Genomic DNA, 269,050 nt, shown 5'->3' with positions numbered 1-269,050 from the left:
TGGGAGAGACAGCTGGGCCCTCGTTAAAAAGTAATGTGCAGACCTTGTTTGGAACACGTCAGCTAATGTGATTAAAGGCAGGACATAAATGTCAGCCTTGCCGGGACTGCCCCAGCTGGTTTCCGGAGGAGATCTGAAAAACATGTCTTCATTCCTGTTTCTCGGGGCTGGAAACCAGTACAGGGTCTGCAAGGGGTGGCGGGGAGACAGTCTGCCCCCTGACCAGGCCAGTAATTGTGTGACCTGGAGTCACTCAGGCCCTTTGAGCCTTTTTTTCTCACTTGTTAACAAAAAACCAAAACCCATAATCTGTGCGCTGAGGGCTATTAAGAAGAAAAGGATAATGTTTGTATGGTATCCGGCATAGACGATGGGGAATGGAGCTGCATTCTTGGTCTGCAGAGATGCTCAAAGAATGTCCTGTGAATTGGATTCAAGCGGTAAGACTTTGAGATTCTTAGTGAAAGGACATTAAAGAGTTAATACGGGCAGAGTAGGATGAGGGTGTGCTGTTTCCAGAGTCATTGACTCACTGTGACTTCAGCTAAGTGACTCTACTCTTTGGGACTATAACAGGTGGTGGGGTGATCCCAGGCCTGGCCAGGTCCTATCTTCCTGAGCTCTGCCATGAGACACAAGCCTGCTGCTCAGGTCTTTGCTAGCCCTGGTGGTCAAGGCATAGAACTACTGAGATTCTAGATGCTCCTGGGGCCTAGATTTCAGTCCCAGCCCCTCTCTGGACTGAGCACCAGTTACGGCCAGGCGCTTCCAAAATCAAGTCGATGCAGAGCAAGAGCCCTGGACAGGGAGCTAGAGACCTTGGCTCAAGTTCTGGCCTGAGCAGCCAATTGTGTGTGGTTCCCCCTCCTCCTTTTTTTTAAAGTCTCCGTCTCACTTTTATTTTTTGGCTACACTGAGTCTTTGTTGCAACTCAAGACCTAGTTGCCCCAAGGCTTGTGGGATCTTAGTTCCCAACCAGGGATCAAACCTGCACCCGCTGCATTGGAAGGCGGATTCTTAACCAAAGGACCACCAGGGACGTCCCTGGCTTTCCCTCCTGAGCCTCAGTTTCCCCATCTGTAACATGAGAAGGGTTGGACCAGGGGAATCTCTGGGTCATCTCGACTCAGGGACCTCGAAATCTCTTCCAGGAAGTGAAAGAGTGGTCGGGACTGGGCTGTGGGAGAGGGGTGGTTTAATGATTAACCTAAGGGCAGAGACGTGTTGGGGGGTGAAGCCCCTGGACGCTCTTGGAGTACCCCAGCCAGGCTGAAGGAAAAACCCAGAGCGGGAAGCGAGCTCACCAGGCTGCAGCCCCAAACACCAAAGATGGGACCCGCATGCCAGACCCAGGAATGGCAGGGTGAGGGGAGGGAAGTGGAGACTCACTGACTGCTCCTTAACCTCAGAAGAAGAGAAGGATAGCAGCTGGTATTGGCTCTGCTCCTCCTTTGCTCCAGGCTCCATTCCAAGCACTTTCTATATCTTAACGTGTTTGAGTCCCATGAGGCAGGTGCTGTTATTAAACCGATTTAATGGATATGGAAACTGAGGTACAGGGAGGTTACATAAGTTGGCTAAGACAGAGCTGGGACACGGACTAAGCCAGTGTGGCCCTGTTCTCTTGAAGCATCAGCGATGAAAACTCATTTAATGAGCAGCTAGTGTGTACTGGGCTCTCGGCTAGCTTCTGTACCGCATGAGCTTCCATTCATTGTAACAGCCTCTTGACGAGGAAACGTTTTGATTAATCATGTTTTGCAGATGAGGAAATAAAGGCCCAGAGTGATGGAGAGCTCCCCTGAAAGTGGCTGAACTGGGAATCTGACCCAAATCTGAGTCTAGAGCCTGCGGGCGCCCCTGCTAGGCCATCAGTCTGGACAGGACTCCTCCCCAGAAACCCCAAGGGGGTCTGAAAGCCGGTGTCTGGAGGAAGACACACCCATGGTGGTGTGGAACGTGACAAGCGCCCTCCAGGCCCCACTCCGGAGAAGAGGAAGTCAGGGAGTCAGAAGCTAGCAGAGAGCCTGGACACACCAGGTGCTCATTAAATGACTCTTCATCATCGACACCTCAAGAGAACAGCTCAAGGGCCACGCTCTCTTAGTCCATGTCCCATGACCTAGTCAGGTGGGTCGTGGGGACACCCCCTGAAAGGAGGCTTTGGAGCTCCAGAGAGCTGCTGTGAGCTTCACGGGGGCATCGGAGTTGAGGGGGAAGGTCTCTTTATTGAGCACCTGCGGTGTCCCGTGTACTACGCTGAATTCTTGTCTTTCTTGTCACCTGTGATGCAGGTTCCATCAATGATCATCCTCATTTTACAGGTGAAGAAACTAAGGCTTAGACAAATGGAGTCACTGGTCCAGTATGACTTGACTTAGCAGGAGTCAAGCTCAGGTCCGTGGGTCTCAAAGCCAGCGCCTCTTCCCCAGTGTGCACTCTCCCATCCGAGCTCAAGCGCTCAGCCCACAGCTATTCCACGACGGGCACACCCGGAGCGGAAGCCCGCCCTGTGCCCTCCTGCTTCGCTCTGGGGCCCTCAATGGGTTAACTTTCCTGAGGCTCCGGGCCATCCCTGTCAGTCTCCCACCCTCTCCCACGCATTATGAGGACCAGACCTGCTTCTTGCTCCGGGCAGCTGACGGGTTCTCTGCTCAGTGGTTCGTGCTCCAGATATTAAATTACTCATAAAATATTTGGCCTGTCCCCAAAGCGACTGCCGCCTCCTCCCCGCGCCCGCTGCTCACCTCCCACTACAAGGTCAAGTTCTTCAGTGGGGGGTGGGGGTAGGGGTGGGGTAGGGAGGAAGAGGCACTCAGAATATGAACCAAACTTCATCTGACATTAGCCTACAGTGGGTGTCAGAGAGCCCAGGAAAAAGGGTTGGATTTTCCAAAGAAAGAAAACCCATCTGTGACCACCCCCCGCATCATTCTGGGTTCCCCAGACCTGACCTAAGCCGCGGGACTGCTCCCCCAGACGCCGATCCTGCAGGCTATGAGGAATTCAGAACTCCTGGCTTCCCCAAGGCCCTCAGGACAAGGCCAAGGGTGACCTGGAATAGGTTCCCATTGTTTGAGGGGCTAGTGGTCTCTCCTCGCCTCCTTCCTCCCCCCAACTCGGTTGTCATGGCAACCGCAGTGGGGGGCGGGGGGCTGGACGGCTGAGCTCCTGGCCAGGCTACCCGGCATGCTCCGCTTTCACCCAGTTTTCTCCCTCGCGGCCCTTCAGGCGGACAGGGGGCGGGGCCGGCCCTGCCCTGTCACCCGCCCGGCGAGGGTGCACCCGCCAGGGCCCCCACCTCCAAGACGAGAGGCTTTCCCGCACAGCTCTCAGGCCTGGGACTTTCAGGAAGATGGGTTTGACAGAGAATGATACGGGGGCTCTTTCAGGAGCCCCCTGGAGTTAATGAAGTCAGTTAAGCCCTGGGATTAGAAGGTCGGGGTCATGGGTACAGCCCCTGTTTGCAGAGCATCTCACCCCACCCCTGTCTCCCACCAGCTGTTTCACAAATGCCGAATGCTGGTCGTCTAGGGAACTGGAGAAGCTGTGGGGATGGGGTCTGGCAAGCCCCCTCCCAAGCACCCACAGTCACAGTCCTCGGGGCCAGAGCCTGCAGCCTGGACTTCGGGGAGCCTTGCCTCACTCCTTCCTGTCTAACAGAGGACACAGTTTCATAATTAGTAAGGCCTGTTTTAGCAAGTGCTCATCACCCTGGCCTGGGGTTTCATAAATTCAGCACCCAAACAAACCGGGTGTGGCCTCTGACACGGCTCCCCCTGTGGGCACACTGCCGCCCGGTGTCAGCATGGAGAGCCCAGGTGCTTTTCCAGTTCCCATCCTCTACCACAACCTGTTAAATGTAATCTCTCTCTCTTTTTAACCTTTATATTAAGGTTACAGAAGGTGAAAAATGTTAGTTACTCAGTTGTGTCCAACTCTTTGGAACCCCATGGACTGTAGCCCACCAGGCTCCTTTGTCCATGGGATTTCCCCAGGCAAGAATACTGGAGTGGGCTGCCATTTCCTTCTCCAAGGGATCTTCCTGACCCAGGGATGGATGCCGGGTCCCCTGCATTGCAGGCAGACTCATTACTATCTGAGCCACTAGGGAAGGTTACGGGGATTTATCAATAGCTGAAGTTCAGCAGACTTTAAACAAACTCTACATTTTGGCAGTAGATAGCACAGACTCTGGGAGAACTGAACTGCCTGAATTCAAATCCTGGCTCGCCCACTCGCTTGCTGTATATCCTCAGGCAAGTTACTTACTCTCTCTGTACCTCCGTTCTTTCTCAGCAAAATGAAGATGGTAAAAATTATCTCCCTCATAAGTCTGTTTCGAGGGCTTAACGAGTTAACACACACAAAGTGCTTAGAACAGTGCCTGGCGCGGCATTAAGCTCTTAAAAAAAATGTCGGTTATTAATATTTAAAGATGATGCATGAGAGCAAAGTTTCAAAAGTAATTTGCATCCTGAGATACACAGGTCTATCTTTCTCTGCCTGGTCTTCTATCTGCTGGCTGGTTCCAGGGCTGTGCTTAGACACCCATAATCTGTCCTGGTGCTGCCTCCAGCTCCCTCAGCCCTGCGTTCAAGCCCGTATCCTCATGTTTCACCTCCTAAGTGTCCATGGCAACCGTGTCCCCCAGCTCCAGCCCCTGCCGCCTTGATCTCACCCCTGCACCTCTCCCACTGTCCCCCTGCTTCTCATTCTGCTCCCTGACGCCCAGTCTCCTCAGTGTAGCCACAGCGACTTTTCTAAGACAAGTCACCCCTGCTCGCATGCCCTCTGTGGCTCCCCAGCACCCGCAGGTAAGGCCAGGTCTTTATAACCAAGCCTTTCTCCCCTGCCTCTCGCTCCAGCCTTGTCTTCCTCTCCCCACCACCGTCAGAATGGGGCACTCTTGCCCTAGCAGTGCCCTAGCAGTGCCCTCAAGGCCTTGGGCACTCTCAGGCTCCATGGCCCGGGCAGGAGCTTTTCCTCACCCTCCATCTCCCCCTCCCACCACCCTGTCTGCCTAGCTTCTGCCTGCTAAGACTCAAGATTTGGCGACTGCCTCTCCTTCTCTGAGCAACCCTTCCAGATGCCTCTGCAGCCTCCAGACAGGGTGGAGACACTTCTTCGGATGCCCTGAACCCTTTGCATGCCGGACGGGGTCTCTTGTGGTCCATCAGTATCCCTAGAAGATGCCCCAATACAGCAGGTCCTCTGTGAACCTCTGCGGAACACAAGCAGGATGGCTACTCTGTCCTAGGCAGCCTGCAAGGTCCTCTTCTGATGTCCTCTTCTCCACCTTCTCTGTTCCAGTCCCTTCTATTCATCCTTCCAGGCCTGGCTAAATGCCACCTCCTCCAAGAGCCTTGGGTCACCCTGGCACCCCGTTTCAGCCCTGCATGAACTATTTCACTCCCTCCTCCAGCAGGCCATCACAATGGGCCTGAACGCAACACCTAGAACTCTAGGGCTGAACCCCCAGGCCCTAGAGCAGCATCCAGCACACACTCAGATCTCTAAACACGTGTTGCAAGAAGGAACAAACACACGAGTGGGATTGTAGTCTAGACCAGTGGCTCTCATCCAAGGTGATTTTGCCCCTGGAGGACTTTTGGCAATGTCTGGAGACATTTTTATTTATTTATCATAGCAGTGGGGAGGGGGTGCTAGTGCAGGGAGACGCCAAGGAAACGGTTAAACATCCTACCACTTTCTCATGACAGCCCCCACACCAAGGAATTAGAAGTCCCAACATGCCAGTTTTGAAAGCCCCTTGGACAGCGAGGGAGTCACACCAGTCCATCCTAAAGGAGATCAGCCCTGAATATTATTGGAAGAGCTGATGCTGAAGCTCCAATCCTCTGGCCATCTGACACAAAGAGCCCACTCACTGGAAAAGACCCTGATGCTGGGAAAGACTGAAGACAAAAGGAGAAGGGGGAGGCAGAGGGTGAGATGGTTGAGTGGCATCACTGACTCAGTGGACATGAGTTTGAGCAAACTGCGGGATATAGTGAAGGACAGGGAAGCCTGGCGTGCTGCAGTCCATGGGGCTGCCAAGAGTCAAATACAACTGGGCCACTGAACAACAACAACAACACCTCAGTAGTGCCCAAACTGAGAAACCCAGGTCTAGAGCCTGTTACATACAAATCTGTCCCCCGAGTACACTGAGAACCCTCAGAGCAGAATCTCAGCTTATTTCTCTGTCTGCTCAGCACCCACCAGAGAGGAGGCACTCAATCAACAATTTTTTTAATTGATTAACCAGTTTCTTTATTTGGTTGCACCTGGTCTGAGTTGTGGCACACGGGATCTTTCACTGTGGCATCCAAATGCTTAGTTGCAATACGTGGGATCTGGTCCCCTGACCTGGATGGAACCTGGGCCTTCTGCATTGGGAACATGGAGTCTTAGCCACTGGTCCACCAGAGAAGCCCCAACAATTATCTTTTTAAGTAAACTCACTGGCAAGATCATTCCTGTCCTTTTCTCTTTCACCTCTCACTTGGAGCCTGGCCTCAAATGAGGCTATTCCTGGGTCTCCAGTCTTCAGTTTGCTACGTCCCGCCGGTTTCTCTTGGCCTCCACCTTCCTTTTCCCGGGTCCTCCTGGTCCACACAGTCACTTGGAATAAGCAAGCAAGAAAGGGATACCACATTTTCAAGATCACAGGGAGTTTTGCCAGGCGATGGGAGTCCTGGAAGCAAAGCCTGGTTGGCCATCAAAATCTGGGCCTGGCCCCCTCCAGACTGCCTGAGGCATCTCCCCAGTGAGCCCCTGGGGTGCAGCCTGTGGCTCAGAACTTCCTGCCCTGCTTGGAGCCTGGGTTCTCCCAGCCCTCCTGCTCACACGGGGGTGCCGACGTCTCCAAGGGCGCAGCGGCGACCCCTGCTGCACCCCTAGAAGCAGCCAAACAAGCGGCCTTTGTGGTCCGGGCGCGGGCCACCGTGGGGAGCAGCACAAAGGGTGGGGAGAAAGGCGCCAATCCTCTTAGGACCTGCTGTGCGCTTTCCCACTGGGATCCATCTGCTCCCGGGGAGCCGGGCAGAGCCGGCGCTGGCCCGCCGCAGAAAGCAAGCAAAAGCTGCTGGGGAATAAAAGCCCGGCCCGGCCAGCCCAGATCCCCACGGCAAACACAGGCCTGGCCTGGGGCCTGGGAGGGGGCAAGGCTGATCCCAGGGGGAGAACACAGTTAAAAGCGCCGCCCCAGGAGGGGGACCCTGGGCTAATCCCCTCCTGCCCCGCGCCTTCCCTTCCCATACCCCTGCGCCTGGCTGGGACAAGAGATGGGAGGGGGAGGGACTGGGTCCTCTCCAGGGCCCTCTCTCCAGCTCCAGGCCCTCAGTGGACCCCTTTACGTCCATCCCTTATCTTTTCCTTGCAGCACCCCACTTTCTGAGTGGGCTCAGCTAGGCTAAGTCACCCAGCTGCTTCATGGCAGAGCTGGGATCTCAGCTCTGGGCTGAATCTAAACTCATTCACCCAGGTGGCTCTGAAGTTTGCCGAGCCTCTCTGCACCAGGACTCGACGACCATCTCCATTTCTTACTACAGCCCTTGGACACATGGGGAAACTGCGGCCCGGAAGCAGAAGGTGATTTGCCCAAGGCCACAGACCAGGTAGAGCGCCCCTGGTGGCTCAGGTGGTAAAGAATCTGCCTTCAATGCGAGAGACCCAGGATCGATCCCTGGGTTGGGAAGATCCCCTGGAGAAGGGAACGGCTACCCACTCCACTCCTCTTGCCCGGAGAACTCCATGGACAGAGAGAAAGCTGGCAGGTTACAGTCCGTGGAGTCGCAAAGACTTGGGCATGACCGAGCGACTTTCATTTTAACTTCACCATCACAGACCAGTTAAAGTCCTAGCTCCATTCTGCTTTCTGGTCCCAACCCTCATAACTTACTATGCGAGACCTTGGACAAATCAGCATCTATGAGCCTCAAGATCTTCATCTGGAAAATGGCCATAAGATTAACTACCTCATAGGGTTGTTGCAAGCATTCAGTTGATTAAGTCATAGTCATTTTAAAATTTATTTTCAAATATTTACTTCTTTGGCTGCATCAGGTCTTGGTTGCAGCATGCGGGGTCTTTGTTGCATCATGGAGGATGATGTTTCTTTGAGGTCTACAGACTCTCCGGGTGCAGCAGGCTGGCCCAGTCAACCCATGGCATGTGGGATCCTAGTTCCGCAACCAGGAATCAAACCTGCATCCCCTGCATTGCAAGGCGGATTCTGGACCACCAGGGAAGTCCCGTTACAGTCGTTTAGAATGCCAAGTTCATGTTTGCATGCTAAGTTGCTTCAATCATGTCCAACTCTTTGCAACATTGGACTGTAGCCCACCAGGTTCCTTTGTCCATGAAATTTTCTAGGCAAGAATACTGGAGTAGGTTGCCATTTCCTCCTCCAGGGGACTTTCCCAACCCAGGGAGTGAACACATGTCTCTTGCATCTCCTACAGTGCAGGTAGATTCTTTACTACTGAGCCATCGGGGAGCCCATTTCAAAGTGTAGACAGAAAATATTTGTCCCATTTTACTTATAAAGAAACTGAGGTTCAGAGTGAAGAGGTGACTGGCTTAAGGATAACAGCTGAATGGGGACCTGAATTCACCTCTCAACTGCTCGTCCTGTAGTCCAGAGTTGGGGTGCTGCTGGGGAAGAGTGGGTCTTTAGACTCAGCAGGCCTGGCTCTGCCACCTTCTGGCTTCTAACCACGGGATCCTTACAACTTAACATGGGCTGGCCACGTTACCCTTGGAGTCTTCCTTTCCTCCTCCTTAAATGGGGATCTGTAAAGAGGGTAATTCTGAAGGTTTGATAAGATAATCAATTAAAACTCGAGCTCAGACCTGGCACATAGTAGGTGGCCAATTATGGTATTAGATAGCCCAGAGCAGAATGGATCCCAGAACAGGAAGAGGAGGAAACGGTGAGTTTCCGTCTATGAATGGCTGGCCCCAAACACTCATTTTTTTCCATGGTTGGGGTTTGTCTGGCGCAGTGAGGAAGGGGCAGGGATCAGCAGGAGGGAGGCAGCAGCTGGGGCCTAGGTTGAACCCCTTCCAGGGAGGGGAACTACAAATCAGCTGCCCCTGTCCCCCATGCCCCATGTGAGGCCCACAGCCTAGGTGTAGTAGAATTCAGAATATCAGAACCCAGATGCCGTCTCCTACACACACACACACAGACACACACAGGCCAACTCTGACCCCCTTACAGGTGCCTAAACTGAGGCTCAGGAAGGAGGCTGGGACCTCCCTGAAGATCACCCAGCCACTGATCATAGCCCAGGCCCCAGCCACCGTGTTCCCTCCCTCGAGGGGATCTGGCCCTGAATTCCCACCAGCCTCCCTCCCTGCCCTGCCCACCAAGGAGCCACGCAGAGTGCCAGGCGGCCTGAGTGAGCCCTCCGCCCCTCCTAGTCCCAGGATCCGGAAGCAGCTGGACTCCTCTCGGAAGCGGAAGCGGTAAGTGAGCCTGCGGTTTCCTCCTCTCTCTCCTCCAGCCTCCTACGCCCTCCCTCTCATCTTTTCGGCACTCGCTCTCCGTTTCTCAGTCTCTTTCTCTCTCTGAGCATCTCTTTCTCATGCTCTTACTATCTCTCTGCGTTGGTCTCCTGGCTCCACCCCAGCGCTGGACGCACTTTCCCCTCTGTGCGTCCCTCTCCATGCACCAGGGGCTCTCCTGGGGGCTTCCCCGTTGACAGTATCCCCGCTCGGGGGCATGGGGTCATGGTCAGGGCCAGCTCATCATCCGGGCCAGGTCTAGGTGATCCCTGTCTCCCCGGGAGCCTCCGTCCCTCTCTGCACTCACGGCCAGAGCGCAGGATGGACATGGCCCCACGCACGTTCCCGTCCCCAAGAACCGGAGTCACGGAGTGACTTGAGGAGCTTCGTAAGAACTTTACTCACCTTTGAAAATGGTCCCTCCTCCAAATCTTGTCTCTCCCACCCCTCCCCCCACAAACTTCCCCAGCCTTGAGCCCCCCAGCAACCCCCGTTTCAGCCCTCTGGTCAACCCCTGCCCAGAGCTCTCAGACTGCCCCCTGCAGAGCAGGGTGGGCCTGTGGATCCCTATTCGGATTCACCCCAAGGGGTCATCAGATGACCACAACGTTCATTCCTAGTTAACTTTTGGCCTTGAGGTCACTGGGAGTCAGACAACCTGGGTTCAAATCCCTCCTTTGTCCCGTAACTGGCTAAGGGTGCTGGGCACGCGACTTTTCTTCTCTAGGCCTTATTTTTCTTCATCAGTGAGTGGAACATAAACTACAGATTTGTAGTTGAAGTTTAAGAAAGGGACATTACTAAAGAAACCGGGGCTAGGGGGTCATGTGGCTGAATCTGTGGATTGCCCCATTTACATACAACAGAATGTTTGCTTTGCAAGGGCCCTTTGTACTTTTGGGGAAACTGAGGCTGGGAGAAGGGAGGCCACCTGCCAAGGGTCCGATAGCAAGAGGCAGCAGTGTGCGGGCTCGAATTCTGGCCTGGCTCTCAGTGGTTACTCAGTGCAGATTATCAAAGACAACCGATTCCAGAAGGGAGATCAAAGGCCTGCTTCTTTATTCACAAAGAGAAATCCTCATTAAAACATGGCCAACGGCTGAGGCAGCCAGGGAGACGGGCCACGTATGCACAAAAAGAGAATTAATGATCCCAGGCAGATGGCGCCAAGCGGCAAGGGAGCCATTCAGAGAGTCTGAGCTGGGGAGAGCTCAAGCCAGCACAGAGGTGGTCTGGGAGGGCTTCCTGCAGGAGGGAGGGACTCAGGCCAGCCTTGTGGGAAAAAGACAGGATGTCCCAGGAGAGTTGACTACAGCTGCTACTCATTGAGCACTTACTGTGTTCCAGGCACTGAAAGGATGAGACTCCTATACCCATTTTCCAGAGGAGAAAACTGAGAGGGAAGGGGCCTAAGCAGTGCCACAGGGCAAGCCAGGGCCAGATTTTAAACCATGTCTGGGTTCCCCACACCTCCAAGCTCATCACCACTGTGTTGTGCTGCCCACGTAGGAATAGTATGTATACATGTGTGTCTCTGGGGATAAGAAGGGAATGAGGACATGGCCTGTCCCTGGAACCATTTGTCAAAAGCCAAAAGTCTGGGAAGTGGGGGTGGAAGGGCCTGGCTAGAACAGCATTTTAGGGCCAGTCTGAGACAAGGTGCTTTGAAAGTGCTGGTTGAAGTGTTAAGCAATTACCCATTCTTTGATTTGACCAAATATTTCATGAGCGTCTGCTATGCAACAGATATTGTTCCAAACGCTAGGGGCACAGCAGTGACAAAAATAGACACTGCATGGTCTCATGGAACTGATCCCTTGGGGGGAAGGATGGAAAATAAACACATAAATAAATAAAATCATTTCAGATGGTGTATTAGTCTCCCAGGGCTGCTGCAACAAACTGCCACAAACTGGGTGACTTCAGACAACAAAAATTTATCATCTCAGAGTTCTGGAGGCCAGAAGTCTGAAATCAAAGTGTGGCAGGATGCTGAGTCTTCCGAAGACTCTAGGAAAGAATCCTTTCTTGTCTCTTCCAGCTCGTGATGGCACCTGGCATTTCTTGGTTCAAGACTGCATCAGTCCAATCTACCTCTGTCCTCACGTGACCCCTTCTCTGTGCCCTCTCCTCTTCTTTTAACGATTCATCCCATTTTACAGAGGAGGAAACTGAGGCACAGAGAAGAAAAATAACTCACGGGAGGTCACCCAGCCAGGGGGTAGAAGCCAAGTCCAACTGATCCCCAAGGGCTAACGTGGGGACCCCAATATCATACTACATGTTGAGGGGCTTGGCACTCATTACTTCTATAGGAGGAAGGCTCTTAACTCCAGGGGTGTCCACCCTAGGGGAAAGGGCCCTCACCTCTATAAGGTCCAGCCCCTTCCTCTGGCAGCAGCCCTGTGCTTTTCCTTTGGGGACCTCTGGGTTCCTCACTCTATCTAGGCAATTTGAGAGGGGTTCATCCATCCCACCTCCCACTCTAAGCTGTGGGTACACATCCCAGGCCTGGCCAATCAACATAAGCCATTCTCCTTATGGCAGCAGTGATTGGTTCAAAAATGGGTGTGTGACTCATGTCAGGCCAATGAGAATCTACCCCGGAATTACGTGGGTTTAGGGGGAAAGGAGCCATCTTTCTACTGGGCTTGCTATCCAGGAAGCCATCTTGCCAACACGTGGGCAGAGGACTTGGGGATCAAGTGCTTGAGCAGGAAAGCAGAGGGAAGAGACTGGTGACTGCCGGCGTAGTTGGAGGGTCTGGATCCAGCCCAGCCGGGGTGCCGCTAGCACATGCGCAGTGCTCACCCCCCGGTTGCCTGTGAAAGGACCAGAGCCGCCTGGGACTGGTGTTCTTGCAACCCAGATCAGACATGAGAACTCCCAGAACGGTATCAGAGCGCAGCACTGAGGTCGGGTCTGTGGCTTGATGTGGAAGAGCCCACATTGCAGTCCTCTGGCCTAGAACCTGCCTCTACCTGGCAGGCTGTCCAGACTGTCAAAACACAGCAGAGCATCTTCGGGGACCCCAATACTGTACTACTGAAGCCTTGAACGTGCCGCTCCCCTGAATCTCCCCCCATCTGGGCATCTTGTGCACCCCCCTAGAACTCCCACCCAGCTCCTGGGCATCCAGCCACCCGCTCCTCACATGTCCCCAGTTCCCCTCTGGGCTGAGCCCTCGCTAAGCCTCTCCTTGGCTGCTCCTCCTTGGAGCTGGCTTGGATCACAGTGTTTGCTCAGCAAGGCTGGGAGGAGACAGACTCCCACCCCCATCAATTGGCTCCTGCCGAGCTAGTGCACAGCCTGCAGGCCACACACCCCTTCCCGGCTCCCCGTCGGTCTCACAGCAGTGGGGGGCGGGAGGCAGGCAGTGCACCCACCTCGGGGACCTTCCCGGGTCCTGGCAGCCCTGTGCTCAGTGATGGGCTCCTTTCCTGACCAAGTCATCCCGTCCGCAGCCCAGGAGCCAGTCTCTGGGTGCTGCACGTGGGGTCCACAGACATTTCACACTCAAGTAGCTCCAGACGCGATTTGCCATCTCCTCCCCAAACCCTCCTCCACCAGAGCCTGGGCACCTGAGCTGGAGCTGGAGCTGGAGCTGGAGCTGGAGCTGGAGCTGGAGCTGGAGCCTGCCTCCTAGCCCTGCAGCCAAAACCACGCCCCTGGCCCCGCCTCTCAGCCCCACCAACACCCCTGGAGCCTGCCCCTCCCCTTCAGGCCCCTTGGCAGCTCAAAACCTGGCCTCCAAGGCCCACTCAGCCAATTTACCCTCCTCACCTTGGGCTCTGGGAGCCCCTTTCAGGGAGTTGGCGAGGTCGACACTTTTTTTCATGAAAATAAGCCAGTCATATTGAGTAAAAGCAGAGACCTTACTTTACCAACAAAGTTCAGTCTAGTCAAAGCTATGGTTTTTCCAGTAGTCATGTATGGATGTGAGAGCTAGACTATAAAGAAAGCTGAGCGCCAAAGAACTGATGCTTTTGAACTGTGGTGTTGGAGAAGACTCTTGAGAGTCCCTTGAACTGCAAGGAGATCAAACCAGTCCATCCTAAAGGAAATCAGTCCTGAATATTCACTGGAAGGACTGATGTTGAAGCTGAAACTCCCAACAGTTTGGCCACCTGATGCGAAGCACTGAGTCATTGGAAAAGACTCTGATGCTGGGAAAGATTGAGGGCAGGAGGAGAAGGGGACGACAGAGGATGAGATGGCTGGATGGCATCACCAACTTAATGGACGTGAGTTTGAGTAAACTCCAGGAGTTGGTGATGGACAGGGAGGCCTGGTGTGCTGCAGTCCACGAGGTCGTAAAGAGTCAGACAGGACTGAGTGACTGAACTGAACTGAACTGAAACAGATCTGTGGACTTCTCTGGTGGCGCAGTGGATATGAATCTGCCTGCCAGTGCAGAGGGCATGGGTTCGATCCCTGGCCCAGGAAGATTCCCTGTGCCATGGAGCAATGAGCCCCGTGCGCCACATCTACTGAGCCCATGCTCTAGGGCCTGTGAGCCACAACTACTGAGCCTGTGTGATGCAAAAGACCAAGTGCCTAGAGCCTGTTCTCCACAACAGGAGAAGCCACCACAGTGAGACGCCTGAGCACCACAGTGAGGAGTAACCCCAGCTCGCTGCAACTAGAGAAAGCCCACACAAAGCAACGAAGATCCAGCACAGCCAAGAAATAAAATAAATAAATTTTTTTGAAAAAACGAAGACATCACAAGACAAAGAAAAAGAATTCTGCAAAAATGTGAAACAGTGACACTCTATCCACTAAATGTTTCTATTTTGGAAAATACAGTTATCTTTCATAAAAAAATGTATTATTTATTTTAACATGTGATGAGTTTATTACCATTACTTTGAAATGAAATAATAAGTATTTTTAAAGTCTTCTCAGTCTGCTGGACTGAATCCATACTGTGTTGCCTGTTGAACGTTCCCTGAAGGTTGTATTCCCTCTTTCGTCTCCAGATCTCTGCCCATGCTATTGCCCCCCAAACCCTCTTTTTCCTCCTTAATCTATTGTCTCTTCAGGATCAGTCGGGTCTCACTTCCTCCAGGAAGCCTGCCCTGATGCCTCTAGTCTCCCCTGTTCCCCCAGCACTGTCATGCTGCCCCCTTTCAGAGCTCCGTTCAGGTTTGCCTTGGTGCATCTCTCTTACCAGAGTGCAAGCTGCTCCCTCATCTCTGTACGCCCCGCCCCTGGCACAGAGCCTGGCACTTGGTAGGTGCTTAGTGAATTTTGCCGCTAAATGAAAAGCCCGTGGCAGGTGGACAGATATTATTGGTGAGTTCAGAATTCCTACGTAGGACAAGTTTAAAGGTGGCTGTCTTGTTGGAAGGCATTTCCAAAGGTGGCCAGGGGATCTGTCTAAGGGGGAGTGGTTCTGACAGAGTAAGCTCTTTAAGCTCTGTGAGCCTCCATTTCTCATTTGTGAGATGGTGTCAGGGCTTCTCCAGTGGCTCAGTGGTAAAGAATCTGCCTGAAATGCAGGAGACGCAGGTTTGATCCCTGGGTCAGGAAGACCCCCTGGAGTAGGGCCTGGCCACCCACTCCAGTATTCTTGCCTGGAGATCCCATGGAGAGAGGACCCTAGTGGGCTACAGTCCATAGGGTGGCAAAGAGTTGGACACGACTGAAGCGACTTAGCACGCACACATGCATGAGATGGTGTTAAAGACAAGACCTCCCCTCTATTTCACAGAAACGTTTTGTAAAGGGGCTATGCACATGTAAGATTTTCATTATAACTGTTAGAAATAGGAAGGAACTTGGAGATAGCGGGTAACCTTAATCTTAGAGCTGAGGAAGATCTGAGCAATTGACTCATTCAAGCTCCTCAATTACAGGTGAGAAGACTGAGCTTTGGATGGGAGGACTTACTTGTTGTGGACAGGAGGGTCATCTTCTAATCTCCATTCCTAACCCTGAATCTCCCTCTGTCAATTCCAGGGTCCCCAGAGTCATGGGAAACTTCCTCACCTGGACATCACCTGCTTGGTTACCATTCTGGTCTGTCCCTAATTTGCTTGTGGAAGAAGCTCTTCCCCTGTTTTCATAGCTGTGAAAGTAAAGGGCTAGATAGACTAGCTCCAAAATATGTTTCAGTGTAACTGATCAGTAAGGAAAACATGTCCAACATCTTACAAAGAAACATAAATTAAAACAGCAAAATAAAAAGCAATAATACCCAGTGTCAGTAGGCATGAACTGAAATGCGCAGTCTTGATACTTTTGAGGCACTGTCAGTCAGTACCGTCAAATCCTACAGACAAAATCTTGTAAGTATGATGTGCATACCCTTTGGCCTAGAAAAGTCCACTTCTAGGATTTTATTGTAAGGAAACAATGAAAACACTGAATGCTGTTCATTGTTTATAATAATGAGAGAAAGAGAGAGAGAGGCAAAGACAGGCGTCAAAGGACACTGGCAATTGCCAAAGATATACACAATGGAATAATTCTGTAACCACTCAAACTGATGATACACAGTGCAGATATGATGCAGAAAAATACTGACTGGGGAAAGCAGATGATAAGCAATAGGTAGCGCATTCCTATCAGTGTTGTTGCTTTAAAATATATGTTAAAAAACAAGCAAAATATTCACTAAATGTTAGAGATGGTTATTATTGGGTGCTGGGATTAAGGGTGATTCAAAGGCTTGTATCCTTTTAGAGTTGTTTTGCAGTGAGTATGTATTACTTATAAAATAGAATCCAGTTCCTTTCAGCTCTGAAATTCTAGAATACGGGGCCCCTCCCTGGTTGTGTCCCCATCAACTTTAGCTTGTCCCCCTCAGCCCTGGTGTGAATCATGGAAAACAAGAGTGGCAGTCAACCAAAGAGGGATGTGGGTGTGATGTGGAAATGCTGTGGACCTTTGGCCAGGATGTGAGAAATGGAAGTTGCCCGAGTGTGTCACCCATGAGAAGACCCTTCTGTGACTGCAGAGGCAGGAAGCCAGGTGTCAGCAGAGACAAAATGTCCCCAGGGTGTGAAATGGGACTTGGAGCAGGGCCGGGGGGACAGAGGCCAGCTGCCCAGCTGGACGGCCAGTCCCAACACGAAGAATTCCAACAACCAGAGCATTCCAGGCCAGTGTGGCTGCAGAGGCTTCAGAGCATGGCTGCTTCATCTCCCCTTTCTACACTCGAGGGAATGGAGGTCCAGCAAAGCAAATCAGCAATGCCTTTAGGACCAAGCTCAGCTACACGTATTTGTTCCTACCTTCCCTCTACTTTCTTTACCTATGTAAGGCAATAAAAACCGTATTTATGAAATCTATACAGAAAAATGTGAGATGAAGTGAGATAATAAAATAATCAACTGAATCCATAAAAAGCAAGATATGCCTTTAGAGGCGACTGAGCTGCTGCTCTCAAACTATCTATCGCACAAGACCATTTGGCTTTTAAAACTTCCAGTCCACTTCCAATCCATCGCAGACCGAACCTTTTATAAAAGACAGTAAAAATAAATTATTACTAGTAAGGTATCTAATTCATAAAAACAGAAAGTAGAGACTTCCCGGGTAGTCCAGTGGTTAAGGCTTCACTTTTCAATGAAAAGGACGCATGTTTGATCTGGGGTTAGGGAATAAGACCCCACACGCCTCATGGCCAAAAGATCAAAACAAATACAGAAACAATATTGTAATACATTCAGCAAAGACTTTAAAAATGGTCCACATCAAAAAAAAAAAAAAATCTTTCAAAAAAGAAAGAAAGAGAAAGTAAAGGGTGGTTCCCAGGGGCTGGGAGTCTGATTGGGGGGATGAGGGGAAAAGGGGATGGCGAGTTGTTTAAAGGACACAGAGTTACCATTTTGCAGTCTACAAGAGATTTGTTTCACAACCCTGTGAATATACTTTACTGAACTGTTCATTTAAAAATGGTTAAGATGGTAAATTTTATGTTATGATTTTTTTTTTACCACAATAAGAAAAATCTCATAACTTGCAGGGCTATAGATGCCAATACATAAAGTTCTATTTGGAAGTGACAGTTGATGCTTCATAAAGCAACAGTACTATAATTGTCCAGGAAATGAGAGAAACATGCTGTATTTGCCTTAGTACATTTTATAAAATAATTACAAAAAGATGAATGACTCCAAAAATGAACATGAGGTCGGATGCAGCAATTCTAGATAGGGATGGAAGTCTGGCGACGCCCTCCGATTCTGCACAGCTCACGCACCAGCCACGGCCCACCGGGCCACACACGAGCCATCTGGAGGCCTGTGTGTCACAACGCAAACAATTTATTGAGGAAACCTGGAGCCTCGGTCAACCGTCACAGCACATTCCCGTGACTGTTTGGGCCCTGACACTGTTCAGGCCCCAGGGAAGGAAGGGAAATGCTGTTCATCCTTTGCTGTGTCCTCAGCACAAAACTCGACTGCCTCCAAATCCACTGGCGCTTGTGGAGTGTAGGGGTGCTGACATTGCCGATGAGTCCTGCTTTGGAGGACAGGGAGGCTTCGAACAGTGCAGGAAAAGCCTCTGCTCAGGAGCCTCCCTGGTGGTCCAGTGGCTGAGGCTCCCAAAATAGGGGGCCCAAGTCCAATCCCTGGTCAGGGAACTAGATCCCACACGCTGCAACCAAGAGCTCACACGCCACGGTGAATATTCCAGGAGCTACAATGAAGGCTGAAGATCCCATGTGCCACAGCTAAGACCCAGTGCAGCCAAGTAAATAAATAATTTTTTTTTAATGAAAGAAAAGCCCTTGCTCTTTGTTAAGAGAAAAGACAAATCAGTTGACTTGTTAGATCCTTCCTCTTAGCACTGCTGCTGTTGCTAAGTCGCTTCAATCGTGTCTGACTCTGTGCGACCCCATAGACAGCAGCCCACCAGGCTCCCCCGTCCCTGGGATTCTCCAGGCAAGAACACTGGAGTGGGTTGCCATTTCCTTCTCCAGTGCATGAAAGTGAAAAGTGAAAGTGAAGTCGCTCAGTCAAGTTCAACTCTTCGAGAACCCCCATGGACTGCAGCCTACCAGGCTCCTCCGTCCATGGGATTTTCCAGGCAAGAGTACTGGAGTGGGGTGCCATCACCTTCTCCTCTTAGCACAAACGCAGTAAATTCCCAGTGGTACCCAGCGTCCATTCCCTTGCCTCTTTTCATGTTCCAGTCTGTGGCTCCAGAGGTACTCAAAAAAAGCGCATATAATCCAAAAGAGTCGCATAGGGCAGCTGGAGAACATTCTGCAATATCAAATAATCCGTATTTAAAGCTGGTGTGGATGTAACAAGCTTAGAGCGTGACACCGATCACTCATCTGAGTGTTAGATTTAGATATTGCTTTAAGAGACAGCAAAATTCAATCGTATATGTGATACGATTTATATGAAGAACTTGAGAGTTTGTAATATTTTCCACAATAATCATAATTTATCTATGCAATCCCGTTACCGCATTTAAGCTTGCTATGTGAAACTCACAGCTCATTTCCTAATCTAAATATTGCTTTTAGAGTAGTATTGACAATTTCTTCCTACATCCTCAACAGAGCAAGTGTTCGCCAATTAAAATTAATTAGAACTATCTGAGAAATACAATGACTTGAGAAAGGTTGTCTAATTTCACGTGACTAGAAACAGAACAGAAATTATAAGAAAATCTTGATCATCACAACGCAATTATGGATTTTTGCCGAGATAAAGGCAGGGAAAACAGATTTGACAGGATGAATGCGTAATAACTTATGAACATGTCTGTCTTTATTTTATCACTCACTCGAACATCGTCAGCCGATCAAGAGACAGCTGAGGCATGTGTAGGCATCGTTACTGCTTGGCTGACTTGCACTCATATAAAAACCATCGCTCTACATGTATTTTGTGTTTTGTTATAATGAACGTATAGTTGCCATAATTCGCTTACTATTGATTCGCTTGATTTAGATATATAGTGTGCAGAGCCGCATTTGTATCTTGCCCTGGACCCCACAAACGTTTGGATGGATTTGGCCAAGGGATCCGCCCAGGGCCACAAGTGATCCAAATGCTTTGTCTCTCCCATTCGAACATGCAGTTAATGAGCACCTACTGGGACTTCCCTGGTGATCCCCCGGCTAAGACTCCACGCTCCCAATGCAGGGGCCACAGGTTTGATCCCTGGTGGGGGAGCTAGATCACACGTGCTGCAGCTAAGAGTTCCAGTGCCGCAAACAAAGATCCCAGAAGCCTCACCGAGGATCCAAGATCGTGTGTGATGCAACCGAGACCCAGCCCAGCCAAATAAACAAATACATAAATATAAATTAATTTTTTTTAATGAGCACCTACTGATTGCTAGGTGTGTGGATTCGGCCAAGCTATGTAATTTATAATCCCTGTTCTTGGAAATGTACCAGCTCCTAGTGGAGCTAGAAAAACCTGTATTCAGTCATTGGAGCACCTCTAGGAGATGTCTGGCACGTGGTTCCACACTGACCAGCTTTTAATTCAAACGGACCCGGACTGAGGTCTTGCTTGAGTTCACTGCAGCCTTACTGAGTGGCCTTAGGCAAATGTCATCTCCTGTCTGAGCCTTGGTTTTTCCCTCCATAAAGTAGGGATAACAATACCTACATCCTAATGTTATGAGAGTTAAATGAGATTATGCGTGTGATTTAGCTATCTATTACTGTGTGACAAATTATCCCCCAAACTTCATGGCTTAACATAACAAACACTTATTACTGCCCAGGGTCTGTGGGTCACTGGCATTGCGGGGTGGTTCTGGCTCAGGGTGTCTTGCCAGCCTGTAGTCAGAATGCAAAGAGGCTGCATTCATCCGAAGGTTTGACTGGGGCTGGAGAATCTGCTTCCCAGCTGGCTCCTTCATGTGGCTGTTGGCAGCAGCCTCAGACCCTTGCTGGCTACTTGCAGGAGGCCTTCGCTCCTTATCACCTGGGCGTCCCGACAAGTACTTGAGGGTCCTCAACACATGGCAGCTAACTCTGCACAGAGTGAGTGATCCAAGCAAGAGGAGAAAGCCACAGTGCTTTCTTTATGGCCAAGTCTCCGAAGACACGCATCGTCACTTCTCCTCTATTGTATTAGTTAGAAGCAAGTCACTAAGCCCAGACCACCTTCAAGAGGAGGGAATTAGTTTCCACCTCCTGAAGGTAGGAGGAGCTTAGAATTTGGAGACATTTTTTGACAGCATGAATCTGCTTAGCAGAGGATCTGGTAAGTAAGCATTCATTGTGAGTGCCATGATTATTTCCCATGTTTGTACTTCGTTTGACAGTTAGCAGGGTTCTTTGCATTCTTTGCTGAATTTAATGTTCATAAAAACCCTGTAGTGTCATTATTCCCATCTTGCAGGTAAGGAAAAAGGCTCAGAGAGAAGTGACTTACCTAGAGTCAAGCAGACGCTGGTGGCAGAGCAGGGCTGGAAGCCTGCCCGCTGGTAGGACAGCAACCAGCCTGGCTACCTCTCATGTTGCTTCCACACAGGATGGGAGTTCAAGCTCTGCATTCAGAAGTACCAGGAAATCTGAGAAGCCATAGAAATCTAGCAGACCATGGACAAGGGCGGCAACTCTTCAAGAAAGAGAGGGTGGGACAGGATGGGAGGGGTCTGGTGAGCTTGCAGGAGACACGGTACATGATGAGGTATGGCAGGCCTTCGAGCACGAAGTGCAGGGGATGAGGGCAGGGGAGGGGTGACAGAGAGAGACTGGGCAGGTGTCGACAGCACCAGAGGACACACTGATGCAGGTGGCCATGTCTGAGGGTTTCTGGCAGGATGATGGGGGACTGGATGGGCTTTGGGATGGGGTGGTGCAGCCAGTGTTAGCCTTGGAGGGGTTCCTAGGTGACAGTACCCCAGCCAAGGAGGCAGCAAATTTTGAGGACAAGTCTGGGGCTTGGAGAGTCTCCCCTGTGGCCAAACTAAGTCTCTACTACCTCCAAGCTGTGTGCCACTGGGTGATGTCTAAACCTCTCTGAGTCTTTGTTTCCAGACACTAATACCCACTGAAGTCCTTTTTGTGCCCCCGATACCTAGTATCAACACAGCTATCGGAATGCCTGTGACGCCCCGTGGGGCCTAATTGTCTTCATGGGGCAGAAAAGCATAACTGTCTGGAGCTGTGCTAGCCACTAGCCATGTGTGATTACTGTTCAGTTGCTCAGTCGTGTCCGATGCTTTGCAGCCCCGTGGACTGCAGCACGCCAGGCTTCCCTGTTCTTTATCATCTCTCGGAACTTGCTCAAACTCATGTCCATTGAGTCGATGATGCCATCCAACCATCTCATCCTCTGTCATCTGCTTCTCCTGCCTTCAATCTTTCCCAGCATCAGGGTCTTTTTTAATGAGTTGGTTCTTCACATCAGGTGGCCAAACTATCGGAGTTTCAGCTTCAGCATCAGTCCCTCCAATGAATATTCAGGACTGATTTCCTTTAGGATTGACTGGCTGGATCTCCTTGCAGTCCAAGGGACTCTCAAGAATCTTCTCCAACACCACAGTACAAAAGTATCAGTTCCTCAGCGCTCAGCCTTCTCTTTGGTCCAACTCTCACATCCATGCATGACTACTGGAAAAACCATAGCTTTGACTATACAGACCTTTGTTGGCAAAGGAATATCTCTGCTTTTTAAATATGTGGTCCAGGTACTTAAATTCAAATGTAAATTAAGTCAAATTAAAAATTCACTTTCTCAGTCACAATAGCCATATTTCAAGTTCTCCATTGCCGCATCGGACTTAGTGGCTACCCAACTGGATCAAGCAGGATGGAACACCTGCGTCACTGAAGAAGGTTCTATTGGACAGCACTGATTTAGAGCAGCAGCTCCAACAGAGAGATAAGACAAGTCACGTGTGTTATTTTAAATTCCCTGGCAGCTACATTAAAGAAAGCCAAAATAAATAGACACATTAATTCTAACAAAATATTTTATTTAACCCAATATATCCTAACTATTATTTTGACATAGCACCAATTAAAAATATTGTGAAGATTCATAAAGAGACTGGGTACAAGCCTTTGGCATAATGAATGCTGCGGGGCGAACTCCCGATGCAGGCCACTTGCAGTGGTGGTGGCTGTCACTGTTACAGGTCTGATTTCTGCACCAGACTGTGAGCTCCTGAAGGGCAGAGACCAGGGTCTGTTTATTCTCTGCCCTCGCCCCCAACCCTTTCCCCTACATCTGACCTAGAGCTTCCCTCTGACCTGGCCTCACTCTGTGGTCAGACAAGCACGAAGGCTGTTCAGCTTTCGAGTCGGCCCCCCTCCGCCCCGGGTCAAGCTCAGAGCTCATGTCTCAGGCTCACCAAACATTTCAGTCCGTGAGGCAGTTTAGAAATTCTCCCTTTGGTGAGTGGGGGTGCGGGGGTAAGAAAGCTGTGGGCTGGGAGAGAGGAGACCTGCTCATAACTCTCTCGGCAATCTTTGGCGGGTGCCATTCCCGCTCTGGCCTCAGTTTCCCAACTGTAAAATGAGCAAATCAAACCTGATGAATGACAGGGCCCTCCAGTGGCAGCTACACAGCTGGTAACAAGGCCCCTGACCAGCCAGGCTACGCTCAGAGGCAGCGTACCTTCTGACACACACTCTCCTGGGGAGCCCAGATCAGAACGCCCAGCCTCTACACTCTCAGGCAAAGTCAGGTCTGGCCTCCAGGTCTCCTGACCCCAAGGTACCTACCATCCTTCTCCCTCCACAGAGGAGGGTGAGGAGATGGCACAGCCCACACTCAGGAACCAGCTTGTCATCCTGGCTTGACCACTCACAGCTGTGTGACCTTCAGTAAGTTTCTTAACTTACCTCAGTTTCCTCATCTGTAAAATGGGTGTATTGCTCCTTACCTCGTAGGGTTGTGGTGAACCTTAAATGAACTGATGGGTATAAAGAGCTCAGAACAGTCCTCAGCTCTTGCAGGTTCTCTTCAAGTGTTCACTGTTACCTTATTTTGCACTGTTATATATACACAAGTGTGTGTGTGTGTGTGTGTGTGCATACATATAGTTTGATGTTATAGTATTATTTTATTACTAATACTATTATGTTACATGAACTATTGTGACAGTCATCCCACATGAAGCAGGTGGAAGAGGAGGCAGCGTTGGCAGTATTGAGCCTTCTGGGCAGTTAGTGGACTTTATCTCATTCAGTCCTTACGTCAGCTCCAAGAGGGTGCTCTCTGTGGCCCCATTTCACAGATGAGGAGACTGAGGCTTGGGGTGAAACAACTCACCCAGGGTCACACAGCCAGCAGCAGCAGAACAGGGATTTGAACTCAGTTCTGACTCCAAAGGCCTCAGCCTCTTTCTCACGCCTCTGTCTCCTTAGAGAAGAAGAACTAAGCTTGGACTTCCCTGGTGGCTCAGTGGCTAAGGATTTGTGTTTCCATTGCAGGCATGTGGGTTCGATCCCTGATCGGGGATGTTCTGCATGCCGTGTGGTACAACCAGAAAAAAAAAGAGGAAAAATCTAAGCTCTGGGTTCTATGACTCGGGCCTCCCTTGTGGCTCAGCGGGTAAAGAATCCGCCCGCAATGTGGAAGACCTGGGTTCTATCCCTGGGTTGGGAAGATCTCAACCTGGAGAAGGGAAAGGCTACCTACTCCAGCATTCTAGCCTAGAGAATTCCATGGACTGTATAGTCCATGGGGTCGCAAAGAGTCGGACACGATTGAACGACTTTCACTTTCATTTTCATTCTATGGCTCTGTTCCCATACAGAGACCAGTCCAAGATCCTCTCAGGTAGGAAAACCTACCTTCCGACTCCCTCTAGAAGTTCTGGCCCCTAGCTGGGCACTGATAAGTCAGTTCAGTTCAGTTCAGTTCAGTTGCTCAGTCGTGTCAGACTCCTTGTGACGCCATGGACTGCAGTATGTCAGGCCTCCCTGTCCATCACCAGCTACCCAAGCTTTCTCAGATTCATGTCCATTGAGTCGGTGATGCCATCCAACCATCTCATCCTCTGTCATCCCCCTTCTCCTCCTGCCTTCAATCTTTCCCAGCATCAGAGTCTTTTCCAATGAGTCAGTTCTTCACATCAGGTGGCCAAAGTATTGGAGTTTCAGCTTCAATATCAGTCCTTCCAATGAATATTCAGGACTGATTTCCTTTAGGATGGACTGGTTGGATCTCCTTGCAGTCCAAGGGACTCTCAAGAGTCTTCTCCAACACCACAGTTCAAAAGCATCAATTCTTTGATGCTCAGCTTTCTTCACAGTCCAACTCTCACGTCCATACATGACCACTGGAAAAACCATAGCCTTGACTAGACGGACCTTTGTTGGCAAAGTTATGTCTCTGCTTTTTAATATGCTGTCTAGGGTCTGATGAGTCAGGGTCCCTCCAAATGCCTCCCCCATGGCCCTAGTCCCAGCCATGGCCTTGGGGGGTGTTTCCTTGACAGAATCTACCAGAGGCCAGAACAACCAGGGAGCTCAGAAATCTCCCTTTCCATGGCTTCATTTGCATAATCCCCACAAGCCAATGCAGACCCAGCTTCCCTTTGTGATATTAATTAGTGGAGGAAAATATCTTGGTTGAGGAAAACTGGCTCCTGATTTTCAGCCACATCCCCCATGCCATCCATCCTGCTCGCCCCTCCCATATAGATCATGGGTATGGTGAGGAACTGGAATTCAGCGACAAGAGGTGTGAACCTGCTCTCTTGTGTCCCCTCATTCCTGTGTTCCTCTGGGCCTGCCTAAGCCCCCTGAGCCACTGGAGGAAGGAAGGCCTGGCCCCTGATCAGAGATCAGCCATCGGTGGATGTTAAGTGTTCAATTGTGTGATAAAACATGCCATTTGCATTTAAAAATTAATCCCAGAGGAAAATAATAGACTATTAGTTAATGGGTAGAATTGACAAGCTGGCTGCTTTCCAATGCCATCTCAGGCAGTTACAGTGCTGAGCTCCGCACAGCCTTCGAGATGGTCCAAGAAAGATGAAAACCACCTGCCCAGTCTCCTTGGACTCCCCTTGAGCCCTGTGTCCCAGCTCCATGCTTGGAAGTCTGAGGCCAATTGCCAAGTTGGCTCTATAGCCCAGGGAATATCTCACTGCTGTCGCCCACTAACTGGCTGGCTGACCTGAGTCAGTCACTTTCCTTCTCTGAGACTTGGTTTCTTCATTTATAAAAGGAGAGGGGTGCAGAAGCTGACATCAGCCTCTTCCAGATTTAAAAGTTCTAGGGTCCCGGTCGTCACCAACAGCGAACGCTTGTACTGGGGCACGTCATGCTGAAATCCTCTTCTCAGGAACAGTCTGTCCAAGAGAAGACTGGGAAAGTTTGAGCCCACTACCGCCAGCCCCTTCTCCATCCCTCTTCTCAGAACCTCTCCTGGACCCCAGATAGCTGTTCCATCCAGGTGCAGGGACAGAAAAGTGCCAGGAGACCTGAGTTCTTGTCCTGACATTGCCCCAACCCCCCGAGACCCTGGACAGAACTGCTTCCTCTCCCGTGAGACCCAAGGGCAGAGGATTTTGGCCTGACCAGGGGCCCATGGGGTGGTATGAGTGCTGTACCCATACCAGACAGAGATGCTGGCTGGACCAATCCCAGTCTCCTGCCAAGAGGCACACTAGGGCCATCAGGGTGCGCATGCAAAGCAGAGCAACCTGCAGAGAGAAGAAAGGGCACGGAAGCCTCCTTACAGCATCCTGAGAGGATCTCTCCAGGGGCGAATGAGACAACATGCATGAAATGCTCAGCACAGCCCCTGGCAACCAATGTTATTACTATCGTCATCTCAGTGGTTAGAGATGCCTTCAGTTCAGTTCAGTTGCTCAGTTGTGTCCGATTCTTTGTGACCCCATGAACCGCAGCACACCAGGCCTCCCTGTCCATCACCAACTCCTGGAGTCCACCCAAACCCATCTCCATTGTGTTGGTGATGCCATCCAACCATTTCATCCTCTGTCATCCCCTTTTCCTCCTGCTCTCAATCATTCCCATCATCAGGGTCTTTTCAAATGAGTCAGCTCTCTGCATCAGGTGGCCAAAGTACTGGAGTTTCAGCTTCAACATCAGTCCCTCCAATAAACACCCAGGACTGATTTCCTTTAGGATGGACTGGTTGGATCTCCTTGCAGTCCAAGGGACTCTCAAGAGTCTTCTCTGATACCACAGTTCAAAAGCATCAATTCTTAGGCACTCAGCTTTCTTTATAGTCCAACTCTCACATCCATACATGACTACTGGAAAAACCATAGCCTTGACTAAACAGACTTTTGTTGGCAAAGTAATGTCTCTGCTTCTTAATATGCTGTCCATGTTGGTCATAACTTTCCTTCCAAGGAGGAAGCGTGTTTTAATTTCATGGCTGCAATCACCATCCGCAGTGATTTTGGAACCCAGAAAAATAAAATCAGCCACTGTTTCCACTGTTTCCCCATCTATTTCCCATGAAGTGATGAGACCGAATGCCATGATCTTAGTTTTCTGAATGTTGAGCTTTAAGCCAACTTTTTCACTCTCTTCTTTCACTTTCATCAAGAGGCTCTTTAGTTCTTTACTTTCTGCCATAAGAGATGCCTTAGATTCTGAATAATCACAGATCACGTTCAGGCCTTCTGAGGCTTTTGCTGGGTTCCATTAAGGCCTGATAACAGAGTAGATCTTCCTGTGTTTTGATTGCCAGGTGCGTCCTTCCAAAAACTCCTGAGTCCGTGTCTTATAGTCCAGAGAGTTGTCAGAGCTCCTGTGTCACCACCACTTGGAAGCCTGCCTGCTTGTCTTCGTCTTCCTTCCTCTTCATCCATCCATCCATCCATTTGGTCAATGCCTCCGAAATACCTCCTTGTGCCTGGTCCGATGTAAATACGAACCAGTTGTAGCGGGACTTCACTGTTTGTCCTAATGGGGCAAACTCTTACCCCAGAGTGCTCAGCTATGCTTATTCTATGACTTTTTCTTTTCATGGACAAGGGTCCTTAAAGAATGCCTTATCTTTCCGTGGGTTTCCCCAACCGCAGCATCCACCCCACTTTAAGCTTCTTTGGAAGGAGGCAGCTCTCCTGTGGCCTTTAGTGCCTCCACACCCAGCTTACCAACCCATCAACCCCACCCTGCTGCACCCCTGTTGCCAGGCACCTATCAAAACAGCTCTTTCAAACTCCGGGAGAGAGGCAAATTGGGAAACGGCCAGGCAGGTAAGCAGCCATAAAAACCCTGTGTACTCCCGGTGTGGTGCAGAGATCAAAGCCTCGTCTATCAGGCTCCAGAGTCAACTGTAACAACCTTTTACCTGGACATAACACTCCACAGTTTACAGAAGCGACTGCTATCTCCCGGCTCCTTTCAGCTCCCAACAGGGCCCCCTGCCACAAGGAACCTGAGAGTCAGGAAGTGACACAGCCGCTCACAGCCGGGCAGAACGTCAATGGCGGCATTGGGATTTGAACTTGGTTCTCCTAACATTTAATCCAATGTCGCCTCATATCTATAGTCTCTAAAGGGCTTTTATCTGGGGGTCAGGACCCCTGGCACCCAGCCCCACATTCATGAGGCTGTTAAGTGACAAAGTTAGCAAAGTCTCTTCCCCTCTTGGGTGCTGTTTCCCCCACAATAATATGGAGAGGGCTGCTAGGCTCATTAGACTCTTAGAAGGATCAAAGCAATCATGGGTGTGAACAGGCTGCGGAGACAGTCTGCTCACTGCAAGCCAGAGGCCGCCCCCAAACCTTCTAGGACCCTCAGCTAGGAGATGGATTATCCAGGCCCTCCCAGCTCCCAGGAAGAAGTGACTCTGGCTCTGGGTGGTAATTCCCATGGCTCACAGACACTGAGTAGCCTTTTACCGTGTGTTTCCAATACCAAGACATTTCTCCCTGCTGATGGGAGAGAGGTTTCGATTCACTAAAGCAAAGCACTTTTAGAGTACCCATGTGCCAGGCCCTCTGGGACTCCAAGGGGGACAGGATGCATTCTGCCCCAAAGGGGCTTCCTGTCAGGTGGCAAGCGTTTTGTGTGTGTCCTGTCCTTCTACATTTACAACAAACCTGTAAGGATTAGGACCATTTACACGGAAAAAAAAAACAAAACAAACAAAAAAAAACAACTGAGGCTCCAAGTGGTTGAGTATGTTCCCTGCTCAAGAGCACATAGGATATGAACACATACCTCCCTTTGCCCCAAAGCTCACAGTCTCTCCATCCCATGAGGCTATTTACAAGAATCCAAGATGAAGGCAATTGACACATATGCCATTAGCATGCTGGGGAGCTTTAGAGAGAGGGCTAGGTCTATAGCAGGATTGCTGGAGGAGGTGGTATGTGATGAGGTCTTTGGAAGGTGGGGAGAATGTGGTCCAGAGTGAAGCTGAGTATGAGAAGAATGCAGAGGTGGGAAACTGGAGGGAGCTCCTAGGGTCTCGGGCTTCCTAGCTGGCTCAGTGGTAAAGAGCCTGCAGGAGATGAAAGAGATATGGGTTCAATCCCTGGGTTGGGAAGACCCCTTGGAGTAAGAAACGGCAACAAACTCCAGTATTCTTGCCTGGAAAATTCCATGGATAGAAGAGCCTGCTGGGCTGTAGACCATGAGGTCGCAAAGAGGTAGACACCGTTGAACACAGCACAGCACCAAAAGTCTTGAGGAAAACAGTTTGGCTGGAGCAGAGGGGACCTAGAGGTAAACAGTGGGAGACAATCCTGGGAAGGTGAGTTGGGCCCTGTTCTTGAGGGTCTTGAATGTCAGACTAGGGCATTTGTATTAATATTTACTGCAGGGAGCAGCCGGGAACCCCTGAAGACTTTTGAGCAGGAAATTGGCTCAACCGGCGATTTCAAGTTTCAGGAAAACCTTCCAGGGTTTGGTTGGAAGGTTAGAAGCAGAGATCTAGAGAAAGGGAATGAAACTAAAGAAGATCCACCCTCTATACTTTGCCATTAGTTTCCATCTGACATCAAGGAGTTAAAAACATCCAGCATTTACTGTGGCCCAGCCTCAAAGCCAAGCATTTCACGTGCGATCTCATTTCAATTTCCCAACTCAATGACATACACCCTATTGTCATCCCATGTTACAAACGAGGAAACCAAGACACAGAAAAGTGGACTGGCATTCCAAGGCCACAGGGCTCCTAAGAGCTAGAGCTGGATTTGAACCTGGGCAGTCTTTCTCTCAAAGCTGCAGCCCTTCCGAATGAAAGCAGGCAGGAAATCCCTCTCCAGAATAAAAACTCAGATGGCCTGCGCTATGGAACACCGGTCACAGAGTGACGCAGAGACCCAGTGGTCAAAAATGGAAACCCAGGAGCCCAGCACCTCCTGCCATTGGCTTCCTGGGCAGCGCTGTGCTCCTGGAGGGTGCATTCCCTTCCAGGACCGCCAGGTGGCAGTGGGGAGACTGGCGACACGGAGCCACGGCCCAGCCCAGGCTTCTCCAAGTCACAAAAGCCCAGGGACTGGCAGTGAGGAAAGAGGCACAGCGTGGTCAGAGCACCTGGCCTTCCTGGTTGTTCCCCGCCCCAATCCCCACCCCCGCTGTGCTCCGCGGGGCATTCAAAGCAGAGCTGGGCTTGCAGGCACCCTTAGGCGAGGCGGGAAGGCACCAAGGTTTCATGGCCAGTCCTCCCCGGGAACGCCCGCTTCCCTAGCGGCCCAGACGGTAAAGATTCTGCTTGCAGTGCAGGAGACCCGGGTTCGATTCCCTGGTTGGGAAAGATCCCCTGGAGAAGGAAATGGCAAACCACTCCAGTATTCTTGCCTGGAGAATCCCATGGACAGAGTTGCCTGGTGGGCTACCATTCATGGGGTGGCAAAGAGTCGGGCACCACTGAGCAATTAACACTTTGTTTCCCCTGGAAGAGTACACAGCCAATAACAGTATCGTTGCATGAGGGTTTTGAACAACCCAGAGAGATGCTCGCTCCACAGTGCTGGGGGCGGGGAAGGATATAGAACTCTGCATACAGTAAGATTATAGTTGCGTGCAAAATACTTGTGCCGAGGAATGCCTAAAAGGAAATGGATAGGAACATTAACAATGTCGCTCAGGCTGGGGAAATTATGGGTTGGTTTTTGTTTCCCTTCTTAACTCTTCTATATCTACTTTATTTTTTACCAATGAATGTGTGCTACTTTTATCATAAGGTAGAAAGATATTAGCCATCAATAAGATTTTTTTTTTGTCTTTTAACTGTCACCTCCACCAGGAAGCTTTCCTTCCATATCTAGGAAGAGGTACTGACTTCCTTCTCTGTGCCCCTGGAAGGAATGAACTGTTTTTATAAAAGGATGCTTTTCGCTTCGTTGGGGAATTATTGACGTCGATGTCTGAATCTATGCTATTCAATCTGGCAGCCAATTGCACTTGGTACATGTGGTTACTGAGCATTCCAAATGCGGCTGGTGCAAACTGAGAGATGAAGAAATATAAAATACACACCAAACTTCAAAGACTTAGTACCAAAAAAAGGTAAAATAGTTCATTAATTACATGTTGAAATGATAATATTTTTGATATACTGGGTTAAATAAATATATTAAAATTCACTTCACCTGTTTTTTTATCTTTTTAATGTGGCTGATGGAAAATTTTTAAATTGCATAATGGTCTTGTATTGTATTCTACTGGACAGTGCTGGTCCCTGAGCTTCATAAGCATAGATCTGTAACGTCCATTTCAGGCCCAGAGAGGGGAAGGATCTTGTCTGAGGTCACACAGCAAACTAGCGCAAGAACCAGAACTTGAGGCGAGTCGACTCCAGTCTCTCCCGGGCCTGGCAACGGCTGCAGGTGAAGTCTGAATCGTAATCGGCCACGCGCGCTCATCAGTCCTGCGTTTGAGCAGGGAAGGGGCATGGGATTGGAGCTGCAGACCTAGAAACACTGAGAGATGACCTCTAAGGTCTCTCCAGGCTGTTCCTCAGCATAGCACTTTCCTTCCAGAAGCCCTGCCTGGAGGCGTTTCCAGTTGGAAGGACTCAGGGAATGCAGTGGCATCCCTGGGCATGGCTGAGATGAGCACACAGGTCCTGCTGCCCCACTAAAGCCACAACATCAAGGGAGTCAGGGCTGAAGGTGGCCTCAAACAAACCCCCTTGGCCAGTGCCCTCATTTTCATTGGTGCCAAGTGGGGCCCGGGGAGGTAGAGTGCCCTGCCCAAGCTCACACAGAGAGTTAGGGGAGGGCTGGGACACACCCTGGAGTCTCAGTCTAGGGTGTAGGGGCAGGGAGCACTCTAGACCAGGAGGATGGTGGCATGGATTGGCACCCGGGCTGCCCGCAGGCCCTGCTGAACCAGGCTCATACTTCTTCCTCGGTGCATTCTCTACGTATAATCCTTGATGGCTCCCCACTGCGCTTAAAATGCAATTACATTCGTCCCCCACCACGTCATCCCCTCCACACTCCCATTGCTTGCTGTGCTTCAGCTGCTGTTCCTAGAAGGCACCCTGTATATTCCCACCCCAGAGCCTTTGCATTTGCAGACCCTTCCACCTGGAACACTTCCTCCGCACTTTTGCAGGCAGGACTCCCATCATCCAGCTTTCAGACAGGCCTTGTTGATCCCCCTGGTTAGCACAGTCCCTCCTCTTGGCCACTCACTGTCCCATCACCTTTGGTACTGTCTTCCTAGCATTCATCATAATTATCTTGTCCATACACAGGTCTTACACAGCAGAATGTAGGTTCTAGAAGACCAGGGTCTTGTCGGGCAGATCCACAGTTGGGTACCCTGCCTCCCCAGTAACTGGCATGTAGGAAGGGCCCAATGAATGTTTATTAATCGAATTTGATTGAAAGTGACATGCACAGATCACGTCACTGAAGCCTAGTTCTAGCTGCACCCCAAATTTGCCATATGCCCTTGGACAAGTACTTTTTTTGCCCTCTCTGAGCCCCGGTTTCCCCTTCTGAGATATGGAGTTCCCACTGCTGCCAGGCTGGCTGGCAGGATGGGCTGGTTGAATTAGCATCAGTCGAGTTGATGGGTGTGAATGCTGCTTTGTAAACTGTTAAAGCGTGATTGCAAATGCGAGTAGCTGTTGTCATTAGACAAATGAGGCTTAAAGCCGCCTCTTCCTCTGCTGAGGAGGGGACTGGGTCAGAGGTTCTCTGGGGCCTCCTGCCCTGAATGCATGTTGTTCAGAGTCCGGGCACTGCCTGCAGGCAGCTCCCAATCTGAAGGGGTGCTAGAGACAAAATGCAGATCAGAAACAAACAAGCTGAGACACCAGTACTCAGCTGGCTGCGAGGGGCTGACCATCTTTCAGGAAACAGATAACAAGTGCAAACAGTCTTGGGGGGGGCGGTGAGGCCAAGGTCAATTAAAGCTCTTGGTGGGGGGCACAGGGCGGGGCAAATCCAAGCCATTAGGGTGGAGAGGGCAACCAGGTGGAGTGCACAGCTGGGACAAAGGCACGGCTGAAGGCAGTTGCCACAGAGACCAGTGACGAGGGGCCTGGCTAGACTGCAAAACCCAGCCACCCTATGGGCTCCCAAACAGGGAGTAAGACAATGTGTAGGCAGGAGAAGATGAGAGAGAAAGGGGCTTTATTTTATTATTATCGCTATTTTTCTTTTTAGTCAGTTAAAGGCCCTGGACTGGTACCTATTTAATTATACAGGGTTGAGGGAGTCACTTCCATCTTTCAGACTCAGTTTTCTCTTCTGCGAAAAGGGGAGGTGGGAAGTTGACAGATGACTCCCTGAATTCTTCGTGTCCCTGAAAGGCGCAAGGGGGAATCAGTGTTGGGGTTAGAAGGGCCTGGGGTCGAATTAAAACCCTGACTTGCTGTGTGACCTTGATCAAATCGTCTGGTCTCCAATTTCATCACCTGAAAAGGTGAGCACCTACCTCATCGCGTTGAAAGATGAACGTAAACACTGCAAAGCAAAGCTTAGCCCAGGGCCGGGGGTACTCATCATATGCTCAGTTGTGTCCAACTCTGGTACCAGGTTTGTAATGAATACCACTGCTGTTTTTATTGGGCATCAGAGAAGGAGGTACCACTGGGGTGGGAAGATGGGGCAAGGGTCCCAGGGGCTAGAAACAGGCCGGAAGTGCTGAATCCCCCTTAGCACATAGCTTTCATTGTTGTTCAGTCACTAAGTCTGTGTCCGACTCTTTGCGACCCCACAGACTGCAGCGCACCAGGCTTCCCTGTCCTTCACTATCTCCCAGAGTATGCTCAAATTCATGTCCATTGAGTTGGTGATGCTATCTAACCAGCACATAGTAGGTGCTCACAAAATATTTCTTGATTTGGGGAAGAGATAGGGCTTCCCAGGTGGCGCTAGTGGTAAAGAACTCACCTGCCGATGCAGGGGACTTAAGAGAGATGTGCTTCATCCCTGGGTCTGGGCATGGCAACCCATTCTAGTATTCTTGCCTAGAGAATCCCGCGAACAGAGGAACCTGGCAGGCTACGGTCCATAGGGTCGCAAAGAGTCGGAAAGACTGAAGCCGCTTAGCACACAGGCACCTGGATGCTGACCCTGGCGAGGAGAGCACCTTGGAGCCTCTTGCCCAGGAGAGGGAGTCTTGCCCCAGGATGGGCCCAGCTCAGGCTCTCTCAAACCCTGGGTCCCCTGCAAAGCTGAGAAGCAGGAACTAAAAATAAAAGCCAGCTACACCCCAGTGGATTTTGACCCTGGCCAAGGAGTCTGAAGCCTCCAGGGAGCAACCCCCTACCTCATTTCCTCTCTCTGCTCCCTTCAGCTCTGTCTCCTTCCCAGGCAGTCTCCACCAGCCCTTCTGGCCTCCTTCCTCCTGGGGAACTTTCAGGATGAGGCCCATTTCAGTTGGACCCTGGAAGCCTCTGAAGATGACCCCACTTTTCCAAACCGTCAGTGGGGTCTCCGAGTCTCTGGTGTCCTTTTCTTGGTATGAACTGTAGGGTGCATCTGAAGGGAGGGGATCGCTGGGACAATCTGATAGTGCGTGGGACAAAGGGTTTGGAGAGGTCTGGGTGCCTTCGGTTGAATTGAAACCCTGTGACCCTCCGCAGGGCCCTTACACCCACTCCACGGGGCAGGAACCTCCTGGTGAAGTCTCGTTTGTCATCAGTGTGGCGCCCAAAGGCCAGAGGCCCTGACTGGGTGATTCCTGCCACCCCCCTGCAGCTCACCGACCATCCGGCCTCAGCAAAGCCCTTAATGATGATGGTGATGAAGGCTGTCAGAGCAGGGATGGAACCAGGGGTTGTGCCCTCCCTGAAGGGACAAGCCACAGCACAAAACCACGGTGGCACGCGCAGGTCCCTCCCACGGAGGGGTGGGGTGGTCTGCCCAGATGCCCGCCCTCTGCACCACCCCTGAACTGCCCTGGGAACGAGATGAACAGAGAGGGAGAAATTCAGTGTATACAGACAGAAGGGTGTCCAGGGAGGGGCTCGCGGGCTTGTTCAGAACCAGACAGGAAGAGTAGGCCTGGGGTCTGCCTGCCAGCGCCCGGCCCACCCATGCCAGAGTGACCCCCACACCCCACCCACCCCAGGGCCCAGCCTCAGCGCCAAGGCCCGCTCTCCCAGGCGGAGGCCCCAGCCCAGCCCCAGCGCCTGGGAAAGCCGCCTGTTTTGTTCCCATCTCCACACATCCCCCCCCCCACCACCACCACCTCTTTTTTTTTTTTCTCATTCATTGCAGTTCGGTCCCTTTCCGAGCTGCAGGGACCCGGGTTGCAGGGCTGAGGCGAGGGGGTGGCTCTCCCGGCCCTGACAGGTAGGGCCCGCCCCGCTTCGGGCAGCCCCTTCCCTCGCCCTCTCCCCCCACCCCTCCCCGGGTCCCCTCTCCCTGCCCCTGTCAGCCGCGCCAGACGCTCTCCGGCTTTGCAGCATTCAATAAAAATTCAGAAACATTTGGGCTGAAATCGCTGCTTTATCTGGAGGAGCCACAGCGCCGGGAGAGACCACTGCTGCGCGGGGGGAGCCCGGGCTCTCGGTGGCCGGGGCACGGGGCGTCTCTGCGCTCCGGCGCGCGCGCGGCCCCCGGGGGGCCCCCGCGGACGCCTGGGGCTGGGGGCTCCGGGGGCGCGCGCGGGCCGGCGGGGCTGCCGGGGCGCGCGCGGGGGCCCGCGGCCGGGCTGGGCTCCCCCCGCGCTCGCGGCTCAGGTGGGCCGCGCCCAGCGCTGGCGGAGCCCGGGTCCCCGTTCTGCCCGGGCTGGATGGCTCATTCTGCTGGCTGCGCGGTGGCGGCGGCTGTGTGTGCGCCGCGCCTCGCCGCTCCCCCCCGGCCCCCCGAGCCCGGGGCGCGCGCTCCCGCCCGGGCCGCCCGGGCCCCGCGGCGCCGCGGCCCGAGGCCCCGGGAAGCGCAGCCATGGCCCTGCGGAGGCTGGGGGCCGCGCTGCTGCTGTTGCCGCTGCTCGCCGCCGTGGAAGGTGAGCGGGCGGGCGGGCGGCCGGGCGATGGGGGCGGGGAGCGGCCGGGCACTGGCGGCCGCCGGCGCCCACCTCCGCCCCGCGGCCCCGCAAAGTTTGCCCCGGGGCTCGCGCCGGGCGCAGGTGGCCGCGGGGAGGTGTGTCCGGCCGCGCCGGGAGGCGCGGGCCCCGCGGGCGCCCGGGAGCGGCGGGCGCTGATTGACTGTGCCAGGAGGAGGCGCAGGGACCATCTTGCCGAGGCTTTGTAGCCAGCCCGGCGAGCGCCGCCCAGGGCCGGGGGGCTGCCCACGCGCGCTCGCCGCCCCCGGCCCGGGCACCCCTCTGCGCGTCGGCCTGGCCTTGCTCGGCACCGGGTGGAGGGGCGCCGGCCGGGGGGTGGGGAGGCCCGGAGCGCAGTCGGGGCTGGAAAGTTTGGCAGGGAGCGGAGGGAGGCAGGCACCGCGAGTGGTCCGGGGTGGGGGTTCCCGGTCCGCGCCCCCAGGATGGGGTCGGAGCCCCGAAGAGGGGGGACTGGCAGAGTGGAAGTGAGCGCGCCAGCACCCCGCGCCGGTGCCTGCCCATCGCCCGCGGCGTACAATGGGGTCCCCTCCCCTGGAGGACTGCGCGGGGGATGGGTCCGTGGGCATCCCTGGGCCGCGCGGGGTCTCCGGGCACCCCTGCCGGCCACCGCCCCGCTGGCGGCAGAGCTCAGCGTGGCTGCTGGAGCCCCGGGAACTCTCCAGCTGCCGCCAGGGCCGGACCAGATGCTCTTGCCATGTGTTGGCCTTGGCCAGGGTCGCTGGGCCCTCTCCCCCATGGCCTCGTGTGTCGGTCCCACCCGACCCCCAAGGACTCAGGGCGGCTGCCCAGCCTCCCGAGCCAGCTTGCTCTGGAGGGAAAGTTAGTGAGGTCTGGGTGTGTCCCCCAGAAATGGCCGAGCCTGTGGGGCAAGAAATGAACGTGAATAATGGTTCTCATGTGTACTGCACTTTACAGTTTTCAACCCGCTTTACAGTTTATGAAGTACTTTGCACTATATGCAAAGTACTGTGGTTTACAACGTGCGGCACAGTTGACAAGGTACTTGAAGCTTTACGAAGTGCTTTCCCACCAGCAATTTTGTTGGATTCCCCAAAATAAGCCTTCCAGGGAACCCAGATGGGTTAGAGTCTTAACTTCCTTTTACTAGAAAGGGAAACCAAGGCTCAGAAAAGCCAGTGCTTCAGGCCTTGGCCCTTGGGTGATAAAAATAGAATGGGGGTCTGGAGTCTGGGAAGCTTGTGCTCTGTTCCTTTTGCTGGGTCTTCTCCTCCCTAAACAGGCTAACCTCTCCAGGATTCTGCCACCTTAGGCCCGAGGGGTACCCTCATCTTGGGCCATTTGGGGGTGATGCGAAGCCCCTTTCCCTCTTGCAGCTCAAAAAAACCGGAAAAACCAAACCCAAAAATAACCCGATGGAACCAGGCATGGAGCCTGAAGACTCTGGGAAAGGACGGACGGGGGACCCCACGCGATAACTTTAGTTTCTCTCTCAGTAATGAGTGCTCTAGTGACCGCAATTCAGGGGGTGGAGGGGGTGTCCCTGGATGGCAGCCATAGTTTCTGGCACGGAAGCAGCTGTCCCCAGGCTCCTGGAGGGTTTGACGGCTGCCTGAGGTTTCCCGGTGCGGGGCCCCTGGGGCACCAGGGTGCCACGAGCCCTGGGTGTGCAGGGCAGCCCTGAGACCTGGCTGCTGGCGGGAGCTCCCTGGAATAGGGCTGAGGTACCACTTATTAGCTCTGGCTTTGGGGAAATGACTCATGCGTTGGCCCGCTATACGTTGGGATGTTTACAGTATTATGGGGAGCTTGGCATAAATATTGCTCTTTGGGTTGTAGTCAGCGGTGCTGGAGGGGAAGAAAATTGGCCCCTCTTGCGTTGGAAAAGGCCCTGGGTGTGTTTTTAATTACCAGGGTGGGGGGGGGTGGTAGATGGAAGGGCCACGTCTGTCCAGGCCTGGCCCTGGCGGGGGGCGGTCAGAATCTGGTGGGCTCTGGCCAGAGCGGACCCTGGGCCCTGGACACAGGGCTGATCAGCTGCTGATATCCCAGGAGGGCGTGGCGGCGTGGGCTGCCACTTGGGGGCAGACTGGGAGGCGGGCTGCAGTGGGCATCCTGAACCTTGCTTCAGGCTCTTCCTTTGCTCCCTGGATACTCTGGAGTCTAGTTCATTAGGCGTTAAGAAGGAGCTGGCCTAACAGAGGAGGAGATGGTGTGAGGTGGAGGTCAGAGGCCTGGCTTCTCACTTACTCGGGGACCCCCAGACCAGCTCCCTGCCCTACAGGGAGCTCAGTTTCCCTGAGTTCAGAATGTTTGACCTAGCCTCCTAGGATTCTCACACACCCTCCTTGCCTTCCCTGAGCCTCAGTGTTCTCATCTGCCAAGTAAGGGTAATCACGCTGGTCCAGCCTGTCTCACAGGCATGTCTGTGAGATTCAGACCAGATAATGGATGGGAAGAAGCCACCTTGAAGATCTGCGTGGCCTCTGGGGGATGGAAGATGGGCAGTGCCACTCATGACACAGCCCCGAAGAGACGGGAGCCTCCCGGGAGCAGGACAGTCTGTGGACGCAGACCTGAAGCCTGGGGTGATGAGGGGCAGCGCTCGGGTCTCCTGGTACCCAGGGATGTGCAGCCGCCACTCCTGGCCCATCCCCCTCTTCCTACCCCGTAGTAACCGTGCTGTCCTGAGTGTTAAGGTCTAGAAAATTCCCAGCCTTTAAGAGAGGAGACAGGATGTGTGTAGTTTTGGGGGGTGGGGAGGGCGGCTAGGTTGGGCTTCCCAGGTGGCGCTAGTGGTAAAGAACCCGCCTGCCAATTCAGGAGACGTAAGAGATGCGGGTTCGACCCCTGGGTGGGGGAGGATCCCCAGGAGAAGCAAATGGCAACCCACTCCAGTATTCTTGCCCGGAGAATCCCACAGACAGAGGAGCCTGGCAGGCTATGGTTCTTAGGGTTGCAAAGAGTCAAACACGACCGAAGCGACTTAGCACATAGCATGGGGGCTAGGTTAGGATGGTAAGCTTGGTATCTCCCCAAACCATGAGACCCCCCCAAAGGAAACCTAAGTCTGGAGCATCTGGATGTTTTGAGAGGATGGTAGTACCCCCAGGGTTGTGTCCGACAGGAGAAGAGGCCAGTGGTGGACCAGCTGCTAATGAAAGTCGCTCAGTTGTGTCTGACTCTTTGCGACCCCACGGGCTATACAGTCCATGGAATTCTCCAGGCCAGAATACTGCAGTGAGTAGCCCTTCCCTTCTCCAGGGAATCTTCCCAACCTAGGGATCGAACCCAGGTCTCCCACATTGCAGGGAGATTCTTTACCAGCTGAGCCACCAGGGAGGCCCAGACCAGCCACTAGGTGGAAGCCAAAAGTTGAAGTCTAGAGAAAACCCATCTCCTCTGTACATTTGATCTTTTTTTTCCTTAAGATTTTTTGATACAGACCACTTGTCAAGTCTTTATTGAATTGGTTACAGTATTGCTTCCACTGTACATTTTGATTTTCCGGCCATAAGGCACACGGGATCTTAGCTCTGCTACCAGGGATCGAACTGGCACCAGTTGCATTGGAAGGCAAAGTCTTAACCACTAGACTGCCAGGGAAGTCCCCATACGTTCGTTCTTTTGGTTTCCAAATATTTATGGAGCGTGTTTAACTGGAGTGGTGCTGGGCCCTGGGGCGGGCGGGGAGACGGGACAAACTGACAGGGAAGCCGTTGGCGAAGTACGATGTGATAAGTGTGTCCCGGGTCCTGCCAGGAGGCAGTCGTGCGCCACCTGGGGGAGCAGCAGCCATGTAGGGTGGAAGCCAGTTTGTCATTTATAGCTTTATTCTTTGCCTCATTTTCTTACTTCCCGTTCTCCCTGCCTTGAAACTTTCTCAGCCACCTGCCGTATTAATGAACTGTGTTCCCAAAAAGCTAAAGAGGTTGACTTTGGAACCTAGAGGAAGCAAAGTCTTAGCCTGGAAGAAGGAACAGCGTGTGTAAAGACCTAGAGACACGATGATTGGTGTGTGATACTTGGGTGTATCTGAAGGAGATGGGTGTTAACGGCAGCAAAGGGTGATTAGGCTGAGAAGTTCAGGCTTGATGCTTAGGGCACTGGGGAGCCACTGAAGGTTCTTGAGCCATGGGGGACCTGGCCAGATTTGTTTTTGGAAAGATCACTGGCTTGTGGGAATGTTCAGATGGGCTAGAACCTGTCCTGCACAGTAAAGAAAAGGCCAGCTTGTCTGTTCTTGGCTAGGCTGTGAGCTCCCCAAGGGAGCTCAGTTTTGTGTCCACGGTGGTAATAAAAAGAAAGTGAAGTCGCTCAGTCATGTCCAACTCTTTGCGACCCCATGGGCTGTAGCCCACCAGGCTCCTCTGTCCATGGAATTTTCCAGGCAAGAATACTGGAGTGGATTGCCATTTCCTTCTCCAGGGGATCTTCCCAACCCCAGGGATCGAACCCGGGGCTCCCGCATTGCGGGCAGATGCTTTATCCTCTGAGCCACCAGGGAAGCCCAGGAATAGTGAAAAGAGCTCCATTCAAATGCTGCCTCCCAGAGGCCTTCCCTGATTACCTCATCTAACACAGGCTCAGTTCAGGCATGTTCATCCCTCCTGTTTTGTCATACTTCAGAATACCCACTGCCATCCGAAGTGGTATCAGAGACTTGTTCCTTTCCTTATTTAGTGTCCATCTTGCCCACTAGACTATAAACTCCAAGAGACGAGAGGGCTTTTCTAAATTTATTTTTTTTAATTTAAAAATTTTATTATTATTATTATTTGGCTACACTAGACGGCCTACGGGATCTTCGTCTCCCCCACCTGGTATCAAACCCAGGGCCCCTGAAGTGCAAGCGTGAAGCCCTAATCGCTGGTCTGCCAGGGAAGTCCTCAGGTTTTTATCTTCCCTGTGCCCTGAATTGAACCCAGTCACCCGGTGCCCTGACCTGAAAGGAGCTGAGGGCCGCTGAATGAATGAATGAGTGTGGAGTGAGCAAGTGAATGAATGCCTTATATTGTGCTATACAGTAAGTGTCGGGAGAATGATACAGAGACGAAGGAGGGAGTCCCAGGGCCGGGGAGATGAAGGAAATCTTCCCAGAGGGAGAGCAGAGGGCAGATGTGAGCAGAGATACAGAATGCAGGAAGATGTTTGGGGATAATAAAGAGATCAGTTCAGCCAGAGCTGAGGATTCAAATGGACCAGTGGCAGCTCTGTGCCAGGCAAGTCCGCTCCTTACAGGGGTCGAGGGAGACTGCCCGCCCCTTCCCCCCATACACGTCTTGTCTCTCCCACTCCCAGCCCAGCCCTCTGCTGGGCCCACCTCTGGGGCATTACCTATCTGAGATCCAGCGACCTTCAGTGGGATTAATTTAGAATTGGTTTTCCTTTTATGTTTATTTCTCCTGCTTCTCATTTTTAAAGGAGGCTGCTTTCATGTACTCGTCTTAGCCAGGAAATCAGAGCTTAGATTTAAAGCCCGAATGCTGTAGAATTCAAAAGCAAGTTGACTTATTCATTTATTCCTCCATCCATCCATATGTTTTAAAAGAGTCGCCAGGCACTTCCTTCATGTCAGGTGCTGGGTGGAGAGAAAGGATTCCGACTTCAGTGGGAAACAAGGGCGGCCAACTTCCGGGACCCTGTGGGGCAGAGAAAAGGCACGGCCTTTCTGGACAATCAGACCTGGGTTCAAATCCCCCAGCCCTGCACACTGTGTGTGCCCTGGGCAAGGAGCTGGACTCCCATTTCCTCAGAGGTTCCTGGGGACACCCACACAAAGTGTCAGGCACACGACGGGGGAGGCGGAGGGGAAGGGACAGTTAGGGAGTTTGGGATGGACATGTACCCGCTGCTTTGTTTAAAATAGAAAACCGACAAGGACCTACTGTGTAGCGCGGGGAGCTCTGTTCGATGTAACGTCACAGCCTGGATGGGAGGGGAGTTTGAGGGAGAGTGGATGCATGTTTATGTATGGCTGAGTTCCTTTGCTGTCCACCTGAAACGATCACAACATTATTCATCGGCTATACCCCAATATAAAAATAGAGTCAAAAAAAAAAGAAGTGTCAGGTACTTATCTGTGTAGAGGCTGTTCTCAGCCCCTCCAAAGTCCTCGTCCTTGGAGTGAGTGCCTGTGATCGGTGATGGCTGTGTCCTAATTCACTGCCCCTTTCTGGCATTCAGATTTTTCAGTCCGCAAACCAAACTTCAGTGTCTCCCCCAACCCGGCACACAGACTCCCAACTGCTCCCGCCTTGGGATGGCGACCCCTGCAAGTGTGAGCAGGCCCAGAGCCCCATCTCTGCCTCTCTCTTCAGGGCTCTGTCAGGGGAAAATACTTGCTTCTTACCGTGGCAGAGAATTGGAAGAGGGGTTCTCAACTGGGATCCACAGGCCTTAGTTATGGGACCCTGGGATCACCCTGAAATTATTAGAATGTTGGCCGTGACCGTAGATTTTCCTAGGAAGCGGGGTCTTAGCTTTCAGAAGATTCTCAAAACAGTTGTGAAAACACAAGCCCATACCCAGGCTCCCACTGTGGGGGTTTGAATCCTTGGTTGGTCCTGAGACCCCACTGCCAGCTCCCTCTGCCCTGCCATGGTCCCAGACCCTCCCGAGGGGCGGGGGTTGTCCTTCCTAATGCCTTTGGCCACCTCCACTTCATCAAGATTTTGCATCAACCCCAAAGCCAGGGTAGGGGCAGGTTGTCTGGGCAGCTTTGCCAGGAACTCCTCAAGGCCCAGGGTCGCAGCTGGTCAACTTGGCCTGCCCAGAGCTTACCTATGAGCTTACGGTGGAGGTCGGACCCCTGCAGGCAGAGAGACCCATAAAGGAAGGGGCTGATGATAGAACGGGCTGGTGACAGGAGGCCTGGGCTGGACAAGGGAGAGGGTACCCTGCTCCCTCTAAGGGTGGAGGGGTGAGACCAGGAGGGCCTCCTGGCAGTGGTGGACCCGGCCTGCACCTCTGACCAAAGCCCCATCCCATCCTGTGGCCTGGCCTGCTTGACTGACTTTGCTGGAGATTTGATACATCCAGCTGGAGCCCAGGGATCAGTAATTTTTAACTCACTTCCCAGGTCTTTCCATTGGGCAGGCGGAGACTACTAGGAAAGAGAAAGAGAAACCTCAGCAGGAAACTGGAAAAGGCCAAAACGAAGTGAAGTCAGTCTGAGTTAGCGCCCACCAGCCCAGGCTGCCGGCCTGCTGGTGAACGGAAGGAGGCTTGGCGGGGGGAGGGCAGGGCAGGGCAGGGCAGAATGTTTGCACACCTCTCAGGGATGGGGTGGGCCCTTGATCTGACAGCACCTGGAAACTTCCTGATTGGGATCAACTGTCTGATAAGGCTGCCTTGGAAGCGTTTTAGGGCCTTTTAAAGCAGGTGCCTTCCGGAGGGTGGAGAGGAGATACCTGTCTCCCAGGGGCCGCTGTATCACCTGGGGCAGGGGGCTTGCTTAGACCACCTTAGCCTAGGCCGTGCTCGGTGAGCTTCCTGGAGCTATCTGGAGCCCTGCTGCAGCCCCCTCGGGATAAGGCTATCCTCAGGGAAGAGACCTTGTCTGCTCTGTGGCCTTGAGCAAGCGGTGTGCTGTCTGAGCCTCAGTTTGCTGATCCGTAAACTGGGGATACTGCCTGTTGGAGGCTCGTGGTGAGGGATAAAGGAGGTCCCGTATACAGCGGCCAGCAGAGCGGCCTGGTCTGCAGTCCTGCCGGTGTTTATCCGTTGTCAGGATATGAAACGTCAGCACCCTTGTTCCCCGCCAGAGTACTTGCTCCTGCCTTTGAAATCCCAGAGCCCTTTAGCCAAGCCCTGACCACTCTCTGTCTTGTTCCATAAACAGCAGAGCCTAGGGGTTACAAGGATGTCTGGAGTCAGGCTGTCCCTTACTGTGTGTCCTCTGGTCGGTTATTTAACCTCTCTGAGCCCTGGTTCCCTTACTTTTTTTTTTTTTTAAGGGCACTTGCTGTTTATTAAATAAATGCCTACCAAGCTCCATGTGTTTCACATACAGATATATCATTCAGTCCTCATGACTGCCCTGTAGGGTAGATCTTTTTGTCCCCATTTCACTAGAGCGTAGGTGATCCGCCCAAGCCCCCTCCCTTCTTAAGCAGTGAAGGATTTGATGTTGGGACTTCTGGAGTCCACTTGTCCCCTCTAAGCTCTCAGAGAATATGCGTTTTCTTTTTCTTTTTTTTTTGGTATAAATTTATTTATCTTAATTGGAGGCTAATTACTTTATAATAATGTGTTGGTTTTGCCGTACATCGACATGAACCCACCACAGGTGTACATGCATTCCCCATCCTGAACCCCCTTCCCAGCTCCCTCCCCATCCCATCCCTCTGCACCGACCCTGAGCATCCGGTATCATGCATCGAACCTGGACTGGCAATTTGTTTCACATATGATAATATACATGTTTCAATGCCATTCTTCCAAATCATCCCACCCTAGCCCTCTCCCACAGAGTCCAAAAGACTGTTCTGTACATCTGTGTCTCTTTTGCTGTCTCACATACAGGGTTATTGTTACCATCTTTCTAAATTCCATATATAAATTCCATATATATGTGTTAGGATACTGTATTGGTGGTTTTTCTTTCTGGCTTACTTCACGCTGTATAATAGGCTCCAGTTTCATCCACCTCATTAGAACTGATTCAACTGTATTCTTTTTAATGGCTGAGTAATACTCCATTGCGTATATGTACCACAGCTTTCTTGTCCATTTGTCTACTGACGGACATCTAGGTTGCTTCCACGTCCTGGCTATTAGTTCTTGAGGTGGCAATGATGAATGAATGGGTCAGTCCATGAAGGATGAATTTGTGTCTGTAACTGAATGTGTATCGTACATGTGATGAGCGCACAGTAAATATTAACTGTGGCTGTTATTTCTCAAAACCAGCGGGAAACTGCATTCAGAGCAGGGGGATGTGGGTGCCGTTTTACTCAAGAACTCTGTCTGCAGCTCTCCCCCATCCCTGTCCACTTCACCCCAGGAAAAAGCCAAAGATACAGAGTTAAGTTCTGTCTGACTCTTGCTGAGTAGTTGAGAGGTCCCTCCAGCCTGCCTCTTTGCTTCCCATGCAGGTTTTCCGCAAGAGCCCATCCCCCCTCCAAGTCAGCCTCCCTTAACCCCAGGAAAGGAACAGGATCTTCTATCGCTGCGACTTCATTCCTGACCCTTGGCCTCCCAGCCACCAACTTCCATGAAAAAGTGAAAATGTTAGTTGCTCAGTCGTGTCCAGCTCTTTGCAACTCATGAACTGTAGCCCGCCAGGCTCCTCTGTCATTGGAATTCTCCAGGCCAAGAATACTGGCATGGGTTGCCATTCCCTTCTCCAGGGGATCTTCCCAACCCAGGGATTGAACCTGGTCATTGCAAGAATCTGCATTGCAGGCAGATTCTTTACCACCTGAACTACCAGGGAATTCACACCAGCTTCCATACATGATGATGACAACAGCCAGATGCTCTGCTTAAAGACATTGTACTGGGTTGGCCAAAAAGTTTGTTTGGGTTTTCCATTAAACGAACTTTTTGGCCAACCCCATATATGTCATCTTACGCAACTACCTCAACAGCTGCCCTGGTGGTTTTATTATTGTGCCAATTTTATAGATGCGGAAACTGAAACTCAGAAAGCAACTAGCCCAAGGACACGTAACTAGGGAGCAGGAGGCAGGGATTCGAACCCAGGTCTGGAGGACTTTGAAGCTCCTGCTCTGCACCACCACCTTCCAGCAGCCTCTGAAATGTACCTCTCAGCTCAGAGAAAAGGCTTGGCCCTGACGAGGGTCTCCAAGGCAGCCATCCAGCCTCTGACTCCATCAACATCCTGAGATAATGCAAGTGGGAGGGTTCTGGAACTCACAAACCTGCCATAAAAAAGCAATCGCTGTCATAATGGCCAGAATAATGTTGTTCTAACTTAGACAAATCGGGTGTTAACTCATTACATTGTGAGGGGTGCCTCCGCAGAGAACAGAGGCTGTGGAACAGTCACAGGGCCATTTGTAGCTTGTGTTTCTAAACCCATTAGCTCATCGGGTTTTCACAGCAACCCAATAAGTGGGAGGGAACCATGGGGCCCATTTTAGAGATGAGGAAACTGAGACCTGGGGGAATAAGGCGACTTTCTGGAGGGCAGTGGCCAGACCATGCCTGAAGCCCAAGGCGGTTCTCAACGGCTCAGAGATCCTCGATTCAATTTGAATTCCTAGCCAACATTTAAAAATCAGGAGAGTTTACAGAGAAATCCTGTTTCTGGCTTTGTGAGAAGTCAGACAATCTGGCTTCTCTAGGCCCACATTCCCACATGGCCACAGTTGGCTGGAGCCGAATAGTGACTGCCTCTTCAGACGAGCACGTGAGCGTGGGCTGGGGCGGGGGGGTGGCGGGGAGCTCTCCATCAGCTTACGTCACACATTTGTGTTACTTGCCTGGGTCCTCCAGGGTTCAAGTTTGCCTCCTAGATCTGCCCTGCCTCTCCTGTTAGTGGTGGTGGTGTTGTTTAGCCTCTAGTCTCTCTTGCGATCTGGAGTAAATTGCTTCTCCTCCCCAGGCTTCAGCTACCTCTTCTCTCAAGTGAGGGGGTAGGACTCAGTGGTTTTGGAGGCTCCTTCCAGCTCTGGGATTGCATGCCGGGTGCCAGGCTCCAGGCAAGGAGGGGAGAGCTAGACAAAGGCCAGGGCTCTGCCCCTGGGACGTGTATCAGTTATCCATTACCGCCTAATAGGCCACCCCAAAATATACTGTCTCAGTACAACAGTGGTGTATCATTCCTCCTGACTCAGTGGCGTGGCCGGGTGCAGCTGGGCATTTATTCCGCTCCATGTGGTGTGAGCTTGGATCACTCTTGAGCTTACACTCAGCCAGGCTGTGCTGAAAGGTCTGGTGTGGGCTCTCCTACATCTCTGAGGCCCTGGTAGGGAGGGTGGGAAGGCGCCCCCCACCCCACTCTTCAAGATCACTCACCCGTCACTAGTCTAGACCGAGCTTTCCACAGCGGCTAGCTCCCAAGAGGGTAAAGAGGAAACCGGAAGACTCCTTGAGGCCTGGACTGTGATGTCACAAAACATCACCCCTGCAGTCGGAGCAAGTCACAGAGCCATCTCAGATGCATCCCAGGCCTCCACATCCAGTTCAGAGACTGGGAGGAAATACGCTGGGCTCGATTTTCTGTTCAGTCTTTCAAAGGAAGCACCGTGTGCTGCGAACAGTTCAACACGCAGCATTCGCCTGTGTTGCCCGTGGTCCTCAGCGTGTCATTGGAGGCGATGCTCGGCCCCCAAACACCCCCCTCACCGTGTGCACACACCTCATGTTCTGGGCCGACCTGTGGTCCAAATGTAGCTTCAGCAACCGCCTCCCTCCCTCTTTTTTTTTTTTTTGGCTACACTGGTCTTTGTTGCGGAGAGCGGACTTTTCTCTAGTTGTGGTGTCCAGGCTCCCCAGTTACGGTGCATGCACCCTCTAGTTGTGATGCACGTGTCCTCTGGTTGTGATGCACGCGTCCTCTGGTTGTGCTGCACGCGTCCTCTAGTTGTGACGTGCAGGCTCTCTAGTTAACAGCGTGCAGGTTCTCTAGTTGTGATGTGTAGTCTCTCTACTTGCGGTGTGCAGACTTAGTTGCCCGGTGGCACGTGGGATCTTAATTCCCTGAGCAGTGATCGAACCTGCGTCCCATGCATTTGAAGGCAGATCCTTAACCACTGGACCACCGGGGAAGTCCCTCGGCCCCTTAATGGGAGGCAGCTTTCTGTTTAGTGACAGCAGGTATAGGCGGTGACCACACTGAGGGACAGTCCACCCCAGGGAGTTTCTAGTCCCGCACAGGGTGTGGGTAACAGGGAGCCAGAAACCTCATGCCCTGCCTGCTCTCCATCCTATCCCACCGCTGCACTGACTTCCCATGCTGTCTGCCTCCCCCGAGAGGACAGGGACCCTGCACTTCACCATGTCCCCTGCCCAGCACAAGGCCTGGCTCATGATATGCACTGAATAGATGTTTGTGCCATAAAGTGAAAGTGAAAGTCTCTCAGTTGTGTTCAGCTCTTTGCAACTCCATGGACTATACAGTCCATGGAATTCTCCAGGCCTGCTGCTGCTAAGCTGCTAAGTCACTTCAGTCCTGTCTGACTCTGTGCGACCCCATAGACGGCACCCCACCAGGCTCCCCCATCCCTGGGATTCTCTAGGCAAGAACACTGGAGTGGGTACTGAATACTGGAGTGGGTAGCCTTTCCCTCCTCCAGGGGAGTTTTCCCAACCCAGGGGTCGAACCCAGGGCTCCCGCATTGCAGGCGGATTCTTTACCAGCTGGGCCACAAGGGGAGCCGCGGTGGCCCAAGTCGTAGCTATTCAGAATCAGGCAGGAGGAGGAGGCCCTGGGCTGGTAGGAATGAATTTGGAGGATGGGGCTAAGGTACCCTTGTGGCCTGGGGCAGGTCACTTCACCCCTCTGGGCCTCAGTTTTCTCATCGGTAAACAGGGGATCATGATTTAACCACCTCAGAAGGCCACGTCAAGGAGCAGCTGTGTTCTTCATTCAGCTATAAAGGAACATGTAAACGAAGATCCTAGAAGCTGTGCAGTCCAGAGAAAAAAGAAATCCTTTGACACAGTGCTGTGAGTCAGCTATACTTAAATAAAATTTTATAAAGTAAAAAAACAAACAAAAAGCACCTGTAATGGGGTGACCGGTCTGTCACCCCCGCCCTGGCTGGGGGCCACCGTAGGAGCAGGGAAGCGCTGGGGGAAACTGAAATGTCTGAGGCATTGGTTGGCCAGTTGCTGTCAGACCTAAGCTGGGACCACAGGGTGGCACAGGGCTTGCGGAGATATGTGCACGCGGTGAAGCGTTGAAGACCATAAGCAACACCTTAGCGAGTTTTATTGTCAAACGGTTAAGCAGGAAATGGGGTTGCTGACTGAATAGGAATCAAGCCTACACAGATAATACACAGTCCTTCTGATATACCTTAGTCTCTCTTCCATTTTTAGAAAAAACTAAAAATGTGTTTGGGTGCGTCTCTTGTTTGCACAAGGGAAGCCGAATTATTTGGGGCTCTAGATTTGTTACTCAACGCCTAAGTCTTATTCTTTTAATAAGTGAGTTAATCCTGCTCATGTTTGTTGATGTAATGGATGCGCTGGGTCTCAACTCTGTTGTGATATTTTTGGGGGGTTGGCCAGACGAGCTTTTTGGCCGACCCAGTATGATGATGTGCACTTTATTGGCTGTGCTTCTTTTTCCACACGATGTGCATTCTGGACTCTGGTTTATGTGCATACGATCGGTATTTAGGGAGGTTCGTGGTCTTGTTCCGGTGGTCCCCTTTGTACTTATGCCTTCTTCTGCAGAGTCTGATCTGCTGTTATAGCATCCAGTATATTGTTTTTAGAATTCCCATTTATGTCTTTTTTATATAGCCCTTGTCTCTACTGATTCAGTAGAGACAGATTCAGTCTTTTCCTTCTTGAACTTATTAAACAGAGGTACAGTAAAATAAATTAACAACCAACCAAATCCTAAGAGTCCCAGCCGGAGACCCTAGACTCTTGAGTTGGCCGGGTTGTGAATGGATATTTGACAGCCAGCAGTGTCCCCAGGAGGGTGCGTGTCTTGTCTAAAGAAAGCAAGTGGGACTTCCCTGGTGGTCCAGTGGTTCGGATTCCACACTGCCACTGTAGGGGACACCAGTTCAATCCCTGGTCAGGGAACTAAGATCCTGCATGCCACGTGGCACAGCCAAAAATGTAATAATAATAACATAAAGAAGGCAGGTGCTACCCACTGTTGACCATCTTGCTGTGCGGGGATTGGGGCTCAGTTTTGCCAGAACTTGTGGTTTGCAAAGTTCTGACATTTATAGAAAAACTTGTTGAATGTTTGCTCAACTCTACGATACAGTCCTGGCCAATCTAAGTCATATTTGTTGGCTGAATTTGGCCCAGGAGCTGGCAGTTTCAAGCTCTAGTTGAGGTGTTTTGGACAGAGAAATAGCAAGGGCGTTGTTACCTCCATTTTACTGATGGAGAAGTTGAGGTTCAGAGAGCTGTAGTGACTTACCCAAGGCTACAGAGCTGGTAGCCACAGGCTTCCCAGGTGGCGCAGTGGTAAAGAATTTGCCTGCCAATGCGGCAGGTGCAAGAGACCCAGTTTCGGTCCCTGGTTCGGGAATATCCCCTGGAGGAAGAAATGGCAACCCGCTCCAGTATTCTTGCCGGGAAAATCCCATGGACAGAGGAGCCTGGCGGGCTACAATCCCATGGGGTCACAAAGAGTCAGATGTGACTCAGCATGCATGCACGCACACACACAGCTGGTAAGCAGTGACATTGTCAGAAGTGCTTCTTCATCTTAAACTGGAGAGTCTTCCTGGAACTTCCCTCCATGGCTTCTGTTTCCTGCCTTCCAGAACAATCCAGGAGCAGACGCTCCTTCTGGCAGGCATCTACGCTATTTAAAGGCAGAGAACATGTCTTCCTTCCAGTTCCTTCTTCGCGGGCAGAGTTGGTGCAGTGGGAGGTGTGTGTTCTTGGAGTAGAACCTCTGGCTCTGAAACTTACAAACAGCCTGACCTCAGCCCTTTTAGAAAAATTTCATTATTTTTGGCCGTGCTGGGTCTTTGTTGTAGCGTGGGGGCTCTCTCTAGCTGCACTGCGCAGACTTCCGTTTGCGGTGGCTTCTCTCGCGTTGGATCAAGGACTCTAGGCATGCGGGCTTCCTTAGTTGCAGCCCACAGGCTGCGTGGGCTTTGTTGCCCCATGGCAGGTGGACTCTGAGTTCCCGGAACAGGGATTGAACCCACGTCCCCTCCAGTGGCAGGCGGATTCTTAACCACTGGACCTCCAGGCAAATCCCAGGCCTTGGCCCCTTTTAACTTACTTACCTCTTTGTGCCTCAGTTTCTTCCGTGGTAAACTGGAGTTAGGAAAGTTTCATAAAAGGCGACTTCCACGATGCTTGTCGAGGAACAGCCAGGCGGAGAAGTGGCAAGGCAGGCAAGCATTCTGGGCAAACAGCAGGACAGCATCTGCAGAGATCCGAAGGGGAGGCCCCGGAGCGCGTGGTGTCTTTGGGAGCTGGAAAGAGGCCTGTGCGGCTGAGAACCAGGCACGCCAAGCACCAGGGCGGGGTGCAAGCTGCCTGGGCCCAGCAGGCAGAGAGCGTGGGGTCAACACTCCCATTATGGCGACGACATATGTCCACAGCACCAACTTGTCACTTGGCCTGAGTCCATGGGAAGCCGGAAGGACAAAAAGCATCTGAACGTGTAAGTGGGGAGAAAGCGGCTTAGTGCACAGTGGGATGCGTCCCGCCTGAATGGGGGCTTCTCCGCCTCTCGCGGGGAGGCAGAGCCTGGGAACAGCCCTGGCCAGAGCCTGTGGGGCTTTTCTGGAACCCACGAAAGGCCATGTGGCCCAGGGAGTCTGTTCGAGTCAGGGCCCCAGGGCGGGATGTCCTCAAGAGCCTGTCCCCGTCAGTGTCAGCTGTCACTCCCCACGGCTTCAAATGGCAGCTCCTGCCACTCTCAGGAGAACAGTCGGCGCGCTCCCTAGATACCAAGGAGGCCCTGATGCTGGGTGTTCCCGGGCTGCCCCGAAGCTCAGCCCCACGCCAGCAAAGCGCAGGGCTCCTTTCTGAATGGCCTTTGCTGGAGTTGAATGGGTCTGATGAGGCCCGGCCCCTTTTGGCCTGGGGCCAGGGACACAGGCGAGGCAGGAGATGCTGGGGCGAGATCCTGGACTCGAGATAGTCAGGCTGTCCACGTCCTGGCCCCTCCACTCACTAGCTGTGTCACCGTGGGTAGCTCATTTCCCGCTCAGCCTTGGCTTCTTATCTGGAAAATGAGGATAATACCACCTACTGCATCATGGTGTTTCAGAAATTAAAGGGAAAAAAACAGGTGTATTTGAAAAGCAGGTGTTTACCCAACCTCTCAGCCTCAGTTTCTCAGCAGTTCAATGATTGATAATAATAGCAGTAATTAAAACAGCGTTCAGTCGTGTCTGACTCTTTGCAGCCCCATGGGCTATAGCCCACCACGCTCCTCTGTCCTTGAAATTTTCCAAGCAAGAATACTGGAGTGGGTTGCCTTTTCCCACTCCAGGGGATTGTCCTGACCCAGGGATGGAACCCACGTCTCCTGCATTGGCCGGTGAATTCTTTACCACTGAGCCACCAGGGAAGCCCGTCCTTTCCCTAGATTCAGCAGCTGTGAACATTTTGCCCTATTTGTACCCCTTTCTGTATGAGAGTACCTGTATGTGTGTGTGTGTGTGTGTGTGTTTTCTGAACCATTTGAACATAAATTGCTGATATGGGCAAAGAACTAATGTTGACTGAGAATTGATACATATAGGTCTAAGGCCGATGTTCTTAACCACCATTTTAGATCACTTTGCCTGGCACACAGTAGGACTTGAAAATTGGTAGCAGTTGGGAGGAATAGCTGGTATCACCTACAGCTGACCAGGGAATCCCCCTGCATTACCTCATTCAGTCCTCGCTGTGGCCTACGAGGAAACAATTAGCGGTGTCTTCATTCTCCAGAGAAGGAAGAGGGGCTTCCTTTGTGGTCCAGTGGCTGAGGCTCTGCACTCCCAATGCAGGGGGCCCAGGCTCAGTCCCTGGTCAGGGAGCTAGATCCCACAGCTAAGAGCTTGCATGCTGCAACTAAAGCTCCTGCATGGGGCAACAAAGATGCCACGGCAAATATCAGAGATCCCACATGCTGCAGCAAAGACCCAGCCCAGCCAGCTAGCTGAATAAATGAGACTCAAAAATTAAGTAACTTAGAGCAAAATGTGAGGTTGGGATTTACACCTGTGTCTGCTTGACAGCAAATCCTGTCGCACAAAACTTTAGGGACCCACTTTCCTCCCCATCAGGTCAACCCTTATTGTAGCCGCCAGGGCGGCACGGGCAACTCTGCTCCCAGCAGTAGATGAACACGGGCCTTTCTCTGTGGGAATCAAGAGGGCCTTATTAGAGAGGCATGCGGACTTGGGAAAACTGGGGACTGGCCCAGGGTCCACAGTTAACTAGGTAGTTATGAGGACTCAGGCCTTAGGATTTCTAGAAGCCAGCATATTTGGTGCCCCCTTGCCTGGGTACCCTTTTCACCTTCTTTCTCTGGCTGCTTATTAAGACCAAGCTCGAGTCTCTCCTGTCTGAAGCCTGCTTTGGCCTCTCTGACCCCTCCCCCATCTACGTGTAGAGGTGAACTGTCCTTGGTGCCCACTGTGTTCTCAGTGGCACCTTGTTATTACGTGCCTCTTCTATACTGCCTCGGTTAGACTGTCCTGGACACTGTGTCAGCACGTCTGGTTTACCCCCAACCATCCTGGCAGATCCTCAGTCATACTGGTTGAATAGAGTACAATTTGAGAGGTAAATAGCTGAGCAGTTGGATAGGAGCTTGAGTGATTGATGGCTGGTTGGATAGAGGATGAGTGCATGGGTAATTGCATGGGTTGGATGGTTGGGTCAGTAATGGGCACGTTGATAGATGGATCGAGAGAGAGAGAGAGAGAGAGCAAAGGATGGTTTTATGGCAACTGAGTGGATTGGATGGGTGGAGAGATGGGTGGATGGGTGGAGGGGCTGGGATGGATGGACGGATGGATAATGGCAAAATTGGTGCACATTTTAGATGGTTGGATAAATGAATGGAAGAATGAACAAACCTGAAAACCCAGAGTGCATTTCTCCCCCTCAGATTCTCTGTGGCATCTAGATTGTGACATTTCCTTATTCTCCACTTTCGGGACTTAAAAAAAGAGCTGGCAAACTGCGCACTCCCCAGGTTTGGAGGAACCTTCTGAGCCATTGACTGTGGATTTGCCAACGTTTCTGCACCGGGGAGTTCCAAAGAAGTTGGCCCCCAAAGTGAATTTCTGTAAAATAAATCCTATTTTCCCATTGACTTGGCTCACACTTTTGGAGCTATGTTCCTGCTGTCAGGGGCTGGTGCTCTTAGAGGCTGGTGACAGGTGGGGAAAGAGTTGGAACTCCCAGGGGCATCAGCTGCCCTGAGCTTCCACTCGCTCAACCTTGAGAGCAGCCTGATGCTGGCCAGGAGCACAGGAGCTTGGAGCCAGGGGAACAGATTTGGCATCTGTTCCCAGAAACCTCAGCTGCCAGTGGGCTGCTGTGCTGCTAGGCTTCTGGGAGAGCACGCTCAGTCTCCTCCAGGCTTATCTGTTCCATTCATCTGTCCATACGTCCTTGCTTCTCTCCCACAGTCCTAGCTTCTTTCCTTCTCCCCATCCGTCCACCCTTTCATTCTGTCTGTTCATTCAGTAGTCATTTAAGAAAGCCTCCAGGATGCTGGGACATAGAGAGGAATTAATCAGAACTGACATTCTCAGGCACTTCCTGGTGGTCCAGTGGTTGGGGGCCCACTTTGCAGTGTGGAAGACGTGGGTTTAGTCCTTGGTCGAGGAGCTGAGATCCTGTATGCCCCAATGAAAGATCTCACACAACGCAGCTAAGACTTGATACAATAAATAAAAATGTTTAAAGAAAAAAAAGAGCTGACATTCTCATGTCAGGGAATGACATCCCAACAGAGGGACTGGTGACCTCTCCTTCCTCTTCCTTCTTTTCCATCTCTTTTTTCCCTTTGCCTTCTCTTCTCTTTCTCCTCTTTCTCTTCCATCATCAGCATCAGGAGAAGGAAATGGCAACCCGCTCCAGTGTTCTTCCCTGGAGAATCCCAGGGACGGGGGAGCCTGGTGGGCTGCCATCTATGGAGTCACACAGAGTCGGACACAACTGAAGCGACTTAGCAGCAGCAGCATCATAGCAACTGCTCACCGCTGAGTCCCTGTTGAGTACTAGGTACTATACTGGCTGCTCTTCTGACACATTCTTATTTATTCCCCTCAACAACCCTGGATCATAGTTATTAACACTGATTTTGCTGATAAAAAGGCAGGTTCAGAGATGTTCAGTGATGTGATATATAGGGTGTGAGATGGGATATTGTTTACTGCAAAGGGGAAATGTCTTCCAGCCTGGGTTGGTGGAAGGCATGTTTAGCCCAGTAGGATTTTTGACACACAGTGAATGGAACGGAGAACATTCTTAGCAGAGGGGACAGCTTGAGCAAAGGCCGAGAGGCTGGAGCAAGGCAGGTTTGTGGAAACCACGTGCTAAGTGCATGCTAAGTCGCTTCGGTCGTGTCTGACTCCTTGCAACACTGTGGACTGTCGCCCGCCAGGCTTCCTCTGTCCTTAGAGATTCTCCAGGCAAGAATACTGGAGTGGGTTGCCATGCCCTCCTCCAGGAGATCTTCCCAACCCAGGGATCAAACTCTAGGCTCTTATGTCTCCCGCATTGACTGACAGGTGGGGTGTTTTGTTTTTTTTTTTACCACTAGTGCCACCTGGGAAGCCCTGTAAAACCACAGTGAATGAAAATGTATAAAAGAAAGAAAAGGAAGATGAAGCTCTGGGAGAAGGTTTGAGCCAGGGAAGCAGGGCCTTGAGTGACAAGCTGTGGTGTTTGAGCTTGATACCGGAGGCAATAGGAAGCCATGGAAGGAAATCAAAAGCAGGGACGGGTTCAGGGGCTGTGGAGGCTGATGTCGGAGGACGACCCAGAGTGCGGGAGGGGCAGGCAGGGAGGGGCTGTATGGGTCTGACCTGGAGGATTAGACCATACCCTGGGTGCAAGCAAATCTTGCCCAGCCAGCTCCTCTGGTTGTACGAGGGGCCAGGACATAAGGAATGCATTGGGAAGGGGGCTGGAATGGTGGGCCCCTGGCAGAGTGAGGGGCTTCCCTGATAGCTCAGTTGGTGAAGAACCCGCCTGGATGCAGGAGACCCTGGTTCAGTTCCTGGGTCACAGAGATCTGCTGGAGAAGGGATAGGCTACCCACTCCAGTATTCTTGGGCTTCCCTTGCGGCTCAGCTGGTAAAGAATCTGCCTGCATTGTGGGAGACCTGGGTTCAATCCCTCGGTTGGGAAGATCCCCTGGAGAAGGGAAGGGCTACGCACTCCGGTATTCTGGCCTGGAGAATTCCATGGGCTGTATAGTCCATGGGGTCACAAAGAGTCGGACACAACTGAGCGACTTTCACTTCACTTCATGGCAGAGGGCACATGTCTGCCTGGCCCCTGCTCCCCTTCCAGAAGCCCTCCCGCTTCTCCAGAGAGCCTGTCCCAGCCCACCCACTTCACCCCTCAGTGCCAGGGAAGGGTTGTGGGCACTTTGCGAGGGCTCAGCAATCCCACAGAGGCTGTACAATCCAGGCAGCACACCAGGAGCCATCCCAGGATGCAAAATACTAGAGCCAGACGTGGGGAAACTGAGGCCCAGCAGGGGCCTACCCTTGCCTGAGGTCACAGTAGGCCCATTGCAGGCCAGGAACTAGGTCTGTAGCCACTAAAAATCTTTCCAAGGGAGAGAAGACCTTTAAAGCCAGCGGTTCCCTTTTCTAACTGTAGAGACTTGGATAAATTATTTAACATCTGCCTCTAGCCCTTCTGAGAATAACATGGGATAAAAATAAATAATGGACATCTAAAAAATGACTTAACCATTTCAGCCTTCAGCTTGCCCTTCTGTCAACTGGCAGGAATAATAACAAGAAAAACAAAGCATCATTTAGTCATTGTCCTCCCTGTGAGAGTGTAAGCTTCATGAAGGCAGGATTTTTTTAATTTTACGCAAATAATTTAAAAAATTTGTTACAGTGTTGTTGCGTTGTTTTCTGCCATAAAATGCAAGTCCGCCATAATTATACATACATCCTCTCCCTCTCGAGCCTCCGTCCCCTCCCCTGTCCCATCCCTCCAGTCATCTCAGGGCGCCTGACTAGGTTCCCGTGCGACTTTGACTCTTGTTTGCAAGTACCCACCATGCATCCTGGGAGATAGTGGTGCTTGGTAATGAATGAATGAGTGAATGAATGAATGAATGGAGGACTAGCCATCATATATGAGCTTCCTACAGTGCACCAGGCACATAGTCCTTTACATGTCAAAGCCTGCTTAACCCTAACAACAACCCGATGGAGTGGGTATGATTATCCCCACTCTACAGATGGGGGAACTGAAGCTTAGATGGGGGCTTCCCAAGTGGCGCTACACTGCCACTGTAGGAGACAGAAGAGACGTGCGTTCCATCCCAGGGTCAGGAAGATCCCCTGGAGGAGGACATGGCAACCCACGCCAGGATTCTTGCCTGGAGAATCCCATGAGCAGAGGAGTCTGGCAGACTAGTCAGTCAGTTCTGTCGCTCAGTTGCATCTGACTCTTTGTGACCCCATGGACTGCAGCACGCCAGGCTTCCCTGTCCATCACCAACTCCCGGAGCTTATTCAAACTCATGTCCACTGAGTTGGCGATGCCATTCAACCATCTCATCCTCTGTCATCCCCTTCTGCTCCTTTCTTCAATCTTTCCCAGCATCAGGGTCTTTTCCACTGAGTCAGTTTTTCGCATCAGGTGGCCAAAGTATTGGAGTTTCAGCTTCACCATCAGTCATTCCAGTGGATATTCAGGATTGATTTCCTTTAGAATATACTGGTTGGGTCTCCTTGCAGTCCAAGGGACTTTCAAGAGTCTTCTCCAACACCACAGTTCAAAAACATCAGTTCTTTGGCACTCAGCTTTCTTTATAGTCCAACTCTCACATCCATATATGACCACTGGAAAAACCATATCCTTGACTAGACGGACCTTTGTTGACAAAGTAATGTCTCTACTTTTCAACATGCTGTCTAGGTTGGTCAGAGCTTTTCTTCCAAGGAGCAAGCGTCTTTTATTTTCATGGCTGCAGTCACCATCTGCAGTGATTTTGGAGCCCCAAAATATGAAGTCTGCCACTGTTTCCATTGTTTCCCCATCTATTTGCCATGAAGTGATAGAACTGGATGCCATGATCTTAGTTTTTTGAATGTTGAGCTTTAAGCCAACTTTTTCACTCTCATCTTTCACTTTCATCAAGAGGCTCTTCAGTTCTTCTTCGCTTTCTGCCATAAGGGTGGTGTCATCTGCATATCTGAGGTTATTGATGTTTCCCCCCAGCAATCTTGATTCCAGCTTGTGCTTCATCCAGCCCAGCGTTTCTCATGATGTGCTCTGCATATAAGTTAAATAATCAGGGTGACAATATATAGCCTTGATGCACTCCTTTCCCAGTTTGGAACCAGTCTGTTGTTCCATGTCTGGTTCTAAGTGTTGCTTCTTGAGCTGCATACAGACTTCTCATGAGGCAGGTAAGATGGTCTGATATTCCCATCTCTTGAAGAATTTTCCATAGTTTGTTGCGATCCATACAGTCAAAGGCTTTGGCATAGTCAATAAAGCAGAAGTAGGACTATGAAGAAAACTGAGTGCCTAACAATTGATTCTTTTGAAGTGTGGTGTTAGAGAAGACTCTTGAGAATCCCTTGGACTGCAAGGAGATCAAACCAGTCCATCCTAAAGGAGATCAGTCGTGAATATTCACTGGAAGGACTGATGCTGAAGCTGAAACTCCAATACTTTGGCCACCTCATGCAAAGAGTTGACTCATTGGAAAAAACCCTAATGCTGGGAAAGATTGAAGGCAGCAGGAGAAGGGGACAACAGAGGATGAGATGGTTGGATGGCATCACCGACTCAGTGGACATGAGTTTGAGTAAACTCCAGGGGTTGGTGATGGACAGGGAGGCCTGGGGTGCTGCAGTCCATGGGGTCACAAAGAGTTGGACATGACTGAGTGACTGAACTGAACTGAACTGAACTGAGGTGTTTTTCTGGAACTCTCTTGCTTTTTTGATGATCCGGCAGATGTTGGCAATTTGATCTCTGGTTCCTCTGCCTTTTCTAAATCCAGCAGGAACATCTGGAAGTTCTCGGTTCACATACCATTGAAGCCTGGCTTGGAGAATTTTGAGCATTACTTTGCTAGCATGTGAGATGAGTACAATGATGTGGTAGTTTGAGCATTCTTTGGCATTGCCCTTCTTTGGGATTGGAATGAAAACTGACCTTTTCCAGTCCTGTGGCCACTGCTGAGTTTTCCAAATTTGCTGGCATACTGAGTGCAGCGCTTTCACAGCATCACCTTTTAGGATTTGAAAGAGCTCAGCTGGAATTCCATCACCTCTACTAGCTTTGTTTGTAGTGATGCTTCCTAAGGCCCGCTTGACTTCTTATTTCAGGATGTCTTGCTCTAGGTGAGTGATCACACCATCGTGACTATATGGGTCATGAAGATCTGTTTTGTATAATTCTTCTGTGTATTCTTGCCACCTCTTCTTAATATCTTCCATAGTTTTTCTGTCCTTTATTATGCCCATCTTTGCTTGAAATATTCCCTTGGTATCTCTAATTTTCTTGAAGAGATCTCTAGTCTTTCCCATTCTATGGTTTTCCTCTATTTCTTTGCACTGATTATTGAGGAGGGCTTTCTTATCTCTCCTTGCTATTCTTTGGAACTCTGCATTCAAATGGGTATATCTTTCGTTTTCTCCTTTGCCTTTTGCTTCTCTTCTTTTCTCAGCTATTTGTAAGGCCTCCTCAGACAACCATTTTGTCTTTTTGCATTGCATTTGTTTTTCCTGGGGATGGTCTTGATCCCTGTCTCCTGTACAATGTCACGAACCTCCATCCATAGTTCTTCAGGCACTCTGTCTAATTTAATCCCTTGAATCTGTTTGTCACTTCTACTATATAATCGTAACGAATTTGATTTAGGTCCTACATGAATGGTCTAGTGGTTTTCCTTACTTTCTTTTAACTTAAGTCTGAATTTTGCAATAAGGAGTTCATGATCTGAGTCACAGTCAGCTTCTGGTCTTGTTTTTGCGGACTTTATATAGAGTTTCTCCATCTTTGACTGCAAAGAATATAATCAATCTGATTTTGGTATTGACCATCTGGTGATGTCCATGTGTAGAGTCATCTCTTGTATTGCTGGACCAGGGTGTTTGCAATGACCAGTGCATTCTCTTGGCAAAACACTATTAGCCTTTGCCCTGCTTCATTTTGTACTCCAAGGCCAAACTTGCCTGTTACTCCAGGTATCTCTTGACTTCCTACTTTTGCATTCCAGTCCCCTATGATGAAAATGACATCTTTTTTTTTTTTTTTTTTTTGGTGTTAGTTCTAGAAAGTCTTGTAGGTCATCATAGAACTGTTCAACTTCAGTATTAGTGGTTGGGGCATAGACTTGGATTAGTATGATATTGAATGGTTTGCCTTGGAAACGAACAGAGATCATTCTGTCATTTTTGAGATTGCATCCAAGTACTGCATTTCAGACTCTTTTGTTGACCATGATGGCTACTCCATTTCTTCTAAGGGATTCCTGCCCACAGTAGTAGATATAATGGTCATCTGAGTTAAATTCACCCATTCCAGTCCATTTTAGTTCACTGATTCCTAAAATGTCAACATTCACTCTTGCCATCTGTTTGACCACTTCCAATTTGCCTTGATTCATGGACCTGACATTCCCAGTTCTTATGCAATATTGTTCTTTACAGCATCGGACTACAGTCCATCACAAAGAGTCGGACGCGACTGAAGTGACTTAGTGCACATGCAAGAGGTTTATATGACTTGCCCATGGTCACTGGGTTCCTGGAAGACAGATGTGAGATTAAAGCTCTGCAGGCAGCAGGGCTGCACAGCTGCTACAGAGCTGAGTGAACGCCATGGTGTTTCGGGGACCTATTTCAACAGCTGGCACAAAGCAGAGGTTCGCCGTACGGTGTCCCTGGCCCTGTTCTCCCCATTCCCCTTCCCTGGAACTCCATTCTCCCGTCTGGAAGCTCCGGATCTGGACTCTGACCTTCTCAGGGTCCTTGCACATGGACCGCCTGCACTAAGGAGGATGCTCCCACAGTGAACGACTCTAGATTTTCCTGCGATTGTGACCAATCCCCTCATCCCAAAGGGAAAAGACCTGGAGGTTTCTCCGTGCTCCCTCCCCCTCCTGGGACTGTAGTGCCTCTGAGGTCTCTTGCACTAGCTTCCCAAGGGGCCCCGAAGTGGCGGCCAGACAGATCCGCCTGGACGGCCTCACCCGGAGGCCTGCGGGGAGGGGCGTGTCCCCCATTCCCTGGCGGCTGTCCGTCCCAAGGTGTGAGGCTCCAGCTGCACGCGGCAGGCCGGGCTGCCGCTCTGTCTGGAGCACTGCTCGGAGAAACAAACACAGCTGTGTTTATTCCAGAAATTACACATCCTGATAATCTGCTCACTCGGGGTAATGCCTCCCAGTTAGGATCACAGGGGGAGCCGTGCCGAGTTTCCTGAATTTCTGGGCAGATTTTCACTCTCTTTGACAACTGTGCTGTTGGGCAGACCTTGGCCAGTGGGTAGACCTCAGCCAGCGGGCACCTAGACACCACTGGAATGTTCAGTCCTGAGAATGGTCAGCGTTCTTACCTGGGCATGAGCTGCTGGGAGGAGAGGACCTTTTGCCTTGGCATCTCTGAATTGGGAGACTTGAGCCCAACACCCCACGACCCCTGGCCACACTGGGACAGAGAGACACATGGACCTCATTTAGGTGAGCATCACCTGTGACTGGATTTTGAATCTAATTACGCAATTTCTCTAAAACCTGTCCATGACTTCTATTTCTTTAAGGATAGATTCCCCCCTCCCCATAGGCCAGGGGCCCTGCTTAGGCTGGCTACTGCCGGTTTACTGACTCATCTCCATCACCCGCATGGGTCTAGCAGTTCTACCGACTCCAGCCTTTCAATTCCTTATTCTCACTAGACTTCTTCCCAACACAGGGCCTTTGCGCTGGCTGATTCCCCTGGACTGATTCCTTTGCTCGTCACCTGGATAACTCACCCATCCTCCACTCTTTCAGGGAACTTTTCCCTGAGCTCTCAACAGCTCCACTGGCTGATTTTTGACAGCATTTTTCAAAGTCATAATTGTAAAATTAATGTTGTTTCTTTGATCGTGTCTCTTTCTCTCCTACCTGATTATACTCTCCCTGAGAGCAGGAGCCATGATTCAATTGCTTCATCGCTAGATTCCTGGGCCTGCTGTAAAGCCCGGTCCCTTGTCAGTGCTCCGTAGCTGAGTACTGATTGGAAGAATTAGGGAAGGACGGAATGGATGAACAGTTCTCGGGATCAGTGAAAGGAGGATACGCTTCTGTTTGTTCTTTGGGGTGACAGTTGGCAGAGTGCTGTGACATCCATCATCTCCCTTTAATTGAATAGACTGGTACTGACGTCTGCGGGGGCTTGGCACAGGGCCAGGCAGGCCCCAGGGTGGGGGTGGGCTTGATTCCATTCGCTTGATTCCAGAGCGAATCAGGCATCACGGGTCTTGCCTTCGGGAGCTCTTACTCTGGATCTGCACGGCCGCTTGGGAGGAAGCCCCAGTGGGATTGTTCTAGACGGATGGATGAGGCTCTGATTCTCAGAGACAGGAAGTGGCTTGGTGGGGCCATTCAGTGAGTAAGGGGGGATGGATATACACTCATCTGTTGGACATCAAGTTGCTGACCCTTCCCCCACTTCTGTCTGGCACTCAGATGAGTGGTACCCTGGGGTCCTTGAATGGTCCAGGGGGCCGGCAGCCTGGTGCCTTGACATCCAAGCCTCTTAACCAGCCCTGTGATTGTGGACAAGTTCCAGTGGGCCTTGCAAACTGCTCTGCCCTGTGGAGCTTTCCTTCCAGCGGGCACAATATCTAGTGGGCAGGTTAGATGTTAAGGATGTTTAGGAGAAAAATGAAGTGTGGGGGCAGGGGGGGACCGTGGTCAGGACTTGGCTTCTGCCTCAAGCAGCATGGAAGCCATGGAGGGATTTGAGGAGGTGACAGGATCTGATTTGTGTTTGGAAAGCGTGGCTCTGGTTGCAATGAAGGGAAGGGACTGTGGGGCACAGGCCACTCAGTGGACGGGGCCGAACCTCTGCAGCACCCAGGCAGGTGGTGGCGCTGGGGCTGAGATGGTGGGAGTGGAAACCAGTTGATAGATGGCCTTGGCTTTGCTGGTTTGAGGGGAGAGGCAGGGGTGAGGAAGCTCCATGCCCCCCTTCTCACCCTGACCCTTCACCCCCTCCAACTACCCCAGGAGGCTCTGTTGGTGTTTGTGAGGTAGAAGCATCTGTTTTTTTGTTTCTAACATAAAGTAATAATTTATTGACAACTCCATATCCCGGCAGCCATGTTGGCGACTGAGGCTGGATTGTTCTGGGGCAGGGGGGTGGGGGTTGGGCGGTGGTTGAAGGAAGGGGGAAGGGCCTGGCCCGGGTCCAGGTCCAGGTCCAGTCTCGGTCAGGACCCTCTGGCTGGCTTTGCACAAGTCCCTTCCCCTCCTCGGGTGATGGCTCGTCCATCTGTAGAATGGGGCGATGAGCCCTGGCCTCTCCTGCCCTGGCCACCGTAGCCTCCTGGTTGGATCTACATATATGAGGCTCCTGATGTGTGCAGAGTTCCTTAGAGCAATACAGAGAGGACGTGCCTTTTTGCCATCCTCAAGGAGGTCGGAGCCAAAGTAAGAAGACTGGGCTGAACAAAAGACGTGTATTGAGCCCAAGATGATTACATAATGCACTACCAGGGCAGTTGACCAAGGGGCTCTGCAAGCACACTTGCTGGGTTCAGGTCCTGGGGTCAGCTCTTACTAGATGTGATCGCCCTGGAGCCCCAGTTCCATATCTGTAAAATGGGTATAATACTAGTTCTCACCTATTGAGGTTGTGATGCACAGTAAGTGCTCAGGAAATGATCATCACAGTGTACTGGACAGGCAGGAAAGGCAGAGCCGGGAATGCCTTTTTTTCCAGGCTGTGCCCTCAACCCACTCCCCACCCAAAGAGAATTTGCCCGATCCTTGGTTCCAGCCGCCCTAGGATTCGCCCCTGGGCCTCAGGACGTACAGAGCCAGGCAGCAGTGACCCCCGGGAGACAGTGCCCTCTAAAGGAAAGGACTCGACTCCAGGGCGGGACAGACCATTCCCAGGCTGTGTGACCTCAGGCTGGGGTCACAGCCTCTCTGAGCTCCAGAGATAATGAGTGTCCCCATCTGTGCCTCCCAGGGCTGCTTAGGGATAAATGAAGAAGCCATTTGGAAAGGGCTTGGAGGGTGGGACTCAGCAAGTTCTGGCTCCCTTCTACTCAGATGTGTGGGCCAGTTGCCTCCCAAGAGTGTAAGCCAAGAGCTGCAGGGGCCTGGGAAAGGTGCTGGGGTGTGGAGAGGGTGGTGGGCAGGCCCCTGGAGGTGAAGGGCAGAAGGGTTTGGAGGAGTGCCTGGGAGTGGCCAGAGGGCAGCTCTAACAGTTCTCTTTAATTTCTGAGAAAACCTTTCCCCCATCTTCATATAATTAAGAGTATTTTTAAAATGCTGAAGCAAAAATAGTCCATTTCCATATGACCTCATTTCATTCCACGCCCCCCCAACACACACACACACACGGCTAGATTTTAAAGCTGTCTCTCGTGCCTCTTCTAAAGAGTTCTTATTTTTGTGCAACAGGTAAATAAGGGACTCCCCCACCTCTAAATCTTCTGATTTGCAGCTGGAGGCCCTTTGGGGGCCTGTGACAATAGCTGACACTGCAGCTCTTTGCAGTTTACCGGGCGTGTTCACTGGCGCCATCCCTGTTACTCCTCCTGCAGGCCTGTAAGAGAGGGGCTGTCCCCATGATTCACCACTGGAAGATAGGACCATGGCAACTCCATGTTTTTAGCAGCAGCATCTGGCCCTGGACCTGGCACAGTCCACATTCAAACCCAGTTGATGTCAATTGAAGGCAGATGAGGGATGAGGCCAATTATACAGAGGAGGAAACTGAGGCTCAGAGTGGTGAACGGATTTGCCCAAGTGGATTTTTCTTCGGATTTAAACCAGGACTGTCCTCCTTCGCTGTGTGTTCCCCTCCTCCGCTGTCTTTCTCCGCTGTCTTTCTAATCAGCCCCGTCATTTTGAGACTGGGAGACCAAGCCCCAGAGAGGCCAGAGGACCTGGATTGGGTCGCACAGGGATGATGTGACCCACAAAAACTGTTGACAAAGGGTTGACTTGACAAAGGAGGTTCCCATCCTAGTAATTCACCTACTTGCAGCCTCACTCTGTGCTGATAATGTTGCCCTGTTGAATCTGCCACCATGAAGCAGGATCGTTATCCCTGTTTTCCAGATAAGAGAATCTCTGAGAGGTTCAGTAACTTGCCCAGGGCCACACAGTGAGGAAGTGGCAGGACTGGGATTTGAATCAGCATTTTCTGAGTCTAAAGCCCATGCTCCAGGCTACTACATCAGGCTTGGCTGGGACAGAGCCAAGAACCCAGGACACTACAGACTCTTGGCCTCCTGGCCTCCAAAATCAGAATTACAAGCAAGAGGCCACCCCCAGCGGGACCTCCCGAGTTGGGAAAGACAGAGCCCTGCCCTGGGTGCCCCCGCACTCAGAGGCCAGCCTAGGGTGGGGTAAGGGGCTGGTGTCTTTCCCAGGTCCCTCGGTGAAGGGGCCTGGGGGCAGCTGACCCAGCTGCCTCCTTGGCAGGGTAAGATAGCCCTTCCTTCCCCAACAGCCATGTACCCTTTCACCTCCACAGTCCCAACTGAGCCTCACACCATCCTCCTGAGACAGGCAAGGCTGGAGTCCCCAGTCTTCAGATGGAGAAACCGAGGCCCAGAGACGTGTACACCCCAAGAGAGGGCTCGAGAAACATCAGCTTTCTTTGGCTGTGGTTCTTAACTTCTTTAGGGTCATGAAGAGCCTGGAGAAGCTGACAAAAACCGATGACCTCCCCACCTGCCAGAACACTGGAGACACGTGCACACGTGTAATTCCATGTATCATTTCAAGGGGCTCACAGATTCAAGGGAGAAGGCGATGGCAGCCCACTCCAGTACTCCTGCCTGGGAAATCCCATGGGCGGAGGAGCCTGGTGGGCTGCTGCCTATGCGGTCGCACCGAGTCGGACACGACTGACGCGACTTAGCAGCAGCAGCACAGATTCGAAGCTTCTGTGGTTTTGCTCCGGGAGGCCGATGATGGTGGTGACGACGTGCCACCCTGTGGCAGGCACGTGATGCTTCACATACGTCATTTCACTGAATCCTCGTCGCCTCCCCGCAAGGTGGTGAAACAGGCCCAGAGAGGGTAGCGCTCCCCAAGGCTGCAGCACAGCAGCGATCTGAACAGTTCTGCCCAGTCCTGAAGGTTGTGCTCTTCCATCTCCGGCCTTTGGGGGGCACGGTGCTGCAGCCTCCTTCAGAGGCTGTTACCCAGAACCTGGGACTCTGAGGAAGTTCTGAGTCCCTAGTGAGGTTCTGCCTCTGGGAAAGGGCCCGCAAGCTAAGAGAACCCCTGAGACCAGCTTTTCTAGCCCTCAGAGCTCCTGCCTGGTTGCTTTCCTTCCACGTCCTAGGCCTTCCATCGGAGGACCTTGTGGGGAGCCCCTCTCTTGGTTATAGGACTGGAAAAATCTGCAATTTAAACTGAACTCATTTGGCTTAAATTATGGGGAGTTTATCTTCCCCAAAACTGCCTCTCCCAACCGGGACGGCCCCATAATTGTCGTCGGGCATTCAGAGTTCTTTGGCAGCGAGTCTCCCCGAGAGCCAGGGGTTGATGAGGTCGCTGAAGTTGGAGCAGCGCCTCTAGACCTGTTTGTCTTTCCCTAATGGCCGTGTGCAGTGTGAAGAGGTTGCTGGGCCCTGAGCTCTGGTGGACTTGGGTTTGAACCCTGGTTTCGCCGTTCACACGCTCTGTGACCTTAGGCCACTTTCCTTCTCTGAGCTTCAGCTCGCCATCAGTGACTTGAGGATGAAAACACTGTCCGAAGATGCACGTTGCACGGTGCCGGGCACAGAGGAAGTGTTTGCTGAGGACAGTGATCACTGGTCATAGCAACTATTGCCGTAAGCCGGGTGTGTGTTTTTCAGGGAACACACGGCCCAGCCTCTGGAGGTGTGCCCCGATGGGTCTGCAGGAGGCTGGCCAGGGGTTAGGGCTCTGTTTCCTCCTTGGTAAGACTGTACCTGGAGGGGGGTCGGGTGAGGAGCTTGAAAACTTATGGGAGGTGGCAGGGTTGGGGGGAGGTTGGAGACAAGGAGGCCCCTCTTGCTTGGGCGGTGGGAGGAATGAGACCCCAGGAGCTGGGCCCAGGGGCACAAAAGCCTCTCCCCTTCAGCTTTCCTCCTAAATAATTCTGGAGGCTGGACAAAGAGTTCCTTGGGGCCCCTTCCCAGTGTACAAGCAAGGGCTCTATGGAGCTGCCCCCCACCCCACAGACCCGCCTTGGTCTCCATGCTGGCAGAACCTGATTCCTTGGGGGGTGGGAAGGGGCCTGGGAGCCTCAGTGAGGCCTGCAGGCTGCGGTCTGGTTCCCAGAGGCCCGGGAGGAGGCCCCTTCACAGTGTCAGCACCAGGCCCTTTGAGGGTGGGGGCGGCCTCTGCAGGCCGACGTGTTTGTGCGGCTGGCACTGTGGCAGGGTCACCGTGCATAAAGGCGCTGCCCAGACCCCGGGCCCAGCCTGGAAAGGGGCTTTCTTGTCAGAGAGGAGCTTTTCTTCCCAGCGCACTGCGGGGCGGCGGCAGGGGGTCACCCGGCCCCGGAGGATAATGGAACTACGTTGATGGAGACACAGGGCCCAGCCTGCCCCCCACCCCCACCCCGCAGCAGAGCCGGGGGGTGAGGGGGCGGGAAGGGGAGGTTGGGGAAGCTGGTTGGCTCAGAAATCCTGGCTGCCACCTTGGCAATGGCTCTCTGGGCGGATTCCGAAAGGAAGACACAACGGAGAACTTGGGACTCCCCGCAGAGGCCTCTGGGTATCTGTGAATCCAGCCCTAGGCTGCCTAGGAATCCTGGGCCAGTCATCCCGAGCTTGTCTCCTAGCTGGGCTGCCTTGAGGATGGGGAAAGAGGGCATCTTGGCCAGAGCCTGCACAATCCTTCTCATCTGTGCTTTCCTCTCTCCCTGGCCATTCCAACTACTTCCTGACCTCTAAGCCTTCCCCTTCCTCTCCTGGACCATCTCGGTGACCTCTGACCTCACAGAGCATCACTACTAAGTCTTCAGAACTGCAGGTCAGATCATATTACTCCCCTGCTCAGACTGTAGGCTCCTTGTCATCTGAAAAATCAAAGTCAAACCCCTCCACCTGGTGTACTAACCCAGCTGCCTGGGGGCCCTGGCCCCCTGCTGACCTCCCTGCCTGTCCTTGTCATTCTCATCCATAAGCTTTAGGTTTCCTACATATGTATCATAAACTCCTGTGCCCCCAGACTTTTGTTCAGGCTCTAGTTGCTTCCTGGAGTGAATGCTCTTCTTTCACTTTTCAATCTAGTGAGCCCTTTTTTCAAAATTTTTTTTTTTTAAAGCCTCACACATGTGGGATCTTAGTTCCCTGACCAGAGGTCAAACCTGTGCACCCTGCAGTGGAAATGTAGAGTCTTAACTAACCACTGGACGGAATTCCGAGTCTAGTGAACTCTTAATCATCCTTCATGGCCCAAATTGAATCAGAGTCTCAGTTCCCCGACTAGGGATTGAACCCAGTTCCCAAGAGTGAAAGCATTGAGTCCTAACCACTGGGCCGCCAGGGAATTCCCCATCAGCTACAGTTCTTTAGAACATCAGGTATGGTTAGTCTTGTCCGCATCAGCTTCCTCCGCTAGGCTGGAGTGTGGACCTTCTGTTTTTGCTCATCGCTGGGCGGCCAGTGCCTCGCTCAGGATCTGTTACCGGTAGGCTCTCAAACTGATGTCTAATGAATGACCGAATGAATGAGGGCGCTGTCTGCCCATAAAAATAGCTTCTTCCGCTATCCTAGACGCGTTTACAACTCAGCGTGACACCCTCTCAAGACCTTGGAAGTGGGAGGAAGTGATCGTAATACACAGGCTGTTCTGATGCTTCTAAAACTGGGCTGAATCTGGAGAGAGAAGGGAGCTGGGTCTCGGGCCAGAACATGGCGGCTCTTTTATCGTCCCCGCCTTGAAGAGATCTTTGAGTTCATACCCTTGAGGCAGGCCCTAATGAAACTGTTTATAGGTGAAAAACACCAACTCGTCTGGGATGAGAAATGCCCACTTTGGGGCTGGCAGGATTAGTGGGGGCCCAGCCTAGCTTTGGGGATGACTGATTTGCTTGGGAGTTTGGTTTGAGCTTCGCTTTCTCTTTCCTTGATCATTTTCCATATTCCTAAATATGCCTGGCTCTGTCCATGTCTGTCTTGACCATCTTTCCAAAGCCAGGAAACCTCAAATGTTCCTGGTCTCAAGCCCTCAAGTATCAGTTGTAAATAACAGTCATGGTCGTGAGAGGAACAGTTTCCATCTCTGGGCCTGCCTGAGTGCCAGGTGCTGTGCCAAGCTCACTTGGTACCTTAGTCCATCACGTCTTCCTCACAACCCCTTGTGGTAGGTACGACCATTATCCCATATTGCACACGAGAAAACCAAGGCTCCCAGAAGCTAAGGAATTTTCCTGAAACTACACAGCTAATAAAAACAGCAGAACCGGGATTCAAATCTACTTATGAGTTTCTTATGCTTTCCTGTGCTAGCACTACTCTGCACCCATACATCCGTTTATTTATTCATTCGGTAGCCATTTATGGAATGCATATGTTGTTATTAGTCATTTTGATCATTTATTCATTCCTGGCATTCAGTAAATGTCTGTGGAGGGCCTACTGTGTCCTAGGGCTCTGCTGTAGAGGTTTCTAGGAGAGATGAGACTGGAGTTGGCACTTGAGGTTGGCCGAGAGGAAGAGAAGGGTTCTCAAGCTGTGATGGAGGAACCCTTCGGGCTCAGGTGCACCCACAGTCCTAGAAAGGTTGAACCTGTGGCTTAGAGGTCCTGCAGTCTGGCAGTTTGGGGATGATGGTGCCACGGGGGCATGGGCAGTGAGCCAGCGCGCTCAGGGGTCTTGGGCATATTGAGGCATGCTCGGGGTTTTGGAGCTTCTTGTCTTAGCTGCCACGGTTCCCTTTCCCCCACCTCATCACTCCCTGCGCCTCATTTCTGAAGTGGGCTGACCAGCCCCTAGCTCAGCTGGTTATCCCAAGGCCTCAAGGACTTCCTCGCTGTGGAGGGCCTGGCATGGTAGATCGGACCTAACCCAGTCTGGGCATTTCTGATGCCATGGGCGGACAACCCTTGAGTCTGAGTCAGCAGAAGCTAGACCGAGCCCACCTGGCACAGCAGCCCAGAGCCCGGAGCTGGGAGTGGAACTTGGGCCACCCTCCCCCTTACACCCAGCCTGGCCCAGAGTCAGACTCGGATTTGACGAGTGATTCATAGCCTGACGCTGCAGAAAGTCGTGCCGGGCCGCAGAAGGGCTGCCCAGGGTTTGTGGTTTTGATCGCAGGGAAGAATTCCCTCGTCGGCTCAGGGTAGGATAACTTACTTGTTGAGAGAGACATTTTCACAAAATAAATCCTTAGAGAAACCAGGCGCTGAGGCAGGGAGGCCTGGGGAGGGATTATCTAAATAAACCCGAGTTTTGAAGCTTCAGGCCCTGATGATTTGCCTGAGCCTCTGGTTGCTTTCTGGTGCTTGAGGTCCCCAATGACCCTGAGCTCTTTTTCAGAGGTCCCAGTGCAGCCAGGTCCTTTCCATCTGGGTGATGTCCCCACCATTTGGCCTCATTGGAATTCCCTTCAGCTAGGGTCAATGGAGTATGTATGGGTCTTTTGCAGGCTGGGTGTCATGATTAGTCTAATCCAAGGGTCCCCAGCCTCCGGGATCTAATGCCTGATGATCGGAGGTGGAGCTGATGTAATAATAATACAGATAAAGTACACAATAAATGTAACACACTTGAATCATCCCGAAACCATCACCTCCCTGCCCCCCACCCCAGTCTGTGGAAAACTATCTTCCACGAAACCAGTTCCTGGTGCCACAAAGGTTGGGAACCAACTCTAACCTACCTTTATTTTTTTAAAACAAGGTTGCTCACTATCCTTTGCTCAGGACAATTCTTCCTTTTGTGAGACTGTCCTGCCCATTGCAGAGTACCTAGTACTCTGGTCTCCTGCCCATGGAATGCCAACAGCATCCCCCAAGGTCATTGTGCCACCCTGGTTCTCAGGTGGTTGGATCCGTGGCCCTGGGTTCCTGCAGCTCAGGGTTTCAGATGGCACTGCTGTGGTGTCAGCAAGAAGCAAGCTTGCCTGTGAGTCTCCATTGTCATTAAAATGATCACAGTTGCCACTAGACATTTCTAAATGCCAACTCGGGCTTCCCCGGTGGCTCAGTGGTAAAGAATCCACGTGCCAGTGCAGGAGACACGGGTTTGGGCCCTGATCCAGGAGGATCCCACGTGCCATGGAGCAACTAAGGCCAGGCACCGCAACGACTGAGTCTGTGCTCTGGAGCCCGAGAGCCTCCTGAGCCCATGCTCTGCAACAAGGGAAACCACCGCGATAGAAGCCCACACACCCACCCCTCCCCGTTTACTTCAACTAGAGAAAGTCTGCGTCTAGCAACGAAGACCCAGTGCAACCAAAAATGATAAATAAATAAAATTCTTTTTAACAAAGACCTCTCAGAAAAAGTAAGTCCATGAGTGCCAGTGCAACAGAGGGGCACGGTGCCGAGACCCTCTGCTGTCACCACCGCCTGTGTCTTCCGCACCCAATGTCTTTCCATTCCTTGCACGCACCCTGCTGCTTCTCCTGACCTGCCTGCCTGCCTTTGCTCCGCCATTCCCCAACCTAGAGTGCCTTCCCCACCCCTCCATTCTCTTCCGGAGACCCCACCCATCTTAGTCCAAGAAGCCGTCTGTCGAGAGCAGGCATCTCTATGCTGGCTCCTCCAGCCTCACTGCTCTGGGGCCTCGGCCTGCTCCTTCAGCGCTCAGAGCCTCATTCATTCTCCTCGTCAGTGAGATGAAGGCCAGGAGAGAACTTGCCTCCCCCCTGCAACCCCACCCCGTAGTAGCCTGGTTCCTGCAAAGCTCTTAACTTGGTGCTGGTCAAGTGCCTGCTGCGGCCAAGCCTTCCCCTTGTCCCCCCTGCTGCACTGCACTGGCTCTGCTTCCAGGCCCCGGGCCTCCCTTGTGGGGGTAAGGGGACAGTCCCATCCTCCTGCTTAGCCACAGTGGCCTGGTCACAGGGATGAGGAGGGTGCCCTGGGGCTCAGTGGGGACTGGCTCTGGCTTGGGAGACACCCCCCCACCCCGCCTCTCGCCCCACCAGTATCTCCCAAGGACCTCCCTGCAGCGGCACCTTGGGAGACATCACCTCTCTGCCCCCCTGGGGCCGCTGGGACTTGTCTTCCTAACGTGACACCTCGACGTCCCCTCCACTTTATCCTCCCAAGTAAAACCCCTGAAAGCCGCCTTCCTGGAGCCGTCTGCGTTCCCTCCCTCCCGACACCTGGCTTTGCTCCCCTCTGTCCCATGACCGACTCCCCCCCCCCACCCCAAGTCTCCCTCTTATCTAAATCCCAAGCCAGCTCGTCTCTCCTTGGGAGATAAGAGGATTCCCTTCCCCCGCCCCCACTGATACCGTAGTTACCCCTTAGGTGCTTGGTGCCTGACATTTAGAGTAACTTCTGGCACATGGTAGGGTGCCTGAATACTTGCCGAGCGGGTGCCTGCGCTATGTGGGCCGTCTGGTCCTCTTTGGGGGAGATTTAGAACGAAATCGAGAAGCCTGAGAGGAGGCAAGATATATTTGCTCTGACAGCCCGGTTTTCTTTTCAGCAAGAAAACTCCATCTATTTCTCACATCCTGGGGTCCATGCACTCTACCTTCCTTGAGCCCACATGAGCTCAAGGACCGTAGTGGTCTTGCAAAACTCAGCTCTTGGTGTGGGCAAGTCACAGGGTGGCTGCCATCGATACTGCCCGGCTGATCCAGGAGGGGGCCTGAGAGAGAGGCTGGAGTCAGACAGTGTTTCTGCAGCCAGGGTGGGCAGAGAAGTTCAACACCCAGGTTTGCTCGGGGTTTTTTTGTTTTGGTTTTTTTTGTTGTTGTTGTTTTTGCCTATGCCACGTGGCTTGCAGGATTTTAGTTCTCTGACCAGGGATTAAACCTACACCCTCATCTTGCAGTCCTAACCACTGAACTAGCAGAGAATCCCCACAGGGCTGGGGAGCTTGTTCCTCTCCTGCTTTGGCTTTAGTTATATGCACTTGCCCAGGCTTCCCAGGTGGCTCTGGTGGTAAAAAAAAAAAAAAAAAAAAAAATTCACCTGCCAATGCAGGAGACGTAAGAGACGCAGGTTCAATCCCTGGGTCGGGAAGATCCCCGGAGGAGGGCATGGCAACCCTCTCCAGTATTCTTGCCTGGAGAATCCCGTGGACAGAGGAGCCTGGCGGGCTACAGTCCACGGGGTCACAAAGAGTCAGACACCACTGAAGCAACTACGCATGCATGCGCGCACACTCTTGGCCGTTCAGTTGCCAACAAGCCTCAGCTGAGCACAGAGTTTTTGCTAGGCGTTGTGCTCTTGGGGATGTGTTGGTTATTAATGATCACATCAACCCACAGCTCAGTAATGCCCAGGCCATTTCTCCGTCCTGATAGACTACGGACCTCCAATACCAGGAGGCCACTCTGCATACACTTACTTATGTGAGACCCAGGCCAAGGTCTTTGCCTCTTTGAGCCTCAGTTTCCTCCTCTGTAAAATGGGATAGTCATTACTGCTTCACAGTACATTTGGGAGGATTAAAGGAGATGAAAACAAAAGCTCTGAGTACAGTACCTGGCACACAGTGGGCCTCTTCCTACACCTCCACAAATGCTAATTGTATCTGCTTCTGGACTGGGAGCCTGGTGTCCATGTCACTTGTTAACAGAGCCATGTTTATCTGAACCCCCAGATTGCCCATAGGAGATCTGACAGAGTTTATAATTGATTTGTGAATTTTTTTCTAATAGAAATCACCCAGTAATATTAAAAGTAATCAAATCACTTTTCATTATTAACACAATAAATTGCCTCCATCCAAAATATTAAAATCACCCCACATCATGATTTCCCTAAGAAAAGATTAGAGCAGTGACGTGAATAAAATCAGTCATATAACCTGTTTGGAAAACAATTTTGCAGTTTCTAATACAGCTAAACATATGCCTATCCCATGGCCCAGCAGTTCCACTCCCAGTTAAGTATGTACTTAAATGAAATGAGTACACATGTTCACCAAGGCAGGTACCAAGCTAGAATGCTTATAGAAGCTCTGCTCAACATAGCGCCAAACTGGAAAAGACCCAAATGCCCATCAGCAAAGACCAGGCACATACATTGTGGTGAAGCCACACAATGGAATACCACACTGCAGTTAAAAAAAAAAAAAAAAAAAAGGCACAAACTAGGAACTTCCCTGGTGGTCCAGTAGTTAAGAATCTGCCTTCCATACCAGGGGACACTGGTTTGATCCCTGGTCGGGGAACTAAGGTCCCACCTGCAATGGGGTAGTTAAGCCCACGCACCCCAGCTTTTGAGCCCATTTACTCTGAAGCCCGTGCACCACAACTAGAGAAGCTCAACATCACAGCAAAGACCCAGGCAGTCAAAACAAAACAAAACAAGACACACACACACACAAATTGCTGATAACACAAAGCATGATGGGTGAATCTCAAAATCATGGCGCTGAGCAAGAGGCCAGGCACCAAGGAATCTGTACAGAATGGTTCTCTTTCCAAAACTTCCAAACCAGGCAGAACTTGTCAAGGATGGTGGAAGTCAGAACAGTGGCTGCATGTGGAGAAGGGGGTCATTAATGAGGAAAGGATGGGAGGAACGTGCTGGGTGGCAGTTACTTGGGTCCATCCGTTGAAGAAATTCGTTGGGCTGAACGTGGATGGTTCTGTGCACTTTCACTGTGTATAATTACACTTCAGTTAAAAAATGAAGAAATCCAGGGACTTCCCTGGCAGTCCAGTGGCTAAGACTCCGAGCTCCCAGTGCAAAGGGCCCCGGTTCAATCCCTGGTCAGGAAACTAGACCCCATACGCCGCAACTAAAAATCTCTCATGCTGTGCTAAAAGTAACCCCACATGCTGCAACAAAAATCAAAGATTCCGAGTGCTGCAACAGGCCCTGGCGCAGCCGAACAAGTAACTAAAAATACTGTAAATAAGTGAAGAATCCAAAGCAGTCCCCGTCTCCAGCCTGTGACAGTATGACCTTGAGTGACCGACTTCACCTCTCGGAGCCTCAGTTTCCTTCATCTCTACAAGAGGGTGACCTTCCCCACATTATGGGGTTATGAGAATGTAATGAGTAACTGCAGTCTGAGCAGGGCCTGGCGGGCAATGGGAGCCTGTGTTGACATTGTCCAGAAGGGCCCCAGGCTGGGTCTCAGCTGGGTCAGCAGCTATGAGCATAGGAGGAGCCTGGTGTCTGTACCCATGGATGTGACCGGGGCATCTAGCTGGCACTCATCTGGTTTCTGTGACAATCTCTAGCTTATCTTCCAAAGTCTATCTCCCCTCCTGCCCCCCACCCCCGCCCGCAGCAAGCAGCCTGAAAGTGATGACAAAGCAGGATCGATTTAAACTTCTCTGCAGCCTACCCAGGCTAGGAAAAAGAGACCACTAATCCTGTGATTGTCCACTCTGCTCTGATCAAAACTCTGGGAATGACCAAGTGCCTGCTAAGGGCTGGGTCACTGGCCAGAGTGGAGCCATGGGAAGACCACGCAAGGTGTCTGCCCTCAAGGAACTTAGAGCCTGGTGGCAGAACAGACAGTCGTCAAAGAACCTCACACACATGGGACCACTGCGTGGACCCCAGCAGATGGGTAGGGAGGCCAGGGAAGGCTTCCTAGAGGCAGTGACACACACAGTGGCCTGAAAGATGAGTTGGGTGCTGACCTGGCTCAAAGGGAAAAGGAGGGCGCACCAAAGCAGGGGGATCAGCCAGGGCAAAGACCCAGCAGGAGTGTGGATTACTGGTGGCTGAAGGGACCTGGAGTGGCTGGAACTGAGAGGTAGGGAGGGCGAGGGGCGGCTGAGGCCACCTGGTACCTCCTCATACTTGGAGCCCCAGGAAACCCTCCCTTCCAGAGTTTTCTGCAGGGAAAAGATGAGACGGTGAAATCTGTCCTTTACGAAGAAAAACAGAGCAATCTGACTGACCGCCCACCATGGGCCATATTCTGTGCTGGGCTCTGTGACCACATTCCTAATCCTGACTGCCTCCTGCAAGGGACTCGCTCCCCACTTTCAAGATGCAGAAGGAAGTCAGGGAGGTGTTAAGCGTTCTCTTCATGCGCTTCGAGCTGGGAGTGGAGGAGCTGGGATCCAAACCCAGCTGTGTGTGAGGTCGTGTCCACACACTTCCCGTTGAGCCTTTCTGATCTACAAAAGCCTCCGGGTGTGAGTCGACTTCCCTTCTCAGCCTCGCTTTCCTCATTTCCGGAAAGGTATTGGGGCCAGCCCTGGCTGCTTCTTAGGGCTTGTTGCCAAGGCAGACGACATAAAGTATGAAATGATACGTGGGCAGAGTGGGCAGGCCTCTGCATCCAAGTCTCTCTCTCTCTCTCTCTTTTTTAATCCAAGCCTCTTAGAGAAGGGGAAACTGAGGATCAGAGAGAAAGACTGGCTGGCCTCAGCTCACACAGTCGTTAGAGGCAGGGCTGGGATTGCAGCTCGGGTTTCTGCACCAGCTGCTGCGTACCAGGAACCCAGGTGGAGTGGCGGAGGAGGCCTGTTGCTATGACCTCAGTCCCTGAGCCGGATCCCCAGTAAGGTGGGCTCACGTCTGTCCATCGTGGTCAGAGCAGTTCTGGCCCACAGACAGGCCCAGGCCAGGTTGCTTGTATTATTAAGCACGTTTTATGTGCCAGGCACTGCACTCGGTGCTTTTATTGCCTTATATTATTTAGTCCTTGACATTGCCTCCCTGCTGACAAAGTGACTCGCCAAAGATCAGGCTCAGTCAAGGTCTGTTGACTCCGGACCAACCAGGCTGTTCCAGGAACTCTCTGTTTTCCTGGCAGGACAAGATGAGAGGGGCCTGGGGTCCTCCCAGTCCCATCTGTCCATACCTTCACACGGGCCCAGCAGAGGAGGGGTGGGGATCTGAGATGACTCACCCATCCAGTGAAGTAAAGCAAACACCTCTGAGTGGCATGCGGCTGCGAGCTGGCATTGCCAGACCCCCAGTCATCAGGGACCTCTGCCAGCAGGGGCAGCCGCGGGAGAGTGGGCAGGCGAGCTGTCGGGATTCCACTGCCTTCAGGGAACTCGGGTGTGGCCTGTCTTGTCCCCTGGAATGAAGGCTTTGTTTCCTTTCATCAGTGGCATGTGCTGTGGAGCCGAGCCTGTCTGCCAGAGGGGAGGCGCGGGGAGGTTAGGCAGGCCCCTCTCTGCTATGTGACTTTGAGCAAGTCATTCCACCTCCCTGTGCCTCAGTTATGTCACTGGGAAATGAAGGTAATAACGCCACCTGGTAGTGGGGCCTCCCTGGTGGTCCAGTGGCTAAGACTCCTTGCTCCCAAGGCAGGGGCCCGAGTTCAATCCCTGATCAGGGAACTAGATCCCACTTGCAGCCACTAAAGGCCCCATATACCATAACTAACACCTGGCACAGCCAAAAAAAAAAAAAATGTTAAAAAGAATTCTACCTGGTAGAGTTGTGCAAAGCCAGCTAGAAAGCACACGTAAAGGGCCCAGCAGAATAAGATGATGGCCAAGCACTGGTACGGCTCTGGAGCCAGATTCCCTGGTTCAAATCCTGGCCTCACTGTTCTCTGGCCACTTGAGCAAGCCACTTATCCTTCCTTGCCTCAGTTTCCTCATCTGTAAAATGAAGGCAGATAATCTTATCAGGGCTTCCCTGATAGCCCCTGATACTTTGCGAACGAAAGTCCATCTATTCAAAGCTTTGGTTTTTCCAGTAGTCATGTATGGATGTGAGAGTTGGACTATAAAGAAAGCTGAGTGCCAAAGAATTGATGCTTTTGAACTGTGGTGTTGGAGAAGACTCTTGAGAGTCCCTTGGACTGCAAGGAGATGCAACCAGTCCATCCTAAAGGAAATCAGTCCTGAATATTCATTGGAAGGACTGATGTTGAAGCTGAAACTCCAGTATTTTGGCCACCTGATGTGAAGAGCTGACACATTGGAAAATACCCTGATGCTGGGAAAGATTGAAGGCGGGAGGAGAAGGGGACGACAGAGGATGAGATGGTTTGATGGCATTACTGACTCAATGGACATGAGTTTGAGTAAGCTCCAGGAGTTGATGATGGACAGGGAAGCCTAGTGTACCGCAGTCCATGGGGTCGCAAAGAGTCGGACATGACTGAGCGACTGAACTGAACTTAACTGATAGCTCAGTTGGTAAAGAATCCGCCTGCAATGCAGGAGACCCCGGTTCAATTTCTGGGTGGGGAAGATCCGCTGGAGAAGGGATAGGCTTCCCTTCTAGTATTCTTGGGCTTCCCTGTGGCTCAGTTGGTAAAGAATCCGCCTGTAGTGCGAGAGATGTGGGTTTGATCCCTGGGTTGGGAACATTCCCTGAAGAAGGGAAAGGCTCCCCACTCCAGTATTCTGGCCTAGAAAATCCCATGGACTATATAGTCCATAGGGTCACAAAGATTCAGACATGACTGAGCGATTTTCAATTCACTTCAATCTTATGTATCTCGCTGGGTTACTATGAACATTCAGTGTGTTTCCACACATAAAGTTCTTGGTGCCCAGCTCAGAGTAAGCATTCAATAAGCTTTGCCTCTTGCTCTTATTTTCCTTCATCTTCCCATCTCAAGCTGCCTCCTTTCTCAGTTAGGCTGCTTGGAAGCTCAAAGCAAATGTGCCTTACTGATTACAGTCTTTATCCCATCCCAGATTCATGGAGCAGTTCTCTTTCCTTTACCTCGAAGGGCTTTCTGGACGTTCTTTTAACATAAGGCTTCCCTGGTGGCTCAGCAGTAAAGAATCTGCCTGCCAATGCAGGAGACTGTGGGTTTGATTCCTGGGTCGGGAAGAACCTCTGGAGAAGGAAATGGCAACCCACTCCAGTATTCTTGCCTGGAGAATCCCACGGACAGAGGAGCCTGGCGGGCTACAGTGTATGGGGTCACAAAGAATCAATCACGACTTGGTAACTAAACAACAACAACAGCTCTTTTACATAGACGCAATTCAAATGTCACATATCTTTTAAATTGATAAACTTACCTGTAATTCTTTCTAGTAATAACACAGTATATGGTATTTTACGAGGAGGGCACGGCAACCCACTCCAATATTCTTGCCTGGAGAATCCCATGGACAGAGGAGTCTGGTGGGCTACACTCCATAGGGTTGCAAAGAGTTGGACACGACTGAAGCGACTTAGCATGCATGCACATGGGATTTTATGAAAACCAGCAGGGAGATAACACACACGATCGGGCCTCTTGTCTGTGAGCCCCTGTCTTCATGCACTCCTTTGTACTCCTGACTTTGCTGGATATCAGCATCTATTGGTACCCCGGAGAAAAGGAAAGAAGGACAGAGCCTGTGTGTGTTCCCTTTGGAATCCTCCTCCCTCTCACTGCCTAGCCCAGGGCTGGGCATGTCATAAACATCCAGCAGAGACCTGGTAGCTTACGGAGGAATTCAAGGTGTTCAGTTCAGTTCCACAGGTAACAACAGAAAGTGTCTTTTGGTTGTCTGATATCACAGATCCAGGCTGGCATCAACTGCCACTGAGGAAAGTTGTCCCTCCTGGTTCCTCTTGGAAGGAAGGGCAGAGGAAGCTGCAGGGGTGGGATCCCGGATGGAGAGGGGAACGGACGCGGCTTCCTCCCCGTCTCAGGGTGCTTAAGTCCACCCGAGCCATTACTGCATTCATTCATTCGATGAACACTGTCTCAGCCAGACCTCCCTGGGGCTCCATCCCTGCACAGTGGGCTGAGGGTGCTGACCAGAGTCAGAGTCCCTGCCCTCATGGAGCCCTAAGAAAAACAAACAGAAGGATGGGATGAGGAGAGAATGCGCGAAATGGTACAATTACTGTAATCAAGACACACAAGCTTGACAAAGGACATTTTTCTCAAATTTTGAACTGTATAACAACAGCTCCCCTTTGTTAAGTGCTTATTATGTGCCCAGAGCTGTAAGTAAGGAGTAAGTGTTAGTTGCCCAGTTGTGTCTCTGCGACCCCATGGACTATAGCCTGCCAGGCTCCTCTGTCCATGGGATTCTCCAGGCAAGAATACTGGAGTGAGTTGCCATTTCTTTCTCCAGGGGATCTTCCCCAGCCAGGGATCGAACCCAGCTCTTCTGCATTGCAGGCAGAGTCTTTACCGTCTGAGCCACCAGGGAAGCCCAGGGCTGCGTGTGTTAAGCCCTTAAGCTGCATTATCACGTTGCCACGCTCACCAGCCCCCCACCCGTTAGGTAGTTTTCTCCTTATTTGGCGGATGAAGAAATGAAACAGAGCAGGGATGTGGCTTGCCTGAGGCAGGTCAGAAACGGAATGTAAAGTTCAGAATCCTTACTCTTAACCTTGACCGTGTACCACCTCCCAGTGCAAAGAAACAGAGTGGGATGGTTTAAATTGGAGCCAACAGAGCAAATCCAGGCCAGGTGGTGGCTGCGGCGGCGGGAGGACGGTTCTCAGCAGGTAGGGGAGAGGAGGACCGACCCTTCGTGGCCTCAGATCCCCATTTCTTCCTGGAGCTCCAGGTCATCAGAGCCAGACTTTGGACGTGCTTTCGTCCCGTGTTTACCAGGGTGTCCAACAGAGCAGACTCTGGGGGGAACACGGAAATGGCATTAAATAACACTGAATCATATGGTAAGAAAGTTCCCCTTCCCTTCCCCTCCACGCCTGCTGATTACTCACGGAGAAAGTCTCTGGTTCCTGCCAACATGTCTCTAACACCTCTCTGACAGCCCCTAATCTCCCTTTTCAAGAGGAAAAAGCGAGCCTCAGGCTCAGCCCCGACCTGGGAGCTGGAATGCCAGGGCGCCATCTCACTTCACTGTGCGTACTTCGTGTATGTATTTTTGTCTAACAAACACATGGACAGCCCTTACGCAGTGTCAGTGCTTTGCAGACACTAACTCCTTTCATCCTCATAATAATGTTCTGTGCTCAGCACAGTTATTATCTTTGTCTTACTGATGAGTGAGCTGAGGCACAGAGAGGTTAAGTCACTTGCCCGAGGTCACACAGTTAGCGACGATCGCAGCAGAGACTGTGAACCTGGGCAGCTGGCTCCTTAGCCCCTGTTCTTAAACACTTCACCAGACTCTTTCCAATAGAGGAATCAGTGCAACTTCCCCGGTAGCTCAGACAGTAGAGAATCTGCCTGTAATGTGGGAGACCCAGGTTCAATCCCTGGGTCAGGAAGGTTCCCTGGAGAAGGCAACCCACTCCTGTCTTCTTGCCTGGAGAACTCCATGGACACCGGAGCCTGGCGGGCTACAGTTCATGGGGTCGCAAAGAGTCGGACACGACTGGGCGACTAATACTTTCACTTCACTTTCACAGTAGCAGCCTGATTTTTCCTTGACTAATGAATTCATTTCAGTAAAACTAGATGAGTCCTTTTAAAAATAAAATGTATCAGTAGTTCAAGTGGTTACGTGCATATGGCCAAAGTCCTAAAAACCGTTCAGGAATAAGTGAAGTCTGAGGTACTCTGGTCAAATCAGGGCTGTTTACATGCCAGATGGGAAACTGAAGCCCAGAGAAGGACAGAACCAGCCCAGCGCCACACAGCAAGTGAGCCTGTGAACCACCTTGGCAGGTGGGGCTGTGTTATCAGTGCAGCCCAGGCACGCCTCCTTCCTGCAGTCAGAGCTGATGGGTGCCGGATGGCTGGAGTCTGAGGGGTACTCACCTGACCGGAGGTATCCGGAATTGTAACAGGATTCCCCTTATCTCTGCTGTTACCGACACAGGGAGGCCGGAGCCCGGAGACCCAAGACCGCATCAGCGTTTAGGCCGTGGCTGAACTGACTGCCGGGACGGTCTCTACCTTCTCTCTCAGGTCTAGTTACAGCCTGGGTGGGGAGCTGACCTCTGCCTGCTCATTACCTTCATAACTTTCTAGAAAGTTCCACACCTCCACCATGCAGAGACGTGGGCTGTGTGTGCATGTGCTGAGTCACTTTAGTCGTGTCTGACTTTTTGGGACCCTATGGACTGTAGCCTGCCAGGCTCCTCTGTCCACGGGATTCTCCAGGCAAGAATACTGGAGTGGGCTGCCATTTCCTCCTCCAGGGGATCTTCCCGACCCAGGGATTGAACCCAGGTCTCCTATGTCTCCTGCATTGGCAGGCGGGTTCTTCACCACTAGAGCCACCTGGGAAGCCCGACGTGAGCGTACCTGGGCTCAAATCCTGGCTCTGCCATGGGCCCACCTTCAGCAGGATCGCCAGCCCCTCTGAGCTTTGCTGTCCCCGTATGTAAAGTGAGGATGAATGAGACCAGGGAGATGTTGGCTGGAGGATGCCTGAGGGGAGGTGTGCCTGCTGCACAGGAAGGCATGCGCAGATACCTCTGCTCAGCTGCCCTTGGAGTTGCCAAGCCACAGGGCCACCTCTGTGTCCTGGGAGGAAGAAGAGTCCACTGAGGAGGAGAATGGGTTGGGGTTGTCGTCCATCACAGAGAGGAGAAAACTGAGATCCCACGTCGGGGCCCAGCTTCTTCCAAAACCTGGCGCTGCTCTGGAATTCCACCCTGTGGGCCATGGCCTCACTCCCAGGCTTTGGACCCTGGCTGACCACCAGCTCCGGTAGCCTTGGCTGGGTGGTTTCTCCTCTCTCAGCCTCAGTTTCCTCATTTGTCAAGTGAAGCCTAGCACGCAGGGTTGATGTGAGACTTAAATGTGGTGGATGTTGTTTGTAGCGTCCAAGGCACTCTCCAGATGTTATTTATGGCTGGCTGTATCCTCGTGTAGACAGGAAAATCAGCGTACGACACTCCTACCGTGTAGACAGGACACGGAAGGGAAATAAAATCCCCTTTCTAGTGAGAGCCTCTGAGAGGGGCCTGGAGGAGCTGGATCTGGGCTCGTGTTTTATTTCCGATTCCTTCTTCCAGCCAACAATCTTTTCTCGCCCGCTACTGGGTATGGAAGACGGAGCAGGCGCTCCAAGGTGGGGTCGCCCTGGGTTTGCATCCTGGCTCCCCTACCTCCTGGCTGGGTGACCCTGGGCAAGTTGCTTCATGTCTCTGAGCCTTGAGGTTCCTCGTCTTTCAAATGGGAATGGTCCTAGGACCTGCCTCTGCAGGTTGCACTGTGGATTAAAGGAGCCGATGCGTGTGAGATGCGCGGTGCACCTCCTGGCCCGTGGTGGGCATCTGAGACGTAGTCGCCTATTCGTATCGTATTGTCACCATACAGCGGGCCCTCCACCAGGCTTTCACGGCTCAGTCCCGTGGGTTTGGTGGGCCTCCAGGTGAGTCGGTCACCCTCTGTCCTGGTGGAGGAGGCCTGGGGGCCATGCCCAGCCAGGGCAGTCCCTGTGTAGGGTGCGCGGGAGACGGAGAAGACCCCCCTGGCAGATGGACCAGCTCGGGCGCGAGCTCAGGGTCCTGAGAGGGGCTGCACTCGGGCTGCGTGTTGGGCGGGGGGAGATGGGAGATGAGGTTGCTGAGTCGACGGGCCCCCCGGGGACGCTTTGTCGGGGAGCTTGACAAGGTTAAGGATCTTCCCTGAACATCCTTTCACTTCCCCTCAATAACCTGGCGCGGATCTATCATCCCTGTATTTATCTAAACCCTTGCTGGACCCATTTATATCCTCAGCCTCTTCGGCTTCACAGGGTAATGAGCTCCAGATGTGGGGAGGGGGGCCTTCCCGAAACCTCTACCTTGGGCCCAGAGTGTTCCGGGATTGGGGGCCAAGGGGAAGGCCTCAGTGGCTGCTCCCCAAGCCTGGCTTCATCCTTCCATGGGCCTAAGACCCGAATTGGGGTGGGCATAGGGCCCTCTGGGGGGTTCCAGGCTGCTGAGAGACTCCCCCCAGTCCCAGGCCTGAGTGTTCTGCCTGCCAGGGTATCTGTGGGCTCCTCAAGGGGCACCAACTCCAGGGGGGAGATGGCACAGCCAGGAAGCTCGTTCTAGCCACAAGGAAAACAGGAATGTCCCTAAACCAAACCAGAATGTTCGGGCTTTAAGGGGCTCAGAAACCTTTTGTCCTGTGGTTCCCACTTGTCAGTCCCAATTTCTGCTGTTCTCCACTTGTGGTCTCACTATTCTTGAAATGACTCACTTTTCTCCTTACCGGAGTGAATGTATTAAGAAGGAAAGCCCGTCTTCCTGCCATAAATAAAACATCGATGTCTCTTGACACAAACAGAAGGTAACTGTGACTATAAATACGATAGACACAGCACAAGGTGATTCCGGTCCAACTCGAGCCTGACACTTGCTCTCTTAGCTCAGCTCCTGCAGAAGGGAGAGGAGCCTGAGACGGGGGCCAGCGGGCCAGAGGGGCACAGGGGCGCAGGCAAAGGGGATGCAGGGGCAAGTAGCGGGGCTGTCACTGTTCTGGGCCACTGGGGCTCGGTCCCACGGGGACCCGGTGTAGGGCGGTGGAGACGGACCTCAGCCTCGCCACCACCTTCACCAGCCCGGGGAGGTATTTTCTCGCCCATCCCCGTTTGTTGTGTGCAAGGAGGTGAGGCCTCTGCGGACACCAGGGTGGAAGTAAGAGGGCTGGCAGGTGAGGAGAGGAGCAGGTGAGGAGTGAAAGCCTCCAAGGCAACTCTGCACAGGCCCCGAGCTGAGGCCTGCTCGCCACTCTCAGTTAAACAGAGCAGCATGTTTCACAGGGGTGTTGACGTCTCAGCAGCCCCCAGGTGAGACTGTCTCTTTGAGGGAGCAGGGGATTGGAGGGAACCGACAAGGAGGAGATGTTCTCCCTGCATAACATCCTAGGATGCAGCCTCAGATCCCCCTAACGCCTCTCAGACTTGGCCCCACGAGCGAACAAGCTCCCAGAGGAGAAGGGACTTGTCTAAGGCACGTCAGAGCTAGAAAGCTGGGTTCCCCTTTCCCTGCCCTGACCCGCCTTCCCTGAATTCATGTTCACTCACTTTTTTATATAACAGTTTTCTTCAAAGCAAACACCAGGAAATGTTTTCAGACTGATACAGGAGAAGTGAAGTCGCTCAGTCGTGTCCCACTCTTTGCGACCCCACGGACTGTAGCCTGCCAGGCTCCTCCATCCACAGGATTTTCTAGCCAAGAGTACCGGTGTGGGTTGCCGTTCCCTTCTCCAGGGGATCTTTCCAACCGAGGGGTCGAACCTGGGTCTCCAGCACTGCAGGCAGACTCTTTACTGTCTGAGCCACCAGAGAGGCCCGGTAGATACAGGAGAGGGGATCCCCAAAACTAAATGGGCAGGAGGCTACTGTCAGCTAAGCTGTGGTCTGTGGAAAGAACCAGAGCCTCAGAAAGGCCCATTGTGCCAGCAGTCTCTCCTCCTCTTCACTGCCTCCCCCACCCCAGCCCAGCGCCCTCAGGGTGATTTCTGATTTCTTGTCCTTAGAGAAAGGACACAGGACAGAGAGAGCTTTCTCTCTGGCTTCAAGAAGGCTTCCTGAGAAAGCTGGAGGCATGGGGTTCAGATCTATCTTTCTGCTCCCAAATGGTCATGTGATCTTGAAAAATTACTTCCCTACTCCGGTCCTCAGTTTCCTCATCTGTAAAATGTGGGTAATACGATACCTGTCTCATAGGAGTGTTTAGAAGATTAAACCCGAGGATTCATGTAAACGCTGACTGTCCTGGCATAGCACCACATGTGTTTGGTGATATTATTATTGTTATTATTAAGCACGAGAAGAAAGGAAGGGGACTAACATTTGTTCAGCCCTTCTGAAGGGTCAAGCACTGTGCCTGCAATCTGCGTAGTTCATCCTCCAAAATCCTCAGGATCGTTCTAGGAAGGTAGTTCTTTGTCCGATGAGCAGAGAGCATAAGTGAGGTGCCCAGGGTCACACTGCTGTGGGGGTGCAGTCCGCATCTGTCTGGGTACCCGGATGTTCACTGCATGGACTCAGGCCCCGTGTGGACGTGGAGACCTGCAGTGTGAGGAGCTGACTAGCACAGCAGGGGCCTCCAGGGTAGGGGTGGGAGACAGGCTGGGCAAGGCAGCGGGGCTGGCTCAGGAATTCCGGGAGAAGCAGCTTGCACTCTCTCCCACGGGCGCTGAGGAGCCACCAGCAGGCCACAGGCAGGGAGTGACATGATAAAGGGGGTGTTCGGAAAGGCTCTGCGCGGCTGCGGTTTCAGGATGGATGGGCGGCAGAAGTGTCCAGAAGGGAGGCAGGAAGCCCAGCCCGGCAGCAGGACTGGAAAGGTCCCTGAGACGCTCACAAGGGACCCTTAGTCAGACTGACCCCGGGGGCCCCGGAGAAAGCCCAGCCAGGTCAGGGCCCAGGGCCAGAGAGGCTGACTGCGCCCCAGAGACTCAACCCTCCTGCACTTTGCCAGTTTTTGGCTTTATCTGGGAGCCTCCGGAGGGCGTCCCGGCTGCCTGCAGATTTATGAGGTGTGGGGGAAGCGGGCGGGGGTGGCGGCACGGGAGACGGGCCGGGGGGGAGATCGGAGGATGCTCTCCAGCCTCCGACATGCTATGACCCCTCTACCACCCCACCATTCCGTCACCGCGGCCAAGAGCCTGCCCTGGCCCGGGCCGGACCCTGCGCCGGCACCTGCTGCCTCAGTTTCCCCTCACACACTCTGGGGTGGGGGTGAGTAGAGAGGGACCAAATATGAGAATCTGATTAGACATGAGGAGGCTATCCCAGCTAGATTCCCCAGCCACCAGAAGGAAGCCGGAACCTTCTGTACCAGGGTCAGAAGATGTCTATGAAACATTAAGAGTAGGTTATAAACAGTATGTTGAGTATATTCCGTTTGTGACTTTCAGGGGCATAAATATGCATTTGTGTCTCTCTGTATACATTTTATGCACAGCGAAACGTCTAAATGATATCTAATTGTGATTGCCTCCAGAGAAAGAGCAGCGACTTTTCACTTTCTACTCCTCTAAATACGATGTTTCACTGTCTTGTAATAAGCATGTATCTTTTCTTTCTACTTAAAAACTGTGTTTTTAAAATTCAGAGTAATGGCAGGGGGCGGGGAAGGTGGTGAAGTCAGGGAGAAAAGGGAGGGGCTTCTCCCTGCTCATGGGTGGCAGGTGGCGTGTTCCATGCTCATTGCCAGGGCCTGAGGGTGCTCAGAGCTCAGGTCATTCTCTGCTGAAAACCCTGCCCCCACTACTGCTAGAGACCCCAGCCTCAGCGGGCAGACAGTGCTGACCCACGTGCGGACAGGTTCTTGGGAGTATGGAGGTAAGTTGGGTCTGTTCAGAAGGGTCTCCCAGAGGCAGTAGACCTTGAAGACTGGTAAGATTTGACTAGATGGGAAAGAGAGCTGAGCCTCAGTTTTGTCATCTGTGTAATGGGAATGCTAATGTTATTCAAAATCAGTCTGTGTTCATTCAGTTCAGTTCAGTCGCTCAGTCGTGTCCAACTCTTTGCGACCCCATGAATCGCAGCACGCCAGGCCTCGCTGTCCATCACCAACTCCCGGAGTTCACTCAGATTCACGTCCATCGAGTCTGTGATGCCATCCATCCACCTCATCTGTCGTCCCCTTCTCCTCCTGCCCCCAATCCCTCCCAGCATCAGGGTCTTTTCCAATGAGTCAACTCTTCTCATGAGGTGGCCAGAGTATTGGAGTTTCAGCTTTAGCATCAATCCTTCCAAAGAACACCCAGGACTGATCTCCTTTAGGATGAACTGGCTGGATCTCCTTGCAGTCCAAGGGACTCTCAAGAGTCTTCTCCAACACCACAGTTCAAAAGCATCAATTCTTCGGCGCTCAGCTTTCTTCACAGTCCAACTCTCAAATCCATACATGACCACTGGAAAACCATAGCCTTGACATTACTTTGTTGGCAAAGTAATGTCTCTGCTTTTTAATATGCTATCTAGGTTGGTCATAACTTTTCTTCCAAGGAGTAAGTGTCTTTTAATTTCATGGCTGCAATCACCATCTGCAGTGATTTTGGAGCCCCCCAAAATAAAGTCTGCCACTGTTTCCACTGTTTCCCCATCTATTTCCCATGAAGTGATGGGACCAGATGCCATGATCTTCGTTTTCTGAATGTTGAGCTTTAAGCTAACTTTTTCACTCTCCTCTTTCACGTTCTTCAAGAGGCTTTTTAGTTCCTCTTCACTTTCTGCCGTAAGGGTGGTGTCATCTGCATATCTGAGGTTATTGATATTTCTCCTGGCAATTAGGTCTAAGCTATTATTTTTTAGGCGTAGAGGTCCCAAAAGCTGGAGGATGGCCCCAGAGATTTTGAAAGTACCCTGCCAGATATCTCGGACCCTGGCCTGAAAAGGCAGAAGGTTCAGGGAGGATTGTGTGAAGCAACATGCAGGGGAGGTGATTCCTCCTAGGAGGGGGCTTCCCAGGCAGCTGCGCTAGGACAGGGAGACTGCAGCCCCTCATATGGGCACCAGGCAGCCCTTGGATCCAGGATTCCGCCCCCCTCCAAGGTCTGAGTTTCCGGGGGCAGCCAGCACTCGTTTGCATGGGCACTGCCTTCCGAGTGGGGCTTGGGACATCCACAAAGCAGGCACCGTGATGCCCATCCACTGGCCAGGTAATGAGCAGAACAGAGGATGGACTCAGATAATGAACAGTTGCTCCGCGGGGCCTTTGCACTTGCTCCTTCTTCTCTGTGGGGCATTGTTACCCCCAATTCTTTTCCTGGCTCACTTCCTCACCTGCCACGAGGCCTCCCGAGGAACTCAGCACAGCCACTAATCACCTCGGGCCTTGAGCAAAGCCCTCGGCCTCACTGAGCCCCAGTTACATCGCCTAGAGATGACAGTGACGCTGGTCCGTTTGCTGTGTGCCTCTGTGTGCCCCCTCCCCGCACCCCCTCCCCACCCCCCCACACCTGTTACCTTTTATTGCCCTTGACAGTGGTCTGTCTGCCCCTTCTTCTTCTGTCCTCACAGGCCCCTTCATTAGCTGCATTGCTCCGGGGCTGGATTTCCTTCCTCTGGCGTGAGGCCTCGTATCCACATGCTCAGTGAAGGCCTGATGAATGGAGGAAGGTCCAGGTTGCAGGATTGTGTGAAGGAGAAAGTGACGTGCAGACTGTGAGGCACTGTGTTTTCATTTTCAAGGAACCTTGGCCCCTGTGGCTGGTGCCCACACCGGCCACACCCTCCACGGCTCTGTCTCGGTTGCCCTTCTGTGTGTCTCTGGGTCTTTGGGCAGAGGCTTCAAAGCAGTGCCCCCAGCCCTGTGCTGTGACACTCCGGAGGGGAGGTGTGAGGGGTGGTGTTCTCACAAGGGGCGGTCAGCTCACCTTCCTTGGTGACGGCAGCACCCTCTGGTGCTGGAGGGGTCCCCTCCCCATGGTCATGCTAGCCTGATGGTTCCTGCAGCCCGCAGCCTACAAAGGGAATTCTGGGCCCAGCAGACAGCAAGCTTGCAGCTATGTCTGGGCAGGGGGCCTCAGAAGCCTGCCCCAAATCCCGCCCATGCAACTCTCTCTCCCCAGCAGCCCAAGGCCTGTGCACTTTGTCATTCTCAAAATGCAGCCATATCCTCTAACTTGCTATAGATGCCAAACCTCTGAGGCAGGTGAGACAGATAACACAACTACCCCATTTTACTAGGAAGACTGAGGCTTAAAAACCTTCATGCTTGGTTTATTCAGACAGGGCATAATCTAACCCAACCCTGCCCTCCTAGACCCCACAGTTTGGTGGTGGTGGGGGCACTCAGAAATAATCATATCCCGGTGGGGGGAAGTAGTGGTGAAGGCCAGGGACATACAGAAAGGGGCCCCGAAGGAACCCAGGAGGTGACCTTTGAGGCAGACCCTGGAGGCTGAGCAGAACTGGGGCCGGTAGCATGGGCTTCCCAGCTGGGTTCAGTAGTAAAGAATTCACCTTTACCACAGGAGATGCAAGTTCGATCCCTGGGTCAGGAAGATCCCCTGGAGAAGGAAATGGCAACCCACTCCAGTATTCTCGCCTGAGAAATTCCATGGACAGAGGAGCCTGGCGGGCTACAGTCCATGGGCTTGCAAAGAGTCAGACACGACTTAGCAACTAAACAACAACAGCAGGGTTGGTGGCGGGGGCAGCGGGGGGTGGGGGGCACAGGCAGGCTTTGGACTGAGACCACTTCTGGGCCTGGCCACGGGGGCTGGTGTTTAAGAACCAGAGGGGCTGGCGTGTAGACTAGGAGGGGCAGGCAGGAGTGAGGAAGGGAAGAGCAGGAGATGCATTCTGGATGAGTCAACTCTTCTCATGAGGTGGCCAAAGTATTGGAGTTTCAGCTCCAGCATCATTCCCTCCAAAGAAATCCCAGAGTTGATCTCCTTCAGAATGGACTGGTTGGATCTCCTTGCAGTCCAAGGGACTCTCAAGAGTCTTCTCCAACACCACAGTTCAAAAGCATCAATTCTTTGGCACTCAGCCTTCTTCACAGTCCAACTCTCACATCCATACATGACCACAGGAAAAACCATAGCCTTGACTAGACGGACCTTAGTCGGCAAAGTAATGTCTCTGCTTCTGAATATGGTGTTTAGGTTGGTCATAACTTTTCTTCCAAGGAGTAAGCGTCTTTTAATTTCATGGCTGCAATCACCATCTGCAATGATTTTGGAGCCCCCCAAAAATAAAGTCTGCCACTGTTTCCACTGTTTCCCCATCTATTTCCCATGAAGTGATGGGACCAGATGCCATGATCTTCGTTTTCTGAATGTTGAGCTTTAAGCCAACGTTTTCACTCTCCTCTTTCACTTTCATCAAGAGGCTTTTTAGTTCCTCTTCACTTTCTGCCATAAGGGTGGTGTCATCTGCATATCTGAGGTTATTGATATTTCTCCCGGCAATCTTGATTCCAGCTTGTGTTTCTTCCAGCCCAGCGTTTCTCATGATGTACTCTGCATATAAGTTAAATAAGCAGGGTGACAGTATACAGCCTTGACGTACTCCTTTTCCTATTTGGAACCAGTCTGTTGTTCCATGTCCAGTTCTAACTGTTGCTTCCTGACCTGCATACAGATTTCTCAAGAGGCAGGTCAGGTGGTCTGTATTCCCATCTCTTTCAGAATTTTCCGCAGTTTATTGTGATCCACACAGTCAAAGGCTTTGGCATAGTCAATAAAGCAGAAATAGATGTTTTTCTGGAACTCTCTTGCTTTTTCCATGATCCAGCAGATGTGGGCAATTTGATCTCTGGTTCCTCTGCCTTTTCTAAAACCACCTTGAACATCAGGGAGTTCACGGTTCACATATTGCTGAAGCCTGGCTTGGAGAATTTTGAGCATTACTTTACTAGCATGTGAGATGAGTGCAACTGTGCGGTAGTTTGAGCATTCTTTGGCATTGCCTTTCTTTGGAATTGGAATGAAAACTGACCTTTTCCAATCCTGTGGCCACTGCTGAGTTTTCCAAATTTGCTGGCATATTGAGTGCAGTACTTTCACAGCATCATCTTTCAGGATTTGAAACAGCTCAACTGGAATTCCATCACCTCCACTAGCTTTGTTCCTAGTGACGCTTTCTAAGGCCCACTTGACTTCACTTTCCAAGATGTCTGGCTCTAGATGAGTGATCACATCATCATGATTATCTGGGTCGTGAAGATCTTTTTTGTACAGTTCTTCCGTGTATTCTTGCCACCTCTTCTTAATATCTTCTGCTTCTGTTAGGTCCATACCATTTCTGTCCTTTATCGAGCCCATCCTTGCATGAAATGTTCCCTTGGTATCTCTAATTTTCTTGAAGAGATCTCTAGTCTTTCCCATTCTGTTCTTTTCCTCGATTTCTTTGCATTGACCACTGAAGAAGGTTTTCTTATCTCTTCTTGCTATTCTTTGGAACTCTGCATTCAGATGCTTATATCTTTCCTTTTCTCCTTTGCTTTTCGCCTCTCTTCTTTTCACAGCTATTTGTAAGGCAGATTCTTTACCAACTGAGATATCAGGGAAGCCCTCATTCTCTTCACAACCCTGCAAAAGAGTGTCCCTTTTTTCCAGATGAGAAAGCTGATGCTCAGAGAGAGAAATTCACTCACCTCAGGCCACACAGCTCAGCCTGTGGTCAAGCCAGGTGGTTCCAGCTGTCCCCGGAGTCTGGCCATGCGCAGGTCTGTGGGCTGATCCAAGCTGACTGCCTCGATGTCACCTGGAAATCTTGTTGAAAATGTAGATTCCCAGCTGCCACTTACCAGCCCCCTCCCAAGACTCTGATTCTTCCCATCTTGTGGGGGAAGGGAGGCCAGGACTGGTGTTTTTAAAAGACGCTTGAGTCCATTGTGATGCACAGCCAGCTGCTACCCCATGCCACCACCAAGCGGTATTAAAAGCATCACAAATTACATGAGGGGAAAACAAAGAGCTGAAAGAGCAGGCCAGCCAGAACGTTAGCGTCGTCGTGTAGGGGTGGCGGGATGGAGGAGGTGGGGGATGGCGATTCTTTGGTACTTTCCTTCCCGCTTTCCCACATTTCCCAGACTGTCTTTAAAGAGCGTGTATTGCTCTTACAGGGGCTTCCTGGGTGGCTCAGTGGTAAAGAATCTGCCAGTGCAGGAGGTGCATGTGGGAGATGCGGGTTTGGTCCTTGGGTCAGGAAGACCCCCTGGAGGAGGAAATGTTAAACCACTCCAGTATTCTTGCCTGTGGGCAGAGGTGCCTGGCTGGCTACCGTCCCTGGGGTCGCAAAGAGTCGGGACACGACTGAAGGGACTGAGCAGAAGCACAATGGCATTTATGAGGAGGAAAATAAATAACAGCGTCAGGAGAGGAGCAGTTTGGAAAGGAGTGAGAAAGAGATTGTATGCGCTTACACAGACCTAGTCAGTGGCCCAGCCCTACCCCTTCCCTGCTACAGCACTCTCGGGCCAGGCATGAGATCTGCTGAGCCTCAGTTTCTTCATCTGTAAAATGGGAGCACGAAAACCTTAAAGTGTGACTGGATGCGTTAAGTAAGATGATCTTCCCTCCCTCTCCTACACTTCCCCCCTGGCCGTGGTGCCCCTTACCTGGGACATCTTTTCTGCAAGTGTCCAGTTGGAGCCGTGTCCCCTAGTCTGGTCTGGACCCTCATAGACTGTGGGGCTGGCAGAAACTCTGCAGGGTGGGGTGGGGGGGTGGTGCAACCACAGCCGATCCATTTTACAGCTGGGGAAACTGAGGCTCAGAGCCGCCCCCGAGCTCGGCTGCCGCACCAGCTCCCCCACCGTGGGAGAGGCGTACACGTGCTCACTGCACATCTCTCTCCCTGTCGGCGCCTCGCTCAGTGTGTGTGAGGGGCAGCAAGTCACCATCTGTGTTTTCCAATAAAAGAAAATGAAAATTGAAGCGCATTAAAAATAGCTCAATTGGGATTCCGAGCGGAGCTCTGAGGCCTGCTGTGGCAGAGACGCCCAGCCTGCCTCCTCCCACCTCCCAGCCTGGCAGCGATGCCGCTGGGAAGTCATCTGAGGCGAATGTCTCCTGGGAAGGGGCCCGGGTGCAGACAGCATCATCCATAGCTCCAAGGGTCGTCAGGGACCCCCAGTTCTGATGTCCAGGCTCCCAGCCTGCTCGTGTCCAGAGGTCCTGGCGCCCTGTTGGAGGCTGCAGAAGATGGATTTAGATCCACCAGCTGGGGACTGAGGCCTCTGCCTCCTGAGGAGGTCTCACCAAGGGGTGCCATGTGGCTAAGAGAAGGGTAGACACTGGGGCCTAGAGACCTGGGTTCACCCTGCCCCCCACTACCCCTGCACTGACTTGCCAGCCCTTGAGCAAAACCTAGGAATCACCTTGAGCAAACACCAGGAATCTCTAAGGGCTCGTCTCCTCCTCTGCTGAGTGAGGGTCTCAGCAGGCTCAGAGGGTGGCCCGTGCCTGGGCTCCTGAACCCCGGTGCCTAGTTGGAGATGAGTCTGATTTAGGAGTTTCCTCCAGGAGGTGCATGAGAGACCAGCAAGCTCTTAGCTCAGGATGGAGGGGTCTCCACGAATGGCCACGATGACAGCTGTTCTCACTGTTTTCTGGGAAATAGGGTGTGATGGCAAGCTGCCGGAAGCCTGAGAGAGGTCATGCGGATGGCAGAGGGCTTGCTGTGCACTGGCTGCGGCTGCTCACCGTGAGGAAGGCCTGGCCTCTGTCCAGGAGCACTGGTTCCGTGATTCCCAGAGGGGCTTTTCCTTCTCCGAGAGGTCCAGCGCTCTCCAGGGCGCCTGTAACCTCGGCTACTGTGCAGACTTCTGTGAGGCAGACAAGGGGGCTGGATCTTCACCCCCAAGGCCCAGAGAGTGGGAGAGCAGGGGGTCACACCAGGTCCCGCAGCCCGGCCTGCAGCAGAGGTCCAGTACACACTGGGGCAGTCAGATTTGAGTGGCCTGGGGGCAGACAGAGCACTGAGAGGGGGCCAGAGCTGCTTGTGCTGGGCCTGTGCAAGCCGAAGCCAGATCACACCATGCTGCATAGCTTTGGGCAACTTGCTCTGAGCCTCGGTTTTTCCATCTGCAAAATGGGGCTGATAATAGTCTGCCTGCTTTGGGAAGACTGGATCCTGGGCAGTGCCTGGCACATGGTAAGCACTAGATAGATGGTGTCCTGAAGAGTAGGCCACCCCAACCTGGTCTCTCATCTATCCAGAACAGAGCCTGTTGCTGGGCCTGTGGGTGCCCAGTTACATGGAACCAGCACCTGCCCTGCCCAAGTCCCAAGCCTCTCCCAGCTCATGGGTCAGCAGAACCGGAAGTGCTGGAGGGAGGGGTCTCATCGACCACAGCCCTGAACCCCCCAAACCCCCAACACCCCCCTCTCTCAGCACAGGGGCTTCTTCTCAATGGCAGGGGGTGAGCATGTGGCATTCTTGAGGGTGTGTATTAGTCGTTCAGTCGTGTCTGACTCTGTGACCCTATGGACTGTAGCCTGCCAGGCTGCTCTGTCCATGGGGATTCTCCAGGCACGAATACTGGAATGGGTAGCCTTTCCCTTCTTCAGGGGATCTTCCCGACCCAGGGATCAAACCCGGGTCTCCTGCATTGCAGGCAGATTCTTTACCATCTGAGCCACCAGGGAAGCCCAACACACGTGCGCGTGCACACACACACACACACACACGCACACATACACACACATGCACACATACACATGCACACACACACACACGCAAGGCATGCTTGAGGGTGGAGTAATTGCTAGGGTGCAGGGGGTGATCACTTTTTCTCTGTTAAGGATGGTGTATCAGTTTCCGTTTGCTGCTGTGATGAATAACCACAAACTTCATGGCTTAAAACAGCACAAATGCATTGTTTTCTTACAGTCCTGGAGGTCAGATGTCTGAAATGGGTGTCACTGGCTGAAATCAGTGTGTTGGGGGCGGTGCCCTGTCTCTCTCCAGGAGAGAACCTGTCTCCTTGCCTTTCCCAGCTTCCCCCCGGCTGACTGCATTCCTTGGCTTGGAGCCCCTCTCTCTGTCTTCAGAGGGCATCACTGTAACCTCTGCTCCCATCCTTGCATCTCTTCTCTTACTCTGACCCTCCTGCTTCTCTTAAAAGGATCCTCGTGATTACATTGGGCCCACTTGGATAATCCAGGATAATCTCCCCATCTCAAAAAGCCTTACTTTAATCCCATTTGCAGAGTCCCTTTTGCTGTGTAACATTCACAGGTTCTAGGAATTAGGATGTTGACAATTTCTGGGGTCTTTGGTCTGTCTACCATGGGTGGAAAAACTGGCATCTACCTCAACCTTGACCAGAGGGACCTGGCTAATGTTGATAATAATAGCATCATAACCTCCATTTATTAAGTGACTGAATGTGTTAGTCACTCAGCCATGTCCAACTCTTTGTGACCTTGTGGACTGTAGCTCACCAGGCTCCTCTGGCCATGGAATTCTCCAGGCAAGAATACTGGAGTGGGTTGTCATTCCCTTCTCCAGGGGATCTTCCTGACCCAGGGATCGAACCCAGGTCTCCTATACTGAAGGCAGATTCTTTACCATCTGAGTCATCAGGGAACCCTACTTAGTGACTGCTTTGTGCCTAATTTATGTAGGAATTTGAGTTGTAAGGACAGTCAGTATTGTACTGAGCGCTCTATTTTGCCGAGCCCAGGCCCTGGGCAGAGCACTTTCTGGGCATGCCCTCGTTAACCAGCACCACCACCTGCAAGGCAGGTGCTAATGTGATCTTCCATTCTGCAGCTCATGGACCTGGGAAGTGTCCCTCCCATCCCCGAGTCCCTGGGGTCAGGAAGTGGGGTTCAAAACAAGATGTAACTGCTGAGCCCGTGCTCTCTGCTCCCCAGGATACACCTACGCTGCTTCCCTGGCATTTGGACCCAACCCCACCTGGGTTCCACCACCAGCCGCCCCCCACCCACCAAGGCTCCCACTGTCCCACCCAGCTCATCCCACCGCCAGCGTCTGCAGCCTGCTCCGGTGGTGGCTGCCAGAACTGCTTGCTCGGTGTCACCCTGGCCAGTCTGGTTTGCAGCAGGGACCGCGGCTGCAGGCGCTCCGTGAGCGAATGTGCTAAAATCAGAGCGGAGGAGGCGGGCAGGGGTGTTGAGGACTGTGTGTGGGACAGCAGCGTAGGTGCGCTATGCCTGAGTAATTCTGCGTCTGGGTGGGAGTTGGGGTACTGGGAGCCAGACAATCTGGACCCCAGTTCTGCCCACACTGCAGAGTGGCTGTGCACAGCCAGAGCCCAGATCTCCTTTTCTGGGGCTTTTCGCCTGTTGCCCTCTGTCCCTCACAAGGCCTTCAGGAGGCACCAGCCCGCTGAAAATCCGAGATCCACACCTGTGAGCACAGTTACTCTCTACTGGGTCTCTTCACCAGTTCCATCATTCTCCCTCTCAATGAGTTTTTGGGGGCCCTTCTCTAGGTCTGTGTCTAAGACCCCACACACTGCTGCCTTGCCGTGGGATATTGGACCAAGCCCCAGGATGCCTCAGTCTTCCCACCTCTACATTGGGCTCCATCTTTGTACCTCAGCCCATGGTGTAATCCTTTTGCAGCCCCTGCCCACCATGGGGCAGCCCCTCTCAGTGCCACCCCACGCCCCCGCCCCAACGCTGGCCTGGACATTTCCCTGGGCAGGGGCAGAGGGGAGAGAGGCTCAGGAAGGAAGAGACACGTGTCCTCCATGCTCATTCAGTTTCAGGCTCAGGGAGGATCCCCTGGAAACTCCCCATTCCCGACTTCCTCCATCAGGGTCTTCCCACATCCCCGGAGAGCTCAGTCGTAACCAGTGGGAAATGGGACAGATAATTGCAACTTTAAATAAGGCCAAGTGAGCGCTCCCTGCCAAGCCCAGCACGGGGGACTTCCTGAGCTTCCACAGAAGGCAGCAGGAAGCCCTTGACAATGACGCTGAGAAATCCCAGTGCTGCCACTAACTCCCTGGTGAGTCCAGGCAAGCCACTGCCCTTCTCGGAGCCTCAGTCTCCTCACCTGTGAAATGGGGGCCAAATAGCATCACCCGTGAAAATGAGCTATCATAGGGCCTGGCACAGGCAGTCGGAGGTGCCCGGCTGCAGGTCAGGATTAGGGTTATTAATTTTCCCAGTTTAAATGCAGCTGTCCATCCTATCCCCCCACCCCACCAGAGGCTTCTCTGGGAGCTGTCCTCAGTTCTGTTGGCCTCTGGGTAATAAAGGGTGATACAGACTGTGGTACTGACCTCTCCTGGGCTAAGCTGACTGTGCCAGGCATGTGCCAAGAGCTTTGCATCCCTACCTGCGTGTAAGCCTTGCTTAGTGCTCCCATTCTCCGGAGGAGGTCATTGAGGCTGCAGACCTGGAGTGGGTCTGGGGAGGAGAGAGACAGGGCCAGCGGGGAAGGGGAACAGCCGTCATCATGAGGACACAGGACCACCCACCACACACCTTAAGCCCATCAGAGAAGCATCCTATCCCAGTGTGAGAAGATGCTTGAGGTTCCAGGTCCAATTTCCTAATTGGAGCAGGAATTCCCGAGCCTGCTCCCAGCATCCGCAGCTCCTCGGGGCCAACCCAGGCTGCAGCTGCAGCTACGCTACCGTGGAATTCCTCAGGAGGAGGAGCCCCAGTGTGGGTCTGGGGAACTGAGGGCTGGCCAGTTAGGGCAAGGAGATGGCCTGCCCACGGCCAGTGGTCCTGTGGTCTTCTCCAGCTCCTAGGTGCCCCAGCTGAGCGGCACAGCCCAGCCACTTGAGGGGGCTGCTCCTTGGCTCAGCTCTGAGGCAGGGCCGGCCTATTGTGCTTGTGGTCTCAGTGTAGACCACCTGCTCATCATCTGACATGGCCTCTGCTTATGCCAGCAGGGGAGCTGTGACGTCCTGGTCACTGTGGACACTAGGGGCCACCACTTCCACTCAGCAGCCAGCAGGGCAGGACTCCTGCCTCCATCCAAACACCAGGCTGGGAAAGGGCATCAGGTACACTCTGCAGAATTGTTGCTCAGAGAAGGGGCGTCTGACCCAAGCTGGGAAAGCGGAGAGGTGAGGATCAGGGAAGGCTTCCTGGAAGAAGATATCCCTGAGCTAAATGTTTAAGGATAACGAGGACTTTTCCAGGTATGGAAGGTGATCATCCCAGGTAGAGGAAGAGGCTTGGGCAGGAGCCACAAGGAGGTGTAGAATGTTGGCGGAGCTCTTCTTTCCTGCCCTGGGTTTCGCTTCTGCTCCTCTGCCTACCTGCCACGGCGCCATCTTTTCAGAGAAAGTGTTCCAGGCGGGGGTATAACCAAGAGCAAAGGCTTGACAGTGGAGTGAAGAGGGTATGGACTCTGATAGTTAGCAGATTGGCCTGGGGTGGAGGGAGGTGCCGTCAGCGTGGGAAGCCAGGGCAGCCCACAGAAGGCCTTCCAGGTCAGGCCAGTCTGGATCGTGCCCCCAGGGAAGGAGATGGAAAAAGCCTCTCTGCCTAGCCCATCGGCACCTGGAAGCCTGTGAAACCACAGGTTATCTGCCCTCCTGGCACTGTGGCTGAGTCCCTGCTGGAAGCCTTCCATGCCTTTATGGAATGATCTCTCGCACAGATAAGAAGTCTCCTCTGCCGTCCCCTGCGCCCTCCCCTGCACCGGAAACCCAGAAAAGCCTGTTGGCAGTTGATGTGACTGTCACAGCCCACCTCCTGGAGCTGGAAGTGCCCTCCTTCTGAAGATCCTCAGGCTGCAAAGGACCCCCAGCTTGTGGTAGGAAGAGCTCAAGTCTGTAGCCTTGTCCCCTGCCCCCTGCCCCTCCCTGGGGGCAACCTCCCACCTCTGGATCAGATCATGCCTGTTCCCTGCGTCCATGCTGCCGTGGAAGCCCCCCACCCCAACCCCAACTCCTTCCCGACCCCACCGCCTGCTTCAGTCCTCACCTGAGGCTGTGGACTCCCAAAAGCCTTCTCAGGATTGTGGAAGGAAATGGGGTCATGCAGCCCAGAAAACAAACTCTGCCTTCCCCACCAACTTGCAGGGCCAGTTGGGCCCACTAACTTGTCCTCATGTGTGTGTGTGTGTGTGTGTGTGTGTGTGTGTGTCTGTGTGTGTGTGTGCGCGCGTGCACGTGCACTTAGCCATGTCCTACTTTTTGGGACCCTATGGACTGTAGCCCGCCAGGCTCCTCTGTCCGTGGGATCCTCCAGGCCAGAATACTGGAGTGGGTTGCTGTTTCATTCTCCAGACTTGTCCTCACTGAACCTCAGTTTACTAATCTGTAAAGTGGAGCCACTGTATGCCCCTTGGAGGATTTGGGGAGGCTCAGATGTGCTCCTGGATGTCCCTTGCATGGCTCAGTGCCTGGCGTAGCATAGGTGCCCAGTAAATGGTCTCCATGGTGATAGAGATACAGGTGGTAGGGGTCTGTTCCCTCACCTCCTGGATAATCTCTTTCCTGACTCAGAGAGCCTCTTCCTCCATGTCTTCTCCATCCGAAGGGCCCCTCGTTTCAAGTCCTATCCCTTATCAGGCCTGTCCACTGTCAAGAACCTTCCGTGCCGTCCTGTCATGAGCCCCAGTAGTGGAAAGCTCTTGAGCCCGCCTGGCTTTCTGTCGGAGGTCACCCCTCAGCGTGTTGGGGATGATGGGGAATGAACGGTATGAGGAAGGTGATGAACACGTGGATGGTCCAGTCATGGAGATGGTGATGGGGAGTACGGGCACAGGAGAAAATGCCCCAGCAGAGCTGCGTCTGCTTAACTGCCCGAGATGCCAGATGCGGTTGGCAAGTGGGCCCAGGGTGTCAGAGGGAGCAGGCGGAGTCTCACTGAGCAGAGATGGTGCCCCAGGGGTTCTGTCGCCGCACGGCAGAACAAGGGCCACAGAGGCAGAGCTGGAGGCGGGTACTGGCACTGAGGGGGACTCAGACTCTGTAGAAACAGCTCCTCTTGAGACAGAAGCTGCTTTCAGAATGAGTGGGGGCTTTGGAGCCATCACTCGTGGAGTGGAACCTTTGCTGTGCCCCTGACCAGCTTAACTGCGTGACCTGGGCCGCCCTCTGCACCTCTGATCCCTTGGCTGCGATGTCCACGCTTATAAAACGGACCAGTCACACCAGAGAATGCAGTGACAACTGAGCCAGGCCACGCGCCTCCAACAGTTCCCTGCTGCCCCCGGGCTGCCTGGGCTGAGCAGCCTAAGATTCAAGGCTCTCGGTGGTGTCTGTCGTTCTTTCTCCCAAGACTTCCTCTTTCCTCGAGCAGCTCATCCTCTCCCCTGGCCTTTGCCCAGAGTGTTCCTTCTGCCTGGAACACCCTCTTATCCTGCTCTCAGTTCTCCTTTTCTTTCCTTCCAGACTGGCTTGCCTCCCACTCGGAACCTCGGGGTTCATGCCGGATGTCCCACATCTGAGAAGTCTCCACCGACTCCCCAGGCAGGGTTGGGGTCTCTCTGCTCTGCGGTTTTCTCTTTACGCTCTGGCCCTCCTTCCAGACTCAGCTTCCCTGGTGGCTCAGATGGTAAAGAATCTGCCTGCAATGCAGGAGACCAGGGTTTGATCCCTGGGTCAGGAAGATCCCTGGAGAAGGAAATGGCAGCCCACTCCAGTATTCTTGCCTAGAGAATCCCATGGACAGAGGAGCCTAGCAGGCTACGGTCCATGGGGTTGCAAGATTCAGACATGACTGACGGAGAAACCACCACCACCTCCTTCCAGACTGTGCAACAGGGGGTCGTGGTTGGCGATGAGACTGTATCTGGGCTCAAGTTCTCATTCATTGGCTCCTCTTTGGGGGTAGGAGAGGCCTCAGCCATATCCGTGCCTGTTAGGATGGGGGAAGCCAGGTCTACAGACCAAAGGGGACCCCAGTGAAACAGGCTGCCTGGAGGCAGAGGGGAACCAGACTCAGAGACAGCAGGGCAGAACTCAGGATGCAGCCAAAGGGTGAGGGTTAGGGTTAGAGGGATAAATAAGTGAATAGATCAGCATGCAAATAGGTAAGTAGGGAGGTGAGTGGGTGGGTAGATGGCAGGATAGTTTATGGATCATTATGAAGACTGGGTGGATGGAAAGAGACGGATGAGTGGGTGTGTGGGGTCAATGGGTGAATGAATGAGCAGGAGAATTCCATGCGACTAAATGTCTGACATCTTGTCCAGAAGCAGAGGGGTGTTCTGGATTCTGGGATTTGAGTTAATTGTCCTTCAGTGGAAGAAACTGGTGCCAATTAGGCAAATAGATCTAGTCCCAGCAGGTCTTGCAGCAGGCTTCCTAATTGACTCCAACCTGACAGACCCCAGCTTGGACTTACACTGGCCTGTGTCTTATTGATTTGTAATTTACACTTTACACACATCCAAAAGGATTTGAGGTGACTTGCAATACTAAACCGGCATGCAATGGGACAGTTTGAAATGAAGTGAGAAAGTGAGAGGCCACAGAGCAGAGTGGTTATAAAAGTGTCCCTGGTTCAACCCCTGGATCTGCTGCTTGTTAGCTGTGTGATGTTGGGCAGGTGGTTTAACCTCTCTGAAGCTCATTTCTCCCATCTATAGGAAGAAAAGGAGGAAGAATTGAAAGAAGGAAACAGAGTTGGTTTAATGGGGACAATGTATGCCTGATGATTGGATACTTAAGTGGGAAGCTTGATAACGTGGGTGAGTGGATGAATAGGGTTATAGGGTGAGTGGAATGGTAGATGGGTGGATGGGATAAGTGAGAGAGTAGATGGATGAATGGATAGTTGGATGGATGATGAGTGGGGTAAATGGGGACAATAATAATTCTGCCTCATAGGGTGTTGTGAGCATCACAGGAGTGACAGCATAGAAGTGGGATTAAGTGAGTGTTTTGGATTATATAGTGCATGCTAAGTCGCTTCACGGCATCCGGTCTCATCACTTCATGGGAAATAGATGGGGAAACAGTGGAAACAGTGGCAGACTTTATTTTGGGGGAGCTCCAAAATCACTGCAGATGGTGACTGCAGCCATGAAATTAAAAGACGCTTACTCCTTGGAAGAAAAGTTATGACCAACCTAGATAGCATATTAAAAAGCAGAGACATTACTTTGCCGACTAAAGTCTGTCTAGTCAAGGCTATGGTTTTCCTGTAGTCATGTATGGATGTGAGAGTTGGACTGTGAAGAAGGCTGAGCACCGAAGAATTGATGCTTTTGAACTGTGGTGTTGGAGAAGACTCTTGAGAGTCCCTTGGACTGCAAGGAGATCCAACCAGTCCATTCTGAAGGAGATCAGCCCTGGGTGTTCTTTGGAGGGACTGATGCTAAAGCTGAAACTCCAGTACTTTGGCCACCTCATGCGAAGAGTTGACTCACTGGAAAAGACTCTGATGCTGGGAGGGATTAGGGGCAGGAGGAGAAGGGGACGACAGAGGATGAGATGGCTGAATGGCATCACTGACTCAATGGACGTGAGTCCGGGTGAACTCCGGGAGTTGGTGATGGACAGGGAGGCCTGGCGTGCTGCAATTCATGGGGTCGCTAAGAGTAGGATACGACTGAGCGACTGAACTGAACTGAACTGAAGTTGCTTCAGTCATGTCCGACTCTCGGTGATGCTGTGGACTGTAGCCTGCCAGGCTTCTCTGTCCTTGAGATTCTCTAGGTAAGAATGCTGGAGTGGGTTGCCCTTTCCTTCTCCAGAGAACCTTCCCAATCCCGGGTTCGAGCCCTTTCGTATGTCTTCTGCTTTGGCAGGTGGGTTCTTTACCACTGGTGAAAGTGAAGTCCCTCGGTCATGTCCAACTCTGCAATCGCATGGACTGTAGCCTACCAGGCTCCTCCGTTCGTGGAATTTTCCAGGCAAGAGTACTGGAGTGGGTTGCCATTTCCTTCTCCAGGGTACCACCTGGAAACTTCATAATACTGTATAATTCAGGGAAGCCTGAATTATATAGTATATGGAGCCATTTTGATAACAGTAACCTTTCTTGGAGGAAAAGTCCAGGCACCCAGGTGGTATAAGTGGGAAAGGGCATCTGATGTCTGGGTTGGCTGGAGGTCGGGGCAAGGTGCGGGTTCAGTGGCTTTAACAGAAGCTGAGGGCTATGACAGTGATCCAGGCTTGGTCCTGCCCACAAAAGACTCACAACCCAGTTGGGCTGATGAGTAAAAGTCTCAGGGCAGGGTTACAAGGGTGACAATGAGAGGTACGCACAGGACTGTAGAAGCCCCACTGCCAGGATCATCAGAAAGGGCTTCCAGGAGGGGGTGACTTTTGATACGGATCTTTTTTTGGCTGCACTGGGGCCTTAGCTGCAGCGTGCGGACCTTCACTGGGTCACGTGGGGCCTTTTGTTGTGCGCAGACCCTCTAGTTGAGGCGCTCGGGCTCCAGTCATTGCAGCACATGAGCTTAGCTGCTCAGCAACACATGAGACCTTAGTTCTCTGACCAGGGATGGACACTGCGCCCCTTGCGTTGCTAAGTGGATTCTTAACCACTGACCCACCAGGCAGATCCCTTGATATGGAGCTTGGAGGTTGCGTATGAGTGTCCTAGGCAGGTTAAGAGGACGAGGAACGTTGCAGGGAGAAGGAACGCCTTGAGTGCCGAACTGCAGGGTGGGAGCTCTGTCCAGGGGGCTGAAGGGAGATGAAAAAATGTTAACCAACCACTCAGAAGGGGTGCTGACTGTAAACAGCTGGGGTGCCTGAGCTCCTGCTTCCCTTAGCCAGCCCGAGACAGGTCCCAGGAGTAACTGCCTTCCTGAGTGTGCTTCCTCTTCTTTAAAATGGTTATGATGGGAACGTCCCTGGTGGACCAGTGGTTAAGAGTCCGTGCTCCCACTTCAGGGGACACAGGTTTGATCCCCGGTCAAGGAACTAAGATCCTGCGTGCCTCATTGTAGCCAAAAGGAAAAAAAAAAAAAAAAGCTTGTGACTAATATTCCCAACTAAACAGTCAGTGTTAGGGTCTCACCAGATAAAGCCAAGAAGTGCTCAGCACAGACCTGGCACATAGTAGGTGCTCAGTAATGCCAGTTGCCATCACTCTATATATATTTTTAAACTGTGTACTTTATATTGGAGTGTAGCCGATTATGTTGTGATGGTTTCAGGTGGACCGCAAAGGGACTCAGCCATACATTTACATGTTTCCATTCTCCCCCAAACTCCCGTCCCCTCCAGCCTCCCATCCAACACTGAGCAGAGTTCCCCATGCTATACAGAAGGACCTTGTTGGTTATGCATTTTAAATAGAGCGGTGCCATCCCTATATTGTCATTAACTACTCAATAGGGGGGAATTGCTTATGGATTTATTTAAGAAAAAGGGCTTTAAAAATTTAAAAACGCTGGACAAACGCTGGCTGTGAGAGGCAGCCTGGTGTGTCAGGAATGTCAAGGCAATAGGCTCGAGTTCAATTTCTGAGTTGCTGTGTGACTTGGGCCAAGTCGCCTCACCTCTCAGATCTTCATCTTTCTTCTGTTATAAAATGGGGCCAGTAAGAATACCAGGCATCCCTCAGGGTTGTCCTGAAGACTGACAGGGCTCTTGTGCGTGCAGGGCTGTTCCCATCCCTGCCTCCCTTCTTCCCCTTCCCGAGCAGCCCTGGTGTTCATTTACCGCCCACCCCACCCCCAGCAACCCCTTCCCAGACCCCCATCCATCATCCTGTCCTTGGCGGAGGTTAAGTGGGTCCCCAAGCAGCGAATCCAAACTCTCCCGAAGCCCCGGCCGCACAATACGGCCCGCTGTTAGTGAGCACCCCGGCTGGCCTGGAGGATTGGGTTTCAGCCGGGCGGCCGGCGCTGGCGGATGCCCAGGCCAGCGGCGGGCAGACAGGGGGACAGAGCAGAGGAGCCCAGCGTTGCGGGGACTCCTCCGCCCAGGGCCTGAGAAAACAAGAGCAGGCCCCAGGCAGGCAACCAAGGCAGAGGAGGGCCTCTGATGCCAGGAGGACAGGCAGGGGTGTGTGCTGGGAGGGGGGCAGGCAGAAGGATTTTACATCAGCTGGGTCCTCTTTCTGTGAGCCTGAGGGCGGAGCGGGGGTGGGAGGGCCGAGCTGGAAAAACATCGCGCTGCCTCTCGGCACATTTCAGCCTGTAAAATCCACGGCCTGCCCGCAGCTGGCCCAGGGCTGCCCTGCTGGCATCACTGCCTTCTACTTAGTTGCTTTGGACCAGCGACCCCAAGATGCCCTCAGCTGATGCTTCTCGCCTGGTTTTCAGAGGAGAAGGAGGCCACAGGAAACCGGGGGCTGATAGTTCACATCCAGCTGTGGGGCTGTGTGGCTTTGGGCAGGTCTCTGAGCCTCTTGGAACCCAGGTTCCTCATCTGTACGATGAGGGTAACGTGCCAGCCTTGCAGGATGTGTGGAGTGACGGCTCAAGGCCTGGCACCAAGAGCATGGTACCTGAACACTCTGATTTTTTCCCCTCCCATTTGCGAATCAGCGTGACCTGGTGCCTTCTGGGGTCAGACCAAACACGTCCCATCTGGCCTTGCCTCTTAGCGGCCGTGTGGCCTCCGGGGAGTCCTTGATCTCTCCAAGCTTTGGCTTCTCCATTACTTGGTCTGAAGCATCAGTAAGACAATGTCAGTGAAGCCCACACTGCGTCCTCCACGCGTGTCAGTGATTTTCGCTGTTGCTTCCGCAGGGCCCAGCCTTTGCGTGTGATAAAGACCCTTTGCACGCCTCCTTGGAGCCTCTCAGCAGCCCTGGGAGGTACACTGAGTGAGAATATTGTGATCCCCATTTTATAGATGAAGAGACTGAGGCTCAGGGAGGTACAGTGAAGTTCTCCAGATCACCCAGCTTATCCACGGCCTTGAACTTTATCTCCTGATCCTGACTATTGCCTCCTCTTGGAACCCTAACATGGACCAGAGGAAGAATGCTCCGACTCCCTGCAATGGTAACCCAGGTCTGGCCTCCAGGCTGTGGCTAGCATCTGACCAGGCTGTGGCGGGGTAGACAGGCCTGTGTTCAAGTCATCTGAGCCCCCTTACCCCCAGCAGGGAGCAGCTGGAGCTGCAGGAAGGATTCGGAGTGGCATCTGCAGCTCGGGTCACGTGCCAGGCTGTTTGGTCGCCTGGGCTGAGGGCTGCTGGCCAATTTGGAGCAAAGATCCCAGGGAATTACTGCAAGATATCTGTCCATCTTCAGGACAGACTGTGTTCTCATGTCCGTGTTCTTAAGATAGACCATATCATTACCGTCCTCAGGAACCCTTTATAGCTCCCCATTGCCCCGTTTTGGATCTTCAGGACAAGATCCAAACTCCTTAGCCCCATCCTGAGGTGACAGATTCATCCACAAAGCATTTTGCTCCCACCCCACGGCACAGACATGCCAGCCCAATGCAGCAGTGAAGAACACGGGCTTTGGCATGAGGCAGATGGAGCTCCACCACTGCCTGGCCATGAAAACCTTGAACAGCTCTCCTAACTTTAGCTTTCCCATCTGTAAAGGGAGGTTCAGTAAAGTACCTACTTTATAAACAGTTACGATGAAATGAGATAATGAATGCTAACCCTTTAGCCCAGAGCCCACCGAGACCCTCAGGTTTTACTGTTGCCCAGACTCAAGTTTCACACCTCTGAGCCTTTGATTCTGCCATGTCCTTTACATGGCATGCCCTTCCCCTCTCCTCCCAGCCCAAATGCTACCTCCTCTGAGACGCCTTTGCTGATTTCCTGGTCGTGGGTAATCCTTTCTTCCCCTCGGCTTCCTGGTTCACAGCCCATATCACCTGTTTCACTCTGCCTCTCTCTGTAGAGAGTTTACCTTTGGGCGCTAGTCTGGAAAGCTCCTTGAGGGAAGGACTTGTTGATCTGTTTTTGCGTCCCCAGTGTTCAGCACAGGGCCTGACACCCAAGAGGTAGAGTCAAGTAGATGTTTGTTGAATCACCATGGTCTTGTTTCTCAGACCGGGAGGATTCAGGGACAGCTGCCAGAAACTTAAGCTCCCTTGAGTTAAGTTTTGGAAGAGAAGTTAGCCAGGCTCCAAAGCTGGAAGGACATTCCAAGCAGAAAAATTGGGAACATTCAAGTCACCAAGGCCCAAGGAAACATAGCACCTTCTGCACGCAGAAGGAAACTCAGGAAGGCTGGTCACGGCTGGAAGGTAATTAAGCTGGCCTGCCTGACAGGGGCCTTGAATGGGTTGTTGAGGAGCTGGGACTTGACCTCGCTGGCAGTGGGAGTTCTGAAGGGCATTTGGTTCAGTTAAGACATGATCAGACATGGGCTTTAGAAACCTCACCCGTGTGTAAAATCAAATACATCTACTGTGTACCGGAATAATTTCTCAGTGCTAAAGTCACAGCGGTGAAGGAGGCAGACACAGAGCCCTCCCAGAATGAGGGCCTTCAGTTCAGTTCAGTTGCTCAGTCGTGTCCAACTCTTTGCGACCCTGTGGACTGCCTTGGAGACTGCAGATCAACGGGCCTCACCTATGTGATGCCACTTAATTCTCACATGATCCATTATACAGATGGGGAAACTGAGGTCCAGAGAGGCGCACAGGCTTGCCTACAGTCACTCACTAAAGGAGCGCCAGAGCCAAGGTTCCAGCCTGGACAGTCTGTGCACCACTCCCCTGCTGCCCTCCCCATTTTTTTCCCCTCCCGTCCTTACACAGGCCCATAAACAAAAAGAGCATAGTGTGTGAGTGTGTGGGGGTGTGTGTTTTAAGGCTATAGCTACAGTCTCCTGAAAATAACACAGATGAAGAATGAGACGGATGGTGGTTCAAATCCTAGCCCTGCCTCTGAGTGCTTGTACAGGCTGCTTCGCCTCTCTGACGTCAGTTTCTGCATCTGTAAAGTGGGGCTAATGTACCCCACAGGTTGCCAGGAGACTGAGTCCATGCTTAGAGTGCCCAACTCAATGCCCAACACACAGTAGGCACTTAATAAATGCTTCTCCTCGTATCTTTGGAACTTGCATCTACTGTCATTAGTGCCGACGGTGTCTGTGGCCCTAGAGAAGTCTGGTCCAAGAAGGGGTCAGATGGAGCTGACCAGGGCTGGGTCGGGGAGCAGAGGGCGACCCCCTCCGCTCCAGCCTAAAAACAGGGCCCCGCACAGCCACTCTCCCGTCGGCCCAACGCTAACGACTTCAGTGTGTCTCCTTTATAGCGCAAATATTTCTGAAATGTGCGCTGCTCATTCACACATAGCCAGAGGGGTCTTCGGGCCTCCCCAGCCTGTGCGATCGGGGCCTCCTGATTGCTTTCTTCTGTGCAGTCTCCAGGAAGCAGAGGGGGGTGTGTGGGAGCAGCGGGGCGAGGGCCAAAGCCACTCCCACGGGCCGGACCCTGTTTTCCCCATCAAGTAAGGCGCTCCAGGCTGCTGGCTGGGTGCTGAAAATCTTGTCCATGTACTCAGTTTCCCCATCTTTCCACTGGGATTTTTTTTTCTTTCCAACAGTCACTTCAAGCATCCAGGGATTGGGATCTGGGCATTTCCAGGGCTAACTGGAAGGTTGGGAGGGCCCAGAGGCGAGTGAAAGGGCAGTGGTAGGCAGGGCGGGGTGGGTGGTACCAGGGGAGCCGGGAAAGATGTGGGCAGATGGGTGCGGTCCAGCAAGGGGGCCTCGGACAGTCGCTGGCCTTTCCTGGGCAGCCCTGCTCCGGCTCTCCAGCTCAGGCCCCAGCCCGCATCGATCCCTGCACCTCCCTCCCTCATGCCTGCCTGCAGGCCACCCTGCTGACACCTCCGTGCCTATGCCTCTGGTGTCCCTTCTGCCTGGCACGCTTTCCCACTCAGCCCCTCACGACTCTCTCCTAACTCATACTTCAAGCCCTTTATCTGTGTCACTTCCTCCAGGAAGCCGTCCCTGGATTGTTTGTTTTCTTTCTCTCCTGCTGTACCCAGTGGCCATCACATACCGAACCCAGACATGCATTCCTGTTGTGGTTTTGGCGCATCATGTGGTGATTAATTATCTGTGTACAGTGAAAGTGGCTTCCCCTGCACGTGAGATTGTCCTTGTCACAGCTGGTGGGGAGAGCGGGGCGGGGGAGTGGAGAGCACATTTCAAGCAATTGAGAGGCAGCTTGGTGGAGCCTAGCGGTCCCCAAAGTGTGGGGAGTGAGATGATATTAGGTAGTTTGCAGGCAAACTTTTTTAATGGTAATAGTCTTATGTTTGTTTTCCTTCCTTTTATGGCAAGTGATACTGGTTTCCCATTTGTAATAATGATAACTTTTTCCTCTTTAAAATACACTTAAGGGAAAAAAAAAAAGAGTCGGAAGAAATTGTGTAATTATATAATAGTAGAGGCTATAGGTGGAAACGGCCAAAGTCCTGGATGTTGTCCGGAAGGAGCAGAACGCTGGCATGTTTGAGCCCTACAGTTTAAGGGGAGGGAAGGGGAATGTAGCCTTTGACTGAAGACCTACTAAGTGCAAAGCCCTCTGCTGGGTCTTGGGGTAAGTAAATTACAGACGGGGTGGAAGGGGAGGAGATCAGGAGAAACACTGTATGAGAGAGAGTACCAAACAGTCTGTGCAGCTGGAGCACAGCTTGTAAATGGAATAGTTGTGTGATCCTGGGCAAGTCCCTAAGCTTTTGTAAACCTCAGTTTTCTCATCTGTGAAATGGGACAGTCTCAGTTATCTCTTGGCATCACTGTGAGAACGTTGGGGAGGGTTTCTGGCTCCTAATAGACAGGGTCTCTGGTCTCAGTGAACATGAGTTCTCTCCCTCTGTAGATTTTTGAGAACAGAGGGGCAAGGTCTGGGGTGTTATGGGGAGGAGGGAAGTACTGGTGATGGAAATAGGGCATGGCTTTCTGAAGCCACCCAGGTTCCCAGGGAAACTGAGCTTGAACTTCAGTACTTGGTTAAGAGGAACAAAGAGGAAACCAGGGCATTCCAGGAAAGCGGCATCAGACAGACTAGGAGGGGCTCCCTGGAGGCCTCAGCCCTCGAACAAGAGGCTGATGTCCATCAGATGTTGGCAGGCGTGGTCTGGGGTGTGGGGGGAGCTGCTTGGACTCGCCTTTACTTGCAGGGGCCACCTGATGAGCCCAAAGGAAACAATGTGTGTACGCCAGCACAGGGTCAGCCAAAACGCACCACGCTGGATCTGAAAAAAGAATAGCCGCCACTTACTGATGATCTGCTCGGGCTGGGCTGCAAGCTGAGAACCCTCCCATCTCACTTAGCTCTCCTGTTCACCCCCACAAGGTATTATGGACTTTCTGTAGGTGAGGAGACTGAAGCTTAGAAAGGTTGCAAGTCCAAGGTGGCAGAAAAGGTATTGGAATTGAAGTCTGACCTCCCAGTCCCACTCCATCTGCTCTGCTTACCTGCCTTTTCTGCAGAGGGTGGAGGGTGATGTGGACACGGAAAGGCAAAGGCTAAGGGGAAGTTGTGGGGAAAGCACCCTGGGGATTCCCTCCTGCCGTGGCTCCAGGGCGGTAACAGCCTTCTAGGCAGAGCCCAGGACTGGCTTGGTGAGAAAGGAGCGTAGGGGCCTGGCCACCTTCTGTGTCCTCCCCAGCGGACCTGGAAGCTGGCCCCTCCTCTTAGCCCCTTCCAGTCTATGACCAAACAGCCTGTTGACTTCCTATCCTGAGATCCTCCTCTTGCTGGTTCCAGTTGTGGTGGGAGGCAAAGGAAAGGAACAGTGCAGCCCCCAAACCTGAACTCCCTGGGAGCCCAGAGTTTGAGGACCATCTTTTAGTGTGTGTCTTTTGGCCAGTCCTTTGCACCTCTCTGGGCCTGAGTTTCCACCCAGGCGTGGAGGACGTCCGTTCGCAGTCCCTCCTCTGGGCTGTGGAATCCTTTAGCGCTTGGCCTCTGGGTCAGCCCAAGAATCCAGCCAAGGGGTGGGGCCACCTGCTTGGCGGGTTTGCCTCCCCTCCGACCCCTCTCTGGTCCCAAGCACAGTCTCCTCTCTCCCTTGTTGCGCGCGGCTCCCAGCAGCTGTTCCTCGGGCCCAGGCAGAGAGCCTGGCTTGGCGCGTCTCTGGCTGAGGCCGATGAGAGAAAACAGGTTAAAAGTTCAGCCCTTGTTCTCTCCAGGAAGAAAAATCTGTAGCATTCGGAGTGTGAAAAGGAACCCTTTTTTCAGCTCCAAAGCAGCACAATAGAACTTCCCTCCAATTTGCCATCAAAAGGACGCCCTTGGCACTGGACTCCACCGTCCCTGGCACCCTCCTCCCCCCCACTCGCCAGCCCCCAGTGCAAAGGGACACAGTGACCGCAAACTCGAGCCACAGGCGGGCATGGGGACACTGCCGCATCCTCTCTTGTCAGCCCACGGGTCTGACTGGGGTCACCTCTGGCTCAACGCTTCCTTCTTTCCCACCCTCCTCCCATCCTTACCGCCCCTGCCTGGTTCAAGACCTTGTTCCTCCCATTTCTACTTTGACAGCAACACGGACACTTCCCTCTGCCCCCACTCTCCTTGCCCTAGTTCATTCAACCCAGGCCATCAAACCAAGTGTCTAGAAGTTTACAGGGTAGGAGGCAGGAGACCCTCACCTCCCACTCTGCCACCACCTCCTGGGTGATCTTTAGGAAGCCTCTTCCGCTATCTGTGCCTCAGTTGCCCTATTTCCAAAACGAGGCTCTTAGATTAGACCAGAGATAGGATCTCAGGTGGTGGGTGGTGGTTTCCTGGAGCACTGTGGTGAGAAGCCCTGTGTAGTCACAGAGTGTAGGCATTGATTAGTGATGTCTATCCTGGGCACAGGATGGGGGCTTAGCAGCAAGCATTGCCTCTCACTCACTTTTGCTCACCTAGGGGATGTGGAAGGTCCAGCTGTGATTCCCTAGGCCTCTCCGCCTGCTGCTGCTAAGTCGCTTCAGTCGCATCCGACTCTGTGCGACCCCATAGATGGCAGCCCACCAGGCTCCCCCGACCCTGGGATTCTCCAGGCAAGAACACTGGAGCGGGTTGCCATTTCCTTCTCCAATGCATGAAAGTGAGAAGTGAAAGTGAAGTCGCTCTGTCTACCCTCTGACAACTCTGTATTCACACCCCATCTCCACCACCAGACTGTGAACTGCTCCCTTAGAAGGGCTTTGCTAGTCACCCTCAGGGTACCCGTACAGTGCTCGGGTACATAATGTACATCGGATATATTTGTGGATTGAATGCCCAAGCAATTTAAATCTACTCAGTGCATCACAGTTCAGTTCAAAAAGCATTTTGAATCCCCTGTGGCAGGAAAGGGGGGAGAGGGGAGGGGTGCTGAGCCTGATCTGGGGGTGAATGGAGATCTTTCTGGCCCTGTGGGTCTCCTTTGTCATTGACTGGATGGTTCCTCCCCTCCAGCTAGAATAACGGGAAGCAAGTAGGGCCCAGCTGGGTCAGAAGCTGATCTGAGTTTTCTGAATCCCCAGAGGGCAGGTGGACATGGTGTTCACCCCTGCTGCCCCTCCATCCCCAGGGCTCTGTCCTTGGGACAGAGTTGGCTGAGCCCCGGGGGAGGGGGCCCAGGGATAAGGACACGATGGAGAACTCCCAGTTCCTGGAGAAAGGGGAATGGTATCCCTGATGGGAGGCATGGGGCAGATGGCAAAATTGGGATGACTGAGACAGCGTGGCTGGGGCCCCCTGTAAGGGAGGCCTCTGTAAGGCCAGCATTCCAGTTGGTGAGAATTTGGTGCATGCAGAAAAGCAAATAGGACCCTCATTTTGAAGGAAAAATTTGAAATTTCTTGAGGACTCTCTGAAGCCTATCCAGGAGACCCCAGGTTAAGACCCTTCCCCAGTAAAGGAGGGTAATACCTAGGTTGGAGGGATGTGATTGGCTGAGAGGGTGAGGCATGACCGTGTGTAGAAGGGCTGCAGTTGGATTTAAGGGGTGGAGTCTAGAGAAATAGACTCAGATGATTGGCTGGAGTGTGGGAGTGGGCGGGATCATGGAGTGAGACGCAGGCCCTAAAGGGAAGATCGTCCATAGGGTTAGACCCAGTGATTGATTGGAGCAAGGAAGTAGGTGGCTCCTCTGTATAGACAGCCCTTAAGAGGGAAGTTCTTAGTGATTGACCGTGCTTTGTAGGCAACTCAGCAGTGACTCTGCTCTCTCCACAGAAACGCTGATGGATTCAACCACAGCGACGGCGGAGCTGGGCTGGATTGTGCATCCTCCATCGGGGGTAAGTCAGTGGTCCTCAAACCCTGCCTGGTCTCCAGGATACCTCCGGTTCTGCTGCGGGGCCTGGATGCCCTAGCCCACCCCATTCGAGCCCCTTCCCCTCCTTCAGGTCCCAGGACCTGGACTCTCGTTGCCCCACCCTACTGGTCCCCTACCATTGATCGAGTACCAGTTACCGTGACAACAGGCTGGATGCTTTTAGCTCTTGTCCTATAGAATTCTAAGAGTGAGGCTGAGAAGTGGGTACTTACAACCGCTGTTTTACAGATAGGGAAAGTGAATTGTCAGTTCCTGAGCATGCAGTGGGTGTCATACTGTATCAAAGCACCTTTACACACATCATCTCCAGTCCTATGGGAAGGAACCACCTCCATTTCACAGATGAGGAAACTGAAGCTCAGAGAGCTATGGCCACCTACTGGGGACCCTACAGCTAGTAAGTGATGAGGGCTCAGGTTTGTAACCAAGGCTGTGACCTAGTCCTCTGGGTTCCCACCACACTGCATTCCACCTTCCTGAGCTCCTACCATCACACTTCCTTGGGTCCTGTGGTCTGAGCCCACGTAGGCTAAGAGCTTCCCAGGAACACTTCAGGCACAGGGACTGCCCTGGTGGTCCGATGGTTAAGACTCTGTGCTTCCACTGCACAGGCCACAGGTTGGATCCCTGGTCCAGGAGCTAAAACTCCACATGGCACATACCCACCCCAGCCCCTGATAAAAGGATCCGGCGCAGTTTGAGATTCCTCTCCGGCAGTTACCCACTGGCTATGGAGTCAGACCCCTGAAGAAAGGAAGAAAAGTCTCTCAGTCGTGTCCAACTCTTTTGCGACCCCATGGACTGCAGCCTACCAGGCTCCTCTGTCCATGGGATTTTCCAGGCAAGCGTACTGGAGTGGGTTTCCATTGCCTTCCTCCAGAGGATCTTCCCGACCCAGGGATGGAACGCAGGTCTCCTGCCTTACTGTAACCGCCTGAACCACCAGGGAAGCCATTCTAATCCTGCCACTTACCAGCTGTGTGATTTGGGGGCCAGTTCCTTAACCTGTCTGAGCTTTTAGCTTCTTCGTGTATCAAATGGTGGTGATTATGTCTTCCTCGCAGAACTGTTATGAGGTTTTTCTGCCAAGTATCCAGCATAGCGCCTGATGCAGAGGGGGCTCCCAGTGACAAGTGGCTATGGGAGCTGTTGCCAGCGTCATCCTCATCACCATCTTTTCTGATACCAGCCCCTCCTCACCCCCCTGGTCTCTGGTGGGGGCTCAGGGCTCCCCCAGCTCCCCCTCCCCCGTCCCAGCTCCTCCATGGGGACTCAGCTGCTACCCCAAGGAACTGCGTCCTCCGCTACCCCCCTCAGGCCTGTGCTCTCAATAGGCAGGGCCCCAGGGTCAGGCCTCTTTCTGTGGCTCTTTCTTGTCACCAATTTTCCATCTGCGAAGGCGGCTGGGCCCACAGCCCCACCCTGCCAGTAATGAGGCCAGGCTGGGCTGCAGGGCCCCCGGACGCAATTATTTGGGGTGTTTAGGCTGCAGGGCCTCCGCATGTTAATTAGAGAGAGGGGAGAAAGGCAGAGTGCTCTAATTAAGTGCTCTAATTAAGTTCTGAAGAAGAGCAGTGATTGTAACAAGGGGCTGACTTTGTCACATGGTGCCACCAAAAAAAAAAAATTAAATGCAATGTAGGGAGCTTCAGAGCCGCCACTGGAGTAGTAGCTGGGCCCGCTCGGCCTTGCTCACACACACTCACCCTTCACAGCAGCCACAGCCACCGCCCCGCCCCGCGCAGGCAGAATCTGAGGGAGGCAGAAAGACAAAGAGCACCTACGCGAGGCTGACACCTCTCCCACCACTTACCCTCCCCCCGACAGTCACTTCTGGCAGTTGGGGAAATAGAGGCCCAGAGAGGGGCAGTGACTTGCCTAAGGTCACACGTCAAGTTAGCAGAGCTGGAACAGAGCCCACTGCTCGGTCCTTGTGTTTCAAGGCAGTGTGGACAAGCGTGGGCATGGGTCTGAGTTTGGGTCTGTGTGACCTTGGCTCACAGTGTGTGACTGCACTTCTCTGGTCTCCACTTGCTCATCTGTAAAATGGGGATAACTGTGCTTCCCACGTGTGATAATCACAACAAAGAAATAGGATGCTATTACAGCACCCACCCTGGGCTCGGCACGGGTTCACCCTGCTTGTTGGGGCCCTTTTATGGGCCTGCCCCAGGTGAAGCCAGCCCAGCACCAAAGAGGGGCCCAGGAGAAGGAGGGATCGGGGAGCTGATCCCAGCAAGCTCTCAGACCCACTGGGGGAGACCAGACCAAGAGGGCTTGGGCGTGCCTGGCACTCATTTAGGCAGGCTGTCCCCAAAGGCCCAAGGGAGAGTTGGTGAACCTGGACACAGCGGCCGGAGGGAGACTCCACTCCAGGAGGTTCCAGAAGGCTGGATAGAGAAAGTGAGAGGTGCTTGAGGGGGTGTGAAAGGGTAAACAAAGGCTCAGCCTGAGAGTGAGCCTGCATGAGAGTGAGCGTCTGTGCATGGAACACAGCCTTTGCCCTTCTGTTCCCTGCTTTCCGCAGCCCTGCCAAGCCCCATCCAGCAGTGGGATGGGGGAGCTCACAGCTGGGTGGGCGAGCGCCCAGGCCAGGGCCTGGTGAGGTGCCAGAGCAATGACCCCAGGCAGGGAGGCGGGGAGGTCTCCGTATTCACTACTCTCGCAGGGAAACGCCTCACGTTTCTGTTATGGGGGTGAGGGCTCATCGTCCGTTGGGCTGAGGATCCCCGAGGGCAAGGGCTGTGTCTGCCTGGCCAGATACGGCACTCCGGGCGGACAGAGCCCTGTCTCCTCAGCAGACTGGCCGCTCCTCAAGCACGTACTTTGTGTGGGTTCAGCCTCTCCCTGGTTTCCGTTCGGTTGGGAGCTTCCCAGGAACAGCAGGGGGGCCGTGACTTCTTTACCAGATTAGTTACCCCTGGGGGGTAAGGGTCACATCTCCCTCGTGGATAGGGGAATACCACCAAGAGCAGGGCGTGTGGCCTTCCCGTCAGATTGACGCGTCTCCTGCGTAGAGCGGGGAATTCCTCAGGGCCAGAGCCAAGTCTCCTGCTCAGTTTGGGGTTTCTCAGATGGTAGGCATCATGTCTCCATCATCAAACTGGGAGATCCCTTGGGTAGAGTCTGTGCCTCCCCCTGAGAGACAGGAGGTCCCTGATGGTAGGTGTCCTGCCTGCTGCCTTCATGGCTGGAGGATCCCTAAGGCAAAGTCTGTGCCCTCCCCGCTTAGGATGTTCCCTGGGGCTCAGCCCCTAGCTGCCCCACCTGACTGGCGTTTCACCCACAGTGGGAAGAGGTGAGTGGCTACGATGAGAACATGAACACGATCCGCACGTACCAGGTATGCAATGTGTTTGAGTCGAGCCAGAACAACTGGCTACGGACCAAGTTCATCCGGCGCCGGGGCGCCCATCGCATCCACGTGGAGATGAAGTTCTCGGTGCGTGACTGCAGTAGCATCCCCAGTGTGCCCGGCTCCTGCAAGGAGACCTTCAACCTCTATTACTACGAGGCCGACTTCGACTCGGCCACCAAGACCTTCCCCACCTGGATGGAGAACCCGTGGGTGAAGGTGGACACCATTGCCGCCGATGAGAGCTTCTCCCAGGTGGACCTGGGCGGCCGGGTCATGAAGATCAACACTGAGGTGCGGAGTTTCGGGCCCGTGTCCCGCAGCGGCTTCTACCTGGCCTTCCAGGACTACGGCGGCTGCATGTCCCTCATTGCCGTGCGCGTCTTCTACCGCAAGTGCCCCCGCATCATCCAGAATGGCGCCATCTTCCAGGAGACGCTGTCGGGGGCGGAGAGCACGTCGCTGGTGGCTGCCCGGGGCAGCTGCATCGCCAACGCAGAGGAGGTGGACGTGCCCATCAAGCTCTACTGCAACGGGGATGGCGAGTGGCTGGTGCCCATTGGGCGCTGCATGTGCAAGGCGGGCTTCGAGGCCGTGGAGAACGGCACGGTCTGCCGAGGTAAGGGCCGTGGCGGGACAGGTGTCCCTTGCAAGTGTGTGGCATTGGTATTGGCTGCAGCCTTGAGCCTGGCAGCTGAGAGGGCAGGCTGGTCAGGGCAGAGGCCTTTAGTTGAGTGGGAGGCCCTCTGCAGCCAGAGTTTCCGGATCGATCGCCATGGTTCTGCTTCTTGGAGGGAGGCGTTGAACACTGCCTCATGAATGGTAGTGTGTGCAGATGCTGCAGGGGGTGTGCCCGCTGATTTTCTTTGGTATGAGGATAACCGTTTCTCATTCTAACTACTATGTGAATATTAATGATAGCAGGTGGTACTTTGTTTCTTCATTCACAAAAGTGATGTGGTTCCCTTTTTAAGAAGACTTGTACACCGTAGTAAATAACGTCGATAAGATAATATCCGTTGGCCTTTTGCTGTATCAGTCAGTGTAGGCCAAGCCGTGCCGAAGTGGCCAAGCAGTGAAGTTTATATTGCACTTGATCATACATGTCCATCACGAGTCAGCTTGGGAAAATGTGTAAAGCATAGTAAATGATATTGATAAGATCACCTTCAATGAGCTTTTGCTGTATCAGTCAGTATAGGCCAAGCCATGCTGAAGTAACAAAACATGTTTATTTTGCACTTAATGCCGCATGGCCTGAGTCAGCTTGGGATTCCTCCCTCTGCGAGCCAAGCAGATGGAGCCGCCCACTCTTTGGAAGGTTGTGATCACCAGGCAGAAGGAAGGAGCAAGTGAGACAGGTTGTATATGGGCTCTAAAGCACCCCCCCACCCCCCAGAATGGCTCATACGTCATGCCTGTCCACATTTCAGTGGCCAAGGCAAGTAATGTGATTACTTCCAATCCAGAGAAATGGGAAAGTACAGCCCCACTGTGAGCTATTTTTACTGTGTGCCGAGCACTTTACATGTCGAACTCTTTTAATCCTCACAAGAACCCTGTAAAGGAACATGCCGTCTTTTAGGAAGAAGTCAGAGCTCAGAGAGTTCGTACAGGGAGTAAGCAGAGGTGGCCTGGGGGCTTACCAGGTTGTATGATTCCAAACCACCCTTTTGAGCACTGTGCCCTTTAAGTTTTTTTCAGGAAAAATGTGAAGTAAACAATAGGACAGGTGGTATGTGATGACAACCAAGAGTCACAAAGCTTCTTTGCAAGTGTAAGAAGTTGTAAAAGGTACTGCATGGTGGCGAGAAGCCTATAAAGGTAGACAGAGCTGAGAACAAGTCCCATCCCTGCCAGTTGCTAGCTGGATATCTTGAACCAAGTGTGAAACCCTCTCTCATGGGATAGTTGTGAGGATTCAAGGCCTGAAAACATGTAAACCACTTATAGTGACTTCTAGTAAAAACCTAATAAATGTTAACTAAATGGGATGCTACATATAAACCCCAGCATGGCACAGAGTCTCTGCACTGTGAGCTGTGGTGGTCGATGGTGATGGTATAGGAGACTTGGAGCCTACTTGTGCCGGTTCCTCTTGCCTTCCTGATTGGAATGAATCCTGGAGTGTTCCAAATGCTAGTCCAGGAGCCTTGAAAGTCGATTAAAATTGAGTCTGGGGAAGCTACAGTGATCCTCACCTTTATGAAATTCTACCACATCCACCATCTCCGTGACACCTCCCTCCAGCCCTTGGAGGAAGCGTGTTAAAGATCTCTGGGAGGAGAAGTGGGTCTGTGAGAGACAGGAGCAGTGGCCTCTGAGGAAGCTGCTGCAGTGATCTTAGGAGACGGTGACCCCTGGACTGGGCATCCCCAGTGCTGGTAAAGAGGAGGAGTGTAGTCGAAGGGTGTTTTGGAAGTGGAGACAAGGTGGAGCAGGGAGAGAATGCAGAGGAAACCAGAAATCCCAGTTTACAGAGCCTTGATGATCTTGGGAAAGAGATGGGGAAACGGGGAGAAAAGGCTGACTTCTCGGGGAAGACAATACATCTGGTTTCCTATACCTGAGCGTGAAAATGCACCACTTTGGGAGATGGCGGGGGTGAGACAGGCCGTGGGGAGCAGAATCAGTCCCTCACTGTCTACCGGCTCTTCACTCCTCCAACCTTCCCCACCCCTCCTCTGTGTCAGGCCTTGTGCTGAACACCAGGCAAGACAGAAGAATCCAGCTGTGGCCTTGCCTTCTAGGAGCTCGTGGTCTAGCAGAGAGGACCAGCTGTAAATGAGCAAGAGTGAGATTGTGTCAGATTTGTTTTAATAGGAAGGGTCCAGGCCATGATGGGCATCAAAAAAGGGAGGGCTTCTGGGAGGAGGTGGCATTGGAGCTGAGTCTTGGGAGAAGGAGGCATTGACCAGGGGGCCCAGGCCTTCTGGAGGTTGGATTGGCATAAGCAAAGGCCTGGGGACATGAATCGGTATGGCTCCTTAGAGGGACTGGTCAGTTGTTTGGTGGGGCTATGGCTCAGGGCACAAGGAGGGAGGTAAGAAGAAGCATGAGTGGAGGGGTACCTAGATGAGGAGGTGTGTGAGTTATCCACTGCTGCATAGCAAGTTACCCCCATATTTAGCCGCTGCAAACAGAAAGCATGTGTTATCTCTCAGCTTCTTAGGGTCAGGAATCAGGCACGGATGGCTTGATCGATGGGTGCCTCTCACTCAGGGTCTCTCCTGAGGTTGCATCTCGAGGTTTGACCAGGGAAGGTTCTGCTTCCACGTTCCCGCACAGGGTCGTTGGCAGGCCTCAGTCCCTCCCACATGGGCCTCCCGCGTGTGCAGCAGCTTCCCCGGAGCATGAAGGAGAGAGTACCCAAGACAGAAGCCACAATCTTTTGATCCTCTCGTTTTCAGAAGGGATGTCTCATTACTTCTCCTAAGTTCTCTTCATTAAAAGTGAGTCATCCAATTCAGTCCTTGCTCCAGGGGAGGGAATTACATGGGGGTGTGAATGCCAGGAGGCAGGGTCACTGGGGCCGTGGCAGAGGTTGCCTGTCACAGGATCAGAGTCTGGGCTGCTTCTTGCAAGTGGTGGGGGCTCGAGGTAATACGAGGGCAGGGTGTGTCCAGGGCTGGCTTCCCCCAACCCCAACCCCAACCCCCAGCCCAGGCCCAGCCTAGCCCCGCCGGCTGCTGGGTGTGAGCAGAGGCCAGTCAGGGTGTGATTAATGAGCTCAGGGAGCCAGAAGGACACCAGCTGCTGCCGTGGCCTGTGTGCAGCCACCCAGATGTGGGGCTGCTTCAGCCCAAGCCCCAGAGGCGCTGGCCCCACCAGCCCGGGACATGTCGGAATGGTAATTACAGCTCCCATCCGAGTGGTCGGCAGAGTGCTCTCCCATCTCCAGCTCAGGGATGCTCCACCTTTTCTGCACCTCCCTCCAGAACCATTGGCAGATTTCTTAAAATGCAGATTCCTGAGTCTGGCGCAAACTTCATCCCAGGTCTGGTTCTGGGCCTCAGAGGTGACGCCAAGAATCGGCATTTTTTTTAAACCAAGCAGCCCCGATGCTTCTATAACAGGACTCTTAGCTCAGACACACGATGTGTTAACACATCCTTGGCCAGACCAAGCAGGACTCAAGGCCAGGCAATGACCACAGGCCCAGCCCCACCACCACCTCAGGGAGCATCCACCCTAAAGGGTGGGAGGGGACCTTAAGCAGAATCTCTGGGAGGGTGTGGTTTGGAAAGATCCATTTAATGTTGAAGCATAATTTGATGGGAAAATAATCCCTTGCTTTCTCAAAGAAATGCAAGTTAGAGAAAACTTGGCAGAGGAGGAGTAGGTGAGTCCTCTTGGGGCATGGCAGCGATCCCAGGGGGTGGGCTGTGGTGAATAATGATGGACTGGCTATTCTAATGCACTCAGTGGTTCCTGAAACTATGGGCTAAACTGATTCAATCAGACCAACTTGCTCTGGAGCCTGTTGTGTGCAGGGCACAGTGGGGAGGGCATGGGAGGGGCCCAGTTAACCCCTCAACCAGCATGTCCTGGGTACCTTCTGTGCACCAGTTAGCCTTCTAACAGGTATTTATCGAGCGCCTTCTATGAGCCAGGTCTATGCCAGCCCTGCTGCTGCTGCTGCTGCTGCTGCTGCTAAGTCGCTTCAGTCGTGTCCGACTCTGTGCGACCCCATAGACGGCAGCCCACTGGGCTCCTCTGTCCCTGGGATTCTCCAGGCAAGGGTACTGGAGTGGGTTGCCATTGCCTTCTCCAATGCGTGAAAGTGAAGTCGCTCAGTCGTGCCCGACTCTTAGCGACCCCATGGACTGCAGCCCACCAGGCTCCTCCGTCCATGGGATTCTCCAGGCAAGAGGACTGGAGTGGGGTGCCATTGCTCTCAAAGTGAACAAGAGGGCACATTCACTACCCTCCCAGAGTTTTTGGTCCAGGTGGGTGGGCAGAGGAAGATGGAGGACACAAAGTAAATAAACAAGTAAATAGTTACAAACTGTGAGGAGTGAGAAGAAAAATATAAGGTGTAACAGAAGAGATTAAAAGGAGGATCTGCTTTAGCCGGGTGATTCAGAGAAGACTTCTTGGACGAGGTGTCATTTGAGCTGACTAGGGCTGACCTGGGATGGTTGGAAGAGAGTGCCTGAGACTCAGGGTTTGGCCTCAAGTGGCTCCTGGGTGAGCAGAGGATTCAGACACAAAAGAACAAGGCAGAGCATGGTCCTTCCAGAAACGAGATCTGTCCAGGCCAAGTACTTTGACGGAAGCAGACCATCTTTTCTGATGGGACATCTGGGAGTGCTTCAAGGAGGAGGTGGCATTTGAAGTAGGCCTTCAGGAGTGAGTAGGATTTGGATGGGTGAAGGGCGGGAAGGAACTCGTGGTCAAGAAGCCTCGTGAACAAAGGCCCATGGTGTGACAGTACAGGGCATGTGTGGTGGGTGTCCAGTGCCCTCCTGGGAGTGGGGCTGGGACACGGCTTTCTCTCCTTGATTCCTCTATTCACGGTTCGCTGAGCCTGCACTGGCCACAGAGATGGCGGGTGGGAGACTCCAGGAACTGCCTGCAGAGGACCTCTGCCTTCTCTCACTACCCTGGCCCCCAGCCCCCTCGGTAGCACAGTCCCCACTGGGGCTTGCCATCAGCGGATCTGCTGGGGCCGGGGGTCGTGGGGCAAGAGGGTGGCCCGGGAATCCGCCCCCCACCAGCCTCTGCAGCAGCTGCTCCACCCAAGCCCTGAGTCCATTCGCCTGACTCTTTCCAGATGTTGATGGGGTTGATTGGGAACGTGACCCGGCCTCAGTTTCTCCAAGTTTTATCTTGGCCTCCCCTTCCCTAATGAAACTCCTACCTGCCCCTCCCTGCCCATGCGTGGGCACCCCCCTTCCAGCCCAGAAACCGCTGGGGACCCTGCCCTTCTCTCTTTCCCAATGGCAGACATGCGTCTCGAAGGGGTCTGGAGGGAGTTCCACAGTGAGTGTGATCTCTGCGATGCTCTCAGGGTGTAATGGGATTTTTAATATTTAGCTTGGACAGGGAGAGGGGCTGCAAGCCAGCGGGTTAGAGGGGTGAGGGGGTGGGGGGTTGGGGGAGGGGGATGGTCGCACGCACATGTTGATCAGCTGGCTCCAGCTCAGACTTCCCAGCTCCCAGCTGCCCCAGGCTTCCCCTCCCAGCCTCTCCTTCTCCTCCCCCTGCCCTGCTTGGCGGCCCCTGGCCCTGCTCTCTTCCCCACCCGTGGCCTCTCCTTGACCTTGGACTTGGAGACCTGGTTTCAAACCCCAGTCCTGCCTCTTGCTAGCTGTGTGACCTTGGGCAAGCCATGGACCCTCTCCTGGTCTTTGTTTTCTCATCTGCAAAACAGAATAAACAGATGGACTGCTGTGCCAAGTAAATGAGAAAATCCTAGAAAAGTGTCAAAAAAATAAGAACTTTTACAAACTTGCCTGTGAGCATTTTTTTTTTCTCCCAATGAGCTTTTTTTTATTTTGAGGAAAAAATAACTTTTCCTTATCACAAAAGCAATACAGGTTATTTGCAGAATCTTAAAGGAGAAAATTACAGTAACACAGAGAGTAACCACTGTTAACAGGCTGATGTGGATCCTCTGAGGTGTATTTATGTGTATTTACACATACTGATTTTTTTAAAAGAAAAAATAGATTCCTTTTGGGAATACATGAGGATTTTTGACTTACTAGTATTTTGTGGGTGTTTTTCCATGTCATGTTGGATCATGTGGGAAGGCTCTTAGATTTCCACAGGCTATCTGTGGGATAATTTTTTTAACCAGTCCTCTGTGATCCACAGGTAGATTGCTTGGTTTCTCACTATCTTCAATGCTGAGATGAATTTCCTGGTCCCTCTGCCTTTCTGCACTGTGCCTGGTGTCTGTGTAGGATATGTCTCCTGGCGTGGAATTGTGGGGTCAAAGGGTATGGACTTTTTTTTTAGAGCTTTTGGCACACACTGCCAGATTGCCCTCCAGAAACACTGGGCTGAGTTACCCTCCTGGCAGCAGCCTTCAGGAGTGTCTGTTTCCCCACATATTCAGCAGCATGGGATATTCTGCCTGTGGCTTTATTTTCTGTTTTACTTCTAGAATCCTGTGCTTTCCCAGCCAAGGTAGGGAGGGGCCGGAGTCAGAGATCCTCTCTGGGCCCTCAGAGCTGGAGCCTGGGCCACCTTCAGGGTGGCCTCCTTCTCACCCTGCTCTCAGCTCCAGCCCTTCCCACAGAGGCTGGACCAGTGGCCCAGCTGTGTCTGGTGAGTCTGTGGGGGTGGGGTGCGGTCAGTCTCGGGGTGAAGAGGCAGCGGCGTCCAGCTGGCAAGGCCTGAGTTGGGAAAGGGGTGTGAGTGTTGGAATGCTGGGTGGGAGGAAAAGCCCAGACCCCCCCCCCGCCCCACCCCGGCCACAGAAACTTCTGCAGCATCTTTTCAAGGGCAGGGTAGAGACACCCAGCTTGGGGATGGGGAAGGGTCATAGATAACCCCTCCAGACCCCTGACTCAGGCCAGGGCTGAGACCACACACACCAGCCTTTGGGAAAGGGGATTGGATGGGAATCCTGGCCAATACACTCAGGCTATTCAAGTCTTTGCTTTTAAAAATTGGAAGTACCTCTCTCTCCCCACATCCCCTTCCCTCTATGCTCTCAAAACGTGTTTTTATTTACAATTATCCATCCATCTCTCCATCCATTGATCTACCTATTTATCTACCTACCCAGCCAACCATCATCCATTCACTGAAGTTCATTTTCTGATTTTTTTTTTTTTTTTTTTTTTTGCTTCTTGGAGAGTCTTCGTATAGAGGACCAAGAAACTAACACACTAGTAAATCAGGTACCTACTGTGTGCCAGTCCCTGGATCTGGTATAAGGACTGCAGACATGAAGAAGGCCCTTCTTGCCCTCCTAGCGTTTCCAGTTTGGTACAGGGGAGATGGCTCCATCTGTAACTATAGCCTTGGGGCACTCCAGAGGAAGTCAGGAGACAGCTGGGTGTGGCTGGTGGGGGGAGAGGTGCTTCCTGGAGGAGGAGCCATTTTCCCAGGGCTTTGGAGAATAGGAGGAGTTGGGGGCAGAAATTAGTCCAGAAAAAAGATAGTCAGAAATGATACTGATGTTTTGTTTTTAACCCTGGTCTCTCACTGACCCTCAGCCTTCTGGGGGACAGGGGGCATGGAAGAAGTCTTCCTAGCCAAGGGAGAAGGGCAGAGGGGCTGTCAGCCCTTTAGTTGCGCTCTGTCCGAGGGCTGAACGAGGCAGAGGCTGAAAGGAGTCCGGAGGACGGAGAGGGCCAGAGCTGAGGGTGAAAGGCGCCTCCGGTGTGCCCAGCTCTGTGCTATATGATGGGCTCTATTGTCTTATTGAATCTTCGGTTGGTATGATGAGCTCCATTTGCAAATGCGACAGACGTCCAGAGAGGCTCAGCAAGTCTTCCAAGGCCACACAGCCAGCAGCAAGCAGCAGAAGCAGACTGTGAGCCCAGCTTCCTCCAATTTGCTGGGACAACTGATTACCCAGGGGTGCGTGGATATCTGGAGGTACCCCGCCCTACCCACCTCCTGATTACCCAGGGGCCTCTGAGATGGCAGAAGTAAAAAGAGTTTGACAGATAACCAGCTTGGGGGTGGGGGTAGGGGGAGGGTCACGCATGAGATTGTAAGACCTCATAGGAAAGAGAGGGCAGCTGAAGGGCTTCCGAGGGGAAGAGGGAAGCTCATGGCTGGGCCGTGGAGGGTGAGGTGCTTTTGCGTCAAGAGGTGTTAGCAGGATGGAGCACGCTCCCAGGGCAGAGGCTCAGGGATGGGGAAGGCCCCCATGGGCCTCCTCTCTTCATGCTGAGCCATGAAAGGGGTGCAGCCACCCCAGTTGACCGCTGGCCAGGGAGAAGGGGCCCCCCACTGCCTGCCTCCACACAGCATTAACCAAGTGCTTGTGTCATGCTGCCTTCCTGCCTGTTACCTTCTGGAATCTCTCCATCAGATTAGGAAACTGAGACCGAGGGCCAGCATCCCACCCCCTCGTAGGTGGCCGAGGCAGGTGTGCGCTCTTGTGCTTCCTGCTCCTGATATCCTCTGCTTCTTGGAGGTGTCAGAAAGGCTTGGTAGGGCCTCCCCTGGTGGCCCAGTGGCTAAGACACCGCACTCCCAACGCAGGGGTCCCCGGGATTCCATCTCTGGTCCAGGAACTAGACCCCCATGCCGCAACCAAACATCCTGTATGCCGCAGCAAAGAGCGAAGCTCCCGAGTGTTGCAGCTAAGACCCAGCACATCCAAGGATCTCCTATGGACCAGGCAGCTCCCCGCTGAGGGTCTCACTGACTCCCAGTCACCGGTTTAGCATCCTCATCCCTGTTTTACAGAAGAGGAAACTGAGGCTCAAAGAGGTGAAGCAACCTGTCCACCGTGACACAGGAAGTGATAGGATTTGAACCCAGGTCATCTGACCCTGGAGCCCCAGCACTGCCCTCTCTCAGCCCTAGACTGACCCGGGACCCCGAAGGCATCAGGTTGAGGGCTTTGGCCACAGGCTGCCCCAGAACACTCCGGCAGGACCATAAACAGCTGGGGGAAGTTCCCCTCCCTCCAGCGGCTGCCTTTTCATCTGGCTGGGCTTCGGGATCTGGCAAGAGGAGCCCGTTTATTGAGGAAGTTTATGCATTTAACAGTTTAAGCCTTTCTAAGCCTGTGGTACAACAGGATTTCAGAGCCGTTAACAATTCTGTGTGGTTAAGAGATTTTCATGGCTGTGCGGCAGCTGGCGTGGGCCCCACAGGCCCCGTTCTGGCCTCTACCCCTCGCCCTGCTGGGACACCTCCTCCCTGGGGCCCTTTGTCCTCAGCCCCCACCCTGCCGCTTCTCCCTGCTCCCCTCATTCCTAGTGCCTAGGGATGAACTTTGACCTCAGAGGGGAACTGAGGTCCAGAGAGGGGAAGGGAGCTACCCAAGGCCACACAGCAGGTGAGAGGCTTGAACTGAGACCTGCCCGGCAAAGCCTGAGTCCCTTCCCACACCCTAGACTGCCTTCCTTGGGTAGGGGAGTGTGGCGGGAGGATGGTCTATTGTTAATTCCCTACTGGCAGGGCTTTCAAACCGCCCCCTTCAAAACCAGCATCTGATCTCTACCAGGGCTTTGGGAACAGGGTCGGGGTGGGGAGGCTTGCCCAGGCTCCCTCACCTTGTCAGCTATCGAGCTGGAATCAGAACTCAGGCCGAATGAGAATTCTTCACATGGTACAAAACGAGGTTTGTTGTTTGTTTTGTTTTGTTTTGTTTCCGTTGCTTGTCGGGGGGGTGGGGAGGGCATGCCATTTGTAATTATAATGTCTTACATATGTACAGTATTTATTTACTTACACTCTGCCTCGTTCCAGAAAAAGATTAGAGGCTGCTTTTGTGTAGCATTTGATCTCACCCTCTGAGATACTTTGATCTGAATGATACCCACATGAGAGAAGCAAGGCGAAGATTATTAGTGCCATTTTAGAGGCAAGAAAATCTGAAGCCAAAGAGGACCAGACTTTCCCAGGGTCACAGTGCCCTTGGTGGCAGAGATGAGACTTGAGCCCAGTGCTCCGGCCTCCCGGCCCAGACTCTCATGGGAGCCCCTTGTTGTCCCCGTGATGTTCTGTTAGGTGGCCCCCACCCGTTACCTCCACCTCTGCAGGAACAAGACCCCAGGGACCGCTGGAACCACAGGAGATCTTAGTCTCCACCCCACAAGAGAGGTACCCTGGCAGACTTCCTCCCAGCCCCTAGGACGCATGGTTTATGTGAAGAGGAAGGTGTGGTGGGCCCCTGACAACCATACAGATAAAGGGGCCCCAGGGTCATCCTGAGGGGTGGGCAGGCCTCCAGACTCCCACCCTCTCTGCTCCCTCGGGCTCTTTGCTCCTTCACCAGACCTTCCCAGTCTTTCTCTGTGGAACCCCATCCATGGAGGTTGGATGATACTATTGTTTCCATCTCAAGGATTTATTTCCTGATCATGCTGACCCAGAAGAGGGTCACAAACTTACAAGGGCTCCCATGTCACTGGCATCCAGATGCAATACATGAACTTTGCCTGTTGCCCACTTGGCACCTCCTAAACAAAGGGGCCAAGGCAACTGCTCACCAGCTTCAAGCTTATAAAAACTGAAGCCCCAAGATGTTAGACAAAATGGCTTATCCAGAGACCCAGCAATCAAACTCAGGGTCCAGTCCCATGCTCCCTGTACCTCCCACTGGGCCCTGATTGTAAATATCAGAGACAAGAGCCCAGGGAGGCAGGGAACGTGCATTGGATGAGCGCCCACTGTGTACTAGGCCTTCTGCCTTAGGCTTGGTATAGAATTCTGGATCCCTGCAGTCTCCAGAAGTTAGGTACAGTTGTTATTTTCATTTTATAGAGGATGAAGCAGAGACTCAAAGAGGTTAAATAAATCAGCTCAGGATCACGCAGCTAATGAATGGTGGAGCCAGCACTGAAATCCAAAACCTGCTGTCTTCCCACTGGAATATTTGTGCATTTCATTGTGAGTGAAATATTTTCACAATCTTTATCTCATTTGATTCTTGACAGCCCTAGGGTATAAGAGGGATCTTATCCCCGTCGTTGAGCTGAGGACATTAAGGCTCAGCGAGGCGAGGTGTGCTGCTTGAGGCTCACCGCTAGGAAGGGTCGGGGCTGGGACCAGAGCTCGGTCACTGGGTCAGTTTGACTCTGACGCCCAGGCTGTGTGACCCTCCCAGCCTCTTGCTGATGACTCTTGTTCTGAAAGCTCTCATGAACACATTCATATCAGACCCCTGCCCCATCGTTCCACTAAAACTGCTCCTAATCAAGGCCACATTGTTCTTGTTGTTCACTTGCTCAGTCGTGTCAGATTCTTTGTGACCCCATGGACTGCAGCACACCAGGCTTCCCTGTCCCTCACTATCTCCTGGAGCTTGTTCAAACTTGTGTCCATTGAGTCGGTGATACCATCCAACCATCTCATCCTTTGTCATCCCCTTCTCTTCCCACCTTCAATCTTTCCCAGCATCAAGGTCTTGTCCCAGTGAGTCAGCTCTTTGCATCAGGTGGCCAAGGTATCGGAGCTTCAGCTTCAGCATCAGTCCTTCCAGGGAAGATTCAAGATTTATTTCCATTAGAATGGACTGGTTGGATCTCCTTGCAGTCCAAGGGACTCCCAAGAGTCTTCTCCAGCTCTACAGCTCAAAAGCATCAATTCTTCGGTGTTCAGCCTTTATGGTCCAACTCCCACATGGTGACACCCATGTCACCAATCCGTTGGTCAGTTCCCAGGCCTCAGCTTCCCCAGGGGCATGTGACAGAGAAACCACTGACTCCTGGTGTCCCTCCTGCTTTGCCAGGTGCTTTGTGGCCAGTTCCTGCTCACCTCCCACCTCTCTACCCCAGAGGACCCAGTGCTGAGTCCTTGGTCTCCTCTTCCTCGTCTCTCTCTCTCCAGTTGATTTCATCCAGGCCCTCTCTGGCCAATCTCTAGCCTGGACCCCTTCTCTAATGTCCAGACTCACATACCCAACTACCAACTGGACGTCTCCACCCATCCTCCTCCCTGCCCCCCTAGTCTGCTCCCTGCCCTGCAGCCAGAGGTCCCTCTAAAACATAGGTCATGCCCTGCCTCTGCTCAACCCCCTGAAGTCCCTCATCTGACATAAAGCGAAAGCCAGAAGGGCCCATAGAGCCCTCCGTGATGTGTCCCTCGTCACTCCAGACAGATTTTTTTCTCGCTTCTTCTTGCCTCCTTCACTCCAGACCTGCAGTTTCATCTGCCTGGAATGTTCTTTCCTTGGGTGTCTTCGTTGATTGCCTTCTCATCTTCTTCAGGTCTCTCCCCAGACATCACCTTCTCACCAAGGTCCCCTAGGGCCCTAGTTTTCAAAAGGGTGCCCATGTGTTCACGTGCACAGATGTGCACTTACACACGTGCGCACGCAGCCTGGCCCTCTTCCCTCTTTATTTCTCTGCATCACCCTTACTGCCACCTGACATACTGTAGGCTCACTTCTTTATCTCTTAACTACTTTTCTCCCCACCTGGAATGCAAACTCCAGGAGGGGAGATGTTTCTGTTTTATCCACTGCTGTCTCCAGCTTCTAGAGTGATGTTTAGCTCATAGAAAGTGAAAGTAGCATTAGTTGCTCAGTTGTGTCCGACTCGTTGCAACCCCATGGACTGTAGCCCACCAGGCTCCTCTGTCCGTGGAATTGTCCAGGCAAGAATACTGGAGTGGGTAGCCATTCCCTCCTCCAGGGGATCTTCCCAACCGAGGGGTCAAACCTAGGTCTCCCGCGTTGCAGGCAGATTCTTTGCCATCTAAGCCACCAGGGAAAACCTAGCTCACAGAAGCTACTCCACAAATGTTAGTTGCAGAGCCCCACTCACCGCAGTCTCACGCCCTGTACCCTCCCAACCCTGACGTGAGCAATGTTGCTAACAAAGGCCCTTGGAGAGGCTGGGGGTTCTTTCTCCAGGGCAACCAGAGTGGCCAGGATGCCCAGCAGGTCTGTCTGGGGTTGGCACAGGTGTTTCTAGACTTGGATTGAGGGTCCTTTTTCCTGTAGTATTTCCTGTTTCCTGATGCAGTATTTCCTGTAAAAATCTTAAATCCTTCTTGGAGCTGGGGGCCTCAGGAAACATCTCTCAGTATTCCTTGTGTCTTCATCGTTAACAACCATGATTCCAGTTCTTGCTGCCTTGCCTGCACTGGCCTACGTGTTTAGACTCTGCACATGGTGGTCCTTGACCAGGGCCTGCTGGGGGACCCATCTCTTAGCAGGAGCCTGCGGGAACCCACCAGGGGCCTGGGTCTGTACAGACACAGAGCAGGAGGAGGCACCCAGCCCGCTGGTCTCCAGCCTTAGGAGTCAGACCCCAGCCCCAGTGCCTGTCTCTCTTGAGGAAGTCTTTTCTCTGAGCCTCAGTTTCCTCGTTTTTAAGTGGGGCCTGCTGTCCCAGCCTCGCTGGGTTTAGAAGAGGCCCAGAGGAGTTATGGGAGCTCAGAGGACAGGCAAAGGATGGGGAGGGGAGGGGCGCCCCTGCTCCATCTGGGAAGGGGTGTTTCTCGGGTTGGGCACCAGGCAGTGCCCTGGCCGAGCACCTGGAGGACAGAGTGTGTGTACATCATTCAGGGGGCTGGCGGTTGCTGGTAATCCCCTCTCAATTACAAGCAAGCCTGAGTACACAGCAGGCGCTTCATACATGCTTGTGACACGGCATTGTTTTAGCCAGATTGACCAGCACAGGAGCAGCTCACAGAGTCAGGGTGCCTGGGTCCGAATATGGGCTCTGTGCCCCCAACCCACTCACCCTGGGACCCTGGCAGAGCACCTCCCCCACCCCTCCCACCTCCGGGGCTCAGCGTGGCCACCTATAGAGCGACTCTTATGTACCAGCAGCCTCTGATTCTGTTCTTCCTGGTCCTCACAGTGCTGCTTGAGAGGCCAGCGGGGCAGCTGTGACCATCTGTGACATGAGAACAGTGACCCCCTGTTACCTGCCACACTCTGGCCTTCAAGCAGGAAGGTTAAGGTGAGGAGCCAGCTGCTTTGATTCTCATACCGGTTCTGACATTTACGAGCTGTGTGACTCCAGGTGTGTGATCACTTCCCAAAAACCTCAACCTTCTCATCTAAATAATGGGTATAATAATGAATGGAATGTTACAGGTGAGTTGTGAGGGTTCAATGTGATAATCAAAGTAAGGCACCGGGCATGGCACCCAGCATGTGGCATATGGTCAGCGCTGACCATAGCCTGGAACTAATTATCTCATTGCTCAAGGTTGTCATCATCCCCTTTTGCAGATGAGGAAACTGAGGTTTAGAGAGAGCGAGTGAGTTACTTGCTCCAGGCCACACAGCAAGTAAGGGCCCTTAACCCCTGTCGTCCAGGCGAGCAAAAGCAGAGGCCTGGGTGGGACTTGAGGGCCAGTCGGAGCGATTTCCTGCCTCTGTCCCCGACGTCCCTGGCAAATTCTGGGCCCAGAGCCTCATGTTACCTTGGCTTCTTCCAGGGAACCAGACTCAGGCTTCATCCCCTAAAGGTGTCGCCATCTGATTCACAGCATCTTAAAGACCCGAGAACGGTCGCTGGCCTTTTTGAGCTGCCTGGGCAGACCAGACAGCCTCGGGGGCCCCACGTCCGTATCCCTGGCAACTGCAGCCCTGGGCTGCCTCCCCCACACCCTGCGGTCAGAGCTGTCTGTCTCTGGGAACTCCCTGGAGTCCTGGGAGGGGCGTACACGCACGCGTGTGCTGGGGCAGGGCAGGGCATCCCTGACATGGCTGCGTGTATCTGTGCGCTGGCCCTGGTAGACGTGGCAGAGTGTGCGCTGGGCCTCATGGCAGTCTGCTTGTGTGCCTGTGTGTGTAGAAGCGTGCCCACTGACCCAACTTCCCTCCACATGTGCGATTGGAACGTCTCTGGACATAAGAGCATGTGTGTACATTTCAGGGGCGGGGCCTGCACGTGCCCTTGCCCACATGCTCACCCTGGAGCCCACCGTTGGTCATTACTGCCCTTGTGCTTGTATGTTCCTGTGTCCGCCTAACTTGTCCCAGTACATGTGTGTACAAGAAGGGGCATACTCACGCACATGCTGGCTCACTTGGACCAGCGCACGCAGAGGAACGTAGGTGCCACAAAATGAGTGTGTGTACCCATCATGGTGTGAGGGGATCCCTGTCCGTGGGCGTGTGTGTACTGAGTCAAGTAGGTGTGGGTATATTTGCGCATATCCAACCACAAGGAAATCAAGCCCGAGTGTATATGTTCGTTTATATGTTGTATCAAACCACATGAACACATGCTTGGAAATGGGTATTTGTGTGCGTATGTGTCTCTGTGCGTGCAAGGGACCCCACTAGTGAAGTGTGTGTGTCAGGGAGGGATACACACACACACACACACACACACACAGATACACACACACACACACACACTGTCTCACACTTTCTGGGGGCTAGAATGTCAGGGTCATTGATTTTCTGTCTCAGAAATTCCCTTTGAGGTCCTCTTCATGTCTCTTTCATGAACCAAACTCAGCAGTTCCAACGTCCTTAAAGCAAATCGGCCCGTTTTGCAGCAAGCCTCTGTCCCCAGCCTGCCAGCCTCCCCCACTGGTTGTGTGCACAGCACATACACCCAGAATCTGCTTATGATTTACGGTAAAGCAGGAGGGGCCCTTGGGGGGGCTTTGGTGACGGTGCTGGGCTGGGGTCAGTTCCTCACCAGGCTCTGCTGATTTCTAGTCGGTGGTCTTGGGCATTCCCTTGCTTCCCGGAGCCTCCAGTTTCTCAGCTGCCAAGGAGGCCCGAATGGTGGTACAGACTTGATGGCAAGGCCCCTGCCTAGGCTGGATCAGCGTTTCTCTCGCATCTGTGGGCCGTGTTTTGTTCACACAATGCTTTTGCCTTCTTCTCGGGAAGAGAGGCTGCGTGTACACGAGGGCCGGTGGTGGACAGGCCGGCGGAGGAGCTGTGGTGCCTCCTGGAGAAAGGGGCAACTGTGTGCCCCCCCATGCATCCCCACTGTGGTCTAAGCTAGCATCCCCTCATCCCAGCCTGCCAGCTGCCCTCTGTTACCCCAATTCCGCAGAGGAGGAGACTGTGGCCAGAGAGCTGCAAGGGCCTGCCCGAGCCTCGCAGGAGGCAAGCCAGGATTGGGACCCAGATCCAGCTAACTCCAGGGCCTTCTCGAGCCTGCTAAGAACACTTCCTAGAGCAGGCGGGAGACAGAGATCAGGCCTCAAAGGACCCCCATTCCCCAGAGCAAGGGCTGGAGGGTGTCCAAGCCCGAGGCGCCCCGGGAACAGAGGAGGGGAAGCCCGAGGCTGGAAGAAGGCAGGCCCTTCAGCCTCAGCCTCCTGCGCACCGGCTCCGGCTCTCCGGGTACTGGCCCCCTCCAGCTGGGCACCCCCTCGCTGGGGTCCCCTCCCATCCCTCGAGCTGCCGTCTTTGTGGCCCAGGAAGAATGCCTCTCTTTATCTCCCGGGCGCCCCTTCCCTTTGATTCTCCTCTCCCCAGCGTTTCTGCTGACCTCTGCGTGTTGGGAATCCAATTAGAGGCGCGGACAGGGAGAGTGACAGCCGCACTGAATCCCGCCTCGGCCCCTCCGAGCACGCCCGACAGAGCTTGCGGGCCACGCAGGGCCTGCTTGTCATGCCGGGCCCAGTGCACGGCTTTGTGGGGATTAGCAGCCTGGGCCGGGGTGGGGCCTCTCCACAGATGGGACCAGAAGTGATGCTGGTGAATGTCACATCGCGGGGAGAGTGGAGGATCCCCCTTCTGCTTTGCGGGGGACCCAGCATGGGGAAGAAGTGGGAGGAGAAAGGACAGGAGGCAGGGTGGCCTTGGGGTGGACTGGGTCACCACCTTGGCCAATAGAGAGGATGCTTGGGGAAGTGACAGCCCAGCCCATTTGGATAATGTGGTTCCAGAGCTAGATCGAAGCAGAGCTGGCAGCCAGCCTCAGGTCTGCCTGCTGTAGGGGAGACACTCGAATTTCCACCTAGGAGGGGCATCGGGGATTGAGGTGCTTGCAAGGGTGAGAGATTATCTTGACGCTTCATTTGTAAAACACTTTACTCATGACTGAGAGAGGCAACCCCCCAGATTGAAAAGGGGCGGCCACTTCATGATGGTGTCTGAAGACTCGCCCATCGCAACTGCTCCTTGGCATGGCCACCAGCCTAAGGCCAAAACCCTGCCCCTCCCCACCCACCACCAAGAAGTTATCCTCCTGGTTTACTGCCAAGGAAGATGAGGGTCCCAAGGACCGAAGGCCAGTCTGAGGCAGAGCTAGGATTCGTCTCCCCTCCTCTCCTATCCCAGCATCACCCTGACACCGTTCCCCACCTCCTAAGTCAGGAGAGTCCCCAATGCCCCCTCCCCAAGGAGGGATTTGGTGTCTGAAGAAGTGGATTTCTAGCTCTCAGGGAAAAACAACAGCCTCACCCCCAGCCTCAGGAGCAGCAGGCAGAATATGGGCCAACAAATGCCCCAGCCCCTCCAGAAACGGCTGGAACCCACAGTGCACTGGGCCTTGTCCTGGGCCCAAGCACCCAGGGAGATTTGGACCTGAGGTGGCTTCTGCCTCCAGGAGATCACAGTGGTAGGTGTATAAAGGGGAAGCTCAGGACCGTGAGGACCCACAGGACAAATGTGGGGTGGAGGTGGGACCACACTTCAGGCTGGGAGTCCCAGAGGGCTTCTTGGAGGAAGCGGCACCTGAACCGAGACCTGGAGGACAAGCTGAAATAGCTTGAGGAGGCCCCCCCACCCCAAATATTCCAGGCATGAGAGGCAGGGCAGGTGTGGGGCTTCCCGGGGAGGGGCACCTGCCCACCCTCATCCCCGTCCTCATTCCGCAGCTGCCTGGGCTGGGCAGGGCTGACCCATCTCCTGTCCCAGCGCCCCAGCCAGGCTGCACAGCTGTGACTGCCTCCTGGGCCTGGAAGGGTTGGCAGCTTTGGATGCTCAGCATCTTCAGGAAGAATTGTAGCAAAGGTGGGACGGCACAGGGCCAGAGAGCATGCATTAGAGAACCAGGCCCCTTCCACATACCACCTCTGCGGACCCCGCATCAGCCCAGGAAGCAAGAAATGCCACCCCATTTTACCAGTGAGACAATGGTTCAGGGAGGCAAAGGGGCTGCCCAGACTCAGCATGTTAGTATATGGCCCCAGCATCTACACTCAGGACCCCCACAGGCCTTTCCTCCCACTCTGGGCTACCACAGCCAGTGCAGGTACGAGTTTATTGGCTTTATGTTTTAGGTTCTCCTGTCCCAGCTCAATGCCTGACACACAGAAGGTTCTCAGTGGGTGCGTGGCAGACGGATGGATGGATGGGTGGAGAAAACCAGTCACTCGATTGAGCAATTCTTCCTTACCTGGTACCTTAAAAAAAAAAAAAAAATTGGCACTTGTCCCCATCCTGCCAGCAAAGACTGTATTAATGATGGATTAATCTTTCAGCTCAGTTCTCAAGAATACAAGACGGGACGGTGTGTGTGTGTGGACCCAAGAGAGCCAGAAAAGACATCCTGGGCCGCTTCCCATACCTGTCTGGACCTAAAGGCACACGCTCAGTCACCCAGACCCGCTCGCACGTTCTCACCCACTCACACGCTCTCGCACAGCCGATGCCCCCGCAAGGGACCTCCGCACCCCCCACCCCTCCGTCTGCCCAGTTCCGGGTGGAGGCCTCCCTGGCCCTGCCCACAGGCGCGCAGCCTCTTCCAGCCCCTCCCCTCCCTCTGAACCTGACTGCTCCTCCTCGCCTCCTTCTCCTTCCTTTGTCTTCCCCTCCCGTCCTCCTCCTGTGTTTCCTTTCTTCCTCCCTCTCTTGGTTTCTCTGCCTTAATCGGGTTTCCCGTCTTGGTTTCATCCTCCATTGTCTTGGCTTCATCCCCCACCTGTCTGTCTGTCCATCCGCTGGGTACTTTCTCTTTGCCTCCCCCCTCCCCTCGCCCTTCCTCACCTATTCCCCTCAGATCTCCTCAGACCTGAAGGAGACCCCTTGCCACCACCCACTGCCCCCCACCCCCGCAGCCCCGCACCCTGTCTTGGACTCAGCTGGGGCCCAGGGGGAACTGTGAACTGGAGAGTGAAGACTTTCTCCGCAACCCAGACACAGGGGTCAAGCTGGGGTCCAAAAGCCCCCTTACCTTCCCCCTCAGAAAGGGGTATGGTACACATACCCCGGGCGGCCGCCACAGTCGCCTCACCTGCTAGCCCAGGGAGTCAGCTGGCCTGGCCATTGATTTGCTGCGCACATATCTACTGAGCCCCACCCTGGCGAGGTCGGGGAGAAGGCTGCAGACTCACACAGCCCAGTTCAGATTTTCTCCATGCCTCCGAGCCTCAGTTTTCTCATCTGTGAAAAGGGGACAGGAGACTTGCCCCGGAAGAGCTGTGTGAAGCTTGGAAGTCCTGCCCAGCACACAGCAGGCGCTCATGGGTGGCCTTGGAAGAGACAGGCTCTGCCCTCAGAGGACTCACGGCCCAGTGGAAGGCAGGTGGCCGGGAAAAGTCACCCCCCTCAGGCTCTGGGGAGCTGGTAGAGTCGTAATCAGAGGCTGTTTGTCCCTGAGGTCAGTTTGAGGGGCTGGGGTCAGGAATCACAGGGAAGAGATAGGTCTCATCCTGAGCGACGCTGGGCCGCACGCCTCAGTGGGCGCCGTTGCCGGGAATTCAGCCTACGGTCTGGCCAGCCTGGAGTTTGTCAGTCTAGGGGTTCTCAAGCACGCCTGGTTGGCCCCTCACCTTCACACCAAGGCTAGAACCCTGGAGACTTGGGGTGAGCCACCTACCTTCCCATCGTCCACCCATAATCTCTCTCCCATGCTGGCCACAGGGGCCTGGCTTGTTGATTCCCAAGAGACTTCGGTGGTGCCCCGGGTTGGCTGTGCATCCTTGAATCCCACCCATCCTCTCTTTGAGCCTCGGTTTCCTCACCAGGGCCCTTGAGGCGCTTAGACAAGGGGCTGCAACCTCAGAGTGGGCGTGGGTCACCATCTCCCAACCTCCCAGGGTGCTTGCTCCCCATGCTGAAAATTCCAGACCTACCCCGCCCCTCGAGGGGCTCATCTCAGACCCTCCCTTTCAGGAACTGACCTCCCCTCCCACTGCCTGAGAAGTCTAGCCCCAGGACGCCTGCGCCCTCTGCCCCCTCCCCCCACTGCCCTGCAACCATCCAGCCCAGCCAGCTGGGCGGCAAGGGATCAGAGGCTGCGAGCTGCAGTCCCCCTCCCACCCAGCCTGGACCCCAGGTCAGCAAGCCTTGGAGCGTGGGAGGGGATGGAGACCGAGGTTCTGCTGAGTGGGGGTGGGGAGGGGGCGGGGGGTGAGCATAAGGCAGGTGCGTGTATGGGTGTGTGAGTGTGTGTGTGTGAGTGAGAGAGAGAGATCGCCAGTGCGTATGTGCTGCTAGGGGGGCTACAGATGTGTCTGTGGACCTGGCAGGGTGAGCCCGGGGAGAGAAGATGAAAGAATGGCCTGAGCCGAAGAAGCCACTGCTGCTGGGCGCGGGAGGCTGAGCCCGTTTGTACACAGCAGGAGCAGGAGCCCAGCAAGGCCTGCTCTTCAGAAGAGCCTCCATTCCCAGGACACTGGAGCAAGCAAGGCAGAGCCCCTCCCTCACACACCATCCTGCCCAGCCCTCATTGTGCAGGTGGGGAAACCGAGACTGGGGAGCCACAGGGCAAGTAAAGTGGCCAGGCTGGGACCGGAACCCAGCCAGCCTCTCAGACCAGGGTTTTCCCATGTCTTGAGTGCCTCTGGGGCTGCCGCTGGGTCCAGAGTTGGACAAATGAAGGAATGAGTCACGACTGGCGATGTTTGTCAAATGCACTGGGCAAACCTTTGAGCCTCACACAACCTCTAAAATGTGTGCCATTTTTATCATCCCCGTTTTACAGATGGGAACACTGAGGCCCAGAAAGGTAATTTGCTCCAGATCCTACAGCTCATAAGCAGCAGAGCCAGGGTTCAAGACCAGGCCAGCTGGTACCAGAGTCCATGCTTGCTGTCACTGTACCATACAGCCTCTTTGAATGTGGAATTCTTGAAACATGGGGACCATTAAGTCTCTGACCTTCCAGTTCTGAGCGCTAGCCTGGCACATAGCAAGTGCTCAGCGATGCTTGCTGAGTGGGTGAATGAGCGAGAGAGGACCTTCACCACGAAGACGTCTTCCCAGGCCCCAGGAGCCCAGCTCTCGCAGCACGGTTCTACTGCATGTACGTCGCCCCCGCCCCCGCCCCCACCCCCGCCCCCAGCAGGCAGGTGTTGGCTGTGCCCTCCGCAGGGCCAGGCCCCACAGGGACAAAGCCGGGGGCGCGCCCGGGCAGCCCAGCCCCAGCGCAGGCTGAAGCTGTAACAGGCTGGAAATCTCTTTTGTCAAAGCCTGCGCTGCCTCCAACCTCCTTTAATTAAAGACAATTAGTGCTTTCAGCCCCTCTGCACAGCTCAGCTCCCCTGTTTGCAAACACACAGCTGCGGGAGCTTTGTGGGCACCACCCCCCCACCACCGCCGCCGCCCCCAGTCCTGCTTCCCTAGAGACACACAGAGGTGCCTTTATTATCAGCACCGAGGCTGCAGCACCAAGAGACAGGCGCCTCTGCTCAAGAAAGGGAAGGGAGTGCTTCCCAGCGAGGCTAGGGAGCGTGAAAAGCCAAGGACACTGGGGTGGCCTGGCACACGTGGGCCATGGGTCTTGCTTTTCGAGAAATCGCCTGTGGGTGCCAGGTCCAGTTGGGGCACCTAAGAGGGACTTTACACCTTCCTTTCTCCTCCTCTGCTTCTTAGAATTTGACCCACCCATGTGTTTTTTCCCAAAACTCTGTCTGACCTGTGTCTGATTACAGATGCTGGCCCTGAGTGCTCCCTTAAGAAGAAAGGAAAAGGGAGAAATGACTTTTACTGAGCACCTGTTATATGCTGGGGCCCTGGCTAGCCTCTAACTGCACAGCATAATTCTATTATAGTAGACAGACATGCCAAGGCTCAGAATGGCTCAGCAACTTGGCAAAGCACAACTAGAAAGAAGCAGAACCAGTAGTCAAGACGAGGCCTTCTGAGCTGAGCATACTGGTTGGATCTCAGCAAACTGTGAGCCCAGCCTCTTCTTAGACTTCAAACAGTCATCTGGTCTAGCTCTCCACTTGCCTCGGACCCCAGGGACTGAGCCTATGCCAAGTGCCAGGCAATCTTGGGCCCCCTCTGGGTGCTGAAAAGAATGTAGACATGGCCATGGCCTCCAGGAGCTCCTACTCTAAGAGGAGCTGCTATGAACAGACCTGTGCACAGCAGCAGCACCCTGTGATAGAAGAGGGCTTTGCAGACTTATCTAGCAGTGTAGGGGACCTGGGTTTGATCCCTGGTCGGGAAATTTGATTCCACATGCTGCAACTAAAGATCTTGTATGCTGCGACCAAGCTTGAAGCTCCCATGTGCTGCAACTAAGACCCAGCCCAGCCAAATGAATAAATGTTTTTCAAAAGAGGACAGTGGGCAAGAGCATTGTAGGCAAAGTCCATGCATTAAGAGAGAGCCAATTTCAAGAAAGGTGAATGGTTCTGGCAGAAAAGGGATCACTAAGCCCACTATGGATAAGGGGACAGAGGCCCAGGCGGGCTGAGTGACTAGCCTAAGGTCACACAGCAAGCAAGTGTTGGAAAGGAAGCCTGACCTCTGAATGCAGTACTGCAATCAGCCCACGAAGGTCTTCCCCACTGGACTCTTGACTCTAGGGGGAAATCATGTCTGTTTTTGCTCACTTTTATAGCCTGGGACCTTGCCCAGTCCTGACCTGGGCAGGAGCTTAATAAATGTCTGCTGAGTCAATGAAATGACCCAGTGGAGGCCTGTGAGAGACTTGCTGGCCTCCACTCTCCCTTCTGAGGTCCAGAACAGACATCACCAATCCATCACCACACTTTTCTGCTCAGTCCAGAAGGGCCGCAGGCAGACTCCTTGGAGCTGGTGTATGTGATGAAATCGCTGCAGAGTCAAGTCCAGGCTCACAATTTGCAGATGAGAATTTCCAAGTTGGATGTTTCCAAATGGGGAGGAAGGTACAATACTAAGGATAGTTCAACATTTACTGAGTGGCTTTCACATACTAGGCACTGTTCTAAGCTCTTAATAATATATACTCAAGTCCTACAGCACCCACGACATGGGTATTTTTCTTCTTCTCATTTTCCAGAGGGGGAAGGTGAGGCACGAAGAAGTTAAGTAACTGACCCTAGAGCATATGTGGGTGCTAAGTTGCTTCAGTTGTGTCCAGCTCTTCTTGACACCTTGGACTGTAGCCTACCAGGTTCCTCTGTCCATGGGATTCTCCAGGCAAGAATACTGGAGTGGGTTGCCATTCCCTTCTCCAAGGGATCTTCCCGAGCCAGGGATGGAACCCAAGTCTCTTATGTCTCCTGCGCTGGCGGCAGGTGGGTTCTTTACCACTAGCCCCATCCTCAGTTCAGTTCAGTTGCTCAGTCGTGTCCGACTCTTTGCAACCCCATGGACTGCAGCACACCAGGCCTCCCTGTCCATCACCAACTCCCGGAGTTCACTCAAACTCATGTCCATCAAGTCGGTGATGCCATCCAGCCATCTCATCCTCTGTCATCTCCTTCTCCTCCCGCCTTCCATCTTTCCCAGCATCAGAGTCTTTTCAAATGAGTCAGTTTGTCACGTCAGGTGACCAAAGTATTGGAGTTTCAACTTCGGCATGAGTCCTTCCAATGAATATTCAGGACTGCTTTCCTTTAGGATGGACTGGTTGGATCTCCTTGCAGTCCAAGGGACTCTCAAGAGTCTTCTTCAACACCACAGTTCAAAAGCATCAATTCTTCGGTGCTCAGCCTTCTTCACAGTCCATTTCTCACATCCATACATGACCACTGGAAAAACCATAGCTTTGACTAGATGGACCTTTGTTGGCAAAGTAATGTCTCTGCTTTTTAATATGCTGTCTATGTTGGTCATAGATTTTCTTCCAAGGAGTAAGCGTCTTTTAATTTCATGGCTGCAGTCACCATCTGCAGTGATTTTGGAGCCCCCCAAAATAAAGTCTGACACTGTTTCCACTGTTTCCCCATCTATTTGCCATGAAGTGATGGGACAGGATGCCATGATCTTCATTTTCTGAATGTTGAGCTTTAAGCCAACTTTTTCACTCTCCTCTTTCACTTTCATCAAGAGGCTCTTTAGTTCTTCTTCACTTTCTGCCATAAGGGTGGTGTCATCTTCATATCTGAGGTTATTGATATTTCTCCTGGCAATCTTGATTCCAGGTTGTGCTTCATCCAGCCCAGCGTTTCTCATGATGTCCTCTGCATATAAGTTAAATAAGCGGGATGACAATACACAGCCTGGATGTACTCCTTTCCCGATTTGGAACCAGTCTGTTGTTCCATGTCCAGTTCTAACTGTTGCTTCCTGACCTGCATACAGACTTCTCAAGAGGCAGGTCAAGTGGTCTGGTATTCCCATCTCTTTCAGAATTTTCCGCAGTTTGTCGTGATCCACACAGTCAAAGGCTTTGGCATAGTCAATAAAGCAGAAATAGGTGTTTTTCTGGAACTCTTGCTTTTCGATGATCCAGTGGATGTGGCAATTTGAACTCTGGTTCCTCTGCCTTTTCTAAAACAAGACCAGGAGCTGACTGTGGCTCAGATCATGAACTCCTTATTGCCAAATTCAGACTCAAATTGAAGAAAGTAGGGAAAACCACTAGACCGTTCAGGTATGACCTAAATCAAATCCCTTACAATTATAAGTAAGTGAGATTACTTTACTTATACAATTATAAGGAAGTGAGAAATAGATTTAAGGGACTAGCTCTCATAGACAGAGTGCCTGATGAACTATGGACAGAGGTTCGTGACACTGTACAGGAGACAGGGATCAAGACCATTCCCAAGAAAAAGAAATGCAAAAAAAGCAAAATGGCTGTCTGAGGAGGCCTTACAAATAACTGTGAAAAGAAGAGAAGCGAAAAGCAAAGGAGAAAAGGAAAGATATACTCATCTGAATGCAGAGTTCCAAAGAATAACAAGGAGAGATAAAAATAAAAAGCCTTCCTCAGTGATCAGTGCAAAGAAATAGAGGAAAACAGTAGAATGGGAAAGACTAGAGATCTCTTCAAGAAAATGAGAGATATCAAGGGAACATTTCATGCAAAGATGGGCTCAATAAAGGACAGCGCCACCCTAGAGCACACATTACTACTTTGCAAGGCCAGACTCCAAACCCAGGGAGCCTCGCCCCAGAGTCACACCCTCTGTTGCTATGCCTCACTGCCTCTCCTCCACTAGCTGGGGCCTCCTGACCCTCAGAGCTGGCCGCCCCCAGGGCTGGTGTGCCTCAAGCCTCGCTATGAGACCCTGGCTTCCTCCCCCACAGTGGAGACCCAAAAGCTTAGTCAGAGCTGGCAGCACCAGGCCAGGCCTGGGATCCATCTGCCTTTCGGCAGCTCCAGGCCGGCTTCCTCCAGCCTGGACAGCTTCCCAGTGGTGCCTCTGCAGGCCCTTTCAAGTCCCCTGGCACCCCCAGCCCCACTTCCTGCGACCCCTGGCCCTGGCCTGACCCGCTCCACTCAATTTCCCAAGATGAGTCGCAGAAGCTGCGGGGTCTGTGTGCAGAGTCGGGGAAAATTAACGAGCTGCTCCCCGGCAATTGGCGGTTTCCAGGCACCAGCTGGCCTGGAGTATTTACTCGGCACCCTCAGAGCAAGACAATTAAGTGGAGCTTAGGCCGGGGTGCGGAGATGTCTACAGATCAGATGGAAACCCTCCTAAAATGTTTTTCCAAGGGATCAGTGCCTGAGAACAAGTTTCCGGGGAACTGGGGTCTTTATTCATTCTTATTAGTATATTACCTAGTAATATGTTTATATATAACATATACATATATAGTCATTCATTTTTTTCCTTATCTGGGTTGCCATGTTGAATCCTCACCTTTTCTCTGCAAGATAGACATGGTTATTGCCATTTTACAGATGAAGAGACTGAGGCTCAGCAAGGTTAGGGACATCTCACAGGTCACACAGGGGAGGTAGGATTTGAACTCAGATCTGTCTGACTCCAAACTTTTGCTTCTTGCCATAGAATAGGTCTCTTTTCTGGTGTTTGAACAGACATAGCCCTGTATTAGGCACCAAGGTTGAGCCAGAAGCAAGAGTTGATCCAATGTGTGCTGTGTACCAACTCTGTGCCAGGCATAGAGAAGAGTAAGCATGTGAGATCCCTTTCCTGCCTTGGGGAGTGCCACGTGGGAGGTGTGTGTGGTACAGAGCGAGATTCCAGGAAGATCTGGACAACTTGAGTCAGTTCTGATGATAGGGTAGCGCTTCATGGAGGAAACAAACCTTGTTTGGGGCTTTGAAGGCTGAATAGGAGCCTGCCAGATAAAGATGGGCCAAAGCGCATTCCAGAGGGGAGAATTCAGCATGGACACCCCAGTGCTTTGTGTGCTGGGGAAGTGTTCAGAGTTCGGTCTGGTGTTTGGTGAGATCGTTGAGGCGGGGCAGAAAGGGGAGGAGAGAGAGCAGAGAAGACAGTTGGGACAGATGACAAAGGACCCTGAAGGCCTGGCTGAGCAGGTGGTGACCTTGTGCTTAGTCGCTCAGTCATGTTTGACTCTTCAAGGCCCCATGGACTGCAACCGACCGGGCTCCTCTGTCCATGGGGATTCTCCAGGCAAGAATCCTGGAGTGGGTCTCCATATCCTCCTCTGGGGGATCTTCCCAACCCAGGGATCCAACCCAGGTCTCTCGCATTGCAGGCAGATTCTATACTGACTGAGCAGTGACCTGGGTGCTAGCCAAAGAGAAGAGGCACAGGAGATGGAGGGGGGCCTGGTTGCCAGTGCCATCCTATGGGCACCCCCCACCCAGTACACACGGCAGGGGCTCCCCATTCCTCGGACCCTTTCTCCTGTTCCCTGGGTTTCATGATGGTCTCATGGTGGTATGCTTAAAGGGAGCGACAGCAGAGAGGGGCCAAGCTGGTTGCTTGTCTGTGGAACCACCACCTCCTTGCTGTCTTCCAGGACTTACAGACCTCCCTCCCTGTCCTCTCCCACCTCCCCAAGTCAGGCAGTTACTAACTCACTCTGTAACCTGCGGCAAGTCACTTCTACCTGGCCCTCAGTCTCCCCGAAAGTCTAAGAAGGAACTAAGTCAGAGGTCTCAGTGGCCTTTAACCTCTGTATCCCCGAGTTCCCTGAGAACATGGGCGAGGAAGCTCTGGCCTGTGGGAGTTGCCAGTGGATGGGGGTGGAGGCAGGGAGCCTGGTGAGGACCCCCTCCTGCAGAGCTGTCAGGGCAGGAAGTGTGACTCCCAACCTCTCTGCCTTCCTGTCCCACCCCGACTCAGGCCCCTTCTTGGTCCATGTCACCTAAGCTCCCCTGACATGTCGCTTGGTCCCGGTCATCCCTCCTGAAGGCTAGGAAAGCCCCATGGGGGACATTCAGACGTTCTGACACAGCAGAGAGGGTATGTATTTGGGTAAGGGCTCTGGCAACCCCAGGTTCCCCTCCCCAGCCCCACTCAGCCCACTGACAGCCCCCAAGTGGCCTTTATTAAAATGCCCTATTCCCGGCCTTTGGGGTCAAGTGACGGGGCCTGAACTGGGGAGTCAGAAGAAACAGGACCTGGCCTGAAGCTTGGAAACCCGCTTGCTGTGTGACCCTGGATGAGTTCTCTGCCCTCTCTGAGGCTGTTTTCTCATCTGTACAATGAAGGGAGTTTGGATAACAAATGCTTCTTAGCCCCAAGAGTATCTGAGAATCACCTGGGCCTCTAAGCCCATTTCTGATACTGTTGGTCTGAGGAAGGGCCCAGCCACCCTGTGCTTGAACACTGCCAGCCTAGGAGATCCCTAAGGGCCACATTCGGCTCCAACACTTGTGAACTCTTCTTCTCCGTTTGCCCCAGGTCTGACTCCTGGCACCCTAATGACCAGGACCACAGAGCAAGGCAGCTTTGACCCCGTTAGCCCAATCACCCTTGGGATGTCCAGGCCAGAAGGTCATCTTTCCCCCTCACTTTCACTCTCAGCATGCCAGTCCCCAAGCCAGTCTGTCCTCGTGGGTGGCCTGGGCGAGATGGAGGCTGAAAATAACCCATCCTGGGCACTAAGAGTGGGGGACAAAAGCACTGTACAGGAGGCCAAGGGGGGTGAGCCTGCAGGTCAGGCTCAGGCTTAACACCTCAGGTCCAGCCCTGCTTAGCTGTGTGGCCTGGGGCAAGCCAGTCCACCTCTCTGCACCCCTGGACATGGTTGTAAAATGCAGGCGTGGCATCTGCCTCTCTGGATATTGAGGAGTTTGAAATAACGGCAAATTTAAGCACCATCAGTCAGTGCCGCCTTGCTCCTGGTGTCCTGCCTGGCCAGGGAGAGAAGATAGCCTTGCAGAGAGTAAGAAAGCTGCAGCCCTGCTGGGTGACGGGGTTGGGGGAGAGGTGGGCGCACAGAGCCACTGGGGGGCCTTCAGGCACACCTGGGGATTTTCCACAAGGCTTCCACTCGTAGCAGCAGTAGTGATGTCAGTGAAATCATGGAACACATTTTGTAGGAAAATTAATAAGGAACGGTTGGAGATGGAAACTATGAGCTCTTGGAGGCCAAGGAGGCAGGGTGGGGGTGGAGATGTGGGGTTGGTGCACTCAGAGGTACCAGACCCACCCGGCTGAGCTGCGGGGGGCAAGGAGGGGGTCTTGCAGAAGGAAGGAAGTTGGGAGCAGGGGCTGTGGAGAGTGACATGATCATAAAACGCATGAGATGACGTTGCCAGTAAGGCCAGGAGGGGACATCAGGGCCAGTCCGTGGAAGATAGGGATGTGGCACCAAGGTCAGCAAGGTCTTCCAAGCCCCTGGATCTTGGTCCCAGCCTCCTTGAGCCTCTGTATCCTCACCTGTGCAATGGGTGGGTATGAAGATTAGAGAAGGCATCCTTGGGGCTCCGTGAAGAGAAGCTGGTATCGGTCTCCTTTGTGGGTGGGAGTGATGTGCTACTCACCCGTCTGAGACTTTGCAAGCGCCCTGCTCTCAGCAGGAGTTTGGTGAGTGTAGGTAGAATGGCCGGAGTGACGGATTGGTGGGTGGACAGACGTGATGGGCAAAGGGATGAGTGAATGACTGCAGACCACACTCGCTGGGCTCAGGCGCTGAAATCTGCATTACATCTTTTCCTGCTATCACCTGAAAGCCCGCACTCAGCTGCTGACATCTGGTACCCTTTTGATTGATTGTTTGTAATTCATTATAATTGGGCATATTATGTTACGTACTTAAGTTATGGTTCAATTCTATAATCCATTATACTTCTTTAATTAAAGTCCACCAACTACCCAGTGCTTTTCTGTTTACAAAGCACATCCACACTCATCAACTGGCTGTCTCATCCTCACAACAACCTGTCAGGCAGGTCCTCTTTTCCAGGAGAGGAAATCCAGGCTCAGAGAGGTTCGGTAACTTGTCAGAGTTACTGACATACAGCTCACAGGGGGCAGGGCCAGAATTCAAACCCTGGGTCTTTTGTCTTCAGGGACACTGCCTGCTGGAGTAGGTCATTCCGGGTGGGCATTTTGGATAATTTGGAGCCTAACATGAAGGTGTAAAGGAGGCATTGGAGGTTGTTGTTCAGTCGCTCAGTTGTGTCCAACTCTTTGCGACCCCATGGACTGCAGCATGCCAGGCTTCCCTGTCCATCAACAACTTCCAGAGCTTGCCCAAACTCCTGTCCATTGAGTTGGTGAAGCCATCCAACCATCTCATCCTCTGTTGCCCCCTTCTCCTCCTGCCCTCAACCTTTCCCAGCATCAGGGTCTTTTCCAATGAGTCAGCTTTTCACATCAGGGGTGGGAGCAATAAAAATAGGGTGAATTCGGGCATCAGAGATCAGAGGCCGGGGCGGTGGGGACAGCTCAATGTCTGTTCCAGGGTGCAGTCTGGCACCTCGTGAGGGCATGAGGGACCTGTACCCAGCCAGGTGACGCATTTGAGGTGCATGCTGGTGGAGGGAAGAAGAGGGGGAGTGATGGGAAGGCCAGCCAGGAGGCAAGGTCGGCAGCAGGTGTCACAGGCCTTAGACGGGTGGGCATGCCCAGATCCTCCCGGATGAAGTGCGTGTGCCCACATCACTGGCCCCTGCCCGTGTCCCCCCAGCAAGTGATTCACCGCCCTTGATTTCCTCCCCTGCAAAATTGAAGCTTCAATGGGAGAATGGAAGTTTTCATCCAGAGCCCTCGATGCAGAACTCAGGGCACCCTGGCTGGTCTTCCTGTCAGTTAGCAGTCTTCTACCCCACCCCCACCACCTCCACCCCCACTGTCCCCACCTCCACCCCCGCACCAGCTTCACCCCCACCCAAAAATATGTCCCCAGGCGCTCCCCAGACCACAGTCCTGGGCTGGAGGTTCAGAAATGATCGTCACCACGTTTGTTTGTTCTTATTCATTTACTGAGGACCTGTTGAATGCCAACCTTGAACTTGGCTCAACAAAGATAGTAGAGCACAGTGTCAGCTACTCAAGCTTATCTGTGCTTCATCGCTCAGTCATGTTCAACTCTTTGGGACCCCGTGAACTGTATAGCTCGCCCGGCTCCTCTATCCTGAGATTCTCCAGGCAAGAATGCTGGAGCAGGTTGCCATTTCCTATTCCCGGGGATCTTCCCCACCCAGGGATCAAACCCACATCTCCTGTGTCTCCTGCATTGCAGGCCAATTCTTTACCCATGGAGCCACCGGAGAAGCCCCCGTCTGGGAAACAGCTAAATAGACTCTTGCAATTCACTGTGCTGAGTGCTGTAATGCAGAAGGCCATAGAGGATCCCGTAGAACAGGAGGGAGTGGTCCCTGATGCTGCTCGGGAGGTGACCCTATGCCCCCACACACGGGTGATGCTGAAGGGCGGGGACCGGGAGCAAGTGGAGGGGAGCCAGCTGTACTTCGCACCTTGCTATGCCCTTGCTACCCATCTCAGTCTCCTCGCAGCGTGTCGTGGTAGCCTCCTCATGCCCACTTTACAAGTGAGGACACTGTGGCTCAGAGAGGTGAATGCACTTGCTCGAAGTCACACAGCCGAGAAGCTGACTCTGCCTCAGGGGCATCTGCTTCCACAATTACCAGGGAAGGGAGGGTGGGTCTGGGAGGGGCCCCAGGATCCTGGGAGGAAGCCCGAGATCCACGCGTAGCAGCTCGGAAACCGTGTTCTCCAGGCCAGCCGGGGCCACTAGCAGCTGCGTTTTACGAGGCTCGGGGCTGGCCTGAGATGTTTTGCTTCGCAAATGCTCGCCGGCTCATCTGGGGTAAGTTTGTGCCTTTATGAGCATTCTTCAAAGGCCCGGCTCGGCTCTGTGCCCGTCACCATGGAGACGGCTCTGGGTGGCTGAGACCGGCCGGCCTCTGTGGCCACGAGTGAAGGCTGCCCGGTGCTGGGGCGGGTGTCACGCCGGGTGTGGGGGGCTGGGTGGGCACCCATGGAGGCCTTTCCTGAAGAGATGCTTGTTGAGGGCAGGGCTTTAAACCCACCTTCCACTGAAAGTGAAGCGGTGGAGGCCACTTCATTGTGGCAGGAGCCTGTCTCCACCCTCCTGTGTCTGCTCCCCCGCCCGCCCCTCGGCACCGAAGCAGTGCTTTTGCCCAGCCCACCCCCGCTGGAATCTGGACATGCTAAAGCCCAGCACTGGGAGGGCTGGATTTGAATCCCAGGGATCGGCTGGCTGCACACCCACAGCCCCCTAAAACTCACACGGAAATCCCGTTCTGTATGTGACCCAGGGCAGAAGCGATCTGCCACGGATATGGCCATGTACAGAGAGAAACGATTTGCCCAAGGCCGCCAGCAAGGCGGGACCAGCCAGAGTCGGGCCGCCGCCTCCTCTGAGCCCAGGGCTCCTGGGCTGCCAGGAGGGTGCTCGGGCAGACCCAGGGAGCAGCGGGGCCCCCGCTGCAGGCCAAGGCTGGACGCAGCCAGCCCGAATCCGGAGGCGAGCTCGCTGGCTGGGAAGGCGGCCTGAGCCTTTCCTTGGCCCTGGGCCTTCCTTGGCTCTCCGTTTTGGTCCAAGTCTCAGGGGCTGCTCAAAGATTCCAAAGGCATTTGAACATTTTGGAAGCAATTTGTCAGTCCTGGAAGCTGTTTGGAAGCTCCAAAAATGATTTTAAAGGCTCCCAGAATGCACTGCATTTGCAAAGGCTGTTGTACATGATTTCCAGAGATGTTCGAGGCCCTGGCTGGCTGTCCCCTAAGGCAGTGTTGGGGTCTCGGGCAGAAGCATGCTGAGAGCCCCGGGGAGCACTGGACACGGGGCTGCTGGCAACGGAGGCTCCCAGCTTTCTCCCCAAGGACTTGGCCTGGGGAGCCGCCAAGCCCATCAGGACATCTGCTGTTCTGCGGAGCAGAAGGTGTGTGGGTGTCGGCAGCAGGGGGACAGAGTTTGGATCCCAGTTTTACCACTCACAGGCTGTGTGACCTGAGGCCCGTTGCTTAACCTCCCTGGGCCTCCTTTTCTGCCATCTTGGGCAGGCCGGATTGTCCCCGCTCCCGTCTCAGGATTAAGTCAGGGAACACCCCGCTCCAGGGCTGGTTAACACTTTCCTGACTGCTTCTGGTTATGGACTTGGGGTGGGGGGTGGGGGGAGGTCTCTGTTCAGGGTGCAGTAATTGGCCTGCCAGTCCTGCTCAGACCAGACCACCCTGAGCCTGAGGCCCGGCCCTGCCGTGCCCACTCCTGAAGGAGCAGCCATGGGCAGAAGGCCCTGGTTGACCAGAGTGCCCAGACCTGCCCAGGCCCCCGGGGAAGGTTCTGTCTGGTCAAAGAGCCGTCCTGCCTTTGGCTTTTCCACACGTCACTGGCACCCGAGTCCTTTCCCCTCTCTCTTCTTTATTATTGGCCCAACTACCCTGTCCGTGCCCATCTGTACCTTCTATCTCAGGTTTACTGTTTCCCCGGAACGTCCGTCCACACACACACACATCACAGCCTTCCTGGACTCCCTCAGCTCCTTCTCTACTCCCCTCTGCCTTTTTCATGTCAGTGGCCAGAGTGATACATTCAGGGTCTGTCACCTCCTGGGCTAAAACTCTTGCTACCCCAGTAATGCCCCACAGGCTCCCTACAATTCTTGCCACCCCAGTGACTCCTCACTGTGTGGACTAGGCATGGGGTGAGGAGTCAGCCCCAGGCTCGGCTAAGACTCTGCCCCACGGTGTGACCTGGAGCAGGCTTGCAGCTAAGCCCTCTGAATCTCAGTTTCCCCCTCCATAAAATGGGAATGGTAAGTCAAACTCTGCCTGACTCCCTCCTTGTTGTGAGGGTTAAATTAGATGATGCGTGGGAGCAGGGTATAGACTCTTAAAGTAATGGGGCTGAGGGTGGCTGAGTGATTTGCCTAAGGTCATCCTGGGGAGTGTTGGGGCCAAGCCAGTACCTTAATTGTAATTCCGTTTGTTTGTGTATCTCTGGCTGTGCGGGCTCTTCGTCGCTGCGTGGGCCTTTCTCTAGCTGTGGCGAGCAGGGGCCACAATCGTTGTGGTGCAAGGGCTTCTCGCCGCGGTGGCGTCTCTTGTCGTGGAGCGTGAGCTCTAGGGTGCCAGGGCTTCGGCGGTTGTGGCCAGAGGGCTCCGTAGTTGCAGCTCCTGGGGCTCTAAAGTGCAGGCTCGGTGGCTTAGTCGCTCCAAGGCACGAGGGATCTTTCCCGATCAGGGATCGAACCCGTGTCTCTTGCATCAGCAAGCAGATTCTTTACCACTGAGCCCCCAGGGAAGCCCCCAGGACCTTAATCTTGATCCAAGGCTCCAGTGAGAGCCCTGATGAAGACTTCCTCCCCCTGGAACCCCAGGCCGTGCAGGGGGGCCCCTCTGAGAAGTTATACTTTTCTGCAACTCCCTGACCCACTTGCAGAGCTGCGGGCGGGCAGGCTGGCTCCCAGCTGAGATGATCCACCAGCAGCCAACTGATGTGCTAAATGCATCATGCTTTCCTGGGAGTCGGGGAGATCGATACTGCGGCGGACCGGCAGCTTCACTCAAAGCCACGGCCAACCCCCAAGGGTGAAAACGGGCCAAGAATAAATACAACCCAGCCTGCTCCCTCTGTAGGGTCAGTCTGGGCCAGACCAGAATGGTGTGGGTTTTGATGTGGCCACCTGTGGCATTGTCGTCATCATATCATCACACCAAGCAACATCCATGTGCCAGGCTCTGTTTAAGTCTTTTCAGCATATGAACTCACTGGATCCTCCCAGCCACCCTATAAGGCAGGTTCTGATAACATCCCCATTTTATAGATGAAATGTGGCGGAGAGAGGTTGAGTGACTTGCCCAGGGTCACAGAGCTAGAAAGCAGCCCACCAGGATCAGAATCCGCACCTACCTGACTCAGAGCCCGTGCTTTTGCAAGTATATTCTGTGGCTTTTTTAGTCATACTCTTCGGGCACTCACAGTCACAGGCTCTTTGCCTTTCAGAATGCTCACTTGGGACCTCCTTCCCAGCTCCCTCTGTGCCCTAGGCACTGGGGTCTTGAGCCACATTTTCAATGCTTGGCATGTTCTTTGCCAGGCGGGCGCTCCTTGATAGGTTGGGGGAGGCCCCAACCCAGCAGGTACCCATGTTCAGCCTTATTCTGCCAAAGCTCAGAGCACGCAGGTCTAAGGTGCCCTGTGGTCACTCTGGACAGGGGAGACCTCCCTGGCTGACTTGAATTCTCAGGGGCCTAAAGCCTCGGTCTGGAGTGGTCCCAGCCTCACTGCCCATTGGCCGGAGATGGCACGTCCATAGCCAAGGATGGGCCAGCCTGAGGTTTGGCCAGCTCCATAGGTCACAGGCGAAGCAAGAGAAGCCGCAGCCCCAGATAAGGTTAAGCTAGGAGATGAGACAGATGGTCAGGACATGAGGTGTGGAGCTGCGAAGTAGGCCCAGCTCTGTGAAGGGCTCTTGAGCTCCCTAAAGGGTAGCTCGAGTGGTAGGAAATGTGGGTTGAATTCAGCGGGTTGCCTCCTAGCCGCGTGACATTGGGCAACACGCTGAACCTCTCTGAGCCTCAGTCTGTCGGCGCTCTCTCACTTGTCTCCAAGCCACCCGATCCATCCACACTCAGGACCCTTGCACACACCCTTTTCTTCCCTGAAGCCCAGTGCACCTGGCCGGTCCCCCACAGTCCCCCACCCTCAGGCCCACCCCTGAGTCCTCCTCCAGCCCTCCCGCACCCTCACACTTTCCAGACCATCAGACACCGAACCCTGTCCATTTCCTCTCTAAATATCTGAGTGGTCACTTCCCCTTCTGGCCTCACCACCTCCCTGCCCTGATCCAGGCCTTTTTTCTCCTGAATTTATGCAGCAGTCTCCTTGCTGCCCCCTGCCATGCCCTGCCCATCCCATTCCCCTCTGGCAGTTCCAGAACCACGTCTCTGAAAAGGGAATCTGGTCATGTTGTGACGGCCTGAGATGCATCCTGACTGCACACAGGATAAACCTTCGCCTCCTTCCCGTCCTCCAAAGCAGGCAGACCCCTCTTCTTCCAGTCGTACTGGATGGATGCGCTTAGATCCACCTCTAAGCCTCTGCACACATTATTCTCTTAGCCTAGAATCCCCTTCTCTCTTCACCCTCCCCCTCACCCTTTGTTTTACACCCATCTGGCCTTCAGGTCTCAGTTCTGACAGCCCTCCTTCCATGAATCCTTCGTCGCCACCACTCACCAGGATGGGGAGGTGGTCACCCTGAGAGCCCACACCCCCATCAGAGCAGCTTCCCCTCTGAACTGTCATCATCTATTTTTTTTTTTTTTTTTTTTACTGTGCTGAGTCTTCCTTGCAAGCTTGCAGGCTTCCCTAGGTGCGGAGCAGGCTTATTTGCCCTGCAGCACGTGGGATCTTAGTTCCCCGACCAGGGATTGAACCCGTGTCTCCTGCGTTGGAAGGCTGATTCATAACCACTGGACCACCCAGGAAGTCCTGTTGTCTATGCACATGTCTCCCCACCCTCTAGACAGGGGCCCCCATCTCCAGGCTCAGAGTTGGCCCTATAGTGAGTGAGAGCAAGTATTCCCACACCCGCCCCCCAGGCCCTTCTATCCCAGGTAACCTCACTCCCCAGCTCACTGGGCAGCCTGCCAGTGTGTAGTCCCAGCCTCCCCAGGACCGCACTGTGAGCCTTCAGCCCAGCGCTTTCTCCTCTCTGTGCCTCAGCTCCCAAGGATCTCTAAAAAGGCAAGTCTGAACTAGACGGCTTCTCAAGGGCCTGCTAGCTCTACAGTCCCACAGCTTGGACACCCAGCAGAGGACCCCTCTCGGCCGATCTTTGTGCCTTTTCATTCTGTCTCGAAAGTCCGTCTCCAGCCACCACCTCTCACAAGCTGTTTGGGCCTCTCCGTGACATTTTCTCTCCCTGTCTGCCCCCAGGCTTCCTGTGAGAACTGAGGCCTCCTTTATGCAGCTCCAGATCCAGGTCGAAGGGCAGGCCTGGAAGCCACCCCAGCCCCTCACCCATCCTCCCACCAGGGACCCGCCATCTGCACAGCCCCAGTCGGGCCATTAACTCACCATGAGTCAAACGATGCTATAAATAAGTAAAGGGGTGAGCGTCCCCAGGGGGCGCAACCCCAGCTGGCTGCCCTGTCTCTGGCCAGATCTGGGTTCTCGACCGCCCCAGGACGACTCAGCCTGACAGCTCTTGAGGTGTCATCACTGTTCCCCAGAGAGTGACAGGGAAATCACCAGGCCTCTCCGGCCCCCATTAGTGTCAGTAATTGCCAATCAATTTCCCGGGATCCTGGTGGGGAAAAGGCCCCTGTGTGTCTCTGGTGGGGAAGCCACCTCTAATGGCTTTCATTTGGATTGTTGCAAATTGATTGGGTTTTTTTAAATGGAGCTTTGGTGGGTTTTTCTTTTCCCCCTTGTATCCTAACTAACCCCTCAAGGCTTGTTAGGCCAAAAGATGAGTGATGGTATGATTTTACTCCTTGTAGGAACTGAGGCCAAGGCTGGTCGTACCCACACCATTCATGTATCCTTCATTCAGCAGAAACTTCCTAAAGCCACGGCCGCAGCTCCCATTTCCTTGGCAGTCACCCCGTCCCAGGGCCTTCCCAAGGTTACCAGGTCGAAATCTTACAGTAACCCTCATGTGATTTGTTTCACCATGTCAAAGGCAAGGTGAGAGATGCGGCAGGCTCAGAAACATGGCAAGACTTGGCTAAAGTCATACAGCTAATAAACGGTGAAGTTGAGATTTGAACCTAACTCTTTCTGGCATCGAAGCCTGGGTTTCCCTGTTCTTACCTGTACCTTTCAAAGTGTTACATGTAAAGTGATGGTGATTCCCCTAAAAGCTATAGCACTGCAGGAATTACAGCTTTCATGGGACTCCTAGGGATTAGCTGCTAATAATAGTGGCATCAGTAATGGCAGCAACAAGGGCTTGTTTACTGAGCTCTTAATTATGAAACAGAGGCTATGCCAATACATGGCCTCTGTGTTTACATCTGTATTTCATTTCCTCCTTAGAACTATGCTGAGAAGTATATATTATAGCCATTTCACAGGTAGGGAAACAACCTCAGAGGTCAAGTGACTTATATAAGATCACCCAGATTAGTGGTAAAAGCAGGATTCAAACTGGGTATGTTTTAATCCATGGCATACCTGTTTAACCAGCTGTTTCAGTTTGGATTGAGAATGACTGCAAACCAAATAAAAATGACTTAAACAATATAAGACTTTATTCCTCTCTCAGCTAAACAAAGTCTAGCGTAGTTCAAGGCTGCTATGGCAACTCCATGATCACAAAGGTCCTAGGCACCTTCTGTCGTGATCTCATGATCTAGTTTGGCTGCAAGAGCTCTGTCCATCACATCTGCATTGCATTCCAGCCAACTGGGAAAAGGAAAAGATGCAGATATGCACATTTCTCTTAAGGACACTTCCCAGAAATTATGCCTACCATTTTTGCCAGTATCCACTGTTGTTATTGGGGCTTCCCTCATAGCTCAGTTGGTAAAGAATCTGCCTGCAATGCAGGAGACCCTGGTTTGATCCCTGGGTTGGGCAGATCTGCTGGAAAAGGGATAGGCCCCCTACTCCAGTATTCTTGGGCTTCCCTTGTGGCTCAGCTGGTAAAGAATCTACCTGCAATGTGGGAGTCCTAGGTCCATCCCTGGGTTGGGAAGATCCCTGAAGAAGGGAAAAGCTACCCACTGCAGTATTATGGCCTGGAAAATTCCATGGACTATAGTCCATGGGGTCACAGTGTCGGACACGACTGAGTGACTTTCACTTCACTGCTGTTATTTGGTCACTAAGCCATGTCTCATTCTTTGCAACTCCATGGACTGTAGCACACCAGGCTCCTCTGTCCTCTACTGCCTTCCGGAGTTTGCTCAGATTCACGTCCATTGAGTCAGTGAAGCTATCAAACCATCTTATCCTCTGTCGCCCCTTTCTCCTCTTGCCCTCAATCTTTCCCATCATCAGGATCTTTTTCCAGTGAGTTGCCTCTTTGCATCAGATGGCCAAAGTATTGGAGCTTCAGCTTTAGCAAGTCTGTCCAGTGAATATTTAGGGCTGATTTCCTTTACAATTGTCTGGTTTGATCTCCAAGGGATTCTCTAGAGTCTCCTTCAGCACCACAGTTTGAAAACATTAATTCTTCAACATTCAGGCTTCTTTATGGTGCAACTCTTACCGCATCGTCTCACTGCAACATCTCACTGGCCAGAACTAAGTCACATGGCAAAGTCCATCTGCAGGACAGGAAGGAAATGTAGACTTGCTTCCAAGAGGCCCTGTGCCCGGCTGAAAATCAGGGACTATTATTAAGACATGAGGGGATATCAGATATTGGGACAATCATCAGTCACTCCCGTTAGCATCACTCTAAACTGCCCCCTAAATATATAGACAGATGCATGGACTTCAAGGAGGTTTGTAAACTCAAGACTGTCCACGTGTTTTCTTGTGTACATAGGTGCATTAGGCAGAATAACAGTAAAAACTCTCATCAGGTGTTTTTGAGGATCCCTGCTCTACACTGTGATGCTCTTATAGTTAAAAACTGTGTCTGTCACTGTATCTTTGTAATCAGCAGGCAATACAATAAATGTTAATTGAATGAAATGTCGGATGAATAATTCGATGGATGACCTTAGGCAAGTAACTTCCCCTTTTTTGATCCTGATTTTCTCATCCGTAAAATGGGGATAAGTAGAGATTCCACTGAGCTTTTCCTCATTTCTGTATTTCTCCTCTACCCTAGTTTCCAGCACAGTGTCTGACACATAGTAGGTGTTCTGTGGATGGGTCTGAGGGGAATTTGGTAGGTAGATGGAAGAATCGGTGTTTTTAAGAATGAATGATGGCAAGCGAGTGAATGGGCGAGTGGCTGGTGAATGTCAAGGTTCAGCAGGTTCGTTGGCAGGCTCATTGGCTAGATGGGTGAGTCAGTAGATAGGAAGATTGGTTGATGGATGGGTGGGTAGAGTGCACAAATGGACGAATGTCCAGGTGAATGACTGAATGAATGGATCAGCAAAAGGAAGGATTGATGTTTGGGAAGAGGTGGATAAGCAGGTGGGTTTTTATATGAAGAATCAGTAGACAGATGAAAATGAAAAGCGCAGGACTCGATGGACCATAGCTGGATTTGTGAATGAATGTGTAGGTGGACGGACAGATGGGAGGGTGGATGGGTAGATGAATAGACAAATGGAGGGGCGGATGGATGGAAATTGTACACCAGATTTTTATATGTGCATATAAGGGATTATGGGCTTCCCTGGCGGCTGAGATGGTAGAGAATCTGCCTGCAAGGCAAGAGACCCAGGTTTGGTCCCTAGGTCAGGAAGACCCCGCTGGAGAAGGGAATGGCAACCCACTCCAGTATTCTTGCCTGGAGGATTGCATGGACAGAGGAGCCTGGCGGGCTACAGTCCATGAGGTCACAAAGGGTCAGACACAGCTGGGTAACTAACACTTTCACATTACATAAGGGATTATGAGATGTTTGGATGGATGAACCAATGGACAGTTGGTGGCTACTGATGATTGGATGAACTAATGGACGGATGGATGAAGACTTATGCAAAGTGTGTGTATGTTTGTGCGCATGGGAGGCATAGTGTGTGTCGATAGAGGGACTAAAGAGTGGATGGATGTGTGGACGGGTGAATAGAAGGAAGGAAGAGAGGGAAGGACAGTGGCCTCCACCTAACCCAGGCCAGAGAGTGATGAGGCAGGGACAGAGGGTTTCCTGTACAGAAGGCTGGCTTGCAGAGCAGATAAGCCACCTTTCCTCCAAGGCCTGTGGAGGGGCGGGCTCCAGCTGAGCTCCTCCTTGCCACGGGTCCAGGGTCTTGCTGGCAGGGCGAGTGCTCAGAAACTGATGTAGGAGGGAAACAAAGGGAGTGGGCAGGTACGAGGGCCAGAGGGAGGGAGGAAGGGAGGGGAGATGGGTGGGGGCTGGGGCTGCCATTGGTCAGCCGCCCCTGTTTACTCAGCTCCGGAATGAAGCCCCAGAGAAGAGTTGTTCATATTTCTCTCTTGAACAGAGAGCTGACATTAATGAACAGCTAATTAACATCTTGGAGTGCGATGGTTCCAGTGTCAGTGTCCCTAATTAGTCTCGCGCTAATCTGCTTTAATTAACTGTCCCTGTCGTGGTTTTAATTTAATTTTCAGCTCCAGCCCAGGATGGCAGCCCTGTGAGTATTCTGTCCCAGGGCGCCTGCGGCGGGGGCAGGGTGGGCCGGCCAATGCCTGGTTCTTGGGGGGCACTCCCAGGCAGCCCCAGATTGGGCAGAGCTGGTGACAGACAGCCTGGCTCCTCCCTGGCCCTGAGGGGAGAAAACCTGGGGACAGGATGCTTTCCTCCCCATCTCAAGGGAGCATTCTCAGCCACCAGTTGCTCCCAGAGCACGCACAGGTCAGGAACAGAGTCTGTGACTGCCCCTTGGACTCAAACAGGCCCCATACACTGACCGCACTTTCTGAACATGGACTCTGCATTCAGAAGGATTTGTGTCCTAGTTTTGGAACTTTCTAGGTGTGTGGCCTTAGTGAAAGCACTTGCTCTCTCTGAACCCCGGTGGAATGGGGCGCTCATCTAGATGTGGCCCCCTGCCCCCGCCAAGGATGCAGGGCTCGGGGGGTCCACACACGCAGCCCCCTCCCGGTCAAGGCAGAGTAAACACTGTGGCAGCCACCCCTGAGCCAGCAGTGGAGAGGGCTGAAGGCGGCAGAGCACGAGGCCAGAAGTCAGGACACACAGGTCCCAGTTCCAGCTGTGCGAGCGCCTCTAAATCTCTCAGCCAGCCTGGGCATCTTCCCCACTCCCACCCAGGAGTGGGAGAGACAGAGACACGGGAGAACAAGACGCTTTCGGAGCACACCACCCACCCCTGCTCTGATCAGGAGTGGAGGGTTAAAGTGCAGGTGGTGCAGAGAACCCAAATCTGAAACAGGAGGTCTCAGTGGGAACTGGACCCTCGGATCAGCCTTGGGGGCCAGGTGAGGCCTCCACATTTTGCAAGGCAAAGCAGGTGCTACCAGGGAGGATACAGCTGACTTGGTTACAAGGTCCTGCTGCAGGTGGGAAACAAATCAACATGCCCGCCCCGCGGTGGGAGCCAGAGAAGCAGCTGTCAAGATAGTGAGGCAACTGAGGATCCTCCAAGGGGAAGCTGGCCAGTGGCAGAAGTTGGGGAGAGGAGAGCCTGGAAGCCAAGAGGGGACGCCTGGCCAAGAGTGCAGGGAGCTAGGAACGTAGGGCAGGGGTGAGGGCTGAGGCTCGAGGAGTGAAAAGGCCCTCTCTGCGGTGTGTGTGTGTGGGGGGGGGGGGTGCCAGCTCAGGAGTTTACGCTAACCCTGAGGGCACTGGGGAGCCATGGCAGGATTCAGAGCAGGAGTGTGGCCTGATCCGGTGATTGAGCTCTGGCAGACATGAGTGCTTCCCTGAGAGCTCAGTTGGTAAAGTATGCACCTGCAAGGGAGGAGATCTCGGTTCATTTCCTGGGTTGGGAAGATCCCCTGGAGAAGGGAAAGGCTACCCACTCCGGTATCCTGGCCTGGAGAATTCCATGGACTGTATAGCGCTTGGGGTCACAAAGAGTCGGACAGGACTGAGCGACTTCGACTTTCAGAGATGAGTGAAGAGAAGTGAGCAGACAGAACGCAGGAAGGGCTGTGAGAGGGGCTACTGTCTTACTCAAAGCAGTACAGTCTTGCAGAGTTGGACAGCCTCGGCGAGACTTTCAGAAGCAGTGAGCTAATGTACTTAAAGTGTGCGCTTTTTAGGAAAGGCAGGGTGCACCTCCCTCTCCCTATGGCCTTGGGCTTAATGAATACGTTTGGAATTTCTCTGTGACCCCAGCTCCAAGGCTGTAGCCCATGCTTTCTCAAACTGGGTCTTCAAACCCCAGGATTTAGGGAGGTGTGGTCTCAGTAGTATTTTGAGGGCTCCACGAATTCTAAGAGAATCTACAATTTCTGTGTTTAGATTTTACTGCTGATTCCAAAGAAAGAAACAAAAAGTTTTTTTGACCATCTCTAAAGCAACACTAATTTCGCCCGGCTTCACAAAAGGGAGCATCTTTATTTCTCGGCCTGGCATCTGAGGTTTGCAGAGAAAGTCCGTAAAGATCCACAGAACATTTCCCTCGCCACAGGGCCCGAGCCTTGTCGGGCTCCGAGAAGTGCTGTCAGACCCGCCTTCCCCCAGGACGGCAGACCCTTCCAATGCAGGATCCATCTCTGGCTCATCTCCGCGTCCCCACGGCCCGACACTGGTCTGAACCCAGAGAGGGCTTGTGAACTGAGGTGAATTCTCTCTCTGGAAGCCCCATAGGCCCCCTCCCCCTGCCTTTGACCTTCAGTTGATCTTTGTTTTCTAGTCCAGCAGAGCCAAACCAGTTTTTCCTGAAATTCTCAGTAAATTAGTGTGGAATTCAGAGCTCCTGCCTTCCCCCTTCTCTTCCACCCACACACCGGTGCACAGAACTCCTCTGAAAAGAGAAAAAGCCTCACGTTTCTCTACACCTCTCTGCCTCTCCATAGCAACCCTGCACAGTTGCCCAGGTCCCAGTCCAACCATGCCACCTCCAGAGAGCCCGCCCTGATTTCCCCAGCCAAATATGTCTGCTGGACCATGGAGCATCCGAAGCACATGCGCCTCCCTGGGCCTTCTTGCCTTGAGTGGTCCGTAGTCAGCCAGGACCTGCAACTGCTGGCATGTGTCCCCTACTTCCACCCACTCGGTGCCTGGCTCATAGCAGAGGGCCTGCAGGAGAGGTCTACACATCACCCCCGGGCTGGTGGGCGGACATGCTCCCTGAGCTGTATTCTCGGCAGAGGGGCCAGTGACGCCAGCCTGGCCTCTAGTACAATAGTCAGAGCGATGCCCTTGTTGTCCGTCAAGCCTGAGTTTCAACTGCAACTCCACCCCCAATCAGCTGACAGCTTTGGGCTGCGTTGCTGGAAGTCTTACTCTTCTCATCTGAAAAATGGGTAACGATAGCACTTACCCAGTGGGGGCTCTGTGAGGACTTAAACGAGGGACTCCATGTAAAGTGCCTGGGACACAGTAAGTGCTCAGTAAAATGAGCTAATGCTGGTGATGGTTGGTGATGAAGTGCTAGAATCTTACGCCAGAGCCCCTGCACCCCCACAGCTCGGGGCAGGGTGGTTCAGGGAGACACGGCTCGGAGTCAGAAAAATTCTCAGTTTAGGGGTCGGGCCTGTGTGAGCACTGATGACTCTCCTTTTTCCTCTCTTCCTCCCACCAGGAAACAGCTGGGCCTGGCTCAAGCTACTGCAGGCATGACCTGCGGAAAGGTGGCCAGACTCCTGGCTCTTGTCTCACGAGGCTTCCGCACCCACGCACATACAAAGACCCACACACCGGGGACATGCGTAGAGACACCCACATACATGCACACACACACACACTCAGAATAAGGAAAAAGAGGCCGCTTTTGCTGACTCCCAGGCAAACGCAAACGTTGCAGAGCAAGAGTGAGGGGCCAGCAGCTCCCTTGTCCTGCTTTCCCCGCACTCCTGCGTGGGTTTCAGTTCAGTTCCATTAGGGAGGGAGATCTGCGCCCACGGCCTGGATCCGGGATACGAGCCGGGCCTCAGCTCTGGGGAGCTGGAGGGACTGCATGGTGGTTTGACTATCTCTTTGTTTCTTTTGAAAGATACTTGTTACCTTGGGCTGCGCTGCGCCTCTAGCGCAGGCTCTCTAGGTGCAGTGCGTGGGCTTCTCACTGCGGCAGCTTCTCTTGCTGCGGAGCACAGGCTCCAGCTGTGCCCGGCTTCAGTAGTTGCGGCTCCCCAGCTCCAGAGCGCGGGCTCAGCAGCTGTGGTGCACGGGCTTAGCTGCTCCACAGGCTGTGGGATCTTCCCGGACCAGGGATCGAACCCGTGGCCCCTACATTGGCAGGCAGGTTCTTATCCACTGCGCCACCGTTCCCTGACTAGCTCTGACTGGGGGCTCATCAGAAGGTGCACATGCCTCTCTGTGGGTCCCAGTGGGATGTAGCAGCAACAGAGCCTGGGCTACTCCATAGCCCTCCCGCCAGCTGCAGCCAGGCCGCAGCACAGGCATCCAGGAGGCCTCAGAAGCCCCACCCTGACTCCAGAGCCCCCGGGGCCCCTTCTACATCTGCACGGATGAACATTTAGTTGGCCCAAGCTTTGCCCTGGCAGGATGAGGCCAGAGGGTCCAGACTCTACAGAAGGCAGAAGGCCTTTCTGAAGGAACCGTGTGTCCTGCTAGAACCACCAGCAGCCAGGGGCTGGCGTTCAGGGAAGGTCATGAGGTCGGACAGCCCGGGATCATGGCCTCCCAGGATGTTACGGCCTCCGCCTGTTACGGCCACAGTATTGTGCAGTATTAACATCACAGTCAAGCAAGGATCTCAGAATGTCTCAGGCCTAGAAAGGTTGTAATCACAGAATGATAGACTGTTGCAATCGTGTGATCTCAGTAGCACCCAGAAGAATAAGCACATAGAAGACTAGGAAGCAAGAGTGGAGAGTGTTGCAAGCATAAAGAGGTAATAATCACAGAATTGTAAAATTTTATAACCTTAGAATATTAAAATTTTAGCTTTACAAGCAGGAGTTTTAAATGTTACAATCATGAAACTATGGCCTGTTGTAGTAAACACACACACACACACACACATGCACAGAGTATATACACTTGTAGACTTAAAGGCAGGAATTGTAGAATGCTACAGTAGCAGAATGTCACAGTCAAGGACTGTAGGATATTTCAGTCTTCTTCAGGTGTTAGAATGTCACACTCAAGAATCCGAGAATGTTAGAGCTGGAAGAGCATTTTACAGGTATCGTTGCCAGAGCCTATGCGAATTATGTGACGTCAACTAATTCATTACTCGTCCCAGCAGGCCAAGAAGTGAGCCCCTCCTAGATGGACAAGGAACTCTGGGGGCAGGCAGAAGCCACGTGCAAGCGCCCACCCCCGCCGCCCCCTCACCGAGGTCTTGGAGTCTCTTTGTTGTGGTTTTGGCTGTGCTGCAGGGCTTGCCGGATCTTAGTTCCCTGGCCAGAGATCGAACCCACGGACTCAGCAGTGAAAATGCAGAATCCTCACCACTGGACCACCAGGGAATTCCCGGCCTTGGAGTCTTGGCAGGAAAAAAGGGAATAGTTGTTTGGGCCTGTTCTTGGCCTCTCCCCACCCTCAACACAAACCCAGAGGAGAGAACCACGGACAGTGATTCCCCTTTTGTTAACTTGTGGCTTCGGGGCCTGCTGGATCAGCTTCCAGTGTGTAGGCAGGAAGCCTGCAGCCTCCTGAGGTCAGCCCTGCAGGCCCTACCCGGATTCCTAGCCTGGGTGTGAGGGGGCCAGGGGTGCAGGGTTCCCAAAGGCCTTCCCCCACCACCCTGACCTCACCTGCTTGTCTGCACGGATGACCATGCTGATTTTCACCAAACACCCTTCAGCTCTTCCATCAGTTACCATTTTCAGATCACCTTCTGAGGACCAGGCCCCATTCAGGGCCCTGAAACAAGGCCTCTGCCCTAAGGAATGGAATTGCGGGGCTATTTGTGGATACAGAGAAAGCGCTTATGTGGGGTCAGAGCAGAGAGAAATGGCCAGGGCATCATGGAGCTCTTCTTGGAGGAGTTGGGATCTAGAGGGAGGCAGAATTGGGATACACAGGTTTTCCCCTGCTCTCTGAAAGCAGAGTGTTCCTATGAAATCTTTCATAAGCTGAAATGACATAGAGACAGGATGCACTTTTCTTCATCATAAAAGTGAAACTCCTCCTCAGATTCTTTTTCATTTAACGAAAACAGTACTAATGTACTTTGTTTGAAAAAAAAAAAAAAAAAAGTGGCTTTGGGGACTTCCCTGGCAGTCCAGTGGTTAAGACGCGATTGCTTCCAAGGCAGGCAGCACAGGTTCAATCCCTGGTCAGAGAACTAAGCTCCCACATGCCAAGTGACGGGGCCAAAAATAAATTTGTAAATTTTTCAAAAGTGAAGTGGCATAAAGCACACTCTTGAAAAGCAGGGGTGGTGGGAAGGGCGTTCCAGACAGAGGAAGCAGAAAGAGCAAAGGCCCAGAAGCAGCCACGTGTGCGATATGTTCAGGAACCGTCAGGGAGATCTCGTCGGGCAGTGCAAAAGCTGTCGGATGATGGATGTGGGGCGGGAGAAGTGGGCTGAGGTTTGGGAAGCCAGGCTAGGGAGGTCAGGATTGGTAAGTGGCCAGGCAAGTTCATGACAATGCTTGAGTCTGACTGGTAAGAAGGGGGGCTGAGGAGCTTGCCTCCTTTAGAAACAAGAAACTGCAAATTCCTTCCCAGGACGGGAGGGCCAACCCTGGGCTGGGCTCCAAAAGCACAGAGAGAGGGCTTTCGCGGGAATTCCAAGGCTGAGTGGTGGGTGCTGGCCACATAGCCTTTTGTCCAGGGCAGTTGGCAGCCGACAAGGCTCTCCGGGCAGGGGAGCGGGAGATGCCCAGGCTCAGAGTGGGACCCACATGGGCACCATGCAATTCCTTCTGGTTCTTGGCAGTCTCTTCTGAGAGCAGGAGGCATGAACACCAGGAAAAGGGCCAGAAAGGGCACTCAAATCCTAGACTGGCCTCCTATTACTTAAGTTAGTAGAACAAGTGACTCAGTTTCCCCATCTGTAATATGGGACTGAAGACAGGGCTCCTGAGAGGGAGTGGATGCCTGTCCCCAATAGGCTTGCAATTCATTTTTGTTCCCTTTATGCAAACAGTCTTAGAATCAACAAGAAGCATTTAGTCCAACCACCCATTTTATAGGTAGGCAAACTGAGCCTCAAACGACCGCAGATATCTGAGAGGTAGAATGGCCAGGCATTTGGTAACCTGAGGGTGGGGAGCTAGGTGAGCTCAGTGTGGACTATAAAGAGTGAAGCCCAGAGTCTGAACCTGGGATGACAGCATAGACTGTAAACCCAGGGGCACGTGGGTAAGCGTGTCAGGCACTCACTGTGGCTTTGCAGGTCCACACCGGCAGCCACACCATCGAGGAACAGAGCAGCAGTTCCACTGAGGGCGAGGGGCAGCTGCAGAGATGGTGAGGGGTATTAAGCAAGACAATTTCACTAAAGCTTCTCATGGTGTGTCCTGCACACAGTAGGTGCCCAGGTCTAGGATGGATTATCGGCAGACTGTGAGCACTGGATACAAACCAAAACTGGGATGGAAGTGACTGCCTCTTGCCACCCCATCCAGCACAGTGGCAAGATTTTTGCACAAAAACTCAGCTGTAGACACTACGCACCTTTTTAGACTAATAACATTTACCTATGCAAGAAATGGGCTTCCCAGGCGGCCCTAGTGGTAAAGAACTTGCCTGCCAGTGCAGGAGACGTAAGAGACGTGGGTTCAATCCCCGGGTCGGGAAGATCCCCTGGAGGAAGGCATGGCAACTCACTCCAGTATTCTTGCCTGGAGAATCCCCATGGACGGAGGAGTCTGGTAGGCTACAGTCCATGGGCTCACAAAGAGTTGGACACGACTGAAGCGTCTTAGCACCCACACACACAAGAAATCGTTATTGAGTTCCTATGTGCCAGGCAACCTGCTAGACCCTTTGCACGGATCATCTCATTTAAACCCATCAACCTTTATGAACAACTCCATGAAAAGTGAAAGTGAAAGTCGCTCACTCGTTTCCAACTCTGCAACCCCATGGACTGTATTCTCCAGGCCAGAATACTGGAGTGGGTAGCCTTTCCCTTCTCCAGGGGATCTTCCCAACTCAGGAATCGAACTGGGGTCTCCTGCATTGCAGGCAGATTCTTTACCAGCTGAACTATGCCTGGGAATCCTGAACAACTCCATTATCATTTCCTTTTGACAGAGGAAAAAACTGAGGCTCCGGAAGTGTTTTGCCTTTGATCAGACAGAGCAGGGCAGGAATCCAGGACTTTCTGAACCCAGAGCCTTACCCCTGTGCCACACCATGCTGGCATAGATACCCAGAGCTGCTGCCTGAGATGGTTGAAAGGGAAGGTCTAGAATGAACACGGAAATCATTTCCCAATGGAAGCTATTGGTGGGATATGCTTACCTGGCCTCCTTCAGGAAGGTATGAAATGCTGCCTCCCCCGGGGCTCTTCAAGGGCTCAGGCAGGGTTGTATTAAGCTGGGCTGGAGATAGAGGGCTGACTATGGTGGGTTCTAGAGGGGGGCTACAGCCATTTCCCCTCCACCCCACCTCCTAGCCAGAGGCAGCCAGGATTCCATTAACCTGATTCTCTGCCCCACATAAACCTGCAGAGGGAGCCCCGCAAGGGAGGGGCGCTGGGGAGGGGAAGAATTGGGCTTCCCCAGGCCCCAGGTGGAGCTGCCAATGGCGCCAGTTTCCTCTCCTGCAGTCCAGGAGGGCCTTCGAGGCCCCTGGCTCTTTGAGGAGGGAATGGGGAGAGGGATCCTAAGCCAGGAAGAAAGAACAAGGGAATCCAGGCTGGGGAGCACAGCACAGGCCATCCTAACACAGAGCCCCGAGTCGCCATCCCTTGTCCCTTCTGCACGTGGCCTTCGACAAGTCACGTCACCTCTCAAATCTTTTGATTCCTCCTTGCTTGTAGTAAGGGCAAACCAATGCCAGCTCTTCCTGTCGCTGGGCAGACTAGCAACACTGCGCCTGACGCACAGTAGGAGATCAGGAATGGTGGCTGTTACCACTGCCATGGTTTTACAGTCTTGACCCCTTCGCAGCTTGCCAAGCACATTCACATCCATTTTCTTCCTTCTTCCGGAAATGTGAGGATTCTTATGAGAGATTCAGCTGAGTTCAGTCACTCAGTCGTGTCTGACTCTTTGCGACCCCATGAACCACAGCACGCAAGGCCTCCCTGTCCATCACCAACTCCTGCAGTTTACCCAAATTCATGTCCTTTGAGTCAGTGATGCCATCCAGCCATCTCATCCTCTGTCGTCCCCTTCTCCTCCTGCCCTCAATCTTTCCCAGCATCAGGGTCTTTTCCAATGAGTCAGCTGTTCGCATCAGGTGGCCAAAGTACTGGAGTTTCAGCTTCAACATCAGTCCTTCCAATGAACACCCAGGACTGATCTCCTTTAGGGTGGACTGGTTGGATCTCCTTGCAGTCCAAGGGACTCTCAAGAGTCTTCTCCAACACCACAGTTGAAAAGCATCAATTCTCCTGCACGCAGCTTTCTTTTTAGTCCAGCTCTCACATCCATACGTCACCACTGGAAAAGCCATAGAGAGATTAAGGGACTTAGAGTCACACCGAGTCTGACTCCATCGTGACCGTCACAGTGAGCAGCCCAGCCAGGCCACTCATCTTTGGTCTGTTTCTCTGTCAGAATTCAGGTTAAGCGCCTCTTCCCCCAGGAAGCCTTCCTTGACCGCACAGCCTGGGTAAGCACAACTCCTCTGTTTTCTGACAGCCCTCTGGACTTCCTCTGTCAAGTGTCATGATCATTAGGTGCCCCCACCTAAGACTCTGAGGGCCTGAGCAGTGCTCTTGGTAGAAGGAGAAGGAGCATAATAAATACTTCGGTACTGACTGCAGCTATTCCCACACAGAGGAACGTGCAGGTGGACATAGACTCACAAGTACACAGGTGGGCGTATACACAGTTGCGCACATGTGGGTTGATGAGTGCACATGTGCGTGGGTAGAGGGCGAAGTTTCTGGAACATAGTAGACTAAGCTGGCATGGATGCTGTCTTCTCCCCACACCTGCAGAAATACACAAAAATATTAGAGACGATATGGACATAGCTTGAAAGAAAGGAAAATCTTTGGGTGACTTTTAAAATAACAGGTGGAACAAAAACGGGGCTTCCCTGGCGGCTCAGATGGTAAATAATCTGCCTGCGGTGCAAGACACCTGGGTTCAATCCCTGGGTCGGAAAGATCCCTTGGAGAAGGGAATGGCAATCCACTCCAATAGAAGATAGGAAGATAAGATTGGAATTAAAAAAAAATGCTAAGATCATTTGGAAGTAGATGGGGATGTCAGTTAACTTTTGACTTGGTTGAGACAAATATGCGCATTAGGAATCTAAGGAGTCAGAACTTCCCTGGTGGTCCAGTGGCTTAGACTCTGAGCTCCCAATGCAGAGGGTCCGTGTTCAATCCCTGGTCAGGGAACTAGATCCCACATGCCGCAGCAAAGACCCGGCACAGCCAAATAAATAAATAAAAATAAATAAAAGTCAAAATGTAAGGGTAGCCGTAAAAGACTAGAATATATAACTACTGAGCCAGTAGAGGAAATAAAAAGGCATAGAGAAAATTTAACCAATTCCACAGAAGGCAAGAAAGGAGAAAAAAAATTTTACATGGATGATAAATAAAATGCATAATGTAAGACAGTGTAGATAAGGTCAAATATATTTAGTAATCACAGTGCATGAAAATGGATTAAACTCAACTGTTGAAAATCAGAGATTCTTAGTTTAGCTGGGAGAAAAATGTCCAGCTCTGTTGATGAGAGACACACCTAAGAGACAATGATGCACTGAGGGTTAAGGAAAGGATAGAAAATGATACATCAGCAGATATGCTCTATAATAAAGTCGGTGGCGAGATAAATATCAGGGAGAAAAAAAGTCTTTAAGGCAAGAAGCATTACTGGGGACAAAGGAGGTCATTGTTTAATGACAAATTGAATGATCCACCCAGAAGATGTAGTAATCTTGACCTGGCATGCACTTACACCATAATCTCAAAACACTTTAAAAAAATTACTTGCAAAAAGAAATTGTCAAATCCACATTCTTTTTTTTAAGTCAAAGTATCATTGATTTACAACGTTGTATTCGTTTCAGGTATATAGCAAAGTGATTCAGTTCTAATCTCTATTCTTTTCCAGATTCTTTTCCATACTATAGGTTATTACAAGATATTGAATATGGCTGCCTGTGCTATTTATGAGGTCCTTGTTGTTTATTTTCTGTAGGTAGTATGTATCTGTCAATTCCGGACTCCTAATTTCTCCCTCCCTTCTTTTCTTCTTTGGTAACCGTAAGTTTGCTTTCTACGTCTGTGAGTCTTTACATTTTTGTAAATAAGTTCATCTGTATCATTTGTTTAGATTCCACCTGTAAGTGATATTATATATTTGTCTTTCTCTGACTTCTCAAATCCACATTCTTAGTGAGATATTTTAAGGATAGCTTTCTCAGAAATTGATTAAGTAGACACAAATGACTACATTTGAATGGCCTAATTAATAAGAACCCTATTCCCAACAAATAAAAACGGCACATTTATTTTTCTGATTATGCACACAGAGAGGGTCATACCGACACATAAAAGTTCTGCCAGGCATGTAAGCGCATAGGGACAGAGAATCCCAAGTGTATGGGCGCAATTGCAGTTAGCGTCCACAAAGACACCAAGACGTGGGAGAGGGTCTGGTGGCCAGGTGTTTGGCTGACTAAACCCTCACCTGAAGCATGCATGACCTTGGATAGTCAGATACCCTGTCTGAGTCTCAGTTTCCTCATGTGAGAAAAAACAGATTAGCAGTCAGCAGACTGTAAAGAGCCAGAGAATTAATACACGGCTCAACTCTGCCGTTGTAGTCATAGTATAAAAGCGGGCACAGACAGTTCAGACACAAATGATCATGGGTGTGAGCCAATAAAACTTTATTCTCCAAAACAGGTGGCAGGTCCAGTTTGGCCCCTGCACCATAGTCTATCGACTCCAATGTAGATAATACCATTGGCCTTGCCAGGATTAATGATGACATAAAGAATAGTAATTGAAATGAAGCATCTTATGCAGAATGAGCTCAGTTAGTGGTCTGTATTGTGAAACAAGGACATAGCATGAGGGTGTGGACACATAGGTACATGTGCGTGTATATACAAAGACCCAGACGCAAAGATATGTTTGCCTCTGGATGAAGAGAGAAAGGCTATCGTGTAGACGTGAGCACGTTTTGTGCGCACAACTAGACACGCACGTGTAGGCAAATCATCTAGAAAATGGGATCACAGAACGCAGACCTCAGCGGATTATGAGGCTAAAATGAGGTGATGCTTGCTGTGCAGCCTAGCACATGGCAGGCACTCAGAAGTTAGCTTTCATGATATGTGGGAAGAGGTCTGGAGACGCAGCGAGGGGTCCGTGACACCACACACGTTCACACACGTCCCCATAATGCGATTTTTGCGAGTTTGTTTCTAAAGGAGAGCCGGGCTAATGAGGAGGTCGTCTTCGTAGCCAGCAGGTGCCCAGAGCAGCTCTGACGGGGATGCAATTTAGCTTTCTTCTGAGATGTTGGGCAAATGAGGAGAAAAGGCGTTTTAATCCCTTGTCACGTCTCCAAGGGCTGGAGGACATGTGCTGAGTTGGAATTTTTCAACTTCAGCCTTTTTTTTTTTCCTTGACACATCCATCCCAGAAACATCTGTGAGATAAAACAGAGAAGGTCTTATGAATTCAGCTCATACTCGGCCCGTGCTCCCACCCTGGGCCAGCGAGACATGAATCACCAGCCCGGGGGCCCAGCAGCCCCGCAGAGCGGCCTCTGCAGCAGGGCCCCGGCCTTTCCTGAGTAGCTGCTTTTGATTTCCCCGAAGTCTTCTGATCGTCTGCACTCCACAGAGCGTGTGTATCCTAGGGGAGGCGTGCTGAGAGCGCAGCCCATGCGCTGGGGTGGGGATGGGGGCGGTCAGTCTCATTCCCCTAGCTCAGCTAAGTCCTGCTCTGCACCAGCCACTCAGGGGTGCAGAGATGAACTAGACAAGGAGTCGAGATCCCTTGATTGTTCTCATCTTCCCATTATTTGAAAAGACCGTGGAGGAGAACCACTATCTCGGTTTTGTGATAGGTAGCTGCCTGGTTCCTAGACAATTGCGCATTGGAAGTATTTATCATGCATGCAGATGGGAGCACATGGTAGCTGCTGCTGGGTCAGAGATCAACTGGCTACTGTCTTAGAGCCAGCCGTTAATTGAACTTGACCTTCTAGTGGCCCTTATGCACCACCCTGCAGCTTTGGATTCCAGGAGAGTTGAAAACCTGAGCCCTCTCTGCCCGAGGCTCACATCTTGTCTCTCCTCTTCTCTGGGCACCAAGAAAATGAGTGGGTTTCAGAGCTGCATGCCCCCCCCTTGACCGTGTATAGCTTGAACCCAGGGCCAGGGAGTGGTGTGGCCGCCCTCACGCTCATTTCTTCTGCCAAGTGAACGAACCCATGCTGGGCACCTGCCATGCTCTGGGCCCTGTGCTGGGCACTGTGGCAGCGGAATGGAAGGCAGAGCCCTGGACTTCCCTGGCAGTCCACTGGCTAAGACTCCGTGCTCCCACTGGCAGGAGGCAGGGGTTTAATCCCTGGTTGGGGAACTAAGATCCCCCATGCTGCATGGCACAGCCTTAAAAAAAAAAAAAGAGCCCTGCCTTGAGGAGCCAACAGTCCCAGGCCTTTTGTGTCCTCAGAGAGGCAGACCAAGTCTATAGGGGCACAGGAGGTGGGAAGAGAGGCTTACAGATCTGGAGGGTTGGGGCAAGACCAGGGGAGGCATAACACAGGAGGGGACCTCTAAGCTGGATTTGAACATGAGGAGACGGGGACACTGGGTAAGCAAAGGCATAGAGGTAGAAAGTGTGGAGTCATTCAAAAGATGTCCCAGTCAGGAACTTCCCTGGGGTCCAGTGGTTAAGATTCTGCATTCCCACTGCAGGGGGCTGGGTTTGATCCCTGGTCAAGGAACTAAGATCCCGCATGCTGCAGCTAAGACCTGGCACAGCCTAACAAATAAATATTTAAAGGGAAAAAAAAGATGTCTCAGCCAGAAAGGGCTAATTATCATCATCTCCCAGGTCTTACAAAGGAAGCAACTGAGGCCTGAAGACAGGAGGTGATTTCCCATTGTCAGAGGGGCCTTTGGGACCCCCAAGTTCCTACGTGGGACCATTTCCACAGTCAGGGGTGAGAACCTCACTGGTGTGATTCCCCTACACATGCAGGCACCTGCTTTCTCTGCTCTGGTTGGCTGAGGTGTGAGGTGGAGACGATGTGATATTTATAATGTCGTGAGTTTATAGAAGTTGCTCCTCCTGGAAGGACAGGGTCTCTGGAAAGAGGGTACAGATGGGAGAGGGGGAGGAGTTCCTCTAGTTCTGAATTGTTGGTCCCTAGGCCCATTTTACAGGTGGAAAAGTTGAGTCACAGGAGACCAAGTCAAACACTGGGAGCTGCAAAGTGAAACCAAACTTGTATGGAGCAGGAGAGAGGGAAGAGGGCGGATACCAGACCAGATCCAGCCATTTTCTCATCTGTTTCCAGGTCATCTCTGTCATCCCAAGGACAATGCCAGACCAGTGTGTGGCTGCTCCTGGTCAGCTTCCCGCCTTAGCTTTTCTCTGCCTCCTTCCCAGAATCCTTAGCAACAGACAGGCAGTCTGAGAGGGGCAGGAATGCCCCCCGCCCTTGGATGGGGCCGGTGCCTGTTTACCCAGCTGGTGTGAGCCCAGGCTCGGGTCATGGGGAAGACCTGGGAGGCCCGGCGTCTAGCTGGCGCCCCACTGCTCAGGTCTTCTGACCCCATCTCTCCCCTTCCAGGCCCCCGCTTGATGAGGTGGCCCAAGGTGGGGCTTGGCCTCCTAGGAGAGGGGAGCATGGCTCCTGTTACATCCCCTTCATGTCTCTGCTCTTTCATCTTTCCTGAAAAAGCAGAGGTGGCCATGAGGAAAGTGAGAGGGCAGTGGAATGTAGGAGCAGGTTAGTCAGGGGCAGGTGGCCAGAGTTGGAGGGCGGGGGTGGGGATGGCGGTGGGCGGGGTTGGAACCAGGAGACCTGGGTTTGCATCCCAGCTCTGTGTGACCTAGCAAATCACATGCCTACTCTGAGCGTCACTGTCCCAGTCTGCCGGCTGAGGGCAGTGGTCACCCCCTCTTCCTAGAGTCCGTAAGAAACTCAAGTGCAAGAATGAAAGTGAAAATGCTCTGCGGAGTCAGCTGCAGTATGGCTGCTGATGGCACCGTTATTTCATTGACTGAGAAAGGGACATGCCGCTGACTTGGGGCAGGAGCCCTGTGGCCTAGGGATCAGAAGATCCAGACACTAGTGTGGGGTCTGTGTGGCTCTGGGCCCGAATCTTGACTTCCTCATATGGAACTAGAAGGATAAGTCCTGTTCTCCCTGCAGAGTCTCGTGATAACCAAGGAACAGTATTCATCCAACCAGCGTTTACTGAGCATCTGCTGTGCGCTAGGCCCTGGGCTAGGCCCGCATGTGGTTCCTGTCCCTAAAGAAAAATCTTTCTGGAAACGAATGTGCGGCTCAGTCTGAATCATACAGTGTCAGATATAAGTGAGTCTGGTCCCCTCGTTGTATAGCTGGGAAAAAACAAAGCCTTAAAGAGAACCACGACTTTCAAGGATATCAGAAATAAGGAGCCCCCGTCGCCACTACTCTTGAATCCAGGGCGGGCATTGCAAATCAATCGCAGCGCTCTTTCCGTTAAACCTGATACCACGTCAGGACCCTTCTCAACACAACGCTCCAGGCAGCTACCAGCCAGTTGATTGAAGTTGGAGGGTGGCACGAAACTGTTTGCATACCGACCCTAAATCCTAGCCGTGGGCTCATCCAAAGCTGTTTGGCCAGAATTAGCGAGGCTGGCACTCAGAGCCAGGTTCTCTCACCCACTCTGCTTCTTCATTTATTCCTTAAACCAGCTTTTGTTGAGTAACCATCCTCTGCTCAGCTGTGTACTAGATTCAAAGATGAATAAGGCCTGCTTATAAGCTCCCAGTCTGGTGGGGGAAAAGTCAGAAGGAAAATAATGATGCTATGAAGGGATTTGGAAATATAAACAGGTTCCTGTGGGAACTCTGTGAAGAGAGGAGGCTGGTGCTCACAGATGGGGCTGGTAGCTGAGAAAGACCTCCCAAAGGAGGGTCTGTTGCAGTCAGCCCTCAGCCACCAAACAAGGGACAAACGTGAGCTGCAGAACAGGGTTCAGATACACTGGGCTTCTCTAGGGATGAAGGCCGTCTGCGAGCCGTGAGATGATGAGAGGTGTCGTGGGGGGCGGGGGGGCCACTGACCCTGATGAATGCTGGAAAGGGGCAAAGGTGGAGCCTGGGAGGAGTGGCTTAGGAGACTGTAGGAGAACTTTCTAGGCTGCTTTCCTCCAACTCCACGCACTGCAGGCCCCTGTTGAACTCACTCATCACACCCTGTATTCCTTCACTCGGACCCTCATGGCGCTGCTCATTGCTTAATGCAGGTCCGTCTTCTCTGGCTAGACCGGAAGCTCTGATAGGGTAAGGACTGGGTATCTTTTGTTAGTAGCTGGAACTCGAACCTAGTGCTAGCACAGTGCCTGCTTGGCTCATAGTGGATACTCAGTACACCTTGGATGGATGGATGGTCAGCCGTGCAGCCTCCCTAAGCCTGCTTTCTCCTTTGCAAAATGGGAAATATTGCCAACTTCATCGGGATATTGAGGGATTAAGTAAGATGATGTAGCTGAAAGTCCTAGAACAGTGTCTGGCATTCAGAAAATGTGTATTCAAGGCACACTGATGACTGTTTGAGCACCAGTGTAAAGGCACTCCTGACAGACAGTTCCTGACGAGTGCATTTTGCATGCTGTCTGCCAGGAGGCTTAAAAGAGGAGGGAAGCTGGGACATGATTGTCAGGAACAAAACCAAACAGTTCCCATCAGGACAGTAAGAGCTTGCTTGGGAAATCCTGTACATCCATAAGAACCTGGAAGGGCAAAGCTAAGCATTAACTGTGCAGACACACCTTTCTAAGCACTTTACCCATATTACTCATCCACCCCCACCATAACCTTGATGGCCTGTGTGTGCTCAGTCGTGTCCAACTCTTTGCAAGTCCATGGACTGTAGCCCACCAGGATCCTCTGTCCATGAAATTTTCCAGGCAAGAATACTGGGAGCGGGTTGCCATTTCCTACTCCAGGGGATCTTCCTGACCCCAGGGATGGAACCTGCGTATCTTGCGTCTCCTACATTGGCAGGTGGATTCTTTACCACTGAGCTACCTGGGAAGCCCAACCTTGGTGGTATAGGTGTTGTTACTATCCTCATTTGTCACCTGGGGAAACTGAGCTACAGAGAGGTGAAATGAGTTGCCCGAAATCACACAGCCAGGATGTGGTCTCTAAAGACCACTCTCAAATGAACCCAAACTGGAAAAGAAGAAGCAAAACTGTCCCTATTTGCAGATGACACGATAAGATACATACAAAATCCTAAAAATGCTGTCAGAAAGTTACTAGAGCTAATCAATGAATTTCGTAAAATCACAGGATCCAAATTAATACCACTCTCTTAACTACTTGAGAAGCTCCCAGTCCAGTGGAAAAGGCAGAGCTGTACTACTGGGGAACAGTTGCCAAGGCCCTGTATCTGACATTTCTCTGTCCTGGTGAGGTGCCTGCCACATAGCAAGTTCTCAGTCAGTGTCTGGGGAATGAATGAGTAAGTAAACGAACGAATGAGCCTTAGATCAGTGAGCCAGGCTCTAATCCTGACATTAGTAGACAAATGACAGGGGTTAGTGCCTAAATCATCTGAGTGACTGTGTCATTCCTCATGGGATGTCCTGGTCAGTTTCAGAGCCCACCTAAGTCATGTGCTTTGCTGTCCATTCCTTCCTGTCACTACCCATTAACAGCCTTGTCGGTTATCCCTCTGATCTTCACCAGAGCCCTCTGCTGTCATTTCCGTCCTTGCAAAGCAGGAGGGAACCTGGGTGGCAGAGAGGGCCTGCTGCCGAGGAGACCGTGCTCGACTCAAAGTCGGAGGTAGAGACCTTGACCCAGGCATCCGTGTGGCCCTGGGCGGTCACATCGCTCCCTGAGCCTTGCTTTGCTCGTCAGCACGAGGGGTACAATAATCACAGCCCGTCACAGGCTGTTGTGAGGGAGATGCCCCCGTGACCACGCTCAGGCCGAAGCAGATTGTGATGGAAGAGTGTGATGTACAGTCTAGTTTCGGGAACAGGTGGGTCAGTCTTGAAGATGAGAGCAGCAGAAGACCATCGGAGATGAAGGGCAGCCTGGTGCCCTGTCAGCCCCGAAGTCCACCTCCCCTCCCTGAACTCAGTGCCTGAAGTGCCCCCGTTTGATGCCCTCCCAGGGTGAAGCCCTGGTGTCTCCAGGAGCGATCCTGCGTTGAAGCACCCAGGTACAGCATGACATTTTGACTGCCTGGCAAAGATGCGTCCTTGACCCCTTCTGCCATGAGCCAAGTGCAGAAGGAACAAGATGCAGCGAGGGTCAGAGGGCCAGATGCTAGGAGCTAGGCAAGATCTGATACCCTGAGCCAGGGGTCCTCAAGGGCCTTGGAGTAGCTCGGGAAGCCCCATGCCCAAGGCTGGGGGAGGGCGACCGGAGGACCCTAAAAGCGGAGCCAGGAGCTGCCCAGAGCAGCTGTCTTCCCTTTCAACTTTCTGCCAAGTAACAGCGTGGCCACAGGCTCCAAGCGGCCCGAGAAGAGGCGCTGCCAGCCCCACCCCCACCCCCCGCCCCAGGCACCTGTCCCACAAGCCTAATTACAGACTCTCGACGGGCAGTCCGCTCGCTGATTAAGCGTCCTTGGGGAGAAGGCGCTGCTGAAACAGTAAAATACCCGGAAGGAGACACTGCTATTCCTTCGCAGAAGCAGAACATGGCAACTCCCCTCTCACCCGCTCTTGTTCGTGTGGGGCGCTCCCAGGGGCAGAAGAAACTGCTGGCAGCTCCTCATTAAATCCCAGCCTCCTCTCTCCACCCTCCCTGTCACCGCCCTGTCCATCCACTGTCACCTCCACCTATTCAAGTCACAGGCTGTTTCACCACCCTGCTGAACACCCTCCGGGGGTTTCTCAGCTTCTTTCTGTGCCCGCGGGCCTGAGGCTTGGTCTCCCACTCTTTCCCCCTGGTTAATACCTCTCCAGCCACAAGGACCTCTGCCCTCTTCAGACACCTGGGGCTTCCCTAGTCTCTCCTGAAGAAGGGCCTTTGCACGTGCGCTTCCCTCTGCCTGCAATCCCCTTCCCTGCGCTCTCCTCACCTCCAGCTCCTTCATATCCTTCAGGCCTCAGCTCACATGTCACCTCCTCAGGGAAGCCCTCCCTGACCACCCCAGCTAGAGTTGTTCCCCCACTCAGCACGCTCCAGGACATCACTTTGTATTTGTCTGATATCTGTTTGTTGGCCATCTTCCTCGTTTGATTATAAGCTCTACACATAGGGACCTAGCTTGTCGTCTTTGCTGCTGTGTCCCCAGAAGCTAGAACAGTGCCTGATACATAGTAAGGCTTCATGTCTATTGAAAGAATGATTTCTACCAGAAGAAATGAGTAATACTAACAGCCACATAATGATCCCCAGCAGACACACGGCACTATCTGGCTGTAACCTCATTTTGTCCTCACAGGATAAGCCCTACAGAGTGCTCCCATTTTACAGCTGAGAAAACTGAGGTCTCAGAGGTTCAAGCAACTTTCCTAAGGTCATACAGAGAGCTAGAAGCAAAGACCCAGGTCTGTCTAAGTCCCCACTCTGACCTCTGTGTTATCAAAACGGGGTTATTACCCTTGTTTTCCAGACAAGAGAACAGAGACTCAGAGAGTCATGTTCCTGGGCCTGAAGGCCTCAGCCAGTAAGATCTGGGGCTGGGATTTAAACTCAGAATGCTGCTTTCTCTCCAGGGACAGGGCTGGCAGGAGGCTCAGGTGACTGGAAGGCTGGCCGGTCAGGGAGCAGTCTGTAATGTAATGGGTGTTAGGGGTGGGCAGAAACTGTCTGGTTTGGCAAGTCCGGGGCTCAGGACACTCCCACAGAGAGAGGAGACCACAGTAATGATGTCTGTTGAACACTTACTGCGCATGTCGTTGTCTGTCCCTCAGTCGTGTTTGACTCTTTGCAACCCTGTGGAGTGCAGCACGCCAGGCTTCCCTGTCCTTCACTGTCTCCCAGAGTTTGCTGAAACTCATCCACTGAGTCAGTGATGCCATCCAACTATCTCATCCTCTGTCGCCCCTCCTCCTGCCTTCAATCTTTCCCAGCATCAGGGTGTTTTCCAATGAGTCAGCTCTTCACATCAGGTGGCCAAAGTATTAGAGATTCAGCTTCAGCATCAGTCCTTCCAATAAATATTCAGGACTGATCTCCTTTAGGATTGACTGGTTTGATCTTGCTGTCCAAGGGTCTCTCAAGAGCCTCCTCCAGCACCACAGTTCAAAACACTGTGTGGATCATGTGGCAATGTTCTAAGTACTTCAAGTGTATTAACCATCATCTCAGCAATCTTGGGAGAGAGGTAGCATTATTATGCCCACTTTGCAGATGACAAAACTAACTACGGAGAGGTTATGTGACTTCTCCGAGATCACCCAGCCAGAGGCGTTGCCTCTGGGTTAAGCTCGGGAGCTGACCACTGCACTCTATCTGCCCCTCCGAGGAGACAAAGCCGGGCAGGGCTTTAGAGCCCTCTGGTTCAGGAAGGGGCTCCAAGCCCAGCAGAGTAAACGAAGCCTGTGGCCCCCGGCCACTGAATTCCGATCCTCAGGATCCTGACTGATCCCAGCCCCTTTGGGGGTTCACAGGCAGGTCAGACCCGGAGGCTGAGTCCAAACCTCGGTGCTAGGTGCCCAGGTCCGGTAGCCAGGCAGCAGGGGTGGGCCCGAGCTGTGCCCACTGCACGCTGTTGGCTGGAGCACTCCGCCTCTCTGGGCCATTCCTTCCTCGGCTGTGAATCAGGGAGTTCATCAGGATGTTGGAACGGGAGGAGGGGAGGGGTAGACGTGAGCCAGGCACCCCCCCAGCCTGCAGCCTGACCCCTTGAACGATGATCGGGCAGCGGATGAGGGGAAGCACACGGCTCCCCTCTCACTAGGAATCCCTGCTCTACCACTCGCTGAATCCGTGATGTTTGGCCAGGGACTGACTCCTCTGCCCATATCCCCTGTAAATGAGGATAATTACAGTATAATTTGAGATTATATAAATTAATCCACATAAGGCACTTAAAATAGTGCCTGGCCCAGAATAAGCTCTAAGTGTGAGCTGTTATTTATTGGAAGATTACAAATGTTAAAATAGCGGTTTCAGCCTCTCTTGTAACCAAGGAGACTCTCTCCAACCGGGTTGAGCCTTGAGGTCAAACATAGTAAGCGAGGGTGCTACGTTCTCCAGCCCCCACTTGGTGACAGCGTAGGCTTTGCCTCCCCTTCTTCTCCCCTGCCTCCCCATTCTTCCTCTCCAGGCTTCTCAAGGATTAGAGTCCTTCCCTCTGGGTGCTAGAACTAAGTGCTTGTCAAGTTTATGAGCTTTCAGAGCTGCTTTTACTGACAACCAGGCCTCCCCGTTTTTATAAGGACTGAGATAAGAGGCGAGTTTATGAGATTACAGGGTTGTCATCATCCTTTGCTTTGATGTCTGTCTCTCTGTCGGTTTCCTTCTCTTTTACAAAGCTAGCTTGTGTTCCAGCGAGAGCTGGGAACAGCAGCTCCAGGCTCCATAAACACGCTGCTCAAATAAAGGAGACATTTAGAGGAAGCTTGAAGCGCCACTTAAAGGTGTGCGCTCTTACATGACCGCGTCTGGGCAACTTGTCATGAGGTATCCCGGCTGCTGGCCAAACATCACTTGTTCTGCAGCCCTTGCTGTTGGCTCATAATTTTCAACTTTCGACCCTTTAAAACTGAGAAGGTGTGGGATTTTTGTAAGCTTTGGGGATAGGAGTGTTTTTACAGTAACTGTTAAGGAAGCCATCTATCTTTGGGCAGGTTTGGGATCTGTTAGACTCGAAGGGCCCTGCAGAGGAAGCTAGGATCCCCGGGTCTCTGCTCAGCCGTGGGGGATTTTTTGATCCAAGGATGTTCCAGTTCAGGGACTGAGCAGGCTTCTTCCTGATTCTCTGTGGGTTCACAGGCTGTCAAGCTATAGGCAGAGCTCCTTGATCTGTAGGCAGTGCTATGGGGCATGGGTGGGAGACTCAGTGCTGGCCACCCCTGCCTGCCTGCCCGGCCTCGTATCCCGCAACCCCACGCTCAGAGACTCAAGGTTCCAGCCGCAGGTCTCACATCTCCACCCCTTGGCACGGGTTGTTCCCTCTCTGCCCAGCACAGCCCTCCTTTCATTCTTTTCTCTTGTCCTTCTTTCTCTCCTAAGATCGCTCAAGTGTTAACACCTCCAGGAAACAATGTTAAGGTCCCCTTCTCTGGGCTTCCAGGCCCAGCACCTCCTCGCTCTACCCCATGCGTCCCCTGACATTGGTCATGCTGTTTGAAAACCAGCTATATTCTTGGGCGTCTTCCCCACTAGGCTGGGAGCCCACTGAGACTTAGGTCCCTGGGCCCAGCCCAGTCCCCAGCTTGGAAGAGGTGAGGCCTTGTGATAGAATAGTTAATACCTCGCCTTTGGCCTCAGATGTAGCACTCCACTGCTCCTCTCCTGCTCTGATACCGGCTCTGGGGAGGTTACTTATCTTCACAAAACCTTGACTGTCTCCTTTCTAAGTAGGAATGTCACTAGTACCTGCCTTTCTAGGACTTCTGTAGGAATTGCTGATGAATGTATATGCTATGGAATTGACTCTGAATTTTCCCTACAAGCTAAGTCCTATTGATAGACCCATTTTCCAGATGAGGATGTAGAGGCCCAAAGAAAAGCAACCTGCCCAAAGTCAGTGGGAGAGCCAAGGCCAGTCGGACCCTGACCCCAGAGCCTGTGCCCCCAACCCCTGGGGGGCACAGCCCCGCCCCCCATAACTTACATGAAGCCATCAGTCCGGCACATGGCTTGGGCACAATAGATGGTGTTAATGGTTGTTGTTAATCGCTCAGTTCATTTTTTTTTAATGACGGAAGAGGTGGAACTGGTTTCAACAAAGGAGGAAAGGCTGGAGAACTAGGGAAAACAGAGAAGAGATGGGTAAGAGTTGAGACAAGGGAGCGGGTCAGCTGAGGCAAGGGGAGGGGGGCTGTAGTTCAAGAAGGTGAGAGCCCAGGCAAGCGGCTGGGAGGGGAGGATGGAGGGCACATGAACACCATTTTGAGCTCTGGCGCAGGAGCCCCACTGGCCTCGCTCCTCTCAGAGAATGAAACCCCAGACTCCATCACTGAGCTCATAAGGCTACTGTGACTTAAGCCCAGGTCTCCTTTCTTGCCTTGTGCCCCCCGCTTTCTCCCACACCGCTCATGCTCCAGCTACGCCTGCCCCCTGCCCATCTCCCCTCCATGCCTTTGCACACGCTGTTCAGCCTTCACCTCCTCTGGCCCTCACAGACTCCTGTTCATCCTGTAACACCCAGTTCAAATGGCCCGTCCTCCGGAAAACTGCTTCGATATCTTAACGGATCGTATTCACTCTCCCATTCTCGACAGCGATTGTAAGGCCAGGGATTGGCTTATTCCAGTCTGAACACAGGGCTGAGCACAAAGTCTTTATCTAGAATGTTGGGTTTGTTTTGGGTCTTTTTAATGAAGTCTTGTCCTTAACCGAGGGCAGGCCATGGTGAGACCACACACGTGATCTCAAATCCCCAGTGTCCAGGAGGGCTAGGACATAGAGACAGAAGCTGAGCGAGATCAAGGAGAGAACTCATACTTCTCAGAGATCCAGGCGAGGAAGAGCTCCGGGGCAGGTCAGAGCTCTGCTGAGTGCCTGAAAAATGCCGCCAGGAGAGTTTGAACCTGGGAGCCTACTCCGGGCCCCTCCAGCACCGTCCAGAAATGCCTGCAGATAGACAGCCAGCTGGATGCCTGAGATTCCCTGTCCACTACCACTCATTGGCCCTCCTTAAAACGTGGAGCTCAGCACTGACCTTCCCTGAGCAGCGGGGTGGAGGGGTGCGATGCCGGCTGTCAGTCTCCGTCTACTCTTACAGCCTAAGACCACATCGGCTTTTTCAGCAGCTTTTGGCTTGTGGTCAACTCAAACCCCCAGATCTTTTTCACTGGGATGGCTGCCAAGCCACATCTTGCACATTTGATTTATGGCTTGGGTTCGCTGAGGCTCACTCCTGCTCCCCAGAAGCCGACAGGAGAAGGGGAATGGTTCCTGTACCCCTAGGAGGGAGAGCGATTGCAGGCCACCGCTCCCCCCCCTCAACCTAGGAGCCTCGGGGCGAAGCAGGCAAGCTCCCAGCTCTCCCTATTCCTGTTTCTTAATCCCTTTTCCTTGAGGCGCCAAATGCCAGGACCTCTTGAGTGGGGTTTTCATTAGCATTCAAGTCACAGGCCACTGGGGCTTGAGCAGACCAGCCTTAGGGTTACTGAGGGCGAGAGCCGTAGTTCTGGAAATCTCTAAGAAGGGCAGGGAGAGGCAGGTGTTGGAGGCCCAGGCTCCTGAACTTGGTGTCCAGGTGTCCCGGGAAGGCAGGTCATTGTTCTGAGCCTCATTTTCTTGTCTTTTTTTTTGGGGGGGGGGGGAAGGGCGGGGGCAAGGTGCTGCGCTGGGTCTTATCCAGAGCACACGGGACCTTCTGTCTTCATTGTAGCGTCCGAGATCTTCACTTGTGACATGCGAACTCTTGGTTGCGGCATGTGGAGTCTATCTCTCCGACCAGGGGTTGAACCCAGGCCCCCTGCACTGAGAACATGGAGCCTTCAGCTGCTGGGCCACCATGGAAGTCCCTCCTTTCCTCGTCTGCGGAATAGGGCTGGCAGATCCTGACCTCGTGGCATTCTTAGACGAAAGTGCCTGCCAGGGTCAGAGTCAGCTGGGCCCGGGCAGCTGGGCAGCAGGCGCCTGTCATGTCCCGCTTCATTACACGGAGAGGAACCGAGGCCCTGAGCTGGTCCCATCTTTGCAAACCCTGCTCCCACTCATTTCTGTCCCCCAGGGATTGCCTTTTAAAGGCCGTATTTCAGAGAAGTCTCTCCTGACCACGAAGTGATGCCCGTGGTCCTGCCTCAGCCTCCCTTTTCTCCTCTGCGGCCATTGCAGATGGAGTATTCACGCTTGTCCACTGCCCCTTTCCCTCCGTCCGTCTCATGGGGCCCTCAGCTCTGCGAGGGTAGGGGCCACATTTCCCTCGGATCCCACTGTCCCTCACCCCCCAGCACATAGTCGAGACTCAGCAGAGCCTGGACAGCGACCATCGCGGACTTCAAATACGCTGACTGCGGGTTCTGATCGTGGTCAAAGAGCTCAGGGATCTGTGCAGAACCCAAAAAAGCACCACATAGATCTATCTGCCACGAACAAGGTCACTTCCCCTCCCGGGGCCTTGGTTTCCCCACTCGTAAAATGAGGTATAAAATGAGAGGCTGAACTAATTCCTTTCTCTCAAGTCCTTCGAGCTCTAAAAGACCCTTAAGTCCGCACAGGAAGGAGGAGGAAATTGTATTGAATTGTATTGCCTGTTGGGTTGAAAAAAACAACTTCTGCCAGAAAATCTCTCTTACTCTGTCACTTTCTCCACTGGCCTGGAAAACACCGCCCTGCGCAGGCCCAGACCTGCGGAACCCACACTGCAGAAGTCACAGGCCCCCTCCTGCCCTGGGCCCAGCCAAGGGGGGCCTCTGAAAGGTGTATGGCAGCTGCTTCCCCGGGGGGGTCTGGGGCTTTGTTGCCTTAACCAAACTCACAGAGCAGGTAAAAAAATTCCAGACATGTTCTCCGCTGACAGCTAATTGTGTCCTTTATTAATGACCATGGCTTTCTTGGGGCAGGTGGGAGGAGGGAGGAGCCCAAGGGGGCTGTCTCAGGTGGAGCTGATGACCACGTTACTGGATCCCATAAAAGGGGAAGTGCTCCATGAGGTGACCCCGAAAACACCCACCGCCCAGCTGGAGAGGAGAGGGGGCTTTCCTAGGCTCCCCAAGCCCCAGTAGGGGCAGCCGGTGCAGACAAGATGAGGTAGGGATTTTGGAATCTGGTGGCCCAGGTTCTGGGTCCTAATTCAGCCTCTCAGAGCACAACCGCAAAGTCCAGTGGATGGCCTGAAGTGGGGTCTGAAGCGGCAACCCACAGGGGGGCGATGGCCCTCGGCCCTTGGGAGATGCTCCCAGCTCCATCCGGCCGTCACCCACCTCGTGATGCGAGGACCGGACCTGACAGGCCCTGCCGCAGTGACCCGCCGCACCACCTGTCAACACAGCAGCCAGATGTGCCGGGGGACTCAGGCCTGCCCTGCCAGATGTGTCGAGCTCTCCCCACACATCCGGCTTCCCCCCAGGGCATATCGTGGTTATTATTTAACACTCGCTTTTCCAGCATCTGTGAGTCCTGAGGATTACAGGATAGGGAGCTCCACCGTGTTGCTCCAGCTTCAGCTCTGGGGGAGCCTGGAGCCCACGGCTCATCAGAGGCGCTGTTTTCTCAAGGACCCAGTGAAGATCTTTACAAGCCCTGTTGCAGTGGTAGCCTCAAGATGGAGGGGGGGCTTTTGGGGAGCTCTATTTGTTCCCCATTTTCTCATCAGGATCCCATGTTAGCCTGGGGAGGAAGGCAGAGAGTACAACATTAACCCCAATTATAGATGGGGGATGTGAGGCTCAGAGAGGGGCGGAGTGAAGGAGTAGCTGAACAAGGACTTGAGCCAGGCAAGGGAAACAGTGTGTGCAAAGGCCCTGAGGCTAGAAGAAACCCAACATACTCCAGGTCAGCCAGGAAACTAGTGTGGCTGGAGCAGGGCGGACGAGAGGGAAGGTTGTAGGAAGTGTGTTCGGAGAAGTAAAAGAGGACACAATTGCACCAAGAAAAATAAAATACCTGGGCGTAAATGTAACCAGAGAGGTCAAGGGGGCTTTGTACAGTTACTGGTTTTCATCCCAAGTGAGGCAGCAGTTGTTGCAGGGCTTGGAGCAGAGAAGCGACATGCCACAGATTCCCATTCGGCAGGATCCCTCTGGCTGGTGTGTTGAGGGCCGAGTGCAGCCAGCGGCAAGAAGGGAGGTGGGGGCAGGAGGCAAGGGCAAGGGCCAGGAGACCAGTCTGGAGGCAGCCACCGTGAGCCTACAGCTGCAGCTCCTTTGCCCCTCTCTCAATCCCTTCCATTCTGGGCATCAGGATTCCTGGCTGCCGCCCCAGCTCCATCAGCCACCAACTTGCTGTGTGAGCTCAGGCACGTCCCTGTGCCTGTCTGGGTCATGTATTCTGTAGTCGTAAAACGAAGAGCTTGGACAGAAGATGGTGAAGATCCTCCTGACTTCCCGTGACCCAGACCCCAGCCACCTCTCCAGCCTCACCTCCCACCCCTCCCAGACTCCAACTTCATGCCTCCGCGAACCTGACCTATGCGTAGCTGCACACGTGCGCACACACACCGTGTGACTTCAGGCCTCCACGCCTTGGCACAGCCTGTCCACTCTGCCTGCAGGCCCCTCCCCCAAGCCGCCCTGCCCAGGGAGAGCCCGTGTTCTTCAGCGGCTCTCAAGCTGGCTGGCATCTCCTGCCGCCAGCCTTGTTCTGGGGCGCTTTGACAGGCCATGCTTGCTGTTCTGTAAGAGACAGTTGATAAAGCGGCTGTGGACTTGGAACTGGCCTCAAATCCCGGCTGCATCTCTGGAGTCGTCTAAGCTTCTGCGTCCTCTGATCATTACACTTCCTACTCTCAGGGTCAATGTAGGGATACAGTGAAATTGTCAAGCGCCTTAACCCAGCGCCTGGCACATGGTAACTGTCTGGAATCTGTGAAGCCAGATTCTAGCTGAAGAGGAAGGACCTTTGCATGAACGTGTCAGTGGAGGGGGACACACCAGGATAACGCAGCCGCAGATCCCTGGAATAGCCCTGGTCAGGACCCCAGGACAGCCTCCCAGTAGCCCCATGACCCCAGGGGATTCCTATCCACCCCTCCTGTCCCCAGCCCCTCCCTCTGCTCACCTCCTCCACGAGGGTCTGGTCAAAGCTGCCTGCCGGCAGCCACACAACACTTGGAAATGTCCTTAATTGCTTCACCAGAGTGGGGAGTCACCCTGCAGGCAGATAATTAAAAAGTTCAGAGCTTGATTAATTGGGAGGAAATTGGAGGAATGGGGCTCCCTGCTGGGCGGGCAGGAGCTCTTGGGCCCCCACCGCGGGGATGGCGTGAAGGGAGGCGGGCCAGAGCCGGGCCAGGGGCCCCTGACGGAAGATCCTGGGGCCAGAGAGCTGGCACTGAAACACTCTCACCCACCTCTGCAGCCACAGGCTTCAGGGTCTGCCTTCTCCAGGAGGCTGTGAGGGTGCCCTTTCCCCCGCTTGGGGCCTGTCATTCAAGGAGGTGTTACGGAGGGCTGGCCCTGAACAGGGAAGGCATGGGGGTGCCTTCACGGAGCCCACAGTCTGGGGGAGGCAGAGAGATGGATGCCACCCAAATGCCAAGAAGAAGGAAGGTAGGGTGCTTTGAGAGCCCACTGCCTAGACCCCAGGTAAGCCCTGGGGCCGCCATGGCCCAGAAGCCTTAAAACCAAACCTCCAGTCCATGCACAAGCTGAGTGACCTTAAGTGCAAGATTCCACCTTTCTAAGCCTCAGTCAGTCGGTCAATGAACAAACACTTGCTGAGACCTCCTGTTCATCACCTCTCAGCCAGACCGTGGGGCTGAGAGCTGCCGGTAACTGTGGGTTCCTGCCACCACTGGGCTCGAGGCCTTGGGAGGGAGGCAGACAGTCACACCCATGTAATCGTGCAGGGGCCATGGCAAGGGGTGGGTGGTTCAGGAACACAGAAGAGAGGCCCCAAACCCAGCCCTGGTGGGGGGCAGCACTCCAGGAGAAGGGCCCACAAGGAGCTGGAGTCAAGATGTGAAGGACTAAGAGGAATTAAGCCAGGCTGGAGCTGGGGCCCACGTATCAGGCAGAGGTGACACTGAGCACACTCGCTAGGGAGTGGCCTCCTGTGAGTGGCGCCCAGGGCGCCGCTGGGAGGCCGTGGGAGCTGAAGATGGCAGTGTAGACCGTGCAGGGGAGGCTGAAGCGGGCGCCACTTGCCACAGGCACAAGGGAGCCCCAGACAGGTCTCGAGCCGGGGGAGGACGCTGCAGATGGCTGTGTGCGAGGCTGGCCTGGGGACACCCTGGGTTCCCTCCTCGGGCAGAGAGGAAGCTGTTAACACAACTCCCGCCGCTGCCTTCTGACTTCTGTAGTCCTGCCAGCTGTTGGCAGAGATCCAGAGAGCCAGGGTTCCAGCAGGGGCAAGCAGGGGGAGCCTGGGCATATGGGGGAGCGGGGGTGTTGGAGGATGACTGACATCCCCTGGGTGGTCCCAGTAGGAGCTACCGCAGCAGGGGGTTGACCCCGAGTCATTTCTTGGATTTAACCTGGAAGGGCAGGGCCCTCCCCGCAACCCCTTGAGATGGGAAGAGCTAGAAGGGCCAGAAGGGGCCCCCCTTCATCAGATTGGAACACTGAGGGTCTCGGAAGCCATGTGAGAGCGTGGGCTCTGGGGGTACAGGTTCTGCCACTATGTCTCTGAGTGACTTTGGGACAGACAGACCCTTCCTGTAAGCCTCAGTTTCCTAATCTCTAAAATGGGGACAACACCTCCTGCCGCACAGGGCCGTCATGAGGATGGATGAGGTTATAGGCTCGGAGGCCCCTGGCCCAGCACCAGGCGGTGCCTGTAGACACACAGAGATCCGAAGCTCCTCCTCCCACCCTGGGAGCTTGCCTGCCGCCCGCATCCCATGTGACTTTGCCCCTGGCACAGAGGATCCGCGCCCTGCCCAGCCCAGGGCAGGGGCACTGGCTCCACTGGCTGAACTTCAGCAGCCGGAGCAGAAAGCGTGCAAACTGCTAAAGCCACTTTGCACGAGGAGACCCCAGAGCCCCGCCCACTCAGCCGCAAGAGCACTGCCAGCTCAGCCCCGACGTACGCTCCTCATAAGCCCCTGAAAACACACAAATCAGTTCTTTCACAGTTCAGGGAGAGTGTAAGCCCAGGGTCGGGTGCCTGAGCGTGTCCACAGCCAGAGTCCCGTGGCTGGAAGAGGCCACAGCGATGGTCCCAACCACACCGAAGTAGGCCGGAAGTGGCCTGGGTTCACAGAGCAACGGCCCGGAGCATAGCTGAGGCCTGGCCTCCCTCCCTCCTCCCTTCCACTACCCAAATCCAGAACTTCCTGGAGATCTCAAGGCAGGAAGGTAGGCCAGCTGCCCTTCAAACCAGGCACTACTGAGCCCAGCACCACTCCCGGGCCCCTCTACCCACAGCAGCCAGCAGTTAGCCCTGGTTAAAGGAAGACGTGCCAGCCTTTTGCTCAGTTGTGGCCTCTAATAGGCAGGACTTGGGCCTTTTGTCTCCATGACCCAATGCCTAGTACACAACAAGGGCTTCAGTTCAGTTCGGTCACTCAGTCGTGTCTGACTCTTTGTGACCCCATGGACCGCAGCACACCAGGCCTCCCTATCCATCACCAACTCCCAGAGCTTGCTCAAACTCACGTCTATTGAGTCGGTGATACCATCCAACCATCTCATCCTCTGTCGTCCCCTTCTGCTCCTGCCCTCAATCTTTCCCAGCATCAGGGTCTTTTCTAGTGAGTCAGCATCAGGTATTAGAGTTTCAGCTTCAGCATCAGTCCTTCCAATGAACACCCAGGAGAACAGACTGGTTGGATCTCCTTGCTGTCCAAGGGACTCAAGAGTCTTCTCCAAAACCACAGTTCAAAAGCATCAATTCTTCAGCGCTCAGCTTTCTTTATAATCCAACTCTCATAGCCATACATGACTACTGGAAAAACTATAGCTTTGACTAGATGGACTTTTGTTGGCAAAATAATGTCTCTGCTTTTTAATATGCTGTCTAGGTTGGTCATAGCTTTTCTTCCAAGGAGCAAGCTGCAGTCACCAGCCATGAAATAACAAGGGCTTAATAAGTGCCTATTGAATAAATTCATCACACACCATCTCGCCACCTGGACCCACACTCCTGAGCACAGAGACTACATCTTCTTTGTCTCTGTACCCCCAGGTCTTATCACATAGCAAGTGGCAGGCCAAGAATGAACGTATATAATAAAAGTAAACGCATGTATAGCCCTTCATATGAACCAGGCAGGCACTGTGGCAAGTGCCTTCTTTCCCTTAACTCTCGTCATCTTCACAGCAAATGCAAGACAGTGTCACCATTCCGCCCCCGCCTTATATAAACATGGAAACTGAGGCAGAGAGTTAGGGAACTTACCCACAGTTACACTGTTAGCCAGAGGCAGGCCTGGGATTCCGCCCTGGCAGCCAGCTCCACGGTTGAGGCCCTGTTTCAATTTCATCCATTTCTTAGGAGTGGGAGCTAGACTGGTGAGCCTGCCTCTACTCAGAACACAGAGCCCCCTGGTCTGCAGGACACCCCTGGAAAGATAGAGACACTGCTTCCCCACCCCCGAGGCCTGGCACACGAGGCCCGACAGCATTTGAGTCCCCTGCCCATCAGTCGTCCGGGGATTAATCCGGAGTCTCTGGGCGGAGAAGGGGGAGCCAAGCGGCGGGCCAGCCAGGGAGGCTTCGAGGATCACTCCGTGCCAATTAGCAGCCCCGCCGTGCCAGGCCCAGATGGAGCCCTGCCTCGGCCTGACTCAGGGCTCACTCGGTCAATTATCACCTATCCCCGGAGCCCAGGGGGCAGGCGGGGAGAAAATCTGTTTCCCCGTAATCCTCTCTCCTCCTCCCGGCTGACTGCCATCCCCGCCTCGGCTGCCATCCCCGCCTCGGGTTGCCTGGCTTAGGGCTCTGGACGTCTGCAGAAGGCAGGTGCTGGCTGCCCACTTTGGCTCCAGGTCCTGGGTTTGGGGCCCAGGCTATGCCTCTCTACCTTGCTGAATGACCCCAGCAAGCCCTGTCCCCTCTGTCTGCCTGAAAAGTGGTCTCCAGCCCTGATACTCCGCCACTTGATAATTCCTGTAACCGATAGTACCTGGAACCACAAAGACGTGGAGTCAAACCTCAGTTCTGCCATTGAGTAGCTGTGTGGCCTTGTGACGTTCACTTACCCCCTCTGAGCCTCAGCTTCATCATCTGTAAAATGGGGGTAATAATGATAACCTACATCAATGAGTGGTTGCGTGGATTCAGCGAGAGAACCCATGTAAATCACTTGCACCGGACTTGTCACCCCGAAAGCACATAATAAAGGGGGATTATTATTGTCCCTACATGCTGAATGAGTAATAACAGCTAAGGTTTATATAGCACTTGCTGTATGTCCTAAGCACCTTATGTATATTAACCTATCAAACCTATAGCCCCTAACCAGTCCAGTTAGACAGACCTGCCTTCATATGGCAAACTGAATTAACTGAGCACCTTCTATGTACCGTACCCTGTACTAAGTGCTCAAGATGTGGGTGGTGACATACAGGTGAGGTCTAGTGGTGGGATGGGCTGAGTTTTGCTGGCTTGGCTCACAAGAGCTGACCGTGGGCATTTCTTCCTAACTCAGTGTTTAGTCATCTCAGATTGGTAGCTTGAAATTTGCCCGGTGGGAGCATTTTTACCATAGCGGTTAGCAAACACAACATATCAGGGCTTCCCCACCACCACCACCAAATAGCCGTTCACCGGCACACCGCGGTCCGGGTGACCTGAGCCTGATCTGCTGCAGTGGAGTCTGAGTCATCTGCTGTAGACAGCGGAAGGCAGGCCTCCCAGAGGAACACGTGTCAGACGCACCGATCCAGCGGGAGCGGAGGGTGGGGGAGGAGGGCATTCAGGTGCAGGGACCGATGCGTGCACACCCGGGGCGTCCAGAGCACTGCAAGCAAAGGAGAGAGGTGGCAGACAGATGGGGCTGGGAAGCATCCAGGAGGGTTTGTCTGGGACGGCGGCTATTTCCGGGATGCAGAACTTCCGGTCTGAAAATCAGGGATGACTTGGTCTCCCTGGTGGACAGGCCCATGGGAGGACCCATGGGGAAAAGTGAGACATGGAGAGAGATCTGAGCCTTGAGGCAGTTCTGGTGAAGTTGACATGATAACCGTGGTACCCAACCTGGCATTTACTAAGTCTTTTCTCTCCCACTTTCTCATATGATTCTCGCGACACCTTGTAAGGGGCATATCCGTTCCCTCAAGAAATGTATGTTGAGCACCTACTATGTTCCCACCACTCTGCCAGTTGCTAGGCAACCAAGGAGCACCAGACCAACCAGGTTCTTTTCTTCTCCAGGTACTTCCAAATGCAGGCAAAGGACAGACGGCCTATAAGTTGATAAGCTATTTGCTAATATGATTGCAAATTGTGATGGGGGTCAGTGAAGGAAATAGAGACGAAGGGGAGAGTATCAGGTAGGGGCAGGAAGGCCCCAGAACCACCCTTCCAGGCCTAGGTGCGTGCATTCATTCTAAGCACGTGGGGCGCCCCTGGTGAGTTTGAGCTCTGATTCCTTCTCATGAGATCACTCCAGCTACTGCAAATGATTGGCAGGGAGGCTGAGGTGGAGCAAGAGACACATTCAGAGGCTTCTTGCTGCATCTAAACAGGTGTCAGTTCCCTTTCCAGGGAGGAGACTGAGTCTCAGAGAGGGCAGGAGACCTGTCTGAACCCACACCTGTCCGTGGTAGAGCCACCCACGTTTGTGACCTCAGCTATCTCTGTTTTCTTCCCACTTCTGTACCCGAGACTCAGGTGTTGGCAGGAGGGTGCCTTCCCAACTGAGATGCTAGGAGCGGCGTGGGCCCTGGGCCCTTGGGCACCATGGACTGGGGGCTGCCTCCGACCCCTTCTCTGTACGAGAAGCGGTGGCTGGTGGGATCAGTCTCCGCCTCTGCTGCTAAAGAGCCACGTGTTGTCTGCCCTTCTGTGGACCTGTTGACTCAAATGTCAAGCACAGTAGCTGGGCGGATACTCTCAGCCCTCACTCCCTCCATCCATCACTCACTAGGCGCCCAACATCACACTGGGAGTTTGCGGTCAGACTGACAGATGTGTAAGTAATTCAGATAGGCCCCCTCAACCCTTTTTGGGGGGCTTGGGGAAGACATCCTGGAAGGGGGATACCTGTGCTGTCCTAAAGGGGTATAAAAGTTTGCCTGAGGACAAAGGGAGGGCATTCCAGGTAATGAGGGCAGGAGGGGCACAGGCGTGGGGGCGGGCTGGGGGGGTGGTGCCACACGTGGTTGACAGTGAAGCATCAGGCTTGGGGCGGTGGGTGCTGAGAGGGGGTAAGTGCCAGCCCTCGGGTCCCGGGCACCCTGAGGAATTTAGGGAGCAATCGTGGATTTTTCTTACATAGGAATTTTATTTTGATACCATTCACATCACCATAAAATTCACCTCTGTTTTTAGTATTTTCACAGAATTGTGTAACTCTCACCGCAGTAAACTTTAGAGCACGTTCATCACCTCAGAAAGAAGCCCCATAGCCATTAGCAGTCACTCTCCATTCGCTGCTCTCACCGGCCCCTGGCAACCCCTCAGCTCCTTTCTGTCTCTCTGGATGCACCCCGTCTACCCATTTTCACATAAATGGAAGCGTGTGTCTAGCTTCTTTCACCAAGCACGATGCTTTCCAGGTTCATCCATGTTGTAGCGTGTATCAATACTTCGTTTCTTTTTCTGGCTGAATAATATTCCATTGTCTATGCCATTGTGGATTTTCAAAGGACGCAAAAATGTTGGCTTTGGAAAGCTGGCTCTGGAGGGTGGGCGGAGGAGGCTAGATGGTCATGAGAGGCTAAGGAGTGGGCAGGAGGGGCTTTCCGGATGCCCGCAGGGGTGGGGACCGCCGAGGGGAGCCAGAGCCAGGCCCTGCTGAGGAGGGAAGACCTAGTAATTGATTGGCTGCAGGGGGTGGGGGAGAGGAGGAGGCCCCCAGGGCACCTGGTGACCAGGTGGAGAGCAATGCCAATTCTCAAGACTGAAGGGCGGTTTTCATGAAGCCCAAAGATACAGAAAGTGTAGAATGTCCCCTGGGAGGGCTGAGGGGTGGCCAGGCAGGAAGCCTTCCGATGGAGGCAGACTGGGGAGTCGGAGAGGGGGCCTGGGACATGGCGATGCAGGGAGGCCAGCCGGGAAGGTGGTCCAGATGGAGGGGCTGGCACAGCCTGGAGCAGAGAGCGGGCAGCCACCCGGCCAGGCCCACGGAACCGTCAGCAGATGGGAGAGGCATACTAAAGCTGGGCAGGCTCTCGCCTGGGAGGGAGCCAGGAGGATCCCCGTCTTGGGACCAGGACATTTGGCCTCTCTCCGGGGGCTCTCCTGGGATCCTGGGTCCCCATCCTACTGCAGAGCAGATTGAGGCTCAGAGGGGCCAACCACTCAGCTAGAGCCAGGGCTGCAGCCCGTGTGTCTGGACGGGACGGCGCCAAGACGCCGAGATGGCAAGGCTGTCCCTTCATCCACCCAGCAGGGGAAGGTTGGTGCCTGAGAGGGAGGGCAGGCAGGGTCTCTAGGACCAGCGCAGCAAAATGCAGCGAGCCCTGGACGGGCTTCCGGAGCAGAAGCCGCCAGCCCCTGCCCAGCATGCGTGGACCATTGGTGCGGTGTGAGTCTCTTACAGGCAGGACACTGTGGCGGTTAGGGATGTGACCTCTGCAGTCAGACCACCCGAGGTCAGATCCCAGCACTGCCCACATCCTCGGAAAACTACTTCACCCCTATGCAGAAATTCCCTCGTCAGAAAATACTATCTCTGATGTAGGGCTGGGTGAGGTTTGGATGAGTTCCTACGGGTTAAGTCCTTTGAACAGGGCCAGCACTTAATAAGTACTCAATAAATGCTGTGCGCTTCATATTTACGCTCCAGAGCCCTGGTTTTCCCCCTCTGTATGATGGATGAGGCACTTCCTGCCACCTTCCTCGCTGGTGTCGCTGTGGCCTGGTTGGTTGCTTCAAGGTACTGTCCTTCCCTTGTCCGGCAGCTCTTAAGGACTGGGCTGAACGTGGTTCTTCTCTGAGATCCTGGCAGGGCCTGGTCAGGGTGGCACCAGCCAGGGCTGCAGGATTAGGGGGAATGCCACCTTCTGGAAGCTCCCCCGCAAAAGGCAGGCAAAGTAGGACCCCCGGCCGAGGGAGGGTGCTGTGGTTTAGCACCCTGGGGGAACCGCCCTTTGCTTCATCATGGAAACTTCCTTGAGATTGGAACTGCAATGCTTCTCTGACCCTGGGCCAGGCACTGTTCATCAAATGCAATCCTTCATGGCTACTTTCCGAGGTAGACGCTCTCTTACCAAGGAGAAAACTAGTTCAGAGAGGCTGAACCACCTCTCTGAGGTCACCCTGAACCAGATACAGCTTACTAATGCCAGGAATTGGCTAGGCAGTTTTGCTGGAACTGACCCATGGAATCCTCACAACTGCAGGAGGTAGATGCTATTGCCCCATTTTACAGATGAGGAGACAAGCAACTGGCTCCAGGCCAGATGGCGGGCACACGCGGAGCTGGGATTCACTCAGCAGCCTGCGCAGTAAGCATCGTTCCTCCCTGCCTTTCAGCCTATATATATGATCCCCAAAGCCCAGGCCCTTTCCGCTTCAGCAGACAGCTTTAGGGAGTATTTATGGAGCAGCTGCTCAGCACCAGGCTCTGTGCTAGGCACAGGAGAAGGAGCCATGGATCAGACATGGGTGCAGTCCTGGGGGAGCCAAGAACAAGGCCAGGAGATTCCCCTTGATGAGTAATTATGACAGAGGAGTAAAGCACCCTAAACTCAAGTTGTGTGAGGTATTGATCCCCAGCGTTTTTGGCACCAGGGACCAGTTTTGTGAAGGACAAATTTTCCACAGACCGGAGGAGGGATGATGGTTTTGGGGTGATTCAATTACATTTATTGTGCACTTTATTTCTACTATAATTATATTTCGATATATAATGAAATAATTATGTGTGTGTGTTTGACTCTTTGTGACCCCATGAACTGTAGCCAGCCAGGCTCCCCGGTCCATGGGATTTCCCAGGCAAGAATATTGGAGTGGATTGCCGTGCCCTCCTCCAGAGGATCTTCCTGACCCAGGGACTGAACCCTCATCTCCTGCATTGCAGTCATATTCTTTACTGCTGAAGCACCAGGGAAGCCCCTGAAATAATTATACAACTCACCATAATGCAGAATCAGTGGGAGCCCTGAGCTTGTTTTCCTGCAACGAGATGGTTCCATCTGGGGTGACGGGAGATGTGACACCACAGTGTGTTGCTGATGTCCAGTCTACTGCACCGTCTTGTCTGGTCAAATCACTGCAGAAAATCCTGCTTCTCGTAGAGAGGATGTCGGAAATGGAAGCAGGCTTTTCAGTGCTTTTTGGGCCATCTCAGGATATTCCACCTTGACTTCAATCCAGAATGTGTGGAGAGTGGAAGTTGTCTCAAACCTGCTTTTAAAGCCACAGTCATTTGCAATCTCACGTGGTAATGCAAGCAATGGGGAGCCGCTGTACAGACAAAGCTTTGCTCCCTCACCCGCTGCTCGCCTCCTGCTGTGCAGCCCGCTTCCTAACAGGCCACAGACTGGTCCCAGCCCACGGCATGGAGGTTAGGGACCCCTGATGTGAGACTAAGGAGAGCAGCGTCTCTGAGAGGTTTAGGAGGAAGGCAAGTTGCTAAGACTTAAACTGGACTGGAAAAATGATTCAGGGAAATCTATGTGAGCCATTTATAACGTATGAGGAAATTAATGCTCAGAGAGGTAGAGTTACTTGTGAAAGGTCACACAGCACACAGGCATGGAATGCAATCCAGGTGAGAGCCCCTGGCCTGTGGACAGTTCAGCCACATTTCATCCCCAGGAAGAGCTTGCCCACTGCAAAGCTCTTCCTGGTCCACCTCTCACTTACCCCTTGCTTGACCCCCCCCGACCTGAGGCACCATAGGAGAACTGTGATTATGAACCCCAGAATGCAGAAGAAACTGAGGCCAAGAAATGGGCAGGACCTAGACCCCCAGACCTCCTGATTTCCAGTCCAGGGCCAGGAGGAGGGTGGGGGGATGAGTTCGCACATAGGAACACACAGGAGTGGACACCTCTTGAAGAATCTAAGCGCTGAGCGTTAGGCCCTGTATCCAAATCCTAAACATGCCCCCAGAGCAGGGAAGAATACCAAAGCCCAGGGGAAAATCCAGCTTGTTGAATGCCCACCAAGTGCAAACACTGCCCTCCTCAGGCTGTCCCTGGTACTGCACGTCCTCTTCACTCAATTGATCAAACACCTTCTGTAACGGCTACTATTCATTGGACATCTATACTGTGCAAGGCTTCAGGCCATGTGCCTCGCATATTTATGCCAAATGCTCACAATGGCCTTCAGAAATGGGCCTTGGCATAATTTTTCTTCCTCAGTGGCTCAGCGGTAAAGAATCCACGTCCATTGCAGGAGATTCAGCAGTCGTGGGTTCAATTCCTGGGTTGGAAAGATCCCCTGGAGAAGAAAATGCAAAGCACTCCAGTATTCTTGCTAGGAAAATCTCATGGGCCTGATGGGCTACAGCCCACTGGGTCACAAAGAACTGGGTATGACTAAGCATGCCCACATGCACACACACATCATAATTTTACTAAAAAAGAACACAAGTCTCAGAATGGTTAAACCATTTGTCTGGGCCACACAGCTAGAAAAAGGGCCACACAGGAACTCAGACTCAGCCTCTGGGTTAGCTTCCCAAGCCAGCCTTCTTTCCTGCTCTCGCACGTCACCTCTCTGCGCGCCCTGTGCTGGGTTAGGATTTTTCTACTTCAATGTTATCCTCACAGTCATCTAGAATCCAGGAATCTAGGTGCAAGAATCAGAGCCCAGCCAGCTGTTAGTCAGCAAGCCTGGACCGTGGGCACTGCCCTAGGCTTCATCACAGTCTTCAGACTAAGTCAGGATTGGTCCTAGAAGCTGTGGGGCAGCCCACCTGCAGTAGGAAGGGATGGTTGCTAGGGGCCCCAGCTGAACTCATAGACAGCTTCAGAGACAAACTGCAGCTTCAGGGGAACCTCTGGGCACAGCTGGGACTGCCATGAGAGACCCTCAAGAGCTTTCAGAGGCACAGCTCCCCACCTGCCCCCACTGTGTGGCCCCCCTGGGACGTTGCTGGCCTTTCCGTGGCTTGTGGCCTGAGTTCTCGTTTGGTTTCCCCTGTGACTCTCCTTGTCTTCTCTCCAGGTTGCCCATCTGGAACCTTCAAGGCCAACCAAGGGGACGAGGCCTGTACCCACTGCCCCATCAACAGCCGGACCACTTCAGAAGGGGCCACCAATTGCGTCTGCCGCAACGGCTACTACAGAGCAGACCTGGATCCCGTGGACATGCCCTGCACAAGTACGTCCAGGGCCCCCCGGAGGGCGACGCCCGGCCGAGCCCTGAGTCCACCTGCAGGAACTCTCAGAGGGCGGGGTGGCTCTCCGGCCCCAGTAACCTTTCCTAACTGAGGGGCAGCCAGGTGCCTGGGGGGAGGGGAAATGGAAAACTGGCTAAAAAGCACCATCCTGGGGTGGTCGTGCTGCCAACAGGCAGACACCACAGAGCTGGCATCTGGCTCCTTACCCCCTTCTGCTAAGTCACACACAGGATGAAGTCAAGGTCTTGATTCACAAAGGGACAGAGAATGGGAAGTTTGGCAGAAGAACAACCAACGCAGGTGGTGTCTGTGGCAGAAAAGGCTTCCCAGTGTTCTTTTCTGGCAGCGGTCGCCTGAATCACAGGCCAAGGTTCTCCAAGAACAGGGTGACCGCGAGGGCCATGTCACAACCCTGTATCAGACAGGAAAGGCAGACAGCTGCCAGGAGCAGAGAACGGACCCCTGTAACTTAAACCCTAAGAATTTATTCTTGGAAACCCCAAAGTAGGCAACCCTTGGGTAACATGGTAAATCCAGGAAGCTCCCCGAGACCCAGCACTTTCTTCTGCTCTTCCAGACACAGCATGTGGTTTCCACCCTCGGGGTCGCACCATAGTCCAACATTGCTGCTGAAGCTCCAGCCATCACACACATTCTCAGTCATGGAAAGAGGGAAAGGAATAAAGAGATCTACTATAGCTATCTCCTTTTAAGAAAAAGTCCTAACTGTCAACTTCTGTATATCAGTGGCCAGCACTTAATCCCAGGAGGCTGGGAAATAGAGTCTTTAGTGGGACATATTGCCACCTTGAATAAAAGCGGGTCCTGTTATCAGGAAAAAGGGAGAAATAGATATATGTTGTTTGGTCCCTCTGTCGTGTCTGACTCTTTTGTGACCCCATGGACTGTAACCTGCCAGGCTCCTCTGTTCATGGGATTTTCCAGGCAAGAATATTTGGAGGGGGCTGCCATTTCCTTCTCCAGGAAATAGATATTGGGTGGATATATTTCCAACACAAACATACTGTCCCTAGTAAGGAACACCGAGGAGGGTGGAGTCCGGGGAGAAAGGTTTGAGCAGATGGGTGCAGTTGGATGGAGAGTTATATTCTAGAAGTGTGTCTCTTGGGTGCAGAGGAGAAAGGATTTAGAGGAAAGCTTTGGGGAGGCCTAGGCTGGAGCCAGGGCAGTGGGCACAGAGCGGTCTCTTGGGGAATGCACCCCCACCCCCACTGACAGACACCTCTCCCCATCCCCAGCGATCCCCTCCGCGCCCCAGGCCGTGATCTCCAGTGTCAACGAGACCTCACTCATGCTCGAGTGGACCCCGCCCCGGGACTCGGGAGGCCGCGAGGACCTTGTCTACAATGTCATCTGCAAGAGCTGCGGCGCGGGCCGGGGCGCCTGCACCCGCTGCGGGGACAACGTGCAGTACGCCCCCCGCCAGCTGGGCCTCACCGAGCCTCGCATTTACATCAGCGACCTGCTAGCCCACACCCAGTACACCTTCGAGATCCAGGCTGTGAACGGCGTCACGGACCAGAGCCCCTTCTCACCACAGTTTGCCTCCGTGAACATCACCACCAACCAGGCAGGTAAGCGGCTTCAGATGCGGGCTCCCCGGGGTGGCGCTGTGCCATGCCATGCCAAACAGGTATCCTGCCAGCCCTCGTTAAAGACCCCCTCACATCTGCAGAGTGCTTTTCTCTTTTCCAAGGCTGTTCATGTGATCGGCCACCTGGGAGAGTCAGTGTTAACTCTAGGCTACAGCGGCGTTTATCATAATCACTGGCATTTGTTGAGCATGTATTCTTGAAGGCAAAAGTAAAGCTGCTATAACAAAAGGGCCCGGGGTTCAGTGTCAAGAGCAACAGAAAAGCCTTTCTCTCTCTTGTGAGGGTCCAGGGGTGAGCAGGCCAGGTCAGCGGGGCAGCTCTGATCCACCTGGAGATTCAGGGACCTGGCTTCCTTTTCTCTTGTCTTGCGAGCCTCCACGCTCCTCGTTGGCCCGTTCGAAGCTGAGTCGCGGGTTTGTCTGCTCTCTAACCTGTACAAAACGGAGAGACAGAAGGCCAGGGCAGCAGTATGTTTTAAGCAAGGTAGGCAGAAGTGGCGCCTACCACTCTTGTGCACATTCCACTGAAAGGAACGTGGTCTCATGACCTCCCCAGGCTGCAAAGGAGGTGGGGAACATCATCTCTCCCAGCCTAACTCAAACCTCCATCACAGCAGGTGAGGAGACAGACTTCAGTGGCCATCTAGCAGTTTCCACAGGTGCTTTTCCTGAACTTTCATCCCCCTCCAGTCTAATTCCAGCAAAACTCTTCTCCCCAGGCTTACCTTTAATAATCCTTCTGTGACCCCCATGTGCCCACCCCCATCTTCCTCCCTGGTTTCCTTTACAACAAAAAAATAGATGCCAAATAATGCATCCCATCACCTCGCCTCACCTCCCCTCATCCCCCTTCACTCCATGGCACTCAAGCTTCCAGCCCCACCTCTCCACCAAGGTCGTTGTCCTCAGGGTCACCTGGGACCTCCAGGCGGCCAGGTCCAGGAGACACTTCCCAGTCTCCTCCCCATCCAAGAGACACGTGAGATTTTTCAGGGTCTCATGGTTCCTGCAGTTCCTTCAGAAGACTGTGGCCGGCCCTCTGAGTGTGCGCCTTAGTAACTTACTCAGCAGCCTTTGCGAGGCCCTGCTGTGAGTGTGGTCTGGGGCCCATCTAAGTGGGGCAGGGGGAGACCAGGCTGCAGAGTGAGTGGGCTGGGCATCCAGAGATGGAGGTCCAGGAAGCCTCGGAGGAGGGGGCAGAATTTGACCTGCGGTTTGAAAGACTCACAAAATTTTGAAGGGCGTGATGGAAACAGGAGGGTTTTGAGAAGGAGGAAGGGCATGCACAAGCACATGGAAGGAGAGGAGCAGCCAGCTCCACCCAGTTGAGGGATGTGTTTATACCTGACCTCACTGCCACCCACCCCCTGGCCTCCAGGAGTAGGAGGTATCTGTGTCCCCATTTCACAGATGGTGCTCAGAAAAGTTGAGTCACAAAGCTAGGCAGGGTGTGAGGCAGAAATTGACTAGGTCTAACAGACTCCAGCGCTCAGCACCATCCAGGGCGCCTCCAAGGAACTGTGGACTGGGGGGTCTGATGAGAGTCCGTGCGTGAGTGTGCATGCTTCTGCTACATCTGAGCTTGAGTTTGTGTGCCTGAGGGTGGCTCAGCCCCTCCGTGTGTGTGTCGTAGAAGGAGCGTGGTCTTGTTGGTGAGTGCTCGTGGTGTTGCTGGGCCAAGAGGGCACGTTTATGAGTGTATGCTGCAGCCCTTGTAGGCTCGTGGGTGTATTTAAGCCCGCCTCGGATGGGGTTCTGGAAGGAGCTGACTCAAAGCGGGCAATCTGAGAAACCCCTCCAACGCCAGCAGCTGTTGGCAAAGACACGTGGCAGATTGTGAAGCCTTGGTTCGGAGTCTCTCCAGCTTGACAAAGCCCTTGAGGTAGGGAAGCCCAGGCTCCCAGTGTGGGGTGGAGACGAGGGAACTCTTTTCAACTGGGAGAGGCTAGAAATTCCCCAGAGTCCCTGGAATTCTTTCCCTAGGTGTGCAGTCCTCCCCTGCAACCATTCAGGATCCCCAAGAGTCAAACTGCATACTTAACAAGGCTCAGCTTGCTAGCAGCAAGGGCTGCTGGAGTGGACCCCTCCTGTCTGGAGTGGGACATTCCCAGACAATAGAGGCAGGGCAGAGTGGAAATGAGGGCCCCAGACACGAGGATGCTGGGAGAGCCCTCAGGATTGAAAGGCAGGAGCAGTAACAAGCCCTGGGTTAGTCGCAGGGGGACCTGAGTTTGAATCCCAGTTTTGTCATTCCTTTGCTTTGTGACTTTACTATATTGGTCAGTTATTGCTGCGATAATGCTGCATAACAAAACCACCCCCAAACCCAGAATTTTACCATAATAACATTCATTTCCTCACTCACTAGTCTGTGCATCAGCTAGGGTTTATCTAATCTGTACCAAGCCCTCTGAATGGGGCAGAGCTCCAGAATGTGGCTGAATTGGGTCAGTTCCCCGTGTGTCCCCATTCTCCTTGGATTAGCAACTCCCCGGGCTTGTTTCTCTTGTGGTGATGGAGGGAATGTAAGTGGCCGAGTGATATCAGGCCACACAAACGCGTGCCACCACCTGAGGCACAGTGGTCCACATTGAACGCAGCCTGCAGGGCTCCTTGGAAAGAGTATGGGTGTGAGATCCTGTTCAAGAGAGGTAGAGCTGAGATCGGCCTTCTAACCTGTCGCACTCGAGAAAATCACTTCCTCCCTTTGGACCTCCATTTCCCCACCACATCGTGCGTCAAAAGTCCACGAGAGGGACTTCTCTGGGGGTCCAAGGGTTAAGAATCTGCCTGCCAATTCAGGGGACACGGGTTCCATCCCTGGTCCAGGAACTAAGATCCCACGTGCCGTGGAGCTACTAGGCCTATGGGCCACAGCTGCAGAACCTGAGTGCCCTAGGGCCCGGGCTCCACAACAAGAGAAGCCCCTGCAACGAGCGCACTGACACTGAATGAAGAGTGGCCCCCGCTGGTCACAGCTGGAGAAAGCCCCCGCACAGCAACGAAGACCCAGCTCAGCCAATGAATCAATAATATTTTCTAATCTATGAAAGTGTTTTCAGAACACAGTTCCCCTGACCCCACCCCAGACCTGCTGGATCCGCACACTTTTCGCAAGTGGCTCAAGTGTTTCTTACCATTAGACAGATTTGGGAGAGTCAAGTTTAAGTGAACCCAAACCCCTGCTGGTAAAGATCTGTATAGTCAAAGCTGTGGTTTTTCCAGTAGTCATTTGTGGATGTGAGAGCTAGACCATCAAGAAGGCTGAGTGCCGAAGAATTGATGCTTTTGAACTGTGGTGCTGGAGAAGACTCTTGAGAGTCCCTGGGACTGCAAGGAGACCCAACCAGTCCATCCTAATGGAAATCAGTCCTGAATATTCATTGGAAGGACTGATGCTGAAGCGGAAGCTCCAATACTTTGGCCACCTCATGCGAAGAGCAGACTCATTGGAAAAGTGAGTCTTCCTGATGCTGTGGAAGATTGTGGGCGGGAGGAGAGGAGGGTAACAGAGGATGAGATGGTTGGATGGCATCACCGAGCCAATGGACATGAGTTTGAGCAAGCTCTGGGAGACAGTGAAGGACAGGGAAGCCTGGCCTGCTGCAGTCCCTGGGGTCGCAAAGAGTCTCACAAGACAGCAACCGACCAACAGCAAAGCCCTCGAGCCCTTGAAGCCCTGGGGCTCTCTGGGCCATAACCACTCTTTCCCCATCCTCTTTGTTCCGAGCCCCGTGACAAGCCCCATTCTCTCTCAGGCATCCAGAGCCCAGCTGGGGTCTGTGCAAACACACACACCTTCACCACACCCTCCCCTTCTGCCAGAGGAGGAAACAGAGGCCCGGAGAAGAGGGGCCATTTATGCGAAGTCCCGCTACTAAGTGGCCTCAGCTAGGGTTTGAACCCAGAACCATGTGGCTCCAAGTCTACACTGGGGAAGACATGGCTCCTGCCGTTGGAGGTTTCTGCCGTGGTTGGGAAGATGAGACCTGGACAAGCTTATGTACAATATGGCATGAGTGAGGACGCAAGGAGAGATCTGCGGGGTGAGAGAGAAATCCTTTCCTCCTAGGGAATGGGAGAAAGGCCTGCCATGAAAGGCTTCCTGAAACAGGAGGCATTTGAGCTTATGCTTGAAGAATGAGAGGTCTTCCCTGGTGGCTCAGATGGGTAAAGAAGCTGCCTGCAATACAGGAGACCCAGGTTCAATCCCTGGGTTGGGAAGATCACCTGGAGTAGGAACCCACTCCAGTGTTCTTGCCTGGAGAATCCCATGGACAGAGGAGTCTGCTGGGCTACAGTCCATGGGGTCACAAAGAGTCAGACATGACTGAGCTGCTAACACTTTTACTTTCTTTGAAGAATGGAGAGGCTTCTAAAGGACAGAGATGGACTCAGGCAGGGAAGAAGGTATCTCAGGAGAAAAAAGTACAGGAGGCAAACTGGAGAGGAATTCTCCTTTGGCTTCCTCTGAGGGACTAAGCTCCTCTGCCACAGGCTCTTTGCACATGCTATTCCCACTGCTTGGAATGCTTTGCCCTTTGCCCTTAGCTCATCTTCATTGACTGTCCTGACTCGGTCACATGCCTCAGCACCATACCCCTCAGCTTCCTGCGGCTGGGATTTTAGCTTCGTGGCTGCGATCACTTCACTCCTGTCTCCTCACCATCAGTACTCAGCAGTACACTGTGGGTCTCCTTCCCTCACCGTGGTTTTCCTGGTGCCTGGATGGGGGCACCCCACAGTGTGTGCTTGGTGAGCAGCGCCAAGGGGTCCAGAAGAGCGTGGAGTGAGGAGAGGCGTGGAGAATTCCGACGATGCTGGAAAATAAGGCCGGAGACTGGATTTCCAGACAAATGCATTCAGTGCTCGGTTTTAATCAGACCCTAAAATTCAATATATAAATAGCTAGTTCATGGCCTTAAAAGGAAAAAGTATTTCTTTGGGGCAAGTGATTGGGCCTGGCTTGCACTCCCTTAGCATTCACGGGGGCCAGGGCTGTCTTCTGACTTCATAAAGCCATCACGCTGACTTTGAACCACACTCAGCCATTCCAGAATACCTTTCTGCCTGTGTTCACAAGTCCTCTTGGTGGGGAGTGGGGGGCCCAGAGGTAGGAGACTAGGCTTGGCTGCATATTGGAGGTTTAGGAAATGGCACTGGGTGAGGCACGTGCCTGGGCTCACTCAGCTGGGACAGAGGAAGACGCAGGGTTCAGTCTGGCTGTGCAGAGTCCACGGTTCTCAACACAAAAATACAAGACAACACAGGGACAGAGGGGGAGAGGGAGGGGGAGCCTCGGCGAGGGCATCAGAGGATCGGAAGAGAGCCTCTCCCAGGAGGGGGCATGTGAGCCGAGATCCAGATGACAGGGCGGAGACAGCCATACATACCTCGGTGCATGCAGCATCTCGGCCACATGGGGCTGGTCCTCCAGCCTGCCCCAGTACTCTGGGCAGCCCTGCAGGGCTGCAGCGGACTCACTGTCACCCCAAGCAAGCCCTGACTGGCTGCATCTCTGCCTGGTCCCAGCGGTGAAGAGAAGGGTCTAGGCTTTGGAATCAGGCAAACAAACCTAGCTGCTCACAGGCACATAGGCCCAGACAAGTCACTTAGCCGGCATCCGATCACGTCTTCCTCCTGGGCGTCACCACCGTCTCCTGTGGGGTGCTGTGAGCTCAGGCTCTCAAGGTGCCTTAGAGGCTGCCTGGGAGGGTCAGCACTCCAAAAGCAGGGATCGGGACTTCCCTGGTGGCCTGGTGGTTGGGATGCTACACTTTCAATGCAGGAGACGTGAGTTCGATCCCTGGTCAAGGAACTGAGATCCCATGGCCAAAATACACACACACAAATTATCCTATATTTACTCTAATCATAATAATGGGTCACACCTGGCAAGTGTTTATTATTTGCCAGATACTAAGCCCTGGATGATGAATCTCCCCAACCTCAGTGGATCCTGTTATTCTTTTATCTTACAGATAAGGAAAGGTAAGAGTGAAATGACTTGCCCACCACTCAAGTCACTGGCAGAACCTGAATAATGACATCGCTGCATACTCAAGGCTCAGTGTTGAAACTGGAGCCAAACCTTCTGCAGAGGTGGGGCAAGCCATGTGCCTGGACCTGCCACACCACAGCTTGGCCGAGCCAGTGCAGCCTTTGGGGCCACCCATACTGAATGACCTATTAGGAAGATTCCCCCATTGTCATGTCCTAGGGAGTCATGGGTGGGGGAAAGGCATCAGTGCTGGGCTTGGCAAGCTCCATCCTCATCTAGCACGCCCCCTTTCCAAGCTATGGGATCAGGCTGTCTAGGGACCCTTACTTCCTCGAGCCTCAGAATCTTCCCCTTCCAGATGGGCATGTTTTCATCATCCTGGCTTTCCAAGATGGTCACCAGGTTAGTCAAAATGTGGTAGAACCCCTGGGCACAGTACTTGGTAGCTCGGCTTCAAATGAAATCAGAAGGTGTGTTAGGTTCCTGTTGCTGCTGCAACAAGATGCCACAAACTTAGCAACAGAGAAAGAGACGTAGTTCTTATCTTACTTTTCCATGGGTCAGAAGTCTAGCCTGAATCTCATCAGGCTAAACTCAAGCGTTCGCAGGGCTGTGTTGCTTGCTGGTGGCTTCACTCATTCGGGTGTTAGCAGAATTCAGCTCCCTGCGTTTGTAGCAGAGACATCTCTGTTACCTTGCTGACTGTCATCTAGGAGATTCCCTAGCTCCCAGGGGAGTCACTCTGGTCCTTGCAGAGGCCCCACCCCACCCCACCCTACTCCCCGCCTCATCTCAGAAGCAGCAACAAGGCAGTGAAGTCTTCCTCACACTCTCACTCTCTGGCCTGACTCTCATCTGGGAAAGATTCCCTCCTCTTTTAAGGACTCAAGTGATTAGACTGGGTCCACCTGGATGATCCAGGATAATCTCCCATCTCAAGGGCCATAACCTTAATCACATCTGCAAAGTGTCTTTTGCCCTGTAAGATAACAGATTCAGGGATTCTGGGATTAGGTCGCAGACATCTTCTGGAGCTGTGATCCTGCCTATCACGCCCAGGAGGTAACGGAGATCAAATTAAAAAACACATCAGTATCCATCCAGTGCAAACACCTCCTTTTATAGGGAGGAAAACTGAGGCCCTGGGAGCTTCCTAAGTGCCTACCCAAGACCATACAGGTCTGCAGGTCCTTGGCAGAGCTGGTTTCCCACCCCCTGGCTGGGTGTCACAGCCTCTGTCCGTGACATCACTCCACGCGGCTTTCTCATGGAAAAACTTTCAACTTTCCGAAGCCCTTTCTACCAGCCGTGTTTGCCTGTGATCCTTTCGCCCTCCTGCAGAGCGGGCACAGAGTGGCTGGTCTCCAGAACTGGCATGAGCAAGTGCTCACCTACTTCTCTCTCTAGGGGTGGAGAGGATCAGAAAGAGACAGGACAAGAGAACCCCCAGCGAGGCCCATGCCTGGGGAAAGGAAGAGAGAGGGAGAGGGCACTTCCCTCCCCAGGCCAAGCCCTCTGCGCGCATCAACCTCTTTCATCCTCCCAAGCGTTCTGCAGGGGGAGGCCTTGCCCGCCTAGACTCTCAGCTAAGATTGGTTTGGCTGCCTATGAGAGTAAGAAAAAGAACAGATAGCCGCTGCCACAGTAAGGCTGTTTAACAATCAACCGTAAAAGCAAGAAGCACTTATCTAGCTCGTGAGTCTCCTGGCTGGATGGGTCTCGGCGGGGAGCTTTCATATGTTTGTGCTCCAGCTACTCCGGGTCTCTCAGCAGCTCTTTGGATTTCGTCAGGGCTCTATTGCATGTTTGGGGTGGAGCGCTGTGAGCTAGTCAAAAATGGCCCTGGAGGGGACTGCTGGGGCAACAAGTCTGCTCCACGTGTCTCGGCCTCTAACAGGTCAGCCTGGGTCTGTTCTCACGGCCGTCAGATACATGGGAGGGCTTTTTCAAGCCTCTGCTTATTCCATATTTACTTAAATTCCACTGGCCAGAGCAAGTCACACAGCCAAGCCCAGGGGGGATTACGCAAATTCTAGGACAAAGGTTGTAGATACAGTGAGGCAATTAATACAACCAGTCTACATACTAACTTAGACTAAACGGAGATTTATTTTTCTAGTGTGTAAAGGATGTCAGAAAATAGGAGTTAGGGCAACTGGATGGGATCATTAGAGATTCAGACTCCTCAGCACACAGTTTCTCATCCTTATAGCCCAAAATGGTTGCAAGAGCTCCAGCTATCACATCCATATGCCAGGCAGCAAGATGGAAGAAGAAAAGTGACAAGGGTAGGGCCCCTTCATTTTAAAGAGACTCCCTAGAAGTCCCACACTTTAGCTTATCGCTCATTGGCAAGCACATTGTTACATGGCCACTCCTAGCTGCCGAAAAGCTTGAGAAAGTGTAATCTTTTATTAAGGAAGAATGTGCCCAGCAAAGAACCAGGATTCTGTTAATCTGAGAAAGGAAGAATGGATATTTGGTAGGCAGTGGATACTGTCTGCCACAACCCATTTTACAGGTGAGATACCGGGGCTCAGAGAAAGGGGTAGCTGGCCTGAAGTAATAGTGTCACCTGAGCTTAAGAGATGGGACCTGAACCCTGGATGCCGCTCCTTCTCCCATCTTCCGCCATCGCCACTACCATTCATGATCTTTTGCTAAGCTCTCAGCTACTCACTGTGCTGTTTGAGAGTCTGAGCGGCCCAGACAGTGACACCTGGCTGATGTCCCCTGATCCTTTACTCTGGGCCACGTCCTGTGCTAAACACTTTAGATACAGGTCTTCATTTAACCTTGCCAGCATCCTTGCCACTGTCCCCACAGAAGGCTGAGTTAGGTCCCCTGATTCGAGGGCCAGGCTCTTCCCGCCTTGCTAGTCCAGATGCTGGGATGGGACTGGTTCCCGCTGAGTGGCCTCAGATGAGACCAGGGTGCCCGAGCAGCCCACTAAGGGGTGGACCGTTGGATGTTTCCACAACACGAAGCCCAGGGCTGGACCTCAGCCTGCTCAGATCACACTTGTGGAGAGGGCCAGACAATCAGGAGAAAAAAACAACCTGGGTTTCCGAGTCAGGCAGACCTGGGTCCTGATCCCAGCCCCACTGCTTGGGAGCTGAGGCACACTGGGCAGGAGACATAGATCTGAGTCTCTCTTTCCTCATCTGTAAAATGGACTGTCTGATCGTGTGGCCCCAGGTGGATACAGCTAAATCGACAGTGAGTCAAGGGAAGAGAGAATGAGATGAACTGCCAGCTGCCGCCCCAGACAGGAGGTTTTTCTCAGGTTTAAGAAAAAGAATAATAGTATCTCCTGGACCAACTTTTTCTCCCCTCCAAACTATGTTCCTCAGATTACTGGTTCCAAAACACAATAGCTATTATGTGGAAAAGGCTTCCTGGGCGGTGCTAGTCGTAAAGAACCCACCTGCCAATGCAGGAGACTAAGAGATGCAGATTTGATTCCTGGGTCGGGAAGATCCCCTGGAGGAGGGCATGGCAACCCGCTCCAGTGTTCTTGCCTGGAGAATCCTACAGACGGAGGAGCCGGCAGGAGACAGTCCACAGGGTCGCAAAGAGTTGGACACAACTGAGCCTCACACAAGCCATATTGCCTTCTCCTGGATGCTGCCTGAGGCCATGTACCCCAAGGTCAGTGGCCTCACCTAGGTTGCTGAAGGGCTAAAAAATGAGAGCCAGCCTCCCATCCTTCCTCCTCTCCTCTTCCTTTCTTCCTGTACCAAGTATCGCCTGAGCGCCTGCTCTGAGCTACATACTGTTCCACGCACTAGGGATAGACTGAATAAGAGCCACAAGGCCCCCGTCTGCAGAGAAGACGGTGTTCGCACTACAAAGAAAAGAGCATGTGGCCTGGTGGGTGACTGAGGCCGGGCTGATGGTCAGGCAGGGCCGCTCTGAGAAGGTGATGGTTTAGCTGAGACCTGAATGACGAGGAGGCGCTGGTCATGGAAGAACTGGAGGAGGAGGTTTCCGGGCAGAAACACTGTGAGGCCAAGGCCCCGAGGCAAGAATGACCTCAGTGTGATCAGGGACAGAGGCAGCCAGTGTGGGTGGCGCTTGGGAGCCCGTGCGTTTTATTCCCGGTGGAATCCACGGACGGCGTGTGAAGATGTCAGGGAGGCAGTGGGGTCTGAGAGTCTGGGGTTTGGGGTGGTGTCTCTGACTCCCGCAGTGCCAGCGACTCTTCCCCCGCCCCTCTAAGCTCATGGGGTCTTCTGGTGAAAGGGCAAAGGCCGAGTGGGGGTCTCCTTCCTTAGAGCTCAGCACTGAATGAGACCCAAACCCACACTCTCTTGCGGTAGCCAGACCCACAGGCCTCCTGACCTCCTGCCTGTCAAAGGACGCTAGTCCCAGAAGACCCCAAAAACCCCCTCCTCCTATTCCTTCATGCCCTGGGGCAGAAAGAGGCTCGCAGAAGGAAAGGCTCCTTCTCCAGGTTTCGGCTGAAGAAGAGACTGGAAGCTTCCCGCAGGGCTCGCTGGGGGCAGCGGGGCCCCTGACCACCTGCTCCCACTGAGCAAGGCCCTGCCTGGCTGGCCTCCCCCTCCCCCTCTCGACCCCCACAAGCCTCTTTTTGTGCTTGTTCCCTGGGGCTCCATCTTCTTGCAGGGGTCATGGGGCGCCCCTGACCCCATCCCCCTGCCGGTGCGCCCGGCTGGTAATTGAAAATACCAGAATTCCCTAAAGAGCGACTCACAGGGCAACCTGACACCTCAGGGTGGGCGGCGGGCAGCCAGGAGGGACGAGGAATCGTCCAGCTGTTCCCTTTTCTCCGCCGTTAATCCCCCCGGATTCCAGGAGAAAGGCCAGCCCTCGCTGGCCCGCCTTGATCGTCTTCCCGGCGAATGCCTCCTCCCTGCCACACCCAGGGTGACTGGGCTTATAGGATCAGAGCCCGGGTTCGCTGCCTGTAACCCAAGACTACCAGCTAAGCCCACCAAACCCAGACCGCCCTGGCCGTGGGCGACCTGTCTCCACCAACAGCTGAGCGCCCAGAGCCAGGGCGGCCGGATGGGCAGTGGGCCACGCTGTCCTCAGAGGCCCGCTGAGACCCCCTGGCCTCCAGACCACTGTGGTCAGCCTGCCTCGGCCGCAGCCAGCGGAAAGAACAGGAGATGCTGGACGTGCGTGGGCCTGGGTTCACATCCCAGCTCCACGGCTTGGTAACTTTGGGCCAGTGTACCTCATACCTCAGTGCCTCCGCTTCCTCATCTGTGAAAGGGGATAGCCCAGCCTCCTCGGGTTGCTGTGAGTGTTGAACAAGTTAGTTGACGTAAAGCACTTGCCGAAGTGCCTGGCGTGGAGTGGATAAGGAAGTGTCCGGTGTTAGCTGGGGGCCTGCCTTTTTGTGTGTGTTGCCATCCCTGCTGCAGTCCTCCATGGCTTCCCAGTGCCTTCGGGATAAAGTCGCTCCTAAGTCTGGAGATCTGGCCCCCACCTGCCTCTGCAGCCCCGTCCCTCCGCCTGTCCTGAAACTATTTGTCCCACTGCGTCCGGACTCTCTGAGCCTGCAGGCCCCAGAAGACTCTGGCCTGGGCAAATGAGAGGGCAGTCTTGGGCACAAGTCTCTAGGCACAGCTCAGCTCCTCACTCCCTGTGTGACCTTGAAGTCATCATGCCTCTCTGAGCCGGTGTGTGTGTGCGTGTGTGCTCACACACTGTCATGTGTGACTCTGCAACCCCATGGATTGTAGCCTGTCAGGGTCCTCTGTCCGTGGGATTCTCCAGGCAAGAATTCTGGAGTGGGTTGCCATTTCCTTCTCCAGGGAATCTTCCCAAGCCAGGGATCGAACCCACGTCTCCTGCCTCAGTTTCCTCTTCTGCAAATTGCAGCTATTAACCCTCATCCCACACTGTTATTGAGAGGCTCGAACAAAACGCAGGTCAGCTGCTCAGTGGCTAGTGCCCAGTGACACCCCCCAAACACTCACAGCGCTGACCATGTGCTGGGGACCACACTAAGCACCGGAAGTGTTTTCACTCATTCCTCCGCATAACAGCCCCCAAACATGCAACCATTAGGCTCACTTTGCAGGTGAGGAAACCCAGACACTGAGAGCTCTGACCACACCCCCCTCCCCAGGGGTCTATCAATTTCCTTGTTAATTTCCAGTGAGCATTACTTGGAATCAGGCTGATCTCATGGTAACCAGAGGCGCGCTGGTGAAGAGCCTGAAGGCTAGTTCAAGGGCTAGTCCTCCACTGCCTGGCTGTATAAGCCTTGAGCAGGTCACCAAGGACCTCCAAGCCTCAGTTTCTCCATCTGTAAACTAGGGATGTTAATAGCCCCCAGTTCATAGGGCTGTTGTGAGGATTCTGTTATGCTTGTGTCTGGTTCTTTGGAGGAGGGGGAGTTGTTTGCTTTGTCATGTGGGATCTTAGTTCCCCAACTAGGGATTGAATCCATGCCCCTTGGGAGCACAGAGTCCTGACCACTGGGCCAGCAGGGAAGACTCTGCTGCTGCTGCTGCTACTGCTGCTAAGTCGCTTCCGTCGTGTCCGACTCTGTGCAACCCCGTGGACGGCAGCCCACCAGGCCGCCCCATCCCTGGGATTCTCCAGGCAAGAACACTGGAGTGGGTTGCCATTTCCTTCTCCAGTGCATGAAAGTGAAAAATGAAAGTGAAGTTGTTCAGTTGTGTCTGACTCTTGGCGATCCCACGGACTGCAGCCCACCAGGCTCCTCCATCCATGGGATTTCCCAGGCCTGTGTTAATAGGTGTTGAGTGCCTGGAATATGGCGTGGCACAGAACGAGCGCTCAGAAAGAGTTAGGTCAGCAGCTTTATCCTTGTTATGGTTATACACACGCACACAGCCCTGAAAACCCTTCAGGTGACTTCATGGAGCATGACTGTATGTTGCTTTGTCTGGCCACTTACTATCTATGCAGCTTCAGGCAAGTCACTTTACTGTGATTCTCAGTTTTCCCATCTGCTAAATGGGCTGAAGGAGATCTGCTTCACAGGCAGCTGTGAGGATTAATGGGTTTGTGAATGTCAAGGGCTTAACACAGTGCCCAGCTTAGCAGGTGCTTAATAAACACTGGTTAGTGAGGCAGGAGCAAGGAAGACAGTCTCTTTGTTTGACTAAGGAGGAAACTGTAGGGAGTTCAGTTCAGTCGCTCAGTCGTGTCCGACCCTTTGTGACCCCATGGACTGCAGCACGCCAGGCCTCCCTGTCTACCACCAACTCCCGGAGCCTGCTCAAACTCATGTCCATTGTGTTGTAATGCCATCCAACCATCGCATCCTCTGTCGTCCCCTTCTCCTCCTGCCTTCAGTCTTTCCCAGCATCAGGGTCTTTTCCAATGAGTCAGCTCTTTGCATCAGGTGGCCAAAGTATTGGAGTTTCAGCTTCAGCATCAGTCCTTCCAATGAATATTCAAGACTGATTTCCTTTAGGATGGACTGGTTGGATCTCCTTGCAGGGAGCCAGGTGTCTAACCTTCCCAAGAGGCCTGCTGCCCCCTGGCGGGACAAGAAGCTGAGTTGAGGGACAGATGGCCCTCCCTTGGGGGTCGGGCAGATGCAGAAAGAACAGAGGACTACAGGGACACCTGGACCAGGATGTCTCGGGCCCATTTTTCGTAGCTCTTTGAGGTGCTGGAGGGAAGCCTGGACCTGCTTGGGCCCATGCTGGCCCCTCCTGGGCTGATGCAACTCCAGGACCAGGGTCAACCAGGAAGGACAGGCAGGGAGCATTGGAGTGCAAGCTCCTAGGGATCTTCCAGCTGTGCCCACAGTGCAGAGAAGGAACCAGATCCAGAGAGGGGGGTCACCTGCCCAAGACTGCCCCAGCCTGGTTGGAACCAGGCTGATCTCGCGGTAACCAGAGCTGTGCTGGTGAGGAGTCTGAGCCACCAGTTCCAAGAGTCAGCCCTCCACTGCCTGGCTGCATGAGCCACGCATGGCAGATCACTGAATAGCTCCAAGCCTGTTTCTCCATCTATAAACTGGGGATGTTAATAGCCTGCAGCTCATAGGGCAGTCAGTGAGCAGCAGGCCAGAGAGCAGGCCCTGAATCTTCTGACCAAGAGACTGTTCCCTCCCCCCGGGGGACGAAGGGGCGGAGACAGAGCAGGAAACAGGTGGTGCTCATCCTCCAGGAGCCCCTCCCCCTCCCTGGTCTACGATCCTGTCGGTGTGGCCAGAGCCCCGGCAAAGCAGGATTTGGGTGGGAGAAGAGTCAGCCTCAGCCTCCTGTAGGAATTGCCAAGATGGTGGAGACAGGGCATCCGCTTGTCCTGGACCCACCCAGGAGCCAGGAGAGACTACAGGAGGTGCTCCCCCACCCCTGATGAGTCCTCAGCCCCTCCTGGAACCATGAAAACCTCAGGCCCAGAGAGCCAAGGGGGCTCCCCACTCCAGCGACGCCATAGGGATGAACCAGGCCAGGACTCCTGGATGAATCCTGCTCTGGGAGCAGCAGGCCTGGGTTCAGACCCCAGCTCCCCAACGGATGGGCTGTGTGACCTCAGGAAGCCTTGTGCGGCTCTGAGCTTTGGGAGCTGCACCTGTTGGTGGGGCTAATACAGCCCCCTCGCCGACAGTCAGCTCAGGACACACGCGCATGAAGGGTCTGGGGCCACGGCCAACACGATGTAGGCGCTTCGTGCAGGTTCGTCCCATTTAAGAAGAAGGCAACCAGCATGGCGGGGGTGGGGGGGGCATGCTCTGTGAAAGAAGGAATCAAGGAAAGGGCTACGAGCTTGATGTCACTGTGACCCGGGGGCAGCTGACAACCCTCTCCCGACCTCAGTTTCCACGTCGGTAAAATGAGAGAATGGGACTAAATTATTTCTGAGGGTCCTTCTAGCGCCAGGCACAACCTCCTGTGACTTCTCGTCCCCTTGATCTAAGTTCCCTCCATGAGGGCACAAGCAGCGCTGCAGGAAGGGATTGGTGAAGTTCCCGTAACATGCAATTAACATGTTAACGTGCATGGTCCAGCAACATTGTAGTACAGTCACATGTGGGCGCTTAGCACCTCTCCCTAGTGCCAAAACATTCTCATCACCCCAGAAGAAGACCCCGTACCCAGCACTCCCCATGCCCCCTCACCAACCCTTGGCAACCACAATCTACTCACTGCCTCTGTCACCTTATCTATTCCATACAATTGGCACTCGCCCTTAGCACAGATTTGAGGTTTATCTTCATCATAGCATATGACAGTGCTTTATTCTCTTTTATGCCTAAGTAATATTCTGTTATATGTGAATGCCACAATTTGTTTATTCATTCATCTGTTGATAGACATTCATCTGTTGATAAACTGAGCACAGCACACCTCTTGGCTGTTGTGAATAATACTGCTGTAAACATTCATATACAAATATTTGCTTGAATAGCTGCTTTCAGTTCTTTGGAGTATGTGATTAAGAGTGGAATAGCTGGATCATAGGGTAATTCTATGTTTAACTTTTTAAGGAACCACCAAACTTTTCCAAAGTAGCTATGAATTGATTGATTGGTTGGTTTTAACTTTTTCTTTTATTTTGAAAATTAATTTATTTATTTTAATTGGAGGCTAACTACTTTACAATACTGTGGTGGGTTTTGCCATACATTGACATGAATGAGTTTATTTTCATATATTTATTTTTGGCGGTGAGTTTTATTCCTTGCTATATCCTGCCATATAGGAGGCACTTGGTGCAAATTTGTTGAAGGAATGAGTGAATCTCCCACCTTCTCTGCTTCCCTGTTCCGGAGCCCCGTCGCCACATCTAGGGACTCCATAGACTGTAAGCTTCGAGAGAGAATGAATGACATTTAGTCCAACCCGCTCGGAGCCAGATCAGAGAAGGGGCCCAGCGCCTGTCTTGACCTGACGTGGCTGAGCATTGGCAGGTGTGGCTGGAGTTGCCGGCGTCTGTAGCCTAGAGGTGCCCCGTGAGAGCAGCACCTGTGACCCTGTACTCTGTTATCTCCTGCAGGTTGGCTGTGTGACTTAGGCCGGATGCCTTCCCCTCTCTGGTCCCACAGCTGTCTATTGTCTGGGCACCTTTGAGGTTGGGGCAGAAGCTGCACCTTCTCATGCCTGCCCCGACCCCTGACCTCTGACCTCTCTTTCAGCTCCTTCGGCCGTGTCCATCATGCACCAGGTGAGCCGCACCGTGGACAGCATCACCCTCTCGTGGTCCCAGCCCGATCAGCCCAACGGCGTCATCCTGGATTATGAGCTGCAGTACTATGAGAAGGTACCTGTGTTCCTGGGTACTGCCCCCGCCCCCCACCTCACGCAGGGACCCGCTCCCCCAGGCTGGCCTCTGGGCTTCTGCCATCCAGCCAGATGAGGCAGACCAGTGCAGCAGAAAGAGCCCTGGCCTCAGCTCCGCTCCTCCCCGGCTGTGAGGCCTCAGGCGGGTGCCTTGACTTCTCCGAGTCTTGCTTTCCTGGTCTTGGGCATCCGGGCACAATCAGTAAAATGCAGTGGTCACGGCCCTTTCCCCACTGAGACCCCTTTCATCTGGACCCTGAAGGGCCTGATGTTCTGAAAACTGGTTTTCCCAAAAGCCGCATTTCTGAAGTTCCAATTAGTTGTGTGTCCTTCTGAAGCAGAGGTTTGAAACTGCTCAAGAGAGCTTCCATACAAGGGGCGAGAATGGAGCCTCCTCCCCACGGGGCTCTGATTCCAACTAAAACACCTGTTTGCATTTGCCTGAGTGCCCTTTGGATGGGGACAGGGATCTCTCTTTGAGCTTTTAAATCAGACCCCCATGACTCCCTCAGGGACCCAGGGTTGGAAGCCACTGGTGTCGAAGAAAGAGCTCTGGACAAGGAATGAGGAACTGTAGGTTCAAACCCCAGCTCCATCCCTAACCAGCTGTGTGTGACCTTGAGCAGGGATCTTTCTCTGAGCCTCAGTTCCCTCTCGTGTCAAATACGAATGAGACCACCTTTCTTGGGTGGGGGGTGGGGGTCGCTGTGCAGGTGAAGGAGAAAATGGTCTGGCCCTCAGCAGAGATGAGTACTGAGTATGCTTTCCCTTCCTCCCTTTCCTGCCCTGCCTGCCTCTCAGTGAGCAAGGGCTATGTGACGTAAGACCAGGTGAGCTCAGCACATCTGAATGTGGAGGCTGCCCAGTACAGAGGCGGCAGGGGAGAGTGCAGCCGAACATCAGAGGCCCAGGGAACTCCTGACTGATAGCTTTCTTACCTGCTCCCTGAGGCCGTCCCAGGGAGCCACAGAGACCACCCCTGAGAAAGCGGTCACTGGGCTCTCATTCAGACTAAGGTGTAAATGACTGTAGGAAGTACATTAGTTAAGAGTAAGCCCACTGGGAAACAGAAAAGGATGGAAAGGCTTTCCCTGACTGAGAGGAAGAGAGACGGAGGCAGTTCCAGCCAGCCGAGCTGGAGCCCCGCCTTCTGAGGCCCTGCCCAGCCCTTCCACTCTGTTAACTCCTGGCTCAGCTGAACTCTGGTGTGTCTCGGAGGTTCAGCAAACATCTGCCCAACCTCACCCAGCTGGGTTGTTTCCTTGTTCATCCCCTCCTCTCAGCACTGCATTCCAAGAGACCAGGGACCACAACTGTCCCATTCAGCACGTTCTCCCAGGGCCCTGGGGCTGCCTCCAAGGAGACACATGATAAATGGTGGGCAAGTGAACAGGTGAGTGAATTCCTTCCTGCAGTCTTGGTGGAGCGTGGAGTCCTTGCCTTGTCTCTGCCATGTCCCCCGCCTGGCACACAGTAGGCACTCCAGCTGTTGTTGGATGGCCCGAGCCCAGATGATGGGAGGCAGTCAGCTTCTCCCTCACTGGACCATCACGAGGCTTGAAGGAGCTGGGCACCCAGCTCCCAGGGTGGCTGGACCAACTGCTGTCAGGCCCAGGAAGCCCCTGGCTTTGCAGAAGCCAGCCTTCCCACCCCCTCTGGCAGGGATAGCTTAGCAGCCCAGAATTTAAAAAAAAAAAAAAAAAACTAATTAAGAAGCTTTATGATTAAATGAAACTGAAAGTGTTTGTCCCCAAAGACGGGAGCGGAAATGAGAAATCCCAGTGCAGGTCCTGCCTACGACCCATTTCCTACCGAGACGGGAGGGGCTGGGGAGGCTGACAGAGGTATGAACCCGAGGCAGCTCTGCCCTACTTTCTGCTGCTGCCCAGGCATCCCCAGGCCCCTGCCAGGGGTGGCAGGACCAGCAGGCCATGCAGCCACCGCAGTTATCACCTGCTCACCTTCCCTGCGCACTCACTATGTGCTGAGCATACCATCTCTGGTAACCCCATTCCTCCTTGTGGCAGTGTGATTCATCCCATTAGACAGGAGGGAAAACTGAGGCAAGGAGAAGCTGTGTGACATGTCCAAGAGCACTCAGCTGCTAAGTGGCGGAGCAAGGATTTGACGCTCTCCTCTTACTCTTCACCTGGCCCTCCTGCCTCCCAGTTTTCTCCCAGAGATGTTCTAGGATGACTGTTAAGAGGTGGATAGGACCAGACTCTGATGGAGAATTCTAGGCACAAGTGATGAGAGCGGGGCAGACCTGAGGTACAGCTGTTAGCCGCTCCTCCCAGGGCCTGGGTGCAGAAAGAGGCAGCTTGGCTCTGCCAATGGGGAGACAAACGTCCGTTCACTCAGCATTCACTGTCATCAGCTTTGGACTGGGCCCTGACCTGGATGCTGGGTTCACTCAGAGTAACCATGCTTGCCTGGAGACCTGAGGACTTCACAGTTCAGTTCAGTTCAGTGGTTCAGTCGTGTCTGACTCTTTGCGCCCCCATGGACCACAGCACGCCAGGCCTCCCTGTCCATCACCAACTCCTGGAGTTTACCCAAACTCATGCCCATTGAGTCAGTGATGCCATCCAACCATCTCATCCTCTGTCATCCCCTTCTCCTCCTGCCTTCAATCTTTCCCAGCATCAGGGTCTTTTCCAGTGAGTCAGTTCTTCGTGTCAGGTGGCCAAAGTATTGGAGTTTCAGCTTCAGCATCAGTCCTTCCAATGAATACCCAGGACTGATCTCCTTTAGAATGGGCTGGTTGGATCTCCTTGCAGTCCAAAGGACTCTGAAGAGTCTTCTCCAACACCACAGTTCAAAAGCATCAATTCTTCAGTGCTCAGCTTTCTTTATAGTCCAACTCTCACATCCATACATGACTACTGGAAAAACCATAGCATTGACTAGAGAGACCTTTGTTGGCAAAATAATGTCTCTGCTTTTCAATATGCTATCTAGGTTGGTCATAAGTTTCCTTCCAAGCGTCTTTTCATTTCATGGCTGCAGTCACCATCTCCAGTGATTTTGGAGCCCCAAAAAATAAAGTCAGCCGCTGTTTCCACTGCTTCCCCATCTATTTGCCATGAAGTGATGGGACTGGATGCCATGATCTTAGTTTTCTGAATATTGAGTTTTAAACCAACTTTTTCACTCTCCTCTCTCACTTTCATCAAGAGGCTCTTTAGTTCTTCTTCACTTTCTGCCATAAGGGTGGTGTCATCTGCATATCTGAGGTTATTGATATTTCTCCTGGCAATCTAGATTCCAGCTTGTGCTTCTTCCAGCCCAGCATTTCTCATGATGTACTCTGCATAGAAGTTAAATAAGCAGGGTGACAATATACAGCCTTGACATACTCCTTTTCCTACTTGGAACCAGTCCAAGTTGTTCCATGTCCAGTTCTAACTGAGTTGTGGATGTGACTGGAGATGGAAGACTTCACAGCCCAGGGGAAAAGACAGGTTCAGACACAGCTATTAGACAAGATGTGATACAAGCCATAGAAAAGCCAGCAAAGTTTTCAGGGAGACACCAAGGAAATGCTTATAATTCTGGCTTGGATGAGAGGAAGTCTTCATTTAAGTGACAGTTGAACAGAACCTTGAAAGATGCTAGGAGTTCAGACAGAGAAGTGATGAGGGAGGGATTTTTCTGGGCAGCAAGAAAGGCCTGTGCAAAGGCCCCAGGGCAGGAATGTGCTAGCAGCACTCAGCGAACAAAGAAGAGAGTGGAAGAGCCAGGGCCACAAGGGAGAGAGCAGTAGGGGAGGAGCTTGGGAAGGGAGGCGGGTCGGGTTGTGGTGGGTCTTCCAGGCCTTTAGGGTCTGGATTCAATTTGATAGAGTCTGATAGGAAGCCATCAGGAGATTTGGGAATGATGTGATCTGATTCATATCGCTTTAAAGATTCCTATAACTTGCCACGTGGAGAATAGACTGCAAGGGGGTCCCAGGGACACAGGTAGACCCAACACGGGGCTCTCATGGGATGCCAAGTGGGAGATGAGCATGGTGTGGAGTTGGAGGGCTGGCAGCAGAGATGTGAGGAGCTGACCGATCCAACCAGTATTTCGGACCTCAGAGGACCAGGGAAGCGTGAAGGAGGACTCCTGGTGGACGGTGGAGCCTTTTCCTCGGGACAGATGCAGGCCTTGTGATCTGCAGGTATAGGTTCGGTACTTATGTGCGCTTAGTCGCTCAGTCGTGTCTGACCCTTTACGACCCCATGGACTGTAGCCCACCAGGCTCCTCTGTCCATGGGATTCTCCAGGCAAGAACACTGGAGCGGGTTGCCATTTCCTCCTCCAGGGATCTTCCCAACCCAGGGGTTGACCCCGCATCTCTTGTGTCTCCTGCGCTGGCAGGAGAATTCTTTGCCAGGGGTAGGGAGGTGTAGTCAAGAACAGACAAGTGTGCAGGCAAGTGGGCAGAGGACACACGGAAGTGAAAGGTTAGGATCCAAGAGAATGGCAAGGTTTAAGGAGAGGAAAAAAAGTTGTAGCTGAACGTCTCAGAGGAGACACCAGCAGAGGGCTGGGAGGAGAGTCAAGAGCGGTTTCTGCCCCTGGGCCCTCGGGTAGGGCTGTGACATCCCCGCACCACCTCTGCCTTCCCGAATCAGCCCCACTGGGGAGGCGCGCCAGGCTGCTGGCGGGAGTGGGGGGATTATTTCTAGGTAAGCCGGCTCTCACCAGCTCTGCAGTCCTCCTGGTGCCTGCCATCGATTTCTTTAATGAGGGCTCCAGATCCTCCCAGGTAGGGGAGTCCAAACCGAGCCCTGCCGTTCCGTGTGGGCCCCACCCCCCAGCCCTCCCCCTCCTCCCCGCCTTCTTCAGAAAGGGCTCTTTTGGAGCGGGTTCTGGCTTGGCCTTTCCCCGGCTCCACGGGGATTTCCCAGCCTGCCCGGAGCCCGGAGCTGACAACCGCTTCGCAGGGAGGCTTCTGGATGCCGCTGACGAATGGCGAATGGCGTTAGCCAGACCGGGGCGGGCCGCTCCCATTGGCTCCGGCGTCCCAGGGGAGGTGGCCTCCTTTGGCAGCTGCCCCGGAGCACACAGGTTCACACTCCCCTCGGCTCCCCGCAAGGGCTCAAGACGAGTCCTTTGTGAGGCGCATGGGCCCGCGTAGGCCACATCAATTTATGTGTTTATTCAACAGAAACTTCTACTTGGCAGAAGTGGAAGGGAAGGATACTCCAGAGAGAGGCAGCAAAGGTGGGGAGAGCAGGGGTGAACTATGAAAGGCCAGGCTGCACTCAGGTTGTTGCCGAGTGTACGTGGAGCAGTAGCGACACGGAGATGCCTGTTCACTCACTCGCTCTCGCATGCATTCATTTAATGAACATTGGTGAAGGCTTATTCTATCACGTGTTGATGATAACCACGATGGCGGTAGCCCCCGTTTACTCTTTTGTGTGTTAGCGATTGTTGTTCAGTTGCCAAGTTGTGGCCAACTCTTTCCGACCCCGTGGACTACAGCGTGCCAGGCTTCTCTGTCCCAAGTTCATGGCCGATGAATCAGTGATGTCATCCAACCGTCTCATCCTCTGTCACCCTCTTCTCCTCCTGCCCTCAATCTTTCCCAGCAATCAGGGTCTTTTCCAATGAGTCGGTTCTTTGCATCCGGTGGGCAAAGTATTGGAACTTCAGCTTCAGCATCAGTCCTTCCAATGAGTATTCAGGGTTGATTTCCTTTAAGATTGACTGTTTTGATCTCCTTTCTGTCCAAGTGACTCTCAAGGGTCTTCTCCAGCACCACAGTTAGAAAGCATCAATTCTTCGGCACTCTGCAGTCTTTATGATCTAACTCTCGCATCCGTACATGACTACCGGAAAGACCATAGGCTTGTCTATGCCAAAAGCTTTGCCCGGTTCTTCCTATTAAACTTCCACAGCCACTCTGTATAGTATATAGTGGTGTGATTCCACTTTAGAGATGAGAACACTGAGACTGAGAGGGCTTAATAAATGTACCCGTGCCTCATTGGTGCACTGTGTAAGGCCTTAAACTAAGTGCTAGTGAATTTCATACTAAATTTCTTCCCATAATCCATCATTGCTTAATCTTTATTCAGATAATGGAACTTCAAAGAGAGAAAAAAGAGAGAGTGAGGAGAGGGAAGGAAATCGATGGCTCTAGACAGTATCTCCAGTGTGCCAAGCACTGCCTGATCAAATTTTATCTTCACAACAACCCTGAAAAATTGGCATTTATTGCTCCATTTTCTGGAATAGAAAACAGGGGCTCAGAGAAGTGAAGGGCTTTCCCCAAGATTATAATGCAGAGCAGTGGAAGAACTGGCATCTGAAATGACCTCCAGTCCCCTGCATGGCTCAGACAGTAAAGAATCTGTCTGCAATGCAGGAGACCCAGGATGGATCCCTAGATCGGGAAGATGCTCTGGAGGGGGAAATGGCAACCCACTCCAGTATTCTTGCCTGGGCAATTCCAGGGGCAGAGGAGCCTGGCGGGCTACAGTCCATGGAGTCGCAAAGAGTCAGACACAAATGAGCAACTAACAAACATGCCAATCCCCTGCTCAGCCCTGTGTCTGGTTTTAGAGAAGGGATCCACTCAGGTTAGTGCCTCAGCTTCCCAAGGCAGCTATGCCTCTAGCAGTTCCCTCCCATCTACCTCATATAATCAAAAACTTCTAGCCTCTCTTAAGTGGGGGACCCACCTAGTATGCAGAATCCAAGCCCCTTTTTCGAGCCTGAGCCCATCCCATGTTGGACAGCGGCACCTACTGGCCAAATCTGGTACTGCTCCGTAGATTTCATAAATAAATAGTCTCAACAGTTTAATTAATATTCATTCATTCATTCATTATGTCAGTAGTTAGTGAGCAGGTACTGTGTGCCCAGCCTGAGGGTCCCAGAGATAAGCCAGACACGCTTTCTGCCCCAGATATCCCACAGGCTGTGGAGAAGACACGTTTATATCAGAACGATGGGTAGGAGAGGAGACAAAGGACCTGCAGTCTCTGACTGGGACATTTCGGAGGGCTCCCAGGCTTCCCAGATAGCTCAGTTGGTAAAGAATCCACCTGCAGTGCAGGAGACCCCAGTTCAATTCCTGTGTCAGAAAGATCCCCTGGAGAAGAAATAGGCTACCCACTCCAGTATTCTTGGGCTTCCCTTGTGGCTCAGCTGGTAAAGAATCTGCCCACGATGCAGGAGACCTGGGTTCGATCCCTGGGTTGGGACGATCCCCTGGAGAAGGGAAAGGCTACCCACTCCAGTATTCTGGCCTGGAGAATTCCGTGGACACAGTCCATGGGGTCGCAAAGAGTCAGACACAACTGAGCGACTTTCACTCCCACTTTCCCCAGCCAAGGTAGTAACTGTGCTGAGTCTTGAATGATAAGTAAGAGAACTGCCGGACAAATGAGGAAAGCGTAGCCTAGATGGGCAACGGCACTTGCAAAGGCTCAGGGTGTCCAGGGAAGGTCAGACTGGCCAATAAAATACAGGACACCAGGTTACATTTGAATTTTCTTTTAACATTTTAGTATAATACCTCAAAGACTGAACAGGACATGCTTTACTAAAAATTAGTCATTGTTTAGCTGAAATCCAGATTTAGCTGAGCATTCTATTTTGTTTTGTTTTTCTAAATCTGGCAACCCCAGCAGGGAAAGGGGAAGCAGCTCCATATGTCTGGAGCCTAGAGGACCCTGGGGATGTGGCAAGAGAGACCAGGAAAAGCCGGGTCATGGAAAGTCTAGAACTGGGGAAGGACTCTGCACACAGGCCCCTGTGCCTGGTCCAGGGGAGCAAAATACAGCCCCTTCCCTCTGGAGCTTACTGTCAAGGGAGAGACATAAGCCTGGGCCCAGGGCAACGGAACACAGCAGAAACCGCCACCCCCCCCCCCCCACCACCAGCCCATGGTACCAATAGCAAGTGTTCCAGGGCTCAGAGGAGGAGAGACACATCTGGCTGGGAAATCAAGGAGGCTTCCTGGAGGAGGGGGCAGGCAATCTGGCAAGGCTAAAGAGACTTCCTACCTGCTGCTGCCCCCACATCCCAGGCTTTTTCGTACCTCCTTGCCTTTGTACCTACTGCTCCTTTCCGGGACCACCCTCCCCCTTCTTTGCCTGGGTGACTTGTAGTTATTAAGGTTCCATTTCAGTCCCCCCCACTCGTCAAGATACATTCCATGGCTTCATCTGCTATCCCCGACCCAGGCCAGGTCACATGCCCTTGGGCTCATTGTGCTTACCCCGCCCGTGTAAGCCTTTCATACATATCAATTCATTTCTTTCTCTAAACAGTCCTTTGAGGTAGCTGTTATTATTATTCTCCCCATAATACAGATGAAGTAAAGGAGGTAGGGAGAAGTTAAGAACCTTGCCCAAGATCACAAAAGTCATAGAGTCAGGATTTGAACCCAGAAAGTCTGGCTCCAGTTTGTTGTTTTAACCTCTATATGATAATAACACTGTAACTACAATGTAGTTGTATAATTACATAATAGGATAGTAGTTACAATTATTATCTATAATAACATTGCCCACACTGAATTTGTTGCATGAGAGTTTTCAAGGGCTCTGTGTACCCAGACATATACATGACTGACATGTACACTCAGGCGCACATTTTTCTACATAAAGGCTCCTAGCTTTTCATTAGTTTCTCAAAGAGGTTCACGATCCTCCAAGTGTTAAGACCTCCACACCATTTGCTTTACTAAACTGAGCTCCCCAAGGAGGCCAGGGCTTGTGCTTTACCCACTGGGGGCCCCTGGTACCCAACTCAGGGTCTAGTACAAATAGGGTATGTGGGGAGGGTTTTCTGGGTAGCTGACAGACACCTGAACAAGCACCATGGAGGCTGATAAAAATCTGCCTCAGCTCAAGCACTCCTCCATTCTCAGTGCGCCAGCCAGATCTCTGTCTGGTCCCAGACTCCTCGGATCCTCCTGGGCAGTGCTCAGATCAGAATTGGCATTCTGCATCTCTCAAAGGAGGGAACATCAGGTCCTGGGTATCCAAAGGCATGCATATGTGAGGTGGTTCCATGCAGGAACCTGGTTTTAACTCCTAAGGCAGCCACCTTAAGGTCACAACTGATATATGTGACCCTGAGCATTGTTTCCCCTTTCTGGGTCTTAATTCTTGCCTTACTGAAACATGCTGAGGCTGAATGGGGGGTCCTTCCACTTAATCCATTGAGGCATGGGGCAAAGAGGGGGAAGCAGAAGTGAATAAGGTGGAGCCTCTCCTTGCTGTCTCTAAGAACTCACAGCCTCGTCTTCAGGGTCTGCACACAGTGGCCAGTCAGTCTGTGTGTATCAGTCAGCTATTGTTGAGATGATGCTGCAGAACAAACAGTTCCAACAATCCAGCGGCTTACAATCCAGTGGCTGTTTTTCCTGCTCATGGGTTTTTGTCTTTGGGTCAACTGAGGTGGTGCTGTTTCAGCCTAGGAGTTAGGGCAAGGACTTCTTCACATGTTTCCCCTTCTGGAACCAGCAGTTACCCAAGTTAAGCCTCACCATGACAGATGGCAGAAGCCCAGGAGACTGAGTCAAATCAACAAGTGCCTGTAAAGCCCCTACTTGCATTACATCCTCTAGCGTATTCCAGCAGCCAAACCAAGTCACAGGAACAAACTCACCATCTGTGAGGCAAAGAAATACCTTCTGCCTTCTTTTGTGGGAAGTGTTGCAAATCATATGCCGAAGATGTAGGCATGTCATTCTGTTATAGGGAAGGAGCGAAATCTTTGGAACCACAGAATTTGTCCAGTAGCCAGACCTGCCCCCAAGTGGCAGGAGGAGGTGGTGGACTCGGGCACAGCCTCACTAACTGTTTTCTCTGTTCCTCGGCAGGAGCTGAGTGAGTACAACGCCACAGCCATAAAAAGCCCCACCAACACGGTCACTGTGCAGGGCCTCAAAGCCGGCGCCATCTATGTCTTCCAGGTGCGGGCACGCACCGTGGCAGGCTACGGGCGCTACAGTGGCAAGATGTATTTCCAGACCATGACCGAAGGTGAGTGGGGGCCAGAGCGCAGGAGGAGGGCCTTGACTCTACAGACAGAACAAGGGGCGCCGCATCTATAAAGTGCCTTTGTGCAAATTAGCAAGGGCTCCTTCCCCCCTTCTAGATGTCATTCTCCCTCCATCCTGGGTGAGAACGCTCGTGCACTATACCAACTGCACAGCCACATATGCAGGCACTGTTTCTGTGGCCCAGAAAGGATATGGACTCCTCCGTTACCATCGTGTCCTTTCCCAGGACCCTTGGGAGCCTAGCCTCAACTTGCAAAGCGACTCTGAGCAAGTCACTTCCATTCCCTGGTCCAGTTTCTTCTCATCTATAAAAATCAAAGTGTTATATTCCATCTGAGGGAGCAAACGTATCTTATCCATACATCACACCAATGACATGCATTCGGATTGAGACGCATTCTGAAGTGGCATCTGAACTCAACAGGGAGAAGTGCTGGGATGGATTAGTAATGTCTTTCCCTGGACAAGAGAATGGGAAGTTGCAGCCCATGTGCTCGGTGTCTCCGAGTCTGGGACCACATGGTCTCTAAGCACCTTCCTGCTCCAGTAATCTTTGAGAAGCCACATAGTTAAAGAATGCAGGCTCTAATGCCTGACAGATGGAAATTACAGTGCTGATTGAGCTCTACCTGTGTGGTCCTGAGTAACTCATCTTACCTCTCTGAGCCTCAATTTTCCCATTTATAAATGGGGATGATAACAGCTAACTCATTATCAGCATCATCATGAAACTAGTGTCAGGAAGGGCATAAAAGTACAGGCCCGAGCACAGGGTTGGCATTAGGTCTCACATGGTTAGTGCTCACCAAAATAGAGTTAAGGTCATAGTTGTCACTGCTGTGAGTCTGGGGGTCTTTTCCCCAACCAGCCAAACTCCAGAGCAGAATATTTATGACCACACTGCAGCATCCCTTCTCAGCATCTGCTTCAACCCCTGGACATAGGCCTCAGCCTGTGCCGAGTTAAACATCTCAGGGGCTCCTGGACCCCTGAGTTCTTGTCTTATCACAAAAATCCTCCCTTATAGCTCCACCATCACCTCTAGCACTCAGCTCCTCTGTAAAATCCCCCTTCCTCATGGCCAGAGTTTTTCACCTCTCTAGGTCCTCTTGTATGTTGGTTGAGGGTCACTGACCTGGGGATTAGGGGGCTGTCCCAAGATCTTTATTAATTCCACTAATATGTGCTTGTGCTAAGGATGCAGAAATGACCTAGTCCCTGACTTCAGCAAGCTCCTGCCTGGGCCTGGAGGCAATGAGAAGTAATAAGAATAAAGTGTTAAATAATGAAGATCTTGATGCCACTGAGAATGCACTGAGGGGTTTCCAAGAGCCAGGACCAATGCTGAGTGCATTTTACACATTATCTTGCTTAAGCCCATGGCCTTGGGTTAAACAGACCTGGAATCAAATGTTGGCACTGGCCACTGTCTAACTGTGTAAACTTAGGCAAGTCACGATTTTGCGAAGCCTCAGTTTTCTGATCTGATAAATGGGATAATTACACGTAGGATATCATAGAACTGTTCTGAGACTCACACAAGGTACATACCTACCCATGATAGGCTCTTAAAACACTTAAAAACAATAATAGTTTATATTTACTGAGTACTCACTATGTGCTACAAGTTACTGTAAGTGGGCTTTTTTTTAATGTGTTTGTTTATTTGGGGCTGGGGCTTTGCTGGTGCATGCGGGATTTCTCTAGCTGCAGCGAGCTGGTGGCTACTCTCTATTGCTGTGTTTGCTCTTACTGCAGTGTCTTCTCTCGTTGCGGAGCACCGTCTCTAGCGTGTGCAGGCTCAGTGGTAGTGGTACACGGGCTTAGCTGCCCCGTGGCGTGTGGGATCTTTCCATACCAGGCAGAAAACCCACGTCCCCTGCACTGGCAGGCACATTCTTAACCGCTGGACCACCAGGGAAGCCCCACTCTACGTGTTTTACCCAAAAATCCTATGATGGGAACTATTATCCTCTCCACTTTACAAATGAGGAAACTGAGCCACAGAGATAAGTCACTTTACCAGAGATCGCACAGATAGTAAGTGGCACCACTGGAGCTGAAACCCAAGGAGTTTGGCTTGAGAGTCTGTGTTTTGACCTGCCTGTGTATATGCCTGTCAGCGTATTATTATTCAGTTCAGTTCAGTTCAGTCACTCAGTCGTGTCCAACTCTTTGCAGCCCCACAGACTGCAACACACCAGGCCTCCCTGTCCATCACCAATTCCTGGAGTTCACTCAGACTTATATCCATCGAGTTGGTGATGCCATCCAACCATCTCATCCTCTGTCGTCCCCTTCTCCCACCCTCAATCTTTCCCAGCATCAGGATCTTTTCCAGTGAGTCAGTTCTTCGCATAGGTGGCCAAAGTATTGGAGTTTCAGCTTCAGCATCAGTCCTTCCAATGAATATTCAGGACTGATTTCCTTTAGGACGGACTGGTTGGCTCTCCTTATTGATTTTCATATCTACATTGAGATGTAGGCATTATGCCCATTTTATAGATGAGAAGTTGAGTGCCGGAGCAGTTCATGGATTTGTCCAAGGTAACTTGTGAGGGAGTAACAGCCAGTTCTCCACCTGATGCTCTGTCTGGAGTGGCAGAGAGTCTGGGGATGCCAGGAGAGCCAGGGCAGTGGGGATGCAGGGGGTTATGACCCCCTGAGCCAGGCTGAGAACAGTGTGCTGTGCTTCCTCTCCAGCCGAGTACCAGACAAGCATCCAGGAGAAGCTGCCGCTCATCATTGGCTCCTCGGCGGCCGGCCTGGTCTTCCTCATCGCCGTGGTGGTCATCGCCATCGTGTGTAACAGGTGGGTGATGTCCCCCTGCCTGGGCCAGGCCTGGGTTCCGAGAGGGCTGCCCATCCATTCTGCCATCCCTGAACAGGGTCTATGACCAGAGGGGGCAGGAGGGGCTCGGGGAGGCCCGGAGACCCCCAAGTGGCCTCCCACCGGCTAAATGGCCACAGTTGGCAGTCCATCCATTTGGTCAGGTGTTGCCCTGGACAAGCCCATGCTCCACGGAGGTGGCTCACCGAGACACTAATACTTCAGCGCGAAGGGACAGCTCCGAACAGTGGGCAGCAAAGACTGCACAGTGCAGGAAGCCAGGGGACAGTGAGGGAGAGTACAGATCGCCCCACTTTCTGCTCTAGCAAAAGCCCCTTCGTGAACAGGGCCTGAAGCAGGCTGAGGAGCTCAGCTGGCTGAGGTGGCCAGAAAGAGAGGGGACATAGACAGGGCCAGGTGTCTGGCATCCAAGGTACTGGCACAGCAAGCACAAAGGCAAGCAGTGGCACTGGTTCCTGGACTTCTGCTGGACTTAGTGTACAGACTGTCCCTTCTTCCTTAGAGCTTTCTACTTTATTTATTTTTGGCCACACTGCATGGCCTGCAGGATCTTATTTTCCCATCCAGGGATCGAACCTGTGCCCCCTGCAGGTGGAAGGGCAGAGTTCTAACCACTGGACCACCAGGGAAGTCCCAAGAGCTTCCCACTTGAGAACAGACTAGGTCTTAAGGTCAGATGGACAGAAGCCTCTGGGTTTCTGGGACCAGGGGCCACGGCCAGAGATGCCTTTGCTCTTTGAAAGGGGCTTGGCTGGAGAGGGAAGAGGGGAACCAGTGAGCCTGGACTTGAAGTTGGAGAGGTGGGAAGGGCTGGGGGCAGGGGGAACCAGGGAAGGTGAGCTTGCGAGGCAAGGGTCCAGCAGGGAATTCTCTGGCACGGAGGTGGTTTCCAGGGCCTGCCCACCCTCTGCCTATCACCTGCTGTGGCTCCCATCTCCCCGGGCGCCTCCAGGTGGCTCCAGCCCTTTGCTCTTGTTCCAGAAGACGGGGGTTTGAACGTGCCGACTCGGAGTACACAGATAAGCTGCAACACTACACCAGCGGCCACAGTACGTATACCCCGGCAGGGCCGGCACCCCGGGATCCTTCACTTGTCAGCTCCCCAGCAACCTCTCCAGCCTCCTTTCTCTGTCTGCCTCCTCCCTTGCTGCAGTCAGACTGAATGTCGAGCTGTTGTTCCCTGAACGTGAACATTCTGTTCCTCCTGCCTGGAGCACTCTTCCCTCTCTTGCCCTGGCTAGCTCACTCCCTCAGGCTTCATCTGTACAAACCCCTCTGAGAAGCCGTCCTTGCTCCCCACTCTCCCCTGGATGCACAGCGCCCCCACCTGGCTGCATGGTGATGGTCGTCTCCCTGTCCCTCCACCATTATAGTGGGAGCACTTGGGGACCTGAAATCGTGTCTGACAGTCGCCACCACCTCCCCGGTGTCCGCTGGCTGCCCAGCACACAGCAGGCACCGGACAGACTGGCAGAATAAATGTCGGGTATGCCAAAATGTTCGTTCGGGTTTTTCCATAAGATGGTATGGGAAACGAAATTTTGGGCCAACCCAGTACATGATCTGAGTGAGACGATGGGGACCCCAGGCTCTGACCGCGGAGGGGAGAGAAGGGAGCCGGGAGGCCCATTCTTGTGCCGCTCAGTGACTCCTTGGCTGCCTCTTCCCAACCCCACACCGTGTCCTGGTTTCCTTCACTGTCCCATGCCACCTTCGGCCAGGGCTGGGGGCACATGTGCCAGACACACCCAGAGCAGATGTCTCCTCCCAGGGGCGCCAAGCAGAGAGAAGAACAGAGTGTAGATTCCTCTCCGTCTGATCTTGGCAGAACCAACAATCTGTGGGGGAGAGGAGATAGGATCCTCACTTTGGCTCACTTGGCAAATGGGAATTCCAAGTGGGTCCCCTATAGACTCTCAAACTGTACTCAGTGGGATACCCTAGGGCTTCTCAGATAGTTCCCAAGTGAGGGGTCATCCGCACACCCCTTCAGTTGCCATGTATTTGTTGTGGCCCATCACGTACATCAGGCTCTGCTTCAGGTGCTGGGGACACGCAAGTAAACAAACCCCATATTCCCGCCCTGATGGAACTTATATTCTAGTGGGAGGGACAATAAACTATTACATTTAGAATGGATAAACAAGGTCCTCATGGATGGGGCAGGGAACTATACTCAATATCCTATGATACACCATCGTGGAAAAGAATATAGAAAAAGAATGTGTATATGTGTATAACTGAGTCACTTTGCTGTACAGCAGAGATGGGCACAACAAGCCAACTCAACTATACTTCAGTTTTTAAAAAGTGACAGGCATTTTTAATATAAATGCAAAATATTGATAAACTTAAAAAATAGGGTTTACATTTTCTGCAAGATTAAAAGAATTCTGAAGATTGGTTGTACATCAGTATGACTGTACTTAATAATACTGAACTGCACATTTTGAAATGGTTAAAATTGTGCAATTTATATTAGGCAAATTTAGCACAATTTTTAAACAGAATATAATAAAAAATCCTAGGAAAAAATTTTTTAATACATGCAATAAATGAGCAAAGTGTATGGTATATCAGAAGATGAAAGTGCTGTGGGGAAAAAAAACAAGGTAGGAAGGGGTGATTCAGAGCTGCAGGGGTTCAGTTTCAGTTCAGTCGCTCAGTTGTGTCTGACTCTTTGCAATTCCATGGACTGCAGCACGCCAGGCTTCTCTGTCCATCACCAACTCTCAGAGCTTGCTCAAACTCATATCCATCGAGTCGGTGATGCTATCCAACCATCTCATCTCTGTCGTCCCCTTCTCCTGCCTTCAGTCTTTCCAAGCATCAGAGTCTTTTTCAGTGAATCACTTCTTCACATCAGGTGGCCAAAGTAGTGGAGTTTCAGCTTCAGCATCAGTCCTTCCAGTGAATATTCAGGACTGATCTCCTTTAGGATGGACTGGTTGGATCTCCTTGCAGTCCAAGGGACTCTCAAGAGTCTTCTCCAACACCACAGTTCAAGCATCTTGCTCAGCTTTCTTCACAGTCCAACTCTCACATCCATACATGACTACTGGAAAAACTATAGCCTTGAATAGACGGACCTTTGTTGACAAAGTAATGTCTCTGCTTTTTAATATGCTATCTAGGTTGGCCATAACTTTTCTTCCAAGGAGCAAGCGTCTTTTAATTTCATGGCAGCAGTCACCATCTGCAGTGATTTTGGAGCCCAAAAAAGTAAAGCCTCTCACCATTTCCATTTTTTCCCCATCTATTTGCCATGAAGTGATGGGACCAGATGCCGTGATCTTGTTTTCTGAATGTTGAGTTTTAAGCCAACTTTTTCTCTCTCCTCTTTCACTTTCATCAAGAGGCTCTTTAGTTCTTTTCTTCTTCATTTTGCAATGCCAAAGAATGTTCAAACTACCGCACAATTGTACTCATCTCACACCCCAGCAAAGTAATGCTCAGAATTCTCCAAGCAGGGGTTAGAACAGTGTTTTTAATGTTAATTTGGGAACGCTGTACTGGGTTTTTGTTGCTGTACACAGGCTTTCTGTAGTTGCCAAGAGAGGGGGATACTCCCCAGCTGTGGAGTGTGGGCTCCAGGTCTCGAGGGCTTCAGGAGTTGCAGCACGTGGGCTCAGTAGTTGTGGCACACGGGCTTACTTGCCCCGGGGCATGTGGAATCTTCCTGGGCCAGGAATCAAACTCATGTCCCCTGCAGTGGCAGGCGGATTCTTAACCACTGGACCGCCAGGGAAGTCCGGGCCTTGGTTTTAACTCTAAGTGAAATGAGAAGCCTCTGGAAGGGTCTGAGAAAAAGATGCACATGCTCGGAGTTACAGTTTCCACAAGACTTCTCTGGCAGCCCTGTGGAACATGGACGGGGCGGTGCCAGGCAGGGACAGAGCAGGGACCGGGAGGTGGCCTTTGGGATCATCCAGGGAAGTGCTTTTCCCTGGTGGCTGGACCAGGGTGGCAGCAGGGGAGGTGGTGGGAAGGCGGAGGGTTCTGACACACTTTGAAAGTAGAGCCACTGGATTCTCTGCAGTACTAGATATGGGGTATAAAATAAAGAGCAGAGTCAAGGAGTTCTTGATATTAAGCCTCTGTGTGTATGTGTGTGTGTGTGTGTGTGTGTGTGTGTGTGTGTGTGTGTGCGCACGCGTGCGCGCACGCTTTGCTCAGTCATGTCCGACTCTTTGCGACCCCATGAACTGTAGCCCACCAGGCTCGTCTGTCCATGGAATTTCCCAGGCAAGAATATTGGAGTAGGTAGCTATTTCCTGCTCTAGGGGATCTTCCCAACCTGGGGATCAAACCTGTGTCTCTTACAGCTCCTGCACTGGTAGGCAGATTCTTTACCGCTGTGCCACCTGGGAGGCCCCTCTGGGTAAGACTTAATTTGGAGTAAAAGTTCTTGAGCTTAAAAATCATTTTTAGACATCAATGTAAAAATAATTAAACCATTAACATTTCCAGGAGACAATTTAGGTAACTATTTAATTGATACGTGGAGGGAAAAGCACTTTCTAAGCACAAAAGCAATGAAAGGATCATAAGACAAACGTGGACAAATTTAACCACACAGAAATAAAGATCCACCTGTATGTTAAAAATAAAACTCATCAATTCCATCGCCCCAGCCTGTTCCCCAAGTAATAAAATCATGATATAGCTAAACATATTGTGTTCTATGGGCCAAGAGCTACTTTAATGCTCAACGTGCATTTCCTCATTTAACCCTGATCATTTCCCACTCTGAATATGAGGAAACCAGGGCACAGAGAGGTCCCGCAGTTGTGCGGGGCAAACGCTGGGATACAAACACAGTCTTGGCCACGCTGTGTTACCTACACCCTTCTGAGTAAGACAGGCTCACACGCTCCATCACCTGGAGCCATTCAGGAGCGTCACTATTTAGAGCAGCAAGTCAGTAACAAGGAAACAGGTGACACAGGGATTTATTTTAAAAATAGACTCCAGAATAGAACGTGTTGTTCATAAATCAACGCATTCTCAAGCTCATGCTCCTCCTCTCTGCATCTGAGCAAGATTTTGTTGTTTTGTTTTTTTCTCAAAACACTGCCAGCCCCGTGATCACATATCTACCAGCAACCCTGTGTGGCTGGGACAGAGGAGGAAGCTGAGGCCTGGCTATGTGTGTGACTGACCCAAGGTCACCCTCATGGGCTCATGTTTTCCGTTGTCCAGCAAATGCTGGATGAGTGCTGACGTCTATGGTGCCTGGACATGGAGCCAGAGGGATGCACCGGGTTTCTCAACACTACTTTGCTACCGGCCAGCTCAGTGACCTTGGGGAAGTCACTGGAAGCTCAGGAAAAGCCACTCTGAGCCTTGGCCTCCTGGGAAGTAGCAGGAATGATGCTTCTTTCACAGAGTTTTGAGGATTAAATGAATTAATGGATGTTAAAGTGCTTTGTAATAATAATATTTAATAATAAGCAACTCCTCATGATAACAATTAACAATTATTCAGTGCTTTCTGGTTGCCAAATCCTGAACAAAACCTTTTCAAAAGCTTCTCATTTAATCTCTGCAACCTCCTTACGAGATAGGGGATTTGTTTATTATCTCCATTTTGCAGATGAAAAAAGTGAGATGCGGAGAGGTGAAGTAATTTGCCCAAGGGCACAGGGCCAGATTAATACAGAGGCTGATCCTGAATTCAAACTCATAAAGCAACTTGTTTGTTACCATTATTGATGGCAGATCCAGAATGCAGATCCAGGTCTCTGGATGCCTGGTTCCTCCTTCCCTCATCTTGAATTTCCCACATGGGTTCAGGATGGCACATGACACTCTTGGTGACCCTGACAGTCATGAGTCATCCAAACAGTGGCCCAATATTTTCTGAAGACTCTTGCCTGCCAAGGTTCTCATCCAACTGCAGTTCAGAAAATGCCCTTCCTGGGAGCCAGGCCTTGTGCAAACCTCTGACCACAAGGGGATCACATTCTATCCCAAGACACAGGTGGGGAAGCACTCAGAATAAACCCTCAAGGCAGACAACCTGGGTTCAAACAACACTTCTGCCACTAACTAGCTATGTCCATGTCCCCTTGGGCAAGTTATTTCGCCTCATTCATTCATTCATTCATTTATGGCTGCACCGGGTCTTCATTGCTGTGCACCGGCTTTCTCTAGTTCTGGTGAGCGGGGGCTAATCTTTGTAGCAGTGCCCAGGCTTCTCACTGCAGTGACTTCTCTTGTCTCAGAGCACAAGCCCAGTAGTTGCATGGGCTTAGCTGCTCTGCAGCAGGTGGGAGCTTCCCGGACCAGGAATCGAACCTGTGTCCCCTGCATTGTCAGGCAGATTCTTAACCACTGGACCACCAGGAAAATCCCATTTAGCCCTTCTTATATCAGTTTCTTCATCAAAAAAGGGGGAGACCATTAGGTTGAAACCAAATGAAATGGCCATTTTTTTAGATCAGTTCAGTTCAGTTCAGTCGCTCAGTCGTGTCCAATTCTTTGCAACCCCATGAATCACAGCACACCAGGCCTCCCTGTCCATCACCAACTCCCGGAGTTCACTCAGACTCACGTCCATCGAGTCGGTGATGCCATCCAGCCATCTCATCCTCTGTCGTTCCCTTCTCCTCCTGCCCCCAATCCGTCCCAGCATCAGTCTTTTCCAGTGAGTCAGCTCTTTGCATGAGGTGGCCAAAGTACTGGAGTTTCAGCTTCAGCATCATTCCCTCCAAAGAAATCCCAGGGCCGATCTCCTGCTGAATGGACTAGTTCAATCTCCTTGCAGTCCAAGGGACTCTCAAGAGTCTTCTCCAACACCACAGTTCAAAAGGATCAATTCTTCAGCGCTCAGCTTTCTTCACAGTCCAACTCTCACATCCATACACAACCACTGGGAAAACCATAGCCTTGACTAGATGGACCTTTGTTGGCAAAGTAATGTCTCTGCTTTTGAATATGCTATCTAGGTTGGTCATAACTTTCCTTCCAAGGAGTAAGTATCTTTTAATTTCATGGCTGCAGTCACCACCTGCAGTGATTTTGGAGCCCCCCAAAATAAAGTCTGACACTGTTTCCACTGTTTCCCCATCCATTTCCCATGAAGTGATGGGACCAGATGCCATGATCTTTGTTTTCTGAATGTTGAGCTTTAAGCCAACTTTTTCACTCTCCACTTTCACTTTCATCAAGAGGCTCTTTAGTTCCTCTTCACTTTCTGCCATAAGGGTGGTGTCATCTGCATATCTGAGGTTATTGATATTTCTCCCGGCAATCTTGATCCCAGCTTGTGCTTCTTCCAGCCCAGCATTTCTCATGATGTACTCTGCATAGAAGTTAAATAAGGCGGGTGACAATATACAGCTTTGACGTACTCCTTTTCCTTTTTGGAACCAGTCTGTTGTTCCATGTAGATCAAGAGGAGTCAAATATTGACAGTTTCGTAGGGCTCAGTCTAATAGTAGCATTTACCCAGAAAGATTGTCAGGGAAGATTAATTGGATCAATACCTGTTAAGTGCCTAGAACAGGGTCTGCTATGTGGTGAAACCATGCTAAACTGTGAGCAAATCATGTTATCAATGGTGAGGCGAAACCAGAGGGTCACCGAAGCAGGAACTGCAGCACTCAGAGCCATATAGTCAAAAAGCATTTATTAAGTACCTACTATATACGACCCTCAAATATACTGTAGAGAAAACATTTTAGAGCAAGGGCTCGTAACTGGAGAGTTAATAACTGCTAGAGCTTCCGGGGCCTATAAACATCCCAAAATTACATGCTGACCATTGGCACATGCACACACGTGTGAATTCTTGGCCAGGAAGCAGAATTCATAGCTTTCACAACATTCCCAAAAGTATTTGTGACCCCAAACGGGTGGAGAGAGAAAACAAGGGCATGTCAATGAGTAAGGCTAGTGTTCTTCCAGTGAGCATTTATTGAGCACCGTCTATGTGCCAAGCCCTGGGATTTAGCAAGAACAAGACAGACATGGCCTCTGTGCCCCTGGGGGAGAGAGGGTAAAGCAAGCCCTTGCAGGCAGGAGAGTGTTCCAGAAAAGGGTCGGGGGACTGTGGGCCTGTGAATACGGGATCCCTGGCACGAGGTAGAAAAGTCATACAGACATCTGTGGGAGTGGGCCTGGGGGCAGAGCAGTGCTAGCCTGAGAAGGCCTTGGTCCCCTCTGGAGGGATCCAGGCAGGCTGCACACAGGAGGTGGCATTCGACCTGGACACAAAGGAAGAAGAGGGTGCTCCAGGTAGAAGGAACCACGCGAACAGAAGCAGAGAGGCCAGAAGTTGTGAGGCATGTCTGGGACCTCTGGATAAGTAATTCCTCATGCTGGCAGTAGCAGGGAGCTGTCAGTGGAGGCCATTACGGAGGAAAGCCAGAGGAAGGCACTTGCCTTTAAGGACCTCCTTTAAGCCAGAGGTCCCGGCAGTTTCGTGGAAGAGAATTTTTCCACAGACCAGTGGCAGGGGTAGAGGGATGATTCAAGTGCATCACATTTACTGTGATTTCTATTATGATTTTTATTTCTATTATGATTATTAGTGTGTGTTAATCACTCGGTCGTGTCCAACTCTTTGCAACCCTGTTCATGGAATTCTCTAGGCAAGAATACTGGAGTGGGTTGCCATGCCCTCCTCCAGGGGATCTTCCCAACCCAGGGATCAAACTCAGGTCTCGTGAATTGCAGGCAGATTCTTTACCATCTGAGTCACCAGGGAAGCCCTCTGTTATTATTACACTGTGATACGTAATGAAATAATTCTACAATTCACCATAATGCAGAATGAGTGGGAGCCCTGAGCTTGTTTTCCTGCAACTAGACGGTCCCATTTAGGGGTGATGGGAGAGTGATCAGTTCAGTTCAGTCGCTCAGTCATGTCTGATTCTTTGTGATCCCATGGTGTGCAGCATGCCAGCCCTCCTTGTCCATCACCAACTCCCAGAACTTACTCAAACTCATGTCCATTGAGTCGGTGATGCCATCCAACCATCTCATCCTCTGTCGTCCCCTTCTCCTCCCCACTCTGGGGAGAGTGTTAGAGAGCAGCTATAGATACAGATGAAACTTTGCTCACTTACACCTCCTACTGTGTGGCCTGGTTCCTAACGGGTACCAGTCCAAGTGGCCCGAGGGGGTTGGGGACCCCTGCTGTAAGTGATGAGCCCTCCTGACTAGCACTCCTGTCCAAGGCTTGGGGACGGCATCTGATTGGTTGGCAGCATCCAAGCAGGCTTTGAGCTCCCATCATGCTTCTCCTTAGTTCCCTGAACTGACTCATTCCTGTCCTCCCTCCCAGCTGGTCCAACAGGAAGAGCTTCCCCTAGTTCTGTTGGCAGGGAAGTGAAAAGTCAGTCACCAAGGGCCACAGTCCAGACACTGAGTCTGGGCATAAAAAGAGAGCCTCTCTGAGGGAGCTGATGCCCCTGCTCTGGGGAGGGCTGACTTGGGGAAGGAGGAATCACAGATGAATCCAGGAGGAGGAAACATGCACCAGATCTGGATGGGTTTCCTTCAGGAAGCAGCGAGCTTGGTGATTCAGAGCAGTGACCCTCGGCTCAATTCTGACAGACCTGGGTTCGAATGCTGGCTGTGCCATTTGCTAGCTGTGTGGCCTTGGACAAATTACTTAGCCTCTCTGAGCTAAAGTTTTCTCTCAAGTGAAATGAGAATAATGATCTCATTCAAAAAACTAAGATCATGGCATCCAGTCCCATCACTTCATGGAAAATAGAAGGGGGGAAGGTGGAATCAGTGACTGGTTTTATTATCTTGGGCTCCAGAATCACTGCAAACGGTGACTTCAGCCATGAAATTAAAAGATCCTTGCTCTTTGGAAGAAAAATCTATGACAAACCTAGACAGCATATTAAAAAGCAGAGATATCACTTTGCCAACAAAGGTCCGTCTAGTCAAAGCTATGGTTTTTCCAATAGTCATTTGCTATTGTAAATGACTATTACTATTGATGTGAGAGTTGGACCATAAAGAAGGCTGAGCACAGATCCTTTCAAATTCTGGTGTTGGAGAAGACTCTTGAGAGTCCCTTGGACTGCAAGGAGATCAAACCAGTCAATCCTAAAGGAACTCAGTCCTGAATATTCATTGGAAAGACTGAAGCTCCAATACTTTGGTCACCTGATGCAAATTGCCAAGACCCAGACCCTGATGCTGGGAAAGACTGAGGGCAGGAGGAGAAGGGGCAACAGAGGACGAGATGGCATCACCCATTCAATAGACACAGGTTTGAGCAAACTCAGGGAGATGGTGAAGGACAGGGAAGCCTGACATGCTGCAGCCCTTGGGGTCGCAAAGAGTTGGACAGGACTTAGCAACTAAACAACAACCTCTCGGAGCTAGCTGTTGGGTGGAGGAGATGGGATTATACATATAAAGAGCCTGGCACAGTGTTGGGCAGAGACAAAGGGCTCAGAAAGTGGAAACTGGTATTGTTATTCTTCTATGTCTATCATCCCGGTTCTGTCAATCTACAGACACTGAGTGTCAATGGCGTGAAGAGCGTTCATTCTGCAGTGCGCCGGGGAGGGAGGGATGAGGAAAAAATGTGCACCCATCCCCCGCTTCCAGGCTCCCACGATGGCGGATTTTTTTAATCATCTCACTTAATTCTTATAGTTTTATTTTTTATTTATTTAGGTTGTGCTGGGTTTTTGTTGTGGCACGTGGGCTCAAAAGTTGCAGCACACAGGCTTAGTTACCCCACGGTATGTGGGATCTTAGTTCCCCGATCAGGGGTCAAACCCGAGTCCCCTGCATTGGAAGGCAGATTCTTAACCACTGGACCACCAGGAAAGTTGGAAGACGGTAGTTCTTAACCTCTTTTGAGGTCAGAGGCTCCTCTAAGTCTGCTAAAAGTTTTGGATCCTATGCCCAGAAAAACACAAATATACATATGTACGTGTATAAAATTATAAGGGAATCCAGAAAAAAATTCTATATTCAGAGATAGATTTTTGGAGAACTTTTATTTTCAACAATATTTATTTACATAATTTTAAACTATAAAGAGCATAAATTATTTTTCTAATCCAAAAAGACAATAATAATGTATTCCATTTCAGCAGCTCCACTCAACCCATCCTGGGCCTGCCAAGTGGTTCACAGACCCAAATTAAGAAAACTCTGACCTAAAGGGCTAGGCAGACAGCCACATAAATAAGACAAAATAAAACTAATGTGTTAGAGCAGTGGTTGGCAAGCTTTTCTGTAAAGGGTTAGACAGTAAATATTTTAGGCTTTGCAGGCCTTATGGTCTCTGTTGTAACTGATCAACTCAGCCACTGGAGCATGAAGGCAGTCACAAACAAAGGAATGTGTGTGGCTGTGTTCCAATAAAACTTTATTTATGACACTTTATTACAAAACGGGCAGTGGGCCATTTTGCCAGCCCCTGTGTTAGAGGTTCCAGCTCTTAGATGACTGGAATGTCTGAACTAGAGGCTGAGAGTGGTCAACTAACAAGTCCAAGGTAACGGAGCTAAGCAGGGTTGTGACCCCACTCAACAACCAGCCAACCTTGCTGCAGTCCAGAGACTCCAGCGCCCAAGGCCTAGAGCTGCTGCCCCCAAAGTCACAGCTCCTGGAGCAGGCGGAGAATGCGGGGAGGGAGCTCAGGACCCAGAGGAAGGCCCCGGCTGGGTGAGAGCCAGATGGTCTGGGAAGTGGAAGACTAGTCATCTGGGAGGAAGAGGGAGGGATCCTCTTTCCCTTCCTTCAAAGCACGTTGCTGACTCACTGCTGAGGTCAGAATTGGGTCTTTAGTATCCAAGTTACCATCTTCCTTTCTGCATCAAAAATAAAAATCCATATCAGATCAGGGATTAAATTTATATGCCCCGTGTCCAGCCTCCTGCTGATCACCAAGGAATATGAGATCCAGAAAAGTTTGAGACCTGGCTAACAGAGGGACCCAGGAGGTGGGCCTAGGAGCTGTGGGTACTCAGATGCTTGTGAGGCAGCCCCTCCAGTGCCTGGGATGCCTGAGGCAGCCAAAAAGTCTCCTGAGCAGAGAGCAGGCCTGAGTTAGGCCTTGAGAAACAGGGAAATCTCCTTAGCAAAAGACCAAGACCATGGTCTGTTGCCTGCTCTTTCTGTATTTTTGTTCCAGTTCCCTCTGCTCCTTTCTTGTCTTCCTCTTCCTTTACTTTGCACCCCCGATTCTCCATCACAAGCGTGACAAGCCTATCTGTCCTTTCATGCCCACGCTCGAACAGACATTGTTAATCAATCCCCACAGTCTTTTAGCTGCTGGAGGAAGCCCTTATTAATCAATTGCAGTTGGAACAAAAACTAGAACCTATTTGCTATCCCTGCTGACCTTTCTGTTCCCCTCACCCTCTACTTAGCTCAGTGCCTACTTGCTCACTGAGACCCAGAGAGGTCAAGGGAAAATGCAGGGGGTTGCCAAGCTCTTCCTGGGGCCCTGTTGGGAGAGTCCTTCTCTCCGCAGAAGGACTGGTTCACACTTTTCCGTCTGTCCACCTCTTGAGTCTGCGCACGTGACTAAGCCTGACCTTCTCTCCCAGTGACCCCAGGCATGAAGATCTACATCGACCCCTTCACCTACGAAGACCCCAATGAGGCAGTGCGGGAGTTTGCCAAGGAAATTGACATCTCCTGTGTCAAAATTGAGCAGGTGATTGGAGCAGGTAGGTGACTGGTACTCTCCCAAGTACCAGGGCCTCAGCCATGGGTAGGGGGGGACCACCCCAATGTGTACTCCTGGGGTGGAGGGTAGGATGCCTCAGAGGACCCTCCAAGGCCTGAAGACTCAGAATGTCCAAGGTGCAAGGGCTCCCAAAGATGTCCAGTAAAACTACCTCCTCATCACATGAGGAAATAGGCCCAGGGAAGGAGCTTGCTCACATCAGAGACCGAGCTAGTTCTGGGACCCGGTACTCTGGACTCTGTCTAATGCTTTGTCCTTCCTGCCACTCATCCCAGGTCCCTCGCTCCATCTCCCCAGGTCCCCCTACATCCTCACCCCACGCCTAGCCAAACACCACGGGTTGGCCATGAAGGGTTTACCCTTCCTCCTGAAGGTGGCTGAGACTCTTTGGGGCCCTTGCATTCTCTAAAGGGATTCTGTGTCTGCAAGGATTAACTGGCCCCAGGGGCAGAGGTGACAGGGAAGAGGGAGGTGGCGCTTCCACCTGCTAAGTGACATCCTGCCTCTTTGGTGTGTCTGTCCCAGGAGAGTTTGGTGAGGTATGCAGTGGCCACCTGAAGCTGCCGGGCAAGAGAGAGATCTTCGTGGCCATCAAGACCCTCAAGTCAGGCTATACTGAGAAGCAGCGCCGGGACTTTCTGAGCGAGGCCTCCATCATGGGGCAGTTTGACCATCCCAACGTCATCCACCTGGAGGGCGTGGTCACCAAGAGCACACCTGTGATGATCATCACTGAGTTCATGGAAAATGGCTCCCTGGACTCCTTCCTCCGGGTAGGGAAAGCCAAGAGTGGTGGGGCAGGAAGAGCAGTGGTGAACATAGCTTTATGCTGTCAGAGCCTGAAAGGTCTTGGAAAGATCATGGTCAAGAATGGCTTGCTTGCTGCCACTTTCTATTCCTTTACGCATGGCGTACATGCGTGCTAAGTCACTTCAGTTGTGTCTTGACTCTTTGCGACCCTATGGACTGTGGCTGTCCAGGCTCCTCTGTCCATGGGATTCTCCGAGCAAGAATACTGGAGTGGGTTGCCATGCCCTCCTCCAGGGAACCTCCCTGACCCAGGGATAGAGGGATTGAACCCACAACAGGCATTGCTAATAAATCCCAGACTCTCTCCACTAAACCCAGAAGCAATCTCAGAATCTTTCTCTATCAGGGAAACCACGGCCAGTTGATCAGAGTTGGCATACAACCTGAAATCTGTTCCCTCCAAGCACTTAGCCAGCCTTCTCATAACGCCCAAGAGAAAAACTGAAGCTCTAAGAGAAGCAGAGTGTGCCCAAGGTTACCCGGAGGCTCAAGATGAGAGCCAGGACTGGATCCAGGTCTCCTGACCCTTAGTCCAGAGTTTCCACCAGCTTTGGATTTCCCCAAAGCTATACAGGAAGAGTTTGGAGCACAAGGCAACAGACGAAAGTTCTAGGCCCCCCGAGAAGTCAGTCAACCAGCTAGATAAAGAGCACTGACTAGGAATCAGAAGTATGCCATTGGAAGGGGAGGGATAAACTGGAAGATTGGAACTGACACATACATGCTACTATAAATAGAATCTTTCCCATCATCAGGGTCTTCTCCAGTGAGTCAGATGCTGGGAAAGATTGAAGGCAAAAGGAGAGGAGGGCACCAGAGGATGAGATTGTTAGATGGCATCACTGACTCAATACACATGAACTTGGTTAAACTCTGGAAGATAGTGAAGGACAGGTGGGCCTCGCATGCTGCAGTCCGTGGGATCAGAGAGTCAGACAGGACTGAGCAACTGAACAACAACATATATATATATATATATATATATGCACACCTATAAGATAACTAACTAATAAGGACCTACTGTATAGCACAGGGGATTCTACTCAGTACTTCGTAATGACCTATATGGGAAAAGAATCTAAAAAGAGTGGGTATACGTGTAACTGATTCACTTTGCTGTACACCTGGAACTAAGGCCGCATTGTAGATCAGTTATACAGCAATAAAAAAAAATTTTTTAAGAAGTATGCCACTGAACTACCTATTTAACAAATATTTATTAAGCACCTAGTATGTGCCAGGAGCCTTCCATGCACCTTCTTGTTGAACACTGAGTGCCCTAGAAGGTGGGCATTACTTATTCCCATTTAACACACAGTTGAGGAAACAGGGGCTTCCCTGGTGGCTCAGCTGGTAAAGAATCTGCCTGCAATGCAGGAGACCCCAGTTCAATTCCTTGGTTGGGAAGATCTGCTGGAGAAGGGATAGGCTACACTCCGGTATTCTTGGGCTTCCCTGGTGGCTCAGCTGGTAAAGAATCCACTTGCAATGCAGGAGACCTGGGTTCAATGGGTGGGTTGGGAAGAGCCCCTGGAGGAGGGAAAGGCCTGGTATTCTGGCCTGGAGAATTCCATGGACTGTATAGTCCATGGGGTTGTAAAGAGTTGGACATGACTGAGCGACTTTGACTTTCAAGACTCTGAGAGGTTAGGTCACATGTCCAAAGTTGCACAGCCAGCAAGGGAAAAAGCCAGAATCCAACCAGCCCTGGAGTCCATGTTCTCTCCGCCACCCTGAAACCAGCCTCTCCTTGGCCTCTGTATGGCCTGAGCATCTGAGCCCTTTCCACAGGGAGCCCAGGCCAGGGCGACAGGGCCCCAGTCTGGTGTCCCACTGTGAGAAAGCTCCAGAGATCTGACACACGCACTTCCATTCACTCTGTGTTTCCTCCACTTCTCCCAAAGCAAAATGACGGGCAGTTCACAGTCATCCAGCTGGTGGGCATGCTACGGGGCATCGCGGCTGGCATGAAGTACCTGGCCGACATGAACTACGTCCACCGCGACCTGGCCGCCCGCAACATCCTCGTCAACAGCAACCTGGTCTGCAAGGTTTCTGACTTCGGGCTCTCACGCTTCCTGGAGGACGATACCTCAGACCCCACGTACACCAGCGCCCTGGTAAGACGGAGGCAGGGAACAGCGGAGCCGCAGGGCCAGGAAAGAGGGTGGACATCCGTCTCTCCCCACAACACATTCTCACCAACACTTGCTCATGCCAAGCGCTGTTCTGAGCCCTGGAGAGGTAGAGACATAAACCCCGATTTCTGCCCTCTTGGAGCTCACAGGCTGGTGGGCACAGATGTACAGAGCACTACTGAGCAATGGGGCTAAGAGTCAGACACCAGACTTAGGAGGCAGAGGAAGGCTTGCTAAGAGGGAATGATAGCTGAGCTGAAAGCCAAGTGCCAGTAAAAGTTTGCCAGGTGCTGTATTCTCATGGGCAGGTGTGACTGGCACACAGGCTGTCGGGAAAAGTGGTGGGCAACCATGCTGGAGAGGTAGGCAGGGCCACATCTTGGAGACCCTTGATTGCCCAGGGTCAGGACTCTCTCCTGAAAGCTGTTAGGGTTGTTGAAGAGTTGCAGGGAGGCGGGGCAGGGTGGGGGTGGTGGTTTTGCTTTTTGGCTGTGCTGGGTCTTCTCTGAGGCATGCAATTGTGCTTCCCTAGTTGAAGCTCCAGAGCATGGGCTCAGTAGTTGCCGTGGATGAGCTTAGTTGCCTCACAGCATGTAGATCCTAGTTCCCCAGCCAGAGATCAAACCCATGTCCCCTGCTTTGGAAAGATGAATTATTAACCACTGGATGACCAGGGAAGGCCCTGTTGAAGAGTTTTAAACAGAAAGGAATAAGACAGTCTAGGGAAGCAATAAGGCACTTTGTGACTGTGCAGCATGGGGCAGAGGGTAGGGAGCTTTGCCAGAAGAGGCCATTCGGCTCAGCTTCCCACCCATTGACGCTCCCTGTCCTGCTCCCCAGGGTGGGAAGATCCCCATCCGCTGGACGGCCCCAGAGGCCATCCAGTACCGGAAGTTCACCTCGGCCAGTGACGTCTGGAGCTACGGCATCGTCATGTGGGAGGTGATGTCCTACGGGGAACGGCCCTACTGGGATATGACCAACCAAGACGTAAGTCTGCAAGGAGGTGGGCACAGCCTCTCTGGCCAGCCAGGCGGGAGGGGAGGACCTAGAACTCTAGGGCTTTTGCTCGACTTTCAGCAGGTAGGAGCAAGGTCCCTGAGATCCTGGGTCCGGGCAGCTCCCAGCACAGTGTTGGTTGATTCAAACATCTGCACAGGACCCTGGACTCTCCAGGGGGTCAGGAGGAGAAAAGGCCCATGCATGCATGCTAAGTCGCTTCATTCGTATCCAGCTCTTTGCGACCTGTGGACTGTAGCCAGCCAGCTCCTCTGTCCATGGGATTCTCCAGGCAAGAATACTGGAGAGGGGTTGCCATTCTCTTCTCCAGGGGATCTTCCCAGGCCAAGAATCAAACCCGCATCTCTTATGTTTCCTGCATTGGCAGGCAGGTTCATTACCACTAGCGCCACCTGGGAAGCCCAGAAAAGGCCCCCTCATCCACAAATAGGCAGATCTTCAGGATCCAGCCACCTGTGGCCAACCCTAAGCGACCATGTCTGCCCCTCAGGGGTTCACCTCCCATATGAGGGACAAGACAGTCATTCAGGGAACCAGATGGAGTTAACAGGTGCTATGTATGGCCAGGTGGTAAAGTGAAGAAGGCAGGCATCAAACCCTGCAGGTGCTCAGGAAAGGGAACATGGCACAGTTAGCCATGAGGTCTATACCGATAGCTGGGACTCAAACAGTAGTGAGATTTGAAGATGTGAGGACTTCCAGTGGAAGGAACAGCCTGTGCCAAGGCCCAGAAGTGGGATGACGAGGGGTCATGTTGGGGAGCAGTGGAAAGTTGGTCAGAACAGTTGCTGAGGTTCAGTAATGGGGTGTTTGAAAGTCCCTCTCTAGGAATTCTGATTTGCAACAATGCAGAACAGGGAATAAATACCTGAGCAGGGAAGATACCCACAGTCAAGCTGGGGAAGACAAATTTGGCCCTGCGGGCAGGACAGCTTGGAGAGGTGTTTGGGCTCCTTTCCCCTAACAGAGCAGCCAAAGGGGGGTTGCTCACAGGAGGGTGGGCCTGGTGGACCCTAAGGCAGAAGGTATCTTGGGGTGCTGAGTGGAAAGGGAGCCAGATGCCCAGCTTCCAGGCCAGACTGAGGTCAGAGATGGTGGGAACCCAGGCTGCCTCCAGGAAGTGAAGCTGGTTGCCACGGCGCAATCAAATAAGCCCGTCCTGCAACGCCCTGGGGGCAGAGCCAGAGAACAGATGCGCTTACCTCACCCCCGGAATCCCTCCCTGCCCCTCCCCAGGTAATCAACGCCATAGAACAGGACTACCGGCTCCCACCGCCCATGGACTGCCCGAGCGCGCTGCACCAGCTCATGCTGGACTGCTGGCAGAAGGACCGCAACCACCGGCCCAAGTTCGGCCAGATCGTCAACACGCTGGACAAGATGATCCGCAACCCCAACAGCCTCAAAGCCATGGCGCCGCTCTCTTCCGGGTACGTCCCCCGCCCCGCCCCTTTTCCCAGAGCCGCCTGGCCCCGCCCACTCCTGCGGTTGCTGAATTGGGATGGGGAAGGACAGTGCCAGGGTTTTTTGGCGGGCTGCCTGCCTTGCGGTGCAGGGTGCAGGGCACAGGCTATCCTGAGAAGGAGAGGGAAGCCCGAGATGGGTGGGAGAGAAAGCATCTTTTAAAACGTGATCAGAGAGGACACGAGAAATTATCAGTATCTTTTTGTAAAATATTTATTTGGCTGTGCTGGATCTTGGACGTGGCTCGCAGGATCTTTAGCTGTAGCATGTGGAGGATCTTGTTCCCTGACCAGGGATGGAGCCAGGCTCCCCCCCTGCACTGGGAGTTTGGAGTCCTAGCCACTGGACCACCAGGGAAGTCCCAGTTCTCAGGATCTTGGTGAATAGATTTACTCCTCACTCAGGTTCCTACTTCACACTTAAACCTGGACCCTCTAACTTGGATTTGCATCCTCCTCGACACAGCCATGCTTTCACACACACACACACACACACACACACACACACACACACACACACACACCGTCCTACACACGTACATGAACGCTCATTTGGGCACAAACGCTCATGCTTATGCTCACAATCTCACACACACAGATACACTCATTCCCAAGCTCTCACATGTACACACAACCATACGTATCTGAGCATGCACATTCAGGAGTACTCACAGACCACAGAAAACACAGGCACGCATGCCCCCACGCTGGAGTTGCCATCCTCGTAGCAGAGACTGGCTCAGGTGCACAGGCATCAGCTTCAATGATCCGAGCGCTTCCCTTTGCCCAGTGGTCCCAGGGCACCCTGCACCAGACCTGCATCCAATGCTGGCTCTCCCTGGGCGGCTTTCACAGACTGGTCCCAGCCCTGCACATCCTTACTCTTCAGGACCCTCGACCCCGCGGGCTGTCTGAGGGGTGTCTGGCTAAATATCCTCAGGGTCCAGGGCTGGCTGTGTCCAGAGACTCTCTGGGCCCAAGTCCTTCACCTGCCAGGAGATGTCCATGTATGCCCCTTCCCATCCCTCCTCACCACAACCCTGCCTCAGCTACTCCTGATTCTCTGGATAAAAATCATTCTGAGCGTTTAGCCTCCTGATGGTCACTTCACACCTTGCCTGCCCGGAAGTCATTCCCACCAGCCCCACCAGCTGTGTCTGGACTTTGGAGATGTGGTCCACAAGATCGGCTTCCTGTAGCATAGCCAGGGTAGGGGAGGACAGAGAAGGGCATTGGGAGAGGAAATGACAAGTACTCAGCACAGTGATGGGACTTTCCTGGCGGTCCAGTGGCTGACTCCACTCCCAAATGCAGAGAGTCTGGGTTTGATCTCTGGTCAGAGAACTAGATCCCACATGTCACAGCTAAGAGTTGGCATGCCACAACTAAGACCGGGCATAAATAGATGATAGATAGATAAAATCAGCACAGTTAGTCCAACTGAAACCCTCTCCCCCAAAGCAGCGGCATGGAGACATGTCCCCGCCTCACCGCTGTGTTCCAGCCTCTCAGCGGTCCCCTAGAGGCTTCCCTAGACTGTCCAGATGGCCCCAGCTTTGAGACCTGCACACATACTCACTCTCACCTACTCACACATACACATGTGCACATTTATGTGGGTTCAGACTCACACCTGCTCTCACACAGAAGTGGCCACATGCATACACACTGTGTTCACACACAGGGATGCACACGGGCCAGTACACACGCAGCCTGCATGTGTGCCCACGCCCACGCTTACCCTCACCCCTAGGGCAGCACATGCACTGACCGTACCTGTCGCCACCCCATCCCCTAGAATCAACCTGCCATTGCTGGACCGCACGATCCCCGACTACACCAGCTTTAACACAGTGGACGAGTGGCTGGAGGCCATTAAGATGGGGCAGTACAAGGAGAGCTTCGCCAATGCTGGCTTCACCTCCTTCGATGTCGTGTCACAGATGATGATGGAGTAAGTGCCCAGCCGCCTCCACCCATCACCGTGAGGCCCCCTCCCCACCCATCCCGCCAAGCACGGGGGCTCTGGAGAGTGAGGAATCGACAGTGTCCCAGCAGGGATATGGGGGACCAAGGAGCAAGATGGCCAATGCAGAAATCACATTCTGATCAACATCTGGGTCTCCTGCCACCCACTGGCTTTTCAGTTCAGTTCAGTCGCTCAGTCGTGTCCGACTCTTTGTGACCCCATGGACTGCAGCACACCAGGCCTCCCTGTCCATCACCATCTCCTGGAGTTTACTCAGACTCATGTCCATCGAGTCGGTGATACCATCCAACCATCTCGTCCTTTGTCATCCCCTTTTCCTGCTGCCTTCAATCAATCTTTCCCAGCATCAGGGTCTTCTCAAATGAGTCTGCTGATTTCCTTTAGGATGGACTGGTTGGATCTCCTTTCCGTCCAAGGGACTCTCAAAAGTCTTCTCCAACACCATAGTTCAAAAGCATCAGTTCTTTGGCACTCAGCTTTCTTTATAGCCCAACTCTCACATCCATACATGACTACTGGAAAAACCATAGCCTTGACTAGATGGACCTTTGTTGGCAAAGTAATATCTCTGGTTTTTAGTAAGCTGTCTAGGTTGGTCATAACTTTTCTTGCAAGGAGCAAGCGTCTTTTAATTTTATGGCTGCAGTCACCATCTGCAGTGATTTTGGAGCCCAAAAAAATAGTCTGTCACTATTTCCATTGTTTCCCTATCTATTTGCCATGAAGTCATGGGACCAGATGCCATGATCTTCGTTTTCTTAAGCCAACTTTTTCACTCTCTTCTTTCACTTTCATCAAGAGGCTAAGGGTGGTGTCATCTGCATATCTAAGGTTATTGATATTTCTCCTGCCAATCTTGATTCTAGCTTGTGCTTCTTCCAGCCCAGTGTTTCTCATGATGTACTCTGCATAGAAGTTAAATAAGCAGGGTGACAATATACAGCCTTGATGAACTCCTTTCCCGATTTGGAACAAGTCTGTTGTTCCCTGTCCAGTTCTAACTGTTGCTTCCTGACCTGCATACAGATTTCTCAGGAGGCAGATCAGGTGGTCTGGTATTCCCATCTCTTTCAGAATTTTCTACAGTTTATTGTGATCCACACAGTCAAAGGCTTTGGCATAGTCAATAAAGCAGATGTTTTCCTGGGACCCTCTTGCTTTTTCGATGATCCAGTGGATGTTGGCAATTTGGTCTCTGGTTTCCTCTTGGTTTTCTAAATCCAGCTTGAACATCTGGAAGTTTATGGTTCACATACTGCTGAAGCCTGGCTTGGAGAATTTTGAACATTACTTTGCTAGCGTGTGAGATAAGTAAAATTGTGTGATAGTTTCAGCATTCTTTGGCATTGCCTTTGGGATTGGAATGAAAACTGACCTTTTCCAGTCCTGTGGCCACTCCTGAGTTTTCCAAATTTCCTGGCATATTGAGTGCAGCACTTTCACAGCATCATCTTTTCAGATTTGAAATAGCTGAACTGCAATTCCATCGCTCCACTAGCTTTGTTCATAGTGATATTTCCTAAGGCCCACTTGACTTCACATTCCAGGATGTCTGGCTCTAGGTGAGTGATCACACCATCGTGCTTATCTGGGTCGTGAAGATCTTTTTTGTACAGTTCTTCTGTGTATTTTTGCCACCTCTTCTTAATATCTTCTGCTTCTGTTAGGTCCATACCATTTCTGTCCTTTATTGTGCCCATCTTTGCATGAAAATTTCCCTTGGTATCTCTGATTTTCTTGAAGAGATATCTAGTCTTTCCCATTCTATTGTTTTCCTCTATTTCTTTGCATTGATTCACTGAGGAAGGCTTTCTTATCTCTCCTTGCTATTCTTTGGAACCCTGCATTCATATGGGTGTATCTTTCCTTTTCTCCTTTGCCTTTCACTTCTCTTCTTTTCATAACTGTTTGTACAGGCTTCTCAGACAAACTTTTTGCATTTCTTTTTCTTGGGGGTGGTCTTGATCACTTCCTCCTGTACAATGTCACAAACCTCCATCCAAAGTTCTTCAGGCTGTCTATCAGATCTAATCCTTTAAATCTATTTCTTACTTCCACTGTATAATCATAAGGGATTTGATTTAGGTCATACCTGAATGGTCTAGTGGTTTTCCCTACTTTCTTCAACTCAAGTCTGAATGTGGCAATAAGGAATTCATGATCTGAGCCACAGTCATCTCCCAGTCTTGTTTTTGCTGACTGTATAGAGTTTCTCCATCTTTGGCTGCAAAGAATATAATCAATCTGATTTCAGTATTGACCATCTGAGTGACCTTGAGCAAATCACAGGACTCCCCTTAGCCTCAGTTTTCTCTTCTGTGAACTGGGGTGTGGTAGGAAGAGCAGCAGAGATAAAAAGTGAACACATGGGTACTTAGTTCTTGCAGGGTCATGCAGGGTCCCTTCTCGTCCCCTGCAGCAAAGGAGACGCGTACACCTAGGTGCCCTCACTCCCAACCCCCTCTCTCCCGATCTTAACATTCACTCACTCCAGCTCCCCTCCCCCTTCCCTTGCTCTCTCCAGTGAGAAACCCCTGGAATAGCCCAGGTGGTTCTACCTGGATGGAGTCCCTCCACCCTCACGTGTCCCTAACACATGTGCTTCTCTCCCCAAAGGGACATTCTCCGGGTTGGGGTCACCCTGGCTGGTCACCAGAAAAAAATCCTCAACAGTATCCAGGTGATGCGGGCACAGATGAACCAGATCCAGTCGGTGGAGGTTTGACGTTCACCTGCCTCGGCTCACCGCTTCCTCCAGGCCCCGCCCCCTCCGCGCCCCCAAGCCGGCCCCTGGTTCTCGGTCCACCGCAGGGTCAGCAGCCACCTGCCAGGAGGCCACCGGCAACAGGAAGAACCAAGCAGCGCTCCAGCCAGGAGACGTCACCAAGAATATGTGCAACTCAGATGATGGAAAAAAAGGGAATGGGAACAAAAGAAAATAGATCCCGGGAGGGGGCGGGAAATACCGAGGAATATTTTTTAAAGAGGATTCTCATAAGGAAAGCAATCATCGTTCTTGGAGGAAAAACGAAAAGAAAAAAAAAAAAAAGGGCTTGGGAGATCCATGCAGTTTGTCCCACCGGAGATCAAAAGCAGTTTCTCTCCAACTCCCTCTGGGAAGGTGACCTGGCGGGCGCCAAGAAACACGTTCAGGAAAACAAATGTGAAGGGGAGAGACAGGGGCCCACCCTTCTCTCCTGTCCCTAGCGCTGCTCTTCCAGGTCTCGCTCAACAGCAACGTGCCAAGCGGATGGACAGGCGGACAGGCAGCCACCCCTGGAACCAGCCTGGGAACATCCAATCCCGCTGCTCCCGGGCGATCAGAATCTTTCTATCTTTGGAAAATATTTTAGAAACTCCAATGAAAGAGACTTGTTTCCCCTGTCAGCTCCCGGGGCTGCGAAGGGAGTTCTGTCCCCCTGGGTCGGGGAGAACATGGGGACACCTGAAAGGTCAGCCTTCCTGAGGCTGGGCACAGCACCCGCCGCCGCCTGGATCTGAAGCTGCACGCCCAGATCACGGGCGCAGCGCGGCGGCCCCGGCCCAGCGGGGCACACACTCCCACCAGCCCCCATCCGGAGGACTAGCTACGACTGCCACCAAGGACTGCTCCTGCATCTGGGTTTGTTTACAGCAATTCGTGGACTCGGGGGTATTTTTGGTCAGGGGTGGATTTGGTTTGGGTGGGTGGGGCGGGCGGGACTTGTTGGTTGTTTTTTTTTTTTTTTTTTTATGACAATGAAGTGACACTTTGACATTTCCTACCTTTTGAGGACTTGATCCTTCTCCAGGAAGAAGGTGCTTTCTGCTTACTGACTTAGGCAATACACCAAGGGCGAGATTTTATATGCACATTTCTGGATTTTTTATATGGTTTTCATTGACATCCTTCCCTCCTCCTCACCCCTCCCCCACTCCGCAGAGAGTTTCCCTCCCGCTGCCAGGCCTCACCAAAGCCAACTGCCTAGGGGCCATCTGGGCCATTCAGAGACTGAGGTTTGGGCAGAGGGTAGGGGGCCAAGGTGGAGGACCAATCCCACCCCAGGACTGTCTCTGAGAGCAAGAGATTAAGAAGGGAGAGGCGGTCGCGGGGTCAGAAGTCTCTGCCTGCATCTTGGCGCTCCTTCTGGCCCAGTCTGTCCAGTATTTTGCAGGTAAATCGGCCCCTCCGAGGTTCCCGAGTGCCCTCAGATGGCCAGAACCCACTTTGTCTCTGGAAAGCCTCAATCAGGCTGCACCAGAGGCCAGGACCCGGATCGTTCACTGTGATACCCCAGCCCTCGAGCGGGTCACCCTCAGACCATGTGCTGCCAGGCTCCTCTCCTCCGCTGGTAGGACAACCCGTGATTCTCTCCCCACCCCCTCCCCTCCACCGGACCCTTGCCCAGGCCTGAAGGCCTTGGCCAAGAGAAAAACCATCCATCAAGGGGTCTGGCCACAGACTCTCTGCTGTGAGCAAATGCAGGTACCTGAGCGGAACAATCAGTTAGTGAATTGAATGGAAATAAAGGCTTTAGTTAGAAAATGACCTGTTCTCTGTAAGCAACGAGAGATCCTGGCACCCTTGGGACACATCAAGTGACCCATGATGCTCTTCTAAGGGACTGTTCCTTCCTCCGGGTTCAAGAAGGCCCGGGGCTGAGAAGACACATGGAGGAAGCCAGTGGTCCAGGTGGCCTTCTCTGGCTTGTCAAAAGCACAGGCAATGAAAGTTGAGTTGGAAGTGGCTCAGAACTTGGGATCTGATGTCCTATGAGTCACTGAGCCACTGCAGGATACAGCAGGAGCAGGGAGTTTGACCACCATGCCCTCGGCATTTCTGGGCCAGAGCAAGGGGACCCGGGGAATTGAGTGAGCGGTGACGAGAGTGTGAGGGTCCCTAGTCAAAGCCACATCTAATATCATCTTATGCTGGTCAACTCTGACAGCCTCTGAGCAGACGGGCTTCTACTCACAATCAGAATTCTGATTGTGTGAGGAGGCAGCTGGGGTGGGGAAAGCCAGGGACACCGCATCTCAGGACCATTCCCTTTGTCTAGGAGACTGACCAGTTGAGAAAGGCTCAGGCCGCAGGTGGTCAACCAAACGCCCCTCGGGTTGAGCAAGCATCCAACACGGACCAGCCTGTCATCTGTCACTCACCTGTTCTCAGAGCCCAAGACGCAAGGGGAAGGAAGGGATTTAGAGGGGAGCACAGACCCCCAGGGGGAACAGCAGAGTGAGCCACAGGGAAGGCCTTGGCTGGCTTCCCACGAACCGGCCAGCCTTGGCCCAGCCAGCTGCCCTCTGTGCCCCAAAGATGCCCAGCACGGGTGGCAGCTGTCCCAGCACACAAGGTCACCTTCTGGAGGGAGCTGCCCTGATGCTCTTTAGATTAACTCCCGTCTTCCCAGCCTGCCCCCACCCCCAGCCCCAGCCCCGCTGCTGGGGGCCCCACAGGGGGCTGGCATTCAGTGCTTCCTGTCAGATGGCTTCCTGTCCTAAGCCGCTAGGCTGGTGTCGGCTAGCCAGCTCATCTGCCCATCCACCCTTCAGGGCCAGAGTCCTCGGGTCCATGTGCCTGCTTCTCAAGAGCGAGGGTGCTACCCAGACCCTCTGTCCCCACTTCAGGGTAACAGACGGACACCACCGTGACTGTGCCGGGTGCAGGCAGATGCTTACCTCTCCCCGCGGCTGGGGCAGCTTGCCCACCACCTCTAGCTTGCTTCTCAGTGGGGAGGGTGGACCACGCTGCCAAGCGCCTTCCACAACGCTGCCCGCTCACCCAGACATACCACCCAGAGCCACCCGCTGCCTGGTTACTAATCCTTGCCTGGCTCAGGCTCCCAAGTGCCAGCCCCCCAAGTGCCAGGCCCCACCTGCCCAGCAGTGGGAGAGGCGTTTCCGGCTGCCCTGCGTGCAGTTGGTACTTGAGGAAAGAAAGCTGCCTTGTAAACAGGGGCCGGGGCACCGTGGAAATGGGGACCAGCTGCTCTGAGAGGGTGTGACCAGCAGATCTGCACAGGGCCAGGCCGGGTAATAGAGCAATCGTGCCGTCACCCCCACTCCTAACCCTAACTGCCCTGGAAGTCCCCCGCCCCCAGATGAGTTACTGTTGATGATCAGCAGGTCTCCTCCTGGGGGATGATATTCCAAATATTGATAAACTGGTTTAAGATGCGGGCAAACTGATCAGAAGCGATGACAGCCTCAGGGCTCGACCCAAAGGCCCCAGAGGAGGGGCTGGGGTGGCGCTCGGGGAGATTCTTAGGGACTCGGGGCACGAGCTGTTTACTGCAGCCCGTGGTGCCTCCTGCTCAGATGGCATCAGTGTGAATTTCCGCATCGTTTCTGGCTGGTCCCTCTCAGGGAGCCCTCTGCCGCCCTCTTGTGTGCAGTCACTAGTTTGACAGCCCTCCATCCAGCTCATGTCCAGAATCCTCACCCCCCAGACCACTGCCCACCCTGGTGCTGGGCCCTCAGCCACGCCTGGCTCCCCACCCCCGCACCCCTGAAGTTCCCAGTGGTACCAAAGGCTGAAGACTTGTCAGAGGAATTAATGTACATGCATTCGAAGGTCAGGATGAGGTATGATGCTGGCCCAGATGCGCACTGCCGCCTGACTGGCAGCTCTGTCATTAAGACACGGATCTAGGCAAGCCGGCTCCCCTCCTGAGCCTCAGGCTCTCGTTTGTAAAGCAAGAGGCCTGGATTGGGTGTGCCAAGGGTACAAAACACTTTACAAACCCCAGTCCTGTGAGGAGGGGCTATTTCCTTCCATAAATGGGGATGGACTGAGGGAGAATGGGCTCAGAGAGAGAAAGTAACTTGCTCAGGAAAGGGCAGACCAGGCTGTATCTACCTGTTTCCAATACCCACCCCACCATGCTCAGTTAAGACAGCATGAAGCACCTGGCAGTCTGAACACTGGTTGGTAAGAGAAGGGAAAGGTCAAAGGGGCTGGAGTGGTCAGGGAGGGCTTCGTGGAGGAGGCTGTCTTGACAGTTAACAGAGGTTTGGAGAAAGGTCACTCCTAGTGGGAGGCGCAGTGTACCCAAAGATGCGAAGGCCAGTATGGTTAACAGTGAGGAGTCGTGTCCGGATGGGCCAGAGCAGTGCTGGGAGGTGGGGGGCTGGTTTAGGGAAGGTTGAGGCGGCTTGGACAGGAGGGACAGTCCAGCCACAGCAGGTCCTTGAGCAGAAGAGTAGCAGCGTGAGCATCAGGTTCTAGGAGGAGGAGTTGGTTCAGCCATTAGAGGGGAGCAGCATGCTTCACAGCTCCCCCTCCACTCCCCCGAGGGGGCAAGAGCCCCCTGGAGAAGCCCTCATTTATTCCCAGAGAATCCAGGCCCCGCCGGTTCCCTTCCCGTACTCGTTCACTGATGCAGAAAATCCAAAGAGTCGTTCCAGCTGCTTGGGACAGCGGGGTTGGATTCTGTGCTACCTGATTCTAATTCAGCTGCATCCAGCTGAGAGGCCCACACCACCTCCAGGGCAGCCACTGAGAGAGCCGCCACTCACGGCCAGAGCTGAGTGTACGCAGGAGGTGGTGAGGGCACTGGAAGGCAGGCAGGTGGATGGGCATTCCCCCGGGGGGGATGGAGCGGAGTGATGGAAGTGGACAGGGTTGGGGGCTGGGTAAATGGCATGCAAACTGCTCAGGAAGCCCACCTCTGCACCCCGCCCCCCTCACCCTGGCCCTGGAAGAGATGATGCAGACACACTGTTGGGAGGGGGTGGGGGTCCTGCCCTTATCAATAGTGCGTTATGCTGGGGAACCCAGGGGCGGGTTAGGGGAGCCACGCCACCCACGCGCCCTCCACCCGCCCGCCTTGACCCCGTGTCCCATGAAATGGCTCTTGCCATAAAAAGCACCAACTTGTACCCTCGAAGCTGGCCGCATTCCCCTTCAGGGAAACCAAAGGAAGTGACTCGGCCTTTGTTCTGACACCTCAGGGCTCAGGGGACAGCCCATAGGAGGCTAGCATCAGGAGGCTGATGCCACAGCGACTGATCAGCTGATCGATAAACGCTCCCCCTGGGCCAGGCCCGTGGGTGGGACCCTATGGGTGCCGCACCCTCCACGCGACAAGGGAGGAACAAGAGTCTCAGAGATGATTCCCAGAGGAGTCCAGCCAGGCTGTCTGCCTGCTCCTCCCTGACCTCCTAAGTCACAAGAGCCAAGGGTGGGCTCAGGAGCCTATGTTTTTAACAAGCTCCTCCGGGAGACTGCTCCAGACACGGAAACCCTCTCTTCACTTCCCCCACAGTGAACTGTGCCCTGATGTCTACAGAGGGAGGGTCTGGTGTAGACAGGGATTAGGAAAAAAGCAGGACACCGGCAGATAAGATGCCCAAACTCAGACAGGGATTAGGACCCCTGAGGTGGGGGCAGGGCTGGCCTTCAGGAATGTATTCTGAGCTAAGCTTTCAGAAAAATTAGAAAGACTGCATCCCCCAACCCACCCCCCCCCCCACCCCACCCCACCACAGACCCAGAGTCTGTCTGAGTTTAGCTCCACAGCATGAAGGCTGCTTCAAGAAAGCTGATATAGCAAAGAAGCAGCAGGAACTTAATACTTCGGAGGGGCCCATGAGCCCACCCAGGGCCACCCCATGCAGACCACACAGACCTGGAGGCTATGATCCAGGCCTGGTCACTCAACACCTGGCCAGGTGGGCCAGGCAAATGCAGGGTGGGGCTCCAGCTGGACCTGGGGCTTCCTATAACTCCCCTTCACCAGCCCTTGCTCCCCAGACTAGGGCTTTCCCTGGAGGAAGACGAGGGAGTGAAGGTCCTTGTCTCTACTCCTGGTCTAACGGCCCCAGCTGGAGGAGGGGAAGGAGACACAAGGGAGGTGGGAGGTCAGAGCCAGGACCACATACACTCTGGGGGCCCTGCTGACCCTGCAAGAGTTCAAAATTCTAACGTTCCCTGGGCAAAAGATGCCAAGATTCTAGGGTTGCAGAACCTCAAAATTCTAAGATTGCAACAGAAGGATTCCGTGTTTTTTAGGATTCCACCACCATGCGACTTCAAGTCCCACTGTTCATCCCTGCTCCCCACCCCTGAAGGTCCCCCCTGCAGTGAGAAAGCACACAGAGAGACAGGCAGACAGAGATGGGGAGATACTAAAAACAAACACGAGCACCACCACCATCCTTCGAACCCGAGTCGTTCTGAGTGGGATGCTGGGTTTCTCTCCCTGTTAAGAGGGGTAGAATTGCCCACCCCTGGCCCTCCTGGCGGCGAGGGGGCTGACTTCCCCAGACTGCAGCAAAGCCCCATGCGGGCCACAGGGCCCAGGGGCTGGGGGGCTGGAGAGCTCGGGTCAGGAGGCTGGCAGGGGCCCCAGGGGCTCTGTTCAGGGAGGGACTCCTCCGGGGTGGACACTCCCCGGCCCCTGAGAGAGGAAGCTGCTGGCCAGGGATGCACTGAGGGATCCTCCCCAAGCTCTCCGCCTCCCTGTTCAGAGCCCGAGTCTTAACCCCTGGCAACCAGAGGGGCGGGTCCTGCTGCAAACCCCGGAGTCAGGGGACTTCCCTCCGACACTCAGGATGCAATTTCCATGGCCACACGGCCCCGGCCCCCTCACATCCCACTTGAGACCGCTGAGCCTATGGAATCTGGGAGACCAGCTGAAAGAGGTGTCTCTGGATTGCTCGGAGCTCAGTCATCGGTCTGGCTGCTTTCCCCTAGGTGGACAGGGACTCGGGCGGGCAGGGGGCACGAAGCTGAGCCCCTGAGGCTGGCCTGGAGAAGCATGGGCAGGGACACTCACTCACAGCCAGCCTCTTTTGAGCCCAGGAAAGAGCGATTCCTGGTTGGCCATGCCCAGCCCCCAACGCTCATCATTGCTGCTATTTCTTGAGTGCCAACGATGTGCCAGGTGCCACGCTTCACTTTTTATACCCAATGTCTTGCTTAACCCCCGTGCAGCTCTGTGAGACAGGAACAATCCCTCTACAGACTAGGGAACTCAAGAGACGCGCATGGTGGCCTTCCCAGGTCGGCCGGTGGTCTGACCCAGCGCCTGCCCTCGCAGTCACTGTGCTAAGCTGCTGCCTGTGGTCCCCACTCAGCCCCTCTCCACTGTCAGAACCTGTGCCAATCAAACCCAGATCCCTGAGGGGCACCCTGTCTGTGGGCACTTGGACGCCCCCTCTGACCCCCACCTCCTGAACTGCTGTCTGAGCCACAGGCGGTGGGGATGGGCCCTTGGACTGCCCCCCTGGAGTTTCTCTCTTACGTTCAGCCACAAAGGCCAGAGCTCCCAGCAGGGGCCCCTGGGGTCTGGTGTGGTCTCACGCAACCTGTTTCTTCTGGTCAAGAACATGGGCTTTCCCAACAATGCTGGGGAGTCAGGGAGGGATGCAGCTGGGGTTCTGATGGTTGTGGGTCAGATCTGGCTCCCCGAACGGCACCCCCACCCCATCATGACTGAGGAACACTCACCAGCTGTGTCCGTGAGCAACCCTGACCCTGATTCTCCAATGCCTTTGTAGGAGTATTTTTAGCAGATCCTCTTTTTTTTTTTCCAAAATAAATGTGAATTGCAAAAATTATCACTTGGACTTGCAGTGTATTTTCCCCCAATGTTCCTCAGGGAACAAAGAGGAGTCCTGGGAGGTCTTCAGCTGGGTTCTGAAGCGTGACTAGGAGTTTTCCAAGGCTAAGGATGGATCCAGGGTTGAGGCTGGGACTGGGTTGAGGCTGGGGTGCAGATTTGACCTGGGTGTTGAACTCGAGCAGTAATTCCTAAGTGTTCTAAGGACACTCATTCATGTTTAAGAGTTTGAGCTCTGCTGTGAGGAGTCCTAAGGATTCAAATCGCAACTCGGCCATTTGTCAACTACACATCCTTGGAAAGTACACATCATTGCTTGGAGCCTCATTTTCACGTCTTTAAGATGGGACAGTAATACCGAGCTCCTGGAGTAGATGTGAGGATGAAACGAAGCCTGTCAAGCACTCAGCGTCACAACTGTTAGCTTGTAGTCTTCTGCCGGGAGGAAGCAGAGCCCACAACTGCCACACACTGGGCTGTGTTCTCCGCAACCAGGACAGAGCCTGACTCACAGGAGGCTCTCGATGAATGTTTGTCAGATTCAAATCAGGGTATTTGGGGAGGGCTCCGTGGTCAAATACACGAGGCAAATTCTGGGTTTGGGCAGGCTGCTCAGACCTCTTTGCTTCGGGACATTGTAGAGCCTTTGGTGCGTTGCAGAAGGGAACGGCAACCCACTGCAGTGTTCTTGCCTGGAGAATCCCAGGGACAGGGAGCCTGGTGGGCTGCCATCTATGGGGTCGCACAGAGTTGGACACGACTGAAGGGACTTAGCAAATGTGCCAAAAGCACAATGTGTGTGCGTTAGTTGCTCACTCGTGTGTCCGACTCTTTGTGACCCCATGGACCATAGCCCACCAGGCTCCCCAGTCCATGGGATTCTCCAGGGAAGAACACTGGCGTGGGTTGCCGTTTCCTTCTCCAGGGGATCTTCCCAACCCGAGGGCGAATCTCTAAGAAGCTGTTACCATCTGCAGGGTTTCCCACCGCAGCGGGAGCATCTCATGGGACCAGAGTCCCTGGGAGCACACTTGGAGAAGTTCACCAGCATCTGGGTAACACCCTGGTATTTAGAGGGAGAACGGGGCTGAGGCTGAAACGGGGCCTGTAAACATAAGGGGGCATAAATCAGAGGGTTGGATGGGGGGAGGTCTGCCTGATGGCATGACATTAAGGCGGGGAGAGCCTAACAGACTCCACCTTGCAAGACCTTTGTGAGAATTAAATAGTTAACGGGCGCCAGAGTGCCCAGGCAGACAGCCTGGCACACAGCAGGGGCTCAGAAAGTAGTTCCTCCCCTTACTTCCCCCTGGGGAGCAGCCCTGCCAGACCTCGTGGGATGAGGCCAGGAGGAGAAACTGAAGACTGAGCCAGGCCTTCCCTCCATGGAGCCACGCTGCCCCCTGGGGGCTGAGGCTAGTAACAGATCAGACTGAGCTCCAGAGCAAGTTTGGCATTCTGGGCTGGGAGAGGGCGGGGGTGATGAGCCCTCTGCTCCCCCCCACCCCCCCTCCCCCGGCAAAGGTCCAGGCCAGTGGGTGCGGACCCAGAAGCACAGCGACAGGGCAGGAGGCAGAGAAGCTGAACCAAAGGTTATCCCCTTACCAGCTGCCTTACGTAGGTACCCATCCCAACTCCCTCAGTTCAGTTCAGTCTCTCAGTCATACCCGACTCTCTGCGACCCCATGGACTGCAGCATGCCAGGCCTCCTTGTCCATCACCAACTCCCTGAGCTTATTCAAACTCATATCCATTGAGTCAGCGATGCCATCCAACCATCTCATCCTCTGTCATCATTCCCTTCTCCTCCTGCCTCCAATCTTTCCCAGCATCAGGGTCTTTTCCAATTAGTCAGTTCTTCCCATCAAGAGGCCAAAGTATTGGAGTTTCAGCTTCAGCATCAGTCCTTCCAATGAGTATTCAGGACTAATTTCCTTTAGGATGGACTGGTTGCTGCCCAAGGGACTCTCAAGAGTCTTCTCCAACACCACAGTTCAAAAGCATCAATTCTTCGGTGCTCAGCTTTCTTTATAGTCCAGCTCTCACCTCCATACATGACTACTGGCAAAACCGTAGCTTTGACTAGACAGACCTTTGTTGGCAAAGTAACATCTCTGCTTTTTAATATGCTGTCCAGGTTGGTCATAGCTTTTCTTCCAAGGAGCAAGCATCTTTTAATTTCATGGCTACAGTCACCATCTGCAGTGATTTCGGAACCCCCCAAAATAAAGTCTGTCAGTGTTTCCATTGTTTCCCCATCTATTTGCCATAAAATGATGGGACCAGATGCCATGATCTTAGTTTCCTGAATGTTGAGCTCCCAACTCCCTGCTCCTGACTTATTGATAATACTGTGTCTCCGATCCAGGCTGCTGACCTGAGAATGTCTCTGCAGTAAGGCCCCAGGAGCAGTCAATCTAGCTGAGATGAGGAACTAGGAAATTTTCCTGGAGGCTGGAATTACCCAACCAGCTTGCTGTTTATCTGTAGCTTTCAAGTTTACTGGGAATGGCTCAGGGAGAAGGCAGCTGATGGAGACTGCTAGCCCTTGGCACCACCACCCACATTTTATCCCCGAATGTCCACAACCATCAGAGATGCTTATTACCAGGGGTGTGCTATTTAGCATGTACCAACCAACCTGCCAAGCATACTTCACAAATGCTGGCTGACACTTCCATTTGAGTCCACAGGTAAGACGAGGGTGAGACAACAGGACAGAGGGGCGGGGGGACAGACAGCAGAAGCAGATGATGAGGCACGAGCCGCTAGGGGTAAAATAAAGAAGACTGGTGGTGATGGCGGTTACCAAATCCTGTCTGACTGTTTGTGACCTCATAGAGTGTAGCCCACCAGGCTCCTCTGTCATACGCTATCTCCTGGAGTTTGCTCAAATTCAGGTCCATTGAGTTGGTGATGCTGTCTAACCATCTCATCCTCTGCCAGTCCCTTCTCCTTTTGCCTTCCTTCTTTCCCAGCATCAGGGTCTTTTCCAATGAGTCGGCTCTTCACATCAGGTGGCCAAAATGTAGGAGTTTCAGCTTCAGCATCAGTCCTTCCAATGAATATTCAGGGTTGATTTCCTTTAGGATTGACTGGTTTGATCTCACTGCAGTCCAAGAGGCTCTCAAGAGTCTTCTGAAAGTGAAGTCAAAGTGTCAGTCACTCAGTCCTGTCCGACTCTTTGTGACCCCATGGACTGTGGCCCACCAGGTTCCTCTGTCCATAGAATTCTCTGGGCAAAAATATTGGAGTGGGTAGCCATTCCCTTCTCCAGGGGATCTTCCCATCCTAGGAAATTGAACCCAGGTCTTCTGCATTGCAGGTGGATTCTTTACCATCGAGCACAAGGAAAGCATACAGGAGTCTTCTCCAGTACCACAATTAGGAAGCATCAATTCTTCAGTGCTGTGCCTTCTTTATGAGCCAACTCTCACATCCAGACATGACTACTGGAAAACCATAGCTTTGACTATAACTTTGACTAGACCTTCTAAAATAAATAAGATACAAGGAAATAATATACAGCACAAAGAGTATAACCAATATTGTATAACAACATTAAATGGAGCATAACCTATAAACGGGGCTTCCCTGGTGGCTCAGAGGGTTAATCGTCTGCCTGCAATGCAGGAGACCCAGGTTTGATCCCTGAGTCAGGAAGATCCCCTGGAGAAGAAAATGGCAACCCACTCCAGCACTCTTGCCTGGAAAATCCCATGGACAGGGGAGCCTGGTAGGCTATGGTCCACGGTTGCAAAGAGTCGGACACGACTAAGTGACTTCACTTAACCTATAAAAACATGAAATCACTACCTTCCACTCCTGAAACCAATATAACATTGAAAATCAACTACGTTTCCTTTTTTTAAGTGAAACAACAAAGGCTTATGCTAGAACTTTGCTTGCTCCCCAATGACATGGGTGACTTCTCTGCTGAATCAGGTGATAGTTTTCAAATCCTGCAAGAATATTTCTTCAGTTTTTTTGTGCTATTATTCACCATGTCACATTTTTTTATTTAATCCGCATTAGCATGTCATCCATTACTTTCTTAGGCCTAGACAACCAACAAATGACAAATAAATCAAGCCCCGATGTGTAGTAACAGCCATTTTCCACAGTATAAATGGCCAACGAGGTCTATTTCAAACTATCAGTGTGAGTCACTAAACAACAGACTTTGGAAGAGATGCCGGGTAGCATATCTTTTTTTTTTTTTTTTTTTTTTTGGCTTTTAAACAACAGAAATGTGTTTCTCACAGCTGTGGAGGCTGCAGGTCCAAGATGAGGGTGCCTGCATGGCCGTGGTTCTGCAGAGGGCCTTCTTCTGGGCTGCACATTGCCCTGGCAGAGAACAGAGCTCAGCAACACATGGTTACAGAATGTTTCCAAAATTCAGATACGACAGATATAAACAACCTCAAAAACACAGATAACAGTAGCACACAATAAAATAGCTAGAAAAGTGATTTGAGTGTTTGTATTGAATGCATTTTATGCTATGGTAAATTTATATAATTTCATTTTTTAATGATGGCATCCAACAACAGCTTCACAAAATTCCTGAAAATGTAACAGCTGCCTCTTGCCAGCTGGTGGGAACTAGCTCCAGCACTACCCTGGGCCTTCTTCCTGTTTTACAACAGTGGAAATTGAGGCTCACAGAGACAGGGGTGTCTTAACTGCTCAAGGTCAAGATGAATGCGGCTTGGTGGGGTACCGCTCAGGTATATTTTATAAACTAAAACTGACTTTCAAACTCCCTGCACGAGAAGACCTGGCATCTTCTCCGTCCACCTCTTTTCTGCATCCGTCTGGCACTTCAGCACAATTTACAGAATTTCTTCTCTCCTTCCCTCTCTTCAAAACCAATCCTGAGACTGGACCCTTCCTCCCATTCCAGGAACACTAAACCCCAGAGCCTCTGATGCCGAAGAAGGAGCCCTCGGATCCAGGGGAGGGGGAGGGATACCCAGCCCAGCTAGCAAGTGTTCGAGTGACGTGCCCCCCAAAAGCTCACCCTTGGTTCATATCTCTCTAAGTGGTAGGAAGAGCTGTGGGCCCCTACAGAGACTCGGTGGAGCCCCACTGATAAATTTCTGAACTTGGGCAAGTCACTTCACTTCCTGGAGTACATGGGCTGTCTGATCCCTACCCTCAGGGTTTCCAGGACCATTATCTAACTGCTGCCTGTCTTCTCTTACAGTTTCCTTAAATGATGTGATTGGGTGGATGCCAGGGAGCCCCCTGCTCAACCCTGAGCCTGGGATTCCATCCTAAAGGGTCTTACCTTGGGTTTCCAGCATTGCCCTCTTCCAACTGTTCTTTTTAATTCCATTAGGCTTGGAGGAACAGCTGATCAATTCAATCTTCAAGGAGTTTGTTCGGGCTTCTTCCCTGAGACCCTGGGCTCCTCCCCTCTTCCCTCTTTCTTCTCCTGTAGGCAGGAAAGCTGTAGCCTAGCCTCCCCAGCCTGAGGCCCACAACCAGAGGCCCTGGCCTAGGTCTTCCCTTCATGAGTCTTGATCTTGCTGGAAGGGAAACCCCACCATATTACCTGAAGTCCCTCTGGGTTATTCTGAGAGGTTCATGGTTCTCTGCAACCAGCCCTTCATATGCCTGACCAGTCCTGATCCTCCCTCAGCTGCCTACAGAGGTCACTGTAGCCAGACTGATGATGGAAGATATCGGATGACTTGACCTTCATCCTGGCTCTGCCCTACATCCCCGAGTGACCTCGGCAAGTTGCTGACCCTCTCTGAGCCTCATTCTTCTGTCAGAAGACATTTTCTGAGTGTGTTCTCACACCAGGCACTGTGCTGGGCACTGGGTTACACCCAGAAGCAGGAGATACAAGGCACCTGCCTTCCTGAACTCTGCAGCCCTTACTGAACCAAATAAATGGAATAAAGGCAAATTGTCACAAGTCCTGGGAAGGAAACCAGCAGATCTCCATGACACCAGCCCGAGAGGGTAACAGATTTTAGACAGAGCAGCAGGGAAAGGGGAGAATCTGAGTAGAGTGCTAAGGAATGAGAAGGGGCAGTCATGTGAAAGCCAAAGGAAACAGACATGCATAAGGCCCCCAATCCCTCACCATGGAAGGAGACTTAAACACTGTGCCTCGCAATCCTGGGTTCCAAGGAGGTGCCCGGTGGAGCACATACCGGGAAAAAGCGAGGACCTAAGCTTTGCCTCCCATCTCCACCTCCTCCAGAATAATTCTGCTTCTGCTTTAAAGACTGGATTTGGAGGTTCTCCGGTGGCCCACTGGTTAAGCGTCCACCTTGCAAAGGAGGGACCACAGGTACAATCCCCGTGGTTAAGCGTCCACCTTGCAAAGGAGGGACCACAGGTACAATCCCCGTGGTTAAGCGTCCACCTTGCAAAGGAGGGACCACAGGTACAATCCCCGTGGTTAAGCGTCCACCTTGCAAAGGAGGGACCACAGGTACAATCCCGTGGTTAAGCGTCCACCTTGCAAAGGAGGGACCACAGGTACAATCCCCGTGGTTAAGCGTCCACCTTGCAAAGGAGGGACCACAGGTACAATCCCCGTGGTTAAGCGTCCACCTTGCAAAGGAGGGACCACAGGTATAATCCCCAGTTCCGGAAGATCCCACATGCTGCACAGCAACTAAGCCCGTGCGCCGCTACTACTGGGCGAGTGCTCAAGAGCCTGTGCTCCACCGGAGAACCACCACCGTGAGGAGCCAGCACACCACCAAGAGCAGCACCTGCTTGCTGCGACTAGAGAGGGCCTGCATGCAGCAACCAAGACCCAGCACGGCCGATCAATAAATGAATCAATCTTACAAAAAAAAAAGAAGATTGGAACTGGATGTTTTCAAAACAAGAATGACAGCTGAAAGATGTTCAGAAACTACTAGAAACTCATCTCACTCACGATGAGATGATGGCTCTCCATCCTTGGGATATCTCCCATCTCTCCTCCCAGAGAGGCTCACCCCCTCAACTCCCCCTGGCACAGGCTGTGCCTTTAAGCACCTTCTGGTTTTCACCTAGCAAAAGTCCCAGACACAGAAGAAAAATACTAAATCTCTGGATTCCTTTTGAAAACTGGAGAGAAAAACATAATGAGCACAAACATAAGTTAATTTTTAATATATTATCCAGCCCCACGCTCATGTCCACAAAAACAGATGGAGTGCAAAGGCTCAGTGCGGTTTGTATCCATGTGCTTTCAAACCACGGCCATGATTCAGTTTCCCTTGGGTGCCTCATGACTCACTGTCCCAGGTACCTCTTGCTGTGCAACAGAGGAGTCCAAAACTTAGCCACTTAAAATAACTATTTGATTTTTAATTAACGACGCACTGGTGAATATTATTTTATTGTAGTATTATTGATTTAATCAGTTATTCATTTTGTGAGTCAGGGATTCAATCAGGGCTTTGCTGGTGTCAGACAGCATTAAAGGAACTCATGCAGGGGTATTCAGCAGATGGATCTGCCAGTTTGGACATCTAAAACAGATCCACTCACAGCTCTTCTGGAGTCCTGGCAGGGATGGCTGGGAGCCTGGGCTTGGCTGGAAGTCTGAGCTCCTCTGGGACTCTAAACCCTACGTGTCTACATGTAGCCCCCAGTATGGCAAGTCTCAGAGTGCTGCTGCTAAGTCACTTCAGTCGTGTCTGACTCTGTGTGACCCCATAGACGGCAGCCCACCAGGTTCTCCCGTCCCTGGGATTCTCCCGACAAGAACACTGGAGTGGGTTGCCATTTCCTTCTCCAATGCATGAAAGTGAAAAGTGAAAGGGAAGTCGCTCAGTCGTGTCTGACTCTTCGCAACCCCATGGACCGCAGCCTACCAGGCTCCTCTGTCCATGGGATTTTCCAGGCAAGAGTACTGGAGTGGGGTGCCATTGCCTTCTCCGAGTCTCAGAGTAGTCAGACTTTAAAAGCTCAAGGCCCCAAGAGAGAGTGTCCAAGAGAGGAAGAGAAAGCTGCTGGTGTCTAAAGCCTTGGTCCAGAAACTGGAATCTCATCACCTCTCTTACATTCTTTTGGGTTAAGCAGTCCCAGGGCCCACCTGGATACAAGAAGTGGAGACAGATCTCAGCTTCCAATAAAAAGAACAGCAAGGAATTTGTGCTCATCTTTTATTTGTACATTGACTTTTTTTTAATTAATGTAACAATTTAAAATGACAGGATTTAGGACTTCTTTAGTGGTCCAGTGGTGAAGAATATGCCTTCCAATGGAGGAGACACAGGTTCAATCCCTGGTCAGAGAACTAAGATCCCACAAGCCTTGGAGTAACTCAGCCTCGAACTGCAACTAGAGAGCCCACATGCCACAGTGAAGACCCAGTGTGGCCAATAAATACATACATAACAGGATTCCCAACGTAGTCTACAGACTCAATGCAATCTAATCAAAATTCTGGCACATTATTTTGTGCTTTTCAACAAACCAATTCTAAAGTTTATACGGAGAGGCAAAAAATCCTCAATAGCCAGCTCAATATTGAAGGAGAGAGACAAAGTGGGAGGACCGACACTGCCCAGCTTCAAGACGTAATGCAGAGCTACAGTCATCCAGACACAGTGTGGTGTTGGCAAAGGGACAGACAAATAGATTAGTGGAACAGAATAAAGAGCCCAGAAACAAGCCCACACAAACACAGTCAGTGGGTCTTTGACAAAGAAGCAAAGGAAATGCAATGAAGAAAAGACAGTCTTTTCAACAAACGATGTTGGAACAACTGGATACCCACATCCAAAAAAAAAAAAAAAGAATCTAGACACAGACCTTACATATTTCACAAAAAATAACTCAAAATGGAGCACAAACTTAAATGTAAAATGCAAGATTAGAAAACTCCTAGAAAATGATATAGGAGAAAACCTAAATGACCTTGGATACGGTGATGACTTTCTTGATTCAACACCAAAGGCACAATCCATGAAAGGAATAACTGATAAGCTAGACTTCATTAAAATTTAAAACTTCTGCTCTGCAAAACACAATGTCAAGAAAGTGAGAATGCAAGCCACAGACTGGGGGAAATATTTGCAGAAGACACATCTGATAAAGGACGGTTACCTAAAATACACAAAAACTCTTAAAACTCAACAATAAGAAAAGAAATAACCCAATTTAAAAAATGGGCCAAAGACTTTAACAGACACCTCATCAAAGAAAGGATACAGATAGAAAGTAAGCATATGAAAAGATGACATGATATGTCATCAGGGAAATGCAAATTAAAATGACAATGAGATAGCACTATATGGTGGTTATCTATTAGAAAGGCCAGAATCTAGAACACTAACATCATCAGATGCTGACAAGGACGGGGAGCCACAGGAACTCTCATTCACTGCTGGTGAGAATGCAAAGGGACACAGCCATTCTGGAAGACAGCTGGGCAGTTTCTTACAAAACTAAACACACTCCTACCATACAATCCAGCACTTTGGTATTTACCCAAACGAGTTAAAAACATGTCCACACAAAAACACGCACATGGATTTTTATAGCAGCTTCATTCAATATTGCCAAAACCTGGAAGCAACCAAGACGTCCTTATTAGATGAATGGATAAACTGTGGTACACCCAAACAATGGGGTGTTACTCAGTGCTTTAAAAAACATCTGTTGAGCTGCAAAAAGACTTGGAAGAAACTTATATGTGTATTACTAAGTGAAAGAAACCAATCTGAAATGGCTGCATGCTATAAGATTCCAACTGCATCATGTTCAGAAAAAGGAAAGACTATGGAGATAGTAAAAAGGTAAGTGGCTGCCAGGATTTACAGCAAGGGAGGAATGAATAGTCAAAGCACAGAGGAGTTTTAGGGCAGGGAAGATACTCTGTACGATACTGTAATGATGGATACCTGTCATTACATATGTGACTTTACCCACAGAACGTACAATACCAAGAGGGAACCCTAAGGGAATGGACTCTGGGTGATAATGATGTACCAAGGTAGGTTCATCAATTGTTCACAATGGAGCACTCTGGCTGGGGATGTTGATCACAGAAGAGGCTATGCATGAGTAGGGGCAGGAAGTAAATGGGAAATCTCTGTTTCTTCCTCTCAATTTTGCTCCTCTAAAAAAATGAAGTCTTAAGAAAAAAAATAAAAGAACTGAAAAGAGTAAACTCCAGCTGCATGTGACAAGAGTAAACACTGTTGCATTACACTTATTTCAGTTACATTATTGCATATGTGCATAAATAAAATCTATTTTCCATTGAGGGTGTAGGTCAAAAAAGTTGTAAAAACTGTGATCTAATCCGAACCTAGCATTCAAGCTAATGAGCACACATGAAAAAGCTGCAAAAATATGTGAAATGAAAAATCACAAATCGAAAAGAGAAACAGACAAATTCACCATTATAATGGGAGACTTCAACTTCCCTCGCTCAACAATGGACAGAACAGCTAGATGGAAAATCAGTGAGGGTAGAGAAGAACTCAACACCACCAACAACCAACAGGCCTAACTGACCTCTACATAACACTCCACCCACAACAGCAGAATACACACCCTTTTCAAGTGCACATGGAACAGCTACAAAATAGAATATATCCTGAGCCACATGCACACACACAAACTCAACAGATGTTAAAAAACGGAAATCATAACAAGTGTGCTCTCTGACCAAAGTGGAATCAAATTAAAAATCAACAGCAGAGGGACTTCCCTGGTGGTTCAGTGGTTAAAAATCCACCTGTCAATGCAGGGGACACAGGTTCGATCCCTGGTCCAGGAAGATCCCACATGCCGTGGAACAACTAAGCCCCTGCATCACAACTACTGAAGCCCACGCGCCCTGGAGCCCGTGCTCGGCAACAAGAAAG

The 269,050-nt window shown here is 52.6% G+C and overlaps 1 protein-coding gene across 3 annotated transcripts; it reads left to right on the top strand.

Annotated features, from left to right (window-relative positions):
* The first annotated feature begins 35,723 nt into the window (after positions 1–35,723).
* Positions 35,724–251,508, top strand: EPHB2 (EPH receptor B2). Of its 3 annotated transcripts, none has more exons than XM_042244590.2 (16): positions 35,724–35,815; positions 113,184–113,248; positions 116,576–117,260; positions 196,656–196,811; positions 198,090–198,425; positions 214,546–214,670; positions 224,619–224,688; positions 227,412–227,520; positions 228,541–228,608; positions 240,099–240,221; positions 240,767–241,014; positions 242,956–243,171; positions 244,030–244,179; positions 245,446–245,639; positions 247,471–247,626; positions 250,279–251,508. In XM_042244590.2, exons 1-16 carry the CDS (start codon positions 35,755–35,757, stop codon positions 250,385–250,387), a joined length of 2,871 nt encoding a protein of 956 aa, XP_042100524.1. In that variant the 5' UTR covers positions 35,724–35,754; the 3' UTR covers positions 250,388–251,508. The 3 variants fall into 3 exon arrangements, with proteins under 3 accessions (XP_042100524.1, XP_042100525.1, XP_012007926.3); XM_042244591.2 differs by having other exon boundaries at positions 224,526–224,688; positions 228,544–228,608; XM_012152536.5 differs by having other exon boundaries at positions 224,526–224,688.
* Positions 251,509–269,050: the final 17,542 nt, after the last annotated feature.

Source organism: Ovis aries, chromosome 2 (genome assembly GCF_016772045.2).
Source record: "Ovis aries strain OAR_USU_Benz2616 breed Rambouillet chromosome 2, ARS-UI_Ramb_v3.0, whole genome shotgun sequence".
In the NCBI taxonomy this organism is placed as follows: domain Eukaryota; kingdom Metazoa; phylum Chordata; class Mammalia; order Artiodactyla; family Bovidae; genus Ovis; species Ovis aries.
The sequence above is the reverse complement of the archived record's forward strand: the minus strand, read 5'-3'. Positions and strand labels throughout refer to the sequence as shown.

Bases quoted from the DNA above. Each gene is read 5' to 3' on its own strand.
- EPHB2 (XM_012152536.5), top strand. From the start codon at position 35,755: ATGGCCCTGCGGAGGCTGGGGGCCGCGCTGCTGCTGTTGCCGCTGCTC. The intron at 198,426-214,545 runs GTAAGCGGCTTC...CCTCTCTTTCAG, and splicing joins CATCACCACCAACCAGGCAG to CTCCTTCGGCCGTGTCCATC. The intron at 245,640-247,470 runs GTACGTCCCCCG...CCCATCCCCTAG, and splicing joins ATGGCGCCGCTCTCTTCCGG to AATCAACCTGCCATTGCTGG.